The sequence below is a fragment of the Delphinus delphis genome, chromosome 10 (genome assembly GCF_949987515.2).
Source record: "Delphinus delphis chromosome 10, mDelDel1.2, whole genome shotgun sequence".
Taxonomy (NCBI): Eukaryota; Metazoa; Chordata; class Mammalia; order Artiodactyla; family Delphinidae; genus Delphinus; species Delphinus delphis.
Genome location: NC_082692.2, coordinates 40,364,887 through 40,618,392, shown reverse-complemented (window position 1 = coordinate 40,618,392; position 253,506 = coordinate 40,364,887). Strand labels below are relative to the sequence as shown.

General features: G+C 54.3%; 5 protein-coding genes, 1 long non-coding RNA gene and 1 pseudogene across 8 annotated transcripts; 2 read left to right on the top strand and 5 right to left on the bottom strand.

Moving 5' to 3' along the window:
• Nucleotides 1–11,983: 11,983 nt before the first annotated feature.
• ITPR3 (inositol 1,4,5-trisphosphate receptor type 3) lies at nucleotides 11,984–78,698 on the top strand. Its single transcript, XM_060022001.1, has 58 exons — nucleotides 11,984–12,259; nucleotides 26,762–26,832; nucleotides 36,272–36,393; nucleotides 38,012–38,098; nucleotides 38,618–38,776; nucleotides 38,965–39,063; nucleotides 40,330–40,413; nucleotides 41,022–41,168; nucleotides 41,424–41,519; nucleotides 42,079–42,129; nucleotides 42,329–42,471; nucleotides 43,712–43,811; nucleotides 43,905–44,065; nucleotides 44,677–44,818; nucleotides 46,367–46,528; nucleotides 48,885–49,057; nucleotides 49,600–49,719; nucleotides 50,115–50,297; nucleotides 51,220–51,471; nucleotides 51,559–51,703; nucleotides 52,214–52,355; nucleotides 53,025–53,224; nucleotides 55,162–55,291; nucleotides 55,815–55,872; nucleotides 57,312–57,477; nucleotides 58,460–58,624; nucleotides 58,701–58,775; nucleotides 59,162–59,287; nucleotides 60,080–60,202; nucleotides 60,285–60,485; nucleotides 61,560–61,811; nucleotides 62,063–62,188; nucleotides 62,299–62,424; nucleotides 64,215–64,335; nucleotides 64,878–65,068; nucleotides 65,602–65,750; nucleotides 65,903–66,011; nucleotides 66,141–66,231; nucleotides 66,339–66,508; nucleotides 67,707–67,881; nucleotides 68,047–68,231; nucleotides 68,482–68,682; nucleotides 68,828–68,938; nucleotides 69,422–69,517; nucleotides 69,622–69,723; nucleotides 69,813–69,899; nucleotides 70,464–70,574; nucleotides 70,666–70,858; nucleotides 71,101–71,226; nucleotides 71,617–71,789; nucleotides 72,471–72,635; nucleotides 73,306–73,498; nucleotides 73,962–74,066; nucleotides 74,154–74,281; nucleotides 75,056–75,221; nucleotides 75,837–75,997; nucleotides 77,122–77,283; nucleotides 77,868–78,698. Exons 1-58 carry the CDS (start codon nucleotides 12,171–12,173, stop codon nucleotides 77,934–77,936), a joined length of 8,016 nt encoding a protein of 2,671 aa, XP_059877984.1. The 5' UTR covers nucleotides 11,984–12,170; the 3' UTR covers nucleotides 77,937–78,698.
• LOC132431843 (ubiquitin carboxyl-terminal hydrolase MINDY-1 pseudogene) lies at nucleotides 33,521–34,693 on the bottom strand (annotated as a pseudogene).
• Nucleotides 78,699–79,692: 994 nt separating the features above from the next.
• Nucleotides 79,693–100,960, bottom strand: UQCC2 (ubiquinol-cytochrome c reductase complex assembly factor 2). Its single transcript, XM_060022000.1, has 4 exons — nucleotides 100,800–100,960; nucleotides 83,550–83,624; nucleotides 82,641–82,710; nucleotides 79,693–79,872 (listed from the first exon to the last, which is right to left on the bottom strand). The coding sequence occupies exons 1-4, from the start codon at nucleotides 100,935–100,937 to the stop codon at nucleotides 79,745–79,747; spliced, it is 411 nt and encodes a 136-aa protein (XP_059877983.1). The 5' UTR covers nucleotides 100,938–100,960; the 3' UTR covers nucleotides 79,693–79,744.
• A 10,840-nt stretch (nucleotides 100,961–111,800) lies between these two features.
• IP6K3 (inositol hexakisphosphate kinase 3) lies at nucleotides 111,801–123,673 on the bottom strand. The gene is made up of 5 exons (XM_060021999.1): nucleotides 123,487–123,673; nucleotides 117,343–117,553; nucleotides 116,061–116,236; nucleotides 114,874–115,049; nucleotides 111,801–112,220 (listed from the first exon to the last, which is right to left on the bottom strand). Exons 1-5 carry the CDS (start codon nucleotides 123,671–123,673, stop codon nucleotides 111,801–111,803), a joined length of 1,170 nt encoding a protein of 389 aa, XP_059877982.1.
• Nucleotides 123,674–154,202: 30,529 nt separating this feature from the next.
• Nucleotides 154,203–172,158, bottom strand: LEMD2 (LEM domain nuclear envelope protein 2). Of its 3 annotated transcripts, none has more exons than XM_060021997.1 (9): nucleotides 171,875–172,158; nucleotides 169,430–169,470; nucleotides 166,125–166,200; nucleotides 162,939–163,015; nucleotides 161,957–162,036; nucleotides 160,157–160,302; nucleotides 159,074–159,175; nucleotides 158,894–158,996; nucleotides 154,203–155,730 (listed from the first exon to the last, which is right to left on the bottom strand). In XM_060021997.1, the coding sequence occupies exons 4-9, from the start codon at nucleotides 162,960–162,962 to the stop codon at nucleotides 155,580–155,582; spliced, it is 606 nt and encodes a 201-aa protein (XP_059877980.1). In that variant the 5' UTR covers nucleotides 162,963–163,015; nucleotides 166,125–166,200; nucleotides 169,430–169,470; nucleotides 171,875–172,158; the 3' UTR covers nucleotides 154,203–155,579. The 3 variants fall into 3 exon arrangements, with proteins under 3 accessions (XP_059877980.1, XP_059877979.1, XP_059877981.1); XM_060021996.1 differs by having other exon boundaries at nucleotides 171,190–172,102; XM_060021998.1 differs by lacking the exons at nucleotides 169,430–169,470; nucleotides 171,875–172,158 and adding an exon at nucleotides 167,975–168,090.
• LOC132432082 (uncharacterized) lies at nucleotides 172,114–176,642 on the top strand. Its single transcript, XR_009520832.1, has 3 exons — nucleotides 172,114–172,164; nucleotides 175,157–175,279; nucleotides 176,581–176,642. It is a non-coding gene; the product is annotated as an uncharacterized lncRNA (long non-coding RNA).
• Nucleotides 176,643–178,921: 2,279 nt separating this feature from the next.
• On the bottom strand, nucleotides 178,922–184,847 carry MLN (motilin). Its single transcript, XM_060021642.1, has 4 exons — nucleotides 184,731–184,847; nucleotides 182,643–182,759; nucleotides 179,200–179,350; nucleotides 178,922–178,935 (listed from the first exon to the last, which is right to left on the bottom strand). The coding sequence occupies exons 1-4, from the start codon at nucleotides 184,845–184,847 to the stop codon at nucleotides 178,922–178,924; spliced, it is 399 nt and encodes a 132-aa protein (XP_059877625.1).
• Nucleotides 184,848–253,506: the final 68,659 nt, after the last annotated feature.

Genomic DNA, 253,506 nt, shown 5'->3' with positions numbered 1-253,506 from the left:
AGGATTTTTAACCACTGTGCCACCAGGGAAGTCCGCCTGTGCTAGTTTTAAAACATGGGCCCAACATCCTTTGGCTCTCTTCCCAGGGAGAGGGGATCTGTGTCATTCTCCCCTTGGATCTTGGAGGGCTATGATTGCCTCCGTCGTAAAGTACCATGGGAGTGAGGCTATATGACTGCAGAGGCTACATTAGAAAAGCCACGCAGGACACTTGCTCTGGGATAAACCAGCCCCCATGTAAGAAGTCGGAGGCCACATGGAGTCAGTCTCATCCACAACCCCAGCTGAGCTCCACCCCCACCCCCGCCATGACAGCACCACCTGCCGGCCGCGCAGGGAGCAGCCATCGTGCACGTACAGCTCAGTTGCATCTTCAGATGACTCCAGCCCCAGCCAGCGTCTGACCCCCACAGCAATCACACGACAGACCCCCAGCAGCAACCACCTAGCCAGGCCCTTCCGAATTCCTGACCCACGAAACTGTGAGCAAAATGAAATGGCTGTTGTTTCACACGACTAGGTTTTGGAAAATTTGTTAGGTAGCAATAGTGATTAGAACATTGTCCCCAAACCTTTCCCAATTCTTCTCTTAGTTCTCTTCCCACCTTGTCTCTCAGGCTGAACCCCTCCTGGTCTGGACTCAAAGCCCTCAGAGATGGCGGCCTGGGCTCTGAGAATGCAAAGTGGGAGCTGAGGCAGGCTCCCCACCCACTCCCGAGGAAGCGCTTGACTTACGCTGACAGCAGTGACCAGCCAAGCATTTGACAGATGAGCCTCTGGGCGGCACCTCCACCCTGGTCGGTCCCTCCTGTTTAACCAGGACCAGGGTGTCCCTGGTGCCTATCTTTGTGCCCATGCCGGCCCTCAACCAGGCTCTGCTCTCAGCCCCTGGAACCCTGTCTCCAAGGCCTGGACTCCTGCCCCAATCTGTTAGCTGAACAAGGCCAGAGCTGGATGAGCACACGACAGCCCGTCACCAGGGCTCAGAGCTGCAGAAAGCTGGGGCCTGGGACATGGGTGGGGTTTGAGGTTGACGGGGTGAGAAGGATACATCAGAGACGGACCTAGCTCCCCGAGCTCCCCAGAGGGACTGGGCGCCACATTGAGAACTGGTAGACAATACCTCCGTGACTGACATCTGCCCCTTCCCTGCCTCACTTCTCCACTCCTCTAACTGGAGTTCACTTTGGTCACCTCCATTCAGGTATGTGTCCCCGAATCTCAGGGTCTGCATCCTGGGGAACCCAAACCAAGACAGAGGTGTTGAGAGGAGTCCTCAGTGAACTTACAATCGGGCCTGAGAGGTGAAATCAACAGAGTTAGGATGGTGAGGTGCCAATAAGAAAGTGTACCTAATAAAATTAGCAGTGAAAACCTGCCTCTGTTAAGCGCCCCTCTGTGCCAGGGACTGGTCATAGGGCACAGTGTGTGTTATCTCGTTGAATGCTCACCACCATCCTCTGTGGTTGGGGCTTCATTATCCCCATTTGACATATAAGGAAACAGGTTTAGGGAAGTCGTTTGTTCACGGTCAAGAACTAGGAAGTGGCAGGTCGGCCTGGAGAGCCTGGGCTCCGATTAGCCTTGGTCCTTGTGCGTGTACAGCCCCGCAGAGGGCAGAGGTCCTTGGCACAAAGGGGGGCATTTAAGCTGAACCTTGAAGGACAAACAGACATTGGGAAGATGGAGAGTCCTGGAAAAGGCCTTGGGCCTTGGTTTCCTTTTCTGTCAAGTGGACATAATGACCATAATGACCGTAGCCCTCTTCGGGCTCTTTGAAGATTACATGAGCTGATAGAGACATAAAGGGACCATAGTAAGTGTTCAGTAAGTGCTAATTCCCACTGCCTCTGAATGCGACAGTGTGCACTGTGGGTGTGGTCCTGGCTGCAGGTCTGAACAGGTTCTGGAGGCAACCTTCCAGCTCCCACTCCCAGCACTTGGGCCTCGAGGGGAGGAAGCTAGAGGAGCCACAGGAAGTTAATTTGTCTGGAACCCCTGCATTTGGATTCTCACTCAGGCAGCCTAGCATATTCCTCTTTCAAAGAACCCCGCCTCCTCTGGCACCCAATCCCTGAGTCTCCCATCCCCAACAACCTGGAGACCCTCCCTGCTGTCGAACCACTTTCCCTCCTGCTGTGCATTTTGTCTGTCGGGACAAAGGGGGAGCTAATGAATCGTGGTAGTTGGCGCTGGAATCTGCTGGAATCGGGGCAGGTGCAGCCTGTGCGTGGACCACAGACTGTGGTGCCCAGAGGCAAGGAGGCCCACCTGGCTCAGGATGGAGGGAGCCGGGCCAGGCCCCACTGGAAGGTGGAGTCAGGAAAGAACTAGGTGGCAGCCGGAGGTGGAGGCTGGAGGCACAGGCCTTGGTGGGGTCCCTGTGCCAGCTGCGAGGGTCCCCCCGGCCACCACCAAGGAGGAATTCGGGGCAGGGTCTGCGAGGGCAAAGGAACAGTCCTCTGCCAGGCATAACTCCTGAGCGAACAAATTCCCCTCCCAGGTTCCCTGTCTGTGACCCTTCTGCAGGGTGAAGATTAAGAAGACACAGGCTCTGGGGTCAGGCAGGCCTGAGTTTGAGTCCCACCTCATGTCACTTATTGGCTGTGTGACATTGTGCAAGTCCCTTCACCCCCCTGAGCTTTCTTTATCTGCAAAATGGAGACCCTTAGTAGCCGTACAACCGTCATCCGACCTGTTAGGTAACAGAATTTCCCTTCCTCATCCATTAGCTGTTTGATTGTCTAGACCCTCAGCTCTGTGAGCCTCTGTTTCCTCCTCAGTAATAAAATGGGGACAGGGCTGAGGGCCGACTAGGTGCACTAATGCAGCCAGAGCGCCACCTAGGGGTGGGAACCAGGTGTCGGCAGTGAGTGGTTGCTACTGTTTCCCTTTGTGGTTCCTGTTCCAGGCGCCTAGCCTTGGGGGGGTCTTCCTCTCTGCTCCCCCAGCCAACCCTGGGAAAGTACTGAGGGCCGGCTGATGAGCTGGGGGCCACTCTTGGGAGTGGCTACGCTTAGAAAGAGGGCCTAGAACAACATCAGTACCAGCCAGAGGAGGGAGTTGCTGAGGTTGGTTCAGCTGGGTTGGTCAAGGGTCTGCTGGGGCCAGGGGAGCCCTTGGCCTCCTGCCCTGTAGAGAGCCCCGCACACAGCACAGATTCCATCAATGTTTGTCAGGTGGCCGGATGCAGCCCTCCTCACCAGAACGCTGCCCTGAAGATCCGAGGCCGGGTTTGTTCACCGTCAACCAGGAGAGCCCCTTCCAGAGAGAAGCCTGCCCAGCTTCAAGGGCCCAGGCTCAGTAGGTTTCTGCAGCATCCGGGCCTCAGGAAGGCAGTACCTTGCTCAGCACCAGGGCTGCCTTCGGAGGTTCCGAGTCTGGGTGGTAATGGGGGCTGGGCTTCACCAGGTCTCAGTAAGTCTCCTGTCTTCTTGCCCGGCAGGCCAGGGAGCTGGGTGGGGGTGTGGGAGGAAGAGGCTGATAGCTGGGCCCCGGAATCCCTCCCCCCACTCCCCCACTGCTCTCCATCTGGCCAGCAGCCTCCCCCACTGCCCCAGGACAAGGGCCCCAGTGTCTGTTCAGCTCCCAGGCAAACAGCAGGCCTTTCTCTCCCTCTCCCCCTAGAGTGGAGTGCCTTGACCATGACCCCTCCCTGCCCCCTCCGAAGGGCACGGCACACCCCTCTCTGCACAAATCTCTTCCTTCTGAAAGATCCAGAAACAAAGGCTGGCAAACCTGGTGTAGGAGCAGGTCCTGTCTGCTGGGTGAAACCTCAGCCATTCCGAGCTGTGGCCGGGCAGCCCAGGCTCGCAGGCCTCAGTCCTGCCAAGGTGGGCGTGGGGTGCAACTGGAGGCCAGGGCCCAGCCCAGGTGGACTTGACATCATCCTGTTCGTCTCCTGCCAGACAAAGGCTGCTCCTGCCTGGCCCTGGCCCCAGGGAGGATTTCGTTCTGGTGCCCTTTCTCAACAGGATCACCACGCTGGTGTTCCCCCTCCTCCAAACCTGCCTCCCTTGTTGGCAGGTGAGGTGTAGAGGCCTGTGCAGCTTCCCCTCACGAGGCAGGGTCCCCCTCCTGAGTGTGGAAAGAGAATTGCCAGAGGCCTCCCTCTTCTCCAGGGGTCCTGCCAAGGTCCTGACCTGGGCATCAGGAGCGGGGTAACCTCAGAGGGTGACTGGGAGCTGTAATCAGACAGCCTCCACTGGAACCTCCACCACTGTTCAACTCTGACTTAGAACGGGGGTGGGGGTGGGGGTGGGGAAGGCACATGCAGGCCAGCCCAGGCCCCTGTACTTCCTCCTTCTGGCCAGTGGGTACTCAATAGCTGATTACTCTATTGGGGAGGGGACTCAGAGGTCAGCTTTGTGGAAATCTCGATAAAATCTTCTGTCTCATAAATGTCCCCTCCTTGGTCATCCTATAAAACAAAATTCCATTATTAGATTGTCACTGCTTTAGATCTACAAGCACTTCTCTTTATTGAGAACCCTGAGGACTATGCCAACGAAGACAATTATAGAGAATATTCGCTGCTCGAGCTAAATGTTTTACAAAGTAGTTACTTATGTTAGGTATTCTCCATTCACCCCGCTGGATACACTGTCCACTCTTCTGTGCTTGCTCTGTGTCCTGGGAGGCTGACCTCTATGGCCCGAATTACCCAGGCTCCCTTGTCCTCTGAGCCAATGGGAGGCACTGGAAAGAGACTGGAGGGCAGGAGGGGAGAGAGGTTTGGTGTTTGCTCCATTGGCTCCTTTTTGGGACTGGACTGGTAACAGCTCTCTGCAGTGCCTAGCTCCAGGCACTGCATCACCCCTGGCTGGGGCTCTTAGCCCCGCCCACACCTCTGCAATTCCATCCATTCATTAACCTCTCTTTAATCACCCACTGGGAATGTGTTGCCAGTTTCCTGCCAGGATCTCACCAACACAGCTCTCTATTCTTATTTTACACACAAGGACACTGAGGCCCAGAGGGGGGGGGGGCAGCTTCTCTATAGAGCGCTTGGAGCCTGCACTCCGTGGTCTTGCTCCAGGACTTCTGCTTTTCACTGTTTGTGAAGGTGCCCAGGGCAGGGTCACCTTACCTGCCAGCCGACACCTCTGCACAGAGGAAGAGGAAAGACCTGGAGTTGGGCCCCTTGGATTCAGGACTCCAGAGCCAGGGGGTTTCCCTCTCAAGAGGCCAAAATTAGCAGTGGGAGGAAATCACTCTTTCTTCTGTGACCAGTGGGAAGGGCAGCAGCAGATTCTTTGATCTCTTTCTTCATCAGGCCGGGACCACGTGTTCAGGTTAGCTGGCTACATTCCTCCGGTTGGTTTCCTCTCCAGGCCCTTGCATGTGGTCAGTGGTCAGCGAATGTCTGAAATAAATAGATATGGCATTGATGACTGGGAGGTGGGGTGGGGGGAAGGCCAACAGAGCAAGTTCTGTCTCCTTTCAGACTCCCTGGGAGGGTGACTGTGTGTGTGTGTGTGTGTGTGTGTGTGTGTGTGTGTGTGTGTGTGAGTGGGAGTGCAGGCTGGCAGGGCTGGCAGCCCTGGCTGTGGCTGAGTGCTTGCTGAGGGCTGAGGTGCCCGCCCAGGGCAGCTTATGGCATGGGGAAGGAATTCTCTGGGAACCCCGGCAGCGGGCAGGGTGGCTGCAGCACTGAATCGGCCCTTCTGGCCTGAATCCACCCCTCCCCTCCTGGCCCTGCTGCCACATCAGGAGCAAGGGGCCCGAGGAAGCCCTGCAAACTGCCTGTTATCTGCCCGAAACCATGAGACGGCACAGCTAGCATGGGGCTGGCGTTCCTGCCCCTCCCAATCCCAGGCAGGGAGGGCCAGAAAGAGCTCAAAGAAAAGTCAGCGCCAAGGGTGAAATCTGGGAAGGTGATGTGAACTCCGGTTACAAGAAGGAACCGGAGACCCAGAGAGGTCTGTACGCTCTGCAAAGTCACACAGCAGAGCTGGGGAGAAGTCTCCAGAAGGTAGGTGTGGTGGTGGGGAGGCAGGGGAGCATGCTGATGAAGGGGGCCTAGGATTCAGAGCTGGCAGCCCCCCCACACCCTCCAGTTGTCTTATCGCCCCTGCCCCCAACACACACACAAAGTTCCCTTTGATTCCAGGGGAAGGGTCTGAGCACCACACCCCCTTGACCCCTCAGGTCTGGGTTGGATGGAGAATAGGGGTGGGTTTCCTGTAGGTCTTCCTGCGGATGCTTGGAGCTTGGGGAGTGAGACTTTGAACCTCTTTAATTTTGGTTATAGGTTAAACATCCACATAGTCCAAAATTCAGAAGTTGAAAAAAGAGATACGGTGAAAAGGAATTTTCCCCACGATCCAGCCCCTGCCCCTCAGTTCCCCCTCCTGGGGGCCCCTGCAGTCACTGGCTCCCTGGGAATCCTGAGTTTGGAATTTCTGACCAGAGTGTCCCATCCCATCTGTTTTCCCTCTAGAACAGGCCCCCCTTGGGAGGGGGTGCTGGGGGTACCCAGTCATGGAGGTTGGGGCCTGAACCAGTTGCCATGAGGATGGTGGTGGCTTCCTTCCTGGGCCTGAACTTGGCCCCAGCTTAAGAGTATCCTACTCAAGCCGCTCAGGAGGGGTGCGGCCCATCGGTTCTCCTTTCCAACTGCTTAGAGCACCCTGGAAGCTCCCACCTCCCACCTGGGGACCCAGGTGTCCGACACCCCAAGCTGGGGCTCCCACAGTCTCCCTTTATCCCCTGGTATAATTTATATACTTTCCCCATCTTCCTGCTCCTTTGACAGTTCAATTACACTCACATTTAGTGAGCACTTATGATATGTCCGGCCTGGTCTGGAGACACAAAATGAAATGGACACAGCCTCCTCCATCCAGGAATTCATGGTCTAGAGGGGGAGGCCAAAAAGGAGAGAGATCATTACAATTCAAGATGGCTCATGATATGTTCTCTGATGCTGGGGGTACAAAGAAGTTCCAGGCTAAAAAGCCTGACAATAGCAAGTGTTGGTGAGGGCATGGCTCAGTGGGCATACTTCTAGTGGCCGGTGAGAGGGTGACTTAGAAAGGCCACTTTGGAGCATAATTTGGTGATTCCTAGGAAGTTGACCATGCACCTTCCCTGTGACCCAGCAAGTCCACTTTCTAAGTTCTCACTCTGGAGTAGAGTTTTTCAAACTTTTGGACAGGTATCCTCAATAAGCATGAACTGTGATCCAGAACGTGCCACACACACCTTTCACTCTAATGGTGACTTATGTTACTTAATAATAAAATAATGTGATGCACATTATTTTGTAATCAATGTTTTTTTTTTTTTTTGCACACAGGGAAAAACCACTGGACTGCCAGGGAAGTCCTTCTAATCAATTATGAGTTTTTAAAAATGCTGATCTTGGGGCTTCCCTGGTGGTACAGTGGTTAAGAATCTGCCTGCCGATGCAGGGGACCGGGTTCGGGCCCTGGTCCGGGAAGATCCCACATGCCGCGGAGCAACTAAGCCCGTGCACCACAACTACTGAGCCTGAGCTCTGGAGCACATGAGCCACAACTACTGAAGCCCACATGCCTAGAGCCCATGCTCTGCAACAAGAGAAGCCACCACAATGAGAAGCTTGTGCACCGAGATGAAGAGTAGCCCCCATTCGCCGCAACTAGAGAAAGCCTGGGCGCAGCAACAAAGACCCAACGCAGCCAAAAAAAAAAAAAAAAAAAGACCCAATGCAGCCAAAACTTAATTAATTAATTAATTTTTAAAAATGCTGATCTTTACCCACTCACTTGATTTCATGACCCACAAATACATCTGAGTCCATAGTTTGAAACACTCTGCCCTAGAGACACTCATGTGTTTGCACAAGGAGACAAGAATGTTCACTACAACATAGTTGTAATAGCCAAAACCTAGATAGGGCTTTCATGGTCACCGACCAAATAGATAAACAAATTGTGATGTGGTCAGGAAGTGGACTGTCACACCTCTGCTCCAAGTACCAAAGGATACACATGGGGTGATACTATTTATATAAAAGGTAAAAAACCTGAAGAGTGATAGGGTACATTGTTTATGGCTACATCTGTACCTGGTACAAGCATAAATCAGGACAGTGGTTCTTCCTGGAGGGAAGTGTAGCTGGGAGGCATCCATAAGGAACTTCAACTGAATTTTTTTTCACTTTTTTTTTTTTTTGCGGTACGTGGGCCTCTCACTGTTGTGGTCTCTCCCGTTGCGGAGCACAGGCTCCGGACGCGCAGGCTCAGCGGCCATGGTTCACGGGCCTAGCCGCTCCGCGGCATGTGGGATCTTCCCAGACCAGGGCACGAACCCGTGTCCCCTGCATCGGCAGGCGGACTCTCAACCACTGCGCCACCAGGGGAACCCTTTTTTTTTCACTTTTTAACTGAATTTTTAAGGTTTAGTTTAAAAATATATATACTGGAACCACTTTGCCGAATATTAAGATTTGACAAAGTTGGAGGAAAGATACAGGGTGCTCACTATATTTTTGGTATATTATTTTAAATTTAATAGTATTTCTAAAAATATTTCATAATAAGACTTAAAAGATTGCTGCTCCAGGACATCAGGGAAGGAGAATTTATTCTGACCATAGGAATACAAAGAGGGGGGTGGTGGAGGGAACCCCAGGAACCTACAGAAGTGGGACTGGACGTGGTCCTAGGGAAATGAGATTGAACATACTCAGTTCTTCTTAACTGGGGGATGCTGTGATGATGGCTTTATCCCACTTCCCCCACATGTTGGTACAATATTCTCCCCATTTAACAGACAAGCAAACAGAGGCCTTTAACAGATGGAAATGGAGGCTGAGAGAATTGCCTCTGGAAAAATGGCAGAGCTGGGCCTCTAACCCAGGCCTATGAGAGTCAAAGCCTGCACGGTTCACAGCACGGTTCTTGAGGAGTGACCTTTGTGTCTGCCAAGGGTGCCAGAGTGGGGAGGGGCGGGGACAGACAGGGTCTGGTGCGTTGAGCTAAGGCCTGTAGGCTTGATCCTGTGGGTGATGAGAAAATGCAGGAAGGTTTCAAGCAGGGGAGCAGGACAGTGAACTCACTGGAGCTGTATCATCAGTTTCTTAAATTTTATTATTATTTTTTTGACCAACTGAACCTTTCTTTAAACAAACTCTAACTCAGAACCCAGATACATAAAAGCGCTTACAGTGGAATTGATTTTGCAGAGGCAGGTGACCAGGGGTCTAGAGCCCAGGGGTGGCTCCTCTGGGAACACAGCATGGATGTTGTGGTTCCGAGGAATACACAGAAGCAGTGTGTGTGGCAGGAGGCTGCCAGGGGCATCCCTACCAGGGTTTCTCAGTTGGATGACAGTTGTGTTCCCCTCCTCTGAGTCCTTCTGGTTGGTGGAGGGACAGAGGCTCAGAGCACTCCTGATCTGGGGGTGGAGGGAGAACCAGCGGCATGTGCTTTTGGCAAGATAGGCCTGACCTCCACTTCCTGGCTGTAAGACCTTGGCTGAGTTGTGGAACCGTCCATCTGAATCTTTTTCTTTTAATTATTAGTTTTGGCTGCGTTGGGTCTTCATTGCTGCGCCTGGGCTTTCTCTACTTGCGGTGAGCTGGGGCTCCTCTACGTTGTGGTGCGCAGGCTTCTCATTGCGGTGGCTTCTCTTGTTGCGGAGCACGGACTCTAGGTGCGTGGGCTTTTAGTAGTTGTGGCATGGGGGCTCAGTAGTTGTGGCTCACGGGCTCCAGAGCTCAGGCTCAGTAGTTGTGGCAAACGGGCTTGGTTGCTCCGTGGCATGTGGGATCTTCCCGGACCAGGGCTTGAATCCGTGTCCCCTGCATTGGCAGGCGGATACTTAACCACTGCGCCACCAGGGAAGTCCCCATCCGTTTGAATCTTAGGAGAGGAAGGACATGGACCCCTGGATATGGCTGGGGCAAGGAAGGCACGTGTGCAGAGTGAAGCCACTGGAGGAGTGTTTCCAGCACATTTCTCTTCATCATCACTGTCTGGGGAAGGGGAAAGTCAATTGGGCTGAGGCTGGTGGCTTGATCAGAGCCTGGTGCCCAGCAGAAACTGACACATACTAGGCCCTTGATAAATGCTTATGCAACAAATGCATATATTTCCCTTCTGTCCACAGGAAATGCAGTGGAGGCCTGACTTCTGGGAGCAAGTGAAGCTGTTCCAGTTGCTGGCCCTTCCCAGCTGGGCTCCAGGGATGGACAGCTGAGGCTCCAGTGCAGTGTAAGGCAGTGGAGAGGGTACTGGGCTGAAGTCAGGAGCTGGGGGTCAAGGGCTGGGCTTCTGGCTCCAGTTGCCATGAACCGGCTGTATGACCTAGAGGTCTGGTTCATCCTTCTCTGGGCTTTGCTCATCTCTTTTTGGCAGAGTGGCCTGGGTGAGGTTTTTCCAACTGCAATTTGCAACCCATTTGGTACATTTAAAAGAGCAATTTAATGGTTCACAATCAGTATTAAAAAACAAACCAAAACACAAACAGAACAGAAAATATCAGAGTGCAATCACAGGTCATAAGGGTAAGTATTGTTTTGTGAAACTATTGTTTTGCTTATATATAGATGAAGGTGCCGACTGGTCTGATGTAAAACTTATTTGCTACTGTGGATCCTGGTGAAAAGAGTGTAAGACACTGAATTCAGCAATCCCGGAGGTGTCCTCCTCTCCCACATTCTAGGGGTCTTTGTGAAAAAGCCACAGGCCCAGGGGCTCTTCTCTCCCCCCCCCCCCTGCGTGTCAGCAGCTGTCTCTCTGCTCTTCGCTGCCTCACCCGTCCCCGGGTCTTTCTCCTTCCTGCTTCAGTCCTCAGTCCCCTCCTCCCTTTCTCCCAGGGACAAGCCTCCCCCTTCCCAGGAAGTCAGGGTGGGGTGGGGTGTGGGGTCGGAAGGGAGTAAACGTGATCGAATGGCGGTGGCAGTGAGCACTGTATCCCAGAAGCAAAAATAAAGGACTAGGAAGCAAACACCCAAGCACCCGGGAACAGAACAGAAAGTAGGCGAGCTGGGGACGTGCGTTTGAAGGCAGGACTTCGTGAGCAAGAGCTCAGCGGCGACACCGCAGCGGGTCACTCACAGGGGGCCGGCACTGGCCTTGTGCTTGTTGGCGCTCGGGTGCGCAATTAACTAGCGAAGGTAGTTTTCACTCCTGCCCCCCTCCCCCCGTTAAAAGAAAAGAAAGAAGAAGCCGGGAGTTTTGGAGCCAACTCCTGGAGAGGGAACGGCTGAACTGATTCGGAAGTTGGATCTCTTTGTACACAGGAATGCGGAGAGAAAAAAACAAAACCCACCCCATTGCTTCATTTCCCCCTCCAAGCCCGAGCACTTTCTGTTGTGCAATGAAAAGGCTTTTCACGTTGAGAAAAATGAATCCCGATTTGCGCTGCGAAGGAATGAGCGCGCCTCTCGGCGCGAGACGGCTCTCAGCTGGGCGCGGAGACGGCGCGGTGGCCGCAAGGCGACCGCGGCCTGGGCGCTCGGAGGCACCTCCTCCGCGCGCGACTCAAGGTAGCGCCCGCGGGGTCGTTGGACTCCCCCTTCCGCGGGCTGCTGCACGGCTCTCGGCGACCCGAGGGCCGAGGAGTAGATAGTTCGGGGAACCTCGAGGGCGGAGAGCCCCAACTACGGCTGGGCCTCCTGGGGATGGCGGTTCCGCGAGTCTGGCTGGTGACTCGCCGGAACTGAAAACCTGTCCCGGGAGCCCGCTGGGGCCCCGGGACCCCTCGGAATCGCTGGGGGCAGGAGGCCGGCTCGGCGTCCGGGAGACCGGGCCGGGACGCGCTAGGGGCGCGGGAGGAGGGCCGGCACACGTGGGTGCCGGCGGGCGGGCCGTGGCCGGGTGCGGGGTGGGGGCGGGGTGTGGCTTCTCCGCCTCCCGGGCGAGATTTACATGTGTGTGTGGCGGCCCCAGACTTCCTGCTCTGCTACGCTGCAGGTACGCGCGGGCCGGGCCGGGCGGGCGGCGGGTGAGCCGAGACGCGGGCACCTCCTCACCCGGACGCCACCGCCGGCTCCCGGGCCGCGCCGCGCAGCCTTCCGCCCCGGGGGCTGCTAGCCCGCCCCGGCCGCGCCAAGCGCCAGGCTCCGAGGTGGGGGCGCGCCCCTCTCGGCCTCCCCGGTCATCTCCGCCCTCAGCACCTAGCCTGGCCGCGCGCCCCTGGGCGCCCCCACCGCCCGGGCTCCCCGGAGGGCCGCAGCCATGAGCGAGATGTCCAGCTTCCTCCACATCGGGGACATCGTCTCCCTGTACGCCGAGGGCTCAGTCAATGGCTTCATCAGCACTCTGGGGTGAGTGAGCCGAGTTCGGGGCGGGGGGGCGCGGTGGGCCCTGGTGCTAGTTGCGTGCGTCCTGCTGCCTCCCGCCGACAGAGGACCTGGACGTCCCCAGCTTTAAGGAGAGGGGGAACGGCTCGCCTCCTTCTTTCAGAGAAAGGAAGTGAAATGTTTGCCCAGGTAAAGTCGGGCGCCCAGCCGGAGTTGTCAGGAGGCGCCCCCCTTCGCGAAGCCTCCACCCTGGCGCTCTCGCCCTTCTTCAGAAGGGGCGGGGAGGCCGAGACTTCCTCTGCAGGTGGTCCCTGTAAGGGGGCAGGTGGGTGGCTGAGGCGTTAGTTAGGGAAAGGCATCCGGGCCTGGACGTGACCGGCTCTGGGGTGGGGCGGAGCCGTGGCGGGGTGGGCAGGCTCAGCCCGGAGTCCTCTAGTAACAGACCTGTCGCACCTTTGAAGGGTCGCACCTTTTCCTCCTAGCTCTCTTCTGCCCTGCGCCCCCCCTCCCCCGCCCCCATCACTAGGAGTGTCTTCGCAGCCCTCCCCTTCCAGGCGTCCCAGGTTCCTGCCGGCTGCCCCCTTCTCCCCGCCTCTCCCTGTCAATTTCCTGAGTAGCTCATCTGGCGCCTCTGGGTCCCTGGTCCCAGGATCTCTGGAGCACTTTACCAACATTAATTAATTCTGGCTGCCACCCCACGGGGTCTGGATAAGCAAGGAATCAATTCAAGTCCCTGGAGAGAGCCAGGCCTGAAGCTGGCATAGGACAGGGCAAGAATTAGAGCAAATGGGTTTCATCTTCAGAGAGCAGTTGAGTGAGTCGGTGGGGATGGGACGTAAGAGTGATTTCTCCACCTCTCCAGCCTCAGGGCAGGGCCTGTTACCTTTGTCACATTTTCAGTCTGGGGACTTGTGTTAAATGGTCTCATCTTCCCCAGCACACCCAGCCGTTTTATTTTAGGGTAAACCCACCCTCTTCTGCCGACCCTACCCTCATCTGGATGCCAACCAGCTGCAAGGTGTCCTCTCCCTGGGGACTTTCGGAGGACAGCCTTGGCACTCTAAACCCAGGGCTGGCTCGCCCTTAGCTGGGGAGGTGGGAGTCACCTGGCTCCCTTGGTGTCTTGTTGGGAGTTTAGCTTTAGTCCTGTGGGAAAGATCGGGAGGGTTGGAGGTCTGGCTTAGCCAACAGGGAATGGATGCTGACTTGGAATTCCAGAATACCTGCGCTCCTTATCTCAGCACCCTCCAGGCCTTCTCATTCCCCTCCCCATTCACGTGTGGACTCCCCAGCCCTGCATCCCCTCCCAGCTACATCTCACTCGTCTTGCTCAGTTTACCAGAGGATGGGGTAAGCTGCATTCCTGGCACATAGTAAACACGTCTGATAGAGCTGAGGGAAGGAGCAGAGACTGTGGGGACGTGGGGGATGCAGGGGCAGACGGTGTCCCCCTGCCTGCTGTCTGAACAGTACTGGGGACTTTTGGGAAATGACCATCTTCTCTGTTGCTCTGAGTGCCAGGCTCAGGGCTGAGCACACTGTGGGGGCTTTTTTTTTTTTTTTTTTTGCGGTACGCGGGCCTCTCACTGTTGTGGCCTCTCCCGTCGCGGAGCACACGCGCAGGCTCAGCGGCCATGGCTCACGGGCCCAGCCGCTCCGTGGCATGTGGGATCTTCCCAGAGCGGGGCACGAACCCGTGTCCCCTGCATCGGCAGGCGGACTCTCAACCACTGCGCCACCAGGGAAGCCCTGTGGGGGCTTTTTTAGCACCTGTGAGGATCTAACAGAACCAAGGCCGTCCACACAGGCCTCATCCCCTCACTAGGGATTCCCTCTATTGCTTCCTAGCACAGCTCCCTCCCGCCCTGGCCCTTCCTGCCCCAGGAAGCTGCTTCCTCCAGTCCAGTTTGATTCTCAGGCAGGGCCTGGTGACCGCCCAGAGCCATTCTACTCCAGGGGCGGGTTCCCAGTGCAAACATCTCCAGGAGCTCCCAACTTCTGCCGATACACGCATGCCCACCCTCCTGGCACTCCCACCCTCCCAGCCTGGCCCTCTAGCACTGGCGTGTGCTGGCCCCAACTTAACTTTCTATTTTTTTTTTTTCCACCACCCCCTTCACGACCCTGACACTCCAGGTGCACCACCTGGATTGGGATTCCTGGAACCTTCCCCACGCCTTTGCGGTCTGGTGTGCTCTTGTGGTCTTGTCTCCGTCTCTTTACCTTTGTTCCAGTTGCCCCTGCCCTTCAGCCAGTCTCCACCTGAGTAAATCTGACCCACCCTCTCAGACCTGGTACAAAGCGGCCCTACTTTGTGAGATCCAACCCCCCTCCCCCACCCCGGCAGAATTAACCCCTTTTCCCCCCGTGCTTCGCACTGCTTTATACACATTCCTCTCCGGTGTTAACTGTGTTGTTTTACAATTAGTTGAAGGTTTCTCTGTAGAGCCCTCTAACACTGGGCACTTTGCCAGGATTGACTGATTAATCACCCCATTCCTCCACTCAGGCGCTGTGCTGGGCACCTTCTCAGAACTTCACTCAGTGAAGGAATGGTTTCTAAACACCCTAAGGCATCGCTACTCAAAGTGTAGTCCTTGGTCCAGCAGCATCAGCAGCTCTGAGAAGCTTGTTAGAAAATACAGAATCTCACACCCCTGCCTGTCCTGCTGAATCAGAATCTGCATTTTGAGCCCCAGGGGATTTGGAGCCTTAAAGAGAAGCATTGCTCTATGTGATTCTCTCTCTGCTCCAGCCTCACCGGAATCTTTCTGCCTCCATCCTCAGCTCTGGTCCCCTTTGCCTTCATCCTGGCTGTTGGTGCCCATGTCTGCGAACCCTGGAGGCTGATTTGACTGAGTTCCCAGGCGATCGCAATGCTCGGTGCCCAAGAGGTGCCCAGTAAGGGCTGGAGAAAATGAATTTGATGAGGACAGGGGCAGCCTTGGTGGACAGTGGGACTGGCTCAGCTGGGGGAGTGGAAAGCGGGGGACATTGTTGGAGGAGGGAGTCTGGGGCAGCTTCAGATTCCAGCCAGGCTCTGCAGAGCCAAGTGGAGGAGGCCAATTAGAGCTGCCTGCGTAATTACAGCTCCCAGTGGAGATTGTACATTAACTCTGGGTTGGGAGGATGGGAGGGGTCTGGGGAGTGGATCCTGGAGCAGGTTGAGACCTCAGCCGGGAAGGAAAAGCAGGCCCACGCCTGTTCTTGGGAGGAGAGCATGGCCGGGGACACTGCCTCATCCCTCACTGCAGGTGGGAGGCAGCAGAGGCCAGGGCTGCCGCGGCGGGTTAGGGCCACTTCAGGTGAAGGATTTACTATGGCTCCCGGCCAGTGACTGTGGGAAACCGGCCCAGCGTGCAGGGTAGGCCCCTCAGGATCTCATGTCCAGTTCCTAGAAGGTCTCTTTTGAATGCCCAGAGGGGTGGCCCCCAGACCACTGGGATAAGCTGGGGAGTGCAGGTGAACTGGGTCTTGCAGTCGAGCTCCCAAGATTTGTCAGATGGCCTCCGCCTGCACATGGCTGGGCCTTGGAGCACCATTTGGGGGCTCTCAGGGCCTCTGGACCTGTGTCACCCAGGGCTGGGTGATCTCAGGGAGTAGGGTCAGAAGTGACCTTGGGATTCCGTGTCTACCTTCCAGCCTGATCTGCTTCCCCAGGAGGGTGGTAATTGGAGGTCAGGACCCAGAAAACGTGGAGGTAAATGTGGAGGAAGTCCCAGGTCCCCAGGGTCAGGACCTGCTTTGTCACTAACTGCGTGGGTGATTTTGGCAAGGTCCTCCCTCTCAGAGTCTGTTTCTGTCAGCCTGGTTGTCCTCTAAGGTGCTCTGTTTGCACCCGAGAATCTCCCTGTGGGTCTTTAAAAAAAAATTCCAGCTCCCATGTCCCATGTCAGACCAACTGTAGTAACATTTCTAGGGGTGGGCATCTGAGGTTTGGGTTTTTAAAGCTCCGCAGTGCTTCTAATGTGTACCTGGGGTGGGGGGGGGGTCCCTTCTCAGGGCCCTCTCAGGCTGACAGGCTGTGAGGAAGCCTAGCTATTGGGTCTGCCTGCCCCTTGGTCCAGAGAGCCCATCTCTTAGCCTTCATCAGACTTCATTAAGTCATTCAACAAACATCTAATGAGCACCTACTATGTGCCAGGCACTGTTCTAGTCACTGGGGAATCAGTGGTAACCAAGACAGAGTCCAGCCTGTTCTAGTCTGTACAGCGGAGAGCTGGAAGAGATGGTCTTTAAGGGCCCTTTGTGCCTTAAGTCCCTGAGACTCATGTGATTTCAGGAGGGGACACTGCCCCTCCCGTGCAGACGACATTCCACTGGCAGATTTCAGACCTGCCCTTGGCTTTCACTTAATTGTGATTTCACTGGAATGAGATGTTGGACTTAGCCCTGTCCTGTGCCCCAAGGCAGGGTCTCAGCCTCCACTAGGTCAATCCATGCAACTCATGTTTTTTTAGGAAAATGTATATATTTTTCTTTCTTTCTTTTTTAAATGAAAAAATTTTTTTCGCCGCGCCCTGTGGCTTTTGGGATCTTAGTTCCCTGACCAGGGATTGAACCCAGGCCCCGGTATTGAAAGCTCCGAGTCCTAAGCACTGGACCACCAGGAAATTCCAATACATATTTTTTTCCTGATTAAAAAATAATATATGCTCCATGGAGGAAACTTGAAAAACTAAAATAAAAAATGATCTGTAATACCACTGTGATTATATTGACAGCCTCTATATGGGCTTTCTAGCCTTTTATGCACACAAATAAAGATTTACAAAACAGTATCACATTGCACATCTGGCTTTGTATCCTGTCTTTCTGGGGGGAATACATTAACCTGTATTTTCCCATGCGTGCCAGCCTACGACTGTTGTGGCCACAGAGCATCCCCTGGTATGATGTACCTTCATTTATTTAAGCAACTCTAGTATTGGGCATTCAGCTGGTCTCTAAATTTTTTGCTGTTCCAAACAATCTGCCCTGAACATCCTAGTCCATACATGCCCGAACACTTGTCCAGTTATCCTCTCAGGATAGATTCCCAGAAGTGGAATTCTGAGATCAAAGGGAAGGCACATCTTTATTTATTTTTTCCTGCTGCGCCGCGTGGCTGCGTGGCTTTTGGGATCGTTCCCTGACCACGGATTGAATCTGGGCCCTCAGCAGTGAGAGCTCAGAGTCCTTACCCCTGGACCACAAGGGAATTCCCAAGGCACATCTTTTACCTTGCTGGCTCTCTCTAACTGCACATTTCTCTGGTGGCGGAGGAGGTGGAAACGGGGACCCTGTGCCCCGGGGGGTCTAGCCCACTTCACATCACGAGTTTGAGAGTGTTGTGCTAGGGGTGTGGGGAGTAATACCAGCCTCTGCCCTCGAGGTTGGGCCAGGTTGGGTGTGGCGGCTGCAGTGGGGAGGGGGTGAAGTAGAGAGAGGGGTGGTGTGTGGGTTGCCTGAGGACAGGATCAGCCCCAAGGTCCCACCGAGGGACTCCAGGGACCCAGGCTGCATGCAGCTCCTGGGCCTTAAAGAATCCTGCCGTAGCCACTTGCTCACATTCTGTCCTGCCCGACGCTCCTGACCCCGTGTCCCCTCCCCTCCCCTTCCTGACTTGGCCCAGTGGGGCTGTGGGGTGGAGGCTTGGGTTGGGGGTGGGGTGCTGTGCTGGATTTTAGGGGGGGGGGTCACAGGAGCTTTCTGCTGCCAGTTTAGGGGCAGGTGTCTGGGTTTGAGTTACCCCTGAGCACACGTCTCCTGCAGTCTACCCCGAGGCCTGCTCGCCACACTTCACCCCATGTGGAGCTGGGGGGCTCCTGCCTGGAAGTGGGGGCTGTGAGGGAGGTGGGAAGGAGGCCTGGGAGAGGGGGAGGAGAGCAGACCCCAAACCTCCAGTAAGTTCATCACAGGCCTCTAAATGTCAGCTCTGAGCTCCCCCAAGTGCATCACGCGGGTCATGCCCAGTAGTGGCAATGGTTCCCAGCGGTTGTGCCTGTAGCCAGCCTGCTCCAGGGAGGACCCCTGGCTCAGTGGGGCTAAGCGATTTGCTGGGGTGGGGGTGGGGGACGTAAGCCAGCAGGAGCCCTGCGCGCCACGCCACCGGAGAGGAGGCTGCAGGACTCTTCACACCAGGGCGGAGATGAGACTGGGCGCTGACAGCACAGTGCGCCTGGGGTGTGGGCTGGGGGGCGGGGAGGACACACTGCAGAGGGCTTCCCACCTGAGGAGACAGACAGTAGGGACTCCTTGCAGGGGATTGAGTGGGGGAGTAAAATGATCACTGTGGTGTGTAAAGGTACATATTTGTTTCGCTGGCAAGTGGGCAGAGCCAGGAGAGACAGTGAACATAAATCTTAGCCCAGGGGCAGCTGCCGGTGTTTGAGGCAGACACCTGTGCATATCTGGTTCACAGATCCCTCTCCCATCACTCAGCCAGCCAGCCAGCCGTCACCCGCTTCTACCAGCCTGCAGGAGAGCCGGCTCTCCAGGGTCCGAGTCTAGAAATGGGTGATGGGGGTGATAGAGGTCATGCGAGGGAGAATTAAGTCTGTGTCTCAGAGATGCTGCAGCTGATGATAGACGGACTTCACCGAGTGTTTACAGCTCTGGCCTGTGCTGTCCCTTTGACCCCTTACCACCAACCGGAGGCATATATATAATTTATAAAAGTAGAGAGAGGGACTTCCCTGGTGGTCCAGTGGTTAAGACTCCATGTTCCCAATGCAGGGGGCACAGATTTGATCCTTGGTCAGGGAACTAAGATCCCGCGTGCCACGTGGTACGGCCAAAAAAAAAAAAAAATAGAACCATTTAGAACACCCACATATCCACCACCTAGACTTAATCGTTGTTTACATTTTGCCATATTTGCTGTTTCTTCTTTGCTGAAGTATTTTATGGTAGATTACATGCATTGCATTTTTTTCACCTCTACATCCTTCATTTTACAGGAAATAGGCTATGTTCCTGTGTAACCACAGTGCTGTTATCATACCAATTAGTAATTTCCTAATAGCGTCCGATGCTCAATCCATAGTCCAATAATACACTCAATTGTTCTCAGTCTAGCCTTGACCACTGGTTTCTTTAAATTAGGATCTACTCAAGGTCCACGTGTTAATTTGATTCTTATGTCTCTTACGTCGCCTTTAATCTAAAGCAACGCCCGGCCCCCACCTCTTTCTACCTCCCCCGATAAGCGGGAGGCTGTAGACTTGTCTCACTTTCTGGAGTCATCAGGGCTGCTTTGCTGCTCTGTTTCCCAGAGAGCCAAGCAGGGATGTGGAGGAGGGCGGCCTGGGCTTCAGGGCTGCCCTGCTAAGGCTCCTCCAGCCTCAGTTACTATGTCAGGTTTGCGGGGCTGAGAGCCCAGTCCCCGCATGGAGAGCAGGAGAGAGGCCTGGGCAGGGCAAGGCCGACCTGTGAGGGAAGGGTGGGCTAGGTGGCCCAGGGTTGCCCCTCTTCTCGGCCTTTTCTCAGTTCTCTCTTGTGTCTCCTGCTCCCCATCCCTCTTCTCCTTGGCCTAACAGAGACCCCAGGACTCGCCAGAGCCCACCCAGTCCTGAGAGCCAGCAACCCAGGCCTGCGGCAGAGGCAGAGCCCTGAAGGCTTGTGCCCCGGCCAGGGGCCCTTATTTCTGTCGGGCCAAGTTTAGTCACTTTTGCTGCCTCTCTTCCTCACTGGAGAGGCTCTTGGGGGTTCCCTGAGTGTGTGGCTTACTGTCCTTCCTAGACTTAAGCTCTCTGAAGGGATGAGCCATGCTTGTTTTAAATTCCATATACTGGTCCCTTCGGTGGCTCAAGGTGGATCCTTGGTAAAGACCTGTAGAGGTCAAGTAAATGGGTGTTTTTGCAGGGATGCAGAAGTGAAGTTCTTTTCTCCGACGGGCCAGTGATCCCAGCCAGTGAACCTGGGCTCCTCTCCCAATATTTCTCCCCACCCCTACCTAGTGGATGTGACTTTGGTTTTTTGGGGAGGGGGAATCCAAGGCCCCCACCCTCCACCAGCCAATCCCAGTGTTCTGACGGTGCCTGCTTTGGGCGTGGCCTTCTGTGGGTCTAGCCTAGATCTGTGGGGTGGTGGCCAGTGCCCTGGGCTGGGAGTCAGGGGATCTGGGGTTTGGAACTGGCTCTTCTTTAATTGTCGTGTGACCTGAGCTCGTCAGTTTCCCCCTCCACCCTCTTTTCCAGGCTAGATCAGGGAGGGGCAGTCTGGGGACCCTTTGGGATTTCCCTAGTCTGGTGTCCTCCTCCCTTAGCTGCTCCTCTGATAGTCACTTGCCCCACTTCTAGCTCCCTTCTTCCTCCTATTTATCTAATCTTTCCGGACAGCACTGACCTGCCCCACTGCCTTTTCCATGGCTCCCACCTGGATCTCAAAGTCCACCCTGGTCAGAATGGGGCCAGCCAGGCCCCTGGATGCATGTGCCTTTCCCTCTTCCTTCAGACCAAGGTCTTGGGGTGCAGACCCCGGGGGCATTTCAGGGACAGCGCCCTTCTCCACATCCTTCTAGAGCAGAGATGTCCACCAACTCCTGCTCAGAGGGTCCAGGGCAGGCCTGCCCACAGGCTTCCTGCCCGACCCCCCCTACACCTACTACCCCCTCCCCTTGCCCACTCTACTGATGCCCTGTTGGGCCCTGCACAGTGCAGGCTCAAACTCATCTTGTGTCACCCAGTGGATAGAAGGCTTACAGCAGACTGTCCTCAGGGCTCCTGAGTGTCCACTGGGCTGGGGGGGTGGGGGGTGGGGGGTGGATTGCACAGGTGAAGGTCGTGGCTCCTGTCCTCACAGCACACAGCATGGTGGACGTGAGCTTCCAGAGGGTGGGGACCACACCCAGCACATAACCCCTTTGCAGTAAGATTTTGTTGAACCGATGGAGACCTAGATTGTACAGGTACCATCAACTGACCAGCTGTGTGGCCCAGTGGCCCCTTTAACTCAGTGAGCACCACACTGGACTGTGGTAAGAATGGAACGAGGTATCGGGTGTAATTTATAAACTAAAGTGTTCTGCACATCGGAGCGTCGGATTTTCTAAGATGATCTTGGCTGGGGTGCCTTTAGTTAAGGGGCGATGCCTCATGTGGTGGAAACGGGGCAGGGAGCTCTGCAGGAGCCTAAGCGCGGCCTTGAAGATGGCAGGACTCGGAGGGAGCTTCTGCGTGTGCAGAGGGGGGGACAGCGAGATCAGAGGACTGGCGGGGCGCGGGAGTAGGCCCTTCCCTGGATCTTGGGCGGAGGTGGACGCGCTAGGGAGGGGAGGGGGACAGTGAAGCGACGCGGCAACTTCTCCCAGGAGAACCCGGCTCTGATTAGAGCGCCAGGTGCGCATCGGAAGCCGGAAGCCGGACACCAATCCACACAGATACCCCCACCATGAGGGAGAACGGGGGAGCTACGGCCCGGGATATAGGTGCCACCAGGTGGGGAGGGGTCCTTCGGAGCCGCCTTCCGCGGGCTCCCGGGCGCGGGGTGAGGAAAGCGCGGGCGCTGGTGGCTTGTCCCGCGCCCAGCCCCTCGCGCCCGCCTCCCACCGCCCCCGGGCGCTCCTGGCACAGGCCCAGCGTCCTGGCAGCGGCTGGCAGTCGGAGGCAGGCCGGGGCGACGCCGCGCTCGCATCCCCTCCGCGACGCGGCTGGGGCGACGGCCACACACTGGGAGGCGAGTTTCGCTTCTTGGCGGGGGCGGGGCTCGGGCGGGCGGACGGAAAGCGCACTGCGGCCTCGGCGCGTCAGCTGGGTCTCGGCGGGCCGGGGCGGGGTTTCGGAGGGGCGGGGGCGGGGCGCTCGACGACCACCTCGCTGCCTCTCCCTCTACCCAGAGGGACAGAAGTCCCGGCCGCGCCCTCTGAGGCTTCTCCTCCATCAAAACTTACCTGTCTGCTGTCCCAGCCCTTGCAGCCCATCTGATAAGGGCTTTCCTGCTTATCTGTTAATGGCTTCACGGGACACTCCTCCCATCTCCTCCCGCCCAAAAGCACCTTCTTGGGATGCCTCAGTCTTAAGGAGTAGGTTCAGAGGAATGGAGGGGAGGCTTGTGAGGGGGCGCTTGGGGACATTTTGGGACTCTCTAAACATCCTGCTGCTGGCTGCCTTCTTTGCCTACGGACTTGGTGGAGGGCTGCCCTCAGCTACAGCTAGGAAATGAAATGATGGGAGGGGCGAGGCGCCATCCCTTAGAGGCTGCAGGGGAGGGGTACAGAACGTTCCCAGGGAAGTCGATTTTGCTCATCCAGAACCCACACTTGGAGGAGGGAGGGGGTGGAATGTTGGATCCAGGAGGAGGTTCTGAAAGTCCCATCTTCCTGACCTTGTTTTCCCGATACCTTGTGGGAGCCCCCTGCCATTTTTTTTAACCGTCCACGTGGCTTGCTTCTCTGTTCTTACCATTCCTGACCCCTCTTGGCTGCAGGTCTGGGATGTTTTCCTTCCCAACCTTGCTTGAAATTCTCCTCCTGGAGGCCATGCTCCCCTCCTGACCAGTCCCTCCCCTTTTCTAAGTGGCTTCAGCTTGCGCTCCCAAAGCAGTGCCCTGCTTTGTAAACCACTGGGCACTGGGGAGGGGCTGAGCTGGAGACACAGGGTTTCAGAAGCTGTGCCAGAGTGGGCGGGGACAGAAGGACATCCACATAATGACCAGGCAGATTTGTGCCAGGGGGATTAGGAAAAGCACGCCAGGCATCCACTTTTGCATGTCTTTTTCCTGCACTTGTGACCCAGGGGAGGGATGGAGGGGGTCTGGGGTGAGGATGGGTTTTCCTCAGACAGGGAGTCTCTGGGGAGGTGGCCTACACAGGGCCTTGTGCACTGGTCAAGATGGCGGCTGTGGGGACTACGCCAGCCTCTCCTCAGTTGCACCAACTTCCATGATGCCCTATGGCTGTCCAGCACCCCCAGCAGTGCCAGGTGCCAGGCCCTGGCCGAGGCTTCATCCCCTTCCCTACCAAAACTTACCATCCTGTGTCTCCTCCCCTCAGGGCTTTGCCAAGAGACAACCAGCTAATCTGATTCACTAATCTCTTACAGGAAATTCTATGAATTATTCGAGGCTTTGCACAGCTTCTGCCTCTTCTTTCACACCTTGTCTGATTGGCCAAGCTCTGACCTCACCCTTCCCTGGACGAAATCCACAGATTGGCACCAATGCATATTCCTTATATCATGAACTCTTCTGAGTATGTGACTTGTCTTCCTGATGAGATTTTAAACTCTCTTAGGGACCTTATCTTTTGCTTCTTGTGGACTTCCCACAGCAGCTAGTAAAATGATTAATTCACGCAATATGTATGTCGTGTGTGCCCGCTCTGCGCCAGGCAGGTGGTCCAGATGCTGAGGATACAGGAGGAAGCAGAACAGACACATCCCTGTCCTCATGAATCTTCCATCTCAGGTTGGGGAGGATAGGAACCAAAATAAATAAAATATATAGCAGGCTGGGTGGTGATACGGAGAACAGGGAGGAAGATGAGAAGTGTGGGAGAGAACAGTTTACAGTTTTTAAAAGGATAGGGAGGGAGAGTGTCCATGGGAATGGGTCATTTGAGGCGAGATCTGAAGGAGGTGAGAGAGGGAGTCAGGAGGGTGTCTGGGGCAGAGAGTTCCAGGCAGAGGGAGAAGCCAGGGTCAAATCTCCTGGAATGTTTGAGGAGCCTGGAGGAGGACTGTGGGCTGGAGCAGAGTGGGCCAGGGGCTTGGGGAGGAGATGAGGTCTGAGAGGTAAGGTGGTAGGTCATGTGGGGTCTTTCAGGCCATAGTGAGTTCTTGGGTGGGTGGTTCTCTGAGATGGGTGGTTCTGGAGGGTTCTGAGCAAAGAACTACCCTGATTTAACTGACCTTTTAAAGGGATCCCTTTGCTGCTAAGTGGGGAACAGGCTGTAGGGAGATGAGAGGGGGGGCCAGGAGACTAATGGGGAGGCAGTTACATCTAGGTGAGAGCTGGTGGGGACTTAGGGTGGTGGTGGCGGCATGATGAAAAGAGGTCAGATTCCATACGTATATATATTTTTTAATTTTTTAACTTAATTAAATTAATTGATTAATTAATTTTTTATTTTTGGCTGCCTCAGGTCCTAGCTGCGGCACGTGGGCTCCTCGTTGTGGCGTGTGGGCTCCTATCTAGTTGTGGCACGCAGGCTCCAGGGCTCGTGGGCTCTGTAGTTTGTCGCACACAGGCTCTCTAGTTGAGGCGCGTGAGCTCAGTAGTTGCGGTGTGCAGGCTTAGTTGCCCCGCGGCATGTGGGATCTCAGTTCCCTGACCAGGGATCGAGTCCGCGTCCCCCGCATTGTAAGGTGGACTCTTTACCACTGGACCACCAGGAAAGTCCCATCATATGTATATATTTTTAAAAATTTTATTGAAGTATAGTTGATTTACAATGTTGTGTTAATTTCTGCTGTACAATAAAGTGACTCAGTTATCTATGTATATTCTTTTTCCTATTTTTTCCATTATGGTTTATTACAGGATATTGAATATAGTTCCCTGTGCTATACAGTAGGACCTTGTTGTTTATCCATCCTATATATACTAGTTTGCATCTGCAAATCCCAAACTCCCAGTCCATCCCTCCTCCATCCCCTCCACCGGCAACCATGTCTGTTATCTATATCTGTGAGTCTGTTTTTGTTTCGTAGATAGGTTCATTTGTGCCATATTTTAAAGTCAGATTCCATACATATTTTGAAGATAAAGCCCACAGGGTTTCCTCACAGATTAGGTTTGAAGGACGAGTGGAAGAGAGGACCAAGGATTGACCCAAGATTTTGGGCCCAAGCAATTGGGAGGATGGATCAGCTGAGATGGGGAGGACTTCAAGGAGAGCAGGAGCTCAGCTTGTAACGTGCTGAGTTTTCGATGCCTGCGGACATCCAAGTGGAGACGTGGAGTGGGCAGTTAGATCTACGAATCTGGAGTTGGGGGAAGAGGGATGGCAGAGGTGGAGGTGGGAGTCATCAGTGAATGTATAAGTGGTGCTTTGAACCCATGCTTGTGGCCGAGATGACCAAGGGTCAGTGCTGATGGAGAAGGGGAGAGGGCTAAGGACTGAGCTAGAGGCTGGGGATGGGGAAGGGGACCAAGTGAGTCCTTGCAGCAAGCTGCCCTCTCCCCTCCCCTCCCTGTCACAGAGAGGTCCCCCACAGCAACCCCTGCACCCCCATGCTTCTGGGACCACCTCTGTAGAGACGAGAGCTCCAGGGACCTTGAGATCAACCGGAGGTTTAGCACAGCTGGGGCAAGGAGGTTGTGAGGCTAGCTAGGGAGTGGGTGGAGGTCAGATCACAAAAGGCCTTGTTGGCCAATCCAAGGAGGGGAGGCGCAGAAGGAGGCTTTGGAATTAGCTCTGTGGCTTCAGACAAATTATTTAATGTTCAAACCCAGTTTCCTCCTCTGTAAAATGGTGCTCATGACTAGCCCCTTGGGGGAAGTTGGTGAGAATTCAGAGGAAGTGGTTGTGAAGTGCTGAGATAGAGTTGGCCTCTGAAATGGTAGGTCATCATCATCACTTTGTCCTGGAGGCTGGGGTGGCACTGAAGAATGTTAAATGCAGGAATGGGGGGATGGATGGATGAGTGGGTGTCCTCCAGAGACTCAAGATTAACCTCAGCCATGGCTGGAAGGGAGGAATTTCAAGCCCAAGGGTGACCAAAGCAGAGAGTATGAAATGGGCCTGACTGAGGTCGGGAAGGTGCAAGGTTCACTGTCCTGTCTTTGAGACCCGGAGGCCTGTCCCCGTAGTTCGGTGTCTCATAAGCTTCTCTCATCTGTTCATCTGTCTCTAGGCTCTCTCTGTTTCTGTTTCTTATCCTGTTTATCTTTCTGACTCTGTCTTTTCTGTCTCTCTCTTCCTCTCTGTCTCTCCATCCCCTTCTCTCTTCCTCCATTACCTGCTGCCTTTTCAGGTCTGGGCAGGGTCTCAGGGCTATGACAGGAGTTATATCCGCAGTGTGTGACAGCCCAGACTGGCAGCAGGTCCCCATGGGACAGCTCCAGCTGGGGGGTCGGGGGTGGTCTGGGTGTGTCTCTGAGCTTTTTGTGGGGTCTCCCCTATCTCCACCCAGGACACCTCGCATTTTAACAGTGGTGCCAGGAAAGGGGATGACCTGATGGCAGGGGGTTGTCAGTGATGGAGAAGTTTCTTTGTTTTTTTTTTTAATTGAAGTATAAAGTATACTTTATACTTCAATTAAAAAGTATAAATTGAAGTATAGTTGATTTACAATTTTATGTTAATTTGTGCTGTACAGCAGAATGATTCAGTTATACATATATATACATTCTTTTTTCATATTCTTTTCCATTATGGTTTATCACAGGATACTGAATAGAGTTCTCTGTGCTCTACAGTACGACCTTGTTGTTTATCCATTCTACATATAAAAGCTTATATCTTAGAATCCCAACCTCCCACTCCATCCCTTGAGAGGTTTCTTTGGGGGCCTCCCTGGTGCCCTGGAAACCCCTGCCCTGAGGGAGGGACACCTGGGGAGGTGGGTGTCTTCTTTCTGCTGACCCAGCTGCCTTGTCGCCCAGGTTGGTGGATGACCGCTGTGTCGTGGAGCCCGCGGCTGGGGACCTGGACAACCCTCCTAAGAAGTTCCGAGGTGAGACCTCTGCTCCCCCCACTAACTCCCCTCCCCCTCCTGGCTGCTGAGTCATGGACCTCGGACAGAACCCATTCAACCCAGGGGCCCAGTGGGCGGGTTAGGCAAGGTGCCGCCCACAGCCCCCTCACACTGCTGCCTGTGGAACCCCCATCGGCTTGAACGATGCCATCTCGGCAGGATGGCCTCTGCCTTCATTTTCCGGGGGCCACACCCCACTTCTCAGGGGCACACCCACTTCTGGCTGGGGGCCCGTTCTCCCCTGACCGCCCCACCACCCACAAGGCTTTCTTTGTCTGTGTGACTGGGCGTTTTCTGAGGGAACAGGGGAAGAAAAGAGAGTCTCCTCAGGTGTTAGGAGGCCCAGGGTGAGAGCCCTTCTCTGTGCTGCATGGTGAGGGGGTTGGACCCCATGGTCCCTGGGCAAGTGCCTTCCCTCTCTGTGTCCTCCGAGGTCAGTGGGCGCCTCAGCCCCGCCCCACAGGCCCGGGGGCCCTCGTGAGGATGAAGTGATATCCTGCTGTCGCTGCGCCCTGCAGGAGAAGGTGTCATTGTGGTGCTTACTTGTGAGGCTGAGACAGACGGGCAGACGGAGCCTGGGCGTGGTGGGCAGGTTGGGAGCAGGCAGGAACACGCCAGGCCGTGCCACCTTGGCTGCCCACGTGGCTGCCCCTCTGGGGAGAGATCAGCTGGGATTGTCCTCGAGAGGGATGCGGTTGAGGGAGGGGAGTGGGATTTACCACAGTCCTGTGGCATCCTCGGCGCTCTCTGTCTGCTGGGGGCCTTGCCTATCTGTCGGAGTGTGGAGGAGATAGGAGGCTCCTCCCAGGCTGCAGGGGGGCCCCACATCTATTGTTCTGCTTCCATCGTGTGCCTCTGAGTGGGGTCTTAGGTCAGGACGTGCCTGGCTCTGTGGGGCCCGCCTCTGGCACTGGACCTTCCTCACCACCGCACACCCCTCTGTCCTGCCCCATCTGGCCGCACTGCCTCTCACCTCATCCCCTACCCCTGGCCCTCCCTCGTTCCCTCTCGCCACACCAGGCCCGCTGCTTTTCCTCACATTTATTAGCCGTGCTCTGGGTAGAGATGGGGGTTTCGGGGGGTCGTGTGGGCTGCCTGCTTGGAGGTACAGCCCCAGCACTTTCCCGGAGCCAGGAATAGGAGAGCTTTGATTTCTGCTCTAGCTGAGGGTTTTGGGTGAATTCTTGGGAAGAACGTAGAACGGAAGAGAGTGGTTGAGGTCCCGAGGCTGGGCTGTGCCAGGGCAGGGAGGGGACCGGGGCTGAAAGGAGGTGGGTGGTGTGTCTCGGTGTGTGCAGTCAGCTGTGTGGCGTGATTGGCGGTGACAGGGAGGTGGGTGTGGCAGAGGAATATTTGCCCTCGAGTTCCGGTAGACAGAGTTTGGGGCCAATTTTTGACAACAAAACAGCTACTTAGCAGAACAAGTGCTCCTTTGACTTCTTGTCTGCCTCCCACTCCCTCCTTTTTCTTCCTCTTTATTTTCCCAAAGCCCGTGAGCAGGGCCCACCCCAGCGTCGGGGGCTGCTCCGTGGTCCCCGAGGCTGTGCTGGGCCCCCCCAGCTCCGGGAGATGCCAGAGGGGCTCAGCCCCCAGCCTCCTCCCCACCCACCCTGCTCCTGGCCTGGCCTGGGTGTCTTGCTGAGGCGGGCAGAGGCCCTTCTGGACCCCCTGTGGCCCAGCGTGGACCTGAGAAGAGCCCACCTTCTGGGACAGAACCAGGTCTCTGTGCAGCCCCTTGGCTGGCGAGTAAGTTGGAGCGTGAGAACCTGGGACAAGAGACACAGACTCCAACCTCTTCAGCTTTGAGGTTGAAGCCCAGAGAAGAAAGGTTGAGCTTGGCCTCCAACCCTGGAGTCCCGGTTCTCATTGTTCCATGTTTCTCCTGCAAACAGCCCCTCCCTGGAGGGAGGTCCCAGCAAGGGCATGGGGACCATGGCAGGCATTTTAGAACTTGGTCGGAGCTCATCAGAGATGGCCAAGGTGTTCTGAGGCCACCCTGGGGTGGACCCGGCCTTGGCTGGGAACTGTGGTGTCTCCCTCTCTCCCTGCACGGCTCGCGCCTCCTTCACCTGCTGACCCCGGAGGCCCCCAGGTTGGGTCGGCCAAGCCCGTGAAGCCCCGGCCCTACCTCCATCAGCCTCTGGTTAGCTCCCTGTTTGTGGTTTCAGCTCCTGCACCTTTCAAGGCCATCCCAAGCCCCGACATGTTCAGGGAATTTTTTCCAGAGTTTGCAGGGCCCTGGGAGATCCAGGCTGCCAGTGCCCCAATGTGTAGGGCACCCCACGCCAGCCCAGCCTCCCCGACCTCCGCTTTGTTGTAGGGGTCTTGGGTTATGGCTGCTCAGAATCCTGCTCTCCTGGCCAGGCCAGGTCTGGGCAGGTCCCCTCCCACAGCATGGGCGTGGGAGACCCACTGCAGAAGGACGCACCTCCCCATCCACCTGGGAAGCTCAGTGCTCACACCCCCGGCTAAGGCGACCCCACGAAATGTGTAGCAGTCACTTACCCACATAGTGGGCGGCAGGTGCCGGGGAGGGGGCTGATGAGGGGACCTCCCTGTGCTTGCACCCTGGGTGCCCTCCGCCCCCAGCCTCATGCCTCTGCTCTACCTGCCCATCTTCCAAGTCTGGTTTATTGTTACTTTTATTAAGATCCGCTTCAACTACTAAAACGAAAAAGTAAAGAGAAAGATAACACACACCAATGCACCCACTACTGAGCTCTCTCAAATCCTTTTTCCTGTGTTTATTTCAGGTCTTTTTCATTTTTAAAGAGATAGCATCTTATGCATGTAGCCAAAGCCCCCTGTGCCTTCCCCTGACCTCTTTCTCTTCCCCCTCCCCAGAGGCAGACACTCTCAGAAATTGGTATGCCTCATTCAGGGGCCTGTTTTTATGCTTTTGCTTTAATACGTAGAGATATTTCTATGATGAATTATATAGGGTATTCTTTTCCATTTTTCCAACCCTGTATGTTGAAGGTAGCCTTCTGTACAAATCTTTCTGCACTTTTTTCATCGGTGGCTTCTCTTGTTGCGGAGCACAAGCTCTGGGCGCGTGGGCTTCCGCAGTTGTGGCACATGGTCTCAGCATTTTGTGGCTCACAGGCTCTAGAGCATAGGCTCAGTAGTTGTGGCGCGTGGGCTTAGTTTCTCCGCGGCATGTGGGATCTTCCCAGGCCAGGGCTCGAACCCGTGTCCCCTGCACTGGCAGGCAGATTCTTAACCACTGCGCCACCAGGGAAGTCCTCTGCACTGTCTCTGAGACTCATCTGTATTGACCCGCATGGCTCTAGTTCATCTGTTTAATTGCTATGTAATATTCCACTGAGTGAGTAAACTGCAGTCCTTTTATTGGTTCCCCCGTTGATGGACGTTTATCTCATTTGCAGCTTTTGGTAATTGCCAACAATGCTGCAGTGAGCCCCCTGTACACGTATGTCTCCCTGGGCTCGCGGGCAAGAGTTTCTTGGGTGTGTTCCAAGGGAGGGTGACCTGGGTGAGAGGCATCTCTCCTGTCTTGCTAGGAACGGCCCTGCCGCCTTCCATGGGGGCTGTGAGTGTTTACCCCCACCCCTTGCCCCCGTTCACCCCTGCCAGACTGTGGGTGCATGGGGTGGGGGTGCCCTTGCTGCACCCCTATCCTGGCTACACTTGGTTTTGTCCCACTTAATTGTCTTCCAGCCTGCTGGGTGTGAAATGCCATCTCACTGTGGTTTTAATTTGCATTCCTCTGACTACTTGTGAGACATCTTTTCATATGTTTATGAGCCGCTTAAAATCTTGTTCTTCATCTTTTCTTTTTCCTCTTTATAAAAGTAATACAGGGCTTCCCTGGTGGCGCAGTGGTTGGGAGTCCGCCTGCCAATGCAGGGGACACGGGTTCGTACCCCGGTCCGGGAAGATCCCACATGCTGCGGAGCGGCTGGGCCCGTGAGCCATGGCCGCTGAGCCTGCGCGTCCGGAGCCTGTGCTCTGCAACGGGAGAGGCCACAACAGTGAGAGGCCCGCATACCGAGAAAAAAAAAAAAAAAAGTAATACAAATACAGGCTCTAGGATCCAGGAGATGGGAGCATCCCATCCCACCCTCACTCACCTCCTGTTCCCATCTCCAGGGACAACCCTACTAGAGAATCCGACTAGGTAGTTTATTCATCCGGTTACACCTCAAAACGTTGTGCAAACATCCATCGAGAATCTGCTCCCACGGCCCTCTCCCATCTCCACTGTTGTCCCTCCAGGTAACCACTTTCTTTAGTTTCTTACGCATCCTCCCGTGGTCCTTAATGCAACTGCAAACATATGTTCAGACTTCCCCGATTTTCTTACCCTGGGGTAGCATTCTATATGCACTGTTCTATTCTTTGCTGTTTTTACTTTATGAGTCTTACTGTGGATAGATCCTACTGGAGATCTTTCTATATTAGTATATAGAGGTCTTGAGCTCTCTTTCTCTCTCTTTTTTTCACTTAAAAACTCATATTTGTCCATATCCTGGACAACTGTGAAAACAGTGTTCCTATGGTTTACAAGTTTTAAGCATTTCAAAAATTTTTTTTTCAACTGTGGTGAATAGCCACGTGAAGTTTACCATCTTAACCACTTTTAAGTGTACAGGTCGGTGACATTAAGCACAGTCTCATCAGCCATCACCACCGTCCATCCACAGAACTGCTTTTCCTCTTGTAAAACTGAAGCTCTATATCCATTAAATAATAACTCCCCATTCCCAACCCATCCCTCACCCAACCACCGTCCGACTTTCCATCTGTATGAATCCGACTAGTCTTAAGTACGTCACATGAGCAGAATCGTACCTTATTTGTCGTTTTGTGGCTTATGTCACTTAGCATAACGGCTTCAAGGTTTACCCGGATTGCAGCCTGTGTCAGGGTGTCTGACCACCCCGCCCTCTCACAGCTCCATAGCTGTCCTTCATATGGCTCCATCGTAATTTATTTAACCAGTCCCCTCTGATGGGCACGTGGGCTGTTTCTAATCTTTATCATTCCCGACAGTGCAGTGAAGACCCTTGTCCCTTGTCATTTTGTACAAATGCAGCTGTGCTCTTGGAATGAAGGACCCGTGGGGAGATTGCTGTGTCCAAGGGAGGGGGCATCCGTGGCTCTGATCTTTTGTCTTGCGCCTTGTCCAACAGTGTAATAAGAGAAAGCAAACCCATTCACCCTTCTCATCGTTTCTTCTGCTTGCTACCCCAGGTTTTGCTTATTCCGGGAGAGTTTCTCTCTCGGCCCATCCCTCCACTTTCTCCCCTCCCCCTGCCCCCGGCAGCATGCTGTCGCTGTTGTAGATTCTCCACGGTCACCTTTATTAACCCAAGTATCATAGTCACACCTGAATGTCTCACCCTGTCAAGTCCTGCAGTGCTCTGCCTCACGTCTGCCTTCCACCAACCACGCGCCCTTTTAGTTTTACATCAGGACCGAATAAGCTTTGCATTCTCTTCTGTAACCGCAATGGGGTCTTCAGTGTTCTGTAAGTTGAGTCTAAATGTTAAAGATTAGAAACAGATGTTTACATGATTTATACAGGGTTTATGTGTAATTGTGGCTGGATAACTTTATTGCCTGTGATCTGTTCTTGTCTCGAATCCCCTGCTAGTGCTTTGCAGCCTTGGTTGGGCAGCAGAACCATTTGGGATCGGGGGTGGGGGTGGGGTGTGCCTTTCACGATGCATATCTGCAGGCCTTGACCCCTACCAAGATCTATGGGGGAGCTGAGAGTTTGTATTTTTTAAATCTTCCCCCGCCCCAGATGATTCTGTGCAGTGGTAGTGAGTTTTTGGAGTATTGCATACCTTAGTTTCAGGGAATGTCAGCTGACTTTGCTAAAGGAATATCCTCTTGTCTGCAGCCTCACCAGCCCTGTGCCCCCGCACCCACAGGTGCATTCCCCCCAGCACACACAGTCCTTACGGTAGGACACCCCCCTGGACCCAGACTTTTCTCTTGGCCTTTGCTGCTGCTGGTCCTGCGTGGGCCCGGTCTCCTGGCTACCCTTTCACCCTCTGTCCTCTCTGCCCTTCTGCCCCACAGTTTGGTGAGAAGGAAGGTTCTGGCCCCCCTTGGGTTTTGGACAGGGCCGCCTTTGGGCAAAGAGCACAGCAGAATAAAAGCATGGAGATGTGCATTGCTCATAGGGGTGGGCCACAAACATTTTAGAGGGCTCAGATCATTTATTCATTCAACAAGCTCTTTTTTTTTCGACTTGTGTTTCTTTTCTTTTTTTTAAACCATTTTTAAAAATTGAAGTATAGTTAATTTACAATGTTGTGTTAGTTCCAGGTATACAGCACAATGATTCATTCAGTTATACATAATGTGTGTGCGTGCCTGCGTGTGTGTGTATATATATTCTTTTTCAGATTCTCTTACATTATAGGTTATTACAAGATATTGAATATAGTTCCCTGTGCTATACAGTAGGTCCTTGTTATTTATCTATTTTATTTTTTATTTTTTTCTCAGGAAAGAAGTTTTATTTCCAAACCCCTAGGAAGGCATTACACATAATGGAGATAGAAACCCAAATTAAACCCTGAAACAAACAGATGGCTGGATACGGGTGGGCCTGCAGGAGCAGAAAGTAGGGGAGATGTGTTCTAGACGGGGACCTCACCCTGCAGCCTGAGTCTGTATATTAATGTGACTATTCTGGGGAAGGGGAGTTGGGAATCAGAAATCCTCACCCCACCAACCCCAGTGTTGCCCGGGATGGTTGGGAGGAAGAGGAGGCAGCACGTTGGGGCAAAGACGTCACCAAGTCTGACCTTGGCATTTACTGCCTGCTCTGATCCCCAACATTCCATAAATAAGTTACCCTGCATATCTCAAGTTGAGCTGGGGAGCAAGCAGAATAGCCCCAACCTCTGAAAGCAGAGGCAGGGCAGCCTGGGACTGAGCGGGGCTCCAGGAGGACACAGTCGCACTCTTGCTTCGGCCTTTGCCGACACTCGGCAGCTGGGCGTCCATATGCGGCTCCTCTCCCCTGCGGTGACAGGGCCCGTGCTGACGCGGGCTGGGCTGCTTGGCGCTGTTGGTACGCCTCTTGCTGAGGTTGCTGGGCCAGCTCCAGGTCGCTAAGACCCAATGTGCCTCGCGACGGCTGCTGCTGCCTCAGGGACAAGGCGATCAGGTAGTCCTGGTCCACCTGCTGCTGCTTTTCTGGGGAGCCACTCCCACCTTCTGCTCCAGGTCCTTGCCCAGGGAGTGACTTAGGTGAAAGTCAGAGTCACAGAAACAGCTGTCTCCGTCCACGTTGCGCAGGCTCTCCCACACCACTTGCTCCTCCTGTAGAAAGCCCTGGTCGGTGACCAGTAGGTACAAGTGCCCCTTGTGCTTAGTCATAGTGCTAAAGTGGTCGTTCCGGAAAAAGATGCTAAGTTCGCCCTCCTTGGCAGTGTTGTTAGCTCACACAGACCATGGTGGGTCCGCTGCGCGGCGGTGGTCTCCAGGAACTGCTCTGTAGTCAGGCCTTCTGTCCCGAGGTTGGTGTCACCGGGGTGCTTGCAGGTGATGATTGGTTGTAACTCAGTTTCCCACCTGCACTCACAGCCTCAGGACTCTGTGGATCAACAAGCCAGCCGTGGTACAGAGGTACGCCTAGTAGGTCAAAGGCACTGCACTCGGGTGTATACTCAAAATCAGAGACACCTGTGAATAGCACATTGCCATCCAGACCTGTGGCCAGTTTAGGCAGCACTGTCATTGCATCGTCCACATTCTGCTGAAAATTAAGCTGAAGTCCTTCTGACTTCTCCTGGGGCTTGATGGACAGAAGGCAGTCTCCAAGGTGGGCCATGACCTCATCTGGTGCGATCACTTCCTTCTATTTAGCTATTTTATATATAGTAGTGTGTATCTGTTAATCCCAAACTCCTGATTTATCTCTCCCCCCAACACCCCCCATCCCCTTTGGTAACCATAAGTTTGTTTTCTGTGTCTGTGAGTCTCTTTCTGTTTTTTTTTTTTTTTTTTTCTGTTTTGTAAATAAGTTCATTTATCTCATTTTTTTAGATTCCATATGTAAGTGATATCATATGGTATTTGTCTTTCTCTCTCTGGCTTACTTCACTTAATATGATAATCTCTAGGTCCATCGATGTTGCTTCAAACAGCATTATTTCATTCTTTTTTATGGCTGAGTAGTATTCCATTGTGTATATATACCACATCTTCTTATCCATTCATCTGTCCATGGACATTTAAGTTGCTTCCATGTACTGGCTATTGTAAATAGTGCTGCTGTGAACACTGGGGTGCATGTATCTTTTCAAATTAGAGTTTTCTCCTGATATAAGCCCAGGAGTGGGATCAACAAGCATTATGTGACATATATATAAAGGAGGCATGAGGCAGGGCCCCGTCTCTGTGATCTGCTCCCCCAGGGACCCCTGTCCAGGTTCCCAGCACAACCGTCTTCCTGTGTTTCTGCTGCGGGAGCACTGCTGATTGTGGAGGCACTGCGGCCTGGGAGGGGTCTTAGAGGCTGTGAGCCCAGCCCTGTGCCCTCCTGGGATTCCCTCCTGTGACGGGGAGCTCACTGCCTCCCAGCACGGCTCATGCTATCGTCAGGCCCAGTCCCCGTGCCAGCGTTTCACAGGGATCCAGAATCCTCTATCTCTTCACATCACACTTTAGAATAGGATTTTCCAACTCATGCCTCCTTTCCAGAAGTAGAAAAATCTGACATCCTTTCTGGAGTTTGGGCTTGTGAAAATCATTGATACTTTATCTGTGTCCAGAATAAAAATCAGGTAATAAAGAACCTGTTTCTGGAATTCTGATTGGCACTCTCTTAGGTTGAGTTCCCTAGCAGAGTCTACAGCGGGAGAATTATTGAGGAGGGGTCCCAGGAGGAGTGTGAGGGCGCCGAGCAAGGAGGTGGTTTCGGGGGAAGAGAGGCCTTAGGAGGCTCATCCCACAGGGACCACTGCAGGCGGTCGCCTCCTGCTGCCAGTGGATGGAGGACACCCCTTGGGGGCTGGGGGGAATGTAACTTCCCAGGCATCTGTGGGCAAGATGGGGGTGGGCCAGAGAAAGGATGCTGATGTGAATGGTCAGCTGCCAATGTCCACAAAACCTGGACACAGACAGGGCATGGGGTGGTGGCCCCAGGGCCTCTGACAAATCTCCCGTGGGGAAGACGGCACGCGTCCGCCTCCCAGGGGGGGTCCCACTCTCAGACCTACTTCTGGGCCCCTCCATTCTACTCAGCACAATCCAGGATGCTCCCAGTTCCACGGGGGTCTTCTGACCACTGCCTCTCTACCCAAGAAGGGCGGCGGGGTGGAGAGGGGTGGGGAGAGCAGAGGTGGGCTTTGGGGGCAGGGCTGCAGGCCAGGGTTTTCCCCTGAGCCCCGCATGAACCGAGCTCCCTCCTTTTGCCCTCCCTCCTCAGACTGCCTCTTCAAGGTGTGTCCCATGAACCGCTACTCGGCCCAGAAGCAGTACTGGAAGGCCAAGCAGACCAAGCAGGACAAGGAGAAGATTGCCGACGTGGTGCTGCTGCAGAAGTTACAGGTGTGTGTGCACAGGTGTGTGCACGCGCAGGTGTGTGTGCCCTGTCCCAGGCCACATGCCTCAGTGGACTGTGGACTGCACTTCAGCTGCCAGCCGGGCCTTCAGCTGGACACCACCGTGCAGTGAACGACCTGTGCAGCTGTACATGGAGTTACCAGGGGCTCCTAGAGACGGTGGCTCCAGCGAACCTGATTTAAGAACTAGTCTTAACCTCACCCCTCATTTTATAGAGTTGGAGCCTGGGGCCCTTCAAGGGGACTGGGCCATTGTGCTCATCCTACGAGTTGGCAGTGGGGCTTAGACGGCCCCTGGGTCTCTGGCCGACCTTGGTGTGTGGTGTGAGGGCCTGGTGGTTGCTCTCAGGCCTCTCAGTTTACATCCTGGGCGGTTCTCTCTGGACAGAGCTCAGGGCGTCCAGCCCAATCCCCATGGAAAAGAGAGTGGGAGGATTGGCTGTGGTCAGCAACGTTGCAGCCTGCTTCTGAGACCCTCCCCCGGACCTGGGGCCCCGCCCCCCATCAGGCAGACCTTGCTTCCCGGTATCCCCTTCTCTGAGGAGGTGGTGTGAAATGGGGAAAGGGTGGGCCCGGGTGGGCCCCACCCACAGCTGTGAACTGGGCTGGAAAGAGGGGGCTGGGTGTGGGCTGCTGAGCTCTGTTATAAATAAGGCCGTCCCTCATCCTGGGCTGGGGGCTGTCGCAGCTTCTTCCTGCTGCCGCCACAGGCCCAGGCTGAGCTGTGGATCTGGCTGGGCGTAGGGCATTCACGCGTGCGCAGACACTCAGAACCACACGTGGTCACACAGCCGTACACTGTAGGTTTGGGGAGAGTCACGTGGTACCTGGCGTGGCTCCCCAGCAGCCCTCCTCCCACCAGCCTCCGGCATGAGGCCCGGATAATGGGACTGAGGAGATGAAAGGGTCAGAGGGGCCACTGCCCTCAGAGAGAGCCGGTCTGACGGAGGAGACAGAGCCCCACCTCCAGGACCCCCCCGTCTGATGGAGGAGGCACAGTGTATCCTCGGGCAGCTTCCAGTCTAACGGGACAGAAGAACCTAAAATGGTGTCCCCAGTGGGATGCAAACCAAATCCTGGCGGCATCAGGGTTGGATCTGTCAGAGTTGGATGTGGCTCGTCAGGGAAGGCTCCCTGGAGGCGGTGGGCTAGGAGCACACACAGTTTGGGGAGGGAGGGTCACAGAGGAGTGAGGGTGGAGGGGAGGAGGAAATGCTGCCAAGCACACCTGCCGGTGTCTGGGCTGGGCCAGGGGTCCCCTGTTGGGGCACCAGGGGTCTGGTGAGGCAGGGGAGTGAGGCACAACTGTAGGTTATCTGCTGGGGGTGTTGGGGCGTAGGGGGCTCACAGGCCTGCTGGCTGCCCCCTCCAGAGGGAGGCGGCGAGGAGGGGCCTGAGGGGAGGAATCTGGTGCCGCTGGCTGTGTGCTGTACACACTCTGAGCCTCGTTCTCTCGTCGGTAGTGGGAGGAACAGGCCAGGTGGCCTCAGGAGGGTCACTCTGGGTGCAGTGCCAGGACCTGCATTGTGTGGGGGGTGGGAAGATGTGTCCCTTCAGTAGCAGGCTTCTGGGCCCGCCCTCCACCTCTGTGCATGTCTGTGCAGCATGCGGCCCAGATGGAGCAGAAGCAGAATGACACAGAGAACAAGAAGGTGCATGGGGACGTCGTGAAGTACGGCAGTGTGATCCAGGTGTGACGCCGGGGCAGGTGTGGGGGTGAGGGGTGCCAGTGCCATGGCACCAGCCAACCTGGGACTGTCTCTGTGACTGCGCGTCTGCCTCTACGTGTGCCCGTTGCCGTGTGGCCTGAATGGCTGTGTGCACGGGTGTGTGTTCAGCACTGTGGCCACCAGCACAGATCTGGAGCCCCGAGGTCCAGGTTCACATCTTGGCTCTGTGACCTGGGCCAGCTACTTCACTTCCCTGGGCCTCTGTTTCCCCAACTGGACAATCAGGCCAGTGACAGTACTTCCCTCTGGTTGCTGTAAGGTTCCTCGAGCTACTACTCTTAGGGTGTTTAGAACAGCGCTAGCTCTTTGTGTGATCACCCGGGTGCTGGACTGGGTGTGTGATTGTGCGTGTGGCCATGTTTGTCTCGGTCTGTTTGTCCAAGGGTCCAGTGTGCCCCCCAGCCCCCCGCTTTCTGATGGGCTGGCCTCCTGGGGTGACCTCACTCCCCCCCCACTGCTTGGCCCCCCGCCGCCTCTCAGCTCCTGCACATGAAAAGTAACAAGTACCTGACCGTGAACAAGCGGCTGCCGGCCCTGCTGGAGAAGAACGCCATGCGGGTGACGCTGGATGCCACGGGCAACGAGGGCTCCTGGCTCTTTATCCAGCCCTTCTGGAAGCTGCGGAGCAACGGGGACAATGTGAGGACAGGGCTGGGGGGAGGGGCCTGCTGGAAGGCGCAGGCCACAGCACCAGGGGGGCTTCTCCAGGGTCTTTGGTGTGGGGGCTGCATGAGCTCATGCCTGTTTCTTAGGGGGCAGACTGGCCAGAGGGAAGCCTGGGGGCCCGGCCGTCCCCACCCTCACTCTGCTGCATTCTGTCCCCATAGGTGGTTGTCGGGGACAAGGTGATCCTGAACCCTGTCAACGCTGGGCAGCCTCTGCATGCCAGCAACTATGAGCTCAGCGACAATGCTGGCTGCAAGGAGGTGAGTGGGGCGCTGGGCTGAGATAGGCTGGGGTCAGGGGCCCCTCACGGGAGTGCTTGCACCTGGACAAGTGTCTCCCGAGCAACAAAATACAAAGAAACTGTAAGGGACTAAACCTACCCGCACCCATGCACAGTCAGGGCAACGATGAACAATAAGATACAAAAACGCCAAAAACCAGCTGCCACTTCTGAGGTCCCAGGAGCAAAAGCCAGGCACTGCACATGATGCCCGCACCACCGTGGGGGCGGGCAGATCGCCTAAGCCACGCCTCCGACCTAACCCATGGATCTGCCCCTGACCTCAGCCCATTTAAGGGACCAGCGTCCCCGGCCTCAGGGAGCAAGCAAGGGCATCTGTTCCTTGTTTTCACTCCCTCCTGCTGTAGCCTTGCTTGAATTTCTCATCTGGTCTCTTACCTATTTCTCCTGATTAAAGAGGCCAAGAACCTGGGGTGGTAACAGGGTGGTGGGCTGATATAGGCTGGGACCTAGGACCCTTTATGGGAGTGCTTGCCCTTGCACCTGGACAAACATCTCCTCAGGCAACAAAATACAAAGAAACTCTAAGAGACTAAAAGGAACTGCACGCGTGTGCACGCGTGCACAGTTGGGGCAAGTTGTGAACAGTAAGGTACAAAAAGGCGGAAAAAACCAACTGCCATTTCTGAGGTGCTGGGAGCAAAAGCAGGGTACTGTGCCGGGCACCACCAAGGGGGCGGGCAGGCCACCTAAATCGCTCCTCCGGCCCCATCCATGAACCCGTCCCCCGCCCCCCGCCCCGCCATATAAGAAGAGTGAGCAGGGCCACCTGTGTCTTATTTTCCCTCCCTAGTGCTGAAGTAGGAGTCCTGCTAAAGCCTTGGCTGAAATTTTCATCTGGACTCTTACTCATTTCTGTTGATTAGAGTCCAAGGACACTGGTTGATAACAGGGCCAGCCTGGCAGCGGATGGGTGTCCACGTAGCCACCCCGCCCCGGGTTGCTTCCTCCAGTCCTGTCTACAGCTGGAGGGGCTGGGTGGGCCTCCCTGCTCCCTGCTCCCTGCCTGTCTCCCAGTGTCTGCCTACATTCTCCACCCCACTGGGTGGCGGCCCCAGGGCAGCTGGGCTGGGGTCTGGGGGCCCTGGTTGGGAGAAGACACCCCCCTGTGCTCTAATGGGGGCTGAGCTGGCCTCCCCTCACCCGCTTCGGGTCTTAGGCACAGGCCCACTCCCCAGCGGCTGGGGGCCTGCCCGGCCTCACGGGTCTCTGTGCGCTTCCGCAGGTCAACTCTGTGAACTGCAACACCAGCTGGAAGATCAACCTGTTTATGCAGTTCCGAGACCACCTGGAGGAGGTGTTGAAAGGGGTAAGGACTGGGAACTCCCCGGAAACAGCCCCGCCCTACCCCCACAGGTCCCCCTGCCTGCCTGCCCCCACCTTCCAAGCACCCAGCTCTGCTCCCTGTCTGGCCCTCCCCTCCATGCTGACCCTTCTCTGCCTCTGCACCCCCATCCGGCCTCCCTCCACTCCCACAGGGCCCTACCCAGCGGCCCCAGCTGGTCCTCCGCTTCTCTTGTCTCTGGCCTCACAACCCCCCTGTCCATCCTTTCCCAGTCCTGGCTGCTCTCACTTTGCTGTCTTGCTAAGGGGGTGGCAGTGGAGTGGGGGTCCCCATCCCCCCACCGTGGGGTGGGCCCAGATTCTTTGAGCACCCTGTGCCCTCGACACCTCTCCACGGTTCTAGGCCAGGCCCCCTGCCCTTTGTGCCCTCTCGGGCAAGGATGCGAGGCTGTCGGGTTGGGGCCTGTAGGACATAAGGGGTTGGCAGGAGGGGCCGCCCTCTCGGAGGGCTAGGTGTGCACCCCACCCTTGGCTTGCTGGCTCAAGAAGGAGCTGCGCCAGTATCTGAGACAGGTGGGCTCCTCCCCCGGGAGGGTCCTTGTCTGCCCTGAGCCCACGCCCTGCCGCCTGCAGGGAGACGTGGTGCGGCTGTTCCACGCGGAGCAGGAGAAGTTCCTGACGTGCGATGAGTACAAGGGCAAGCTGCAGGTGTTCCTGCGCACCACGCTGCGCCAGTCCGCCACCTCGGCCACCAGCTCCAATGCCCTCTGGGAGGTGGAGGTCAGATCCCTGCTTCCGGCGCCTGGGCCCCAGCCCTCCTCTGCAGCCCTGGGCTTCCCCCGCTCCTCCTCCCCCTCTAGGGTGGGAGGTCCACCCCCATCCGTCTCTCGTCTGAGCCCCTCTGCAGCCAAGGGGCCAGAGAGGGTCCCAGAGCCATCCACCCAGAGCTCTCCAGGCCTGCGGTGCCCCTCCCCGCCATGCCTCCCCTTCCCCAGCCAGCCCCTCCTTCCAGCCTGACACCCCTGCACCCGCCAGGTGGTCCACCATGACCCCTGCCGTGGAGGAGCTGGCCACTGGAACGGCCTGTACCGCTTCAAGCACCTGGCCACGGGCAACTACCTGGCTGCTGAGGTGAGTGGGGAGGCAGAGGGCATCCTGGGAGCTCAGGCCGTGCGTGCACGAGCATGTGTGCCTGGCACACGTCTGCACAGAGATACATGTGTCTGTGGACCCTGGCTTCTCTGCACTCATGCATCTACTTAACAAATATTGTCAAAGACGTGCATGACTATGAATAAGTCTCACAAATATGACTGTGTCTCCTACTGTGTGCCAGGAGCTATTCTAGGCACCGAGGATACAGCAGTGAGCATGACGCCCAGCCCTTGTGGAACTTACATTCCACGTCCTTGTCTGTCCGTAACGCACAGGCTTGTGTATATTGGGGCATTCATGTGTGTATGTCCGTATCCATCTGTGGGTCTTTGGAGAGGGGCCGTGAGGGCAGGGCCTGGGGCTCTAGTTGGTGCCTCCTCCATGTCAACAAGGAGTGGCATGAGTTTGGGGGCTGGGATGGGCACCCTTGGGAGGTTGGGGGGGTTCCTGACTGCCCCAACCCAGGGCCACATGTAGACTGTATTTTGGAGTGGGGGTCATGTGGATAGCCCCCCTATCTTGTACCTCTGAGCAGGAGAACCCCAGCTACAAGGGTGACGCCTCTGATCCCAAGGCAGCGGGAACGGTGAGGACCAGAGAAGGGTTCCAGGGCCGGGAAGAGTGACTGTGCACAGCTCTGGGGTGGGCGGGGGTGGGGCCGGGGAGGCCGCGAAACCCTGGGAGGTGGGCTGGAGGGAGACGGCCTCTCAGGTGGGATCCTGGGTGGTTTCAGGGGGCCTGAGAGGAGGAAGGGGCTCCTGCCTGAGTTGAGGTCCTCACCACAGGGTGCCCAGGGCCGCGCAGGTCGCCGGAACGCTGGGGAGAAGATCAAATACCGCCTGGTTGCTGTGCCCCACGGCAACGACATTGCTTCTCTGTTCGAGCTGGATCCCACCACGCTGCAGAAAACCGACTCCTTCGTGCCCCGGTAGGTAGGCGCTGTGTGCCTGGGCGCCGGCGGGGGTGCCCAGGCTGGCACCTGGACTCCCTGCACCCCCCACTCCTCTGTCCTTCTGAGGTCCTTTGGCCTCAGGACCTGCCATGAGTTGCCCCTCTGGGGATGCAGCTCTGAGGCCTGTAGGCAGCTCACCACCACTGAATGCTTGCCATGTGCCCGGCCCTGGGCCCTGCACCCTGGGTGCCGCCTTGTGCTAGTTCTTCATCAAAATGCCTTTGCTCCAGGGCTTCCCTGGTGGCGCAGTGGTTGAGAGTCCGCCTGCTGATGCAGGGGACGCGGGTTCGTGCCCCGGTCCGGGAAGATCCCACATGCCGCAGAGTGGCTGGGCCCGTGAGCCATGGTTGCTGAGCCTGTGCGTCTGGAGCCTGTGCTCCGCAACGGGAGAGGCCACAACAGTGAGAGGCCCACATACCGAAAAATAAAAAAAAGCCTTTGCTCCAGTGTTCTTTAAAGCCACTCAGCCTGGGGCTCAGGCACGGGCGGCATGACAGCTTGTCCAGGGTGCATTGGATGTGACGGCTGGACCTCCTGACATTTAAGGCCCCCCCAACCCCGAGATTCTAAAATGTAACATCAAGAAACTTCCTGGGTGTCAAGCAGGCTTTAGCATTGACTGGCTGGCTGATCTCAGGCAGCTGACTCTGTCACTTTGCCCCAACTTCCTCACCTGTGAAGTGAGACTATCAAGTTGCCCGTCAGCAGGGCTGATGGGAGAATTCATTGAATCACTGTAGGCCCGCGATCCCTTATCGGAAACTTGGGGCCAGGTGTACTTGGAGATTCAGGTTATTTTTCATTTCTGAATGTTAATTGTATTTCATAATCAAAGACAGGAGTATTTTCGCCGTGAAAATACTACATGCGTAGTTGACACTAGGTGGGATAGTTTAAATAGCCTCATTTGTCCCAATAAATTTGGGTCCTGAGCTTGTAATTAAGCCTGGGCTTTCAGAGCTTCGTTCTGGGGAGACTGGGCAAGGCATGTGGGCCTGGCAAAGCGCAGCAGTTAGTACAGGGCCTGGGGGCCGTGTTGCTGGTCTCTCTTCTCTGGCTCAGGCTCCTCACCTGGAGGGGACCTGTGCCTCTGTCCCACGGCTGCTGGGTGTGGAGGCAGGTGGAAGATGGGAAGCCCCAGGGGTTAGAGCGGGCAGACTGCCGGGTTACGCTCCGTGGCGCACTCCCCCTGCTCTGTCCGCCCCCCTGCCCGCAGGAACTCGTATGTCCGGCTGCGGCACCTCTGCACCAACACGTGGATCCAGAGCACCAACGTGCCCATTGATGTCGAGGAGGAGCGACCCATCCGGCTCATGGTGTGGGGCCCATCGGGGCTAGGGGGCTGGGCTGGGGGCTGGGCTGGGGCCCAGGCTGGTCCCTGAGTGCCCTGCTGACCTCTGTCCCTGCAGCTGGGCACGTGCCCCACCAAGGAGGACAAGGAAGCCTTCGCCATTGTGTCGGTTCCTGTGTCCGAGATCCGAGACCTGGACTTTGCCAATGACGCCAGCTCCATGCTGGCCAGCGCCGTGGAGAAACTCAACGAGGGCTTCATCAGCCAGAATGACCGCAGGTGGGCCTCAGGGGCAGGGTTGCCGAGGTTTCCTGAGAGCCCTTGTCCTCCTGGGGCCTGTGTTTCACAGAGGAGTCACAAAGCAGAATCTGGATAGGCTGGGTGGGGGCAGGGTGACAGAGGTGGGGACTGGTCCCTGTGGGCCCCTGGCTGACCTTGGACCCCAGCCTCACTGCTCACATACTCCAAGAACTAGCCTTGTGATGGAGCCATCATTACCCCTGTTTTACTGATGGTGGGATTGAAGCTCAGAGAGGTTAAGAGACTTGCCCAAGGTCACACAGCTAGGAAGTGGTGGATGGAAATGCAGAGCCCTTCACATCAAACACCCTGCCTGTGTCCTATTGGTTCTTTCCAGATCGGAATATCCTGAGATTCTTTGTCTAGAGGGCACTTTGGATCCAGGATGGGTGGGGTGAGGGGTGTGTTTGGATAGCAGTTCGGGGTGAAGCTGGGAGAGAAATGGAAGGCAGATGATGGGCTCTGTGCTGTGACAGCAGGGCTGGCACGTGCGGAAGGACTGGTTGCCCCAGGGGGCATGTGACGGGGGTCCTGGGGGTTGCCCAGGGTCGGCACCTCACACTCGTCACCCCTGGTGTCCCTTCGTGAAGATTTGTTATCCAGCTGCTGGAGGACCTGGTGTTCTTCGTCAGCGACGTCCCCAACAACGGGCAGAACGTGCTGGACATCATGGTTACCAAGCCCAACCGGGAGCGGCAGAAGCTGATGAGAGAGCAGAACATCCTCAAACAGGTGGCCATGCACATGCATGGGGGTGGGCGGCCTCGGGGAAAGGCCAGTGACCAGGGAACAGGACACCTTTTTTTTTTTTTTTTTGGCCGCACAGCATGTGGGATCTTAGTTCCCTGACCAGGGATTGAACCTATTCCCCCAGCATTGGAAGCACGGAGTCCCAACCGCTGGACCGCCAGGGAAGTTCACTCCTGCTTTTTTTTTTTAATTTTGGGAACAGGACGTTTTGTGAACGTGAGCTTGCCTTTTCCCATCTCCAGCTGAGCTGCAGTCTCCCTGATGTTTCTCATCAATTCCTTTTAAAAATTAAAAAAAATATTATTATTATTTTAAAAAAATGGAGGTATGGTTGATCTTATCATCTCTTAAAAAAAAAAACAACACCCGCAATATTTATTGCGCTCTTACCATGTACCAGGCACTGCCCTAAGTGCCCTACATGAATCGACTCATTTGATCCTCCCAACCTGGGGAGAGCTTATTTATTAATCATTATCCCCATTTTACCCATGAGGAAACGGAGGCACGCAGAAGTTGGAGTAACTTGACCAAGAATCCACAGCTAGGAAACAGCAGGGCCAGGATTTGCACTCAGATATCAGGCTGAGAACTTGAGCTTTTTCTTTTTTTAATAAATTTATTTATTTTATTTATTTATCTTTGGCTGTGTTGGGTCTTTGTTGTTGCGCATGGGCTTTGTCTAGTTGCGGCGAGCGGGGGTTACTCTTCGCTGCGGTGAGCGTGCTTCTCGTTGCGGTGGCTTCCCTTGCTGCAGAGCATGGACTCTAGGCACGTGGGCTTCAGTAGTTGTGGTACGCAGGCTCCGTAGTTGTGGCACACGGGCTCAGTAGTTGTGGCTCTAGAACGCGGGCTCTAGAACGCGGGCTTGGCGTTTGTGGTGCATGGGCTTAGCTGCTCTGCGGCACGTGGGCTCTTTCCAGACCAGGGCTTGAACCCATGTCCCCTGTATTGGCAGGCGGATTCTTAAACAGTGCGCCACCAGGGAAGCCAAAACTTGTGCTTTTTTAAAAAAAATTTTTTCTAAATTTTTATTATGAAATTTTTCAAACGTTGGGAAAGTATTGAAAGAATAGTACAACAAACACTGCCTGAATTCACTTGTTACCACTTTGCCAGCCTGGCTTTATATAATCCTACATCCCCACATCCATCCTTTTGGACAAGGCAGGCCTGTGTCTGGTCTCTTAAGCTCTGGCCACACGGGCCTGGCCTGCCTTTTCTCTTAGCCTCAGACCCCTGAGCTGCAGTGAGCCGCAGCTCTTCCCCCAGAGGCTGAGCCAGGCCCAAGATCTGAGTTGGGATTAGAATTCACGTTGGGGAGGGACAGGCTGAGGCCAGCGTTGGGATTCCAGCCAGGAGAGGGGAGTGAGTAAGGGGTGGGCGGGGGTCATGGTCTAGCTTAGAATCAGCTCAGGGTTAATGTCAGGGTGGCTTCCAGGCAGGGTCAGTTTCGGGCTTAGGATTCTTGGGACAATTAGGGGTGCAGGCAGATGTAGGGATCCCTCCTGACTCTCCCTGCTTCCCTAGATCTTTGGCATTCTGAAGACCCCGTTCCGTGACAAGGGGGGTGAGGGCCCCCTGGTGCGGCTGGAGGAGCTTTCGGACCAGAAGAACGCCCCCTACCAGCACATGTTTCGCCTGTGCTACCGCGTGCTGCGCCACTCCCAGGAGGACTACCGCAAGAACCAGGTGGGCTGCCCGCCGCCTGGACTGCTGCCCCTTCACCTGCTGGCCGGCTCGCTCCCTCCCTCACTCCTGCTCTCATTCACTCAGCACGTGTTCACCAAGGCGCACCCGCCGTGTGCCAAGCGCCGTCTCAGGCCCCAAGGATGAGGATGCTGCAGGGAACCAAACCAGATAGTGGGGCTGTCCTCACAGCGCACAACCTGGCTCCATCCTTAGAGGGGCCTCATGCTGGGTTTAACTCTCCACTGTGGCTGTCTTGAAATTCTTAATTTTTGAACAAGAGTCCTGCTATTTCTTTTTTTTTTTTTTTAATATTACCTCTGGTTTATTTATTTTTGAAATATAGTTGATTTACAATGTTGTATGAATTTCTACCATACAGCAAAGTGATTCAGTTATACATACATATACATTCTTTCTTTAATAGTCTTTTCCATTATGGTTTATCATAGGATATTTTTAAAAAATTAATTAATTAATTTATTTATTTTTGGCTGCATTAGGTCTTTGTGGCTGCGTGCAGGCTTTCTCTAGTTGCGGCAAGCGGGGGCTACTCTTTGTTGCAGTGCGCAGGCTTCTCATCGAGGTGGCTTCTCTTGTTGCAGAGCACGGGCTCTAGGCGCGTGGGCTTCAGTAGTTGTGGCATGCGGGCTTAGTTGCTCCACGGTATGTGAGATCTTCCCGGACCAGGGCTCAAACCTGTGTCCCCTGCACTGGCAGGCGGGTTCTTAACCACTCTTCCACCAGGGCAGTCCTATCATAGGATATTGAATATAGTTCTCTGTGCTCTACAGTAGGACCTTGTTGTTCATGCATTCTATATATAAAAGCTTACATCTGCTAACCCCAACCTCCCACTCTGTCCCTCCCCGAACCCCCTCCCCCTTGGCAACCACCAGTTTGTTCTCTATGTCCGTGAGTCTGTGTCTGTTTCATGGATAAGTTCATTTGTGTCATACTTTAGATTCCACATATAACTGATATCATATGGTATTTGTCTTTCTCTTTCTGACTTACTTAGTATGATAATCTCTAGTTGCACCCATGTTGCTGCAAGTGGCATTATTTCGTTCTTTTTTTATGGCTGCGTAGTGTTCCATTGCATATATATACTACATCTTCTTTATCTACTTATCTGTTGATGGACATTTAGGTTGTTTCCATGTCTTGGCTATTGTAAATAGTGCTGCTGTGAACATAGGGGTGAACATATCTTTTTGAATTATAGTTTTGTCTGGATATGTGCCTAGGAGTGGGATTGCTGGATCATATGGTAATTCCATTTTTAGTTTTCCGAGGAACCTCCATACTGTTCTCCATAGTGGCTGCACCAACTTACATTCCCACCAAGAGTGTAGGAGGGTTCCCTTTTCTCCACACCCTCTCCAGCATTTGTTATTTTTAGACTTTTTAATGATGGCCATTCTGAGTGGTGTGAGGTGATACCTCATTGTAGTTTTGATTTGCATTTCTCTAATAATTAGTGATGTTGAGCATCTTTTCATGTGCCTATTGGCCATCTGTATTTCTTCTTTAGAGAAATGTCTATTTAGTTGTTCTGCCTATGTTTTGATTGGGTTGTTGTTTTTTTTTGTTGTTGGGTTGTATGAGCTGTTCGTATAGTTTGGAAATTAAACCCTTGTCGGTCGCATCATTTGCAAATATTTTCTCCCATTCTGTAGGTTGTCTTTTCGTTTTGTTTATGGTTTCCTTTGCTGTGCAAAAGCTTTAAATTTGATTAGGTCCCATTTGTTTATTTATTTTTTTATTTGTTTTGCCTTGGGAGACTGACCTAAGAAAACATTGGTACGATTTATGTCAGAGAATGTTTTGCCTATGATCTCTTCCAGGAGTTTTATGGTGTCATGTCTTATATTTAAGTCTTTAAACCATTTTGAGTTTATTTTTGTGTATGGTGAGAGGGTGTGTTCTAACTTCATTGGTTTACACGCACTGTCCAACTTTCCCAACGCCACTTGCTGAAGAGACTTCTTTTTCCCATTGTACATTCTTGCCTCCTTTGTCAAAGAGTAATTGACTGTAGGTGTGTGGGCTTATTTCTGGGAAGAGTCGTGCTATTTCATTTTTACCGGGCCCCACCAATCATGTAGCTGGCCCTGCCAAACAGACAGGGTCCCTCCCTCGTGGGGGTTTCACTCTGGTAGGGAGATGGATGGTGAGCTAAATAACTATATTACATAAAACTGCCCTCTGCCCGGAGCTGGCATCCTCTCCTGGACCCCTTAGCTTCCTAGGGTTGGGGTCCCCTGCCGGTGTCGGGTCCTTGTCTGGGGCCCTGGAAGCGGTGTTCTGGAGCAGAGCTGGGCTCCCTGTGACCCCCAGCCCGGCCACCCCCCAGGAGCACATCGCCAAGCAGTTCGGGATGATGCAGTCCCAGATTGGCTATGACATCCTGGCCGAAGACACCATCACGGCCCTGCTGCACAACAACCGCAAGCTCCTGGAGAAGCACATCACCAAGACGGAGGTGGAGACCTTCGTCAGCCTGGTGCGGAAGAACCGGGAGCCCAGGTGGGCCCCCCTCCCCCGCCATACCACCCCCCTCCCCCCTCCCACTGCTGCCCAGGGGAGAAAGCTGCTGGTGCTGGCTGTTAAATATTGAAATCCTTCTGCACTTGTTGATAAACTGCCACCTCTCTGAGGCCCTGGCCCCCCCAGCCCCTCCCTATGTCCCCTCCCATATTTGGCCCAACCTAGCAACAAGGGGGTTGACTCCTGGTAGAGCAGGAGGCCCCCAGACCCTTCTCCAGCGGCCAAGCCAGTGCCTGCATTGGATCAGTTAAATATTTTGAATATCACTCCTTCCTTGTGTCTCCTTTCCTCTGACCCTCTGGACTCCCATTGAGCCCCAGGGTGATGACTGTGGGTCATCCCTCCCCAGGGAGCCGGGAGCCCACATCCCTGTCTACAAGCTTTGAGAAGGTTGCAGGAGCAGCAAACTCCAAGTGCCAGGGAGCTGGTGCTGCCAGCTGGGGAAGGAGCAGGGTGGGCTTTGTCCCCACTGGGGGGCCACCTCTGAGTCCCTCACCCCACCCCTGCTGTCACCACTCCAGGTTCCTGGACTACCTCTCTGACCTGTGTGTGTCCAACCACATCGCCATCCCCGTCACCCAGGAGCTCATCTGCAAGTGTGTGCTGGACCCCAAGAACAGTGACATTCTCATCCAGACCGAGTGAGCCGGCTGCGCTGTCTCCTACCTGCAGCTCACATCCCCCCCACCAGGCCTCCACCCTGCCCGGAACCCCCGCTGCCTTAGAGCTGGGGCCCTGTCTGGGTTCACGCTAGAACCTGCAGGCTCTCTGCAGATACCCAGTACCTGCTGTGTGGCCAGCTCGGAGCTCGGCACTGTGTGGGGGAGGGGATGGGGGCACAGAGGAGAATGAGCCCAGGCCCCTGCCTTCCAGAAGCTCATGGTCTGTCTGGGGTCGCAAGCTGGAGGTGGGTCCCACAGGGGAGGCAGCCTGACTGGCCCTCAGCCCAGCTCTGGGAGGGGAGGTCTGTGTGGCCGGGGGTGCTCGGGGAGGGCTCTGGGCCCCGCTCCCTGTGATGGGTTCCGTCGGTCTGCAGGCTTCGGCCCGTGAAGGAGATGGCGCAGTCCCTTGAGTACCTGAGCATCGAGTACTCAGAGGAGGAAGTGTGGCTCATGTGGACCGACAAGAACAACGAGCACCATGAGAAGAGCATCAGGCAGCTGGCCCAGGAGGCGCGGGCCGGCAACGCCCACGATGAGAACGTGCTCAGCTACTACAGGTGCCTCATGCTCCTCCCAGGGGGCCTCGCCAGGCCCTGCCCCGGGACGAGCCCCAGCAGCTTCGCGGGGGCTCCTGCCTCTGCCTTCACCAGGGAGGCTAGGTGATGGGTGACTGGGCGGCCCGAGGAGCACTGGGTGGCCTGAGGCCGGGCTCAGCACAGTGGTGAGGCCTGAAACAAACCCACACCTGTCCCCATACATTCGTATTTAAAAAATAAGAATACTAGATAACACTCATCAAGGGCTCACTGTCTCCTGGGCACTGGTCAAAACACTCACCCAATCACTCATTTCAGCCTCACGACAACCCTGTGAAGTAGAGACTATCATTACTCGCATTATAAAGTTGGGGAGACAGGCACAGAGAGGTAAAGGAACTTGCCCAAGGTGACACAGCTGTAAGCAGGGAGCCACGATCCAAACCCAGGCTGCCTGGCCATGGAGCCTGGGGTAGGTAATGCAGGCCTCCGAGGAGGAGGCAGAGGGCATGACTTGGTGCAGAACAAAGCTTCCTACAGCCTTCATTTCTATAGCTCTTCCACCCTGGTCTTGCACCCTCCCCTCCTCTGTCTCCCAGTCTTGCCCTCAACCCCCTGCCCGAGCAGGGTTCCTCTTACCGAGCTCTCCTCCCTTCCCCCTCCCAGCCTTTCTCTGTGCCATCCCTCTTCCCATGAAGACCTGTCCTGGCTGAGCCAGAAGCACCTTCCTCCTTAGCAAAGAGGGGAGATTTGCTATTACTTAATCCCAGACTGTGTTTCTGTCCACTTGGCTTGCTCAGAATTGGGTTCTGTTACGGTGGCTGGTGCGTGGTTTAACCTAAGTCCCTTTGCCACTTTCTCAAGTCCTCAGCAGGCCCAGGCCTGTGCCAGCAGCCCTTGCGAGCCCACCTGCCACGTCCTCACCGTCCTCCCTGTCCCGCAGGTACCAGCTGAAGCTCTTTGCGCGCATGTGCCTGGACCGGCAGTACCTGGCCATCGATGAGATCTCTCAGCAGCTGGGCGTTGACCTCATCTTCCTGTGCATGGCGGACGAGATGCTGCCCTTTGACCTGCGTGCCTCCTTCTGCCACCTGATGCTGCATGTGCACGTGGACCGTGACCCCCAGGAACTGGTCACGCCCGTCAAGTTCGCCCGCCTCTGGACTGAGATCCCCACGGCTATCACCATCAAGGAGTGAGCTGGGTGGAGGAGGGTGGGCAGGGTTCGGCGGGAGGGGGAGGATCTCAGGGGACCCTCATGCCTCGCTGCCTCCACCCCCAGCTATGATTCCAACCTCAACGCCTCCCGAGATGACAAGAAGAACAAGTTTGCTAGCACCATGGAGTTCGTGGAGGACTACCTCAACAACGTGGTCAGCGAGGCCGTGCCCTTTGCCAATGAGGAGAAGAACAAGCTCACCTTTGAGGTGGGCTGGGGTCAGCAGCACGCTGGCTTGCCCCCTCCTGGGTCTCGGTCACTCCCCAGGGTAGGGTGTGGGATATACGACCTCACTTCCCTCAGTGCCCCCGCCACTGCAGGGAGACCTCATAGATCGCTGGGAGGGAGGCTTCTCTCCTGACGCCCCGGAGAGGGCTGCCTCCCCCTCGTCCACTCACCACATCAGCCCAGGGCTGGGTCACGGGCCCCTGGCAGGAGCCACCCGCCACTTCTTGCATTTCTGCCCTGTCCTCCCCACAGTGGCCTCCTCTGCAGGCCTCTCTTCCTCGGTAACCCTCTGGGGTCAGGCTGCCCTTGTCTGGGACTCTTTGGTTCCGTGTCCATGCAGCCTTGACATCCTAGAGCCTTTCCCGAGGAATCTGTCCCTCATTATACTCCCTGGGCTGGCCTCACCCACAAGACCACGCCCTTCATGAGGCCCCACCCACCACACTTTGGCCCCACCCACACTCACCTCGGCCCCACCCCCTCTCCGCAGGTGGTCAGCCTGGCGCACAACCTCATCTACTTCGGCTTCTACAGCTTCAGCGAGCTGCTGCGGCTCACACGCACTCTGCTGGGCATCATCGACTGCGTGCAGGGCCCCCCAGCCATGCTGCAAGTCTATGAGGACCCAGGCGGTGAGGCTTTGCTCCGTCGGGCCATCCGCTACCCACCCTAGTGTTTCTCAGTCTCCTTTTACCTTTCCCATCGACCCTCCTGTGCCTCCTGCCTCCTGGCTCTTCTGCCAGTGAGTGTCTTAAGCCCCAGTCTCCTCCAGCCTTGGCTGGACCAGAGAGGCCCCCTGCCTAGGCACTGTGGAGACCCTGGGGTCTGGGCGAGTTGCCTTCCTACATAGCCTGGTCTTGAGGGAGATAATGACACCCTGCAGGGGAGCTCCCAGTCAGATGGGGGGACACACCCTGCTATCAAGAGGAAACAGCCCAGCCGTCAGGGACACCCACTGGTGGCGAAAAATCATTCAAACAAAAAGTGCACGGAGGCTGACCCCTGGCCTTTAGTGCTCTCCACACAGTGTCCCCTGAGTCCCCCGTGCTCTGTAACAGCTCTCGTGATTTCCCACATGAGAATTCTCACTGATCTCCCCACACAGTTCACCTTTGCCCTGGCCCTCCCTTCTTTTCCCAGCTTTGGCTGAAAGCTCACCTCCCCCAGGAAGTCTTCCTGGGGTGGAGGAAGCCCTGCCCCTTCCTTAGGGTGGCTTTGCCCTGCAGCTGAGAGAGACAGAGTCAGACCAGGTGCTCCTGCCGTGTGTCCTCTGTGACCCCCTCCTGCTCGCCGCTCTGCAGGCAAGAACGTGCGGCGGTCCATCCAGGGAGTGGGGCACATGATGTCCACCATGGTGCTGAACCGCAAGCAGTCTGTCTTTGGCGCCCCCAGCCTGCCTGCCGGCGCCGGTGCCCCTGAGCCGCTGGACAGAAGCAAGTTTGAGGAGAATGAGAACATTGTGGTGATGGAGACCAAACTGAAGATTCTGGAAATCTTGCAGGTGGCTGGGCCAGGAGCGTGGCGGGAGGTGTTAGGAACAGGGCAGGAGAACGGGGGGCAGGTATGAGGAGGTTGGTGAGGTGAACCCCCCTCAGATCATAGTATCTAGTGCTGGGAGGCTCCACGATGAGCCGTCTAGCCCAGTGGGTAGCCCAGTGGGTCTCAGAGTGTGGTCCTCCGACCAGGAGCATCAGCCTCACCTGGGAACTTAGAAATGCAGGTTCTTGGGCCCCACCTGGGACTTATGGATCAGAGACACTGGAGGTGGGGCCTGTTGTCTGTGCGGTAACGAGCCCTCCTAGTGGTTCTGGTGCGCGCTGTCCCCTCATTGTCCAGATGAGGGAAGGGAAAGCGGGGAGGGGACTCTTCTGCAGTCACACAGGTTTTGAAGCAGAGCTAGAGATTTGAGAGCTTGTTTCCTGGTGGGGTGGACACAGTCATCCTTCTTCTGGGTGTCTTCTGGGTCTGAGACTCCTCAGCAGCACTTGGGGAAGGGGCTTTATAGGGTCCTGAGAAGGGATAAGGACCCTTTGCTTTTGCTGTGCTTCCACCAGAGGATGGGAAGGGTAATGCAGTGATGTCCCTGGGGACCCAGTCTGGGCAGGGTCTGTTTAGGGGAGTCAGAATAGGGGACTTCTAACTCATTCTGGGGGCTGGGGGCTTCCAGATCTGAGTCCTGGGTGTGGCCAGAGGCTCTGTGCCCCATGATGACAGAGGATAGAGGTCAGTCAGGGGTGTCTGCAAACCCTGTGTCCTCACCCCCCACCCCGCCTCTCCTGCTCCCCCATAGTCCTTGGTTCCCTCCTACTTCCAGGAACCCCAGGGTCTGTTTGGCAGAGAAGGATAGGAGGACAAGAGTCGGCCTTTGGACCTGGGGAGCTGCCTTCCCATCCCTGTTAGCGTCCAGCCTGGGAAAGAGGGACTGAGTGGGCTGTGACGGGGGGCGGTCTCTGCCTCATTCTGAGAGGAGGTACCATTCACCATCACTGAGGCAGGAGCTGGGGAGAGGGCGCCCTGGACCTCCCTGGGAAGAGGAGTCCTTATTTATTTATTTATTTTTATTGAAGTATAGTTGATTTACAACATTGTGTTAGATTTCTGCTGTATAGCAAGTGATTCAGTTATACATATATCCACATGCTTTTTAAATATTCTTTTCTATTATGGTTTTTCACAGGGTACTGAATATAGTTCCCCGTGCTAAACAGTAGGACCTTGTTCTTTATCCATCCTGTATATAATAGTTTATGTCTGCTCATCCCAAACTCCCAATCCTTCCCTCCCGCACACCCCTGTTTCCCTTGGCAACCACAAGTCTGTTCTCCGTGTCTGTGAGTGTGCTTCTGTTTCGTAGGTAGGTTCATTTGTGTTGTACATTAGATTCCACATATAAGTAATATTGTATGGTATTTGTCTTTCTCTGTTTGACTTACTTCACTTAGTATGATAATCTCCAGGTCCATCCATGTTGCTGCAAATGACATTATTTCGTTCTTTTTAATGGCTGACTTATATTCCATCGTGTATATGTACCACATCTTCATTATCCATTCCTCTGTCAATGGCCATTTAGGTTGTTTCCATGTCTTGGCTGTTGTGAATAGTACTGCTATGAACATAGGGGAACAGGTATCTTTTTGAATTATATTTTTGTCCAGATAATATGCCAGGAGTGGGATTGCTGGGTCATACTGCAGCTCCATTTTTAGTTTTTTGAGGAACCTCCATACTGTTTTCCACGGTGGCTGCACCAGCATGCCTTCCCTGGGTAGGGGAGTCTTGATGTTGTTGGTTGTGTTGTCCCATAGGGTCCTGAACATCAATGCTGAGCCTCCGGAGTGCTGGAACTCGTTCAGGGTGGCCCCTCACTCTTCCTGGAGCGAGATTGGCCTCCTGACCTCAGACCGGTCCTCACCCCATCCTCTCCTCCTTCTCCAGTTCATCCTCAATGTCCGCCTGGATTACCGGATCTCATACCTGCTGTCCGTCTTCAAGAAGGAGTTTGTGGAGGTGTTTCCCATGCAGGACAACGGGGCTGATGGCACAGCCCCAGCCTTCGACTCCGCCAGTGAGCCCCCACCCTTCCCTTCACCCTGACTTCATGCCGAGGCTGTGTGACTCGTCCAGGGGTACACAGCCGTGGGCTGCGGCCTGGGGTCACTTCAGGCCAGCTCCCCAGCCTTGCCCCCATTTCCCAGTCTGCAAGGGCCTTTCCTCTCCATTGTCTCATTTAATTGCCCCAATGAGGGCACGGGGCAGGGGTCATCCCCTCCATTTCCTAAATGGGGAAACTGAGGCCCACAGCGGGGCAGGGACTTGCCCAAGGCCACAGTTGGTCACAGGCTGAGCCGGACCAGCACCCCCAGCCCAGAGCTCTGCTCGCCCCGGCAGGGCAGGGTGGCTGATCTGGTCCCTGCCACGGTTGGTTCCACCTCTGCCGCCAGAAGAGTCAGGCAGAGGGGCAGCCAACCAGCCAGTGTGGGGAAGGGGGTGGTTTGGGCGTCTCCCTGCCCCCTCTCCCCAGTGCTCCCCATCTTTCCTGGACATGGACCAGCCACTTGCCTTCATCTGCGCCCTCTTGCTCCCCACAGCCGCCAACATGAACCTGGACCGCATCGGGGAGCAGGCGGAGGCCATGTTTGGAGTGGGGTGAGGCCAGGGTTGAGGCTGGGGGTTGTGGATGGGGTTGGGTGGGTGATGCGGACACAGGCTTGAGACCCCTCCCCCCTCGGTTAATCCTCCTGCAGACCCTTACCAGGCTCTGGGGTGGGGGTGCCCCGGCTTTGCACTCTGACCCTCCCTTGCCTGCCCAGGCCCAGTGATATCGGGACCACTTGGGCCCCACTGTCATCCTGGTCATCCCCCTGCCTCCCCTCAGGGCAGTTGTGCCTTTGTGTGTCAGGACTTGGGCCAGGTGGCTGGAGGGATGTCCCTGTGTCCCACAGCAGGGAGGGCAGCCTGCTCTTCAGAGGGCTGGAGCAGGGTGGGGAGGGTCACCCCAGGAGCTGGGGGCTCTTAACTATTTCTGTGCCATGCCTTTGGCGTCTGGTGAAGGCTTTGGCTCCCTTCTCAGAATGGCGTTTTTATTTTTTATTTATTTATTTATTTTTGCCGTATGCGGGCTTCTCACTGTTGTGGCCTCTCCCGTTGCGGAGCACAGGCTCCGGACGCGCAGGCTCAGCGGCCATGGCTCACGGGCCCAGCCGCTCCGCGGCATGTGGGATCCTCCCGGACCGGGGCACGAACCCGTGTCCCCTGCATCGGCAGGCAGACTCTCAACCACTGCGCCACCAGGGAAGCCCTTTTTAAAATTTTTTTTTTATTTTTGACTGTGCCGTGCGGGATCCTAATTTTCCGACCAGGGATTGAATCCGGGCCCACGGCAGTGAAAGCACTGAGTCCTAACCACTGGACTACCAGGGAATTCCCAGAATGGCGTTTTTAAATTCATAAAATAGTGTACACAAAATTACAAAGGAAACCAATGGCATTGAGATGCAGTTATCAAAATACTGGAGAAAACAAATTTGAAGTGACAGTTATATACGTGTGCCTCTCTATTAGCACATTAAATAACAATCTGTGCCTGGGGTGTAATTAGTACCATTACTCTGAAGTCTTGATGACTGTAAATGATATTTTGCAAATTTCTATAGCAACTCTTAGGTGATGGGAAAACATCTGTGATTTTTTTATTGGTGACAAAGTCACAGGTACCGCTAATTTTTTCTCACTGAAGGAAATGCTACGTTTTGGTGAGAGGTTGGTGAAAAGAAAGATGGATGTTTCCCCCCACCTCTGTTCACAGCCCCGGCCTCTAGCCATGAATCCCTTGGGGGTGTCTGTGGGTCCCCTGTGAAGAGTCCCTGCCTCAGCTGTTGTGTGGGACCTCAGGGGACACAGGGATCCCTGGGGTGCTCAGGGTGACAGCTGTTTGCAAAGTGAGGAGGAAACATCAATATTTTTAGCCAGCGTGACATGGGGCACCACGGCTACCTAATGGGTGGCAGGGAGCCTGCTTGTCCCCTGGGCCCCAGGAAGGCGCCGGCCGTGCCCCCCATCACCCTCCTCCCCGCCCCCCCCCACAGGAGGACGAGCAGCATGCTGGAGGTGGACGACGAGGGTGGCCGCATGTTCCTGCGCGTGCTCATCCACCTCACCATGCACGACTACGCGCCCCTGGTCTCGGGGGCCCTGCAGCTGCTCTTCAAGCACTTCAGCCAGCGCCAGGAGGCCATGCACACCTTCGAGCAGGTGCTGGCTCCCCTGCCAGAGCGCCCGGCCCTTGGGGAGCGGGAGGAAGGCCCGAGGGGGCTTCTCGGGAGCCAGCAGGCACCAAGCAGGTGGGCTGCAGACTGGACGCTAGGCGGGGATGCCAGGACGGAGCAGCTCACAGCCCCGGGGCAGCTCGAGATGCCTCCCTGGGGTGTTTGGCCTTGCCGAGCCCCTTAGAGGGGGAGCTGCGTCTTGGCCACCTCGGTCTCCTCTTAGCCTGGCTCCAGGCCTGTCATGTCTTATGAGGTGGACAGCACTTTACAGACGGCACACTCTATCACGTGCACCTTTGCTAATAAGTGCTTTGAATCATGCCTAGTGCGCACTCAGCCTTCACCAAGGGGACTGGCTTTGTCACTGTGATGTCATGTGGTCTCGACCGCTCCCTGTGAGAGGGGAGTGGTATTTAATGAGCGAGCGCCGTGTACCAGGCACTGAGCCCTGGGCTTGCATTCATGTAATTCTCCAAGCAGCCCCGACAGCGTGGTTTCTACTCTCATTCCTGTTTTACAGGTGGGAGAAATTGAGGCCCAGGGGGCTTTAGCTTTCTTCCCTTACCCACTGACCCAGAGCGGGTAAGGCGGGATAGGAGTCAGGGTTCAGTTCCCAGCATGCAGTGATGTCAGTATGCCTTGCCCCGCCCTGTTCAGGTTTTGCGTGAACAACTGACAGGCCACAGCAGCACGTGCCACGAGTCAGTGAATAACTGAAGCCAGCTGATGACGCAGCTCATGACCGGGGGTGCAGGGAAGCCTGTGGCCATCAGGGAAGGCTTCCTGGAGGCAGTGGACTTAGAACAGAGTCATAAATTCCGAGTAGGATCTGGCTCGGTGGAGAGGAGCAGTTGTAGAGTGGAGATGCCGGGAGCAGAGAGGCCGGGATAGTGCAGCGCCGGGAGTCTCTATGAGGCAATGGACCTGGGGGTGCTCTCTCACCAGGCACGCCTGTCCTTGACCTTCAGGTGCAGCTGCTGATCTCAGCCCAAGACGTGGAGAACTATAAGGTGATCAAGTCGGAGCTGGACCGGCTGCGGACCATGGTGGAGAAGTCAGAGCTGTGGGTGGACAAGAAGGGCAGCGGCAAGGGCGAGGAGGTGGAGGCAGGCGCCGCCAAAGACAAGAAGGAGGTGTGCGGGGTGCGGGAGTGGGGGCAGGGCCCCCGCGAGGGCTGGGCCTGGCTGACCCCGCTCCCTGTGCCCCCAGCGGCCCGCGGACGAGGAGGGCTTTCTGCACCCACCTGGGGAGAAGAGCAGCGAGAACTACCAGATCGTCAAGGGCGTGAGTGGCCGGGTCCTTGGGCGTGGGTCTGCGGGCCGGCCTCTTCCGCCTCCGCTCCCCGCCGCCTTGGAAGATATCCTCCAGCTTTCCTTGAGTGTTGAAAACAACTCTGCCAAGGTCCAGATGGAATTATTTTAAAGCCGAAGGAACTTAATGAAATTCCATCTTACAGTCATGTTGTTGTGTTAGCTTTGATGGGTGGGATTGGGCTTTTAGTTCTTTCCTGCCGTGCTGCAGGGATCTGATTCAGCGGCTGTGGCCTCCTTCCCGCTTCCTGTCCCCGGTGTGAGCTGGGGCTTGGCTGTGGCCGGCCGAGGGGTGGGTCGGGCAGAGGGGAAGCTTGAGGAAGTGGGAAGGGGCCCTGGGCTCACCCTCCCCTCCCCCAGATCCTGGAGCGGCTGAACAAGATGTGTGGCGTCGGGGAGCAGATGAGGAAGAAACAGCAGCGGCTGCTCAAGAACATGGATGCCCACAAGGTCATGCTGGACCTGCTGCAGATCCCCTATGACAAGGTGACACCCGACTTCTGACCTCTGACTCCCCGGGGCAGCTTCACCCTGAACCCTGACCCAACCCAAACCACACACTAACCCCTGATGCTGACCTAACTCGGCCTCACCCTGACCTTTTACCTTGGCCTGCCCCACATACCTTGACCCCTGAATCCAATCTTAGTGTCATCTTGACCTTTGACCTTCCACCCCTCATCCTGATCCACTTTGACCTTGAGTTGACTCCAGTCTCACCCTGATTCTTGACTCTGACCCCAGCTTCTGTTTCCCTCTCTGGTCTAATCCTCATCCTCTCAGCATCATTTTAACCTTTGACCCTCAACTTCCTTACCCTGACCTATGTTAACCCTAATCTGACTCCAGTCTCTCCTTGGCCCATGACTTGGATTCTGTACCCCAGCCTCACCCTGACCTCTTACCCTGACTGTCCCCATGCCCACCCTGGCCCGTAACTGCAGACATGGCCTCATCTCCACCACGGACCCCTCCCCTTGACTGATCTTGATGTTGATATTTCTCCAGCTTCACCCCACTCTTGACCCTGACACCCCCTCAGTGTTCACCTGATCCCAACCCATTAGCCTTGCTCCCCGACTCCGGCCTCATCTCAGCCTCTGACCCTCAGTCCCTCACACGTTTCCATATCCTGACCCACCTTGAACCTGGCCACCTTGGGGTCCCAATCCTGAGCCCTGACCCACCCCCACACCCGTCTGCGTTCTGGCCCCAGACCCGGCCCGGCCTTCACCCTGTGGTGGTCCCAGCACCCTCTCCCCTCCTGTCTGCGTCCAGGGCGATGCCAAGATGATGGAGATCCTGCGCTACACACACCAGTTCCTGCAGAAGTTCTGCGCTGGGAACACCGGCAACCAGGCCCTGCTGCACAAGCACCTGCACCTCTTCCTCACGCCAGGGGTGAGGGCGCGGGGCCCGGGGCTCCGGGGCAGGGCTGGGCTGCGGGATCCCCCTCTCTGACGGACGTCCTGCCCCCCTGCAGCTGCTGGAGGCGGAGACCATGCAGCACATCTTCCTGAACAACTATCAGCTGTGCTCTGAGATCGGCGAGCCCGTGTTGCAGCACTTCGTGCACCTGCTGGCCACCCACGGGCGCCACGTGCAGTACCTGGACTTCCTGCACACCGTCATCAAGGCCGAGGGCAAGTACGTCAAGAAGTGCCAGGACATGATCATGACCGAGGTGAGGGCGGCCGAGGGGTGCTCGGGGAACTCGGGCAGCGGGCAGGCAGGACCCAGACTTGGAGGAGTCAGACAGTGGGTCATAGAGAGGCCTTCGGGTGCTGGGCTGTGGAGGGGACTTGGGGGAGAATTGAGGACACAGAGGCTGGTCTTGCAGAACTTGGGCTGCGGCCTAACAGGACTCAAGCAAGGCCCAGGAGAAATTAGGCGCCTTGTAGAACTCAGATAACGGGCCTGAGAGAACTCATTCCTTCATTTATCATTTATTGTCGTTTATCATTTGTTGTCGTTTATTTACAAATCATGAGGCACCTGCTATGTACCAAGGACCAAGTATCCTTGGGGAAAATCAGTCAAATGAAAGCCCCGAGGGCAGTGTGCCGGGGGCACAGGGATCACAGCTTTTGTGCTCATTGCTGGGCCCCAGGGTCTGGCACATAGTAGGTACTCAGCAAACAAGGGGTGAAGGGCTGAATCTAAATCTGGAACAGACATGCTCTCTGCTCTGGAGCACCTCAGAGTGGGGAGGAGCAGGGAGAGAAAGGAGCAAACACTCAAGTGAGATGAGGGACTTATCAATGAGACGTCGTGTCTGGAAGTGCTGTGCGGTGTCAATTATTAATTGCTATTATTAAATTACCGTGACTAACCTAATCGCCGACACCAGAGGGATGCAGTGTATGCTCCTCGAGGGTTTAAATTACAGCTATGGGAGCACAGGGGAGAGACAGGGTGAGCCGGGAGAGGGGGGGATTACAAAGGACTTCCTGGAGGAGGCGCCTCTGAGACAAGCCCAAGTGGGATTTCTTTCCTTAGAGGAGGGGGGACTTCCTGAGTCTGGGGTTCGGTGTCCTAGCTAACAGCAGAGGGCCTGAGACATCGGGCAGCGGGCAGGGATGTCCCAAGGGTCAGGGAACCCCAGAAACTCAAGCACGAGAGGGTTTTCCTAAGTGTCGGGTGAGGGCTGGAATCAGAGTCCCAGAGTCCCAGTCTCTCCCTGGGAAGCACAGGAGAGGGCTGGGGCCCCAAGCCTGCTGGACTGAGGGGGTCTGATGTGCCCCCTTCCCACCCACAGCTGACCAACGCAGGTGACGACGTGGTCGTGTTCTACAACGACAAGGCCTCGCTGGCCCACCTGCTAGACATGATGAAGACTGCCCGGGACGGCGTGGAGGACCACAGCCCCCTCATGTACCACATTTCCCTGGTGGACCTGCTGGCCGCCTGCGCCGAGGGCAAGAACGTCTACACCGAGATCAAGTGCACGTCCCTGCTGCCCCTGGAGGATGTAGTGTCTGTGGTGACACACGAGGACTGCATCACCGAGGTGGGGCCTGTGTGCACATGGGGATCCCGGGGGGCTGGGGGAGGGTGCGGGGGTGGGGAGCCAGCCCCTCAGCCCTGCTGGGTGGGGCAGGGGGAGGGAGGGAGGGAAAGTGGGGGAAGTAGACAGGGCTCGGGAGGTGGGGAGGTGGTGGGAACTCGGGCAGAGGAGCAAGGGGAGGGTCGGGAAGAATCAGGGAAGCGCAGAGAGGAAGACCCGGCTCGTGCCCTGACCTCCCGGCCCCGCCTGCCCAGGTGAAAATGGCCTACGTGAACTTTGTGAACCACTGCTACGTGGACACGGAGGTGGAGATGAAGGAGATCTATACCAGCAACCACATCTGGACACTCTTTGAGAACTTCACCCTGGACATGGCTCGGGTCCGTGCCTGTCGGGGTGTGGGCTGGCAGACAGACCATGGCGGGGGGCCAGCGGTCTTCCAGGGGGTGGGAGTGGAGGGGCCCCCAGGCATCAGCCTCTCCTACCCCAGGTCTGCAGTAAGCGTGAGAAGCGCCTGTCTGACCCCACCCTGGAGAAGTATGTGCTGACCGTCGTGCTGGACACCATCAACGCCTTCTTCAGCTCCCCGTTCTCTGAGAACAGCACCTCCCTGCAGGTGAGCTCCAGCTGCTGGCGGCTTCTGTGTGGGCAGGGGTGGGGCGGGAGTCAGAATATATATATTCGTATTTGCTTGTAGCTTATAAAGATACAGCAGAAGAATATAAACGTGTATTAGTTATCAATGCTGTGTAGCAAATTATCCCCAAATATAGCAGTTTAAAACCACAAACGTTTATTATCTCACAGTTTCCGTGGGTTGGGAATTACAGGGGAAATTACCATAGAACAGGAATTCCTAAATTCACTTGGTACGATGGGTCCCAGGGTAGCCGGGGACACCTGGCAGCCCTTATGCACTGAAGCCAACGTGTGGCGATTACTGCAGTGGATGGCAGAGCCGAAGCAGGAGAATCTGACGCGCAGAATCATCAGTGTTGGCTAGCTGGTCGTGGTGTCCCTAGAACTGAAAGAGGTAGACAGTCTTCTTAAAGCCTTTCTTATCCATAGAGGCAGAAGAGCTCTAGGCTGTGAACGGGTGTTGGACTTGAATCCCTGAGAGTCACAGCCCCTCAATCCCCAAATTCCCAGACTTGAGCCAGGTCACAGCCCAGAGCCCCTTGAAAGGAAGAGACCCAGGTTCCCTTGAGGAAGGACCCTGCTACACCACCTAATTCATAAAGAAACACTGGAAGGACACACAAGAAACCAGTCAAAGGGCTGCCTATAGGTAGAGGGACTGAGGGTGGAGTGGGGATAGTGCTTCTGAGCGAAAAAACACTGGGTCCCGCCCTCCCAGCCAGGATGGGCTTGTTTTGAAACATATGTGTTTGGGCCCTGGGACCCCTTTGGGACTCTGGTGATGTGTATCAGCTTTCCCCACCTCTCATTAGCCACAGGGTAGAGCATGGGAGAATGGGGGTGACGGGGTCAAGACTTCTTTTTTTTTTAAGATTTTATTATTTATTTATTTATTTATTGGCTGTGTTGGGTCTTAGTTGCGGCCCTTGGGATCTTCTTTGAGGCGTGTAGGATTTTTCGTGGTGGCGCGCGGGCTTCTCTCTAGTTGTGGAGTGCAGGTTTTCCCTTCTCTAGTTGTGGCGCGCAGGTTCCAGAGCACGTGGGCCCTGTAGTTTGTGGCACGCAGTCTTTCTGGTTGAGGTACATGAGCTCAGTAGTTGTGGCGCGAGGGCTTAGTTGCCCTGAAGCACATGGGATCTTAGTTCCCTGACCAGGGATCGAACCTGCGTCCCCTGCCTTCTAAGGCAGATTCTTTCCACTGGACCACCAGGGAAGTCCCAAGACTTCTTTATTATTAATTATTTTTTTTGCGGTACGTGGGCCTCTCACTGTTGTGGCCTCTCCCGTTGCGGAGCACAGGCTCCGGACGGCATGTGGGATCTTCCCGGACCGGGGCACGAACCCGTGTCCCCTGCATCGGCAGGCGGACTCTCAACCACTGCGCCACCAGGGAGGTCCCCAAGACTTCTTGAAGTATTCTTTCTTATAACCTTTTGGTTTTTGAACCATGTAAATATATCCCCTTTCCACAATATTAATTTATCTGAAATTTTTTTAAAGGAAGAAAAGGGTCAGCAATAGGGTTATAAGCCCCAGGCCTGGACCTTGGGGAGTTCTCACAGGGCTGCCACGTATAGTTGCGCAGGTTGTGCACTGCTGAGAGGAAAGGAGGTGCCTTTTTCCAACTGGCACAAAAGCCCATGGTAGCTATTGGAGGCCTTATCCCTCCGCCCACGCCCAGACTCAGTAGGCTCTGGTCACCAGCCTGGGGCCGCCCAGGGTGGAGTGTGGGCCGGGCTGCGGCAGCAGGCACGTTGCCTCTTGCAGACACACCAGACGATCGTGGTGCAGCTGCTGCAGTCCACCACACGGCTGCTTGAGTGTCCGTGGCTGCAGCAGCAGCACAAGGGTTCCGTGGAGGCCTGCATCCGGACCCTCGCCATGGTGGGTGAGTGTGCTGGGGCACTGGCCAGCCCCTCCCCTCCCCTTCTCTCTCCTCCCTTCCCCTTCTCTCTCCTCCCTCGGGATGCCCGCCCTCAAAGTAAACACCTTATCCGGAAGCTCGCCCATCAGCTGCTCCTAGGTGGTGCTCAGTAAGTCCTTCTTGGTGTCTAACTGGCGTCTTGGCAATTGAGAAAGGCTGTTTTCTCCTCTGAGGCAGTTCCCTGGAGGAGAGTGCTGGGTGACATCCCCCGAGCAGAGTTTCTTGGGCTTACAGATGGTCTCAGGCAGGAGGGAGAGTTAGGGAAGGGGAGGGGGGAGGCGGGAGAGTGGAGGGGTGAGGGGTCAGAGTGGAGCCAGGCTGGAAACGAAGAGGCAAAAATTCCCTCTTTTTACCCTAAAAAGGGAAGAGGGCACCTCAGTTCAAGTGGGGGCCAGGGTGGGGGCCCCTGCACCCCAGGCCCCGTCCCCCAGTGCCACAGACCCTGAGCCTGGCCCCTCTGGCTGAGCCCTCACCCCCCACCAGCGCCCCGTCCCCTCTCCCCTCAGCCAAGGGCCGGGCTATCTCGCTGCCCATGGACCTGGATGCCCACATCAGCTCGCTGCTCAGCAGTGGCGCCAGCTGTGCAGTTGCCGCCCAGCGGAACGTCTCCAACTACAAGACGGCCCCGCGGGCCTTCCCCCGCGTCACACCCACCCCCAACCAGTGGGACTACAAGAACATCATCGAGAAGCTGCAGGTGGGCGTGGGGCTGGGGAGTGTCCCTCCCTGTGCTGCCCACGCTCCCTGGGAAGGGGCTGGCCAGCTCGCCCACTCCTGGGGGCTGCTAGGGGCAGGGGACGAGGGGCACCATTCCAGGGCTGGCGCTCGTGGAGGGCCGGCACACCCTTCGCTCCCAACGGCACCTTTGCGTTTAGAGGGCACACTCTGTCCACTGCCTCACTGGCCTCTAGAGGGGGTGTGGTGAGTTACTATCCCCATGTGGCAGAAAATCGAGGCCCAGAGGGGGCAAAGGGTTTGCCCAAGGTCACACAGAGCTAGAGAAGGGGATGGGAGGAAAGCCAGGGTATGCCCAGGGGCTCTGAGCAGACAGACATCATGCTCTGTCCTGGGTGGCTCCGTGGGCCCAGGGCCCCTCAGACAGGCACAGGCCAGTCCGTGGGGCGCTTTGGCGTTGGGGGAACGGCAGTCACGCCCTGGTCATCCCTTGGGCCTGGGTGGCCTGCATCTCGCCCAGCGGTGACCCTGCCCTCCCCACGCCACCCACTCCAGGACATCATCACGGCCCTGGAGGAGCGGCTGAAGCCCCTAGTGCAGGCCGAGCTGTCCGTGCTGGTGGACGTCCTGCACTGGCCCGAGTTGCTCTTCCTGGAGGGCAGTGAGGCCCACCAGCGCTGTGAGAGTGGAGGCTTCCTGTCCAAGTGAGTGGGATGCGGGGCCGGGGCATGGGGGTGGCAGGGGCACAGCGGCCCAGGACGCGGAAAGCCCATGGGGTCAGAGGGCCGTGGTCAGGAACAGCAGCTGGAGGGGGGATGGGTCCGCCCCAAGTGTGCCCTCCTTCCCCGCCGGCCAGGCTGATCCAGCACACCAAGGACCTCATGGAGTCGGAGGAGAAGCTGTGTGTCAAGGTGCTGAGGACGCTGCAGCAAATGCTGCTTAAGAAGACCAAGTATGGGGACCGGGTGAGTGCCCAGGTCGGCTGGGTGCCGGGCGGGCTTGGCCACGAGGTCCAGGGCCTCAGGACCAGGGCCGCTGGGCTGGGGGGTAGAGGGCGAAATGGGCCACCGTAGGCCTTGCTCCCTTCCCTGCAGGGCAACCAGCTGCGCAAAATGCTGCTGCAAAACTACCTCCAGAACCGGAAGTCCAGCTCGCGGGGGGACCTTCCAGACCCCATGGGCACCGGTCAGTCCCGCGTCTCCCCTGCTATGCCTCCGGGAGGCCCATTCGCTCTGGGCCCTTCCTTCCCCTCCCTCCACCTGCTCCCCCTTAAGCGAGTTTGCCCATTCCAGGCCTGGACCAAGACTGGTCAGCGATCGCAGCCACCCAGTGCCGGCTGGACAAGGAGGGGGCCACCAAGCTGGTGTGTGACCTCATCACCAGCACCAAGAATGAGAAGATCTTCCAGGAGAGCATTGGCCTGGCCATCCGCCTGCTGGACGGTGGCAACACCGAGATCCAGGTGTGGAGGGGGGCCGGGCTGCGGGGGGCTCACCTCCTCGGGTGATGCCCCCTGCTCAGGAGGGGACAGTGTGCCAGTCCCCAGGCCATGGGGGTGGGGCTGCAGGGCTGGGTGCTGGCGGCCAGTGCGAGTCCGGCTACTCATGGGAGGCTCTGCCTCCCATATCTGCCCCCGTATCACGTGGCCCTTTTCTGTCCCACACCCCCGCCCTGCTCCAGCCAGGCCTGGACCTGTCGCCCACCATCCCGCCCCCTATTAGTCCACCATTCTTGCCTCTCAGCCTCTGCTCAGGTCTCCTTCCCTCCTCTTCCACATCCTCAGCCTTTGGTGTCCAAGTAAAGGCCGACTATCTCCAAAAGCCCTCTCCGATTATTTTATCTCCATTCATTTATTTACTCACTCATTCATCCTTCCCATAAGTCTGCATTTAGTAAGTGCCTTCTGTGTGTCTGGCAGTGTTCTAGGCGCTAAGGATTCAGCAGTGAAGGAAAGAGACGAAACCCATGTTCTCTTGGTACTCGTATCCTAGTGGGGACAGCAGTCCCTAACTGCAATCTCTGTGTAATACGGAGAGCATGCTGGATGGTGGTAATTCAGGCAGGGGGCTTCAGGAGTTCTGGGCCAGGGGTATCTCAGAAAGAGTGATGGGGAAGACCCCTGAGAGGGGACCGTTTGAATGAGGACCCGGAAGTGAGCACGTGAAGTGGGGCAGGGCGCACGGGGCAGAGCCGGCAGCAGAAGGCCGTGAAGGGGAAGTGGCTGATGTGGCTGGAGGGGGTGGAGGAGGGGTGAATGGGAGGAGCTCGGGTCAGGGAGGTGGCAGGCCATCACGTGGCCTCGTGGGCACTGTGGGCCCAGGCCTGCCCCTGGGGAAGATTCAGGGTTTTGAGCAGAGGAGGGATGTGACTTAGACTTCAGAGAGACCCCTCTAGCTGCTGTGTGGGGAACTGACGGAAGGTCAAGGGCAGATGCAGGTGGGTAGGAAGCTAGTGCAGTCCTCCAGCATCACTGGCCCTTCCTCCTCCACCTCTGCTGGTCCTGGCTGCCCCCCACCCCAGCCTTAGGCGCAGGGCACAGGGGCGTCTCTGTCTCTGCCACCTTGTCCCTGCAGCACGGGATGGAGCCCCCGGGTCTCGCTGAGGGCTGCTTAGAGCCAGGCCTGGTGCTGAGGCTGCCCCGTCTCACTGTCCACCCGCAGAAATCCTTCTACAACCTGATGACGAGCGACAAGAAGTCAGAGCGCTTCTTCAAGGTGCTGCACGACCGCATGAAGCGGGCCCAGCAGGAGACCAAGTCCACGGTGGCCGTCAACATGAGCGACCTGGGCAGCCAGCCGCGCGAGGACCGGGAGCCAGCAGACCCCACCGCCAAAGGTCAGGCTCAGAGGGTGCAGGGTGAGTGGGGTCACGGGCCCCAGGGATGAGGACGTGGGCACAAGGCAAGGTGGGCAGGCTGGGGACTGAGGGTGGGAACAGAGGGTGAGGGTGAGGGTCTGGCGGCTCCCCGCAGCCCCAGCCTAACCAGGCCTCACCCTGCAGGCCGCGTGGCCTCCTTCTGGATGCCCAGCTCCTCATCCCGCTATTCGCTGGGCCCCAGCCTGCGTCAGGGGCATGAGGTGGGCGAGCGCGTGCAGAGCAACGAGATGGGCACGTCCGTGCTCATCATGCAGCCCATCCTGCGCTTTCTGCAGCTGCTGTGTGAGAACCACAACCGGGACCTGCAGGTGAGGCCCTGCCCCATCTGACCCCGCCTCCCTGTTCCCGGCCCTGCCTCCCGACACCTGCCCCGCCTCCCTGGGCCTGCCCCACCTCCTGACCCCGCCCATACTCTGTGCCCCGCATCCGGCCTGGACATCACTGCTCTGAGGCTGGCAAGGCCCCCACCCCTGCAGCCTGCAGCATCACGGTCCCCAGGCGGGCCCCTCCCTCCCTGCTGCAGCGATGCCACGCCCCCCCCCCTCCTGTGCTCTTCAGAACTTCCTGCGCTGCCAGAACAACAAGACCAACTACAACCTGGTGTGCGAGACTCTGCAGTTCTTGGACATCATGTGCGGCAGCACCACCGGCGGTCTGGGGCTGCTGGGGCTCTACATCAACGAGGACAACGTGGGCCTCGTCATCCAGACCCTGGAGACCCTCACCGAGTATTGCCAGGGCCCCTGCCACGAGAACCAGGTGAGCCGTCGGAGTGGCGCCTGGCAGCGTGGACATGGGGGAGGATGGAGCAGGCCGGGCAGGGGACAGACCGAGGCCCCTGGAGCTGCCATGATTCTGAGGGGGCCCAGGCCCCGTGTGACCCGCCACCCCTGCCTCCTGCCAGACCTGCATCGTGACGCACGAGTCCAATGGCATAGACATCATCACCGCGCTGATTCTCAATGACATCAGTCCCCTGTGCAAGTACCGTATGGACCTGGTGCTGCAACTCAAGGTGGGGCCCTTGGCAGCCCACGTGAGCATGCGTGGGTGTGCATGTGATGCGTGTGTTGAGTGTACATGCTGGTGTGTGTGATGTTAGCATTGTGTGTGTGTGTGTGTGCGCGCACGCAGTGTGGGCATCACGTGTGTAAGCATGGGTGACGTGCAGTTGTGTGATGTGTGCATGTTTGTACACACAAGTGCATGTGTGAGCAAACGTGTTGGATGTACACTTGCTCTAGAAGCAGACATGTTCTGGGTTTATCCGAGGGCCTCCTGTGTCCGTGTCTGCTGTCTGGGGGGTGCACAGGGTGGGGGAAGGTGGCCTGTGGGTGGACTAGATACGCAGCATCCTTGTCACAGCAAGCCCTGGGGATAAGTGGGGAACAAGAAGGCCATGGGACTTACGGGCCAAGAGAGGCTGTTACGGAGTAGTCAGTGGAGGGGGTGGCGGGGGCCCTCAGACTGTGGCCTGTCCCTCCCTCCTCTCCCCCAGGACAACGCCTCCAAGCTGCTCCTGGCTCTGATGGAGAGCCGGCACGACAGTGAAAACGCCGAGCGCATCCTCATCAGCCTGCGGCCCCAGGAGCTGGTGAGGCTGGGCTGGCGGTCAGGTGGGGAGGCGGACCAGGGGATCAGAGCCCAGCCCGCCCTACGCCCCAGGAAGAGGGCATTCAGCAGCCCCTGCCCCGGCAGGTGGACGTCATCAAGAAGGCCTACCTGCAGGAGGAGGAGCGTGAGAACTCGGACGTGAGCCCTCGTGAAGTGGGCCACAACATCTACATCCTGGCGCTGCAGGTACCGGCCCCACCCCACGGCCCCGCCCTAGCGGCCACGCTCCCACCGGCAACCACGACCCAGTGACTCTGCGCTGCCATCTCACTCAGCTCTCCAGGCACAACAAGCAGCTACAGCACCTGCTGAAGCCCGTGAAGCGCATCCAAGAGGAGGAGGCCGAGGGCATCTCTTCCATGGTGGGGGCCCAGAGGATAGGGCTGGGTGTGGGGCGGGGCTTAGATCTAGGGGCGGGGCTGGGTGGGAGATTGGATGGGATAGTATTGGGGGTGCGGCTAGGAGTTGGAGGGCGTGGCTATGACTCGGGGGCGGGGCTGAGGGCAGAGCTGAGACCTCAGATCCTGGCTGGAGTCTAGGATGAGGCTGGGGGCAGGGCCAGGAACTTAGGGCAGACCTGTGGCCCAAGGCCTTGGCTTGAACCTGAGTAAAGAGCCAGCTCAGAATTGGGGGGCGGGACTGAGGACCGGTGGGAGCCGGCCTGGTGGCCAGGGATGTCACTGGGACAGAGGAGTGGGAGCAAGGCTGTGGTGTGGGTCTGGGGCATCTGGCAGCCTGGAGCAGGACCTAGCGGTGCACCTGGGCAGGACTGTGGAGGGTGCTGACTGTCCTATAGGATTGTCTCCCACTTTGGGGCTGGATCTGGTCTAGCTGGGGGTCACTCAGTGGGGTGTAGTTCAGAGCTGGGCCCCGGCATGGAGGTGGGGGTGGGCCTGACCTCGGCATCCCCTCCCCCCCGCCCCCAGCTCAGCCTCAACAACAAGCAGCTGTCACAGATGCTCAAGTCCTCAGCACCGGCACAGGAGGAAGAGGAGGACCCCCTGGCCTACTATGAGAACCACACGTCTCAGATAGAGGTGGGACCTGAGAACAGCTGGGGGCCGTGAGTGAGGGCTGGGCCCTTGGGGGCCACAGCTCAGATGTGACCAGGTGCCCGTGTGCGTCCAGATCGTGCGGCAGGACCGCAGCATGGAGCAGATCGTGTTCCCGGTGCCTGGCATCTGCCAGTTCCTGACGGAGGAGACCAAGCACCGGCTCTTCACCACCACCGAGCAGGATGAGCAGGGTAGCAAAGTGAGCGACTTCTTCGACCAGTCCTCCTTCCTGCACAACGAGATGGAGTGGCAGCGCAAGCTCCGCAGTGAGGACCCTGCGGGCCGGCAGGAGGGCGGGGGTGGGGCGCTGGAGCCGCTCACTGATGCCCCTGTTGCCTCCCTCGCCTACTGGTGGTGGTCCCACCCCTGCCCCAAGGAGGGCTCCGATCACGTTTTCCTCCTGAAGTGGGGCCTGGAGCTTGTTCAGGCTCTGCGGCCTGGTATGGGGTGGGCAGATGGTGTTAATCAGGGGCCCCCCTTACCCTGGCCCCACCACCTCCTCCCCCAGGCATGCCACTCATCTACTGGTTCTCCCGCCGCATGACCCTGTGGGGCAGCATCTCCTTCAACCTGGCGGTTTTTATCAACATCATCATCGCCTTCTTCTACCCCTACGTGGAGGGTGCATCCACAGGTGAGGACACAGGGCTGGCAGGTGGCGGCCCTGAGCCTTCCATGCTCCCTCCTCTGATGTGAGCCGGCCAGGCTCTGAGGGGACTGGATGCAGAGTGGGGAGAAGCAGCCCCTTCACTGGCCTCTGGGTTCTGCACCTTATCGCGGGGATGGATAGGGTCCTTGACCTCTGGAGACAGCACACACACATACAAGGCAGAGACCAGTTACGGTAGCAGCAGATGGAGAGGGCCTCCTACCTTAGGCCTCCAGATGCAGGTGTGATGGGCGGGGCCCTACAGCCGGGTGAGCAGGAACTTACAGGGAAGGCTCCCAGAAAGGGGTGGCTTCTTGGGGTCTGCTGGGTAGGTGGGCTTGAGCAAGCCGCCCTGTCCCTGCTCCCTGCCCCCAGGTGTGCTGGGCTCCCCCCTCATCTCGCTGCTGTTCTGGATCCTCATCTGCTTCTCCATCGCGGCCCTGTTCACCAAGCGCTACAGCATCCGCCCCCTCATCGTGGCGCTCATTCTGCGCTCCATCTACTACCTGGGCATTGGGCCCACGCTCAACATCCTGGGTGCCCTCAACGTGAGTGCCAGAGGGCCCCCACCGCCCACCCCCAACCCCTCCTGGGCTTGTCACGCAGCTGGACCCGAAGCTGGCCTGCTGCTCTGCCCCTTCCCCCTGGTCCCTGTGTTGGGATCCCAAGCTCATTATAGACCCGAGGCTGGGACCACTCTGTCTCCTCTTTCCCCTGGACAACTCGGGGCAGCAGGCACTCAGAGCCAGCCAGCCGGGAGCCGCTTTGGAGCACCAGCTTCAGGGCTGCTGGGTTCCCAGTGTTAGTTGTGCACTGCCTGAAGGCATATTGAGGACATCAAAGATTTATGTGTTATGACAGTTTCCTGACAGGTAGAAATAAAGTGTCTCGAGCACGTGGGGGGTGCCTTTTCCTAACTTGTCTAGTCACCGTAAAGGCTAAGGACGGTCTTCTCTGACCCATTCTCGTGTATCTGCATCTCACTTTCTTCCTGGAGCTGGGGACCCAAGGGGCTTCTCCTCTATTCTAGTCCCAGAAGCCCAGATGCATTTCAGGAAGCATTTTCATTAAGGCTGTGTTTGCCAGGATGAGCAGGACCAGCTCAGATCCACTCCCCTGAAGACCCAGCCTTCGCCTCTGCTCTAGGCACCGGCTGGGCCTGGCAACAGGGGTAGAGATTCAGGGTGGGTGGTAGGGCACTGACCCCCATGCCCTGCACTTGCCCACAGCTGACCAACAAGATCGTGTTCGTGGTGAGCTTCGTGGGCAACCGTGGCACCTTCATCCGGGGCTATAAGGCCATGGTCATGGACATGGAGTTCCTGTACCACGTGGGCTACATCCTGACGAGTGTCCTGGGCCTCTTTGCCCATGAGCTCTTCTACAGCATCCTGGTGAGGCGTGGGTGGGGCTGGGCAGGGGCAGGGGCAGGCAGCTGGGGCTTCCTGCCAGTTGCTAACAGTTCCCCATCCCCAGGCCTCTTGCTGCTGGGCTGGGAGGAGTGGATTTCCAGTGTCCTCCTCCGCTGGACCCCAGCCTGGCCTTCAAGGCCCTGATATCTACTCATGGCCCCATCTTCCCTGTACAGTGGGGGTCCAAGCCTGGACTCTTGAGCCAGACCATCTGGGTTTACATCCCAGTGTGGCCCCTCCTAGCTGTGTAACTTTGGGCAGGTTTCTTAACTGCCCGTGCCTCAGTTTCCTCATCTGTAAAATGGGGATAATTAACGGCACCTGCCCTTTAGAATAACTGTGAGGGTGAAGTGAGCTAACACACAACAGTTGTGTAGAGTGTGTCCTGGCACATAGCAAGCACACCGTAAGTGTTGGCCATCCTTCTCCTGCTGCATGTGGTATGCGCTGGCCATTCCACCCTCTAGCCTTCTCCTGGACCTCTCCGTTTCCCGGGCCTTGGAACTCCAGGTTCCTCAGAGACGACGGCCCCAACAGGCCCGCCAGCCTGGTTCCGCCTGCCCAAGAGCAGATGCCGCTGGGGGAGGCGGGGGGAACCACTGGTAGGCAGGCAGCCCGTGGGTCCAGCGGCGGCCCCATCTCTGCCCTGCAGCTCTTTGACCTCATCTACCGCGAAGAGACGCTGTTCAATGTCATCAAGAGTGTGACCCGCAACGGCCGCTCCATCCTGCTGACCGCCCTGCTGGCCCTCATCCTGGTCTACCTCTTCTCCATTGTTGGCTTCCTCTTCCTCAAGGATGACTTCATTCTCGAGGTCGACCGGCTGCCCAGCAACCACTCCAGAGGTCTGGGGGCGCCTCTCCTGGGCGGGCATGTGGGGATGAGGGGCCTGCACAAGTGGCTGGAGTTGGGACCAGGGCCTGGAAGCTTATCCCACCAGGCCCCCTGCCTCAGTTTCTCCTCTTGGGTTCTGGGTGGGGGTGTAGCTCACTGCCTCCCTCTTCCCTGGACAGACTGAGGGAGTGGGAGCACCTTGGGTTGCTCTTGTTTGAAGATCCTGTGGTTCATGTTAAAGTCGGTACTTGTGGGAGCTGCCGGTGCGCCAGGGCTAGGGGTGCAGACCCCCCTCCTGGCCCTTGGAGCACAGCCCGGCGGGGGCAGGTACATGGAGACCCTTCACTGTAGCCAGGCAGTGGGGAACTGGTAGGATCAGGGCAGGCTTCCTGGAGGATGTGATGTTGGGCCCAGAACTGGGGAGATGATGAGGACGGTCCTTGCACCTCCTGATCTTGATCCTGTCCCCTCCAGCCAGCCCCCTGGGGATGCCACATGGAGCTGCCACATTTGTGGACACTTGCAGTGGGGACAACATGGACTGTGTCTCAGGGGTCGTGGTGCCCGAGGTCCTGGCAGGTGAGGGCAGTGCGTCCTGGGAGTCAGGTGCGGTGGGGGCAGAGGCAGGTGGCCTGGCCCGGGGCTGAGCACACACCCTGCTTGCAGAGGATGAGGAGCTGGACAGCACGGAGCGGGCCTGTGACACCCTGCTCATGTGCATCGTCACCGTCATGAACCACGGGCTGCGCAATGGTGGCGGTGTGGGCGACATTCTCCGCAAGCCCTCCAAAGACGTGAGCGCCCCCTGCCCCCTCCCCAGTCCACGGGGGCCCAGCCCCGCCTTCAGGTCATGGCCAGCAGAGCAGCTTGGCCTCCCTCCATCTTCGGGGTTGCGAGTCCCTGCACCTTTGCGTCCCCTTCTCCCCGCTGTCCCGCCCAGTCCCGTGCGGTTACGGTGTAGCTGAGCTATCCAGGCCCCTGTCTACCCAGGCATCCCCACCAGCTCACTGTAGACGCTCTGAGGAAAGACCTTGGCACCCGGCTTTCCCCGGCTAGGGAAGCCGTGAGTCAGGCAGCGGGCGGGTCCCCGGCCACAGCGGCTTCATCTGAGAGGCAGCCCTGGCCCGCAGCCAGGGTAGGCAGGGTGGGGAAGCCGGGCTGGCTCCATAAGGAGGCCTCAGGGTTTGGCTCGGGCAGCCCCACGTTCTCAGAATGTCAGTCTGTCCCTAGTGGCACAAGGGTGAGAAGCTTCTCCTTGGCCAGAGGGTTTCTAGAACGAGTGAGACCAGGTGTCCTGAGGGCAGGCAGAGGAGTTCAGAGCTGCTCTTCCCCTAACCAGCAGTCAGGGGTGGGCCATGCCCGCAGGCCTGGCTCCCCACGCCAGACTCCTCGAGGGCCTCATCCCGGCCGCTGAGTCCTCATCCACACTCAGGGCCTCTGATTGTGATTCTCATTCTGTGTGGTGAGGCTGGGTCCTCTCTGCCGTCTTCAGGGCCCTGGGAGCCAGATGCCCTTATTCCCTTCCGATGGGGGCTGCTGACCCCAGCCTCCCTGCCTTCCCCCCGTAGGAGTCTCTCTTCCCGGCCCGCGTGGTCTATGACCTTCTGTTCTTCTTCATTGTCATCATCATCGTGCTGAACCTCATCTTTGGGGTGATCATCGACACCTTTGCCGACTTGCGCAGTGAGAAGCAGAAGAAGGAAGAAATTCTCAAGACCACGTGCTTCATCTGTGGTGAGGCTGGGCTCTTGCCTGAGGAGGCCGTGGCCGTCGTTGTCGGCCTCAGTCTGGCCCTTCCCAGATTCCTGTGGCCGCCGGGGAGCCCTGCCCTGGGGCCAACGGCTTGGTGGCTGTTCTCTCATCCCAGAACTGGGGAGAACAGGACCCTACCCGAACTTGGAGTCATAGAAGGGAGTGGGAAAGGGCCTCAGAAATCCTCCCTTTAAACTCTCTGGGTCTCAGATGAGGAAACGAGCCTGGTCAGTGGCCTCAAACCTCTGGTCTCAGTCCAGGGCCTTTCTCCCCACCCCCTAGGTATGAGGTGCAGGTCCCCTCACAGCCACCGCAGGCAAAGAAGCAGGTGGGCCCCTGTAGGACAGGACCCTCATCCAAGCTTTTCCGGCTCCCCGGCCCCCGGGATCCTGGCGTCTGCTCCCATGGTCCCCTCTGTGCTGCGGCAGGGCGGGGGCTCCATGGCTGTGTGGCTGCTGCTCTAAATAGAAGTGACCTAAAGAGCCCAGAGTGGGCTGTCGCCTGCATTCATCAGAACTTTCAGCCCAAGAACAACGTCCCCAGTGCATCGGGAGGCCGTGCCTGCTGTACCCTCACCCCCACCTCCTGCCTCCGCAGGTCTGGAGAGGGACAAGTTTGACAACAAGACGGTGTCATTTGAGGAGCACATCAAGTTCGAGCACAACATGTGGAACTACCTGTACTTCATTGTGCTGGTCCGTGTGAAGAATAAGACGGACTACACAGGGCCCGAGAGCTACGTGGCCCAGATGATCAAGGTGTGGGCCCGGGGAGGGGGGGTGGTCAGGACAGCTGTGGACACTTGTTAACAGGCAGCAGGGGACAAGGAACAGCTGGAGCCGACCTCGGCTACTCAGGAGCTCCTCCAGCTGCTGTGCTGCAGGGGTGCCTCCGGAAAAAAGCCCCCAGAGGACGCGCATGGCGTCCGGGGCCCGTGGGTGCCTGAGGCGAGGTGGCCCTGCTTGTGGCGGCTGCTCGGTGGCCCTTTCTGAGGGGCCTTTTCTAGCTGGGTGAGAGGGAGGGCAGCTTTCTGAAGCCTGGGTGGTCGCAGGCCAAGAGGGCGTCTGGATGAACTATAAACTGTCAAACTTAGGAGAAATCAACCGTCACTCCAATGCAGGAGCGAAGGGAGTGAAGGCAGTGAGTAATAAAGGTCTGGGCGCATTTAGGGTAAAGGATGCCATCAGTCCCATCAGATGTAGTGCATCTTAAGATTATTGCACATTAGAGAAAATGCAGCCTAAAAGGAAAGAAAGGTGTGGGGGGAAGTTCTATGCGTCTTTTGAGTCTGTATTTGGATTGGTCTTTGAGCGCAGGTGTTATCTGTTGATCTGAGAACTCAGAGCTTGCCACAAGGAACTAGAAAGCTGCTCGGTGTCCCCTCCCGCTCTGCCTCTGTCCCGGGAAACATGGCTTTGCCTCACGTGTCAGATGCCAGCCACCCTCAGCAGAGCTCTGCTCCCTCAACGCACCATCTGTCTGACTGGCATCTTCCTGGGGTGTGGGGTGTGCTGTCGGGGCGGGAGGAAGGAAGGAAGGAAGGGAGGGAGGAGAGGCAGGGTCTGGGTGCAGAGGCCTGCCTTCCACCGCTCGCAGGGTGTTAGGAGAGTAAACAGGTGGTGTTGGTACCAGGGGGAGACTCGGGCTGTCTAACGGAGGTTGGCCTGTCTCTGCTGTGGCCTCCCCGCCCCCTCAGGGTCACTGCCAGCTCACTCTGGCCCCGGGGAGGACACAGGTCAATTCAGATTTTCCCGTGACACATCCCTGGGGAGTAATTTGGCCAAGGGTGTGGTAGCAGGCTCCCCCCACACAACTGCTTTTCTAAACAAGGCCTTCCTAGGCTGGACCCAAGCTCGCTCACCCCACTGGTGATGTTTTTCAGAACAAGAACCTGGACTGGTTCCCCCGGATGCGGGCCATGTCACTGGTGAGCAACGAGGGGGAGGGGGAGCAGAACGAGATCCGAATTCTTCAGGACAAGCTCAACTCCACCATGAAGCTGGTGTCCCACCTCACTGCCCAGCTCAACGAGCTCAAGGAGCAGGTGTGCCCCTAGCCCTGTCCTGGCAGGACACCGGCAGCCTCAGGGCCTGCCTCGTGGCGTGGGGGAGGATGTTGGGGCCTTCACGCTCCCCCTGCCCCCTTTCCTGCTGGCTCCTGTTCTTGGGTCTGGGGTGGAAAACATGTTCCAAACACACTTCTCCCCTCTGTGGAAAGCTAGACGGGGTCGTGGCCCCTATCCTTGCGCCCCAGAAAGACAGGGCTGAGTGGAACCTCGTGCCGGTGTTGGGGCCTCCCTTGCTTTAGCGAGTCCCCCTCAGGCGTTGACTGGTGACGGCAGGGTAAGACCTCTTTCCGCTTCTCAAGAAAGATCCCCTCTTGCCCAGAGCATCCTCCGCTCCATCTGGCTGTGACTAAATGAAATCGGCAGCCCCTCTTTTAGGTGGGGTGCTTTCCCAGCTGCACCAAATCAGTGGTTTGTGACGTGCTGAGGACAAGAGTTTGGGGCTGACATCCCTGCTACACCCTGGGGGCGTCTTGGCCTGCCGCCAGGGCTGAACCGCAGCTGGGAGGGAGGGTGGGTTCTGGGCAGCCTGATCCAACCTGACGGCATCTGTTTAAATCTAGATGACGGAGCAGCGGAAACGCAGGCAACGCCTGGGCTTTGTGGATGTCCAGAACTGCATGAGCCGCTGAGTGGAGCCACGGAAGGCCCGTCAGGCCACATGCGACACTGGAGAGCTGAAGAGTGGGAACACCGCCCCTCAAGGCCAGGTCCCCACCCAACCCCCAGCTCCACCTCTGCCAGACCCCGCCCCGGGCCAACATAGACTCTGAACAGCTTAGAGGGGAAACTAGAGCTGACAGTGCTGCCCAGACCAAGCTCTTAAAAAAAAAAAACTCAGAAACTCAGTGGGACTCGGCTTACCTTAATGCCTAAGTCCTCTTAAAGGACTATTGCTTTGTCCCTTATGACTGACGTGCCTTTGTATTCCTCCTGGTGGGTGATTAGGAGTGGCGTCTCCATTTTATTCCAAGCACTACATTTTGGTTACTGCCGCCTCTGGAGGGGCGCAGTGATGCTGTCGCTAGTGATTTTAGGGCTTTGTTATTTAACTTATTCACGGTGCCAGGCTCAGCCCTGGCCAGGGCCGTGCAGCCCCCCTGTGCCTCAGAACTGCCGTATACAGTGCGTAGACCTCAGTGTCCAAGTCCACGCCACCCCCTCCGCACAGCCCTGGCTGGACTGGTGACCACAGGCTTGGTCCTAAGACCTGCCTCCTCCCGCACCTCCTGGGCAAGAGTCACAAGCCCAGGTGACAGGGCTGGGGCGTGTTAACAGGGGCTGGTTTTGACTGCTTGTGTTTTCTCCTTTTGGTGTAATGTTTTACAAATCCTTTGGCCCGACAACTAATACGTTAATTACCTTAAATAAATTAATAAATCTAGTCCGTTAGAAAGGGAGGCTGGCTCCCGTGCTCCTCAGGGGCTGGGGTGGGTGGTAACGTGGCGCTGGCGGAGGACAGAATACGAGCCCTGCCTGCTGGCCTAACCTTGGGCTCTTGGGAGATGCTGAATGCCATCCTGTCTTGCAGCGATTCCGGGACAGAACTGTACTACGGGATAACTGGTTTCTATCATAATCCTATGAATTTTATTTTATGCATTTCAAAACACAGTGAGGAGTCCAGGTAAAATGAGGTTAAGAACCCTTTCCACTTCTTCCCAACAAGGGGTGCTGTCGGCCCTGCCCTACCCCTTCTCTCAGCTCTGTTCTTGACAAGAAACCTGAAGTAGGGAATGTAAACATCTACTGGTAAGAGCTAAGGTCCCGTGGAGTAATAAGGTGACCCTGTGCGTGTCCCCGGCCAGGGGAGGGGGCCTGCCATGTGGCCTCCCACAGAACCCGCCCCGAGTGCTGAAGCCGACTCAAGCCGGGGCCCTGCCTGGCCTGTTGGTAGCTCTACTCTGCCCCTTAAGCCAACTTGGAACATGGCTTTTCTGCAAGGTCAGGGGCAGAGGACTGAGCTCTGGCCTTCTGAGTCAGTGGGGAGGAGGGCCAAGCAGGCTTTTCTCATCCCTCTGTCATACACCTCCTGCTGCTTTCTGTTTGCAACAGGACGCCTTCTTCAGTACTGAATGCTATTTTTGGCTCTCTCCCAGGAGCGCCTAAAACAAAAGAGAGCCTGTGAATCTTGCCAGGAGCCAGCCAGACCTCTGTTGGCAGGTGGGGCTCCTGTGGCCGTGCAGGAAGCACCTTGCCCAGAGGGCCCGTCACCATCCCTTCTCAGGCCCAGACGGAGACCCGCACTTCCTCTCCTGGAGGACATCCTAGCCTGACTGGTGGGCGGGCGGATGCTCAACTGGCGTCCCTCCTCAGGCCAGAGCTTTCTTTACAGCAACAAGGGCTTCCTTTCTTGTGAAGGCCAGATGAGATTCCCGAACTACAAGGAAAGGGAAATCAGGGCATTTTATTGATAATGGCAACGTCCACGACTTTACGCTTAGGTATGTGGGCGTGTTAAGGCCCGAGCCCAGGCCTTATGCTTCTCCTCGGGATCCCTGGGGGCAAACTTCTCCTGCAGTTTCTTCCACATGCCTTTATTCATCTCCTTAAACTCTTCCAAGGTATCTGCAAAAGGAGAAGACAACGAAAAAAGGCTGAAGTCTAAAATGATTACACAGGTTGGCCCCACAGGGCTTTCGCCACACAGGCATGTCTCGCTTTTCACAGTATGTTCCTAAGAAAGGGAAGTGTAGCCCCGACTTCTGATCAGCAAATCAGGCAGAGTAACAGACAGATAAATTCAAGTGTGGATGAGCACTTGTGCACCAGAGACCGTCCTTACAGTGGCCTCTGTTCACATCCAATTATCATTCACCATCTAAGCAGGGCCCTCTCCGCTCTGCTCCACGTGAGCAAAGAAAAGGCGCTGTAGCATCAGCTACACAACGCACAGGCCCAGAGGCTTATCTCAAAACTTGGCCTGCGCCACACAGACCTTACTGTCCATTTTACAGATGTGGAAACTTGAGGCAGAGTGAGGTTAAGGAACTTGAGCAGGCTACACGGCTAGGAAGTGGTGGAGCTGGGATTTGACCCCAGACACTTGGGTCCACCCCACGCTGTGGAGTTGAGCAGGCACCCGGGAGGGAGCTGGACCTGGGCCCCCATCCCTGCCCACCATTTCCACACTGGGTCCCCTCAAGCAATCAGTTAACTCTCTGAGCCTCGGGTTCCTCATCTGCAAAGTGGAGATCAAAACACCTGCCTCAAAAGTTGTGAGTCTTAAAGTAAATAATGGAGGTGACGTACCTGGCACCTGGCCCACACTCAAGAAAACGTAGCCATCTTCACAGGCGTGAAGGCAGCGGGAGCTGGTGGGAGCCAGTGGGGCCTCTGTTTAAAAACATACATCCACCCCTCCCCCCTCCCCCCTAAAGGCAGGGTTTCTCAGTGACATTTGGGGCCAGTGACATTTGGAGCCAGATAATTCTTTGTTGTGGGGCTGACCTGGCACTGCAGGAGCATCTTGGCCTCTACCCACTAGATGTCAGTAGCAAACTGCCCTTTCCCCCGCAAGCTGTGACAACTAAAGTGGTCTCCAGACATTGCCACAGGTCCCTGGGGGACAAAATCGCTCCCGGGTTGAGAACCACTGGTATAAAGTCTGTCCAGGGCTAAAGTTCTATGATACCTAATTTTACTTGTATTTTAAGTTTAGATTTTCACATTATTTAAATTTCATAGCCTGGATTTTCATCTCTTAATAAAACTTCTGGAGAAAAAGAATAGCTTTTCTGAACAAAAAGGTAACTTACATCATCTATTAACATTTATTGTCAGTGGGCTCTTGACTAAATTAGGACACGCACTGTACCCCGGCCAGCATTCCACCCTGGGACTTTTCCAGAAGTCCAGCTTCCTTCGTGGGGCACAAAACGGATGCCGAGGCCTCCTTCAGAGACTCCTGGGACCCCAAGCCAGGATGGACACACTCGGGACCTAGACTGCGGCCACATTTCTGACTTGCCAGGCCCTCAAATCCTCATGACAAACACTGCAAGGTGTCCTGCCCTGTCAGAGGAAACACTCAGTAAGCTTATTCCACAGAGTCACAACAAAAGTAAGAGGCTTGCTGTGAAAGCAAATTATCAGCTAATTTCCTAAGGCTGAACTCCCAGCCACGACAAGCTGCAGCACAGGCCAGTGGTGGGGAGTCGTACATCTCCCCCTCCTTGGCTATGGCCCGTTGTCTCCGAACTCAGACGTCCCGAAGTTAACCAAGAGGCAGAGGCTGAGCCTCTGGAACTTCTTTCCATTCTAATTTCAAGTTCAAACTTTGCTCAAACTCTTCGGGGTCCTCACAATGACACTGTGCATCGATGCTGGTAATTACATGAGCCCAGGGACATGGGGGTACCATTTGTTTATATATATGTGTATGTGGGTGTGTATACACACACACATACACACTTTAAAAAAAATTGCCAATAAAGTGATTCTGCCTGGCCAAAATATCTCTACCCCAGTTTTCCAGAGAGTAAATATAAAAATAGTATCAGTCAACATACAATAGCAGATGACACCACCAGGTTTTAATCTGTTGAGAAGGTTAAGAGTTTTCTGGAAGCCTAAATTCTCAAACCTTAGTTGCTGAAGGCTGCCAGAGGAATAGGAAAGAGAAATTTCTAGAGTACCAGGAGGCAATGTTTCAGGGCCGTGCCCTCCCAGAAAAGGTTAGCCTATTTTTATATGTGGTATCCTTGGCAATAAAAATAGTTAATTTTCCAGAACCTGCCTGTTTCAACGCAGGCTTCCCCTGCCACCACCCGCCACGTCCCCCTTCAGTGACAATGGAGATGGGGAAGTAAGGAGGGGCCGGGCTAGACAGGGTTTTTCCTTTCTTGTTAATCGGTCTATCAAGGACTCCAAACCATACCTAGTTAAACCCATATCTAACCCACAGACCACGTCCCCTGGGTCAGATAACTCTTAGGCGGATATCCCCATACACGTCTATTGAATGGCTTTTTGTTTTAATTAAAACCCTCATGTTTATAAAGCCCCCTTAGGGCCATAAAGATAAAATTATTTTCCTTCCATCCTGATTTCAACTACTTCCATTTGGCAATACATATTCCCCTGTTCCCTGCTGCCCAGCCTTGAATTTAAAAGCTCTAAAGATGGATTTGCTTTTTTTAAATAATGCCTTTGACCTTCTCCGTGTTCTGTGGCCAAAAAAGCATGAGCCCTGTAGCTTCAGAATTTCCTGTGGGCTATTCCACAAGACTTTCCATCAGGCAAAACTGTCTTATTAGACAATTCCCCTTGGCCGCTCAAACACAAAGACTCATTTGCAAACCAACCAGAAAGGGCAGCAGCTGTGCTTTCCATACCTGTGGACAGGATCAGTTTGTATTCTTCCAGGGACAGACCACTGAAGCTTGTGTCTCTGGGGCGAGGGTACTGGTCACACGGGGCAGAGGGGAAGAGAGAGGGAGGGGAGAGAAGATTAGTTCTGCAGCACAACCCGGGACTAGATGATCCTGGACAGAAGCCACGCTCTAACTGCAGTTCACAGGCCATGGGTGTCTGGAGGCCAGAAGGAGAAGCGCAACGCCACCTGGAGGCCAAACCAGTCCGGTCTGGAGAGGCGGCTCTGACGTGAACACGCACCTGAACCCTCTGGAAAATGCAGGCTGGGCCTCGGGAGCCTGGGTGGGGCCTATGATTCTGCATTTCTAACCAGCCCCCGGGTGGTGCCCATGCTGCTGCTCACAGACCACACTTTGAGCAGTGAGGATTTAGAAGAAATCCCCTCTTCATACAGACTAGGCATTTGGCCATGTAAATCTGTGGTTACTGAGCACATTTCTCAAGCCTGGGGAAAAAACACACTAAACGGAATTTGACAGCAATCATGTCAGGGCCGAGCAGAGGTCCAGCTTTGTCTGACAGGACTTTCCCAGTCACCCCATCTTTATCACCGGAGCGTGGGGAAGACCAGTTCTGTCAGAGGGGGTGGGAAAATATGTGTGAGATCCAAGAGTTGTCAGATACACCCGGAAGCATCCACTGGCATATAAAACACATGGCTTTTCTTCAAAATTAAAAACGGCTTTCATTTAGGTGACCTAAAAGCCTCTACCAGGTGCCTTAGTCGGCTTGGTTGAAATTACTGGTTACATTTGAAAGTAGCAAAACCACAATTCTTTACAGAACATCGTATAATCAGATTTCACTCATTCTTATTGGTCATCTCCAGTCGGAGGGCTGGGGACAACACAAAAGACTGGCCCACTCACCTTGTGTTTGTAGTAGTTTGCATGGAGCCGTGCTAAGCTCTCGTACATCTGATCACAGGCCTCAGGCTCTGAAACCTGAAAAACAAAACCTCCAAGAAAGGGAGCAAATGAGCCCTGCCCCCACACGGGTCTGTACCGTATGCCTCCAGGAAGGACAGGAAGCAGGCCTGCAGCTCAGAGCTGGCTTCTCTGACCACAGGTCCCACGGTCAGAAATCACCTTTTTGGAATAATGGCTCCACCTCAGCAGCTCCCCAACCTGCAGGAAAACTCAACTGGCAAACAAACATTTGCTGAACACCTGTGACTTGTGAACCAGCAAGCCACCGCGGTGGGAGGCACTGCGGTAAAAACACAACACTCCAGGAGTGCTAGGGGCAATGTGGGCCACAAGAAGTCAGAGGAGGTCAGCGGATCATGGAAGTGAGACTAAACTGGTTTCTGAAGGATGCACAGGAGCTGGGGAGAGTGGAGGGGGCCTTCCTGGTGGGGGCGGTTGCATGAGCAGGGCAGAGGAGGCAGGGATGCTATCTATACCTATGCCTCACACCAGACCATCTGGCTGAGGGCCTGAACATGCAGGTAAAAGAGCCTGGGTGGGAGAAAAAGAGCTTTTTGAATTAAACCTTCAATATGAAATGTATTAAATAAAGGTTCTTTTATGAAAGGAAAAAAAATCATCTGAGCTTTCATCTGTGGTAAGTGGGGAGCTGTTGAATTTTACAAGGAAAGAAACATGAAGAAAGTAGTATTTTAGGATGAAACAGGTGAACTGAGGAGAACCAAGAGGGAGAATCCAGTTAGGTCCTGTTAGGAAGCCTTGCAAATAGAAAGGGGAAAAGAAAGCAATACTCCGGATGGCCCTGCTGGAAGTTCCAGGGAACGCGGGCAACATGCAGATGAGAGGTGGGTTTTTCCCTCTCATACCTCTTAGAAAGTTTTCCCTTCCTTCTGCCTTTGCCACTATTTAGCTACAGTTCCTTATATTATTCTGCCAAGAATTCTGAAAGCTCCCCAGGATGAAACTTTCTCTTCAATGTTTTTTCCCAGAATTCAAATGATGGATTTTTCCAACTTAAATCCTTTCTCGAAGAAGGCAGAGCATAAATAAATCAGTAGTTAAGCATTTTAATAGGCAGCTCCACTTCTGCCTCCGTGTGCATGTCAAATAAGGTCCCCACTTTACAGCAAACAAAAAAGAAAATCCTGTCATTGAGTTCCACTCAATCCATCCCCAGGTTCAGGCCACCCATCATGAGAACGCCCAGGTAGCCACATCAGAAGAGAAAGGGTGATGGGCTGAGGAGGCAGCCAGTGTTTGTTGACTAATGATCAAAGGCATCAGTTGAGTGCACTGGGGCTAAAGGCTGAAAAAGAAGAACGGATATTAACACATGAGTCTGACTCCCTATCGGGCGGCGCTTCCAAGGAAAGTCCAGCTGGAACATAATTCTGCAGCATACACTTTGGGGGAAAGCGTTTTGAATGTTCTGTCTTCAGCAGGGCATGCAAAACTAAGAGCTAACCAGACGATAGACAAACAGAAGGCACAAGATGCAAAAGGAAAAAGAGGGTAACACCAGCCAAACTTTTAAAGAATATTATGTAGATTATCAAAAGATAATTGTGCATTTCATCATTTGCTTGCCCTCTTCATACCTGTACAGATGTGTCTGCTTATAAATTTAAGAGAACCTACAGTGTGCCCAGCCCATGTAAGAGCAGGTGTGCATAGCTGTGGGGAGCTGTGGAGTCCAACTGCCTGCATTTGGATCTCATCCCTTACCAGCTAAGGGGTACTGGGCAAATCATTCCATCTCCCAATGCCCCCAACACTTAAAAAAAAATTTCCCACTTTTCCTTTATCCTTCTCTATATCTATATATACATAATATTTCAGTATGTTTCCTAAGAACGACATTCTCTCATATAACCACAGTTCCATCACCAAATTCAGGACATTTAACATTGATACAACACTTCTATCTGTTCCATTGTCCATATTCCAACTCTGTCAATTGTCTCAGTAAAACTCTTTATAGCAAAAAACAGTCCTTTAGGCCCAGGATCGCCTCCTGCACTACCTGTCACGTTTCTTTCTCCTTGCAGCCAGGACACCTCCTCGGCCTTTGTCTTCCCAGCATTGGCATTTTTGAAACATACTGCCCAACTTAACTTTTCTTTTAAAAGAAAAGATAATAATTGTCCCTATTTCTGAGGGCGATGTGAGGATAAGTAAGGTAATGCCTGGACTGCTCTGAATTCAGGGCCAGGAACACTGATGAATGTGAGGGATTAGTCTTGGTTACTATTAGTAGTAAATAGTTATAGTAAACACAGGCCTTTACTGCACTAACTACAAGGCGAAAGAAGACTTCAGGACGATCCCGGTGACAGCGGAATGAGGGGTGCGTGGAGGGCCCCTGACACCATCAGCGGAGCCAATGAAGCCCTGCCAAGGGTCACGGCGAGGGTGGGCGGAAGTTACCAGTAGGACGTGGGGCTCTCCAGGCACAGGACCAGCTCATGCACACGCCCAGGGGACAGCAATTAGGACACATCAGCGGATCAGTGCTGCTGGTGTGACTGCCGGGTATGGCTGGAGGTGAAGTGATGAAGGGATGGAAAATCACCGAAGCTTCACTCTGTCCCTGACTGGACCTCCGGCCCTGAGCTTGATAGCTCTCAGTGGTCCCCAAGTGTTTCATGATCAGCTTGGTGGGGATCACGCACTGACCCTTGGTCTCTGCTGAGCGAGTGGCTGTCTGCAGCACCTGTCCTCCACCTGATGGCCGTGCAACCCGACCTTCCCCTCCCACCACCACCGACCACCCTCCCAACCCAGCTCTTAATTAAGAAAGGCATTCACAGCACTGCCTCTGCCCAGCGCCTCTCTCCTGGGCTCCCTCACTGCCGGCAGACCACCAACACATTGTGTCCTCACCAGACCCGCGCTCCCACCAGATCCTCACCTTCAGAGATGCTGCCAAAAGGAGTCCCCTCCTGCCTTTCCTCCAAATCTAACGGTGAGAGCTGGCCGGAGGGCTGCTCAGCCACCTCCGTCTGTACCCTCGGTGGGGCGAGCAGGGTGTCTCCTTCCTGCTCAGCTTTTCCCACCTCCGACAGAAAAGTAGGGCAGAGGGGAGGGACACAGAGAGAGAGGATGGGGTCACTGTACAGAGCATTACTCAAAAACCAAAGTGACCCTCTGTGTTCCCTGAACCTCTCAAAAGTCCTTCAGTATTAAAGAGACAGTCTCCCAGATACTTTCCATAAAGCCTGGAGCCTCAAAGAATAATCTGAGAAGCACCTATAAATAACAAATCACCAAAAAAGGACCTTGTCACCCAATTTCTCATCTGAGGTCAGAAGGTGTCTGTACGAGGCTGTAAAAGTAGCTCAGTGGAGGTGATGAGAGTTTGAGGTACGGCAACTTCAGGCCAAGTTATTACTGCCTAAGCAGAGATGGAGCCAAGGCCAGTTCTGGGTTCCTAGTCACACCCAATCCAAGCTCAGCAATTACAAAATTGTCTTATTTACTACTTAAAAGTACATCAATAGAAATACTTGTCTAATTCCGGAAGCCTCACCACATACCTACATCCTACACTCTATTCACAGACTCCAGCGCAAACATCGCTGAATTTTGAAATACGCAGTTTTCCCGATGAAGTGTACTGTGCACTTTTAGAAATATTCTTATATACAAGCTTTAAACTACCTGATTTTGCATTCACACCTAATGAGATTATGGACATTTTAGGACTAATAGCAAAGCTGGGTTTAAAAAAGGCAGCAGTGGGATATTATGAAAAATTCAGCTCTGCTCCCTAAATTTGAATAAAATAGATGTTCAAGTGACAAAGTGTCCTTTTCGGCTCTCTTTTGGCTCCTTTTGCATTTCCCCTGCTCAGTCGTCAGTAAATTTCTCTTTACCATATTAAACTTTTATACATACAAATCTACATCACTGCCGCAGGCACTGATTTTGATTTTCAAAATTGAATTTTGGGTGGTACAGTGGCCCCTATTCCAGTCACACAAAGGGATGCATAAGCACTTTTGGGAACGTGTTGCAAATTGCTTTGCTAATTAAGGTACAGCTGGATTCAGTCCAGAAGGATCTATGAGGAAAGGTTTTCATGACTTGGTAATGAACTTCTGAAATGAGTTCATTCCATTATGGGAGTCTATTCCCTTGAATTCAACTGAAAATCTATTTCTTGAGCATCTACTATGTAGAGAGCTCTGCTAGGCGGCTGTGAGGGGACATAAAGACCCAGCCTCGGCTCCAGAGAAGTTGGCAATCAAGCTGAGATAAGAAGATACACACACATTGAAAATAAAAAATGACCAGGACAGAGTGTAACTGAGTGCCAAGAGTTACAGGAGATCAGGAGCAGGAGCTAGTTACCAGGCCTGGCTCACATGGCAGGTGTGGTTCCCTTACAGGGCAGGTTTGCGTTTCACTGCAGTGACAGGTCACAGAGTGATGGGGAGTCAGAGTCTCTCACTTTGAGGAGTGTAGACTTCAGAGTTGGGCAGAATGGGGATCAGAGGAGGGACTGGGAGGAAGAGGCATGAAAAGGCAGGGGGACAAGGATGGTCCAGGCAGGCAGGGTCTTAAGCTGCGCCAAGGAGTGCTTCAAGGCCTGGGAAGCCACCAGATTCTTGACAAGTTCTGTGTCTGGGCTTTGGTCCACAGTGCACTAGGTTCTCAAAGGTTAAGAACCTGGGAGCAGAGATCAAGATGGCAGAATAGAAGGACGTGGAGCTCACGTCCTCCCACAAATACATGAAAGACACATCTACATGTTGAAAAATTCTCACAGAATACCCACTGAACACTGGCAGAAGATCTCATACAACCAAAGCTGCAAGAAAGATCACCACATAACCAGATAGGATGAAAGCAAAAAAAAAAAGCAGGAATCAGGACGGGACCTGTGCCCCGGGAGGGAGCTTTCAAAGGGGAAAGGTTCCTTTACCCTGGGAACCCCCTTCACTGACTGGGAGGTCCACTGGACAGATAGGGAGCCTCAGAGGAGAGCACAGCAGCCGGCCTGTGGCAGGCAGGACAGAGGGAGACCAGCACAGACAGTCCACGCTACCTTGCTGCACTTCCCAGCCCAAGACACATGCCTGCTGGTGTGCGGAGCGGCTGGGGGCTGGAAGTTGGGCTTCAGAGGACTCACTCTGGCTGCGCAGAGACAGCCTGAAGTGCTTGGAGTGTGGTCCGGGGCGAGGCTGGGGGTGCTGTGTGCAGGATGGAGCCCAGGTCTACTGTCAACGTGCGTGTGAAGCGGGCGGGGCGTAACCCCACCACAGCGGCCTCATTCTCTGGGTGCTCACGGCAGGCACGGCTCCGCCATTATGAGCTCTGGGAGCACACAAGCGCCAGTGGGTTGCCAACACGCAGAGGTAGGGCTGAAATCTGAACCGATTCCTGGCGGGTGTGTGACTTCAGCAAATTCACGCCAGCGGCAGCGTCTACAGGACATCTGAGCTGATTACTGGCACTCCCCCAGCTGAGGCAGGTCTAGGGCCAGCAAAAACAAACTTTGTGGGCACGCACACGCAGAAGCACGGCTGATATCTGAGCTGATTACTGGTATTCCCACAGCAGAGGTGGGGCCGAAGGCAGTGTCAACAACAGTGTACTTTTTGAGCACGCACACCAGGTGACAGGAGATGTTACAGAGTGCATGTCCGGGCAGACAACTCCTGGGGAGGAATACACAGCAGCTCCTTTCCCAGTGGGAGCGCTCCTGTCCCACCTACCTCACACCACAGTTTAGGACCGGATCTGGGGGCTTCTACTTCAACAACTGGGGAGCAGACCCTGCCCCTGATAGGGCTGTGACAACCACAGAGCAAAGAGGAGGCCCTGTCCAACATCCAGTGCAGGCTCTGGTCCCCACAACAATCACACCCCCTATCAAGGGGAGAAGGGCCAGCACACCCTGAGGAAAGACATGGCAGGCATCCACACCAAAAACAGCCTTTGCACCAAAAATATTAGACTCACACAGGCTACACAGGGGTGTTTCCACGTAAAAACAGCCCTCCATGACCACAGTAGATAATGTTTCCCCTAAATTCATAGAGTCAGAGTAATATAAGTAAAATGAAAAAGCAGAGGAACCACTCCCAATTATAAGAACAAGAGAAATCCCCTAAAAAAACAAACAATGAAACAGACCTCTCCAGTCTACCAGACGCTGAGTTCAAAAAGAAGGTAACAAAAATGCTGAAGGAGCTAAGAAAAGCCATCGACAGCAATGCAGATCACTGCAACTAAGAACTATAGAGGAGGCAATCAAAATCAGACAACTTAATTGCCGAGATGAAAACTGAGCTAAAGGCAATATATAGAAAACTAAATAATGCAAAATGAATTAGTGATTTGGAAGACAAAATAATGGAAATCACCCAATCAGAACGGCAGACAAAAAGACAAATGAAAAAAAAAATGAAAGCAATATAAAAGACCTATGGGACACAAAGCGTGCCAATCTAGGCATAATAAGGATCCCAGAAGAAGAAAGAGAAAAGGGAATTGAAAATGTATTTAAAGAAATTATGGCTGAAAATTTCCCAAACCTAAAGAAGGAAACAAATATTGAGGTACAGGAAGCACAGAGGGTCCCAAACAAGATGAACCCAAGCAGACCTACACCAAGACATATCATAATTAAAATGGCAAAAGTTAAAAAGAGAGGATTTTAAAGGCAGCAAGAGAAAAACAAAGAGTAAGTTACAAGGGAACCCCCATAAGGCTATCAGCTGATTTCTCTATAGAAACTTTGCAGGCCAGAAGGGAGTAGCAAGATATATTCAAAGTCCTGAAAGGGAGAAACCTGCAACCTATGATACTCTACCCAGCAAGATTATCATTTATAATAGAAGGAGAGATAATGAATTTCTCACACAAGCAAAAACTAAAAGAATACAGCAATACTAGACCTAACCTAAAAAGAATACTGAAAGGTCTTCTCTAAATAGAAAAGAAGAAAGAATCTATAGGAAAGGGAAAATCACAATAGGAAAAGCAAATATATGAAAGGATTGTAGATCACTTAAATAAACCAGAACATACATTAAAAAAAAAAAAATCAAAAAAAAATTTGTGGAAGCAATTATAACTACAATGAATGGCAAAAGGATAAACATGAAAATGTAAAATAGGACATCAGAATCAAATTGTTCTTACTTGGGAGAGGGGAGTAAGAAAATGTAGATTTTTTGGAATGTGTTTAAGCTTATATGACTACCAGTCTAAAGCAAGCAGATACAGTAATGGGTTAACATACTTGAAAACCAGGGAAACCACAAATCAAAAACATACAACAGATTCACAAAAAACAAAAAGAAGAGAACTCAAGTGTAATACAAATGAAAACCATCAAACCACAAAAGGAAAAACAAAAAGAAAGGAACAAAGAAGAAATACAAAATCAACTGGAAAACCAGATTTAAAATGGCAATAAATACATACCTGTCAATAATTACCTTAAATGTCAATGGACTATATGCTCTGACCAAAAGACATAGAATGGCAGATTGGATAATAAAACAAGAGCCTACAACACGCTGCCTACAAAAGACCCACTTTTGGGCGAAGGACACCCACAGACTGAAAATGAGGGGATGGAAAAAGATATTTCACGCAAACACAAATCACAAGAAGTGGGGGGGTCACAATATCATATCAGACAAAATAGACTTTAAAACAAAGGCCATAGGGACTTCCCTGGTGGCGCAGTGGTTAAGAATCCACCTGCCAATGCGGAGGACATGGGTTTGAACCCTGGTCCGGGAAGATCTCACATGCCATGGATCAACTAAGCCCATGAGCCGCAACTACTGAGCCTGCATTCTAGAGCTCAAGAGCCACAACTACTGAGCCTGTGTGCCACAACTACTGAAGCCAGCATGCCCAGAGCCATGCTACGTAACAAGAGAATCCACCGCAATGAGAAGCCTGCACACCACAATGAAGAGTAGTTCCTGCTTGCTGCAACTAGAGAAAGCCCGCGTGCAGCAACGAAGACCCAACGCAGCCAAAAATAAATAAATAAATAAATTTATTTAAAAGAAAAACAAAACCCAAAACAAAGGCCATAAATAAAGAGAGATGCTATATAATGACAAAACAATTGATGCAAGAAGAGGATATTACACTCATTAACATGTATGAACCCAATATATGCTTTAGGAGCCCCTAAATACATAAAACAAATACTAACAGACATAAAGGGAGAAATTGATGGGAATAAAATAAAAGTAGGAGATTTTAACACCCCACTGACATCAACAGACAGATCTTCCAAACAGAAAATCAATAAGGCAACAGAGATCCTAAATGACACAAGAGAACAGTTAGACTTAATTTGGTATTTTCAGGACACTACATCCAAAAAAACCAGAATACACATTCTTTTCAAGTGCACATAGCACATTTTCTAGGGTAGACGACATATTAGGACACAAAACAAGCCTTGATAAATTTAAGAGGACAGAAATTATTTCAAGCATCTTTTCTGACCATAATGGCATGAAACTAGAAGTCAACCACAGAAAGAGAAATGAGAAAAAAAACCGATTACACAGAGACTAAACAAGTTATTAAAAAACCAATTGGTCAATGACGAATTCAAAGAGGAAATTAAAAAATACCTTGAGACAAATGACAATGAAAATATAACCATATAAAATCTATGGGATGCAGCAAAAAGCATTTCTTAGAGGGAAGTTCATAGCAATACAGACCTTCCTCAAAAAAACAAGAAAAATCTCAAATAAACAACCCAACCTACCACTTAAAAGAATTAGAAAAAGAAGAACAAACAAAACCTAAAGTCAGCAGAAGGAAGGAAATAATAAAGATTAGAGAGGAAATAAATAAGATAGAGATTTTAAAAAAAAAGAAAAAAAATCAATAAAACCAAGAGCTGGTTCTTTGAAAGAAAAAAATCAACAAACCTCTGGCTAGGCTCACCAAGAAGAAAAAAGAGGGGACCCAAATAAACTAAGTAAGAAATGAAAGAGGAGAAATAACAACTGATACCACAGAAATACAAGAAGCCATAAGAGAATACTATGAACAATTATATGCCAACAAACTGGACAACCCAGAAGAAATGGACAAGTTTCTAGAAACATACATCCCGCCAAAATTGAATCAAGAAGAAATAGATAATCTGGGGGTTTTCTGGCCACGCTGCATGGCTCACGGGATCTTAGATCCCTGACCAGGGATCGAACCCAGGCCATGGCAGTGAAAGTGCCAAGTCCTAACCACTGGACCGCCAGGGAATTGCCAAGAAGAAATAGATAATTTGAACAGACTGATCACTAGAAGTGAATCTGTAATAAAAAAAAAACTCCCTGCAAACAAAAGTCCAGGACCAGATGGCTTCACTAGGGAATTCTACCAAACATACAAAGAACTTAAACTGATCCTTCTCAAACTCTTCTTCAAAAGACTGAAGAGAAGGGAACACTCCTAAAGTCATGTTATGAAGCCACCATCACCCTGATACCAAAACCAGACAAAGACACCACCAAAAAAGAAAATCACAGGCCAATATCTTTGATTGATATAGATGTAAAAATTCTCAATAAAATACTAGCAAACCAAATCCAACAACATATAAAAAGGATCATACACCATGATCAGGTTAGATTCATCCCAAGTTAACAAGGATGGCTCAACATATGCAAATCAATCAGTATGACACACCACATAAACAAAGGAAAAGACAAAAACCACATGATCGTCTCAACAGATGCAGAAAAAGCATTTGATAAAATTCAACATCCATTCATGATTAAAAACTCTCACCAAAGTGGGTACAGAGGAAACATATCTCAACATAATCAATGCTCTTTTTGACAAAACCACAGCCAGCGTAATACTCAACAGTGAAAAACTGAAAGCCTTCCCACTAAAATCTGGCATGAAACAAGGATGCCTACTCTTACCACTTCTATTCAGCATAATATTGGAAGTCCTAGTCACAGCAATCAGACAAGAAAAAGAAATAAAAGGTATCCAAATTAGAAGGGAAGAGGTAAAAATTGTCATTATATGCAGATGACATGATACTCTATACAGAAAACCCTAAACACTCAACACAAAAACTTTTAAAGCAGATAAATGAATTCAGCAACGTAGCAGGATACAATATTAACATAAAGAAATCAGTTGCATTTCTCTATATCAGAAAGAGAAAGTTAAAAAAATCCCTATTAAAATCACATCAAAAAATATATATATAAAATAAAACCACCCAGGAATAAACCTGACCAAGGAGGTAAAAGACTTATATGCTGAGAACTATAAAACACTGATATAGGAAACTGAAGATGATTCAAAGAAATGGAAAGATATCCCATGCTCTTGCATTGGAAGAATTAAAACTGTTAAATTGGCCATATTATCCAAAGCAATCTACAGATTTAATGTGATCCCTATCAAATTAACCATGACATTTTTCACAGAACTAGAATAAATAATCCTAAAATTTATATGGAACCACAAAAGACCCAGACTTCCAAAGCAATGCTGGGGAAAAGGAACAAAGCTGGAGGCATAACCCTCCCTGACTTCAGACAATACTACAAAGCTACAGTAAACAAAATAGCATGGTACTGGCACAAAAACAGACATACAGATCAATGAAACAGAATAGAGAGCCCAGAAATAAGTCCACACACCTACAGTCAATTACTCTTCGACAAAGGTGGAAGAATATACAATGGAGAAAAGACATTCTCTTCAGCAAGTGGTGTTGGGAAAGCTGGAGAGCCTCATGTAAATCAATGAAGTTAGAACACTCCCCACAACATACACAAAAATAAACTCAAAATGGCTTAAAGACTTAAATATAAGACATGACACTATAAACTCCTAGAAGAGAGAACACAGGCAAAACATTCTGACATAAATCATACAAATGTTTTCTTAGGTCAGTCTCCCAAGGCAAAAGAAATGAAAGAAAAAATAAACAAATGGGACCTAATCAAACTTAAAAGCTTTTGCACAGCAAAGGAAACCATAAACAAAACAAAAAGACAACCTATGGACTGGGAGAAAATATTTGCAAACATTGCAACTGACAAGGGCTTAATTTCCAAAATATACAAACAGCTCATACACCTCAACAACAAAACCAACAACCCAATCGAAAAATGGGCAGAAGACCTAAATAGACATTTCTCCAAAGAAGAAATACAGATGGCCAATAGGCACATGAAAAGATGCTCAACATCACTAATTATTAGAGAAATGCAAATCGAAACTACAACGAGGTGTCACCTCACACCAGTCAGAATGGCCATCATCAAAAAGTCTACAAATAGGGCTTCCCTGGTGGCGCAGTGGTTGAGAGTCCGCCTGCCGATGCAGGGGACACGGATTCGTGCCCCGGTCCGGGAAGATCCCACATGCCACGGAGGGGCTGGGCCCGTGAGCCATGGCCACTGAGTCTGCGTGTCCGGAGCCTGTGCTCCGCAACCGGAGAGGCCACAGCAGTGAGAGGCCCGCGTACCGCAAAAAAAAAAAAAAAAAAAAAAAAAAAGTCTACAAATAACAAATGCTGGAGAGTGTGTGGAGAAAAGGGAACCTTCCTACTCTGCTGGTGGGAATGTAAATTGGTACAGCCACTATGGAGAACAGTAGGAAGGTTCCTTAAAATACTAAAAATAGAACTGCCGTATGATCAAGCAATCTCACTCCAGGGCATATATCTGGAAAAGACTAGAACTCTAATTAGAAAAGATACATGCACCCCAATGTTCATAGCAGCACTATTTACAATAGCCAAGACATGGAAGCAACCTAAATGCCTGTCGACAGATGAATGGATAAAGAAGATGTGGTACATAGATACAATGGGATGTTACTCAGCCATAAAAAAAGAATGAAGTAATGCCATTTGCAGCAACATGGATAGACTTGGAGATTATCATACTAAGTGAAATAAATCAGAGAAAGACAAATATCATATAACTTATTTGTGGAATCTAAAAAATGATACAAATGAACTTATTTACAAAACAGAAACAGACTCACCTACATAGAAAACAATCTTATGGTTACCAAAGGGGAGGCAGGGGAGGGATAAATTAGGAATTTGGGATTAACAGATACACACTAATATATATAAAATAAACAACAAGGACCTACTGTATAGCACAGGGAACTATATTCATTATTTTATAATAACTTATAATGGAAAAGAATCTGAAAAAGAACATATATATAGTATATACATATATAGTTTATATATAGTATAAAGGGGGTAACAGGTAACATCTTACAGAAAAATCTGAATGAACTTTTTGGCCAACCCAATATAACTGAATCGCTTTGTTGTACACCTGAAACTAACACAACACTATAAATCAAATATACTTAAAAAAAAAAAGAACCATTTACATTATGACCAATTTGGGAGGCAATGAGAAGAAGCCCTCATTGGGGCTGGGGCACACGCTGGAGTGTGGTGAGGCGGCGGGACACAGGCTGGATTAGACAACAGTGAAGGCCTCACAAAGCTGCATTACTCCAGAAGGCAACAGGCAGACCCAAAGATCTCTAAGTGGTAACCCACTGAAAGTGGTGGATAATCTAGCCCTCCAGGAGGAGCACCTACATCTCTAAACATGCCTAGAAAACTGCCATGCCTTGGTCTAAACACTACCTTAACTCCCTCCAGCTCCATCCGGAACTGGGGGAGAAAAAGAGATGGAGATGCCTGCATTCCCTCTCTGACATGATTCTCCTCACAATGGCTGTTTTGCAGTGGGCTCAATATTACAACTAAAAATCACATAATCTGGGCTTCCCTGGTGGCGCAGTGGTTAAGAGTCCGCCTGCAAACGCAGGGGACACGGGTTCGTGCCCCGGTCCGGGAAGATCTGACATGCCGTAGTGTGCCTGGGTCCGTGAGCCATGGCCGCTGGGCCTGCGTGTCCGGAGCCTGTGCTCCACAACAGGAGAGGCCACAACAGTGACAGGACCACTTACCGAAAAAAAAAAAAATCACATAAGTTCTCAGGCCCTTCCTCAATAACTGGACTTCAGAGGACCCACACACGGGGGTGGGTAACGCTGGATGGCATCACCACTGCCAACACACACAGGTCTACACCCCGCCACACTGAGCCACAGACCAGGCCCCGACTGGATGACTGAGAAAACAGAAAACCTTTGAATTCCCCTCTGAGGAGTTGGACGTATCACGTACATTACTGCCAATCCAAGACAAAGTTCAACTCCTTTCAAACGGGGCCGATATTATTTCAACCTGGGTATTTAATACAAGAACTCCCTGGTGGGCGAGCCCCTTCCTGGGTGGCTCCTCAGAGCTGTGCCCTGTGCTGGATAAGTGGGTGCTGCCACGGACCTTTCAGGAAGCTGCCTGTGCATCTAATGAACTCATTAGAAGAGTTTGCACCTTCCCCTGTACTTAAGTCAACAATTACTGTTGTTTTGCCACCTTCCTCCGTGTTGTGATTCTTTTATTAAGCTCTTGGGGCTGCAGGGAACATGCGTTCTCTTAGGGAAACTGAACTGAAAGGGGGCAAAATCCATAAACATTAGCTTTAAAAAACTGCACAATAGGATAGAGGGTGTAAGAGGTGTTTAGTGTGTTTCTGCTTCCCACCTCCTTCTTGGTGGGTTTAGGTGGACTGTGAGACTCCCCAAAGGGCAATCTGTGGTGGAATAAATGGAGGCAGTTATTTTTGTACCCTGGTTTCAAGTCTGAATGATTAATTTGCTTTCTAGTGGTTCTGGCTTTTCTGTGCTGGTGTCCCACCTGAGGACCATCTTTCTCCCCATCCACACTGGGTAGGTAGGGGCTGGGCCAAAGAAAAGCAGGTGGGTAAACAGAAGGATGTTTAATTCTTTGCCAAAACTGTCCATGGTCCAAAGAGGTCTTGAGCAGGAAGTGAGGGGAAGGGAGGGCTTGAAGTTCACGGAACAAGAGGCCTTTCTAACAAGAAGAAATAACTTGGGAGGAATGGGAGCTGAGGATAGTTCAGGCACAAAGAAGACAACGCTCACTTGTCTTGCCATTTAACTCCTGGGGAACCCCGAATAAGTTGTTTTTCTTTTCAGATTTTGTTTCTTCACCTGTAAAATGGGAACAGCGATGGTGACCTCAACTCAGCTGCACTAAGGAATAGACTAAATGAGACCATGCATGCAAGTGTGTCATGCACGCGTTCAGCGTTATTGTTCAGATGCAGGAAGCCACAAGGCTGAGAGCAGGACTGCCTGCTCCTCTCCTCTACAGGAACAAACACGCAGCGGAGGAGAGCTGCCTCCCCCTCTAGTCCTGTCTTTCTGGCACATGGCATAACCGAGGGGGAGCTCCGCATCGATCAGTTGACTGGGTCGAGTGCCTGCCCCTGGCTGCCAGCTTTCTCAAGTTCTTTATAAATGATCCGGGGGTGTCAGTGGGAGTGACTCACAGCACTGTTCTCAATTCCAGCAAGGGACTGCTCCTTCTAAAAATTACCACCAAGATTTACTAAGCCCAGGTGCATTCTTGGACGACATCAGGATGAGGTACCACAACAGTGGTCCTGAGTCATGTGCCTGCTGCCATCATGAGGCACTGGTTCACTCTACCAGGGATGCACTCATGAGCTGCTCTGGAACCATCAACCGAGCCATGACTTGCATCTGCAGCCATGACTCAAATTCGTGTGGGCCTTCTACTCATCAGAACTATCTGCCTAGGTGACGACAAAAGATGACAACTGCAAAAGAGAAAGCTCTACCCTCCTTTTCTGGCTCCTCTTACACTAACAGTCAAGCAGGTGAATGTCATACTCTCACCTCCCCAGGGATCTAGCCTCTGTCAGCTTCTCTGCTGGCTGGTTTCACCATTCGAATTTCATTAAAGCAAGTCACGTGTCTGTCCAACTGTAGGCTCCTTGGTGATAAGGACCAGGTTATGTCCCTCTTCTGTAGTTCCTGCAGTTCCCCGCACAGAGTAAGCTCACAAATTAATTCTCACCACTCAGGGCACAGACATATTCCCTTCTCACTCTTCACTACTTCTCTCCATCTAGTTCTGCTACATCTGCAACTATATTCAAATGATTTTTGTCTCATAAGCCATAACCAATCATTTATTTACCCATTCATTCAGACATTTACCGAGTGTCTTTTATGTGCCAGGAACTATGCTAGACACTGTGGGGAGAAATATAAAAATAGCACCGTCTCTATTCTCAGGAAGCTCACACTGAAAATGTGAAGGGAGCATAGCCCTAGAAAGTCTATGGGCTATGGGATTTGCAGAGTTGGGACTATGACTCTTGCCTTCAAGATCTTTATACTATGGGCCAGTGAAGACCACTGTAAGAACTGTGAAGGCCCTCAGTGTTGTGTGGCACCCCAAACCCCCCCAACAAAGCCCTGAGCCAGACACTCCGTCCATGCCCACCACCCAGTCAGCACTTGGTTTCAATGATGCCACTGGGCATGTTGTCCTTGCTCCATTAGGTGGGCTGCTTTGGGTCTGGGTTGGGCTAAGTTGCCAAAAAGCCATGTTCCTGCTTTGACAGGTTGTGGCCAAATTTCGCAAAAGTCATTTCTTCAGGCTGTGTGTGTATGTGTCACATCTCATGTGTCTGACCTCTTGCCTGAGCCCCAGGCTCAAATATCCCACTGTCTACTTTGACATTTCCACTTGGAAGTAAATCCACTTTGCATCTCAAGTTTAACATGTCTTAACACCAAACTAAAGCTGTTCTTCCCACACCCCACCTGTTCCTCATCTCGTCTTCCCCATCTCAGTAAACTGCACCACCTTGCACCGAGTTGCTCAGGCCAAAACAATCTAGGTGTTATCCTTGGTTCCTCTTTCCCTTTATCCTATATCCAATACGTCAGCAAGTCCTGTTGATGCAACCTTCACATTGCAACCCCAAAGTGGCCACTTCCATCTCCTGTGCTGCCATCTTCATCCAAGCCACCACCATTTCCTGCCTGGGCTACCAGAGTGACTGTTTCTATTCTTGCCTCCCTATAATCCATTCACTGGTACAGCCAGAGTGATCTTTAAAAAAAACAGTAAACTAGGTCACATCAGCCCCCTGACTAAACCTCCGCAGAGGCTTCTCACTGGTCTTATGATAAAATCCAACCCCTAACCAGAGCCTGCCTATAAAACCCTACCGTGCCTGACTCCTGTCCTCCTCTGACCCAACTCTTAGAAAACGGCATTTCACTCACTACCCTTCAGCCACTTGGGCTTTCTTTCTGCTTCCTGCCTCAGGACCATTGCACTGCCTGAAAGAACACCAAGTGTTCATTGTTGGCTCATCGTCTTCCCTTAGGTCTCATCTATGTGTCACCTCCTCAGTAAGCCTTTATCTATCATAACTAATATTACCCTTTTACCATGCTCCTCTATTTCGTATCCATCATAGTACTTCTCTGCACTGCCCTATGTGTGTCTACTTGCTTATTGTGTCCTGAACTAGGACGTAAACTTAAATTTCATGTGGGCAGGACCTCATCTAATTAACTACTGTCTCCCCAGCAACCGGAACAGTTCCTGGCACATGGTGGGTGTTCCGTAAGTTTGTGCTGTACGAATGAACAAATTCCAGAAGTGCAGCACCAACCTGGAGGACAGCAAGAACACAGGTCTACTACTCACACACATGGGCACGGGGTGAGGACTCAAACCTGCCGCACGGGCTTACAAGGGCCCAGGAAGCACACCAAGGCTTAGCGGGGACCCTGCATAGGTCCTTGGGCATCAGCTCAATCACTGCACAACACTTCGAGGTAATGGCATCGTGTCAGGGGAGCAATAAGCCTATGACTGTCACCACCTAGGACTGGTGTTGTGGGACTCAAGCCTGGCTGCACCCTGAATCATCGAGAGCTTTTAAAAACACTGAGGGCAAGGCCTCACCCCCAGAGTTTCTGATTCAATAAGGTCGTATGGTCCCAGGTATCTAGAGTTTTAAAAAGCTCCTCAGGAACCTCCAACGTGCAGCCAGGTGAAAGTACTGAGTAGAGGATAGGATCACCGCTCTCCGCAGTTTCCCCGGGCGTTAAGAGGGTCCCCGGGTACGCGCGGCCAGGGAGGAAAGGCGCGCGCAAGCGCGGGGCCCCGCCGCCAGCCCGCTCGTGGGCCCCGCCCTGCCTCCTCCTTTCCTCCCCTCGCCCCAACCGCCTCCCCGCCGCAGGCCGACCCCACAGTCTGGTCACCTGGGTGTTCTCTCCCTCCCGAAAGGCCTGCGCTACCCGCTGCCGCAGATAAGCGCCCAAGTCCCGGCCTCTTTTGGTCTCGTCCACTGGCCATTCCTCACAGAGTCTAAGAAAACGCCTGTAGCGGCTAGCCGCCATTTTGGGCCCTGCTTGTCTCCACCCCTGAGGGAGGAGTCGACGGGGACAGGTGGAGCTTGCGCACTAAGCGTCGCCGGCTTCCCGAAGAGGTGGGGTGGGAGGGAGGAGTGAGCATGCGCCACTTGGCCGGCGCCTTGCCGCTTTCCGGGAGGGGCCGCTGCTCCCCTGTCTCTGCAGGGCCGGCTGATTCAGTCTTCGTCCTCCTGGAACCAGCCCGGTTCCCAGGGGCAAGTCAGTCGTGGAGTACACCAGGGATAGCTTGCTTCTCTTTTTCAGTGACTGCACAAGTTCCAGACTAAAAAACCCTCCTCTGAGACCTCTGCTAATTGCCTAAGCGACTATATTTGCATGTAAATACAAGTGGTTATTCGATGAAGATGTGTTTGAACTTAATCACGTAGCATGCACACGTGGTTCGCAGCCCCCCTCCCCTTTCTCACAGTCCCTGTACCTGTCGCTACCATTTGGTGATCTGCCACAATTCCTTCTTTAGTGCTACTCAGCTCTGTCCCTCTTTCCCCAGCTTCTATCAGTATCCTTTTGAGCGCCTCCTCCCCAAGCCAGCTACTTTTCCCTGCTTGAGCAACGTCATCTGGGTTGATTCAGCCTGGAAAAACTTGTCTTACCAAGCCTTCTCTTCTACATCTCCAGCTGCATATCATGTGGGATGCTCTGATTTTTCTTTTCAAAAGATATCCCCACCTTCCAGATTTTCCTTAAGAAAGTCTCAGCCCCCTTTTGCATCTTTACTGCCTGAATTTAGCCAGGACCATCCTGTGCACACACTTGGCTTCCCGCAAACCTCTTCCTTCTCACCTTGCCTAATTCATAAGTCCAGGAGACTCCTGCCCTGAGTCAGGAAGTGAATACATAACCAAAACACAAAGTTAAAAGTGACAAGGGCTTTCATTGAAGTGTTAGGAAATACTAGGAGTTTGGAGAAAGAACTAGTACTTCTAGATGTTCAGGAGATAAGGAGGTGGAAGATCAGGGATTGCTTCCGAAGGAGATAGCATTTGGGCTGGGCCTTGAGGATGGTTAGAATTTGGATAAGTGGGAATGGAGGGACATTCCTTCCATAGCAAGAGCCAGGCCTGGGGCAGAATGGGAGAGCGGAAGAGGGAGGAGGAAAAATCAGTGGGTGGTTTTAACAGAGAACAGCTCTGAACTGTCTGAAGTCCTTAAGGGTAAAGACCTATGAATCAGAACCTTTGGGGACCCAGGGTGTGTGATGCCCACTTGAGGTGAGTTCAGGGGGAGTGGAAAACAAGGCGCTCAAGGGCACCCCCAATGCATTCCCAGCCCAACAGTACCTACCTGCTCCACTCTCACCACAGCTGTATTTGTAATGGGGAAGAACAAATCTGAGTCCATGTTGGATCTGTTTCTTTTACTTTAACCTTTGTATCTATTGCTTTTGCTACAAGAGTGTTGCCTATAGCCTGAGATATACAGGATAGCCCATTCTCAAGGCTCTGAGCTTTAAAGGTATAACACTTTCCATTCATACAGAGATAAAAAGTTGCAGAACAGAGAATACCATTTGTCTTGTTGGAGGTTTACAGGAGCATTATTACTACTGGACCTATGTGGACTGCTGCAATAACAAAGGATTCCGGCACCAAGAAGTTTGCAGCAACCAACCACACCCATTTTAGTATAAAAGAAGCCTGAATTCTAACTCTGGGAAGGTGGTTCTTTGGGACACTACTTCATGATCTTCTCAGTCTGCGGGCTTTCTGAATAAAGTCACTGTTCCATGCCCCAAAAACTCGTCTCTCGATTTATTGGCCTGTCGTGCAGTGAGCTTGGACTGGGTAACATATTTATAACCACATAGTTTTGATAGCTGTCCCGAGGCCCAAAGAGGAGGGTTATATCTATTTACTATCAGTATCAAGCCCCAGGCACCTAGGGCTGTGCTGGGTGCCCCAAGGCCTTGTCGGTCTGCCTGAGGCCCCATCACAGCTGTGGCTTTGAAGAGCACCTGGCTGGCCAACAGGTGTCTTGAGAGGCAGGGACAGAGGTCCCTCTGTCTTCAGCAAGAGAAAGAGTAACATGGCTTTCACCTAACTTGAGGCACAAGCGGAAGCACAAGGAGAGGTTGAGAAGAACAAATGGAGCAGGGGAAACCCGAACCAGTGCCTCTGTCTAAGGCTCTCCTTTCCCCAGCACAGCATCTTCTGGATCAGCCTGTGGTCGCCCTGGTTCAGGGCCACCTCTCTTCCCCCCACTGCAGGCTTGTCTGACTTGATGGTTCAGTAGTGAGGCTGTGGAGGCTGATAGACGTGGGTTGGAATGTGGACTCGCTCATTCATTCATTCATCCAGAACTATCTATACAATTTGTGGGGGCCCAATGAAAAATGAAAATGTGAAGCTCCTTATTAAAAGATTATGAAAAAGTTCAAGAGCATTAACCCGGGGGCGAGGGGCGGGGGGTAGCCTTCAGGTCACACACCCACGAAGCCAGCCCTGAGCTCCTTCCGTGTGGTGGACAAAACAGGTGAGGGCCCTGATCGCACGGGTTTTACATTTAAGTGGGAGGAAACAGACGACAATCAAGCAAACATACCATAACAATAACAATAATCATCGTAATGCTTTATACGTATTCAGTCCTTCAGTAAATGAACAAGATAATTTCATATGTGATAAGTGCCAGGGAGGGGTCAGGGCAGGGTGCTACATCCACAGTGATGGGGGTGGGGGTGGGGTCTGGGTGGCCTGGAGGCGCTTGTGTTTGAGAGAGACCTGAGTCACACGAGGGGCAAAAGCAACTTCCAGGTAGAGCGGCAGCAAAGGCAAAGGCGTTTGGAGCAGCCAAACTTCGGTGGGCTATTTAATCACTCTGAGCCTCAGCTCGTCATCTTAAAATGGGAATTATAATGATAAATTGACACGTACTGAGTGTTTGCTGTGTGCCTGGCACTGTTCTAAAGGCCTTCCTATTGACTCATTTGGTCCTCACAATGGATCTCAGAGAAAAGTACCACTTTTATCCCCATTTTACAGAGTTGGAAACTGAGGCACAGAAAGGACAAGGACTTGCCGAGGTCACCGGGTGGGTAAGTGGTAGAGCCTGGACCTGGACCCCAGCTGACTGACTCCAGAGCCCGTGCACTTACCCCTCCATCAGATGCCTCTTCAGGCCTCCATGCAGCATTATCGTTGTGAACTGCACTCATGGTGTGTTTCTGTATTTTCCCAGGGGGCACTGGGGGCATCTCTGGCCTTGTTTTACCTTGTCACCCCCGCCCCCCATGCCTGCGGGTGATTGGAGCCTGAGTCTGGGCTCACTGGCTTGTCAGTCACCGGGTGCCATTCTGGGCACATTAATAGGCGTCGCCTGGAATGTGGCTTGGCAGTGCCAGCCCCTCCGGAAGTCGATGACCATGTTAACACCCACCTGCTGACTGTCGCTCATTCCACACTGAATGCAGCCTCCCCTGGCTCCTTGAAAAACTCCAGCGGGGCTGTACCTCCCGATCCATTTAGGATGGGTATCTGGGCTTTATGGAGCCCTACTAGCTCTTTATAGAAACCAGGCACCATCAGGGGGAGGAGAGTGGAGGGAGGGAGCGCTGCTTCAGTTTTTCAAATTATAATGATCCCAGTCATTGAAACACCGAATCGCACATTTAAATCGCTTGAAAGTAAAAATATCATTTTGTAATGCTGCTGTTAATAATGTAAACATTAAAACCGAATTAAATATTTAGCTGTATTGTGGGGCACGATTGCCTGATTTTTCTTCTTTCAGCTTCTTCAACTGGAGGAAATGATTGGCTGCAGTACCCAGATATGTTACCATTAAAAGTGGGTCCGGACTTGCACTGGAGGACCTAGTCATTTAATGCCCCTGGAAGGGTCATGCTGGCAGCAGACTGCTGCCTTTTTCTGGAGGTGAGCTTTTTTTCAAGATACGTATGTGTTGGAGGTGTGCTGGGAGACGCTGGGGTCTTAAATTTCAGCCTAATACATCCAGACCCCTCAGCTCTGTTGAGATATCTTGTCATCTGCCCCAGGGACCTGCCTCCCCACCTTCACTCTGCTCTCTACTCAATGCCACTTCAGAGAGGCTTTCCCTGGTCCCCATTCAAAGTAGCAGCCCTCTCAGTTTTGGTCCCCTTTTCCCTCCAAGCACTAGTCACTATCTGACAACAGGCCCTGGCAACCAGTCATCTCTCACCAAAGGAATCTGAAGAGAAAGGACGTTAGAATAAACCGAGGTCTCCCAGCCTACTTGTGCCCACCCTCTCTCATTTTTTTTTTTCACATCTTTATTGGAGTATAATTGCTTTACAATGGTGTGTTAGTTTCTGCTTTATAACAAAGTGAATCAGTTATACATATACATATATCCCCCCATCTCCTCCCTCTTGTGTCTCCCTCCCACCCTCCCTATCCCACCCCTCTAGGTGGTCACAAAGCACTGAGCTGATCTCCCTGTGCTATGCAGCTGCTTCCCACTAGCTATCTATTTTACGTTTGGTAGTGTATATATGTCCATGCCACTCTCTCACTTTGTCACAGCTTACCCTTCCCCCTCCCCATATCCTCAAGTCCATTCTCTAGTAGGTCTGTGTCTTTATTCCCATCTTACCCCTAGGTTCTTCATGACCTTTTTTTTTTTCTTAGATTCCATATATGTAAGGCCAGAAACTATCAAACTCTTAGAAGAAAACATAGGCAGAACACTCTATGACATAAATCACAGCAAGATCCTTTTTGACCCACCTCCTAGAGAAATGGAAATAAAAACAAAATAAACAAATTGGACCTAATGAAACTTCAAAGCTTTTGCACAGCAAAGGAAACCATAAACAAGACCAAAAGACAACCCTCAGAATGGGAGAAAATATTTGCAAATGAAGCAACTGACAAAGGATTAATCTCCAAAATTTACAAGCAGCTCATGCAGCTCAATATCAAAAAAACAAACAACCCAATCTAAAAATGGGCAGAAGACCTAAACAGACATTTCTCCAAAGAAGATATACAGACTGCCAGCAAACACATGAAAGAATGCTCAACATCATTGATCATTAGAGAAATGCAAATCAAAACTACAATGAGATATCATGTCACACTGGTCAGAATGGCCATCATCAAAAAATCTAGAAACAATAAATGCTGGAGAGGGTGTGGAGAAAAGGGAACACTCTTGCACTGCTGGTGGGAATATGAATTGATACAGCCACTATGGAGAACAGTATGGAGGTTCCTTAAAAAACTACAAATAGAACTACCATACGACCCAGCAATCCCACTACTGGGCATATACCCTGAGAAAACCATAATTCAAAAAGAGTCATGTAGGGCTTCCCTGGTGGTGCAGTGGTTGAGAGTCCGCCTGCCGATGCAGGGGACACGAGTTCGTGCCCCGGTCCGGGAAGATCCCACATGCCGTGCAGCAGCTGGGCCCGTGAGCCATGGCCGCTGAGCCTGCGCGTCCCGAGCCTGTGCTCCGCAACGGGAGAGGCCACAGCAGTGAGAGGCTCGCGTACCGCAAAAAAAAAAAAAAAAAAAAAAGAGTCATGTACCAAAATGTTCATTGCAGCTCTATTTACAATAGCTAGGAGATGGAAGCAACCTAAGTGTCCATCATCAGATGAATGGATAAAGAAGATGTGGCACATATATACAATGGAATATTACTCAGCCATAAAAAGAAACGAAATTGAGCTACTTGTAATGAGGTGGATGGACCTAGAGTCTGTCATACAGAGTGAAGTAAGTCAGAAAGAGAAAAACAAATACCGTATGCTAACACATATATATATGGAATCTAGCTATCTATTTTACATTTGGTAGTATATATAAGTCTATGCCACTCTTTCACTTCGTCCCAGCTTACCCTTCCCCCTCCCCGTGTCCTCAAGTCCATTCTCTACGTCTGCATCTTTTTTTAAAAAATTAATTAATTAATTAATTAAATTATGGCTGTGTTGGTTCTTCGTTGCTGCTCACAGGCTTTCTCTAGTTGCAGTGAGCGGGGGCTACTCTTCGTTGTGGTGCAAGGGCTTCTCATTGCAGTGGCTTCTCTTGTTGCGGAGCACCAGCTCTAGGCACGCAGGCTTCAGTAGTTGTGGCTCATGGGCTTCAGTAGTTGTGGCTCACGGGCTCTAGAGCACAGGCTCAGTAGTTGTAGCACACGGGCTTAGTTGCTCTGCGGCATGTGGGATCTTCCTGGACCAGGGCTCGAACCTGTGTCCCCCGCATTGGCAGGCGGATTCTTAACCACTGTGCCACTAGGGAAGTCCCTATGTCTGCATCTTTATTCCTGTCCCGCCACTAGGTTCTTCAGAACCACTTTTTTTTTTTAGATTCCATATATATGTGTTAGCATACGGTATTTGTTTTTCTCTTTCTGACTTACTTCACTCTTTACTTTCCTCCCTCCCTCCCTCCCCTCTGATTCTTGGCACCCACACTTTCACTTTTGTTCTTTCCCTCATCTTCTGTTTTATGTTTTGGCCACAGAGGATGTAGATTTAAATCAAAAGTCCGAAGTTTAGATCATTCTGAAGAGATGCTGAGAGTGGTCTTGCCTTGCCATGTGTTTCATTAGACTGCTTCCTGCCCTTTCCAGCATGGTCGAAAAGGCTCTGTGCAGCTGGGAAGAGTGATGGGGCTGCCAGGGTGCTGCCCAGAGGCCCAGGCCTTCCTGATGACATTGCATTATGGAAAAGCTGTAATAACACTCTGCTTTTGAGCTTCCTCTTCAATCACACAGGGGACTCCAGAGGGACAGAGGTGGGGCTGGCTGACTGTCTCCCAGGCTGCCCCTGTCCCTGCACCCCAGCCGGTGTGTGTGTGGGGGGTCAGGAGCAGCTGCTTCTCCCCATCACTTGTCTTGAGGACCGAGTCAGAGGTCCCGTGGGACAGATGAGTAAACTGAGGTTGGGGAGAGGCTAAGCCAATCTGCCAGCACTCTGGGCACACTCTTTGTGTGAGGACACAGCCTGAGGGAGGATCTGGGTTAGAACCCCCAGTTCTGGCGCTAACAGTCCCCTGCTAACCCCACATGCCCCCCACTTGCTCTTTATGTCTCTGTTTCTCCCCCCATAAGTCAGGTATCAATTTGACGTGAGGTTTATGGAGAAAGGTTACAGTAGAGACACACTAGGTTCTCATCAAACCCAATTCCTCATCCTGTGCACACAATTAAAGTAATCTCAGCCCCCCGACTCCATCTGGGTAGGGCCACAGGATGGGATGTGAGGTCTGCCTTCTCTATGCTGTCTAAATTTCAGGACTGTGGTTGAAGATGGTGGTGTCACAGGATGGAAGGATCCTGGATCTCTGGATGGCTGTGTGGAGCAGAGACTCTCTGCCAACCCAAGTGGATCGAAATGTGAAGCCACTGATATTTGGAGATTGTCTGCAAATAGTTATCCTCCTCTGACTACTACCTGTGTGTTTCTCAGTTCAAAAAAGAAGAGAGCTCCCCAGTCTGGGGAAGAAAGGCTCTTGCAGTGTTCCAGGTGAGAGCTAGCAGTAGAGGTGGAAGGTTCAGAGGCCTTTCTTTTTTTTTTTTTTTTTTTTTGCGGTACGCGGGCCTCTCACCGGCCATGGCTCATGGGCCCAGCCGCTCCACGGCATGTGGGATCCTCCCGGACGGGGGCACTAACCCATGTCCCCTGCATCGGCAGGTAGACTCCCAACCACTGCGCCACCAGGGAAGCCCCCAGAGGCCCTTTCTAACTCTCACATTCTGGGGTTTCTCCATTTCCATCTTAATCTCCCTCGGTGCCCCGTACATCATCCTTCTGTGGTCAACACAGGCCACTCGCTGTGCCCTGAGCAGAATGCTTGATTCCCCGTTCCTGTAGTTGTTGATCCTTTTCCTGGAACACCCGCCCTTCTTGATCACCTTTCAGACCTGCCTCCCTTTCAAGGCTCAGCTTCACCTCTGTGATCACCCCATGTGGCAGGGAGTCCTCACTGCCTCTGCTCTCCTGTGTAGCACTCTGCACTGCTAAGCAAACGGCCCCCATCCCCTGTTGAAGCACCCGTGATATTTTCACATGAGGGTCTTTACTCTCTTGTTAAGTCATAAGGTTCTTAAGGATGACATCACAATCCTCACACTTCCTGGTTTCCTATAAGGCCCTGGCACATCAGGCACCAGGCACTCGGAAAATATCTGTTGGGTGGATGAATGGAAGGAAGGAAGGACGGATGAATGAAATTGCGAACAAATGAATGAGATACTTGGCCAGATTTCCAAGGGTCTCCACCAACTGGGCTCACTCCATCTTTTTGCTCACTTCTACTCCCAGCCACAAAACCCCCACCCTGACTGGGCTGGTCTGTCGCCAGACTCACGAGCCTGCTGGATTTTTCCCTCCTTCCACTCCCCACCCCTCACCAACGCCCCAGCCCCTTCCCACTCCTGTCACCTTTCATGGCCCAGATGAAGTCTCACCTCCTCCAAGTTTCCGTGATGACTCAGCTCTCCGCAAACCTGTTCAACTTTATTACAGGATTGATCATCTGTACCATGTGGATTAATCCGCTGTATCCTTGGGTATGTACTGTGTGGTTTGTGGTCAGTTCATTTGTGTTTTTCTTGCCTCCTCAACTAGAATCTGAGCTCCCAAGAGCTGGGTCATCCGTAGCACTTAGCAAAGAGATCAGCAGGGAACAGCTGAGCAGGACAGGGCTGTGCTCACCGATTGCTGGATACCTGGGGCTCCCTCACCCTTTGGCCATTTTTCAGTAAACTCAGACTGGAAAGCAAACACATACACACCCATCACTTTCTCTTCTCTCTGAATCTTTCTGTTCTTCTCCCTCTACCCAGATTTGCAATACTTGGGTGGACTCATTCAGCCAAGTTGCTGAATCTGCAAAGCCTCACACAAGCTTCCAGACCACAGTTGCCCCTCTGAGTCCGGGAGTCTAGGAAGAACAGTCTAAAACGGTAGCCAACTTTGTCCCTTGCAGCAAACTGCACTATTGTTGGTGATATCTTCAGGAGGAGGAGAGAATCATTTAGGCTGAACCTCAGAAGATTTGCAGAGGAGGAAAAAGGCTGCCCATGAAGGGCACCGTGGGGTAAAGGGGTAGCGGGTCATCACATGGGCAGGAAGATGGAGCCAGCCACAGAGAGCAGTTGCCGCATGGCTAGCCCCATGGGTGGCCGGTCCGAAAAGACTTAGATTCCAGCTGACATTCCCCTCAGCCTCAGGCAGCTCCCACAGCACAAAAGGCAGAGAATGGGGACAGAAATCAGAAGCTCAGCCAGGGAGCTTTGGACTTGGTTGATGTGGTACCAGGTTCTCAAGCGAGGAAGTGACCCAGAAAAAGCAGTATGTCGGGCTCCCTTTCATCATGAGCAAATCTTTTGTTTTCGGCTGACTTCCTTTTGCCACTCAGCGCGCTTTGACTCAATTCTCCACCGTGGACGCAGGGCATGCAAATCACTCACATCTTTACCTCAGCCAAACATGAGTAGGCGAGTTACCTTGCTTGGAAATCCATATAATGTAAACTAAAATTAAACAAAAGTTTTTATTGTGCAGGCACTCTTTCCTTCTATTGGTGTGGTTTTTTTTTTGTTTTTTTTTTTCTGGTGCGGATTTTTGAAAGTTGATGATAATTAGCTATGAGAATACAAAAATGGTTTCATTTTGCACTGTATAAGGTTCACGTGAAAGGACCACTTATTTCTCAGGTATGGTGCCCGCCTTGTGATACACGCAGATATTTTATTAGCCACCATTTCTCACCCAGGTTCCCTGAAGGATTACAAGGAAATCGGTGAAGTGTTCTTGCTGTGTATACTTTAATCACCCATAAATTGGAATTACCATACAGTACGATGATCAGAATCAACAAACAGAAAGGGTAATAATGCACACCAAATAATCACTGGTGACCTCAGCAATTTTATTAACACATTTATTTCCCTAATTGGGTAATGTATCTCAGGCTTGACTCGAGGGCATTATAATAGGTTCCCACGCTGCAGAAGAAGGAATTAATTAGAACAAGTATTTACACTTGTCTACCCGTCTCATAAACATTACCTGATTTCTTGGGTCCTCCAGGCTCCTCTCTTCTGACTCCCCCACCCCACCCCCTAAATAAATAAATAGAACTGGAGAGTAGAAGTTCACATCTTCCTTATGTGTTCACCCCCACCGGAAGCTGCATTTCATGGTCAGAATCTGACAAAATCATCACTTCCCATAGGACCCGCCTCTCCACGGGCCAAAATGGGGAAGCTGGGGTCTTGGTTTGCCAGCACTGTGTCTGGGATTGTCCTTGTCCATTCAGAACCTGGGGACAAAGCTGGTGAGATGGGCAGATCCGTCCCAGTTCACCCTGCCCCACCAACAGTGCCTCTGAGGAAGGTAAGAGACATTCGTTAGCTCTGTCTGCCCTGGGAGCCAGCAGCCCATGTGAGCAGAAAAACGATAACTAGGGAACTCATTCTTCCAGGCTTCCTCAAGTAAGGTTTTTTTTTTTTTCTTTTTTTTTTGCCTTACAGCTTGTGAGACTGCAGCATGACAAAAAGAAAGCATCTTTAAATGCAAATACTCCAGAATCTCACTGTAATGCTGGCCTGTAACTCCTCTGCACCCCACCCTTTACTCCAGAAAGGCACCATTTCATCCTGCTGTGCAGCCTACGACGACTGGCATGAGTGCAAGATGCCAGGGTACGTGAATCACCTCCAGAGCTGGTTTCCTTAGCAGCTGTTAGTATAGCCTGCCACGTATAGAGATGGCTTTTGAATGTAGGTATAATTATTACAGACACATCTCAGGGGTGTGTAGACTACCCTAGCTACCAACAGACCCCTTTGGAGAGCTATCCTCCAGAAAAATCTGGATGGATCCAACAAGTCTCATTCTCCTTCTTGAATATCCTGCAAGATCTGGATGAGGTTTTCCAGGCCAAAGATATAGCCTGGATCTGGTCCATCGTAGGTGGTGTGTTCATTCCAGGAGCCTTTGTATGTTGTGTGAGCAAAGTCGATCATCCGGATGTCGACTTTGACGACATTGCTGCCGTGGGGCGTCTGCAGAGTCTCCTGCCCATCATAGATGATGAGGAGAGAGCTGGAGTAGAACCGGTATGAACTCTGGCTCCTAATGACTGAGAGGAGGGCCCGGAGCTGGCGCTGGATGGGCTCTAGCAGCTCCATCCGGAGCCGGGTCCCATCGTGTAGGAACTGATAAAGCGCTTGCCTGAAGCCCTCCACTGAGAGTTTTCTTCCGTAGTACTTGTCTTTGAAGAGAAAGTGCTTCTTATCGGTTTGATAAACCTTACATTAAAAAGAAGATAGAAAATGTGAAGAATTGCAAACTTAAAAAAAAAAATCACATCTGCTACAGTGGCAGCATCACAAACTACCTAATATATAAACAGATTTCTAGAGATGCAGGGCAAGAATGGCTGCAATGACTGGCAAGATGATCTTTCATCAAGCACCAGTGTAACTTTTACATTTTAAAATGCTTTCTGTGCAAGCCTTTAATAGGAATCCAAGGTCTAAAGATCCTTCATCCTATGAAGGTGACCCTCCGCCCACCAGGAAAAGGTTTGGATCTCCTTTCTTGTGAATTTCCAATGTCAACCTCCAAACCATGATTTAAACCCTGGCTTCTGGCCCTCTTTAAATATTAGCAAACCCAAGCGAGAAAGCTTTAGTGGGAATCTGAAATCACAGCCAATGGCCTTGGAAAGCCAAGCAGATTAAAATTTCCCCCAACAAAGTTTATGAAGTCCTTTCTCTGCAGATTCTAAGAAAACCGTAATGGCTCTGGGGGTAGAGTGGGGTGAATTGTTTGGAGATGAAAAGACAGGCTAGATCAGGTGTGGATGGAGTTTTCAGGCAGCCAGTGAGGTTGAGGGGAGCCTGGATGGAGCAGGGAAGGTTCGCAGCAGCTCTGCGGGGTTGGTGGCTCCTCTCTTTAGCATCAGCCCTTCTCCCCTCCCCTGTCACGTCTTGGCCACCGGAAGGGAGCAGATGGAGGAGAGATGCCGAGGGGGGAGACAGTGGCAGCCGCTCCCATTTCATTCAGATGACAGAGGCAGGCAGAGGCTGAACGGAGGTCAGTGGCTGGCATGGCCAGAGGGTGAGTTGGCACACCTCTGCCTGGCACACCTGGGAAGGGCTGCCCGTACCTGACCAAGACAGTTTCTCAGGTCTTCCCTGCCTTCAGATTACATGATATGTTTACAGAAAACAGGAATTGAAAAAAAAAAAAAATCAGAAAGATACCATCGACTTGGTGTTGCCTTTGGAGGGCTGGAGATCAGCTGTTACAATTAGCCTTTCTAAGCACAAGACAGGCATCTCTTTGTAAATAAATCAGATCAATTTCAGAAGGTTTGCGGTCCAGAGAGAGATTCCATGTACTCCACCAATTGTCACGCTCCACTCTCTTGGGGACTGTATTCCAAGCCTCCTAGGGACATCTGTGCCACACACTTATAGACTCAACTTCCAGCTTCAAGGGGTGGCAGTTTCAATTAAGGAAAGCTATAACGATTACCATCAAATCCGTGTCTGGTTTTGCTTTAGTAGATAGACTCTAAGAGTGAGCCACTGGAGGAAGTTAATTTCCTCCTGTTCTCCTGCAGCCTTGGCTATAAGCCACATCAGAACAGCAAAAATGAAGTGTGGAGTCGGGGCAATAAAAAATTAACCATTCCTTTGCTGGGCTTTGCAGGTTACGACCTTCCCACTTTGTTAAGGAGAAGAGGTAGCAAGAAGCAGCAGAAAAAGCAGAGAAAGAACAGGAAATGGCCAATAAGGATTCAAAGAGCAGATTGCCTGCCGGCATCTGAGAAGGAGAGGGTTCAGCTTCATGGTTCAAGAGAACGAGGAACCAACGGAGCACGCAGAGAAGCTTTCTCTCAGTTCTCTCCCAGACCTGCTCGCACACTGTCATCAAAGGTCTGCTCTCAACATGGGCAGGACCAACGTGGTCACATGGAAAGTTCCAACTGCCAGGGATCCTGAGATGAGTTTAAAAATGGTGGTTTTTTAAATTTTATTGACGTACAGTTGATTTACAATGTTGTGTTAATTTCTTCTGTACAGCAAAGGGGTTCAGTTATATACATTCTTTTCCATTATTGTTTATCACAGGATATTGAATATAGTTCCCTGTGCTGTACAGTAGGACCTTGTTGTTTATCCATCCTATGTATAATAGTTTGCATCTGCTCATCCCAAACTCCAAATATATCCCTCCCCCCACACTTGGCATCCACAGTGTGTTCTCTATGTGAGTCTGTTTCTGTTTCATAGAAGTTCATTTGTGTCATCTTTTAGATTCCACATATAAGTGATATCATATGGTATTTGTCTTTCTCTGTCTGACTTACTTCACTTAGTATGATAATCTCTAGGTCCATCCGTGTTGCTGCAAATGGCATTATAATGGCTGAGTAGTATTCCACTGTATATATATATACCACATCTTCTTTATCCACTCATCTGTCAATGGACATTTAGGTTCTTTCCATGTCTTGGCTATTGTGAAAAGTGCTGCTACGCACATAGGGGGTGCATGTATCTTTTTGAATTACAGTTTTGTCCAGATATATGCCCAGGAGTGGGATTGCTGGATCATATAGCAATTCTAATTTTTTTTTTTTCATATGGCAATTCTATTTTCAGTTTTTTGAGGAACCGCCACACTGTTTTCCATAGTGGCTGCACCAATTTACATTCCCCCAAAATGGTGGGGTTTTGATATCACTATCCTGAAAGGCGCTCTTTAAAAAACCCAGTGTGTCCTAGACCAGGATACACGTTTTCTTGGCGAAAGAGGTGCTTGGCCGCCGTCTCTGTTGCTCCCACAAAATGAAGGGTCCTGCGGGGGGCAGCAGCATCTGGATGGGAGACATCCTTGCCCCTAGCGGACATGCCAGGATGCCCAGCCCCGCAGACGTCCCCCACCTACCTGCATGCCGCAGATGCGCACGCCCAGGCAGGCCGAGGTGCTCCGTGCACACTTCCTCATGTGGCGGGCCTTCTTCTCCTCCGACGCATCGTCCCCGTGCTGCCGGGTCCCCATCTTCAGGTCTAAGATGCAGGGATGCTTGTACTGTGACACGACATTTTCCAGCAGCAGGAACCCTGGTCATGCTACTTTAAGGAAGGCTTCTGAGGACATAAAGGCCACTGCCCCACAGGAGGCGGTTAGCAGGCCTCTGAAGCTGGCTGGAGGTTCCCTCCTCTGAGCCCCATCCCTTCACTCCCATTTCTTTCATTACAGACCAGCCTGTCAGTCGCTGTGAAGAATTCAGGGTATTAACTTTGCAGGCTGCTTTCATAAGTCCATTTATTCAGGGGGAGTTGATGAGGATGTGAGCTTTTTTTCCTTCTCCTTTTTGCTCTGAGGTTGTAATTTAAATTCAGGAGTGAAATCCCTGGCAGGCCATGCCCAATTTACATGTTATGGCAGAAAATCATAAGGCTAAAACCTCGAGTCACTGAATGGGCCAATACCTTTTGGGGAGAAGTGGGTTGATATTAGCTTCAGAGATGAGTTGCAGGAATATTAATTTCAGCGGAGTAGTTATCCTGCAAAAGCTTCTTAGGGATGAGGGCTGCAGATGTGTCTTAGTAAATACAGAGAAACCAGCCACCGGTGTGCGGGAAGGAGCCCAGAGGTGACAAAAGGGGGGCATTTCAAGCCTGAATTTGCTCACTGAGTTTGTGGGAGGTGTAAAAGGGAGGATGGGTGCAGGGACCCACCCTCCCTTTGAACCCGCGCCCCTACCCCCACCCAGCGTGGCAGTCATCTTTCCTATCTGCCCGCAGAGACCCCAGCCCTGTCCATCCCCACTGCCCAGGTGGCAGAGACACAGCCAGTGGCCCAAACAGGGTTACTCTGTTCAGCTTTTCCCGCAGTCCTCCTTCTCCAGCCTCTGGCTTTTCTTTTGGAGAGATCTGCTTTCTCCCAGGTCCCAGGTGGGTGGGCTTGTGCCTCCCACTCTCTCTCACATCAGGCTGTCTCTCCCTACCCACACCTCCCTTGGCCCTGCCCCGAAACGTCTGTCTATCACTCCCTTCACCACCCCGCGCCCCTGACAGCACCGTGCGCAGTGGTGGCTGGGCGGGCAGGCGGGTCATGGGCAAGGATACGGTGCCTCTTGTTCTCAGGGTACTCAGCGCACAGGCGGCTCAGGTGGGCCTGGTGGCAGTACAGGCCCCACGGGTTAAAGCTTCTCCTCTCTGTCTGGTTCCCGTTCACATCCTCCACCAGGGGGGGGACTTGGGCCTTGAGGTGGAGCTCGGACATCAGGAGTGCTGTGGCTGGGCTGCGGGCGAGGGGAGCACACGACAGTCAGGGCCCCTGTGACTGGCTGGGCTTTCCTGGCTGAACCCTGATGTGGACTCTCCCTGGCTACTCTCAGGATGCCTGCAGGACCTTGGAGTGCCCTGCCGGCCCTGCTTAGGCCCCGGGGCACCAGATCAGGCCATGCTGCAGGCCTCGCAGGGGTCTCTAAAGTCCGGAATAACTCACTGGAGCATGTCACCTCCTCAGGGGGCTGAGGCGGTTTAAATGCACTTGTAAATGACCTGGGTCATTACCTCCTTTTGGAGGCAACACAGTACAGAGGTGGCGACCCTGCCTGGAATCAGAAGGCTGGAGGTCAGGCTGTTACTGTGGCTTCAGATGCCATGGGGGGAAGAATCATAGGTCCTTGGTCCACCCTCTCCTGCCCTCTGCATCTCGGCTTCCCCGTCTGTAACATGGAGATAATATGCACCGCTTCCTGACGCCAAGCCAGGAGGCTTAATTAGATCCTTGGGGAAGGGAGGTACTTTCATTGTATTAGCTCCCTTTTGTTTCCCATAAGCATTTAAAAAATCCCCAGGGATCCTTTTCATCTGAGAAAGGTCAGCTAATCTGAGAACTCTCCAAGGACCTTGGGCATCCTGAGCCGCCTGGGTCTCCAGGGCCCCACGGAGCACTGCAGTTGACCTCTCTCCTCTCCAGTCTTGACCGCTACAGAAGATGATCTTAGGGAGGCATTAGCCACACTTTTCCTTTATGTCAACCTTCTGGGGTTTCTGCTCTGCACATTTTCCCCCTCCAGAGACACCTCATGGTCTCAGTGAAACAGGTATTTAATGAAACAAATATACACTGAATGTCTGCTCTGCATAGGACTCGGCGTGTGCATCCACGTCCGAGATGAAATGCATTGAAATCCTCCCTCTAGAAGGGGCACCAAAGAAAATGCATTCCTTTTTTTTTTGGTCACGTGGCTTATTCTAGACAGAGCCTTCATCTGAATTTCTCCTTTGCTCGGCTCTGGCCCTAAGGGGGAGCCATCGGCCTGGGCACAGGTGGGAGCAGTGCTGGTGCCTGCTAGGGACGTGCTGCCCGGGTTCTGTCATCCTGCCAAGTGGCCCTCACCTCTCCTTGAGTGAGTGTGCCAGCTGGGTGTGCTGCCACTGGGGGAGGGGGAGGGCACCGCCGCTGCCGGTGGTCTGCTGGAGGGTCTGCCATATGGCCACGGCCGCCGACTCCGTGGAGACCTGGAAGGGCCCCCGGATCTCCTTCAGTGGGTTGGCAACCAGGCTGAGATGGCCTCGGCTGTCTTTCCGGAGGTGCACGGTGATGGTGCCTGCAGAAGGGGAGGGATGGAGAAACCAGATGACATTTACGGAGTGGATGCAGTGTGATGTCCTTTTGAACTATAGTTTAATGGCAGTGGTCAGCTGCCCCCCTTCCCCAGCTCGTCTCTCAAGGAAGAGCTACGGGGACTGGTCTCAACCCGATCCTGTTCCAGAATGAGCCCAGAGCTGCGGAGCCTGCGGAAATGGCCTCGTGTGGATGCTGGTACAGCTTCTGCTTCGTCACCTCTCCCTGCCCCTCCATGCTTGAAACAAAGCAGCTGTGTACATTTTGTCCTCACATCTCCACTCCTCTGTGCGCGAGCACACCACCCAGGCACCCCGCAGCACCCCACCGGGGCCCAACCTGGGGGCATCCGAGCTGGTCCTCTGCAAAGAGGGCCCCCGCCTCTGAGTGGTAGTGAGGGAAGCCGGGGGCTCCTCTCATTCCTGCCCCTTGTCCTCTGCCTCCTTCGACACCCTGGCTCTCCCCTCTGTTAACCCGTATCTGAGCAGCTTCTTCCAGGAAACCTTCCTCTAACAGCCTCCTGGTGCTCGGGTTGCCCTTTCTTTCATCCTCCCCCCATCCCTGGCTTTCACACTGACGTTCGCCATTGCCTTCGGTTAGACGCACAGCACGTGAAGATTATGGACAGAATGTGGTTCTTTGATAGAAAACAGAAGGCGTGTGAGATTTCTCCAATGGTACCTCCTAACCACCGGTGTTTGTAATCCAGGCATGACATCCTACTCCAGTCGCTGGCTGTGCTAGTGAAGGATGTGAGGACACCCACTGAACCCATGCGCTAGCCGAGCTTCTCCTTTAGGACATTGACCAGGTCAGGTCATTGGCTCTGGCCTGTACGTTAATGGCTCTCTGGTGTTCTTTGGACTTCTCGCTCTGGTGGCAGGGTCCAGCCCTCCCTCTGTGGGTGCCCAGCCTCGCCAGAGTTCTGATGAAGGTGGAAGATACTCATGGTCGTGGCCCGGGAGACGGCGACACGAATGTTTTTGAGAGAACCGGCTCTCTGCAGAGTCCTTTGCTCCCTGTTCTTCCTGCAGCTGATGCCATGAGGACCCTCTCTTTGCTCCTTCTTCTATCAACCCATTCTCCATCCATCTTGTGCCTGGGGGCTGACTCTGGCATGCAGCAATGGCTCTTTTTTTTTTTTTTCGGTACGCGGGCCTCTCACTGTTGTGGCCTCTCCCGCTGCGGAGCACAGGCTCCGGACGCGCAGGCTCAGCGGCCATGGCTCACGGGCCCAGCCGCTCCGCGGCATGTGGGATCTTCCCGGACCAGGGCACGAACCCGTGTCCCCTGCATTGGCAGGCGGACTCTCACCCACTGCGCCACCAGGGAAGCCTGCACCAATGGCTCTTTTGCCTGACAGTTGGGCCAATGAGGGACACTGGCTGGAGATGGGGGGAGGGGAGGAGAAAGGTTGGGGCTTTATCCCACTTGTTCCCTCCCTGCTGCGGCGTGGCTCTGCTGTGGCTGTGTTTCTCTGCAGCCTCCCTCTTGCTCAACTCCGCCACGCCCTCACCTTGGCCCTTCAGGCCTGGGGTTGGTTACAGTCTTCCAGCCGTTCCGCTCCCTGGTTGCCTCACCATCCCCAGTTGTTCCCCCCTTTTCTTTTTGGCAGCCCTGCATGGCATGTGGGATCTTAGTTCCCCAACCAGGGACCGAACCCATGCCCCCTGCAGTGGAAGCATGGAGTCCTAATTGCTGGACTGCCAGGGAAGTCTCCCCAGTTGTTCCCTTAATCCTGTGTGCAATTCTGTGAATAGTCCCTTGACAAATTCTCTTTATTTAACTCCCTTGGCATGTACTGCTCATTTTCCGCTGGGACCCTGACAGATGGGAGGGTTGTCTGTGGTCACATCCTCCCAGGTGTTGCTTTCCTCCCCCGGCCACTTGGTCACCTTCTCAGCGTTTAAGTGGTCATTTCTGCTGAACCAGCAGCCAAGGCAGCTGATTTCCCCTCGTGCGGCCCTGCCCGGCCTTCCTGGGCTGCTCAGAGCAGACACTCATTTTCAGGGCTGCTCTATAATTCAGTGAGGCACGCTCGAGGCCCGTCTGTGCCTAGCTCAGTGGTCTCCCTGGGCCAGGCCTGTCATCTCAGATTCCCAGTGCCCTAATTCTACAGCCTGAGCGTGACCTTCGGTTCCCTCCAGTTCCTTAAAAAACTCTGCTCTTCCTTAGCTCATCCCAGGCCCCAGTGTCCCGTGAAGTAATCATGACAGAGGATTCTGTAGTTTACCTGGACAGTAGCCTGCATCCCTAGACCGAGCCCACCAGGGCTGTCCTGCTCATGAGAGCAGGGGGCTGATGGCAGGTCAGGGACACAAGTACGGTGGTAATAACCACTGCCTGGTCTTTTACACCTACTGTGTGTCAGCATTATGTGCATTTTGTTGGTCAGTAAGCCTGCAAGGCACTTGACTGTGGTCACTGAGGCTCAGAGACATTGATAACTCACCCGAGGTCACACAGCTGGTAAGGGATGGAGGCCACGCCAGCCGTGAATGTGGGAGACGCAACAGGCTGTCGCACTGGGCCTGGGACTTAATCGGGAGACTCCTGTGTCATCACGCTATGTTTACCCGTGTGTGGACGAGGCACACTCCTGCTGCGTCCCCAGTCACATTTGTTCTGGTCATTCTGTTCCACAGGAGCGAACGGAGAGGCTACGATGCCACCACCTCGTGAGAGTGCCGAGGGCCGGAAGCGCCAAGAAGCCCAAGGATACGGTGTTACATTTCCAGCCTAGACTTCTTGGCGGGAGGGTCACTGTGCTTGTTCCAGGGAGGAGGACTGGCCTGGGAACCACCCCCAGGCCCCAGAGCCTACCCTCCAGGTGTGAGAAGAGGGGGAGCTGGCTGGTCTCTGTGCTTGCCTTGGGTGTCCATGGGGACTTGGCGGCCCACGGGCTCCCAACACTCTGCTGCCCCTGCCTGGCCAGGAGAGTGGGGGACCCCGGCCCTGTCTGCCTGCTCACCAGTCCCCCCAAGCACCTCCGCTGTGACCATGTCAGCTGGGCAGACAGGAGTGCTCGCTGCCTTGGCTGACGTGCCCAGAGCATCTCAGCAATTTCGATTTGGCCGAGCAGCTTCCATGAATATTCCGTCATGTACTTATTTTTAAGCTCATGAGAACATTTATTTGCTGCCGTCTGTAATATGAATCTGGCTCATCCACTACCAACTTGACCTAGGAGTATGTCCTCACTCACCCAAAGCCGATGGGCAGACTGGGAGGCAGACGGACCCAGCCTCAAGACGCTGTCGTGCCCAAGGAGCCCAGCAAAAGGTCCAAGATGAGCTCCTGGCACAGGGAAGCTGCCCTTGGGAATGACGTGCCTGCCCAGCAGTCCGCTGCCGTCACCGTGCAGGGAGTGAGAAGGAAGAGGGTGGGCTCTGGGGCATGCGGCGGCCACGTCAGGAACAGCCTCTCTTTCTGGGTTGTTCCCACCAGCAAGAAAAGGGAGACCCCTGTGGCAGCCTTGTGGGTGTTCGGGTTCCCCTGACCTGAGGTCACTAGCTGAGTGACCCTGGGCAAGTCACATCCCCACCCACGTTGGGCTGGGTGACCCCAGAGCACTGGCATCTGAGGAGTTGTCTCTTCAGTGATAGTCGCTGGTGGAGCCGGCCTGGGGGGCTGAGAGCCCACACTTGGGAGCCATACTTGAATTCTGGCTCTGCCTCACTCGCTGTGTGGCCTGAGGCAAGTTGGGTAACCTCTCTGTGCCTCAGTTTGCTAACCTGTGAAATGGGGATGATAGAAACACCTTCCTCAGAGGACTGTTGTCAGGATTAAACGAGTCAGTCATGGAAACTGCTTCCAGTGTGTCTGGCACTGAGTGAACACTAAGGATTGGCCTATATTACTTTTCTTTTCTGGTGAAACAAGATGCCCACACAGCCTGAGGTCCTTCGGGGGACCCTTTCCCATCCCAAACCTGACTTCAGCTCCCTGGCCCTGGCGTCTGAGGGCTTGAGGCTCCCAGTTCTGGGCCTTTCTCGTGTCTCCTCAGACGTGCGCTTCCTTGGGGGGCGCCTGGATGCCGGCCGTGTTCGGGCAGGCGAGAGAGTCAGCGTTTCTGCATCATCGAAACCTCCTGTTTGGGTGTCACGCCAGCCCATGGGCTCTGCCTCACCCTCACCCTCAGCCAGGCTGCGTGGTCTCACCTGCGAGATGTCCTGTGGTTCCCTGACCCGGCCCCTCCCGACTTGTTTGCAAACATCATCTCCTGAATGAAGCCCAAGGCAAAGACTGATGCGTGAAGTGATGACTCAGGTTAATCTATCAAGTTAGCAGGGCCCCAAGGCGGGTGGTACCAGGATGGGCCCAACCTGAGAGGGAAGCAGGGCAGAGGAGCGGTCTGGAGAGTCGACGGTGCCCAAGACTCCCCAGAGTGGTGCGGTCCTAACCCGCCCGCGCCCCCCCCCGCCCCCCACCAAATGGAGGATGGCTTGTGCAGACAGGGAACGGGGAGGGAACGGCACCGGGATGTGGTCCTGGAAACCCACCAGCCTCTTTCACTTTCCCGCTCTGCCTGGGGCTGCCCTGGCAGCCTGTCTCAGCTCCAGAGCTGTGTCAAACCAGCATGAAATGCTGCGGGCAGGAGGCCACCCCACCCGAGATCCTGCCGCCCCTTTGCTGGCTTGAGTTCAGTTGTGAAGGGCCAGATGTTAGCTCCAGTGGGTGCTCGGACAAGATGGGCAGTGACCCACAGCTGATGGGCAACGCCGGCCTGCGGCCCCAGAGGGCCCCCGGGGAGGCCTGCAAAGGCTGTACACCAGCCATCTGCCCCTGTCTCTCATTTGTCTTATCTCAGACTCTCAGAGGTGCTGGCAGCCCATGACTGAAGCAATGCCCAGGGCTCAAGGCCTTGGGCCCCTCTCAGTGGGTCTGTATCTGGAGCAGGCTGAATACGGATTCCTAGGCCCTGACCCTAGGGATTCTGATTCAGATGTCTTGAATGGGGCCTGGGAGCCTGCATTTAAACACACACACACACACACACACACGCACCAGCAATTCTGGTAAAGCTGGCTGATCCCACTTTGAGAAACACCGATGAAGACAGGCCCTATCCTTCCCAGTTATCCACATCACTGAAATGCAGGTAAGTTTTTAACTGACGTATTAGAGGTCTAAAATCCTCTAAAGGAGGTCTTTTCTCTGAGTATGTATCCCTTTGTGGGCCCGCGGCTGGCAGAGTCCTGCCCTGAGCCCTGTGAACGCTTTTACCGAAGGCTGGATGTGAACAAAACAGCCTGCCCCGCGGATGCTGGCGGCCCACAGAGTGCCCCTGTCCGGAGGTCAGCACACAGCAGCCCTCCCCCCCACCCCAGCCTTCTCTCCCCGGAACCTACTCTGTGCTCAGATCCGGAACACACACTGCTCCGTGCACCGTTTCCCCAGCTACACTGCGGAAATGCCCCGGCTTTGCCCTTGGATGAGGGTGGGAATTCTGGTTTCCCAAACACACTGTGAACCAGCCCCTCCATAACCTGTCTCAGACCCGAGGCTCCTGCCATGCACCTGGGTCACCTGAGGGAGGTGAAGGAGGTCTCCACCTGTCCTGTGTTTACCAGCCACAGTCACAGGATCCAGCCATGGCACTCCCAAAGCACAGACCGGGATGCCCCATCGGGGCGGGGTGGGGTTGGGCAATCACTTTATCCCATTCTCAATTCCTCGAAGCCTGATGGCTTGAGCTAATTTGTAGGACGCCAAATGGCATAACACTCCAGGCCTGGAGGCTCAAAGAGTTTAGAGAAACTGGGGCTGTGAAGGCCAGCTGGGCTGTGGAGAGGGGCAGGTCTCCATGGCAACACTTCAACACACTGTGCTGGAGGAGGTGGCAGGTGTGTGCGTCCACCCCCGTGCTGGCCCCATGCGGGGATACTGAGCACAGGGGACTTCCCAGACACTCACCTTTGTACTGCGGAGTGAAGCGCTTCATGGCCAGTGGCAGGGACTCGTAGAACCTCTGCTCCTGGGAGATGAGGGGCTTACACACCGTGTACTCATCATACTTCAGTACGCTCAGGTGACCTCCGACCTGGTGCAGGAAGGGCTCCAGTGGCACGCCAGGGGTGTCCATGCTGTCCTGCACCACCATGCTTCAGCGTGGGAAGGGGACAACTCGCAAATCCACAAGAGGAGGGAGGGCCTGAGGTCGAGGTAGCAGCTCCCGGACAGAAGGCGGGGCTGTCAGCAGTCCTCAACTTTCTCCTTCTTGGCCTTTGTCGCTGTCATAGCACAGGTGTCTTCCTGGCTGAGGGCTCTTGGTGGGGTTCCCTGGAAAGCAGAGGAGGAGGGGAAAAGATGTGAGGGAGGTGGTGTGCTGGTGGGGGCAGCACTTGAAGTCGCCAGCCACGACCCCCAGGTAGTTAAACAAGACTGTAAATAGGCATCGATTTCTTCTGGAATAATCTGTTACAAGCAACTGGTAACAGTTACCGCCTCTGGGGAGCAGGGCTGAGATGGAGACTTTTCACTAAATACCATTTTATGCCTTTTGAATTTTAATATTAAAACGTTCAAAAAACAATACCTAAAACTGTAAGCTTTCAGAGTGCAGTGATTGTGTCTGAACTTCTCATGTCCCGTTGCCTGCCTTTCTTTGGGAACTTTGATCCCAACCCAACGAGAAGAGAGCAGAGTCCCTGCTGGTGGGGACTTACCATCCTGCAGGGGCTGGAGGGGTATAGGAATGCTTCATTTTGATATTGCATATACATCTGCTGTGCACCATCATGACTCCACAACATTATTGCTGTGTGACCTGGGGAAGTTACTAAACCTCTCTGGGCCTCAGTTTCCCCATCCGTAGAACAGGATAATTATGATACCCATCTCGTGGACTTAGGGTTCAGAACTAAGATATAAGCCCATGGCTTCCCTGGTGGCGCAGTGGTTGAGAGTCCGCCTGCCGATGCAGGGGACACGAGTTCGTGCCCCAGGCCAGGAAGATCCCACATGCCGCGGAGCGGCTGGAGCCGTGAGCCATGGCCGCTGAGCCTGCGCATCCGGAGCCTGTGCTCCGCAGCAGGAGAGGCCACAACAGTGAGAGGCCCGCGTACCGCAAAAAAAAAAAAAAAAAGGGAAATAAGATATAAGCCCATGAAAAGGTTAGCCCAGTGCCCGGAGCTAAGTGCTCAATAAATGTGATTTACCATGATTATTTCTAGCATTATTGCCATGGTGGTCATATTTTCCTATCGGCCCTGGGAGGGCCGGCTTTATCACTGCCTGCTTGCAAATGAGGAAAGCAAGGCCTTCAATGGCTTGCTGGGGCCCACCTCAGGCCAGGAGCACAGGCAGAAGTTAAGCGGGGGCTCCTCGTCTGGTCCCCCACTACGTGTGCATCCTTCACCCTCCCTAAGAGCGGGCCTGCCGGACCTCAGGCAAATGCTGGAACTCTGGGCTGGAAACATGGCCCCTAAAGACATCCTGACTTTGTCTCAGGAGAGTGCCAAGGAGACACTGCAAGGGGAGGCTCTTGTGGTCGTATTCAGCTTGTTCGAGAGGACATTCCCGCAGCGGTGCCTGTCACCACGGAGTTATTAATACCCTCTCCTCTGCTGGACTCCCGGCCGGCCAAGGATGCAACTAGGCTAGGCAGTGCTGGGCGTGATTAACCCTCTGTTGACCTTCATTCCAGACCATGGGCATGGCTGGCTGGCTCCACACACAGCAGTACCTGTCAATTGCTTCAGGACTCCAGCTCAGAGAAGCTCCCACCAGCCACCTGGATCTCCAGCACCAGGCGGAGTTGAAAGCCTCAGCCCGGCCCGACACTCCCCTCCACGGTGCCGCTCCCGAATTGACTACTATTTGGCAGGCCATAGAGCTCCCCTTTAGGAAGGGAAAGGGGGTGGCTTCTGCCTGGTGTGTGCATGTGCTTTGCCGGGTGCGTGGCTGAAGCATGACTGGGGAGGCTGTGGGTGCTGGGGCGAGGCCTTGGGGCGAGGAGGACTGGGGCCTGATGGCGAGGGGCTCCCCCCAGCCCTGCTCTGAGTCCACCCAGAGGTGAGCCCTGCTTGGGATCTGCCCCCAGGAGCTGAGGAAAGAAGTTGGGAGGCATCTAGATGCGAGGAAAATCGGGAATCAGCCCTAGGATGAGTTGATACCTTCAGTCTGGTTATCAGACAAGACATCACAGTTCCTTGGCAAACCCAATCCTCCTTGTAAACTTGGCCGAAGCAGGAAGGAGGAAGGAAGAGAAAAACCAAGGCAGCCCGACACCTCTGCTCTGGCCGGGCTCACTTGTGTGTCGGCCTTTGCCAGCTCACCTGTCCCCGGGGAAGGGGGGAAGAGGCGCTTCTGGTAAGCAGAGGGACAGCCATGTTGTAAAGTTCATTTATAGCCACTCCTGGAAGGAGCCGAGGCCCCATGCACCACGCTGTCTCCCCAGCGCCTGGCGCTAACCAGGCCTGGCCTCACCTTTGCAAGCCCAGCTCTGGCGGCGTCCAGGTGGAGTCCCAGTCCAGCCCTCGTGCTGCTGTGCTGGGCAGCCCACCACCCTTCTTTCCCCACACCCCCTGTCCCCCCGAGGAGCTCTAAGGACACGGATGTCACCTACCAGTGGTGGCATGGGGAGAAAATAACAATAAATGGTAACAAACACACAGCCAGGCAGTGTTCCAGGAGTTTTACATAGATGAACCCATGGAAGCCTCACAACCGCCCTATGAGGTAATTAGTTATCGGCCTCATTTTACAGATGAGGAAAACGAGGCACAAAGAAGTTAAGTAACTTGCGTGTGTGTGCCCAGCTATTAGCGGGAGAACAGGGATTTGAACCCAGGCACACTAGCTCAGAGCACGCTTCCCTGCCGTGATGCAGAGGGGTTGGGGTCTGCTGTTTCTCTACTTTGAGAGTCAGGAAACTGAACCCCAAGGAGGCTGGGGCTTGGCCAAAGTCACCCGCAAGTCACTGGCTGTGCTGGGACAGGGACTCAGGTTTTCTTGTCCCCAGGCCTGAGTTCTCCTACCCTGATGCCCCCTGGCCTGCCCTCCTGCTACCTGATGACAGTGAGTGCACGTCCTAGTGGTGGCTGGGATCCACACTGCTGCAGAAACCATCGTGAGGGGTCAGGTGAGGCCCCCCGGAGCTGGGCCTTGGTATTGACCGGCTTGGGGCTTTCTGTCTGGGGGGGTGTCATTCTAGCGCCTCTGCCTCCCATCCCTGCCACCCCCAGGGTCTGGTGTTCTCAGGAGCCCTGGCCAAACCTTCTCAGGGAGCCAGGATCAGCCAGAAGGCCCCAGGCCTCTGAGACGGCTCACACACAGCAACGTAAACTCTCCTGCCCCACACTTGGTGTGGGTTGGCAGTGGTGGGGTGTCTGCTGGGTAACCAGTTTGTACTTTTAAAAAAGCTGGGGGCTTCCCTGGTGGTGCAGTGGTTGAGAGTCCGCCTGCCGATGCAGGGGACGCGGGTTCGTGCCCCGGTCCGGGAAGATCCCACATGCCGCGGAGCGGCTGGGCCCGTGAGCCGTGGCCGCTGAGCCTGCGCGTCCGGAGCCTGTGCTCCGCAACGGGAGAGGCCACAACAGTGAGAGGCCCGCATACTGGAAAAAAAAAAAAAAGCTGGACTTGAATCTGGGGAAAGTGAGGCCCTTCCACTCAAGGGTCATCTTAGGGTCTAGCTTAGGGGATATCTGAAGGTCCTCTAGCTCCTGAGCTGTGTGGTCTGAGGTTCTGAGGCAGGTTGTGGGAAGGGGCGGAAGGAGGACGGATGCGCAGTGGCTTCAGCCCTCGGGGTACCTGCCTGAGGCAGGCAGGTGGGTTTTGCTGCTGCTCGGAGAAGCACTCTGCGGCTTCCCCTTGGCACTAATGCTGACCTTGGATTCCCAAGGAAACTGAGGTTTCCTGTCTGTTGCTGTGGGCTTGAGCTAGAGAAGTCCTCCGTTCATCCCATCCTTCCTGCCAAGTCCCGAATGAAATGACTCTGGGCCTCACCCCAGGAGACTCAAGGGCTAATTTCTCTGATGGGGCCCGGCCATCAAGCTGGTCGTTAAATAAGGCCCTGGACCGTCTGTGTCAGTGCAGCCCTGCGGGGCCTGAGTGACAGCCAGCCTGCGCTGGGTTGCAAGACACTCCCTGGTTTGAAAGGAGGGTCACGGACAGCAGGGCCTGCAGTGGTATTTGGCTCCCAGAGTGGGGACGGGTGACAGTACCAGTGACGTCAGGCACAGTGACAGATGTCACCCATCAAGCTGAGGTGAATGAAGGCACAGTGGCTCGTCACCACCAGTCGGCACATTTTAGTTCCTCTTCCTGAGATCCTTTCTGTATCTACAACCTCTCCCCACAGGCTAAACCAGAGTTCATTAAAAATTACGGAAGATACGCCTCTTTTAGAACTCGCCTCTCCCATTTTAGGGAAGGTGGCAGGTGAAACCACAAATCAAACTTGTAAGGGTTCAGCTTGGACTAAATGAGTCATGATCTCTATCTTATCAGAGGCTGTCAGCTCCTTATATCTGGAAACTAGTTGGTTGACTGTGGTTATTGTCAAGACTGTTCACAAATATTCTGTTTTCTCCTACGGGAATGTGGTATGATTTCACTTCCTTTTGAAGGTACGTTGGCCAAAGTGTGATTTGCTTTGGCCGACGTCGCATGGAGGGGAGTGACATATGCCACTTCTGGTGGGAGCTTTTAGAGAAAGCAGTGTCCTAAATTCTCCTTCCCTGGCCAAGGTAATTTTGGAAGCACAGTCACTTCCTGAGTGACTATGCATGACAGAGAAAAAAATCTGGGCTATATTAGGCACTGAGGTTTGGGGGTATTTTGTTATGCAGCTCAACCTAGTCCATCCTGACTAATTCACCAACTCACAGCCAGATACCCTGTATGGAGCAACCTCAGGCACTCCAATGTTTCATTGCACAAATATATCCTCTACGATCCTAGTTACTCCTATGAAGCATCTACTATGGACCACTGGCCTTACAAGGCCCATCTCTGTTTCTCAGGAGAATAATTTTCAGATGGAGACAAGTAGAAGAGCTTTCCTGGGGTCCAGAGCCAGTGAGCACTGGTGCTGGGATTCAGCCACAGTGCGTCTGTCTCATTCTAAAGCCGATGGCTGCTCTGCCCCCAACATGCGGTCTCCCTTGTAAGGGAGGGGCAGCCGCTCTGGCTCCCTCTGGGAGTCCTGAGCCCTAAGTGGGGGCCGGGGTCCTGTCTGAGGCCCTCTCTACGCTGTGCGTCTCAGCTGCGCACATCAGGAACGGGAGACTTGTCCTTGACTGGGCGGCGGGAGCGCCACCCTCGGGGGGTCGTGTGGCTTCACGTGCCATGGGTGGAGGGCTCCCATCCGTGGGTCTCTTGAGCCCTGACCGAAAGCCACGTCACCACCACCAGCATTAAATGCGGACTAGAAAAGTAATACCCACGGAACTCGATCATTTCTCAAATGTATCTAAATGCTGCGGTGTTTACCAAAATACAAATTCATTTAAAGGCGTTATTGAGTTCCTAGTAGTTTTTTTTTTATCATCATCTGTTTTCTCAATCAACAGATACTAAAAGTCTAATGAGTATTGCAGGGGGACTCATAGGGAACAAATAATGTTGAAAAATGAGTCCTAGTTGAAAAGGTTAGAAGAGATACTGCTGTCGGCCAAGACAGGGGTGGAGTGAGGGGTCCAGGAAGGGGTCTGATACGGGAGAGATGGAGGCTCAGCCTGGGGGAACTTGAGGAAGGCCTGTTTGGGGGCGTGTGTGTGCAGGGAGCAACAGGGAAAGGCAAGGACAGGCAGGGAGATAGGACTAGAGGGAGGGTTGAGTGGGGAGGCCGAGGTGAATGCTGCTGGGGGTCTGGGCACGGAGTGGGTGCAGAGGAGGTCGGGCCACGTGGACCGGAGGTGCCTGTCTGGCCCCCTCGTCAGTCTAGGAAGGAGGGGGGTTGCCTGAGATTGCCAAGATGTGGAAGCCTTCGGGACCGCATCCCAGTACATCCGAGGGGGAGGGGTGCGTTCTGGGGAGGAGATAATTGAGAAACGGCTTGCAGCAAAAGAAGACTGCAAAATAAAATGTGTTGGGCTGCAGACTCAGAAGCAGCATGGTTTAGGGCCTGCCCTCTCGCCTCTGAAGCTCTAAGGTACGTTTTGCAGGTAGCTCAGAGCCAGAGGTTTGGTACAAGTACCATTCAGTGTATCTGTGATGCCGAAGGGAGCATTTTTTAATCTATTAGACACGAGAGGACCAGAAAACCATTTAAAACTGCCGAGGTCGTAATGGGCAGGAGAATTTTGGAGTTTCTCATAGGGCAGAGGGTTGTGTATCATCCGGGGCCATCAGGGCCCGGAAGGCACAAGGTTATTTTCTGGGGTGGGGGGGAATCAAGTTTTAAAATCCATCCTATGAATGACTCAAGGGCTGTGGGGTGGAGAGCCCCTCCATCTGTGCAGTCCCAGCCCGGTAGGATCAATACTGAACGCTGGGGGAATTCACACATCACCTTCTCAGCCATGGCTGAAAGATGAGGCTTTGGAGAGCATCTGTTTCCTGGGGAAGGCTTGATTTCCAGAATCACAGAGCAATACTTCATATTCCTGACTTATTTCCAAGCTGATGTTATCCTTTGAGGGAAGGTTTTATTCCCCCTCTCCTTTTCTCTTAACATTTAAAATCTTCCAATGTTCCTCCAGCTTGAGGACCAAATGCGATTTTAATACAGCGATTATTAGTTTAGAAGCCCTTCAGCTCCTGACAAATGCCCTTAGCCGCAGCAGTGATGTTCCGAGCTTGCTGTCAGGGCGGGAGACGCACGGTGTAAAAATGACTCAAAAGCCGAGCGCCCTGGAAGGGCTGCTCCGGGGGAGGGCTTCTCCCTTCCCAACTCCGACAGAGCCAGACCTCATGACAGCACCTTGGGACCTTGGGCCCCCCTGGCCGTGGCTGGGGACAACTCCAATAGCCCCTCCCAGGCAGGCTTGGCTCCTGGGAACCTCTCCACCCGGAAGCTGTGCCCAGGGTCTTGGATACTGCTAAACACCCAGACCTGCACATTTCCCAGCCTCTGATATCCTTCCCCACACCTTTCTCTAAGTCACATGACCAGCCACCTGCCTTATGAGCCAGAGATAGACGGTCTTGCCAGTCGTTAGTATGGCATCTTTAGGACTCTAAGAAAAAACAGCTTTTTAAGGTCAAAACACAATAGTGGGGTGGAGAAGCGTGTGTGTGTGTGTGTGTGTGTGTGTGTGTGTGTGTCTGTCTGTCTGTCTGTCTGGGAGTGTGTGGTCACCAGAGGCCACAGGGCTGAGCTGGCCAAGTCTGAAGGGTGAGACTTTGCCCAGCAGAGGGCAGCAGCAGACGGGCCAGAACCTCCCAGAGAGGTGGCCCTTGGGCCAGCGATCAGGGCCCGCTTTCCCCAACTGCCCTGGGTTTGCCAGGCCTGTCTTCAGAGAGCCTGGACGGTGGCTGAAGTGCCCCTGCCTTTCCCAGATGGCTGTTTTTAAAGCGCTTAGAAGTTACCATCAAGGTGGATGTCCCCCCACGTTCCCGTCTCTTCCTGTCACCCACCTGCTTTTTCTAAAGGTTGTCTGGCAGGGGCCGGGGAGCTTCCTGACATGGGTGAGGCACACTGTGAGGAGTGGGGTGCCTGTTTCGATTCACAGGGGAGGGACCCCAAAACCGGAGACAGGGGCTTGCCGAGGAGGTGGGGCGAGGGTGATGGAGGGTCCATCTGAGCAGAGCGGAAGTGGTCTTCAGCACCTACAACCCACCAGCTCCTCCCCTGGGGGTGGATGGACCCCACACTCCCTTCGTTGGCCTATGGGCCAGCCTCCCCTCCCCCCAGGTCCCTGAACAAGCCGATGCTTGACGCTCACAAACTTGATTGCTGTTCCCTTGGCGGCCGCTGATGAACAAGACAGCAGCCACATGGGAAGGATTTCCTTAGGGACCCTGCTCAGAGCAAGAGAGAGCAGGGGCAGGCTGCCAGCCATGGGTGGGCTCAGCCCGGCCTGCCGCTCCCAGGATGCCCTGGGATGGAGCACTGGGACGGCCCCAGGGACCACAGCCCCTTTGCAGAAGAGGAGTTTCTCAGATCCCTGAAAAGGAGCCGGCTTTGTGGGAGCAGTACGGGGCGAGGGTGCAGGAAAACTGCACAGTGGGGGCAGGAGACGCGGTTCTGCCTAGACTCCCCGTCCCTTCCTCTCCGGGACTCAGTTTGCCTCTCTGTAGTGAGAGCTGCTGACCCAGCCCTCTTCTTACCCTCCCGTGGGACAGCTGGCCTTTCAATTCAGCAAGTCATTGTGGTGGGGGGAGAATGGGGGAGCGGAGAGTGGAGGTTGGCAGAGATGCTACCAGATTGAAAGAGGCTCAGAAGACACACCGACCTGATGCCCCCTGATTGGATCCTGGTCCAAAGCATTAAAAACTATTTAGGGGGCAATTGGGGAAATTGGAGTGTGGTCTGGATGTGGCCGTCTTTGGAGAGCCAATCATCTTGTCAGTGGGTTAAGGCACTGGGGTTATGTAAGGACCTGTACTGAGGTCTTTGAGGGGAATGCGGTGATGTCAATAGATTACTTCAAAATACTTTAGCTTTAGAGAATACAGTGAAGCAAATATGGCAAAACTCAAACAACTGTGAAAATCCAGACTGAGATTATGCAAATTTCATTGTGTCATTCCCTCTTTTTTCCTGTAGGCTTAAAGTCTTTCATAGTAAAAAGGCTAAAAAATAAACCAGTAGCTTTTAAAAACTGTAGAAGTCCAGGTCTTGCCCTGTGAGATCTGAATCCCTGGGGAGGGCCACACCATGGATGTTTTCAAGGCCCCCAGAGAGTCTGAGGACTCTCTGGCAGGCTCAAGTTCAAGTCTGTTTTACTGGAGGGGGGGTAGAAGAGCCCATGGGGAGGGTGACCCTAAAGACTCTGCCACTGCCCAGGGCACTGGGGGCCCCTAGTGGTGACACATCTCTGATGGCCTTCGTCCACACTCTCCCTCCACTGGGGGCGCCCGCACCCAGGCCCCAGCCGCTGCCTGCAGGTGCTGACATCATCTAGCCCTGTGGTCCCTCTCAGGCGGAAGGGTAGGGCTGCTGGGACAAGACATGCCGTTCCCAGTGCTCATGCTGCCCAGTTCTCCTGGGACAGCTGCCTCTGTGAAGGGTTAAACCCAGAGTGGCGTGGAAAGGATGGCTGCAACCTCTGCACCTGACCCCACAGCTTCCCCTATAGTCCCGGCTCGCCTTGGCCCTCCCACCTTCATTCAGGAGTCAAAGTTCCAGACTCCAGAACATCCTAGGAAGCGGAGAGACGGGGGAAGAGCATATGACAGAATTTCTGTGTTGTTGAACTGTGTCAGCATCCCCCCACCCCGCCCCAAAGCACAGACACACACAGACACACCGGCACCTCCACAGAGCGGAGCCCTAGTCATGGGATCCTGGACAGAGATGAGGCCCATCCCCTCGGTCCCCATGGTTTGAACAGGTCCTGTGGCCATGAGACCCTCTCTCCCCTCGCTCAGGCGCCATCAGGGCCCTCCTTGCCCATCCCTATCCCCCGCGGCAGAACTCACCAGAGCCTCACTAGTGGCAGGACTGTGGGAATGTGTGGAAGAGGGGGTCCGGTGGAAAGTAATCTTCTCTTTCAGTGCCCGCCGTCTGTGGTGTTGGGCAAAAGCCCTTCCCAGGGTCCCAGCGTGGAGAAGTCACCGTCCACTATAGCACTGGTGGAGAGGTCTGCCCAGAGGGCTGGGCTGCAGAGGCCTGGGGAGGAGAGGTCACCTGACCCTCGGGAAGGGCCTGCAGGGGCTGGCTGGCATGGCCAACTGTCAGCTGGTGTTGGGTGGCTCTGGGGCAGGGCCAGAGGGTGGGAGGGTGTGGGGCGGAAGAGGAGGAAGAGGAGGCGGTGTTCTGCCCGCTGTCTGGATGGATGTCAGGCCCTGTGCACCGAGAGCCAATTGCCCCAGGCCCCTGGTTAGTTTTTGATTCCCTGTCCAGGGGGTAAGGCTGGGGTGGGGGTCATGTTCTCCGTTCCCCTGTCTCCCTGCCCCCACCCCACTCCCTACAACCTCACTGCCAGTTTGTCCCAAGCAGTGGCTGCCAGAGAGAAGGAAAGTCTCGCAGCAAGACATTCAATCAACAATCAGCTTGAGGGCAATCAAGCATTTTTTTGAGGCCCTTGTGGGTGCTCGATACTCTGCTAGGCTGACCCAGGAACCTGCCAGACAGTGCCTGTTGTTGGGTGATTACAGTCAGGGGCTTCAGCAAGTCAAAGGGCAGTTCCAGGGTAAGTGTTTGGTGGGAGGACAGTGGGCTTAGGGGGGGCCCCTCACCGCCTGGGGGAAGCAGGGAAGGCATCCTGGAAGAAGTGACCTGTGCAGACCTGAAGGAGAAGGAGGGTCGTCCAGGTTTGGTTCAGGAGAGGGTGGTGAGAAGAGCACATGCAAAGGCCCAGAGGCAGCCGGGGTGGAGGTGGGGGGTGGGGAGGTGGAGGCACTCAGGGTGGCTGGAGCAGGCAGGGAGTGGGGCGTGATGACACATGAGGCTAGGGGGTGGGAGGGGGTGGGGAGGCGGGCCTCACAGTTCTCGTCTTCAGCTTCTCGGGAGGCCCTCAAGGGCTTTATGCCGGGGGTTGTGGGGAGGGCCGGGCCCCATGTGTGCTTAGAGGGCTTGCTCTGCTTTGAGGAGAGCGGACTGGGGAGGAGTGGATCACAGGTGGGCAGGCAGGTGATGAGGCCCCAGGTGCTGTCCTCCAGGTGAGTCCCAGCCTGGTGCGGAGAGCGGGCAGTGGGGTGGAAGGGAGCGGGCAGGTCCCTGAGGTGTTGAGAAGGCAGGCTTGACAAGGTCTGGTGACGAGTGAGAGATGGGGCGGGGTGGGGGCAAAGGGCAGAGACTCAGCAAGGGACAAGCTTCAGGTCTCAGTGACCCTGGGCCAAGTATAAGGAAGGTCTGACGTCCGCCCTTCAGGTGACTCCAGCTACCCCACACCTCTGGCTGCCGTTCTTCTGGGCGCTGTGCAGCCCACTTGCCCTGACCCCAGCCTGTCCCTTCGGGGCTTCTCCATGTGTGGGTGCTCGGTTTTCAGAGGCTCTGCAGCAGCCTTGGGGTTAGAGGCTCTGCTCTGCCCGGCCCGCTCTGCCAGCTTCCCCCTGGGGGCATCCGGCCTCTCTTTGACTCTGGGCCGCATCCCCCAGGGTCCCCTCCCCCACCCCCTGGTCTAACGAGGACCCCCGCCCGCCCTGCAGATCTGTTGCTGCAGCACTGAGGCACACGGCTTGCCCCGCCCCTCCCCGAGTTTCCACGCGTCCATGGAGCACGCACTCGGGGCAGTCTCTCCCTCACTGCTCACTCACGGAGCAGGTGAGCACGGAGAGGAGGTAGGACTAGAACCTGGTCTCCTGGTCCCTGTCCCAGAGGTGCCCTAGGTCACTGTCCACTCAGTGCCCACCGCACCCGCTCTGGGGCCTGGTACAGCACGTGCTGCTCAATACATGTATTATCGGCAAAAGAAGGAGCCTGGGGCTGGCCGCCCACAGCCCAGCTGCCCTTCCTGTGGCCAGCCTCCTTTCCCGTTCCCGCCACGGGTCCTCCCCCTGACAGGGCAGGACAGAGCAGGGATTCCCAGGGCGCCCTGAGGCCTGGTTTAAGTGGAGCGAGGATCCCGTGCACCCCCAGTTGCTGCCCGGCCCAGGCCGGCGATCCCATTTCAGTAGGGAAAGCAGACGGTCAGGCTGCCCCTTGAGCCTCCAGCGTGCTTGGCCCCTCACTGCCCAGCTATGCTCCGGGCTCTGGTTACCTGGCCGTGACCTCCCTTCCTCCCAGCCCTCCCCCACTTCCCCTCTCCCTGCTGGCTGGACTCAGATCCCTGTTCTGGGAAACTTAGAGCCACCACAGGCTGAGCGGGAAGCCCTTAGTGGGGCAGAGGGGAAGGGACCTCCCCCCAAGACGGCTGGTGAGGGGCAGATGCTGGGTGGACGCAGGGCCTCAGGAGGGTCGGTTCACCTTCCAGTACCTGGTTTCTGTTTTTATTTTGCGGTTGTAAAGAGCAAGATTCCACGCTGGCTTCTCATTCACCCATTTATTTCACATTTTGGAGCCCCCAGTATGTGATCCGAAACACACAGCAGTAAACAAAAGCACCCATGATCTTGTCCTTTCTGTTACGCAATTGGATACGCTGCTCTATTTCTGTTTTCTGACTGCAGCCAAGTTCTCTCCATGGTCATTTCCCTGAAGCTTGGCTTCCCCTGCAAGATGCCGGCTACTCCGCCTTTTTCCAATGCCACCCCGTCTGGGACCCTGTGACACTGGGTCTGGCTCTTATCTCTCCTCCAGGAAATCAGTCCTGACCAGCATCCAGGCTCTTCCGTGCACTGAACGTTCCAGACTAGCTCTCAGATATTACCATTTGAAGGCAGAAAATGCCTGGGGCTCATAAGCACACTCCAACTATTTGGGGCCCATCCTCAAGGCAAAGGGGTGGGCTGGTCCCTCCCTGACCTTTCCCCCCACAGACTCGACTGACCTTTTAGGACACCCCCACCCCCATCCCTGCACTGCTGCCTTCCACACCAGTTCATCCAACTCCACATCTTGTGGATTTCACGTCCCAAACTGGTCCCCTTTGCTCCATGTCTGTGGCCACCACCCTGCTGTCTCCGGCACGATGGCTTCAGTAGCTCCTCCTGCTGTCCTCCCTTCTCCTCAACTCCCACAAGCCATTCTCTCCAGACTGATGTTTTGGAACAATTTGGGTCATGTCATTTACCTGCTTAATACTCTTCAGTGGCTTCTGGTCCTAAGAATAAAGTCCAAATGCCTCCCAGGGCCCAGCTCCCCAGCCCCATCTCGCCTCTGTGGTCCAACCACACCTTGCACAGGGCCTTTGCATCTGCTGTCCCGTCTGCCCGGGATGCCCTTCCTCCACCTCTCTGCCTGGTTAACTCCTCTTCACCCTTCAGATGCCAGCTCAAGCATCACCTCCACCAGGAAGCCCTCCCTGACCTCTCCAACACTGTCACCCACCCAGTAACTTTCTTTAGAAGCACTTATCCCAGATGTGGTCTCACTCTTACTTGTGTGATTATTTGCTCCTGTGTGTTTCCCTTCCTTGAGGACAGTGACTTGGCTCATTTTGTTTCACACTATGTCCCCAGCATGTAGCACAGTGCCAGCCTCCCAGTATGTGTTTGATGAATGAATGAATGCATGAACTCATTCTGGGTCTCTGGCTTTCACAGCTGGGGGTGTGTGGAGTCATGAGCCTTTGGGGATTTCCTCTTCTCTTCCTGGCCCTGGACATGGAGTCCTTGGCCTGGTCACTGTGATATCCTTCCTTAGCAGCTCCCCTCATGACCCAGTTTTCTTGTTCTAGAGACAACAACAACCCTCTGTGTTCCAGGACATGTCACCACCCTCTTCCCACAGGGTAAACATCATGGTGGCCTGAGCTGCTGAGCTGCCCACGTTCTGGCAAAAGCCCCTCCTCCCTCTCGCTGCACCCAGGCTCGGCACACCGCCCTCCCCTTCTTCCCCTTTCCCCTCCCTGGTCGTGGGGAGCCTCCAAGACAAGTGTGCAGACCGCTCTGTCTACCCACTGCCCCCGCTCTGTGTGAGGAGCCCCACTTTACAGGCCAGGATGCCAAGGCTCAGAGCAGAAGCACCCTCAGCTGCATGATCCCCTCCACAGTCTCCCTCCGTCTCCCTCCCTTTCCTGCCTGTCGGTTATTACCTGGGCTGTCTTGGCTTTTTCTGTCTCTGGTTTTTCTTTTTTTCTCTTGAGTTCTCTTGTCATCTTTTCTGTTTCTGCTGACACTTCTTGTTCTCATGCTACTGTGTTCAGGCTGTATGTGAGTGTAGTGTGAGTGTGCATGCATGTGAGTGTGTGCATGCGTGTATGTATGTGTGAGTACGAGCGTGTGAGTGTGCATGCGTGTGAGTGTGCATGCCGGCGGGTGCAGGTGAGCACCCAGATGTGGGTGTGTGAGCACGTCGATGGCGGGGGAGCATGCTGGGCTGAACAGGTATATCCTAATTAGTGGGCCTTTGGGATAGGCTGCTCTGGGGAGGACAGCGGTATGGGATTCTGCCCAGAGACTTGGGCCCTGAGGGACATCCCATAGGCCTTGGGTGCTCCGAACCGCAGAGCAAGGTCCCAGGCAGGGAGCCCCTCGGCTTCCTTTGTGGTTGACATGTGGATCTCTCTCACCTGCCTCCCCAGTTCTCCCTGAGTCGTCCAGAGCACCACCAGCCCCCACACCCCCCACCGCCTCGCTGGGCCCTCTGGGATTTGGCCGCCACCTCCTCCATCAGCTGCCACTCCCTCCCTAGAAAGCCGAGGATGGACCACACGCTGAGAAAGGTCACCGGTCACTAGCAGCTTCTCGCTGTCGGAGGAGGCTGGGTAGCTGGTCACTCCCCCTGGATTGGGTCTGTGCTGGCCTGACTGAGCCCCTCGACCCCACCTGGGAACTTGTAGCCTGGATCCCATCCCGGGCTCTGCATCAGAGGCTGCCCGGGCTTCTGTTGGGCTCCCAGATGGCAGATGAGCTATGATCCCTGGGGGCAGAGGGCCGTAGGCCACGGCAGGCACCCCACTTCCTCAGCCTCCACTTGACCCAGGGAACCCTGGAATCTGAGGAGACTGCACACTGGAGGGCAGGTGTTAAACCCTCTGTCAGTCGGCTGGGCTGCCTTGACCAGGACACAGCAGGGGTGTCACCTACCAGTCCTGGAAGTAATGTCAGGGGGAGGGGAGAGCGTTGAGGGAGCCACTAACACGGCCACCATTCAGCAGGGGCAGGGTGTAGTCGGTGGGCACCCACTCTTCACACGCACACGTAACCTCATTTGACCCTCACATCCAATGTGAGGTTGGGGCCATTATTAACCGCAGTTTACAGCTGAGAAAGAGGCCCAGAGAGGCCTCATGGCACACAGCTGGTAAGTGGCAGAGCTGGGATTTGAACCTGGGGTCCCCCGCTCTCAACCGCTATCTTATTCACCAGGCAGCCCCACAATCACACACCCGTGGTGCAGGAACTCATTCCCCGTCGGTGGGGGGATGCCTGGGGTGATCCCCCCCACTTCCCCAGCCAAGCCCAGAGCCAGGTCTGGGCTGGGGAAGTGGAAGGAGGGAGGTGTCATCCGGTCCCCCCATGGGGACACAGGGAGGGGACCTGGCACAGGGCTGGTTTCGTCCCCCGCTCACATCTGGCTGGGGCTCAGTGAGGACGCCTTCCCCAGACGGTGCTCAGGGGGGCAGATTCTTGTGGGCTGTTAATCCGAGCAAGAGACAATGGGAGGCACTGAGAACCCAGTTACACGTCAGGACTGCAGCGTCTACCTCCTTTGCCCCTTAACTTTTATGAGGCCTCCCTGGTGGCTGATATCAAAGGCCGTCAGAGGGAGGGCCCTGCCCTGCCCTGCCCTGCCCTGCCCTGCCCTGCCCTGCCCTGCCCTGCCCCTGCCCTGCCCTGCCCCTGCCGTGCCCTGCCCTGCCCTGCCCTGCCCTGCCCTGCCCTGAAGCCCGGAGACTTTGCCACCGTTTCTAGGGTGGAGGACTGCCCTCCTGGAGGGCACAGGCTGCCATCTGCTTTCTGGGCATGAGGGGAAGGGCACAGGGGGGCGGCCTGCCCCAGAGCAGCTCCCCAGGAGGTGAACCCACTATTTGTGCCTTTAGTTTTCACAACTTTGTTGGTTCCGCTGGTCAGAGCAATGCTTTATAGAAAGAAATGAACTCTCAGAACATCTGAGCTGGTGGGACCCTCAGAGGCCACAGGCCAACCTTTTCATTTCACAGGAGAGGAGAGAAAAAGGGAGGCTGCAGAGAGATGAAAGGACCTGCCTAGAGTCACACAGCGGCCAGTGGAGGATCCAGACTTGAACCCTCGGCCCACGCTGCACGCGATGGGGGGCTGGTGAAGAGTGTGGACTGAGATGTGGACACGCCTCGGTTCAGAGTTCCGGCTCTGCCATTTCCCGGTGATGTGATCTTGGACAAGCATCTTAACCGCACCGAGCCTCAGTTTTCTCATCTGTGAAGTGGGGATAATTTTCTTAGGTTTATTGTGACATTGCAATGACGTAGTACAAGTAAAAAAATGTTTAGCACAGTGTTTGACAAAAGCCCCCCCTGCAAAATGTTGACTATTATTATTATTATAAATGCCAGCAAGTCCTCGTGTGAACTGGGCCTCAGTTGGGGAGGGGAACCACAGTGGCCACACTTTCCAACCCTGAATTCAGACTCATGCCCTGACATGGTTATATGGGGACAGTGGCCCAGAATAGTTGAATCTTAGGCTGTCCCCCCAATGCAGGACCCATGGGTACCACAGAGGCACATATGAGGTTCTGTGGGAGTGTAAGGAGGGACAGATTAGTCGGCTTGCCATTGGGGGGTGCACTTCAAGGCATCCAAGCTGGACCTTGAAGGGTGCATAGGAGTCCCCAGGCAGAGAAGGGGATGAAGGAAACAGCAAGGGGAAGAGCACGCATGGAGGCTCAGAGGCCTAGAAGCACATGGCGTTCCCAGAAGCCTTCAGAGTGGCTGGAGTAGGGGCGGGGGCAATGAAGAGAGGACTCTTCATCTCTCCCCACTTTGAGGGGTGCTGCATTTTGACCCTGAAGCCAGGACCATAGTTCCCGGCAAGGGCAACCCTTCATAGCTCACACGAACTTTTTCTGTCATTTCGCAGATAAGGAGCCAGAGGCCCGCCGAGGGGGTGGCCTCCTGGGGACCCGCAGCTGGGTGGGTAGAGCCACGTGGGAGCCCAGATCCACCCGCTCTCAGGCCAGGGATTGACTAGCAGACGTGGGTGGTGGGAGCTGGGGAGGATTTACTTGGAAAACTGGGATGCACAGGGCGATGATGCGGGGCTTGCAGGAAGGGCCAGGCTGGGCTTGTAAGAGTGATGGGCAGGGGTGACAGCTGGGGGGCGACTGACACACATTATTTATGGCTGTTTCTCCGCGACTCCTTCAGGGCCGCAAAGGTAATTGAATAAGTGAGAATGAGCAAACGTGGGGGATCATTTAATTGTGGCAGAAAATGAAGTTGGTTGCAGCTGGGGGCCGCCAGCCCATTGCCGCTGGCCCTGGTTTCTGCTGAGCTGGGCAAGCAGGGCTGGAGCGGCCATCCATCCTTGGCCCGCCCCCATCTGTCCCTGGGCAGCCGACCCCATGCCAGCAGGGCCCAGGGAGGCTGGTGGTCAGGGAGTTTGTTCTTTGGGCAGCCGCTCCCCAGGCCCGCTTCTCTGCCCCAGGAAGGCCCTGGAGGCTGCTACAGACAGTGAGGGGCCTGGGAGGACCCAGGAGGGCAGGTTGAATGCCTGGGGCCTGGGGGCAAGAACAGGAGTTCAAATCATGATATTTTCACAGCAATGTCAGCAGACACGTGTAAGGCCCTTGCTAAGTGCCTGGCACTGTTCAAACCACTAATTTTTATCAACTCCGGTTAATCCTCGCATCACCCTACGAGGGAAGTGCTATTGTTATGCCCAAATTGCACAGGTAAGGAAACTGAAGCTCTGGCTCCTGACTCCTGGCCCTGGATTGAGAAGCTCTGAGATTCTGGGGGGCCCGATGGGGGGGGGCTACAGCAGTGATCAGGTGAGATGTAGCAGGGGCCTGGCCACGAGGATCCCACAGGGCCCCGTAAGCTTTCTCTCCCTCACCTCTTGCCCTATTTCAGCCTGGCTGGCCACCCACTGGGCAAGACCAGGGCGGAAGACTGGATCCCAGGTTCTGAGGCAGGAGGAGGCCCCTGTAGGCCTGGGCCAACTCATTCCTAAAGCTCTGGCCCTCTGGGCTTTGTTCCTCTGGTGTCCTTTCCAGCCCTTCTGAGGAAGCAGAGAAAATTAGGCCTGAAATGTGAGAAGCCAGTTCACCTTCCCCAGTGGCGGTGGTAGCAGGGCAGCCACAGTGGCCCCAGGGCGATGCCATGAAGGCCCAGCCCAGCTGACTGGGAGGCCAGAGCAGGGCTGGGGGCTGGGCTAGACCAGGAGGGTCCCTGCGCTTCCTGCATTTTATCTGATGACCCTACCTGCTTCTGGCCCCAGTCTTCCCCTCCATTCCCCTCCACTCCCATGCTGGCACTGGCCCTCATGTCTCACGTGGAGGGCATCCCCATCCTCTCTGTGCACCCGGCCTTCTTGGGGCACAGCCGTCCTCACGCCTCCACCCAGGCTGCGGCAGGGCAGAGCAGTGGGGCAGGGCCGATTGTCCGCCTTGCACTGGACCTCCCAACCGCCCTGCCTGTGCTTGGAGCTTGGCTGCCCAGATAGCCTTGACCGGCCACCCCCTCCAGCCTCCTCTCACGCCTTCTCTGTCCTCCCCGCTGGTGCAGGTGGCATGCTCGACATGGCAGCCGAATTCCCATAGCCTGTTGGCTGCATGGCCGCCTGCAGAATCTGTCCCGTTCTGAGTTCTGGTGCAGGGATTTGTCTATCTGCTTTCCCCTCCCTCCAACCTGCATCCTCCACCCCATGGGGCTGTGAGGTTTTTGAGAGTAGAGGGTCGTGTCTCTCTGCCTTTCAATCATTCGTTTATCCAGGTGGCACCTGCTACATACCAGGCATCTCAGGGGGTTTACAAAAACGAATCAAAGATGTCCTTGCAGTTGGTCCACACAGTGGAGTGAACACTAGGTCCACAATCCCTATTAAGTGATAGCAAAGGGGTCAAAAAGAAGGAGCCACAAGGACAGAGAGGATGAACCAGGAGAGGGCTGCCGGAGAGAGAATCAGTTTTGGGAGATGGAAAGAGACAAGCGAGTGGTAACCAACTAATGTCCAGCTTTCTCCACTTTGGGGAAGGCCCGCAGTCAAGGGATTCAACAAGGAACAGGGCGGGGGGCCTCTGAAACGAGGCAACTTATACACCTGATGCAGGAGGATGGGCTGAAAGCTGAGGAGTGGCAAGACCACATCCCCTCCCCAGCGTGGCTCCAGGGGCTGGCGATGTCCTACTTCTAGATCCGGGCTCTGGACCAGGCCCTGCCTGCAGGGTCAAGCCTCCCACAGACAGAACAAGGGAGAGGGAATACAAGGAGGCCCAATGACTCAAAGCCAAGCCCAGAAGTAGCAATCATCATTTTCACATGCATTCCAGCGACACGCTCTCTTTCCACGCCACTCAACTGTGAAGGAAGGCAAGAAACACAGCCCAGCCAGGTAGCCCCTCTGGCACGTGGAAGGAGGGAAAGCAGATCCTGGTGGCTGCCAGCAGTCGGCCACAAAGGGGTCAAAAAATCGAATTCCCATGCAGCCTGAGTCAGAAAGCTCTCAAAAGATGACGTCCACCAAAATGAGGAGAGAAACCAAGAAAGAGAGCAACCCAGCACCCGGCAAGCAGGGAATCTAATGTTGGAAGGTGGTGGAGGAGAGGCCCAGGACCTCAAGGTTCTGCAGGCCTGGAGAGCCTTGCAGGTCAGATTACCAAAGGGATGTGACCACCTTGAGAGGAGATGTTTCTTCTGATTTTTGTTTTGTTTTGTTTTGTTTTTTTCTGTGCTGCATGGCTTTGAGGATCTTAGTTCCCTGACCAGGAATTGAACCCAGGCCCCGGCAGTGAAAGCGCCGAGTCCTAACCACTGGACCGCCAGGGAATTCCCCTGAGAGGAGGTTTAAAGTCTGGTCAGAGAGTCTGACATAGATTGATGACAGTTGCACATAAATCTCAAGGAGCAAACAAACAGAAAGCCTCAAAAGGCAGCTTATTAACTTCAGGAAACAAAAAGTTTCTTAGGAGAGAAAATGTAATCCTGAGGCACTATAGGACTCAGATTCAATCATATTTACATGTTGTGACAGGAATGTAAACAGGAGATGCTGATTTAATAAAAATGGTAATAGAAGTATGAGGCAGGAGGGGGAGGGGAAATGGCAATAGATTAGTTAAATCTTAATGGGAAGTAAAACTCTAATCTACAGTAAGAAATCAATAGAGGGACTTCCCTGGTGGCACAGTGGTTAAGAATCCGCCTGCCAATGCAGGGGACACGGGTTCGAGCCCTGGTCCGGGAAGATCCACATGCTGCGGAGAAACTAAGCCTGTGCACCACAACTACTGAGCCTGCGTGCCACAACTACTGAAGCCCGTGCACCTAGAGCCTGTGTTCCCCAATGAGAGAAGCCACCACAATGAGAAGCCTGTGCACCACAACGAAGACCCAACGCAGCCAAAAATAAATAAATAAAATAAATCAATAGATAAAACCTAAAATAGAAAAATCACGGGCTTCCCTGGTGGCGCAGTGGTTAAGAATCTGCCTGTCAATGCAGGGACACGGGTTCGAGCCCTGGTCCGGGAAGATCCCACATGCCGCGGAGCAACTAAGCCCGTGCGCCACAACTACTGAGCCTGTGCTCTAGAGCCCATGAGCCACAGCTACTGAAGCCCACGCACCCTAGAGCCCATGCTCCGCAACAAGAGAAGCCACTGAAATAAGCCCGCGCACCACAATGAAGAGCAGCCGCCGCTCGCTGCAACCAGACAAAGCCCGCATGCAGCAACGAGGACCCAACGCAGCCAAAAGTAAAATAAATAAATAAATAAATAAAAAAGAAAAGCCACACATTTGTAGTATCTGCACATTGTGTAGAAGTGAGACAGAAGCAGAAGAAAATGGCCAACAAAGGTGAAAGTAAGCCTGGGGGCGGGGCGGGGCAGCTTTCTTCATCAGCCATGACATACTATTTGATTTTTACAATTATGTCCATGTGTTACTTTGATAAAAGTTAAATTTACTTAAAAAGGAGGGGAGGGTGTTTTGCCACAATAAAAAAAAAAGGAAAGGAAAGGAAAGGAAGAGGCCCCCCCCCCCCCCCCCCGGCATAACGACGTAATGCACCAAGGTGGACCCCCTTGCTCCGCTGAAGCCCGCAGGTGGATCCGGGCAGGTGGGCGGGGCTGTGGATGCAGAGGGCAAGGATGAGGGAGGTCCCAGGCTGATGTCAACGTGAGAAGCTAATCCTAGCTAATGGGTTCATCGCTCCGCCTCTCAGATGTCACAAGGGCCTTCAGCAGCTTCCTGCATACACTCCAAAAATATTCACTGGCTGCAGTCAGTAACTCTAAATCAGAAAGCAACTCCTGGGGGATGCAGCTTAGGGCAGCTACCCTGGAGAGGTGTTGGGAGGGGACGGTAGAGACCATTCTATCCTTGCCTTCCCCGGAGGGTCATCTGGGCCCAGAGCCTTCTCTGTTCTGTATTCCGTGTCACGCACAGGAGCTGGAGGGTGAGATTTGGGGGTGGGAGCGTGTCCGCACATGTCGTTTCTCATACATACACAGGTGTGCACAAGAGCCCACGGATGTGCGGACGTGCGCACATGTGAATGGTGTCTGGTTGGAGGGCTGCGAGTCTGTTCTGTCTGTTTTCACTCCCTGAACCCAGGAGCAGTACTGGGAGGCTTAGCTTCCGTCTCCTGAAGGTGTCTTTAGAGCTGGCCCTCACCCAGTGCTGTGTAGGCAGGGAAGTAAATCCTGAGAAACCCACTCCCCTGCTCTCTCCCTTGGCCTCCTCACATTTTTTCTTCTCCAGGATGCTATACATTCTCTCTCTTCTTTCCTTTGACAAACCTACTCTTAGGTGAGGCTCTGATGGGTTTGCATTTTGAAAAAGGACAAAGTGTTAAGCTAAAGGAATGAATTTTTAATGGTGGAATTTTAGGTCTTTTCCTCTTAGGAGAGGTTTTATTTGTTTTGGCTTTGGTTTGGTTTTGCCAGGGAAGCTTCCCTGTGTCCCTGGAGCCACCCTGAAGCCCCAGGCTCCCTCTTGGATGCTGCTGGACAGGTCATTCTCCCCACGAGTCACCAGAGCATTCCCTGGGGTGGGGGTCATTAGCTTCCTTTGGCTCTAAATGGGCCCCCAGCCAGGGAGGGTCTGCTCTCTGATCCTCTGCTCCACCTTCAGCCCGCCCCTTTCCCTCCTGCTCTGCCCTGGTACACCCTCCCCAGAGGGAGGTGAGGGGGGCTCTGGGGGCCAGGAGTGACTTGCACGCCCTCCCGAGGGGCAGGGGCTGGGCAAAGGGCACCCCAGCCACCTCTGAGTCTGTTTGACAGCTGTGACACCTGGGCGTGGCTTCCCTACCTCAGTCTGGGGCGGCAGCTGCCTTCTCTAAGCGGGGAGGCCTCAGCGGAGCCAGTGAAGGAATGAGTCCCTCACACACCCTCAGTCCCCAGCAGCCCACCCGGGGGCTCTGTGCACCAGAGTGGGCTGCAGGGGATGTACTGGCCCACCCCCCCCGCCCACTCTCAGAGCAGCCCAGTCGCGGGCTGGAGGTCAGGGAGGGAGACGTGCCATCTTTGGGTATGTGGCTGAGTCCCTGCTCCTCCCTGGACCTGGTCTCCTCATCCTCATTCTCCTGGCCCCGGGAGGCCCCCAGTGGAGCTGAGGGAGGGCTCGACACAGGGCGGGCATGATGGATCCTGGCAGCCCCCACTGTGGAGATCAGAACAGATGGCCGGGTCAGCTACCCGCGTGACCCTTCTGGTGGCTGTACCCAGAGCCTCGTCTCCTGGGGTGCCAGCATCACTGTTCTGGTCTCCCCAGTCTGTCCAGAGCCCCCAAAGGTCCGATGTGTGTTCAGTCACGGGGCTCCTTATGGGAAACCTTAGAGGCCTCCTTTTCCCATCACCCCTGCCCAGACCACTGGGTGTCAGGACACTGGCCTGACCTGCCGGACAAGCCTCGGCCTGAGCCAGAAGCAAGGCCGCCTGGCTCGGGTATCACTGCTGTCCCCACAGCTAGTGGGGAGGTTAGTGGTGACCTCCCTTATTCCTGCTGTGCTGCTGACCCCTGCTGGCCATCCTCACACACCTGGGAGGCCTCCCCTCCCCGCACAGGCATCAAGCGCAGGGTTTGAATACTTCCTGGGACGGGGGGCTCATCACCCCAGGCAGCAGCCTGCTCCAGGCAGAGATGCTTCTGCTTCTTGGACAAGTTCTTTGTAATGAGCTGAAGTCTGAATACTGGTTAATTCCATCTGTTTATACATTTTCATCATCCTCATCATTATCGATACTGTCTATGCACCAGGCACATTGCAAAATGTCGTTTAATCCTTTCAACACCTGTGAAGTTGGTGTCTATGTCATCCCCATTATATAGGTGGGAAACCTGAGGTCCAGAGGAAGTGTGTCACCTAAGTATGTCACACAGCCAGGAAGTCACAGAACCTGGGCTTCCAATCCAGAGCCCAGGCCCTTGCCAGCTGGGGATGTGCCCATCCCACCCCCACTGTCCGCTTGGCCCCTGTCTCCAGCTGTTCTTACTTCTCTGCCAGGCGCTGCTACCCCACATAAACTCACACCTTCTCCCCCAGACCCTGCAGCTGGATTAACTCCTCTTCCACGAAGCCCTCCCGAGACAGACAAGGGGTATGGAGGGAGCCCTCTTCCCCAGGTATCTTCTAAAAGTGAGAGGAGGAGAGGTGTCACATTCAGGAGGATTCCCATGGATCAAAAACCTTGTTTAAGGGCTTCCCTGGTGGCGCAGTGGTTGAGAGTCCGCCTGCCGATGCAGGGGATGCGGGTTCGTGCCCCGGTCCGGGAGGATCCCACATGCCATGGAGCAGCTGGGCCCGTGAGCCATGGCCGCTGAGCCTGCGCATCCAGAGCCTGTGCTCCGCAACGGGAGAGGCCACAATAGTGAGAGGCCCACGTACCGCAAAAAAAAACCCACCTTGGTTAAGCTTTAGCCAAGAGCTTCCCTGGTGTCATGCCATCTCATGTAGGGCAAGACCTTCAAACTCATCTAGTTCCATCCATCTATTCCATGTTAGCATCTCTGTTGAATGCCTGTGCAGCCTCTGCTTACATACCTCCAGTGATGGGGGGCTTATTACCTATCAAGGCAGCCCAAGGCTCAAAATAGCAAGGGCCTTCCTTCTCCTACAGAGCCGAGGTTTGTCTCCTTGAGGCTTCTGCTCGCAAGGCCCAGCCCTGCCCCTCAGGGGTCATCAGAAGTAGCCTAACCCTTCCCTTATGATGTTTGGAGCAAGGGACCATCTTCCTGCTGAATCTTCTCCCAGTCACAGCCAAGAGAGGGGGCCAGTAAGAGACCCCTCAGAGAAACTGGGAGGTGCTGGCCAGACAGGAGAAAGACATGTCACTCCCAATCCTCAGCTGAGCTGCCAAAACTCTGAGCCTGGCCCTGTCAGCTTTGGGGTGCAGGGTGAAGAGGGTTCTTGCAAGAAGTGACCTGAGTCTGCCCCCACCCCTACTTTGACCACTTTGACTTTGGGAAGTCCCAGGCCTGTCTCTTGCTGAGACGTGTTTGAAGGGAGAGGCTGCCTGGGGAGGCCCTGGCCATAGGAAGGAGAGACGGGCATGGGGGCCTGATTACCAGGTGGATAGCATGGAGGGCAGTTGGGCTTGAGCTGCCTGAAAGGTACCTACCCAACGGGACGGCCTGAGCACACGGAGCTTCAGACTCAGGTGCTCCGACTCACGGTCCCCGCTAATCTCCTCAATCCTGGGTGCTATACCTTTATTGATGCAGCCACAGACCGACCTCCCCATTGCTTCCCATAGAACTGACCATGATCCCTAAGCCCCCAGTCCCCTGCTGGGGACAGCCGCGGCCCCTTCCCCACCCCCAGGTCTGCACAGTCAGGTCTGTGGCCCTGAGTGCAGGCATTTCATTGCCTTCCTCCTGTGAGCCACTATTCCTCCCCCATTCCTTCATGCATGGAGGCAGGGCACAAATAAATAAATAAAACAAAATAAACATGCTTGTCCCTGTTAAGTTTCATCTCGTTAGATCCACCCCATCGCTCCGGCCAGTCAGCTTCCCTTTAGATCCCAGCTCTGTCATCTGACCTACTTGCCATCGTCCCCCACAGCTGTGTGGCATCTGCAAATTTGATAAAGTACATGGAGCGTGTTTGTCTCAGATGAAGCCTCCTCCCCCCATTGGGTGGCTGGAGCACAGCCGTGCATACATGCCTGTCCACACACACACACACACACACACACACACACACACACACACACACACACTTCCCTCTGTCTGGGTCCTGTCAGCCCTGTCCAGCCACCTTCAAGATCCTGGTGGGGACACTGGGCACCTGTGCACTCATTGTGCACTCATTGTGCACGTGTCCCTGTGGGGGATGGGCCACTCTGGGGACATCCACACCTTCTCACTCCACTGGCCACTCTTTAAACAGCCTCTGAGCTGGCCACGCCCTATCAGCCTCTTCCACCAAGCTTGGGGCAAGGCTGGCCAGCCAGCCTGGGTCTCGGCTCTCCGGGACGGCTGTGTGGTCCTCCCTCCCCTGCTAATCAGGCAGCACATCCTCCTCTAGGTTGTGGCTGTCAGTGTAGAGCCAGCCCGACTGCCTGGGGTGAGGACTCCTTCTCCCATGCGCCTGTTGTGCACGTCTCTCTGATCCTTCTCTTCAGGGGACCCCAGACCTTGTCTTTGGAGTAATTGCATAGCTGGAGTAGCCAGCTTGGAAAGATCCAGATCCTCACTGCAGAGCCTGGCAGACACTGCTTTAGCAGAACGAAAATAATCCCAGGGCCTAAACTGATCTTCCAGAATCTTCTAGTCCATTCCCAGCCTCCAGGGCGTAGAGGACTCAGGCAGGTTCCTCCTCCTCCCCTACTGCAATACCAGCCGTTCGTTCTTCCCTCTGGGCAGGTGGCAAAAGTTAGTCGGCTGTATCTGTCAGCTGATGTTAGTAACAAACACCCCCAGATTCTGGGTGGCTTATGCCAACATACAGTGATTTCTCACACTACTGCACTGTGGGTCCGCTGGGGATTCCGGTCCAAGCCGTCGTTGCTCCAGGACCCAGGCTGCAAGGCAGCCCCAGCAGCGGCACCACCGCAGAGGAAATGAGGCAGATCGGTACCAGCTCTCGAAGCCTCTGCCTCCTAAGGCCATTGCCACTTCCATTTCATTGGCTAAAGCAAGTCACATGGCCAGGCCCAATTTTCAAGAGAGTAGGGAAGTGTGATCTTTTTTTGTGGCAGGAATTTTGGCAAATGGCCTCAGTGACACCTCTGCATACTAGCCGTTCCTGTCCCTCAGTCACTGGAGTTCCCACCGTACCACTTGGATGCCAGTTCTCTGAGCCCAGCATGGAGTGCTCCTACACCTCCCTCCCTATGGTCTGTGTGCCCAGGATTTGGCCCTTGTCTCTCACATTTCTGCTCTACAGTGCGTGTATTTTCTCTCCTCTTCCGGTCTCAGTGTCCCACCCCTTCCTTTGAGAGGCCCTCCTCCCATCTCCTACCTTCAGCACAGGATGCGCCCTGGCCCAGGGGAGGCCCAGGTTCAGGTCTGAGCAGCCTCTGGTTCCATCCCCAGTGATTGGCTGGGAGGCGGGCCCCCCACTCATGTCTGTCTGAGCCCTTCCCATCTCTCCTTCCTTTCGATGTCCTCAGAGCAGTAGTAGCCAGGTGGAGGAGACCTCTGAGAACATGTGGCCACACCCAGGCCCTGATGCTCCCCCTGCACCTGGATGGAGCTGCTCTGAGACCCGCCCACCCCCGCCTCTCAGGGGACTGGCTTACATGAACCAATGCTTGCACTTTGTGTTGAAGTTTGTCTGTGTTTCTGTCACTTCTAACTGTAACACACACTCCTGGAGATATTGTCCATACCTGTATCTGTTCTATCACAAGCAACCAACCACCCGAAACTTAGTGATTTTGTGTGATAAAATTTCATAGAAACACACACGAAGCGCATGTCAAACTGGTGAGACCTAAATAAGGTCTGTGCCTGAGTTAACAGTATTGTATCAAGATCAGTTTCCTGGATTTGACAATGTACCACGGTTCTGTGGGGTCATTGGAGGAACTGGGTGAAGGGTACAGGAGAAATCTCTGTACTATTTAAGCATCTTTTCTTGAGTCAAAATATTTCAGATGAAGAAGTTACAATAATCATACAGACTTAGTAGCTTAAGACAACACCAGGCGTTTACCCCTGATCCACTGATGTGCCAGAAGCTTCTGGATTTGCCCCTGGGGTCTGGTCCAACCTCCTTACTTGGGATGCGGGGATGGAGGCTGGAGAGGGTCATGGGTTTAGGGGCAGAGCTGGACTCCCAACCCAGGGCTCACCCCACGTTACCCCAGGGAAGCCCCAACCTCACGCAGGGCCACTTTACCAGTCTGGCATCGCTGCCTGGGATTCTGCTTCGCACATGTTGGTGTTTGCAATCAGAAAGTTCAGCGGCCCTTCCAGTGTGCTTAAATTAGTCCCCATGAAAACCAAATCATTTCATTTGCAGAGAAGGGCTTAATTGCAAGGGGAATGAGGCAAAGGGAATTCTGTTGCCTGTTTTCATTGGAGAAAATTACTGTACTTTCCCCTGTCTCCTTACTAAACAGAAGCAGCTTAGAAATCGGGCTGTAATCACCAGTGATACCTCTGCCACCCTTTCTTCTCAGAGCCTGCTCAGTAATTCCCCTCTCCTGAGACCCTGCTCTGAGCTGTTCTTGCCTGTCTGCCTGGCTTGAGCAGCCGGTTCCAGCCCTGGTGCTGGGTAGCACCTCCCCGGTTTGGCTGGAGTCTCACCTCACCCCTGTGATGTTGAGAGGATCGCCCGAGATGTCACAGGGGCCTCAGCCAGGGATCGGCCCACACTCTTGGCAGGAAGAAACATCTCATCACTTTCTTTCGAAAACACATGAAATCTGCTCCAAGCCCCCACTCACTGGGGCTGCAGAGAAGTCACATTTCGGATGAAGGGCATCCCCAATCGATATCTTACACAAATCCTGGGGCTCGTCTGCTTTGCTGCCTGGCAAAAGGTAGGGGACCTGGACCATCTTCACCACAGCTCCTTCTGTCCTAGGATGCTGTGGACCGGCAGGTCCTCGAGGCTCTGTTGGGTGTCCCCCAGGAGGAACTCCAGCAAACAGACCCCCTCCTGTCTGGGGAGGCTGGTTCCCTCTCTGCTTCTCTGCCCAAGAACCCCACCCTGGCTCTGATAGTCCAGCCCGATTCCCACTGTGGCCAGTGTTTCCCTGGGGAGGGGCTATGGACCCTTCAGGGAGCCAGGTGACAGGCTGGTAACCTGCAGGGGGCAGGTGCATGAAGAATTAAAATATGTAGCACGTCTCGTGTTAAGAGAGAAATCCAGGAGGACTGGGCCCTAGAGGGTGTGCAGGGTGGGAGGGCAGCTACAACTCCCCACGGGGATGGTGGTCTGGAGGAGGGAGGGAGCCACGTGTAGCTTGGGGGTGGGAGGGATCAGCAGGGTGGGTGGAACAGCTAGCACAGAGGCTCAGAGGCAGGAGTGGGCCTGGTCAGGGCGAGGGTGGCAAGGTGCGTGGCCCGAGTCCGGGGAGAGTGAGAGGGCAGGTCAGAGGAGCCTCCCAGAGCCTCTGTGAGGTCCTGGCTGTTTGTCTGGAATGAAGTGGTTTTATTCTGTTCCGGCAAACCCACAGCAGCACAACAGATCTGAGAGCGGCTTCCTCTTCCTTTCTTTGGAGAAGGGAAGAGAGCTGGGCTGTCTGGGTTCAAACCCCGGCTCCATTACCTTCCTGACCTCGCCACGCCCTCAGTCCCCCCACCCCCACCCCGCAACCAGGGCAGGTAACAACAGCACCTGCGGCATGGGGCCATCCTGAGGCTTCAGTGTGCTACGGTGAGCACGCTATAATGCTATCCTGTGTTGAATAATTTTATCATGTCTTTTAAAAAAAAAATTTTTTTTTTTTAATTTTTTGGTTGTGCCACGCAGCATGTGAAATCCTAATTCCCTGACCAGGGATCGAACCTGTGCTCCCTGCATTGGAAGCACAGAGTTCCAACCATTGGACCGCCAGGGAAGTTCCTATCATGCCCTTCTTAGTAACTTCCCCTGCTACAGGGATAAGTTGACTGGCCCGAGGTCCCTGCCAATAAAGGGCAGAGTTGGTCCTGAGAATGCCGTGTCCCCACCCCCAACCCCCTGGAAACATGGCAGCACCAGGCAGCATCGTGCCCCCCACTCACCCCTTTGCCTCTCTTTTCCCGGGCGCATCATGGGACCCGCTGTCCAGATTCTCTTCTTCTCTCTTGAGCTTTCTCTGGGGATGGGGGTGCAGAAGTTGGCCTGGCTGCCCAAGGAGGGCTGTTTTGGAGCAGTTGGGTTGACTTCCTGCATAACTGCTCCCCTGATCCCTCCTTTTGGGGGCGGCTGACAGGATAATGGATTTGAGTCCACACACCTGCCTCAACGAAAGGTTTTTTTTTTTTGAGGCTCAAAGTCAACGGTATATTAATTAAGGGGGAACAGCTGCTACAGCAGTTCTTATGATAAGTCAGTGACAAATGGCCGCGTTTACCTTTTTCCCAAGCAGAGACTCCGGAAGGTGGCCTGGAGCTCCTGGGTGGACGTCCACGGGCAAGATGTGTGGGGTCTACCTCTCCCTCCCTCAGCCCTCAAGCCTCTTTATTGGTGCCCCCCGAGTCCGAGAGGGCCGTTTGTCACCGAGGAAGACAGGGCTGCAGCTTGTGGAGCCTTGGAAGGGACTGGGCGGAGCAGCAGAAACTTCTCAACAGTGGCCCCCACCCAATGATGCCCTCAGACCCCTTCCTCGGGCAAATCCCACCACCCCACGCTGTTCCTTCTGAAATCAGAGTCGCTGAAAAGGGGGCTTGGCCCTTCAAAGCTGAGAAAGGGTGCAGAGTTGAGCCGAGACGCCTCGCTTGGGGCTTTTGTGCCAGGCGCTCTCTACCATAAAGGAAGAGGCTGGACATTGGGGGCCTTTTGTTATTTCTTTATTTTGATCTCCCTCCTGCTGTCCAAACAGCATCACAGAAATAGAGCCTTGCGTTAACTCCCTTCTCAGCTTAAAATGAAACACGGCAGCGCGAAAATCTTGTACTGAAAACCAGAAAAAGGGAAGATGGGCTCATTTTTTTCTGAGTTGTGTTTCTGGGTCCTTGACTATCAATTTACCCACCGAGTTTCCAGCTAATGGGAGGACAGCAGGATGGCGCTCACGTAGCAGTAGGACCTGTGTGGACGGGCCGGCAGGGTGGTGGAGCAGCCTTCCTCCCAGGCTGAGAAAACGAAGGCCCTGCCGCAAGGGGTGCGGACCCCCAATGCCAGCAGCTCGCCCGCTGTGCCCCCAGGGTAGAGGCAGTGCTGGTGGAGAGCAGCAGGACCCCAAAGCACTCCCAGCAAACCCCTGCCTCCACTGCAGGTGGGGGACCCCCACGTGTCCCCCGGACTGTGCTGTTCTCCCCAGTGACCGACCCAGAGGAGACAAGTCTGCCATCGATGTCAACCTCCTGCCTCCCGGGAGACACCGTCAGCTGCCGAGGCCTCGTCCAACCTCACCTGCCTCTTCCTTCCTCCCCCTCCCAGGGCTGGTGCCGAGCACCTCCAGGAGCCTCTGGGGCCTCGAGGAAGGCAGAAATGGGGCGGGAGGAAAGAGGCTCTATCAGCCCCCACTCCTTGCCACCCACAGGAACCAGGCGTGCATCTTGCGAGTTCACCCTGCAGGGGAGGTCGTCACACCGTGTTATAAACGTGGAAACCAAGGCTCCGAGGTATGTGGTTTGCCCGAGAACCCGTCACAGGGAGGCCGCTCCCACCTTCTCTTCCAGCTGACCTCTCCCAGGCCAGCGCTTAATGACTCAGGACGTTGCCTCTCCTTACACATTGCTTTGAGGGAAGAGGAAAAGAACCACGGACGAGAAACACATCCATTTTTAATAAATAGTTTATTTATCCAACAGTTTCAGCCCTGACAGTGAAGCCTGTTGCAGTTTCTTCTTCTGGCTGGAGCCTGATTATGAGACTGTTGCGTTGCCACGGCGCCGGCGCTCGGATTCCGGCCCCGCCGATCACCCAGACATCAGAGGAAATGAGAGAGAGTATTGCTCAAATGAGAGAGACTGGCGCTTTATTAAGGAAACAAAAAATACCAATAAGACCAGAGAGAGGTGCTTCATGCCTTTTGGAAGCAGCTGTTCCGTCTCCTCGGCTCGCCCCCTCTCCCGCCCGTCGCGGACGAGAACTTGTGGAGATGCTGCTCTAATGGAGAGGCTCCCGGCCCTTAACTAATAAGGTCCCCGCGTAGGTTTCCGGAGGTCGCTCCGCCTGTTGGGGAGGCTCTGGCGGGCGGGCGAAGGTCCGCGCAGCGGGGTCACTCCGGTGGCCGGCAGAGGGAGGAGATGCGGCCGCACCCAGCATACTGAAACCACTGGCTGAAGTTCCCGCCAAAGTGCGTGGGGTGGGGAGGCGTGCTCGCCGTAAACGAGGCAATCTTCGCCCATTGGAAGTGCGAGGATCCCCAGGTCCTGGAGCGCGATCCAGTGATGCGCCGTGGCTGCAGGCCTGGACTGGGGAGGCTGCCTCCGGTGGGGCCGCCCAGATGGGGGCTGGCGGCGGCTCGACCCTCCTCTCCGCTCTGGGGGGCACATTGTCGCCGACTCCAGGCTCCTCCTGGGGCAACCCTAGCTGCTCATTCCTCCCGACCTGAGGCCCTGTATGTCCGGGGCCGCGTGTCTAGACAGTTCTCCTACAATACTTGTTCTAATTTCTAGCACCTTACCCCTCCGGGGTAAGAGGCCCAATCCAGCTAGAGAACAGGCTTTCTCCCCTCACCCTTGAGCTCCCAAGTAACACCCCCCGAAGGCACATGACCAAGCTGTTCCCCAACCCCTGCCGTCCCAGCCACCACCCCGACCCACCTCCCACGGGCGCGGGGCCCACCTCCCTGCCGCGTGCTCCACACACCCAGCTGCACACTTGCTCTGCAGGGGCTCACGGCTGCTGAGCTTTTATCTTTCCATGAAAAACCCTTCTCCCCTTTCTGCCAGCAAAATGGGGCAGAGAGGATCGGACCAACGCAGAGGGCAGCTGCCCACCTGGCCTTCTGCCCTGGCCTTTCGAGGAAGCCCACGCTTTCCTTCTGAAAGCTCGTCTCTGAAGAGTCTCACAGAGACACCTTTGGAACCAGGGTCAGGAGGAGGGTGATAGTCAAGGCAAGTGTGAACTCAGCACCAGCAGGATGGTGGCCCTCTCACGCCCCTGGAGGGGACTGGCCGGGGACAGGCTGATTGGGAACAGGCCCCGCCCAGGGTTTATCGCTCTGAGTCAGAGAAGGAAGAGGGCTTAGTCCATCTCCACACCAGCATGTCTTCTCCGGCCACGCGGTGGGACTCTGTCTGGATCCGGGATTCGTTGGAGGCCAGGAACTCCACGGCCCGGTCCCAGACCCGCTTCATGCGTCTCCTGCAACGAGGGATGGGGGTGCAGGCTCAGCAGCAGGCAGCGCCCTTGGCCGCTGTGCCCAGCGCTGCCGAGAGAGGCAGGCTGGTCTCTGGATGCCCTTTGTACAAAAGGGGGCACAGAGCTCCAAGATCCCACACAGAACTTATCTGTGGGAAGAAGAGCGGTCAGGTACTAACTGGACTCCTGCAGAGGAGAGAAATTTCTTGGGCCCCCGAGAAATGATTCCTCAACATTCTCTGCTCCAAAAGCGTTCAATTAAAGTGAGCTGAAAGGGGCTGGAGCCCCCCCCACCCCCACCCCCACAGGTGTCCAAGTGGGAAGACTCTTGCTGGGACCCATTACTGCTACAGCCCAGCTGGGCAGCACCCCCCTCCAGTGCAGGCTGCATTTTAATGCCTCATGTGGGCTAATTAGAGTGGCCACTGGGCTGTTGAGTCCAGACTCCACAGCACTTCAGGGGATGGGGATGAACTAGGCATCCAACCGGGGAGGCCAAGACGCTGGAGCTGCTTTTGAAACCTGAGCCACCAGGTAGGGCCCCTTCGCAGACACCAGAGTTCCTGCTCTGCCGGATCCCTGGGGCCTTGCACCCCCTCGGACAGCCCCCTATTTCCTCGTTCCCCCTCCAAACTAGACAGCAAGATTCCAGGGCAGTGGGGGAGGGCTGCTTTGACACCTACACTTCGGTGAGCCCCGGCCTCCTGTCTGACTGCAGACCACTCCCCAGCGCCCACACGTGCAGAGCGAACATGGGTACGTGTGGAAGCAGGGGGTTCCGCTGGGAGTGCGCAAATGGAGGGAAACTCCCAGGGTGGCCCATGTGTCAGGAGGCAGAGTGGGGTGGTGGGGCTTTCTTCCCCGGGCGGTGAGGTCCTGCTGCCAACCAAACCCCACGGCTGTTTAGCAGCCCCCACCCGGCTGGTCTGGCCCTGGCCACACAGGTCCTGGGGGCTGAGCCCCTCACACCGGGTCCCTGAGGGGGGGGCATTGGCACTGTGTGGGGGCCGCGGCCTCATCCCCAGCCCCCTTCCCAGGCCGCCCGTTACCAGGTGATTACAAGCCGCCCCCATGTGCCTCCCTGGACAAGCTCTTCAGATCTCCCCCAACCTCCCACAAGCGGGCCCTCACCCACAGGGCAGTATGCCCACGCAGGGCCCAAAGGAGCTGATGGGTCCTTATGAGTCGAGAGCTTGGCTACACTGACCGGGTGGCTGAGCCTCCTGGGTTCACGGACAGGGGTCCAGACCCTGTGGGGCAGCTGCCCGCCTGCAGTCTCTGCTGATGCACAGAAGCCGAGGTGTGGTGGCTCAAGCCCCCGATAAGCTGCAGTGCCACTTCCTGCTCTTATTAAAATGACCATGCGTGCTGCCCTTTGATGAGGGCTCAAGTGCTCCGTGCTGCCTCGGTGAGGTGGGAGGCCACCTCTCTGACATCCTGCTCCCCTTTCCTTAAGACCTGCCACTACCTAGTGGCAACACATCTTCCTTATGCATCTTGTCTTCTTTCTCCCCAGAACCAATGCTCCAGCAGGGCAGGGATTTTTGCTTCTTCCTCTCCCTGTCTCTGCATGACCCAGTAGAGTGTGGCATGCAGTAGGTGCTCAATAAACATTTGTTGAGAAAATGAATGAATGATGGCCTCTCTTCAACACAGCCCTCTGCAAGGCAGTGGGATTATCTGTGTTACAGCTCAAACAGGGCGTTACCCATGGTCACATGATGATGAATTCTGGCGGGTCCAGGAATTAGGGGGGAGTCTGGATCTACCAGTGGCCTCCCCTGAGAGCTGGAGGGCTGTGTGCCAGACTCATGCTGGGGACCAACAGCTAGCACAAGCCCCACACCGTGGTTGGTCTGCTCTAAGCTTCCTGCCTGCCACTGTCCCGGGGGTGGGGTGGGCATGAGAGTTATTAAGCATTTTCACGTTTAAAAGGGGCCCTTAAATGCTCTACTCTTCCAGCTCCTCTTGGGTTGACAGAACAGGGTGACCTCGACCACAGAGCCTGGCACTGGGAACACAGAAGTGGCACCAGCCCTGGGTCTCTGAGCAGGGTCTTAACCTCCCTGTGCCTCAGTGTCCTCATCTGTAAAGTGGTGTCCTCAATGTACTCCCTCCAAGGGCCATGCTGAGGGTGGAGTGAGTGAGCTGCACCTGTGCAGGGCTCGGAGCAGCGCCCAGCTCACAGCGAGCACCCAGCAAGGGTGAGCGCTTAGCACCATCCGGAGAGGGTGGCATCTGGCCAGAGACTGTGGCAAAGTCTGAGGTGACCCCGCAGTGGGCCCTGCTGGCTGCCTCCTGGGACTCTGTCCCCCGACTCTACCCTACTCCTGGTTTTGTCAGGGATCTACCCAGCATCCGCAGCCCATTTGGAAGGTGGTCCTGGAGTCGTGCATGAAAACGGCCTGCCAACCCCTCCCATGAGCCATGCACCCGGGAAGCTGACCCCATTCACTGCTGTGAAACCATGTTTCCAACTACGTGAGTGTGCCTTTGTGCATGGAAACTAGACCATGATACCTTAGATAAGATGTGTTTCTGACTGTACACCATGGTTAAAAATGTTTGAAAAACAATCTCTTCCTCCTTGCCAGTGACTGATTCAAGAATAGACAAGTAACCAATTCTGGCCAGTGGAGCCTCAAAGAGGTGTGTCCCCGGTGGCTTCTGGGAATGTTTTCCCTTGCTCATGAGAGCAACAGGTAGCCCATCTCTCCCCTGCTGGTTGTTGCAAGGCAGGTGTTGCTCCGGCTAGCTGCTGGCCACCATCCTGTGACCACCAGGAACTCCAGCCAGCCAACAACATCCAGAGAGCAGGACCATGAGAATCACAGAGCAATGGAATCAGAGCCCTTAATGTTCTGTGCCTGGACTTCCATTCATGGAAACCCATCAGGTCCTTCCCTGCAAAGCCCCGCGGGGAGGGGAGGGGTCGGGTCCTAGGGTTGCTCCCCAAAGCACCCCAAAGCGCCATCTCTACAGAGGAGCGGGACCGTGCTTCTGTACCTCTTGTCTGCACTCTGCCTCAATAAGCTGATGGCAAGAGGTGTGGATGGCGCCCCACCTCCCGCGATCCTGGGGCTGAACTGCCCCCCTCCCCACATGACTGACTCGAGGCTCTGGGCCTCCTTCTGCGGCACTCAGTGGGGTCCGACCCGGGTCTCACCGGCTCTGTGGCGGGATCAGGGTGTCACGCACGTGTAGGATGCCCACGTATGGGTAGCGCTCCATGTCCTGCTCCCAGTCCACGTAGTGGTCCTGGACCACATCTGCAGGACAGAGGGCACTGTTTAGGGTGAGGACCCTCTAGCAGGAGCCAGCAGCCCTTTCACTGGGGGCCACGCACCTATAATCTTCTTCACCATCTCATACATGGCCTGCTCTTCCTCTTCCAACTTCCGCCACCGGTATTTCAGGAGGATCAGGAGCCCCCACAGAAAGGCCAAGCCTGGGAGGGAACACAGCACTGTTAATCATGCACACCACCTTCCCCGGCCAGGCGCCCACTGGCTGTCTCACCAGGGCAGGTCACTGCGCTGGAGGCTGAGGGGGTTTGAGTACCTACTGTGTGTCAGACCCAGGGCTAGCAAGCAGGAAACGAAGGACTGGGAAATGCAGAGGGAGGACAGGCTATTAAGTGATCATCTTCCTCCCACTGGCTGTCACCACAGAGGCCTCCCGAGCCGTCTGGATCTCGGCTCCTCCCAACCTCATTCTGGGCTTTCATCTCCTCCCTTGTGAACCAGAACACGGCGTTTCATACATATATACATGCCGGGGCCTTTGTATTCCAGATGCTGCTGCCGATAATGATGTCTGTGCCTGCCGGCGTGGGGGAGGGAGCCGTGTGCACGCCCAGACGACCTGTGATTTGTAACCCAGCTCTCTCTGCAGAGCTGGTGGTTTCTGTGTCACGGCCTTTGGCCTTCAGAGACACCCCGAGGCCTCTGCTCAAAGGCAGCCCCTCAGGTCGGGAGACTCTGCTTTGCCGCTCAGCACCCTGGGCCTGCCTGCTTTCACTGGGCGTCTGTAGCTCCTGAGGAGGTGCTTACATTGTTCAGGGAGTAAAATTAGGCCAAGCTCCTGCTGGGTCTCCCCCTTGGAGCGGCCTGCGGTCTGGGGTGCCGGAAAGGACAATGCCCACCTCCAGCCCAAGCCAGCACCCTCTCGGGGATGCTGATGACCCCCGGCCCCAAATCCAGGATGTCTTCTAGTTATCTTCCTGCTCCAGCCACCCAGTCTCCAAAGGGAAAGACGACCCGGGGCAGAGGCTGACTGGTTCATCTCCTCAGTTTCGTTAGACAGACCTCAGGTTCACTAGACAGAAACGAACTCCGAGAGACCGCATCACCCATGCCCAGGGTGTTGCTGAGCTGGGCTCCCGGGAGGCGCAGTGGGAGGGGCAGGGTGACACAGTGATGGGACTTACACCAGAAGAAAATGAGCACATTGGTGACGGCCGTGAGCAGGGCGCGGCTCAGGCGGCAGCCGACACCCATGCGGGGGCGGGCGGACTCCAGGCAGACCACCTTGTCCACCGTGGTCACCAGCTCGGACGGGTCTTCCCCTTTCAACCTGAAACAGGACACAGGGCTGCAGACACGTTCAACAGCTCTGAGGAGCCGCCGTACAAGCCTCACTATCAGCAGGAGGAGGAGGAAGGCGGGGCTTTGAGGTCTCCACTTGCTTATAAAAAGGACTCGCTATCCTGGTTGCACTCTTTCCAGAAATTTCCCACGTTAGCTACTTAGAAAGAATAAAACTTTAAAGACGGCAGCAGGCTTGAACCCCTGCCGCTGAAGTGACGCCTCCCTCTGTTGGGCGGAAGATTAAAGTGTAAACTGGATGCCCCCCTCCCAGCACAGAGAAATGGAAATGTTTACGGAATCACCGGCTTTGTGCAGCACAGCAAGAACAGAAACAGAGTCTGGGAGGGGGTGCCTTTCCTCGGTGATGAGGAGGCACATAAGCTGTTTACGGGCAGAGACCATGGGGTGCCGTGAGACTCAGGAGCAGGAACACCGCCAGGCTCCTGGAGGCCAGACCCCAGCCCCAGAGAGGAGGTGTCAGGACGCGCGGGGACGCTGCCGACACTCCGCCTTCTGCCGGCGAGGCAACAAGCTCCTGGTCTGGACTGCACAGCCGAGTGGCTGGTGCCCAAACTGTCCGGATTTCTCATGACCCACTTTTTTTTTTTTAAATTGAAGTATAGTTGATTTACAACGTTGTGTTAATTTCTGCTGTACAGCAAAGTCTCACGACCCACTTCTAACACTGGTCGTGGGAGCCAGGCTCAGCTCCCCACAGGCCACCCTCCTCAATGGGAAAAGGCAGCGTCATCATTCCTCTGCGTTAGCAGCTTCAGTGCACGCTGCCAAGGATAAAATCCGTGTTTTCTGCCTTTCCAACACACAGGAAAATCGCTCAGCCACTCAGGGAAGCTTCTTTTTTTTTTAAGCCAAAGAATTTGAATCGTGCCACGCATCCAGTCATCAAGTTTTAGGCTGAGCTGCCCGAGGGGCTTCTGCTGGATGCACTGCTGATGGAATCAGTAATTTGGGCAGATAGAGAGGAAGAGAACAAAACCCTAGAGTGTGCTTTAACATCAGCAGCTGTAACCGGAACAGAGACCCCGACAAACCCTGAAGGGTGGGAGGGGGCGATGAAGCGAGTGTCTCTCCAGCAGGGGACTCCGGTATCAGGCAGTGGCTGGTGCCCACCCGCCCCTGGGCCGAGCAGCCAGATAGGACCTTTCAGGAAGGTGAAGGGCACGCTGTCTCTGCTAACTGTGCTCACCAGAGACAGAAACAGGTGGAACTGCCCAGCTGGAATAAAACCCAGTCTTTCCTTTTGCAATTTCCATACTGAGTGAAACCAACATTCAGAATCATTTCATCTACAAATGAAAACTAGTACCAAGGAAAGGAAGTGCAAAAAAATGCCATCTCCAGCAAACTGTGCGGGGCCCGTGAAGGAAGGGGGCACAGACTGAGTTACCTGAAACAGGTTTAGCTGGACTGCCAGGCGATCACCCTGACACCTGGATTTTTGTCTCATTTTGAAACTGCTCCTTACACTGCATTCCTAATGCCTCTCCTTCCGCTGCCCGGCTTCAGACCTGGCCCAAGATGACTTGGTTGGGAGACCTGCCCTTTACCTCCCGGCCTGAGACACCTTGATGGGCGATGACAGGGCCTCAGGTGCTTCCGGACGCCCCGCCCACACTCACCAGATGCCCACGTCCTTGTTACTGTTCAGTATCCAGGTCAGTGCCGCTTCAAACTTGGCGGAGGAGCTGCCGGTCACATTCTGTGGGAGGGGGCGGGAGATTAGTCCTCCATCTGGGCGGAGCAGTTGGGGCGATATTATTCTGCTGCTAGATTAAGGAAGCCCTCTCCATGTCCTCCGCCTGCCCCAAAGCCCTGTTCTGCTAAATGCCCAGCAAGCTGGCAGGAAGGAAGTCTGTAGCTGATGATACCAGGGAAGAGGCTATAACCAGAGGAGGTGATGCGGAAACACACACAGGAAAACAATGCAGGTCTGAGACAGCAGAAGCATGTAATTTTCTCAAGGACTGAAGCACCAGGCCAGAGAGCTGGCAGCTCATCTGCAGTGAGATGAAAGAGTGTCGGGGTGGGGGCCCTGCAGCCAGTCCCGGCTGTGTGGCCTTGGGCAAGTCCCTCCCCTCTCTAGGCCCCAGGTTCCTCATCTGTGAAATGAAAACTGGACGAGGTGACCCCTTAGGTTTCTGCCAGTTCCAAAAATCTGTAATTCTGTCATACTGAGGCCACACCGAAAATCAAATGGACTCAGAGCAACCCAGACGGTAATCCTGAGGGGAGAGAATGACAGGTTAAATGTCTTAAGGCTGCTGAGAAGGGGGGAAAAATGAGTCAAAGGAAGGGCAAGTCACAGGGCCACTTAAAGAAGGGGCAGCGGCAGCAGCCCACACCGCTGGTCAGGGAGCAGCAGGTCAGGAACGAGCTGCGGCAGGCCTGGCTCTGGCTCACCGCTCACCTTGGGCCCAGTCACCCCATCATTGCCTTAACTTAAGGTAGCCTAACACTCAACTGAATTAAAACAATTTTTTTTTTTAAAACAAGGGAAAGCAAACACAAAACAAAAAGGGAAAAAAACCCCCGCAGGGCTTGAGGGATCAATACAAAAGCACCAGGACCTCCCGGGAACGGAGCGCACTGCAGCCTACTTACTGCTATATATTCCTGGGCTTCCATTACAGGAATGCATTTGCTTTTTAGTTTCTCTGGATTTCCACATTCAAAATTACCTAGGAGGGAAAAAACACACATTCAAGTACAAAGAAGAGGTGAAAAAGATTTACCCTGAAACCAACTAAAAACTGCAGCAAAAAATCAAGCCATCAGCTCTGATGTGGAACATGTGGCCCGGCGGCTCCAGCTTCTGTGGGGCATCTTCACTCTGCAGCAAGATCAAAAGCCACTTAGCTTGGATCGATTCCAGATCATTAAAACCTGACCTGCAAAGCAGTGCAGCGATTTGCATTAAATGACTAAAAAGCTGCCCAATACCAAGGTCCGTTTGCAACTGATCCCTAAAAGGATCAGACAGGCAGCTTCGGAAGGCACTGGGATGGCACTATAAATAAACGCAGCCTGGGAAAAAAGAAAGGCAGGGAGGCTGTTGCATTGCAGGGATTTTGACCCATGACACAGGCAGGTGACCTAGAATGCCAGGTTTTGAGGGGCCCTAGGGAGGGATGTCCAAAATGCTCCGTGGAAGAAGGGGTGTCTATGTGCTGGGGCCCCGATATGGTGCTCCAAAGCTCTCTTCTGAGCACCCTGGGTGGCTGGCTCCCACCTAGGATGGAGCTGGGAGCCTCCCCCTTAGTCCTGCCCAGGCTCCCAGGCCTGGCCCAAGACCCAGCCCCTCTGAAAAGCCCCCAGCCCTAGGGGCCTCTTGTTTAGCCAAATCGGCTGGACTTGGGGCCCTGCCACAGCCCTCGGCTCTTGATTACCCACGGTGGCTCACCCACCAGGTGCTGCTTCACCACTAGACCCCTTGGAAGCAGGGACAGTGCAGGGCTGGGGTCGTACAAGATCCTTCACCCCCATACACGGCCTGACTGCCCTTGACCTGGCACAGCCTGGGGGCTGCGATGGCCAGTCTGTGCGTGTGCTGGGGAGGGAGTGGCTGAAGATAATATTAAAAAAATCCTGAGAATGAACTGAAGCCTGCCCCTCACCCCCTAACACAGCCAAATCCTCCTATTTCCAAGTTGATCTCGTCCTTCTGGGTCCCCTGAGAATCAGCTGGCTTCTCCCGTGCTCCTGCCCCACCCAGATCACCCTGCCCTGCTTAGGCCTTCCAGGACCACTGCCAAGGTCTCCTGGTTTCCTCCTCTCCCCTTTCTCATCCATGTTTGGTCAACAAAGCTTTAAAACGATTCTGCTTAAATTGACACCGCTCCACTCAAACTGCTGCCACATTTGCCTCCCTGGCACCTGGCTCTCCGTCCATCACTCCCCTGCTCGAAAGCCTTCCCGGCCCTCACTGCCTTCAGAAGGGACTCCCAGTGGCCTGGCAACCATGGCCAGCCAGGGTGGGACTCAATTGGCCTTTCCAAACTCCATTCCCTCTGTTTCTCCTTCCTTGTGAAGCTGCTTCCATCTCTGACCCTATAATTTCCTGCCTCTCTGGCCCCACCTTTCCCCCACAAATACGTAACTAATCCCACCCGGGCTTCAAGGCCTGGCACAGATGCCGCCTCCCCTGTGACGCTTTCCTGACTACTCTAGCTAAAAGGCATTGTGCCTCCCAGAAGTTCTGGCCTCTTGGTTCTCATCCAATGGCATTTTATACCACTCAGTGGTCAGGGGGGTAGGTAGCCTATCTCTTCTACTAGACCACAGGCAGCCTGTGGGCAGGATTCTGGGCTGAGTCGCCTTGTGTCCTGCAAAGGCCAGCCAGTGCCCTGTCCATAGCTGACCTCCAGCAGGAGGTGGGGGGAGGGAGTGTGGCTGAGTATAGAGCCTGCACGGCCCTGCGGCCTGTCTCACTGAGACGCATACCCTCAAGGCTGCCCCTGCCTGGCTTGTGGGAAGACGGTGGGTACTAGGCCCCTTGATGGCATGAGCCAGGACCACACAAGGAGGGTGGGATGGAGGAGAACTGTCTACTAGGATCCACGGTTTAAGAGCAGAGCTTCTCGACTTTATATCCTGGGGGACTTAGTAAAATTCAGACTTTGATTCAATAGGTTTGAGATGGGACTAAGATTCTGCATTTCCAGTAAGCTCTCAGGTGACACTGATGTTGCTGGACCCTGGACCACAACTGAGTCACAAAAGTTTCAAACACCCCCTCAGGCCAGAATTTATATGCCAAGCACCTGGGCCACAGATGACTGTGATGCTCTGAGCCCCAGCTCCTACCTCTCCTCCGAGGAGCTCACAGAAGCCTCCCTGACCACCCCAGTCTCCCAGCAGTCAGGAGGGAGGAGGCGGCAGAGCTGAGGCCCACAAGACTGGCCCCGAGGACTGAGGGCCCAGTACAAGTCCACCCAACCTTGACTTCCTGGCGACAGCCTTAGACAAGGGTTGGCCCTACAGGTGAGAGGCGCCCCTTGAACCTCCCACAGACTGACGTCTGGTTCTCGAGTCGAGTACACTTAACACAGGCACAAGCCCTGAGCCGTCACCCACGTCATCCGTGATTTGGAGAGCCTCCTGGATGCCAGGTGTCGGGCAGGACACAGTATAATGCAGGTGCCATCTCTGGCCTCAAGGAACATGTTTACCAAAGAAAACAGTGGGGGGAGCCTTCTGGATGGAGGAGATTTCAGGGGGGCATCTAGAGAACAGCACTTCGCTTTCATTTGGTTAAGAAAAGACAGACCCAAGATCATTCAGTCAGATGGGGAGACTGAGGCCCTGAGATGTCAGGGACTTGTCTGGTGTCCCACAGCCAGATGGGGACATGGGATACTAGGGCCCAGGAGGGCGGGCCGGGCCTGAAGGTGCTTGGCCCACCGCTCAGACCGCTCCACCTGCAGAGGCCTCTGCACCGAGCTGGGCCGACCACCTGGTACAGGGAGGCCCTCCAGGTTGGGGGACCCAGACTCTGAGAATACCTGAGGCCTGGGCCCTTCCAGTGCAACACGGACCCCTAGAACATTAGGTGGGGGGCATCCCAGAGAAGGGGGCACATCCGCTAAAAGGCCTATGCACGTGCCAGGACCCCTGGGATCCTTCAGGAACCTATGCGTTTTGCCCAGATGCAAGGCTTAGACAAGATGCGCCTGTGGGGAGGCGCGGAAGGGGAGACTGGGCTTCTGAGCGTGTCTTCTGGGAGATGACACGGCATCTCAGCCCACAACCCGCTCATGGGGAGTCTTGGGCCTCGGGAGACCTACTCACCCGCTTGGATGGCCAGGAAGTTGTACAGCTCGTGCAGCACCTCCAGCAAGGCCGCCTTCTGCTTGGCCTGACAGAACTGGAAGGGCACGGGACAAGCGGTCAGCAAGGAGGGGTGGGTGAGGGGGGCCTGTCTGATTTTACCTGTTCAGCTACACCGTCAAGGACTCAACAGCAAGGTACACCTCATACTTTAAAACAACAATGACAACAAATTCTGCAAAGGGGTGGGCCCAGGGATAGGGCCGATAAATACTGGGTTAACTGACTGAAAAGAACACCATAAAAGCAGAGGCAGATAGACAGCAGACACAGTAACTAAGGGTCCACCATCCTGGAGGCTCCTGGGCCTCTGCCCCGTGGTCCCCGTTGGAATAAAGGCCATTGGTGGGGCCGTGGAGCAGGGGCGGTGTGGTTGTGGGGAAATGCAGGAGCCCAGCCTCCTCAGAGGGAAGAGCAAACGCTGCACGGTGCAGTCTGGTCTCCCCCGCGGGCCATTCCTGTCCGTTTCTGGAGAGCCAAGCGTCTACAACCTGCCTGTGGATGGTCTACTTTGTGGATTATCTGATGCAAATGTTTAATCTTAGACTGCGTTTCCCTGGAAATGGAAAATTTCGAGCAATCTTACAACTGTAGGGAGAAAATAAATGTCACCTGTCTGAGAAAATCAGAATATCTGCACATTTACTCCTTCAGCACCTGTAACAGTGGGGACACCGTTTTGCTAGACTCACTGGATTTGGAACATTTAAAAAAGACCGCTCTTCCTTGAGAGTGGACGACAGACCGGGTGCCATGCTGAGTGGTCTACATGTGAGGGAGCACTGCGTCCTCGCTGCACTCCTCATTGTACCCCAATTTCTCAGGCGAGGGGTCCAAGGTTTAGAGACCTTAAGTGGGCCACCAAGAACCCACAGTTCATAGTAGATGGTGGAGCCACTTGGAGTGTGGCCAGTCGACTCCAAGCCCCCACCCCTCGAACTCCAGGCCTCTTCTGGGTTGTCACTGGGCAGAGACCTGCACTGGAAGTCGAAGGTCTGGGTTCTGGACCCGGCTCTGCAGCTACAGAAGGAACCAAGGGCGTTTTCCTTCTCGGGGCTCGTTTGTTGCCCTGATCTAATTTGGTTTCTAACAGTCTCAGAGGCCAAGATTTGTCCCTTCACGTGGCCTAAGGACCCTCATGCCTTTACAAGGTAGGAAATGATGCGACCAAGCTTTATGCACATGACTATAAATGTCCAGAAACAACTGACGTGCCTCCTAGTAGAGTGAGAAACCCCAACTACTTTTTAAATGCTATTTAACAATATGGGAAAAGTTGATAAATAAGTGTCAAATGTAACTAAATACACAGAGATCCCAATTCTACAGACACACATACACAGAGAGATAAGGTGAGAAGGAAATGCTCCCAAAACGTTAATGGTGATTATCTCTAGGTCTCAGAATCACCAGCGACTTTTGTCACATTTTCCAAATTTTCTAAATATCTATTATTGTCGCAACCAGGAAAAAAAAAAAAAAGCAGTAGCAATTAATACTGTTCCAAACTCACAGACATTTAGGCAAAGCAGGGCTGATAGCACCTAAAGGACAGAAGGTACCAGACAACGAGACAGCCTGATTAAGACAACACACCCACTCCCAGCCCATCCCCAGGGTTTCAGCAGGACAAAGGCAGAAAGAAAAACAGAGTCACAGTCAGCTGAGAAGGGAAAGAATACGTGTATCTGAAACCCAAATGCCCCTCTGGGTTCTGGGTGAGCTTGAGCCACACAAGGAATGGGACTCAGCAAGAAACTCACCCAAGCTGAGAAGCACCTCCCAACCCGCCTGTTCCTGTGTCCACCCACCACGAAGGCCAAGGGTACCCCATAAAATCTCAGCTCAACAGAGCCCAACACTGCAACCGAAGGGAGCCTGTGATGTCGTGGCGCAGGCCCTGCCTGTCTGTGCTCGCTGAGCAAGTCTTTAGCGAGGACCTGGATGGTGCCCGACTGGCTCACTCAGGTGGGGCCGGGTGCGTCCAGCGCAGAGGAGCACCCCGGAGCTTATCTCATATGTCATTCCGTCTTGGGCCTGATACACTCAGAGGTGTGAAGGACCAAGAGACAGAAACCAGGGAACCCGTTTCTAAATAAAAGACAAATGAAACTAACATCACCAGAGAAATCTTACAGAAAAAGTATTTTTGGTCCCTGTTTTTGTTTTCAGTCTTCAAAATTCTAGTTTCCCCTCCTGGCCATTTTCTGGGCCACTTCCTTCAATCGTCAACTACAGTTTTTATGATAGAAGGCAGATTATAATTATTATGAGTCTGTTTTTACAAAACAATAGGGAAGGAAAGACATCTGGTGGATGAAAGCAATAAATACGTGTAATAAAAACACCCCCCAAATATGACACAGCAGAAGCCAAAGGGAAATAGAACCGGTTGTCTGCGTCAGGATGCCCCTTCGTTAACACAGGTAAGAGAGTCAACGCAGGGGCCTGGAAATGACCGTGGGTGGTTACTTTCCCAGCCCCCAGGATGCCAGAGATGTGCACTCAGGGCTCAGGGAGGCCAGGCGTTGCACACTTAATAATTAGACTACTAAGGCATGCCCTCTGGCAGCACGAGGCTCCTCCTGGCAGGACTTACGACCTGAAAATGTACTGCCTGGTATCTTCCCCAGACTACCACCTGTACCGGAGCACCCCAGCTCCTCGGTAATGCTGCTTTCATAACCCGTAAATGGATGGGGCTGCTCACCTTCCCCAAGTATTATTTGTAGGGAACATTAAAGCTTCATAAAACAAATCTATAGACTAAGAGGGCTAACTCCACTTCAGATGTGTTTAAAACAACTCCCTGATGACCTTTCAAATCAGAACAGCATTTTCAGAGCCACAGACGTACAACTGGAGAATGTGGAATTGAGAACCTGGCCTCCTGATGCCTAAAAAGCTGCCAGCCCTTCCTCCTGAAGCGAGGGGAGCTTGTGAGGTCCCTCGACCACAACCTACTGCATCCCCCCAGGTCGACTTAGGCAGAAGATTAAAGTCCTTAATGCTGCGATTGATGCGAGAGTTCCCGTAACAAGCCGGGGGTTGGATCTTGGAAGGTCAATTCTCTCTGTTTCAAGTACTCCTTCACTGCCACAGTTGAGTCTAACATATACATCAGGGAACACTACATGACTCTGATACATTACAGGAAGCACTCCTGACAGCGATCCTATTATCATCTTTTTGTGGGCAAGTTTACCTCCTGATAGAGGCCAACATCCTTGGGAGGAAGAACAAAAGCTAGAGAAACTCAAACTCACCTCATCTGTTTTTGTCTCACAGTCCACTGGCAATAATTTCACTGAGACCAAGAAAAGAAACAGAGGAAATTAAAAGTGCGGGTTGTGGGAAAGGGTACAAAAAGGGATCACTCTCAAAATTCAGGGTAAGTAAAACATTACCAACATAACGTGGGGGGAGGATTAGAAAGATGTCATCTAAATGAGGCATTTTAAAAATGCGGACAGTAAAAAACGTAAGGGGTTCTCGGTCTTGGATTAGGGATTAGTACAGCTGTGTTCTACTCCCAGGGGAAAATGATTAGCCTCAGGATAGTAGATAACTATTCACTTAACCACTCTGAACCTGTTTCTTCATCATAACATGGTGTCACTAAAGCCTTCCTTGCTTAACTCAGACTTAGTCTCAAACAAGACAACACATATGATGGTTTTATAAATTGTACACGTTATGTTAAACAGGGATTAATACTATCACGGGAAGGGAATTCCAGGTAAATCCCAGTATCTATCCAGGAGCTATTGTCTTAAAGCATCTCAGCAGTGAATACGACAGTATACCGTTTTTTGATGTCACCAATGTAAACAGTTATAGTTAGTACCAGTATGGTACCATGACACTCCTGGGACTGCTTAATTTCTCTAGCAGGTGGATTAAACTGCTCTCATACTCAAGAAATTATTTGGGTGTGTGCACGAGCCTGGGATCCTCGTGCCCACAGACTTGTTTATACACCCAAATATCCATCTGCTGCAACAGCTAAGACATAATTTAGCCTTTCCCTGCATTTTGGCTGTTCCTGCTAGGCGTGGAAAGATGTGGCCTGGGCTAGAGGCTGGGAATAGTATTAATCACAATCATTCTTTGCAAAGAATATTAAAAGTCAGTGAACTACAGTCATTTTATACTTAAATTTATAAAGAAATGGTCTTTGTGCTGTTTCCTATTAGCCTAGAGCCCAGAATTATGGAAGAAGCAAATTTTCCTTTTAGGAAACACGAACCCTTAACTATTCGTTAACATACTGTATCCTGCAGACTTCTTGTTGGTATGTCTTATCACGGAACTATCTGTGGACAGAAGCATGGCTGGGAACATCCTTGAGTCACGGCACCCTCTCTTTTAACACACCCCAAGAAGGTGCTGCAGTGATAAATGCCATCATTTACATCAGTTTAAACTCTTAAAAGGCTCTTCCACACCTGTCTCAGAGGCAGGGTTAGTATAATCCTTTGACAAATGAGGGTCCTGTGGTCCAAAGAAGTGGAGTATGTGGCCTTTTTGGTGCCGCGAAGTTGGGACCCCAACCAGAGCCTATCTGTGAGCCGTGATACCTGGGGTGCCTTCAAACGGGCACTAATGTGTGAAAGAGCAAGAAATCAAAAGGGAAGAAAGAACTCAAAAGCAATGGGGGTGGACCTTTAGAGGGGTGTGTCAGAGGGCTTTCTCTGGAGAGGGAGAATAAAAGTGACCACAGAAAGATTGCTTCCAGCACGTGGTTGAAAGGGAGATTAGTAGGGAGGGCTAGGGCAGAAAATGAGAATAGGACAAAATGAAGACAGAAATTATTGCAGATGCAGGAATCCCAGCCCTCTCCTCCCATAACTGGAGCAAAAAAAGTCAAAGTCTGGAAGGAAGAAGACGGCCAGAGACATCTGACAAGGCCCAGGAGTGTTCAGCCTGGTGCTGAGAGGACCGGGGCGGAGGGGTGTGGGGGGCGGATTATCCTGGTGGACACACGCGCGCTCAAGGCCCTCCCCTGCGCCGGCCCGGGACGTACTGTTGTCCTCCGCCTCCTGCGGCGCCGAGGGCTTGCCCATCTTCACCCAGAGGATGCCCAGGAAGACGAGCAGCAGCCCCAGGCTGGCCCAGAGCAGGAGCCGGGAGAGGTAGCGCTCCAGCCGCCGCCCCACCTCGGGCCGGGCCCGCGCCGCGCCCGCCTGGCCCGCTCTCGTCGCCCGCAGGCCCGGGCGCGGGTCGGGACCGAGGAGGGCGGAGGACGGCCGCACCGGGGCCGGGGACGAGGCCCACCACCGACGGACTCCGTGGCCGGGGCCCGGCACGGCCCTGTCGAGTGGCCGGCAGTCCTCGTCCTCCTCGGAGCTGCCCCGGACCGAGGCGCGGCGTCTGAGCTGCGCGGGGCGGGGTGGGTAGGCGAGGCCGCGGCTCCTGGACCAGGAAGCGGCGGAGGCCCCGATGTCGCCGTAGGCCCCAGAGGTCGCGTAGGCCGGGCCCGAGGCCGGCGGGGAGAGCCAGGGCTCCGACCGCAGGGAGGACGCGGCGGGCCGGGCGCGAAGCGGAGCCTCCTCGCGCAGCCGGGCCTCCTCCCGCAGCCGCTCCTCGCCCCTTGCCCGGGCCTCCTCCCGCAGCCGCTCCTCGCCCCTTGCCCGGGCCTCCTCCCGCAGCCGCTCCTCGCCCCTTGCCCGGGCCTCCTCCCGCAGCCGCTCCTCGCCGCGCTGCCGGACCTCGCCCCGCAGGCGGCGCAGCTTGTTGCGGTAGACGTTCCGGGTGGTGTCGGTGATGGGTCCTGGCTGGAAGCCCAGGGCCTGCAGCTCCCGCCGCAGCTCCAGGTCCGAGAGGCCGGCCATGGCCAGGACGCCAACCCCCGCCTGCCCCCGGCGCACCCCGGACCCGGAACTGTTCCCGCCGACGGCCGCGGCGGAGCAGGCGGGGCCCGCGCCATGTTGAGAAGGTCGTTCTTAATCGCCATGTTGAGAAGGTCTGAACCGCCGTATGGGCGGGCCATGATGAGGAGGTCAGAATCAGCCTCCAAGGCTGCCATGTTGGGGAGGTCTGAGGGTTTTGGGCTATTTGTTTTTGTTTTCCTTTTTTATTTCCCACCTTGCTCAGTCCTTCTCGTCTGTAAGAGCAAGTGGTGTTTACCTCTGAATCCTCCTCCCCTTGCACAGTCCCTGGCACGTGGTAGGCACTCGATAAAGTCATGTTGATTTAATGGATGAATTACTTAATGGTAAGAACATATTGCCTGCCATATCAGTAAACTAGGGATCTAGCCACCACGTTACAGTCACCCCCAATGATGAGCCCTGAGGGAACTCAAGAAGGAAACAAGGGATGCCCGCCATCTAGCAGCCACTTCCCACAGTGCAGCTTGAGGAAACTGGATGAGAAAACAGAGGATTCTGCCCCAGATAGCTGAGGTGCATGTGAAAGAATGGTTTAAGTGAGTCCAGACTCTTGCATCTTCCCATACATAGAAAAGTGCTAAATTCCTTAACTTGCGTTATCTGGTTTTCTTTTATTGACAGTTATCTTTTGTTCCAACTACCTGGTGTTATTGCAAAAACTCCTATATATCCTGACTGCCCCTCTTCCCCTTGGGAACCGTTTTCTCAGTGTTATCTGAGAGGCTCTCTCCCGGGCTTGAAGTCCTAAGAACGTCTGCTGAATAAAACATAACTCTCAACTTTTAAGTTGTGCAATTTAGTCGACAATGGTGAAAGACAAGCACTGCCGAGAGTGGGGAGATGGAATCCTTTGCCTCTCTCTGCACTTGGGGACCAATGCGTTCAGGGAAGGGCTTTGTTTGGGTTGTGGCATAGACCCCAGGCACGCTCTGGGACCTGGTCTGAACTAAGGTCATGGTCGGCAGGCCTCTGTGTTTTCCTGGCTGTTCACTCACTGACATTGAGCCCCAAGGGGCTGCAGGCCCTGCCCTTGGCGAGATGCTGGCAGGAAAGGAGCTCCCGCCAGAGGAGGACACTGCATCCCATCGTGGGGGCAGAAGAGGCAAATGCCCTTGGGCTCTTAGGGGCAGTTTGAGCCCGTGCGAGGAGGCCGTGTGGCCGGATGGTGGGATTTTCATAAGGAGAGATAGATAGGAGAAGACCCCAAGATGTAATCTTGTGTCACCTGTGGATTTAGGTAGGGGGTTCTTGAATCCAGACTCCACCACTATTAGACGTGCGATCATATCCAATTAACATTTCTAGCCTGTTGGCCAGTAAACCTCATTGGATTGCTGTGAGGATTAGAAGAGGTAATTTGTATAAGGTGCTCAGGACACATGCTCCATAGTGTTTGCACTTAACCCATTTGTGTGCAGCATCAGTGCTGTGTAGAACCTCCCACCCGACAGAGAAACCCTTAAGGAAAGCATGGGGAGTGGTGACAAATGGAAGTAACACTGTGGTCTTCCTTCTGCCTCCCACTCCCTCTTTGTATTCCTTACACATGGATCATCAACTGCCTTTCCCAGACACTTACTGCTGGTCTCATAAGTTCCATTCTCTTTCTAACCCCTCCAATTCGGTTCTCGCCTTCCCCCAATCTCGCCTCCTCCCCTATGGTCCCGTTGCCCACCCACACCTTGTCTCCCCACCCTGGGTCCCTGGACAAGGCACCTTTGCCAGCGTTTGCATTTGTGCCACTTGCTCTATCACGGAGAATTTATCACTGGCCACATTGCGGGGGAAATGACAACCTCCGCTTGGTCAGGCTTCCGAGTTAGCCTCGCCATCTCCCCCGACTTAGCTGCTCCCACGTGGTGCGATTTCTCTCACCAAGTGTTGTTTTCCTTTCCTCTGCCTGTGTTTGCACGGAATACCATGAATTTGATATAGTGATTGCCTAACACATATACCACATAATAGTATTTTCTTTCTTTCTGAAGCACTGTTTGCATGACAAATGAGTTGGTAACATTTGTGCTTCTCCTTGCAGCTGTGCAGTTCAATATATAAAGAATGAGCCTTTCAGCATCAGTACTGGCCCCGTGTATTCTAAGAGGGCTTGAAACTGATGCTTAAACAAAGTTAATGTTACAGCATTTCGCAGAGTTACAGTATATTTCCACACAGTGGATCTCGGGGCGATTTAAAAAAATACCCAAATGGGGCCACCCCTGGGGTGGTCCCCAGTGTGGGCTTTGTCAGCTTTCCTTGTGTTTGGGGTCCCGGCTGCTGCTACATACACCCAGGGCCAAATGACCCCCAGCCCTCCCCCAGCCCCACCCGAACCCTGTTGTCTTCCCTTCAGCCTCGAACCCATCATGTTTGCAGCAGTGCCCTCCCTCCCCCCATCCCCCAGCGCTCCATCTCTGCCTCGCTGGGTCTAGCAGGCCTTTGGGGTAATGTGCCACCACTTACAGCATATTTGCCAATCATGCTTCCCTTCCCCATCCCTCCAAGAAGAAGCCTCACAATCTGTTTGGAAAATTCAGTCAGAAAAAACCTCATGAGGGACCTCCCTGGCCGTCCAGTGGTTAAGATTCCACGCTTCCACTGCAGGGGGTGCGGGTTTGATCCCTGATCAGGCAACTAAGATTCCTCATGCCGCGCCGCAGCCAAAAAGTTTTAAAAATTAAAAATAAGAAAATTAGAAAAAAGGAAAATTAAAAAAAAGAGAAGAAAAAAACCTCATTAAAAAAAAGAATAAAGAATAAAACCTCATGAGTCAATCATTCCTCCCATGTCTCGGGCCTCTGCATTTTCCTCCTGAACTCCCCGATCCAGTCTACCCCTTCCCTGGATTGATAACCCTTCAGGGTCCTCCTTCAACATTCTCCACCCTCAAAGCACTTTTACCAGCTTCAGTGAAGTCAGTTTGTTGCCCATCAGCTTTTATCCACGTGACTGTCCCCACACTTCTGACACTGACCCTTAGGTCTTCCCCTCCGAAGGGCTCCATCTTAGTGCTTCTTTGCCACCACTGCCTGTGTTGTGTTGGGAGCTGCCCACGAGGCCCCTTTGGGCCTTCTCAGATCTGCCTTTCTGTGTCTCTTCTAGTTCTGCTGCTGGGCCTGTCGAGTATGGGAACACACATTTCCAAGAAGAGGGCAATATCGCAAAGTCAACGGCTGTCCTGTGTGCCCTCCTTTCTCATCACTTTGTTGTGGTTTTTTTTTTAAGGTGAGCACCTCAGGCTGCGGTTGGTCTTCCTGATTTCTTAAAGTCAAAAGAGGGAAAACAAGCTCCAATATCTAAATCTACTGCGTAACCACATCCACACATTTAGTAGAGACGAGGGGCTGCTGGGAGGATGCTCTGGATTCCCAAGGGGCTGCCACGCTGCCTGCTGTCCTGCCGACCTCGCTCTGCCTCGGCAGAGCCTTATAATAATAACAGCCATAAATCTTTTAGTGGGTTCCTTTCTTATTCTCTTCCTGCGAAAAGCCCTGCACACATTTATCAGGTCCTTTACAGATGCTCCAGACCATGGACTTGCCCTTGATCCACCTTGTCCCCGGCCTCGTGCATCCCTCTTGGCTATTCTGGGCTTCCTTCGAACCATAGCATGGGTGGCGCCACACCGTGGTGGGGGCACTGGGAGAGTATGGTTGGAAAGGGGGACGATGTAGGTGCAATTTTTGGCTCAGATTTGGACTGGAACGGCCCCAGCTCTGCCCAGCATCTTGCTGCCTCATCTCAGTACCCTGACCTATTTCTCTAGGTCAATGAAGGGGCAAACAGAGTCACAGAAAAGTGTCAGAACGGGTTTAATGAGCAGTTAGGTTACCTGCTTTTCATCAGCAGCTGAAAATTAAACAAAACTCTCACTCTTTTGGCCACTTTCACACCTTGAAATCTGTGGGTAAGAGTTCCTTTAGAGGCATGGAATACATTCCCCAATGTCAATAATGAATTGTGTATGAAGAAAAATGTAATGCTTTCAGAACATTTTCTTTTGGGCTTTGTCCATGATTAGATTACACTAAATTATAGAGTACAGATATCAGGCAATTACTCTTTGCTTTTAAGTATTCAATATCATGGCAAGTCCACGTAGCTCAGTAATTTTAAAATCACACCGACGTGGTTACCAAGAAAATACCTCATCATCTCCATCTTGTGAAACTAGGCTCAGGTCGCCCTATAATTACCCGTGGTCCTAAGTGTAAAAGTACATTCCAGATGAAAACGGGTAATCTGTAACTCTCTGTAATTGCCAGGTATCTGGAGAGACTCGTAGATTTTGCTGGCTAAATCTCAGCCAGATGTTGAGAAGCTGCGTCCTCGCCCTACTGGTTCCTCTGGGCACTTTCCCTGTCTCTGATGCTGGCTGGGTCCTGGTCTAGGCATCCTCTAGCTTTAATCAAGAGTGTGTCTCTCTTTACTTCTGTTTTGTGAAAACATGGTCATTTTCTCCTTGGCTCAGTTCAGAACCTCCCCAAGCTATCCCCCGCCCCTGACCCAGTTTTAATTTCTTCCAGGGCTGTGCATGTCCTGTAAGCAGTCGAGTCCGCTGTCCTGGAAACGGAGGCGCTCATTGGAGAAAAAGAATTATTTGAGCCGATGATGAGAAATCGAACCAGTGGCAGGAGGAGGAGGAAAACGAGAGAAGAAAGGGGCCGACATATCTAAACAGGCGGCCAGGGCGCTGTGCATAAAGAAGCAGGTGGTGGCTGGGTCCCCGTCGTGGCTCATTACTGGGAAGCACTTCAGAGGCCACCGGGTGAGGGTGGGGGACAAGTCGGCTGCAGCGCTGAGCTTTGAACCGGCCTGTTCTGCGGAACCGACAGCATCCTCACGCTTCCTAGGTGCTCTGCTTGCTGAAGCAATTCCCATTGAAAAAGATGCAGACCATCCGGGGTGAAATCTCCTAGGTGTCTCATTTCCCTCCATAGCACCCATTTCAACCCTCAGGAGCTTCGGGAAATTCCCCAGAGGATGCTGGGACCCCCCCCACACCCCGCCCCAGAAATGGGTGCCCCCTGCTGGGGGTGGGGGAAGGTGGTCTCACTGTAGGGGCAGATCTCGGCAGAGGGCGAGGAAAAGACGCGAAATCTGTGTTTTCCACAAGGAAAGAGACAGTGAACATTTTACGTTTTTGCTTCTTGGAGAGCGTTACTGATAACGGAGGAACTTGGTGGAAATTGGAAGGGCGAGGAGGAGTTCTGGATCCAGTTCCTCCAATCGTGTGCTTTATAGCTAGATTCCTGTGGCTTTTCCTCCCTTCATGTGCCCTGCTGCAGCCCTCTCTCCCCGTTTATTAGCGGGTGTCTGGGCAGCATCTCCCGGGATCCAGCAGCTGTGCTTGGGTTGATCAGTACGTGCACTGGAAACTGTGTGAACGTGCTGTGTGCAGGCTCTGGGTCCCGTGTAAGCTTCCTCGAGGGGCATTCAGAGCACCCCAAGCGAGGGTCCTTTTTAAGGGCTGGAGTCATCTTGTTCTGACTGTTATCCATGGCTAAGCCCTTGAAGTGGCTGAGGCGGGTGGCGATATGGAATGGGCACTGTTGTCTAATTGCTGGTAACCTATGCATGGAGCTTGGGTTCCTATATGGCCCCAGTTTATAAATAAATGAACATTCATTAGCGTAAAATTAAATTAGAATGAAATTTCCCATCCAGTTTTGTTTAGAAGGCAGAACTAAAATGGGTTGGCTGTGTAATTTTGCCATAGATGCTGGAGCATGTAGTCACAAGGTGATAATAATAATAGTAATGTGCTTTTTGCTGGTGCCTCCGTCCCCAGATCTCAAGGCAGATATTACCACCTTGCTTTTGCAAAGGCTCATTGAGGTTAAAGGGCTAGCTGGAAGTTACCCAGCAAGGGGTTGAGCGCAGAGGCCTTAAAACGCTCTGGTCCATTAGACCTCGAGTCAGTAAACAGAAAATGGACGAGGATTCAGGAGGCCTGAGTTACTGTGCTTGCTCTGCCACTGACTCAGAACATGGGCCAAAGATGCCGTCTCTCCGGGACTCAGTTTCCTTACCTAGAACGGAAGGGCTGGCGCAAATCTTCCGATTCCGTGGGTCTCAATTAATATTTGCACACAGAACTTACAAAAGGCACATGCGTTGCTAATATATGCACCATTTATGGCCAAACTCTCTCTGAGCTTTATTATTTCCCTCTTTATGGCATGACCTGACTCTGACCTTTGGAAATTAAAATATTAAATAAAAGAGTCATTTCTGTATATTTCATGATTTATTTGCTGGAGGGGGATTTGCTTGGGAGACGGTGTTTTCCTTCCCAGCCCAGCAGATGGGCCGTGCAGATGGGCTCCCGGGGCCTCTCTGGATGGGGGGTGGGGGGATCCGAGTTCCATCCAGCTTCTCCCGCAGGTGACCTGTCACTTGGCTGCTGGAGAAAAGCAAAGGAAATTTGCAGCTCAGAAGTGTCATCAGGTCCATCTGTGAAACCGCCTTCTAAACCTGCCTGCAGGTCTGAGGAAGGAGGGGAGGTCTGGCCAGACTCTCCCTCTAGCTTTCTCCATAGCCTGGGGCTAGTAATTTAACCTCTCAGTTCCTCCGCCCCAAACGTTTTCCCCTGGCCTTTCTCTTCTCCTCCTGGGGACTAGGAGAAGAAATTGGTGGCTGTTTGTCACATAGGACCTAGCTTTGCACAAGTAACTCAGGCCGACCTTGACCCGGGGAAGGCCAAATGGGGCTCAGGACTTTGATTTGCAGAATGGATGAGGGGGAAAAAATGCAGGCTTTTGTGGCATACTACGCCAGGGTTTCCATTAGAGTCACCAACCAGCCTCAGCAGCGTTTGGGGAGGGAAGGAACAGATCTGTGCAGGGGGAGGGGTCGGGGTTGCTGTCATTTGTGGTCCTCTGCCAGAAAGGCGTTAGAGAAAGGGGTCTGAGCCCTGGAGGCAGGGCCTGGAGACGCCCCTGGCTGGGGAATTGGGCCTCCCCAACCACCGGCAGCCATCCGAGGCCCGCCCCCTCGCCCCCTCCCCGTACCCCCACCAAATCTGTGATTAGGCTCCCCTCGGAGATGGGGTGGGGTGTGGGAGCTTGCGGTAGAAGGCAGCTTCAGGTTCTCAAGAGCAAAGCAGAAAAACAAATCACAGCCCCCAAACCCTGCTTGGCTACGCTGCAGGAATATGAACCCAGAGGCGCCCTGGCTCCGCTTACCGTTCTGGCTGGACAGCAGCACCTCAGGCATCAGACCTTTCAGGGTGGCCCGGTCCTTTTCCAGCTGCCTGGAGTTCATCCTCATGCCAATTTCCACGGGAGCAGTCAGCTGTGAAATAAGGCAGAGTTAACAGAAGGCAGAGTGCGCCGTTGACCCCTGGGTGCCCTACAGGTGGTTGGAGGGACCGCGGGGGAGCCGTGCCACTCTTCCAGATCCTCTGGGGTCCTCTGGGAACTCTGGCCCCTCTCCCCAGTTCTCACCTGGGGGCTGGATCCTGGAAGTTGCTGAGACCAGCAGGGAGGGAGGAGGATCAACCAGCCTCACCCCGGTGGGGGAAGCTGGGATCAGAGGAGGAAAGTCCCCTCCCCTTCTCCTGAATGATAATAGCTAACACGTGGGAGTGTACCAGGTGCCAGGTGTCACTCTAAATGCTTTCCGTAGGTTAAGCCTCTCAATGACCCTGTGATGTAGAGACACTAATGGGGATTAATATCCCCATTTTGCAGATGAGGCAACTGAGGACAAAGAGGTCAGGTAACTTGCTCAAGGCCACACAGGTACTAAATAGCAGAGGGAGAAGTACACCCAGAGGGCCTGGCTCCAGGGTCCGTTCCCGGGACCCCCAGGCTACGCTTTCTCTAGCACCCTGGGGACACAGGTAAGACCCTGGAGGAGCTGTCTGGAGGCTCTCCACCAAGAGAGGTTGTTGGGGCAGAGCAAGGGGCTCCAACCGATCTCCCCCCCTCAGAGCTTCCTGGTTCAATGGTCTTGCCACACAAGCCAAGACCCCCTAACTCTCCAGAGACCCACGATGGAGGAGTCCCAGGCCTGCTCCCCCACCTCCCACCCGACACACCGGGGGTGGGAAATGGACTCAGGAGGCCTGAAGGACAACCTTTGGGGCGGCTCTGCAGGCTGGCGGTTCCAGCCCTGCCTGTGCTGTTCCCTTGCTGTGGGAATGGTTTCCTTACTTTTAAAATGAAGAGGCTGCACTGGATGACCCAGAAAGGACCTCCTGGCCTGCATGTCATGGTTCTAAGGATAAGGAGAGGGGACAAGAGGTACCCACCCCAAGCCTCCTGAGATGTTACATCGGATATAACCTGTACTGTGGGAACCTCAGGGTCAGTGCCATAAACTCTGTCTCAGGTGCATTTTGAGGGCAATTCTGAGCGAGCTCCCCCTTTGCCAGGTGGAGGACTCGCTCCCGGCTCCCTCCTCTAGAGCCCAGGGAGCATTCGGGAAGGAAAAGAGTGCCCCCTCCTTCCTCCGCTGCAGTGACAGCACCGAGGTCACTCTCTGTGCCACATGTGTGACCTCACTGTCTGTGGACAGCATGCTGTGGGGACCCAAGGGGGTGCAAAGATCACTGGCCAGTGTTCACTGGGAGGCAGGAGGTGTGGAGTCCAGCTCTGTTCTGCCTTGACCACTGCGTGACCTTGGCAAGGCCCCCACTCTCTCTAGATATCAGTCTGCCAGTCTGCCCCACCCCCTTCCAGACCCCTTTACAGGAAAGTGTTCCACACTCAGCCCTGGGACTTCTTCTTTCTCCATCCACCCGCCCCGCCCCGCCCCGCCAAGGATCTCGCCTTGTCCTGGCCTGAAATTTTATATAATCGCTGATGACTCCCACATTTATGTCTCCAGCCCCAACTTTTCCTAAAGTCCAGACTTGCATATCTACCTGCCGGTGCAACATCTCCACCTGGGTGCCCAACAGGCATCTCACAGTTCACAGGTCCAGTTTGACCACCTGATCTTCTTCCTGCCAACCTGAGCCAACCACAGGCTTCACCGGCTCAGTGAGTGGCAAATCCTTCCTTCTAGGTTTTCCAGCCAAAAACCTTGAAGTCAGTTTTTACTTTTCTCTTTTTTCACATCCTATATCCATTCTTTCAGCAAATCCTGTGGGCTTGTACCTCCAAAATATTTCCAGAATCTGACCACTTTGCTCTGCCTCCCCCATGACCACCCTGGGCTGAAGCGCTCTCTCTCTCTCTCTCCTTCCCCCTCTCCTCTCCCTTCCTCCCTCTCCCCCTCTCCTCTGGGCCCACTCCTGCCTCAGGGCCTTTGCACTGGCTGTTTCTTCTGCCTGGAAAGCTCTTCCCTCAGATATCCTTATGGTTCACTCCCTCCCTCTCTTCAGGTCTTTGCACAAACACCAATCTACTCATGACACCTGCTCCGATCACCCTATTTAAAATTACCACCCACCCCTTCTCCTTTCCCTGTTTTATTTTCCTCCACATCACCTATCCCCACGTGACCTACTGTAAAGTTTGCTTATTTACCCTGCTTGCAGTCTGTTGCTGATGCTTCCAGTACCTTGTTTCTGTTCTCCCCGGGAGTGTGAGCTCCATGAGGGCAGAGGATTTATCTGTTTTGTCACTCTATCCCCAGTGCCCAGAAGCGTGCCTTGCACGTAACGGAGGCTTAGTAAGTGTTCTCCGTCTGAATAAATGAGTCTGTGAAATTGAAGAGTCCTACTAGACAAACTCAAGGCTCTCTCCAGCCCTGACAATCTGTGCATCCTCACTGGGCGCTCAAGGCCCTGGACCCTGGGTCCTGACGCAGTAGCTGTCTCCCGGCTCCAGTCTAGGGCAGGAAACGGCCCCCCGTCGTCTCTCCCTGAGGACCACAGCTGCCTTCTGATCGGCATCCTGCCTCCACTCCTGCCTCCTCCGTTCTTTCTGAGTCGGAGCAGATGACCTCCCTGCTCTGAACCCCCAATAGCCTCCCAGGTTTCTTGCCTGGCCCACCAGGCCCTGCTGGCCTCTTGCCCTCTCTCAGCACCCGCTGGGCCTCGAGGGCCTCCGACCCACCAGGGGCTTCCTGAGCCGGGCCTTTGCACTCCCTGCTCCTTCCTCTGGGGTGTTCCTTCTCAGCTCTTTGCATGGGTGGCTCCTCCTGATGCTTCAGGTTTCACATCAAATGTCACCTCCGGGCTTCCCTGGTGGCGCAGTGGTTGAGAGTCCGCCTGCCGATGCAGGGGACACGGGTTCGTGCCCTGGTCCGGGAAGATCCCACATGCCGCGGAGTGGCTGGGCCCGTGAGCCATGGCCGCTGAGCCTGCGCGTCCGGAGCCTGTGCTCCGCAACGGGAGAGGCCACAACAGTGAGAGGCCCGCGTACCGCAAAAAAAAAAAAAAAAAAAATGTCACCTCCTCTGAGAGGCCTTCCCTCCGCTCCCCCAGCCAAAGCAGTGTCCCCAGCCCCACCGTCACTCTCTGCTCTGCCTCCTTATTTGGGGCCTAAAATGGTTTATTGTCTCATCTTCGGTATCTGTTTCTCCCTCCTAGGATAGAGCTTGTTGCCTCAGTGTCTGGTTCACAGAACATTCTGTGGTGGCCGGGGACCATCCCCCTACTGGGTTTCTCTGCATTGCCCCCCTGTCTGCTCGCCTTGGTAACTTCCTTTACTTCTTCCTCCGAGGGTTCTGCGGAGTCCAGAGGGCCCACCTCCTCGGACCTCTGCTGTACACTCAGGGATTTCTTTTGCCCTTCGTACCGCTCCTTTTCCTAGGGGTTGAGCACAAAACTGTACAAAACTCACTCTCCCTCAACCATCCATACGGCCCCTTGGAGTCTCTACCCAGAGTGCTAAGTGGCCTGAGCTCCCGCTCAGGCCGAAAGAACCCCTTTTCCCAGCACCTCTCACAGGGTGTCTCAGACACCCAGCGGCTTGACAACGGCCCTCGATTTGCCCGGCAACAAGTCAACCAGAAGAGGAATCCGTTCCTTTGTAGTTCAAACATTACACCCAGGTTGTTACTGTTAATTAAGTTAAATGCTGAAAATAATGGCCGCCCTTCCTGCGTATTAAGTGTGAAAATGTGTTTTTCTTAGCAAAGAGCCTATAAAAAAGATGGTGAGGGCGCCGTGGGGTGGCCCCGAAACTGGAGCCCCTGGGAGGTGATTTATGAGGCAAGACAGGGAGATGAATTATGGAGGAAGGAGTTTGCAGCTTCTTCATAAAAATGCCGGTGCCTGGCAATGACGAGGAGGAAAACCACAGAGCAGATTAACGGCAGGCGTCCTTTGGTTGCCACTTTGCCAGCTCGTGTAACACTGAGTTTGATTCTTTCTGTCCAGCCCCACATCTTGCCGGGCATCCTGCTTGCTAGGTCCCTGAGCACTGAGATCAGATACACCCCCATTCCTTTGGTTTCTCTGAGGACACTCCGGGGGTTCAGCTCTGGGCCTGCCCTGGGACATGGTGATTCTGGAACAGCTGGTCATCTTTCCTGCAGAGGGAGCCAAGTGGTGGACGAAGGTAGGTTTCGGGGAGCCTCTGTATCTCCTCCATCACTTTGCATGTGCACCCCTGAAGAAGGGGAGCTGGGTCCAGCCTGGCCTCTGTAAAGGATGCTGTTCACTGGGTGTGTGGAAAGCTACCCTGGGACAGAGCGCGTTGCTAACAGAGGCTGTGCCTCAGGGCCACGTGACCTCCCAGAGAACTGACTCAGTCATGGATCCCCGTTGGAGCCTTGGTCTCAGACACGTGGGACATGAACGTCCATGACTTCATCCCATTTAAAGAGAAACAGGGAATTCCCTGGTGGTCCAGTGGTTAGGACTCTGCACTCTCACTGCTGAGGGCCCGGGTTCGATCCCTGGTTGGGGACCTAAAATCCCACAAGCCTTGTAGTGCGGCCAAAAAAAGAAAGAGAGAAACAAAGGTGGCGAGACACTCAGAACCCCTTGATGTGTAAAGTAAAAGGTCCAGGGAGGCAGGTGCAGCAGCCCAGTTTTCCTTAGGCTCTGCTGCCTGAGTTCCATTAAGCCTGCCCTGTTTTCTTCTGGGCTCTAAAGAGAAGGAGGTTTTGGCCACCACTCCCCGGAAAGACACCTTCTTTCCCGCTCGGACATTTGCGCCCACCTGTCCTCCATCCTTCTCTCTCGAGGCCCTCAGCTCAGGTTCCCCTCTTCCGCACCAGCCCACCATGTTTTCTCCTGCCCTGAACTCAGCGCGTACCAGCAGCATTACTTACTGGACAATTAATCACATCCTGCCTTGTGACATCTCCCTTTTGTTTGCTGTTATTAGTGAATCTTTCATATGTTTGTGTCTTGGCTCCCGAGCCAGCTCCCTGAAGATGGGAGGTTCTGAGATTTCCTTGCGTGTCTGGCCTCTCACCCGGGGTGCGCTTTGTGATGCAGAGATGTTCCACAAATATTTATTGGCTTGTTAATTGAAAACTTCCCCTGAAGGATGGGCAGGGGTGGGAAAAGATGTCGCCCGTGGGAGCCACTGATACCTTTGTGGCACTAGTGAAAGAGTGGAAGTGGCCGGGGGTACGGCTGGGGTCTGGGGTTATCTGGGGTCCTGGTTTTTCATATTCGCCTCAGTGTCCCTGGCATAGCTGATTAAACGTGGGTTTACTGAAGGAACACTTATGCCTCAGAGAAACTAATGTGACTTCAGTGCTGAGCAGGGCTGTGGGTCAACTCGGCCACACTGGGGAGGCGGGCAGCCTGGGAATATCTTACCTGCATCCTCTGGACTTCGCCGTAGGTGAAGATGGGAATGTAGGCTTCCGTCTGGGAAGCCAGCATGGTGGCTGCATGCACCACCAGCAGAAAGGCCACGGCCTTGCAGGACAGCATCCTGGAGCTGGACGAAAACAGGGAGCTCCTGTCACCAATGTAGGGTACAGGGACAGGCTGCTGCGTCGGAGGCAGGAGCCCTCAGCTCTGGTCCATGGCCCACCTGGAGCTGTGTGATCCGGAGCAAGCCACTTACCCTGTCTGGACTTGGGTCTGGTGTGGGGCTGTACCAGAGGAACTCAGAGCCCCCTCTCTGCCCTAAGCACCCAGGAGAGGCTGCCCTGCCCCCTGCACACACCGGGGAAGAATCATTCCACGTGGCCCTTCCCTTTGTTACTGACGAGGTCTCCTGGGGTCAGCTGGGCTAATGAAGCAGGAGGGACCCCATGTTGCAGATTAAAAAACTCTTAGATTGTCAGCAGAACCAAGCCCCAAGATCCAGAGAACCCTGCCTGCTCCCTGAGCCGATTAGGATGATAAAAGGGATGGACCCAGGCCCAGCTGATTCCAGCTCTGCCTGGGAGCACTGGGCCAAGACCCCAGGTCTAGAGAGGAAGGGCGCAGACCCTCTGCCCATGCGGAGGCAGAGCCAGATTGGAAGACTTCAGCTTGGAGCAGCATCTAAGAGCAGAGCAGGGTTCCCATCCCTCTGGGCCAGCACCGGCTCTGGAACAAACCCTTTCCCAGCTCCAGCGAGTCCAGCTGCCTGCTGGCCGCCATCCAGAAACAACTTCCTCCCTGTAACAACCCGCACCAATGCCACCAGTGCTGGCGAGGTGCCAGCGTGAGCATGTGTGAGGCCCTCCCACATCCTGGAAGTGGGTGTGTCAGGAATGGCTGGCGGGAAGGAGGGCTGCCAAGACACCAGGGAGCAGGTGGGCGTGAGGACCTCAGGAGTGCAGGGACTTGAGAGAGGGGCCGGGGCAGGATGGTCCTGTGGAGGGGGGCGTGGCCTGCTGGGCGCTGGCCTTGGTTGATTCCTTACCATTCCAAGCCCTCTCCCGCACACTCCTCATGTCCACCTGGGAGCAGGTGTGATCTAGGGAGTACAGGAGGCCTGGGGAGGTGAAGGGACCCATATGAAGGCAGCGGGGGCTGGAGGCCTGGCCTTCTGAGGCCCGGCGCTCGTCCTAATACGCTCTCCATGTGGCCTCTGCCCACAGAAAGGGGAGAAGGGCACCACAGCGGGCAGGCCCCTGGAGCAGGGAAGGGAGACCGGAGCAGCCTCTGCTGCAGCGGGGGTGGGGGGATTACAGGGTTCAGATAAAGAGCTTCTGGGGGTCACCTCAGGGCTCCCTTGGGCGGGCTGGATTCCATTGGGAGGAGAAGGTCCTGCCCCAGACTGGCCTCCAAGCTTCCCTGCAGGTCCAACTTCGACTCTCCCTTTGGAGAGAATCTTCCAAGGCTGTGGGCCTGCGTCCTGCCTCTCCACTAGGACCCGTCTCCTTGGTTGTGTGAAGGCCCCTCTGCCTTCTTGTTCTCCCACTGCCCTGTCCTACTTGGTCTCTCCATGTCGCTAAAACTCCACGAGAAAGAACACGACAGCTCAGACAGCCAAAGCCCCCCATGCCGGCTGCATACAAATTCCCAGGAGGGTGGGACGGACCACCCACCCACTGAAGATCACGTCTCAGAAACTGAGGCCCTGTGCTCTGTTGAGGTAACAGAGCTCCCTTTCAGAGGACACAGCTGTGTCACATTAATGGTGTCCCATTTCCTTCACGGAGATGCTATGGGTCCCTTTTCATTCTGGTGTTCACATTTAATTCACTCCAGAAGAATCAATAAAAACTTTAAATTAAAAAAAGGCAAAAATCCAATTGCTGCTCATTTTCGTGCTCCAACTGGCAGCCGGCATGTCACCTACATTCATTTGCGTTCTGGGGAGCTCAGAATAGGAGCGAGGGCTTTTCATATGACGAGCTGCTGATTTTCCTTTTCCGTCACCGGGAGTGGGGCTCCAGGCTTCCGGCGCTCGGCTCTGGCTGAGGGGGCACCTGTCTCTTCTCTCTCTCTCCTTGAGGAAGCCTGGGCCCCACTAGTCTTGCCCAGCCGTGTCGTCTCCCTAGGGACCCAGCCTTTCCCCTTAACTTCCCGGGGCCAAGACTCCATGCCAAGTGGGATGGCCCTGCACCCAGGCCGGGCTCTGGCTTGGGTTCCCGGCCTGCAGTCGATGGCACCACCGACCCCAGACAGCTTCACTTTTGCCAGGATTTGCACCCCCTGCTCCTCCCTCCAGCCTGCACACCTCCGGGCAGCCCTGCGCTTGCCCGCTGTGTACAGCTTTAACCCGTACGCTGGAAGCCAGCTCGGGGTACTCAGTCTGAAGCCCAGGTGGGTATTTGAAGTTGGCAGAGGGCCACAGGAGCAGGTCAGCTCACCCCGGAGAGCTCTGGACGGGGCGGGCTCGGCTCACATCCCATCCTCAGGCTACTGCTGATACCTCCCCCGCCCACCTTCTCTGGCTACTCACAGTGTGAGTGTGGTCTGAGTGGGCCAGGCAGAGCCTCTCTCTGCTTGTCCACTGGTGTCTGACTGGTCTGATGGGCCCTTATATACCTCCTGCCCTCCCTTTGGAGCCCATTAACCTTTGGCCATACCTTTGGGGGCTCTGGGTGGGGAGCCTGGATTCTTGAAGCTCGTGGAAACAATGGGCAGGGCCTGCCACGCTGTGGATGTCAGGCCTTTCCTGGAAGGCCTTTTCCTCGAGTGACAGGTTTGGTGGAGGCCAGCCCCCGCCCAGATGGCATTCTCCTGTCCACTTAGAGCTCACTGCCGCTCAGAGGGTCATTTTAACAAAAGCCCTTTCTTTTTGTTACTTAAATATATAATGTTGACCGTCTCCAGGCCACCCTATTGATCAGATTCTCTGTTGGCCTGTCAAAGTGCTGTACTAGGAAGATAACTTGTCTTTGGCCTTTCCCCTGAAGCTCCTCACAAAAGAAAGGACACCAGAGTGTGTGGCAGCATTTCAATAGATTAGGGAAAAGCAAATGGCAGTCCAGACCCAGGGCCGTGGAGGCCCAGAGTCTCCGTGGAGGGCCAGGGAAGGCGTAATGCTTTCAGTACAAAAGGTTTGTAGCCTAAATGGGGAGAAGGGACACCTACCCTGGAAATCTTTTGTGGTAATTGTGTCATTCAAATGGTAACTTTAAAAATATTCAAAGAGGGAAGAGGTGAACCTATTCTTCAGTCAGACAGGGCTGGCCGCTGCTGGCTGGTGCCCTTTCCAAATACAGTGGCGACTCTGGTACCACTCAGGGGACGCTCGGCACACGTGTTCTAATTAAATCTCAGCAACCCCATGAGGTTGGTGCTCCTATTTTCCCCATTTTATAGATAAGGAAACTGAAGCACAATTAAATCCCTCTTCTGTGACCCTACTGCAAGATCTCTTCATATAAAGGTCAAGGCTGGATGTGACCAGGTGTGGCAGAGGGTGGGAGCGGGGGCTTCTGGGATGCAGGACACACACAGGTGCAGAGGATGGTGGTGTCCCGGGAGGTCCACTGTGTGGCTGGAAAAGGGTCAGTCTGGGAGCCTTAGAAACCAAGTAGAAGGATTTAGATTTGATGGCGGAGGAAGCCGGGGGTCCTCACGGTGTCTTGAAGGGGATACAACAAACGTGTCATGGTGGAAGATCTCTCAGTGTCTGGGTGTAGGCGTAGGAGCAGGGAGAGGCGGGGCTGGGAGACCACTGGGGAGGTGGCTGGGCAGATTGGTGTGAAGTCCCGAGAGTCTGGTGGGCAGAGGCCTTTCCCCAGGTGAACGTTGTTGGCCATTAGTGTCTTCCAGAGAGGCTGCCCCAAACATTCAGAAGCCCTGCTCCTCATCCAGGAACGCCTATCTTGTCGTCCTTCCATCAGCTCTGGCTTTTGTCCTCTGAAAGAAGCAAATGTTTGCAGTGCTTCAAACCCAACCCAGATAACCTCTAAATTCCCTGCTCAGCAGGGCTTCCCACCAGCTGGGGCTCTGTGTTCTATTCCAGATGCAAGGTTAGACCTCTTCCGGTGTGCTGGATTGGTGACACACTTGTGCATTGGGTCTCTGGAGTCTGAAATTTATCTTAGAGGAATTAGAGCTCAAAATGCCAGGGCTTGGAACTGAATTGCCATTTCTTAACCCTGGCCTGATCAGAGTCTCAGTGTCCCCGTTTCGAGAGAGACTTTTAAGACAAGGTCAGAGAGCTTGGTGGGGGCATAGTAGCCTGAGGGCTGTGAAGGAGCCCTTCCCAGGCTCAGGGAAGCTCGTGGGCTCCTACGACATCTGCATCTCCAGCATCTCGACCAGGGGTCAGTCAATATGGGTCAAATCCAGCTCGCCCTCTATTTTTATATAGACTTTGAGCTAAGAGTAATTTTTACATTTTTAATAATAAAAAAATCAAAAGAAGAATAATATTTAGTGACAGGTGAATTGATATGAAATTCACATTTCCGTGTCTATAAATAAAGTTTTATTGGAACACAGCCATGCTCATTCTTTGCTTATTGTCTATGGCTGCTTTGGGGCTATAGCAGCAGGGTTGGAATAGTTGAGACATTAATGCCCACCAGGCCAAAAATATTTATTATCTGGACCTTATAGGAAGGGTTTGCTGACCCCTGACCTCGACAGTGTCTGGAGTGTGAAAGCTGTTTGATACGTAATAAATATCAGCCAGACATCACACGTATCAGTTTTAAAAAAATCTCACAACAACCCTATGAGGCTGGTGTGGCTACTATCCCATTTTATAGGTGGGAAAACTGAGCTAAAACAGCTGCCCTAACGTCACACAGCTATTAAAATGGCAGGACCAGGGTTCAAACTCAGGAGTCTGGCTTTAGAATCCAGTGTGCTCTTTTGCCTCTCAGTATCTGATGAGTGAGCATGTGAATGTTTACAGCTGGGGAAAGCCCATAACAGCGGCCAGGTACAAATTCTCCAAACCTGTGGCTCTCTCCCTAAGCCATCTGCCTGGCAAGGCATCTGACTGTGACGCAGTCCCAGCTGACCAACTGGGACACGCATAGACGGTTCTCGTATGTTCTTAGGTTTGGAGAGACCAGATCTGGACCCAAGAAGGACTGCAGCTGGCAGGGGGTGGGGGGGCGCGGCAAGCCTGTCTGCCAAGCACGGGGGAGATGCGAAGCTATTCCTGCCCCCCGCCCCTTCACACTCTGCTGGGCCAGTCTGGGCTCTGGTCCAGAGACACCTTCAAGACACTCTGTCTGGGCTTCCCTGGTGGCGCAGTGGTTGGGAGTCCGCCTGCCGACGCAGGGGACACAGATTCGTGCCCCGGTCCGGGAGGATCCCACATGCCGTGGAGCGGCTGGGCCTGTGAGCCATGGCCGCTGGGCCTGCGTGTCCGGAGCCTGTGCTCCGCAACGGGAGAGGCCACGACAGTGAGAGGCCCGCGTACCGCAAAAAAAAAAAAAAAAAAAAAAAAAAAAAAAAAAAAGACACTCTGTCTGAGAAATGATTAGGAGCCTGGAAACCGGAGACAGGCCTGCAATGAGGGATGGGGAGAAGGGAAGTGTTGGAAACAGTAAATAACCTGGGATCAATTTTCTGGGCGTAAATAGCATTATCCTGAATTGCTTCTGTGATTCAGTACTTCTGATCCAAGCAATTTGCAGTGCTACGCTATGATATCTGCAGTTTGGTGTGGAAGGAAGGCAAATCGGGGTTCATAAAGGGCTACGCCTCGTAGGGCAGAGAGGGATGTAGACTATGGGGGAGGGGGTGGGGGGGGCTTAAGGTCTGCTATGGGGTCACAAACAGGGTTAGTGGCACCAGCCACAAGGACATGTCCCTCTTGGCGGCAGATCTTGTGGGTCGGCCCTTTAGGAACCGACTCAGCGAGAACAGGCCTGTTTTCCCCTAGCTGTCAGGTGCCTTGGCCTCGACGTGTATTTTCCACTGTCACGGTTACTGCTTCAGGAACGGAGAGGTGGCCGGATAACAAGCCTGATAACGACAACTTTGTCTTTATCATGTACACCGTCTCTCCCTCCAAATGCTCAATTAGTGGCTGTTTCTCCTGCTAGAAACTGGACAAAAATAAGATGAAGGCATAATCTGATGTTCTTCATTCTCCAAATGGGAATTGCCCCGGATGTGCAGCGGCTGAAGCTGAGGGGAGGCATAAAAACCTAACGCAAGTCAAGAGAAAGGAAGTTCCCAAAACCCAGAGGAAATGACTCAAACCACATGTGGGCACTTGATTGCCTCTTTCCCCCGTGTTGGGCAGAGGTATTAGCAGCTTAGCTCTCCTCTCCTCATGACCTTGAAAATATCATTTGCGGGGTACCGCGGTAACATCTTCATTAATGGCCTGGAACAGGGAGGCAAAGGCATGTTAATTACATTTGCAGCTGAGACTAAATTGGGAGATGTAGCCAACGTCAGGATGGACAGAGACCTAATGCAAGAAGACGTCAGGAGGTTAGAACTGTGAGCTGGAAACGGGCAGGTGAGTTGCTGGACATATGTCATCGAGGCCCCGAGGACACAGCACGGAGGATGTGGGTGACAGGCAGGGGTCGGCAGAGAAGGAAAGCTGCGACTGGGGGCTCCTGGGGGGAGGTGTGGCGGCCGAACACTGTTTCCCCTCAAAGAGGCAGAGGGCGTCTAGAGGATGACGGAGTTCAGATGAACAAAAATAGCCCGGGATTGCTGGGAGTGCCAAAGCTTACGGCATCAAAATGAAAAATGAAAGGTTTCCAAAGGTCAGCTTGCCCAGAACTCTGGGAAGAATTAAACATGCACTGCTCACCTTATGCCAAGGCCAAGGAGAGGCAAAGAACCCGCTTCTCAAGTGCGGGAGCTGCGGGGGAGGGGGAGGGATAGCTGTTGCTTCCCCTTCGGTTCCAAGCCCTTGATGCCCCCCACAGAGCTGGGGGTGTGCGACTGGGCTCACGGGCAAAACTCCTAGCCCATGGGGACGGCATTTAAAACTGGGGCAGGCAAAGCACCGAGAGATGTATTTTAGGCAATGACTGTGCCCTGGCCCAGGGGACACAGGCTTCGGTGACCTGTGGGGTATTTTTGTTCTTTTCCTTCTATGGCTCAGGGTCCTTTTTCAGAACACACAAATGATTCACTGAGAAATGATACACAGCAGACACCACTGTAGCCCAAGAACCCCTGGTAGAGAAGCAGTGCCAGTGGAGAGGAGAACATAGACATGCAGAGGGTCCATCCAGGATCAACTTCCAATTTGTTGAGCTTCTTGTTTGTGTGTTACATCTGCTACTTCAATGAACATTCCTGTGTCTCCGGTTTCCTGTAGAGTCCATCCCACACTCGACCACAACCTGGACCCGAAACAATCCGATAAGATCTATTCGGTTCGGCCGCCTGGACTGTCGACAGTGTGCACAGAACTTCGGGACTTGGCTGAGTTTCACAATAGCATTCCTGCCGACCTCCCGGTCAATACATCCCTGGGTGGTTAATATACTCCTAGAAATGTCCCAGTCACCAACTTGCTTCTGGGTTCCCTTTCTATTTATGGGGGTTTATCACGAAAGCTGCTGCTATAAAACTTTAAGAAGAAGAGGTCCCATAACTTTTCTTCCAGGGACAGGACGCGGGTGCTAAGAGCTGGGTCTGTGGCCCGGACTTCGGTGAGATCTGTTCCTTCTGTGAATTGAACTGATAACACCGGGTCTCCTTTTCATTGAATTTTAGCTATATGTATTTATTTTTATGGAGATGATAGATGTGTGTGAAGAGAAAGCAGATGGCTTTGCAAGTGACGAATTAATTTTAAGGAAAGTTTGGCCTCTCATAAGCTGAAGCACCTCCTTTCTCTTCAACCCCTTCGGGGCAGGCAGCTCGCAGCTCCCTGATCCCAGGGCACGAGGTGCTGGAACAAGGAGGCAGAGACAGCTGACATGTTTTCATAAATGATCAGGGAAGTTGGTGCTTGAGAAAAGTTCGTGCTTTCGTGTTTAAGAAGGAGAGAAGTCTTGGTAGAAGTTTTATGCTGTGTGGATGGGAGCCAAAGTCATTTCAAATGTCAGCCTAATCCAGGGTAGATTCAGGTAAAAGGTGTTAGCGGTCCCAACTTCTTCTCTTCCATTGCATCACTGAACCTCAGTCGCTGACCTTCCCACATTTGCTGGGCTGACGCTTTTTGGATCTGGGGGGCTGCCAACGGCTCCTAACGGGAGCAGCGGGCCACATGCAGCCTCTGCTGTTGACAGCTGTGGCAGTCACGCAGGCTCCTTCACACCAGCCCACTCTGGAGGCGAGTGGCAGGGAAAGGGGGAGGATTCTGTTTCCTCTGTGGTCCAGCGCTAGGGTTGGGTGGCCAGGTGGGGTCTGGGCAAGCGTGGTGGGCAATGGAGGAGGGTGAGTTTACCCAGGAATTCAGGGGGCATTGTTTGCTGCTAAAGGGGCCATTCACAGCTCTGGCCTCTTCACGAATGTCTGGCTGAGCAGAGACCTGGTCTCCCACGACGGTAAGCGTGGTCCTCAGGTCCTGAACCATTGTGGTCTACCGTGCACCACATCTAAGTGAAGGAGGTGCCAAATGGGAAGGTCCTAAAATCCCAGCTGGGATAGCAAGGCAAGACAGAGGCATGACCTCGTGCTCACACCATAGGATCCAGGACATCAGCAAGATGAATTTGGAGAGAGCAGTTTAGATAGTGGCAAGCCTTGACTACTCTCCCCTAGACTTAACACAAGAAAGAGCCGCCCAGAGCAGCCCTGAAGACGGGGGCATTAGAGCTCACCCTCACCGCCCCTGGGAGCACTCAGAGCACTGTCTGTTTCCTTTTCCACTTCTTAGAATATGATTTTTCTTGAAAGAGCAACCACGTTATTGGGAAACTGCAGCCCCAAACACTGCAGGACTTTGAGGGAACACCCCCCAGTCTCAGGCAAGACCCAATCACAGAGATATTCATTTAATCGTTATTCACCCAGGGCCTATAGCACGAATGTTTGACTGTCAGAACTGAATTCCACCCCAAAGAAAAGCTATCCTCAGAGAAGATTTGCAGTTGTTCTTTGTAAAAAGGAGAGAAAAAAGAGGGAATTTATTTAAAATAGACACGAGTAAGCTCCCAAGGGACAGGAGACATAAATTGAAAGAACAGCGCCTATCAGACTTGAATCCTCCCGGTTTAGGGTTCTACTGAGGAGGAGGGAAAATGAAAGGGAAACGAGTATCCCCACTCACTTCCAAGTGACATCAAGGCAGTCGGCTTGTGACAGGAAGATTACCTGCAGGAGGGCTTCATTTGATGTGAAAAGGGTTAACGTTATTTTAGTAGATTAGACCTTCTCTGGGTCTCTTGGGGTGAAAAGCAAATTCAGAGCTTTCACATGAAGGGATGTGCATGAGCCCTTTCTAGATACTGGCAACGAAAGCGGGCGAAATGGCCAGACTTGCTTTGTGTTTTAACACACAGGCTCGTGAGGACCATGGTTTTTATTATTCTCAATTTAGGGATGGACTTGCTGGGTTGTGGGGAGGTGATAGGGTGCAAGGGTGGGACTATGTTAAAAGCTTCAGCCAAAGACACTGGGCGTGGACTGATAATCACAGTCCATATCCACAGAAGCACATGCTCTGGTGGACAAGGAAGGTGAATAGCCAGGAATCAATGCTGAATACCAGGAGAGGGGAGTAAGCTCTAGAGGACTCCAGAGGAGAGGACTCCCTTAAGGCCAGTCATCAGGGAGGGCTTCGAAGGCAGGGTGGGATGGGAGTGGGGTGAGCAGACTTTGGCTATGTGGTGGGAAGGCATGTGAGACTCAGAAACCTCCATTCCCATGCCACCATTTTCTCCCTTTCCGACTCTTTCTCTTTCCTCGTCGCCGCATTCCTCTGTCCTCGGCACCTCCCCACACGCCACCTCCACCCTCCCCAGAGACTGAGGACACGTTTCAGGCCAGCCGTGTTATTGGATTTTAAATGATGCTATGGCTTTTTAATTCTTGCTTTAATTGCCTTTCCGTGCAGGGCACCGAGAATGGTTGATTACAGGGCATCTGGGCCTGGCGATGACATTCCTTATCCGATGTCCCTTCAAGCTGCAGTGAAAAGGACGAACTCTTAGGGCCTTGAGAATGGGGTTTTCTTAGGCCTTGCACCGCCACCCCCCCTCCCCCCTCCTCCAACCTGCAGGCACCGGGTGGTGGCTCGGGACGAAGGTGCTGTCCGTGGTGCTGACGGCCCAGGCCGCCCCAGTCAACCAGGCTCTCTGGCCAGCCCAGGGCACACCTTCAAGCAGCTTTGGAACTTGGAGGGTCGAATAATTTAAACGAATGGACTTGGACATACTTCCCTTTTCCCCTAAGGGCAGAAAAACATTCCCTGTTGCGTCTCTGGAATGACTACCCCTCATTCAACGGTACTCAGCGGCAAAGTGGGGTTGAGTGGCACTGCCGGGAGCTGGGAGAACAAGAGATTTGGAAGGATGGGGAGAGGAGTGTGGGCAGGCTCTGCTACAACCTTCCTGCTGTGCGTGGGGGCCCAAGGGAGAGGAGCCCTGAAAATAAGACCCAGCCTGGCAGCCATGCCCAGCTCCTTCCCTCAGCCTCTGGCCTGGTCAGGCCCATATGGGGGGTCCAATTTGTCCCCTCAACATTTTCCCTCAATGCTCATCACAACAGGCTCAGCACTGTGCCAAAGAGAAGGCTCCCACTTTGTCCTAAACGACTCACAGCTGCTTAGTGAGGCCAGGCTCCCACGGATGCACACGGGCAGATGCTGCGTGGGGATGAGACAGCTCATTAGAGGATTAAACATTCTGGGTGTGGTGGTAACTGCGTGGGGTGGGCAGCAGGCCTTTCCTCAAACTCACAAGCTGCTGCCCAGAGGTCCTGCATGACAGCTTCCGGCCTGGGCCCAGCTCGCGTTCAAGGGAGGGGTACCCTGGAGGTACCCAGGGAGGGGTACTGTTCCATCTCGCTGGCTGCTGCTCTGGGTTTCTGCTCTCTCCTCCAAGCATTCTCTGTTTTCTCCCTCACACCCCGTCTCACAGCCTAGCAGTGAGTAGCTGCATCTGATGGGTCCCTCTCCATAGATGTCACACATCTCTTTCTCTACTTTTCTTTCCTCTGAGAACTTAATCCACTTGGAATCCTCCTGTGTCCGGTAGATCCATGGTCATAGTCAATGACCAGGGGGCTATGTATCCAGTGCTCTGTGAACAGCAATGCAGTCCACTTCCTGAGGGCTGAACACTCTCTGGGACAGAGGAGGGCAGGAGGACCACTTCCCATCCAGGGGGGTCCTGAACGGGGTGATTTCTAGAAAGCCAAGGAGGCCACAATTTCTTGCTGAGGCCACCTTGGCACCACCTGTATTTTTTCCAACACCAGCAAACAATTCCATGTCTAAGGATACAGATGAACAGCCAGATGAAGAGATAAACAGGGCGAGGTCTGGGAGGGTCCTGAGTGCGGGAGCTTCTGTCCCAGGGAACTGGGGTCCACCACCCTCTCAGTCTGTGAATGCATTCACCAACCCAGAAGCTCTCCGAACCCTGTCCTTTTGATTTTTTTATGGAGGCTTCATTACATAGGTATGATCGGTTATATCATCGGCCCCTGGCAATTGATCTCCATCTCCAGCCCTTCTCTCCTCCCTGGAGTCGGGGCAGGGAAAGGCTGAAATTTCCAACCCTCTAATCACGTGGCTGGCTCCCCTGGCAACCAGCCCCCAGGCTTTAGGGGTTTTCCAAAAGTCACTTCATTAACATAAACTCAGGTTGGTCGAAAGTGGCTTGTTAGGAACAACATGGTACAGATGAACCTATATGCAGGGCAGGAATAGAGACATAGACATAGAGAACGGACATGTGGACATGGGGGGAAGGGGAGAGTGGGACGAACTGGGACATCAAGATTGACATATATACACTACCACGTGTAAAATACATAGCTAGTGGGAACATGCTATAAAGCACAGGGAGCTCAGCTAGGTGCTCTGTGACGATCTAGATGAGTGGGATGGTGGGGAGGGAGGTCCAAGAGGGAGGGGATCTAGGTATACGTATAGCTGATTCACTTCATCGTACAGCAGAAACTAACACAACCTTGTAAAGCAATTGTACTCCAGGAAAAAAAAAAAAAAAAAAAAGACTCTCCCTTCACCTTTCTGGCTCGGGTGGGGGCTGTTCAGGAACAGAGGACAAAAGGCCAAATATTATAACAAACGATGCTCTCCTTTCTCTTATCACTTAGGAAATTTCAAGGGTTCTTGGAGATCTGCGCCAGAAATGGTGGGTGGGTGGGGAACCAAATACGTATTATCATAAATCTATATGACACCACCATTAGGGAGCACTCTCCTAAATGACGAGGGGTGTAGGGGGCTTAAACACGGCGCGGTGGTGGGAGGGGCTGACAAGAGAGCTCCTCCAACCCGTCCTGTGTGAACTGGAGGGCGCGACGAGGAGGGGGAGCCACAGGGGAGGGAGCTCAGGAGACTGCAGAATGGGGGCGCTGACGTCAAGCCGCACAGCCTGGCTCTGCCTGCGTCTCCCACCATCACCACGCTGTCACTGTCAGCGCGGGTGTGACAGGCTCCACCCGGCAGTCCCACTTTCATCTCCGGCATTTCAATTTGCTGATTTAACATTTCCCCGGAACGCAGGGCTGGGTTACCCCCCCTCCCCGACTTGATTTCCGAGGGTTTGTCTCTTCGTTGTTTTTCTTCTTAAAATAATAAAGCCAAAGACGAGCACCTGTCTTTTATGCTCTCGGCTGAAATTTTGCAGCTGTTGGTGGTGAAGAGGTGGGGGGAGGCGGAAGGAGGCACGTTTGGGGAGAAGGGACTCAGAGGGACCGGATTTCTGTGCCCACTGAGGATGGGCCCTGCCTCTGGGAGAAAATTCTGGGCCTGGAGGAGGGTGCGGCTGGCACCTGAGGGTGCTCCCTTACAGGGGGGAGGCCCTAAGTGGCCCTGACAACATCCCTGTCTCAGAAAATGTGCTGCCCCAGAGGCTGGATGAGGGTTACTCACCACAGCTGACTGCAGCATGGCCTGGGCACCTACCGGACACAGGATTAGCTCCTTCACCCCTCACACCCCTCCAGCAGGGAAAGTGGGGGTGCAGGAGGGCTGCAGGGCAGCCCCAGGGGTCATGGTGCACCACTCCTCTGTGAGGGGCAGCCCTGTTAGAGAATATAGAGACAAGAAAGAGCTTGACTATGTTTTAGAAACTGACAGGTCAGCATGGTGTGGAGTGAACCCCAGAGGGGAGGTGGTGAGGGGTGGATGAGCTGGGGATGAGGAGGAAGCAGGAGCTGGATCATGCAGTGCCTGAAGTCCACCTGTGGGTGTGTATCCTGCTTTGCTTTGGCTGCCCGGCATTCATCCTCCCTCTCTTTTGGGGTGGAGAGAGGGAAGCCAGAGAGTTAGATTCTTTCTCTCTCGGCTAGGATATGGCACTCGAGCAGGTTTGTCTGACACCTCCCTCCTGCCCTGGACTTTGAGTCTCAAGTAGCCAAAGATGGGAAAAAGTCAGGCTCCTTCTGGGCAGTGATGGGGGATGTGGGGCCTAGCAGCCTTGGGCATGTTCTGTGCTGGTTGTTCCTGCCAAAAGATGCTTCTTGCCTGTTTTCCAAACCTGGAGTCTCCTGCCATCAATTCTGAGGGCCCAGATATCTTTCAGCAGAGCCTTTTTTTCTTAAGCCATCCAGAAACAGGTGATATTACATATGAATGGACACATCCTGATTGAGCCTGGACAGGAGTCTGGATTCAAATGGGATCCATTGAGAAGTTTTAGGCAGGGGGCAGTGGTGGGGGTGGGGGACAGGATCTGAGTTTTGTTTTTAAAAGGCCATTCAGGGTGCTAGGTGGAGAAAAGATTGTGAGGAGGCAAGAAAAGAAGACTGGACACCAGTTGGGAGGCTCCAGGACAGGTGAGAGATTATGACGGTGATGGAAACCAAGGATTCAAGATACATACTTGCAAAAGGATTTGGTGACAGACTGGACATATGGAAAAAAGAATCAAGGATGGTGTTTAGTTTTCTGACTTGGGTGCTGTGTGGACAGTGGTGGTATTTACAGAGCTGGAGAAGACTGAAGAAGGAAGAGATAAGTGTCGGGGGAGGTGGAATTAATAGTTCCATGTTGAACATTTTAAGTGTGAGTTGCTGTGTCGGTCAGGGTCCAGGCAGGAAAAGAGAACTTTCACCAGATAGTTTCAACAGAGGGAATATAATATACAGAACAAGTTACAGAGGCGTTGAAAGAGCTAAAACAGGAGATGGGGAAACAACCCAGAGACTGCCGATGGCAGGAATCTGCCCCAGCCTAGGATGGAGGTACAAGGGAAAGAGGTGACGGTACCAGCCCAGGATCTGCGGCTGCTTGGTGGGAGCTGGGATGTGGGGAAGGGGTTGCACAAGGGGCCTCCCAGGCTGGAACTGCAACTGTGGAGGACACAGCAGAGATGTGGCCAGTGCCAGATAAGCAGCCACAGGCAGAGACCACAATCAGAGAGAGGGAAGAAGTACCCTGGCTTCTCCTCATCTCCCTCCCACCAGTCCCCAGCCAGAGGCTTCCACTGGCTGAACCTGACAGGAAGCCAGCAGGTGAGGAGCCTGGGAAATGTAGTTTTCTGGGGGCAGCTGCTGTGATACAGAGCAGAGCAGGAGAGGGCAGGCAAAGCAGGCAGGGATCAACACACGTGCCTACTGGAAATCACAGGGGCAGTTTAGTCTCCCTCCAGGAATACTTGTATTTTTAACATGCCCTTTTCAAAGGGCTAAATCTATAAGGAGGGGATTCAGGCATCAGGGACAGGTGAGTTGTGGGCCGTGGGGTCATGAATGTCTCTCCTAGTTTCCCTGCCGAGAGACTGGATGTGACCTTCTATTCCATCTTGGACAGCTCTACCTTGGAAGTCACATCCAGCCTTGTCACATTCTAAGAAAGCCACCCCACACCCCTGCAACCCCCAGTCTCCCTCTCCAACAGCCTCCTGCCTTTCTGTGCAGGGAAATGGAAAGAGCACACCTGTCAGAAACCTGCGTCCTGGATAAAGAGAAGGAGAAATGTGATTAGGAGAACCGTGAAGCGGTGATGACAGCAGCTGCTTAATATGGAAAAAGGGATCCTAATTATTGCTTGGACAAGTGGGGAAGTAAAAAATCAATCAGAGCTGAGGGAGAAGGCAGACACGTGTCCGGGCAGGCTGCACCCCGCTAGGAACCAGGGATCCCCTCACCAGGTGGAGGAGCCTCTGACTGAGAGGCAAGGAGGGAGGGACCCAAGGGAACTTGGCCAACCGCTCACTTGGCCCAGTGGGAGAACTGATTCCAATGAGGAACAGGGAGGGCTGAGCTGCCTTCTTATTTGAGCCAGGAAAGCAGGGGCTCTGAGGAGCCTTGTAGTAACCAGATGCCTCCTGCTCCTGTGGGGAATCTACAGGGACTGGGCTTCCTTCAACACCCACACGATACTCTGAGCCCCTTCCCCTGTGCACAGGAAGCCCAATCTTTCCCAGTTTCCCCTCCAAAGTGTCCTGCACGTCCCCCAAATCCACGGCGGCAGGTCACCCAGCAACTTACCGGATGGTGCTCTGCCCGCCACCTCCCCACTGTGGGCATTTTCAGGCCAATTCCTTCCCTCCCAAATCCTGCCCCTCCAGGCTGGAACGGGGTCCTAATTCCTATGATTCGCAAAGCCCGGCTAAGATTAAGCTCCGGAGTTTAAGCAAGCTTTCCTTGGGGCTTAGTCAGCGGTAGAGTAACATGGGTTAGCAGGTGCCCCGATTCTGGGGTCTGAAGGCCCCACGCCTCCATGGGCACCTCTCCAAGCCCTCTCCCTCTGAGCGGCTTGGACTTGATGCCCTGGGGTCTGCTCATACCCTTAATGAGAGTGTCTTTGGCCATAGCCCTGCTATCCAGAGCCCAGGCCCTGACCTCTGCTGGGCTGGCGGGGAGAGAGAGGGAGGGGGAGACAGAGAGAGAGGGAGGGAGAAAGGCCATATTGCTTCTCATCAGCTCTATCCTCTCTAGTCAGGAGGAGAAGTTTGGCTGCACTTTTACACCAAAAACCTGCTAAATTATTTCCCACAGAACAAAAGAGCTCTCTTTCCACAACATGGATGGGAGAATTGGTGACGACTTTGACATAGAAGTTTGTTCCCACTTCTGGCCATTGAGACCATTGAGAAATACTGGGGCTCAGCTTGGTTAAAGTGCCTTTTCATGTGAATGATGGGGATCATAAGGTCTGCCTTGCTGGGCGTTGTATTAATTAGATGATGGATGTAAAGAGCCTGATGTATATGGAAGGTGCTCAATAAAGGCTGAGGCATTTCCCTATCTTGGCTCAGTTACTTCAACTGTAATATAAGGAGTTGGGGGAAAAGCAGGCCATACAGCAGGGTTTTGGATGCCCCTCCCAACTCTCTGATACCAGAGACAGGAAGGAGGAAGCCTTTTCCAGGTGATGACAGGGGGGCGTGGGAGGGGCCGGACCAAGCACGGTGGTTGTGGAGCCAGGTCTCTGCTCAGTGTGGTCCCTGGAGGCCAACTGTGCGGGCCGCTGAAAAAGCGTGGACACCTGGGTTTACATCCAGGCTTTCTCCCTCCCTGCCTTGTCGTGTGCCCCTTGGTCAAGGCACAACCTCTCTGTTTCCCTTGCATCAGTCGACAGCAGGACCTGTTAACCCTATCAAACCCCACTTTACTCCCGGGTTGGCCTGAGATTTAATGAGATGTGGCAGTGAAAAGGTTTTCCCAATTTAAGTGTCATCTCTTCCAGGATGGGCCCGAGTATCTGGCTTTGACTTTCCAATGCCTAGATGTGTGGCAGATCCAGGCCTTGTGGGGATCGTGAACCTCCAAACACATGCAGGGTCTGGAGAAGCTGCCAGCAGTCGTGCCTACAGATGCGTGACATTATCCTCGACCCTGCACCCCGCAGACCTTGCCTCCTCCTCCTCTCTCTGAGCCCCGAGGGCTTGGCCCTGCACCAGGCACACAGTGGTGCTCAATTAGAGTTTGTGAAATAAACAGATTTCTGGGTGAGAAGCCTGGTTTAAAAAGTGAGAAAATGGGGCTTCCCTGGTGGTGCAGTGGTTGAGAGTCCGCCTGATGATGCAGGTGACATGGGTTCGTGCCCCGGTCCGGGAAGATCCCACATGCCGTGGAGCGGCTGGGCCCGTGAGCCATGGCTGCTGAGCCTGTGAGTCCGGAGCCTGTGCTCCGCAACGGGAGAGACCACAACAGTGAGAGGCTCGCGTACCGAAAAAAAAAAAAAAAAAAAAAAAAAAGTGAGAAAATGGCCAAAGGGGTGGTGAGAATCAGTAAGGGTGGGAGGGAGAAGAAATATCTGAGTGGCAAGTGGGTCTGCTATTTGTTCAGCTGTAAGTAGTTACCAAGAGCTTACGGTGGGGGAGAGGGAGATGGACAAGGCACGGCCCCTGCCCTTCAGGAGCTCACAGCGAATGATCCACAGTAAAGGGTGGGCCAGGCAGAGTCCAGAGGACGGGAGGACAAAGGTTGGTGGGCTTTTAGTGGTAGGTGGGCTCCTGGAGGGCTCCCAGGAGGAGGTGGCATTTAGACGCAGAGTGGAGGGTAGGGTGCTTGAGAATAGCTTCTCACAAGGCCTGAGGGAGTTGGGGAGAGCTTAAATGGGTGAGGGCCCCCAGGAGAGTGGCTGGGGATGTGACCCTATTCTGGACAGCAAGGGGGGAAGCTGACTCTGTCCCCCCACCCCGTGTCTGGACCTGGATCCTCTCCTGGTGGGTGTGCTCCTGGTAAGAGGCAGGGTGCCCACTGCTTGTCACTGCCCACCAAGCTGTGTTCCAGCATAAAAGTGCAGCTCAATGCAATTGAACACGTGTTTATGGAGCATCCACCGTGGAGCCCTCAGTGGTGGTCCTGACCCGCCTCTCCCCTGCGGGTTTGCGGGGAGAAGAGGATTTTGACCTGGTTTCTGGCCTGAGGTTGTTGGGGGGTGGAGTGGGGTGGAGACTAAGGGGCATGCCCAGTTACAATCAAGTGACAGGATGACATGAAGGCTGTGGCAACCTGACTTGACAAGTATAGGATCCATGTTTGACATAAAACACTTCCAACAGCTTTGAACGTGGACTAGGATACGAAAGAATTACCACTAATTTTGATGACGGTATTTTGACTGTTTAAAAATGAAGGGTCGGGGCTTCCCTGGTGGCGCAGTGGTTAAGAATCTGCCTGCCAATGCAGGGGACACGGGTTCGAGCCCTGGTCCGGGAAGATCCCACATGCTGCGGAGCAACTAAGCCCATGCACCACAACTACTGGGCCCACGTGCCACAACTACTGAAGCCCATGCGCCTGGAGCCCGTGCTCTGCAACAAGAGAAGCTACGCAATGAGAAGCCCGTGCACCCCAACGAAGAGCAGCCTCCGCTCGCCGCAACTAGAGAAAGCGCACGTGCAGCAACGAAGACCCAACGCAGCCATAAATAATTAATTAATTAATTAAAAAAAAAGAAGGGTCCTCATCTTCTAGGGATATACAGTGAAATATTGACAGATGATATGATACTATGGCTGGGACTCTCTTGAAAATAACGGGGTGTGTGGCTGGGGGGGTGTAGATGCAAAGACTGAGTCGATGCTAGAGGATGGGTACATGGGCCTTCATTAGACTATTCTCTGCACTTTTGTGTATTTTTAAAAATTCTCCGTAACACAAAAGTTATAAAAGAAAGAAAAGAAAAACCAATAGCACCACTTAGTTTGAAAACAAAAACTTTCAACTGTACTTTCCAGTCACCGTGTAGGAAGTTCAAGATGATGAAATAATTCACCACAGCTTCAGGAGCGCTTTGGATGCATTTGGGTTTTACTCATCACAATAGCATCAAAAGGGTAGTGCAAGCATGGGGGACATTAGGGGCACTGTAGGCTGTGCTTGCCTGGCGTGCGATGCAGAAAATCTCTGACATAATTTGACAGCTTCCTGGGGGCTTGGATGTGCAGGCTGAGGATGGACCTTGGGGGACGGATAGCGGTGAGGGTGACGTGACCCAAGGCTCCCTAGGAGGAGGACGGAAACCCAGGGGCTCCGGCGCTCCCAGAGATGTGGTGGGAGGGGCACTGGGCCAGACCCTGCTGAGGACCTGCCACATGTGGCTACTATGTGTGGTGGGGGTGGGCAGTGGGGGCCACCTTTGCACCGTGTGACCTAACTCCACCTGCTGCATCGCATTAGGCAGGCGACAAGATTCCCCCAGGCCCAGGGACAGGGAGGAAGATGGCTCTCCCAGGTGCCTGCCCCAACCAGGACGGGGCTCTGGGCGCGCTTGCCGTGGGTTGAGCGTTGGAGTCAGCCCAGTTCTCTCCCTGCCCACCCTGACTCCTCCCTGCGGGCTGGTGCTGACACTTTCTCGGCTTCCCGGCCTCCCCTTTCTCTGTCCGCTTCTCCTCTTGCCGTTGCAATTCACCAAGCAGGGTCCAAGGGGGTCAGTGGGAGTCCCCGCTGAGAATGGGGGTGTTCTTCACCTGTCCACTCCTTTTGTGTTTTCACTTTCCTCCTTCCAGGACCTGCCTTGCCAAGGTCTCTTTCTGTCATCAACAGGCAGTGGCTGATATTCCCTGAGAACATCCCCAGGGGTATTTAAAAGCAGGACAGAGGAGGAGGTCGAGGCTTAACCCACAGGAATAACCTCCGGGGAGGAGGAGGGAGGAGGAAGGCAAGGAGGAGAGAGACAGGCAGGAGAGGGAGGGAGAAAGAAGGCAAAGACCCATGGGGGTGGGGAGTGGGGGTGGGAGCAGGGTTGGTGAGAGAAGGATGGAGTTGGAGCAGCGTGGGGAGTGTGGTTCGGGGAGAGAAGAGAGTTTGGTACAGAGGGAAGCAGAAAACAGAGGAGCTGGCAGTGCTTCCTGCTGCCACCCAGGCCTGGACCAGTCACCAGAGCGGGGTTAATCCCGATTTTGGGGAGACTCATCCGCATCCTACTTCTGCTCCCGCAGCCCGCCTGTATCCACCTGATGTTGATGGCTCGGTCTGCAGGTCTGGGCGCCTGGTGCCTGTCCTGCTGTTACTTCCGCTCAGATCCCCGCCCACCGAGAGGTCTCCGGCCCTCTGCCAGCAGAGCTTCTGGCAGCGTGTGGCCGACGCTCTGGAGGGAGGGTTCAGAGAACCCCCAGGCCAGATGGGTGGTCACTAGAATGGGGGGTACAGAGGCAGGCCTGAGGTTCCTGAGGTCTCCTGACCTCAACCCCGGGCCCAGCCCCCTCTTCCGGCCTCCAGGGGCCTGCGGCTGGAGCTGAAGCTGTTTCTGGGCAGCCTTGCCTCAGGTCTGCACAGCCTCCCTGGGCTCTGGGCTCTGAGTCCGCATTCCTGGGCCAGTCCTTGGCGTCCCATACAGGCTGGAGATTTCACCACATGGTGCTGGTGCTGCTGGGCCAGATCTGACCACCTCCCCAGTGGAAAGAGGCCTGGATTTGAGGTCCTGCAGGGCCACTAACTGAAAGTTTGACTTGAGGCCAACTGCTGCTCCCACTGGGCTCATTTCTTTAGCTGCAGGGAGGCCACACTCCTTACCAGACCTGCTCTCAGAGAGCCCAGGCCCCACGGGCAAAGGGGGCAGGGAAGTCAGAGCTCCTTCCCAGGTGTAGGACTGCACTGGGGCTCCTCTCCTGAGAGGGCTGGAGAGGGAGAGAAGGCCTTTAAGGACCTGCCTGGCCCTGTGCTCCTGCCATGGCTTCTGCCCTTCCCTCTGCCCATCTAAACCCAACTCTCTCCTCCAGGAAGCCCTCCCTGATAGTGCCCGCCCTTTCTGCCCTCCTTTTCAATGAATACCATACTGAGGGCCCAGTCCTGTGCTGGGACCAGGAGGGTGGCAGGGGTATCAGGGCTGAGCCCTTAATTATACATATTTTGCAAAGGAATATTCTGGAGTAGGTCTCCATCCCCCCAGGTGTTTCCCCCACCAACTGGATCATATGCCTGGATGTGGACCGAGTGGCTGTGGGGAAATAGGGCCAGGTCACAGGACACAGACCGTGGCGCCACTGCAGCCCTGTGTCCAAGCTGGAGCCTCAGAGCATGTCTGCTCCTCCTTTTCGCTCTCCCTTCCCGAGGCCAGGCCTCCACACCCACACTGTCCCCCAGCCCAGGGCCCCATTACCCCTCTCTGGTCTCCAGCCTCTCTTTTCTGCCTCCTCCCACCCAATCTACCCGCACAGCCTCTGAGACGTCCTTCTGAAAGAGCTGAGGGGCTCACCTTTCTACTTCAGCCCTTGCAGGGCTCTCTGTGAAGTCACAGCCACTTAGCTCCATAGACAGGGACTTCTGCCACCTCCCCCTGTCCCACTTTTTCTGGCTTGCCTCCAGTGCCTTCTACCCACCCCCATCCTGGAGGCCTCCCGGCACCCCAGCCTTTTGGTCCATTTCCCTAAAAACTCGGGTACCGGTTTCTTCAGGCTCTGCTCATGCTGGTCCCCTTGGCTGGGGTCCTTCAAGGCTGAGCGAAAATGCTACCTTCCCTCTGGCAGCGTCCCTGCTGCCTCAGGGGGGATTAATTACCACCTGCATGCCCACTGTGCCTGTCAACGCCTCGAGCGATGTCCCTCCTTCTTTCCGTAGCGCTGTTCTGTCTGTCTCACTCCCCATCGTGACTCTTCCGTGTCCAGACAATGGGATTCTGGGTCTTAATCTTTAAGATTTTGCCAGGCACACAGTAAGCGCACAATAAATGCTTGTTAAGTTGAAGAGATAAATGCCATTTGCACCATGCGTGAATCACTTCCTTTCCTTAAAAACTTAAAAAAGTTATTACAAAAATCATCCCTACGGGCTTTTTTTTTTTCTTTTTTTGGCCATGCCATGTGGCATGTGGGATCTTCCCCAGCCAGGGATTGAACCCGTGCCCCCTGCATTGGGAGCGCAGACTCATAACCACCGGACCACCAGGAAAGTCCCCTATGGGCTTTTAAACGTCCATGACCGTACCGAAGTGGATAAACAAAAAGCAGAAATCCCTCATCCTTCTCTCCCTAGCTCGAGATCTAAACCCCTAGCTCGAGCCTGTGAACGGAGGGGAGAGTTTTTGCCTGGCTGGTAGTTCTCAGAGCTGGTGCCCCTTCCAGCTGCGTGGGCCTTTGTTGGAAGTGCAGATTTGGGGCCCTGCACTCTATCTGTACGAGAGAAGTACTGGAATCCCAGCCTGAGAACAAGCTCCATGAGTCCTGGTCCAGGCAGGAGTGGAGGTGAGGCAGGTACGGACCCCATCACAGGAGTCTGGAGCGAAACCCCAAGTCAGCTAATTTCCTGTCTTTTGCCTCCTTTAGCCTCAGTGGGTGGCAGAAGAGAGCCAGTGGGCTGGTGGCCAGCACCCTCCCCTGGGGGTCCACGCTGGGGTCGGGGGTGGGGCTCTGGCTGGGCCACTAACTGGACTCGGCAAATCATTGTACTCCCCTCATCTCAAAAAGGCAATGACTCTCTAGATATTCTCTCACGTGCCCAAGCAAATACATGAACGATAACAACAAAAATCTGTGCTTTGAGCTCTCTGAGTGCTTGTGGTCCAGATACAGGGAATTTTATGGGGAGATGCCACCAGTTTCCAGATTTCCAAGGGGAGGGGCAAGACCCGGAAGTGACACGAACGGGCTTACTTCTCCCCTGCGCTGTCCCAGTGTGGACACACCCTGCCCGTCATAGCCCGTGTGCCCGTGTTCGTGGATCGAGGCAAAGAAAAACTCCGCCACATAAACTCACTCTTTGGAAAGAATAGGATGTAACAAACATTTCTTCAGCACCTACTATGTGCCAGGCACTAATGCAGATGCTATGGATACAGCAGTGAAAAAAAATGGGCAAAAATAGCTGTCCTGGGCTTCCCTGGTGGCGCAGGGGTTGAGAGTCCACCTGCCGATGCAGGGGACCCAGGTTCGTGCCCCGGTCCGGGAAGATCCCACGTGCCGCGGAGCGGCTGGGCCCGTGAGCCACGGCCGCTGAGCCTGCGTGTCCGGAGCCTGGGCTCTGCAACGGGAGAGGCCACAACAGTGAGAGGCCCGCGTCCCGGGGGGGGGGGGGGGGAAAAAGCTGTCCTGATGGAGTTTACATTTTAGTCTGGAGAAACAGATAATAAACAAATAAAGAACTATGTAGAGAGAGTGCGGGGGAGAAGGGTGGAGGAGGGGAAGAGAGTGGGCGGGGTGGGAGTGACTCTCGGAGCACAGAGCCAGCAGGCCAGGCCCCACCTGTGCAACTGGAGGAGGAAATCTCCAAACGTTCCTCCCCTGAACCATGGTGAGTGTCAGGCTCTGCCCTTAAGGTGCTTCTGGTGTATTTAGAGAAATACACTAGACTGGCCTCAGGGCCCTGTGGGATTCTCCCCTGGACAGGATTCCCTTCAGGAGCTGGCTTCAGACAGGTCGGTAAGGAGGGAGTCAGGAGGTTGGCGGCTTCAGAGTGGGCTTCCTAGAGGAGGTGGCATCTGGGCTGGGCCTTGAAGGATGAGTAAACTCACAATTGCACAGGAGGGAGAGGGCACTCCAGGCCAAGGTACAGTGTGAGCCTAGGTGCGGCAGGGGCTGCTCCACCCACCCGGCCCCGGTGCAGGAGGGGATGGGCTGCCCCAGCCCCTGACCTGAGTTTGGCAGGCACTGCCGGCACAGAGCCCTCCCTGCCCTGGCACCTTTTAGAGGCCTGTGATGCCAGCCTCTACCCTTGGCAGGACATTGATGACCTTCCTTTGTTTCCTCCCAGGCCTCACCTTCCCCTCCCCACTGCCAGCCTTACCCAACAAAGAGCTGTTTCCAGCAAAATCCAAACAGAAAGTTTCCATCTGGGGGGTGGACTACAGGAAGGAACAGATATCATTTCTCTTTTCTTCAAGGAGACCCCAGAACTGTCATTCCACGATCTCAAGGACAACTCTGGTCCCCTGCAGGTCGCCGAGTGGGCTGGGAAAGGCAGAACCATGAGCAGGTCTGGTGGTCCAGAAAGGACCCGGGAACATCCCTGTGCTGTTTCCCTTCTTGGAGCTGTGCTATGGAACTGGGGTGAGAAGTCAAGGCCTTTCGCGCTCTGGATCTTGCATCAGAAGGGCCTGGCTTGCCAGTGAGACGGGGGTGGGGGTTTTACATCCATCCTGCAGCTCATTACGGGCTTCTAGGCAAGTCTGGGCCGCAGGGCCCTGGGGTGAAATATGGCCCAGGGAACGGGAAGCTTGTGGGCGGCTAAGCCTGATGAAGGCGGCCAGGCTATTACTTAACCATCCTGATGGGCTTTACGCTCCCAGCGGTGACATTTTTGCTGCGTTGCTTAAAAAAACAGTAGCAGTACTTCCCCCGGTCATTTTTCTACTTTTTCCACATAAATGAAAAGGCAGATGTTTCCCAGAAGGGTTGCAGCTAGAATCTCATTTCTCCCTAGTGCCTGAGAGCTTGGGATGAGATGAGAGATACCGCGGCCCCTCCGGCCCACCATCCCCTGCCCACCTCCTCTTATACCCTGGTCCCCCCGAGCCCCCAGTGCCCACCCCACCCCTTCATTCCCCTCCTCACTCTCGTTTTCTCAGCTAAGTCCCTTTGTCTTCAAGGTCTCTTAACTGCCACTCCCTTTCACTCTGTCCTCCCCTCTTCCTTTTCAATCCTAGCCCTCCTTTCCTCCCCATTCTCTCCTCTCCCCTCCTCCCTCAACACTTCCTTCTCTCTCCCACTTTCTAGGCCTCTCCCAGTTTTGAGCAAACAGAGACAGAAGGAACTTGCCCAAGGTCACATAGCTCATCCCCTTGGGTGGTTTGTGACATTATAGGTGGTCAGGGCCTGTGGCTCCCATTTCTGTGTCTGCAGCACAGGGGTCTGGAAGATGGGCCCTTGGACTGGGTTGTCTGGGTTGCAGTGTCCACCTAGGAAGCCACAGGTCAGCTAGACCAGACCCTTTGCTCTGTGGACCAGCAGCATCAGGGTCACCTGGGAGCTGGTTAGAAATGCAGAGTCTCACCCCCCCACCCCACGCCCCCTCCAGCCTGAAACCTTTTGAATTCGTTTCAGCATTTTAACAATATCGCCCAGGAGAGTCAAGGGTACACGAGCATTTGTGCTGGAGTGCTTTCAGGGGAGGGTCTACATCCCGCTAGTCTTGTATGTCTGATACCCCTCAGCCGTCCCAGGAGTGTGCTCACAGCTGCTGCAGCACCCCCCCTCCCCGCCCCTCTTCTGCACCTGGGGAAGCATGTCAGAATCCCCACGAGGCTGCTGGCCCAGAGTGGGGCGGCAGTGGGCAGAGGCTTGGCTGGTTGCCTCAGGGTCTCCTGATGCTTGCTTATGCCCTGATGAATAAGGGCTTGGAGATGTCTGGAGACCACAGCCTGGCTGGGCCCTTCCACCTTTTTCCTGACTGTGGCCTGGGCCAAGCCCCCCGTGCCAGGGGAGGAGTACACCTGAGCCCAGCCCAGAAGCGGTGTCAGGATAGCAGGGAGATGGGCTGAGAGCTGGGATCCTGCCCTGTGGTGCCTCCCAAGAGCTGCCCAGCCCCAGTCTCAGGCCCCCCGACCAACATTCTGGGAGCAACCCTGGGAGGAGAGGTGATCTGCCTCCTGGGGGCTCTCAGGGAAGGCAGCTCCCAGCCTCTGTAGCTGGTGTTCCTGGGCTGGAAGGGACAGCTGTCTTCTAATCCAAACCCTTCACTTGACGGGTCCAGCAAGGGGAAGGGACTTGGCTAAGGTCACACAGCTTTGTCTCTGGAGGGTAAGATAACTGGGATGTAAACAGCATCCCCCATCAGGAGGTAAGTGGCCCAGCCCCCAAATCCTGGAGTCTCCCTGACTTTCTCTCCTCTGGAGATCAATGATGGCTGAAAATTCTCTCTTCCTCCTGCCACTGAAAGATGAAGGTGGCATCAAATCTCCCTCCCGAGTCAGGGCTGGGCTTGGCGAGTCGTTTAACCAAAGGAGAAGGTGGAGTTATGTTCTGGGACTTGACCCTTGGTCACAAGGCACACTGGTCTCCTGGAACACCTGCTCTTGCTACCCAGCTGCTGTGTTATGAGAAGCCCCGAAAGAGGCCGGTGTGAAGAGGAACTGAGACCTTGGGCCAAGAGCCCAGGCTAAGCTCCCAGCCCTGTCAGCACACACTTGCCGACACTGACTCACCTTGGCAGTGGCCCCAGCACCTCATGCCAGGCTGCCCCAGCCAATGTCACACGCAGCAGACGAGCCTTCCTTGTTGAGCCCTGCCAAATCGCATTCTCATGAGCAAAATGAATGACTGTGGCGGTCTGAAGTCACCCAGTATCAGGGGTGGTTTGTTATGTAGCAGTATAAACCTGGAACACCCCTGAATCCAGTCTGTCAGCAAATCTTGTCAGCTCTGCCTTCTAAATATACCCAAATCCAACCTCCATCATCTTTTGCTTGGAAGATTGCGAGAAACCAACCCTGACTCCTGCCCCTTGCCCCCTACAGTCTGTTGTCCTGCTAAAATCGAAGTCAGATCCCACCCTCCTGCTCAAACCTCTACAGGCTCCCCGTTTCACTCACAGTGAAAGCCAGGGTCCTTTCCACGGCCCATAAAGCCTTGTAGCTCTGATGCTGCTTTCCTCCCTGCCCTCGCTTCCTCCTCCTCTCTCCTCAACTCTCTCCACTCTGGCCAATGGTCTTCCTGTTAGTTCTCGATCATCCCAACTTCACTTCTACCCCAGGGCCTTTGCACCTACTGCTTGTTGCGCCTAAAGCACACTGCTTGCAGATACCCTCCTGGCTACTCCCTAATTGCATTTAGGCTGTAGTCAGATCTTTTCAGAGGGGCTTCCGTGACCACGCTACAGAAGGCAGCATTCCTGTCCCTCCCCAACCCCCTTATCCTGCTGCATCTTTCTCCACGACACTTCGCACTGACATTCTATGTGTTTACTTTATTATCTCTCTCCCAATTAGAGCTAACATCTCTAACACAGACTTCTTGAGAGCAGGGATTTTTGCCTGTTTTCTTGAATCCCCAGCACCCAACTCAGTGCCTGGCCTGCCGTGGGTGCTCAGTACAAGTTGGTGGAGTGGAGGAACGAGTGTGGGCTGGCCTGGGCTGGGGAGCCTTGCAGTGGGGGGATGCTGCCAGAGCTCTTTCAGAGCCCTCCTGCCTTTCTCCTGGGAACTACACTTCCCAGGGCTCCTTGCCAGGGGCTTCTGGCTCCGGTTAGAGAGCGAGGAGGGGGCATCACTGCTCAGCGGCCCACCAGCCTCCTCAGCACCTGGTGTCTCCCTCTGGGCCTTGCTCAACCCCACCCCTGGGATGGCTTCCTCCAGTCTCTGCTGCTCATTGAAATTTCACCTGGCTGTCAAGGCTTGGATCTCAATGTCATTTATCTGCCACCTCCTTCCCTAGGAGTCTACTCAGATGGCCATTTGGGAGTTCACCAAGGCTGTGGAGGGCAGAGAGAGCCAGTGCCTGGGTGCAGATGTGGCCCGGTAGGCAGGCCATCCCCAGGGAGTCTGCCTCTGGGGTCTCCTGGCTGCAGGTGGCCAGGTGAGGTCCAGAAGGTGCTTCTCTGCCCTCAGCTCCCCCTGCCTCGCCTCTCCTCCACGTGGCGTTCTCTTTCTTGAGTCCCAGGCTTTTAACATCTGGCCCCCTAGAGGGCTGATCCTCTTACCTGGAGACAGTGCCAGGCCCATCACCACTTTAAAAGGCCTCATTTTAAAAAGAGAGCCCCAAGCCCTCCTCCCCAGAAGTTCTGCACCCACGTTTACATCTCTGACATCCTCCCAGCTGCGAGGCAGCGGAAACTGCTTCCAGCTACTTTTATTTAGGCTTCAGAAGGAGGATTGTGGCCGCCGGCAGATGAGGTCTGCAGGGCCCTGGAAGCGAACCTCAGCCCGAGTCTCTAAAAATAATTTTCTATTTGGCTCCAGAACCTGGTTCTGCTCTTCATCTGCCTGCAGGAGGCCTTGGGAGGGCCTAGCTCCTGCAGTTGTGCCATGAAAAGCTGACGCAGGAGGTGCTGAAAGGTTGTCCGGCTCCAGTCCCCTCCCCTCCCCCACCTCTGGTGGAGAGCAGGTGTCACCTCTCAGCTGCGTCAAACCTAAGATACCATTCCTTGAAAAAGTAACCATTACGTTAGGCACCATGAAGGGGAAAAAATGCTACTGATTAAACCAGAATAAGGCATTGATTGTTAGACACATTCCAGTTTCAGGGGTATTAAAATGTGAAAACACATGTGCATCTTAGATGAAATACAGTCCTAGTCTGGGTGGAGTCTGGGTAGAGCCCTTTCTCTCCAAACAGACACTCTCTGGCTCACATCTTCCCTGGAAAGGAAGGGATAAAAGGTTTGTCTTGGATCCAAAGGCTTTTGGCTCCCACTCTTGCTGGGGTTGTGTGTGTGAGAGGAGACAGTGAAGGGGGTGATAGAACAGAGGACCCAGGGAAGTGGAGAAGGGGGTCCTGTCGGCGGAAAGCGGGAAGCCATCTGCCCCCCACAGAGCCTGCTGAATAATAGTCACAAGCCTACGCTGCTGCCTTGTGAGCCCAGAGCAAAACGGGTGGCCTCAGCCCCTGTCCCGCTGATCTGAGTCATGGAGGACTAGCGAGTGGGAGAGGACTGTCCTCAGCCCTTTCCGGATTACGCAGCCCCTGTGTTCTGTGTTTGGAGAGGCTCTCGGCCCCCAGCAGAGGAGGGCGCTGGAGGGAGCCTCGTCCACTGCTTTCTGAGAGGGAAACAGAAGCCTGCAACCTGGAGCTGTCAACACCAGTCCAGGGAGATGGGGTGATGTGGGAAGGACAGACAAGGGAGCGGGGCCCAGAAAAACTCAGGAGAGGAGCGTCCGCCTGCAGCAGGAAGGACTGGAGTGAGACCTGCAGTAGGGAGGGGGTGGATGTCTCATCCTTTGCAGCCTACGGTGGTTACCACCATGTTGCCCACACCCCTCTTCAAGGCCTGAGTGCCTGTTCCCCCAGCAGTGGGGAGTGTGGGCAGTGGACTGCTCCAAGGTGAGCCCCTCTTCCTTGTGCGTGTTCTTGGCTGAAGGGAGCCTCCTCCCTCAAGGTTACCCCATTTTCTGGAGGCAGCCCACATCCAGTGACTGGTAAATGGACAGCGTAAAGGATGGTCCCCCTCGCACCGTGTGGGACCACCTGCAGGGCCAGGAGTGGCTGAGGCCTTGGTTGTGACCGCATCGCAGCTCAGCTTCTCACTCTGCCCAATCCTGCCTCCTTCACTCCCCACAGGTGCTGCTCCCAGGAATCTACACACGGATCTCCATTTCAGAGTCTGTTTCACAGGAGCCTGACCTGTCACAGAGACCCTGAGTAAACGAGAGGGAACCAGACAGTTCTGCTCTGAGGCCCTGGAGACTCCTCCCTGGCCCGTGGGTCCTCTAGACTCAGGGAGAGTTTCCTCCAGGTCTACCTCGGCTCCCTGCCCATCCACCGACCCGGAGGAGAGGCAGCAGATGCACGGACCACGGCAGGGGCAGGGGATGCAGACAGAGCCCAGGCAGGGGGACTCAGGGACATCCGGCAGGTGATATAACTGCTGGGGGACCCCAAGTGTGGCTACCCCAGGTGATGTAACTGCAGGCTCCCCACCTATGTGCACAACAGAGCATATCTGAGCTATGCACAAAGCCGGGGGTTGGCCAGTGTGTAGGTCTGTAGACGATCGCGTGTATGGGTACATGTACATAAATGCATGTGTGCGTGTATGTGTGTGCACATGGAGGTAGGAGAAAGCTCCTATGTACTTACACCTGGCATGAAAGCATGTGGTTATGAGTGTACATGGAGGAGTCTGTGTAAGTAGGCGCAAGTGTGTGCAAACAGGACTGTGTGTTTATCAGTGTGCCTGTGTGTGGGTACAGACGACTCAGAGGCAACTCACTCTGTGTGTCATCTCCCTCACCAGCTCCAGCCTCTCTCTTGCCTTAGATTCTCTGCCTAAGCTGTCTTGAGAACAGCTTCTTTTCCTTGTGTCTCAGCCTCCTCCCGGAAGCCTTCCTTGGTGAAGCCACCAGAAATTCTAGCCTACCCTGTCTTGTCATGGGGTGTTCTCACCAAAACGATTTACTTATAGGCTTGGCTGTCTGTATTTGCCTGTGTCGCCATCAGACTGAGCGCTTTCTGAGAGCAGGGTTGTGTCTCCCTCATCAGACTGAAGTTCCCAACCTTGAGAACTGCCTCTCTCACCAGGCCAGGATCTTCCCAAAGATGGAGCCTAACTCTGTCTCCCAGACTGAGCTCAATAAGCCCCACGAGAAGACAGAGAGCTGAGGACCACACTCCCTGTACCAAGCCCAGTGCCCTTCCTGGTGACCTGTGTGGGTGTCCAACAGAATGAGCTGTGGGTCGGGCGTTAGGACATCTGAGTTCCAGTCTTGATTCAGTGTGACTTAGGAAAACGTTTGCTTTTGGGGGTCCAGGTACCTCATCTGTAATGTGAGGGGTTAGTTGGCCCCAGGGCGCCTCATGGCCCTGCCCTTTGCCATCACAGCTCTGGTGACATCCAGTCTCCAGGGTCCTGTGTGGCCCCCTGTCATTTACCGTGACCCTGGCCCACCTGCCCATCCCCACTTTAAGCTTGTTAGTTAACCAGCTGCCAGCAGCAATCTCTCCCTCAGCCACGTGGAGGGAATGAGGAGGGTCAGCGGGCCACATGTCCTGGGTTATTACATTGAATAAACTGACAAAAGCCATCAGAAGATATATTGTTTAACAGGAGATTAAAAACCAACGAGAGCGGCTGGGGTTCTGATCCTGACCTCTGTGTTTTTAATTTCTTTTGCTGCTCAAATCACCACGTTCTAAAATGATAAAAGTAGCTGTGTTTGCTCAAGGGTTTTATCGTTAATTGATTTGGCTGAAGTTTTCTCATAAGCCCCATCTTTTGGAACACGCTTCTCATTTTAAGTCTCTAGACTCAGTGAGGAGAGGGTCAAGACCCATGGGGGCAGCGGTGGGCGTCGAGGGTCACCTCGGCAAGCATCTCCCCACAGGTCAGCGGGCCCAGGTCCTGCCCAGAAGCCCCGGCCCCTGGAGCAGGCTTCTCCCCATCCTTCTAGCACCATCTCCCCCAACACTAGGCGGGTCAGAGCCTGGCGGGTGCCCTGCAGAAGGCAGGCAACCCTAGGCTGCAGGGAGAGGTGTCTGGTCAGGCCTCATCTCCCAAATCCGTGCCATTCAGTGGAGATCAGAGGCCCACTTGGGCCCCCACTTCCCTAACAGACCTTCTCCTCCTCTGTCCCTCCCCTCCCCATCTCCATCGGGACCCCTTCCTGGGGAGGAGCCACTACTGACCTTGTTTCCCACGCTCCAGGCCAGGCCTCAGCTCTGACGGCAGTTGGCCTGGGCTTCTGGCTGGGTGATTAGAAAACCTTCATGGAAGACAGATGTTTGTATCTAACAGTGAAAGATGAGGAAGATTAAACAACCATAGTAAGCGTTCAATTTCTGATGGTACATAGTAACATATGTGCCTACAGTAGAAAACATGAAAAACGCAGACAAGTCTTCCATGTTAGCGTGAGCCCTCGTGGGTGCACATGAGGGGGTGCCGACTGGAGCCCGTCCCCGAGGCAGGAGGTGGGGGTGGTCACCGTAGTGACCGGAGGGCTGAGGTGTGTTAGACATGTCTGGCGGGCCCGCTTCACCTTCACTGCTTCTTTTCTCTTCAGCATGTGGCTCTCTTGGTCTCAGGCTCCTTGTCTCGGTGAGGCCGGAACGACGGCCTCACATCCTCACAACCTCAGGGTTGAGAGAAGAGAGGAGTGCTCTCCCCCAGCTCCAGTTCTGGAAACTGCAGGGAAGCTCTCTGATTGGTCTGGCTTGGGTCACATGCCTAAGCCCAGGCCAATCACGGAGCAGAATCAGGTAAGAGGCTAGCAGTTCCCATTGGTCCACATGGCGATAGCGGGTGGGAGGGTGAAGATTGGGGGCTGGGCGGGGTGTTGTTGCCCAAATTGGGGGTGGGGAAATGCAGACAGGGACACTTCCCCAAATTAAGTGTCCTATTACTATAAAGAATATACAAATTACTTGTTAAACCACTGTTAACACTGGGGTGTAGTTCATGCTAATGTATTTTCTGTTCAAAACATCTCAGTAGGTGAAGGCATTTAACAGAAGAGCAAAGTGAATTGGACACACGTGGAACGATGATGGACAGCACCGTAAACAGGGAAGCGCACTTGAAAGCGACAATGAGATACAATTTCCTACCCGTTGGGTTGACGAAAATGAAAACGTCTCTCCGTCAAGGATGTGGGAAACGGGAACTCTTCACTTGGACTTGGTATCACTACTCAGCAGCGCACTCAGCAGTCCTTGTAAAGATGATGAACCCCCCGCTACTCAGCTACTGCACGTAAATCCCCAGAGACAGTCTCACGTGCGTGCGTGTGTGTGTGTGTGTGTGTGTGTGTGTGTGTGTGTGTGTGTGAGCGCGCTCAAGGAGGCCTAAGAGCTGCAGCATTTTATGGGAAAAAATATTGTTGATAATTTCACCGTTTATTAACCAGAGAAAGGATAAATAAAGTGTGGGCTACTCAGAAATGGAATTCTCGACAGCAGTTAAAATTAATGTGACGCATTATCAAGATGGATTAAGTGCACAAACATACTGTTCTTTGAAAAAAAGCAGGTTGCAGAAAGTCTCGTGCTGTTTATTGATACGTAAAAACATGTACAAATATTATGTATTACTTATGGATACATTCCCAGGAAGTAAATGTTTAAAATCACGCATGGGAATGATACCAGCTGAGAGGGACAGAGGGAAGGGGGCTATATAAGGAACTGGGGAGAGGTACACAGAGGATTTCAGCTGCATGTGTAATCTTTATCTCTTCTAAAATGATCTAAAGCAAAATAAAAATAAAATGGGGATCATTTTGTTTATATATATAAATGTATAAATGTAGGTATATGGGTGTCTCTCTCTATTTTTTTAATGTCCTGCTGTTCACTTAACATGTTATAATGAGCATGAAAACATGATTTTTAATGGCTGTATAATATCCCCCCAAAGGGATGTGTCATAATTTATGAAGCCATGTCCTGTGTTTACCTATATAGGTGTTTTCGTATTTTTTTCACACGGTAATGAGTGTCCTTATGCGAATTATTTCCTTAGGGCAGAAAGCTGGCACAAAGATTTGAGCTATTTTGATAATTATTGGGTGGAGCGTTAGCCAGACTCTTTGGGTTACTAGTGACAGACCAGTTCAAACTGGCTTAAGAAGGGACATGTGTTGGCTTATGTTGCTGAAAAGGCCGGGGAAGGAAGGCTGCCGTCAGGGGTGACCCAGAGTCCTCAGGGACTAGTCCCCGCTCTCTCCATCCCTCACTTCTGCTTTCCTCTGACTCATCGCAGGCAGGCAGCCCCTCTTCTCATGGCACAGGATGGCCGCCAGCATCTATAGGCTCACAGTCTAGTTTCCTAGGGCTGCTGTAATAAATGACAACAAACGTGGTGGCTTCAGGCAGCAGAAATGCAATCTTTCACGGCTTTGGAGGCCAGAAGTCTGAAATCGAGGTGTCATCAGGGCTGTGCTCCCTCCGGAGCCTCTAGGGAAGAACCCGTTCCTTGTCTGCGCAGCTTCTGTGGGCTGTTGGCATCTCTTGGCTTGTGGCCGCATCTCTGCTAAGTTTTAACGTCGCCTTCTCCTTTCTGTGTTTAATCTCTCCTCTGTGTGTGTCTCATTGCTCTTTTAAGGATACTTGTGATGGCACTAAGGGCCCACCTGGATAATCTAAGATAAGCTTTTCCTCTCAAGACCCTTAACTTAATCATACCTTTTGGTATCTTAAGTTAATATTCACCCTTTTGGCATATAATGTAATGCTTACAGGCTCTGTAAACATTCCTAAACATTAGGAAGTAAATATATCTTTGGAAGGGAGGCATTTTCAGCCTACCGTACCATCCCTACTGCCCAGGATCCCAGAGGATCCCAGGGGAGGGCTCTGATTGGCCAGCTGGAGTCACGTGCCCATTCCTAAGCTGATCACTGTGGCCAGAGCACAGAGGACTTCCAGTTGGCCTGGCCTGGGTTACACACCTAACCTTGCAGCTGGAGAGTGGGGCCAGCCAGCTCTACCTAATCACATGGACGGAGTGCTATCACTGTGGGATGGAGGAAGGGCAGCTCCCCAAAGAATGGGATGCTGGGCAGGCAAAATGCATGTCCTCCAGGGGTGGGAGGGGATCTGATGGGCATTCTAGATGGAGATACAGTGTGAGCAAAGGCTCAGAACTGGGAGAATCAAGAGTGATAATAACAACTGCCCACATTTACTGAGTCCTTAAATGTGCCAGACACTATTCTCAGCATTTTCCCTGTAGTAACTCATTGATGACTTACGATTCCTTATGACACAGATGTACTGTTGTTATGGCCATTTTTACAGATGAGGAAACTGAGGCACAAAGAGATGAAGCAGCTTCCCAATTTCTCACAGCTAAGAAGCATGGAGGCAGGATTTGAATCCAGGAGGTATGTGCCCAAGTCTTAACCACCATTCTGGAGGTAGTAAGTGATCCTGTTTGGCAAGAATGTAGGGGCTGTGTGGGAGAGAGCTTGAGAACAGGTTTGCTGAGGGTGGGCTGTAGAGGGCCTGAGGTCAGGCTGAGGTGCTGGGGCTCTATTTAGAAACCACAGGGCCCCAGGGGTGATAGAGCAGGGGAGTCATGGGACCCAGACAGGGCTTTAAGGGGGATGGGAGTGAGGGGGCTGAGGGGGGATGGGCGCTGCAGCTTGAGTGAGGATGGGGGCGGCGCAGAGGAGAGGAGGGTCTGCAAGAGGGCCCAAGGGTGGGAGTGAGGAGGGGCCACATCTGGAAGGCAGAGCCACAGGCCTCAGGGACTGGAGACCTGGGAGCCCCCGTGGCACAGACAGGGCATTTGGGAGGAGGAAGTAGGAGGAAGCAGTTTGGGGGCAGAGGGAGGAGGGGCTTTCCCATTCGGGACACACTGAGTGGCTCCTCTGGGGGGCCCTGCGCCAGGGGCTCGTCACAGATGAGCTGGAGCCCTCTCCGAGGGGAGGAGGGTAGAGAGAGTGCATGTCTCTGCCTCACGGTGGGTGGCATTCCTGGGTGGCCCGTCCCTATCCTCCAGCAGCCTGGAGTGTGCCCTCCCTCCTCTGGAGCTGCGGCCCCTTCATCTTCCCAGGGAGCAGTGAGTGGCAGCAGCTGAACTATTTAATAAGTGCAGGAGAGAGAGCAATTCCACCAAGGGCTTCGGCAGAGGGTGCCCCTGCCACGAGGCCTCTCAGCTCCTGGGTCTGGCATCTCTCGCCCTCTCTGTCCTGCCCAGGGCCAGTGACCTGCAGAGAGCCGTCCACTGTCACTGTTGGAGGAGAGGGTGACCTGAGCCCCAATGCTGGTGTGCCCCATTCCCACAAAGTTTCCCCCTGTGGAAACCTGAGGCCAGAGTGTTTGTATTGCAATTATATTTTGAAGATAGGGATGCTCTGGGTGGCCTGGTTTTTGACTTGGAGACGCTGAGACCCCCAACAAATATAGGTCAGGGAGAGATAAAGACTCCGGCTTATCGGAAAAGACTATAATGACACAGGAGGGCTGGAGGGAGACCCTGGAATTCATGAGGTTCTCCCCCCATCCCCTGCCTCCACCTCTGACTTTGCCACTCGATTTTAACTGCCTTCGCTGCTCCAGTTATCAGAGGCCTGATGAGAGTGTGGGTAGAGTCGGGCTCCATCTCCCAGCCCCTAAGATGCCCTCTACGCCTCTTTCCCAGATAGGCGTGGGCATGTGCGCGTACACACACACACACACACACACACACACACACACACACACACACACACACACACACACACACACACACACACACACACAATCATAGACATGTACCTAGCTCTCCAGTCCCCTGCCCTCCATGGACAGATAAACCCTCTTGTGTTTACACAGCTTCCCCTGGAGCCAGGCCTCAACCAAGGGCAGTCAGCCCCCACTGGCTGTAAAAGATGGACCGAGTCAGCCTGTGGGGTCTCTGGGGAATCTGGAATTAGGCTCCGAGATCCGTGCTTGGACGCAATGGTATTCTATCCCTTCTGGTGCTGCAGAGGCTGCAAAGCTAAAGACTATGTTTCCCAGACTCCTGTGCACTGAGGGGCTCATGAGTAAGGTTCTGCTGAATAGACGCGCCTGCATGAGACTTGGAAGGCGGAAGTGAAATGCAGCCAGCTTCCTGGTCCTTTGCCTGTTTGCTGATGGCACGTGGATTTTCCTTCAGCAGCGTTCCTATGTCCAGTCGCCAGCTCTGTGGGAGCCCAGATGCAGGTAGGTTGCTGACAGCAGCTTCCAGATCCTGGGATAGCAGCTGCAGCCCTGTGTCCCAGTGGTGGCTCTGGACTCCCCACCTTCCTGATGGGCCGGTTCAGCAGTGTTGTCCTGTCATTCCTGGACGCCCAGCTGGGAGCCAACTCCTGCAGTACTTCCCATGGCTTTGCAAGCATCTGATTCCCTGTATTGATTCCCTCTCTGCTTAAAATCCCAAGGCTGCTGCTGTTTCCTGCACTGGACCCTGATTGAAACAGACACAAATGCACTTTGTGCTAATGGTTGGGACTTTTAGCATGAAGTTAGCAGGTCACGAGGGGCCCCAGGACCACGGTAACTATGAAAGGCCCAAAAAAAGTGAATTCGGGAGTAGAATCTGCAGAAATGCCCCCCACCCCCACCCCACCCAGTGGGAGGAAGCACAGGGGCGCTTTCTCCCTTCCTGATGCTTCAGTGTTTGGGGCCCCTGGCCACATGTGGCCTCGTGTGGCAGGACGACCCGTCAAAACGTTCATTTGTATTCTGTGGTAACCCCCATCCTGACCTTGACTGTCTCCCCTTCAGTAGCTGGCAGGACAGCTGCTGTCTCAGGGAAGGGATGACTCAGCATAAAGAAACAAGCAGTCCTGGCCTGACTTCTGAGTTTGAAATCACAGCCCTCAAAGGGAGACGGAAACGGCTCACGTCGTTAACAGTTCAGATCAGGGCGGGTGGATGACACAGAACACGCTTCCTACCCCTGCCTTCTCCCCCAGCACAGTTTTCTGTACGAGGACGTGAGGGAAAGGCCGAGGGAAACCAAGCAGGACTTGGGTCCCTGAGAAAGATGAGTCCTGAGGTCACATGTGGCCTTTCAGCTTGGCTCACTCTGCTACCTGATAGGGTGGCGCAGAGTCCCAACTCCAAATTCCTCCAATCTCATTGGCTTAGCTGATCTTTTCCAGCCAGGCCCCAAGTCAAGGTCAGTGACCAGCCTCTGAGGAAACAGCCTTTGGCTCCAGTGACCACCTCTGGTCTGAGCAGCCTCGGCCAGGAGCTGAGTCACGTGGATGGAGCCACGGGTACCGCACCTCGGAGTGTTAGCAGGGGCTGCAGGTGGGGGCCCGGCAGACGCATCTAGTCCCAGAACACCCTGCTTCCTTCACAGGTGGCAAATCTCTTAAGGCAGGGTCTGTGCGTTACCGGGCTTTTGTGGTTCCTTCACCTCATTGGTCCGTGTCACCTCCAGGATGTAGGAGTTTGGCCAGATGGAATGTTTATTTGCTTTTGAATTTTTCCATGTTGCAGGAAATGACTGCTTTGTTTAAGAATTCCAGCTATCCCAGCAGCAAATTTCCAGCCCCGGTTTCTGCTAATGGCGAGCAAGTTTGGGGCATCACCCAAGTGCACTGTGCCTCAGTTTCCCGAAGTGTAAATGCAGACACCTCTGGGGAGACTGATGTGACATTTACCGGCATGAAAATGCTACGAAGAAGCCCAGAGCAGACCCTGTAAATGTAAACCCTGTGGGGGATGGTGATCTCAGTCCTCCTCTTTCCTGTCTCTCCCCCAACCCGGCCCCCAGCCCAGGCCTCCCCCAGGCTACCCTTAGACCCGAGGTAGAGAGAGGAGACACCCCCTGCACCCCAGGGCAGGCACGGTGAGGGGCTGGGTCTGGCCAGGCTGGGGCAGCGAGGTGCTGACGGAGCCTTTCCCCCGTGATGGATGGCCTGCCGGCTGGAGCCGCAGTTCCAATTTGCTCCCCATTTGGACGGACGCTTTACCCACAATTCACCTTGTCAGGGCCACAAATCACTCTGCGCAATCAGACCAAAGAGGCGGTGGGGGAGACGGGAGGCGGGACACAGTGGCTCCCGGAGGAGTCTGGGGAGGGGCGCCACGGGGTTGGGGTGCCGATGGTGTGAGGTTTGGCTCCATCATGGGCCCTCTTTTCCCTCCAGGCCTGCCTCCTGCAAGCTCAGCCTCCCAACAGCTCCAGATGACCTGTTCTGTATTCAGTCCTAACCTCGCACCCCCTTCCCAGTTCCCTGCTGAGGTGTTCCCTCGTCCTCCTGAAATAAGTACAGTGAACACTGTGTTTATTGTCCTACTGCCCCAAACTGTCCTTTGCCCAGCTCGACCATACTGGCTCCACTATGCTTAGAAATCTCCAGGGCCTTCTGCTGCCTTCCACCCCCTCCACGGGACAGACCCACTACACCTTCAGGCCACCATTAGACTTAGAGCTCCTCATTCATTCATTCATTCTGAAAACACTGATTGAGCATTCACTATGGCACAATGGTGAGCAAAACTGTGAGCCCACAGTCCATGGATGGCAGACATTAATTGAACAATTAGAGAAGTGTACACAACCTCAAACTGAGACAACAGCTGAGGAGGACATGGAGATGGTGGGTCGGCCAGGTCTCAGTCTCTCTCCACTCTCTTCCTTTAAAGCTCTGCTTAGGCTCACCTCCTCCAGGAAGCCTTCCCTGACTGCCCATCCATTTACCCCATTAATGGGCACTACATGATGGGTCTCTGGATTCAAGACTTCTCCTGGTGGTGTTTGTCTTTCTGTTCAGCCTCCAAGGGTGAAGACTCCCCCAGTTAGAGGCCTGCCTACTCAAGCAGGGTCGTGCCTTCTCAGGACTCAGTTCAGATGCTTCCTCCTCCAGGAAGCCTTCCTTGGCACATGTCTTGGGCTTGGAACCTGTCCTTTGGCCCCCGCCATACCCTGGGCTCAGAAGGCATTGGAGCTGCCCCACTCACCTCCACTGGGTACCTCTGGGCCATCCAGCTTTACCCCAGGGCTCCAAAGATCTCTCCTCCGGCTCTGCTCCTGCCCTCCCCCCACCCTGGCCTCCCCCCACCTCTGCCCTCTGCTAATGATGATGTAGTGGCACAGAGAGCATGCTTTGATCTATAGCAGCTGCCTCCCTCCGTGGTGGATTTCCCAGCCTCACATATCACTTTCCCTGGACTGGTCACAGTGTTCCTGGATTCATCTTGCTGAAGGAGCTGGTGCTGCTGTGCTTGGAATAAACAGGGAAGGTGACTCTCCCCGTGTCCCCGGCCAGCCAGGTCCTGGAGGCAGCAGGCGGTGAGGGAGTCAGGCCCCGCTGATGGCAGGGCTGCTGGCTGGCAGGCCCGAGTGGTGTCTCACTGCTGATCCATCTGTTCACCTCTCTGCAGAATGGGTAGAGGCACACGGTACTTCTCTCTCTTGGAGGGACTAACACTTGCAGGGGTGAAGCAGAGAGAGAGGTGAGAGTGCTGGCAAGCTTCAGCCAAACCTGGGGGTCTGGGAGGCAGAGGGGGCTGTCACCCATCTTGGTGGGGCCAGAATGTCCCCATGATGAAATCGTATAGACAGAGCGGGCCCACTTTCAGTAGCTCCAATGCATGAGCATCTGCCTTTAGACAAAAACCGAATGGGGGACAACTGTTCTCCTTGCAGCGGAACTCACTCTAGGATCCTCAGCGATGCGTTTTCCTGTTGAATTTAAACGAGGATTTTTCTGCCTGGCATTGATTTATGCTCCCAACCTTTCAGGCACTCATGGCTTGTATAAACGGAGGACCGTGCACATCAGAGGCGGGTCTGTGGAGCTGATCTCAGCGGAGATCCGTCCGCCTACCGGACACGTGGGAGCTGTCGCGGTGCAGGGGAGGCTGAGCTGAGCGCCCCTGTGCCTCCGCTTCCCCATCCCCCCTCAACCACGTGCTCACATATCAGCTTCCTAGGGTGCGCTGTTCTGACACAGAGATCTGGGGCTTTGGACACTGGCAACAAGCCAGTGCCTCTAGGTGGGGCAGAGCAAAGCAGCTTCCACCCTCCAGGCCCTCTCCCCTCCCCTCTTGCACCTTTCAAGGCCCTCTGTTTTGCTCCGGCCCAGGTTTTCATCTCCCCTCTCCGTCCTCCGCTTCCCACAGGCTTCTCCCAATCCTCCCTCCACTGGACAGTCTGCATTCGCCCCTCAGCCCTGCTCTTCACCCTCTCCACGTGCCCAGTGCTGTTGGCACCAGCGGGCATCCTGCCTTGTGGGACTGATGGGGTTCGCCAATGGGGAGGTACAAGCAGGAGCTCAAAGAGTGTGTGGGCAAGCGGGTGGGGCATCTGTAGTTGACAGCATCAGGCCCTGCCAGCTCCTGCGGGTCAGCTCCTCCACACCCACCCTTTCCGGGCTGCTTTCCCCTGTGCCTCTTCAGGTCTACGGGTGGTCGTGGCTCTCCGTGCCGCCAGCCCCCAAGTACGCACCACCCTTGTTGGTTTCCGGAGTCCAGTGTTGCACCTATGGCAGAACGTACCCGTTTGAGGGACTGTTTCCTTCCTCTCTGGTCCTCTCTCCTTTCTTTGGTCCTTTTCCTGTCCTCATATTTTCTCTTTTGCCCCTCCCGGCTCTCATTCCTGCTGGGAAGGGGCCGGTGGCCCCGTGGGGTCTGGAGTCTCCAGCGAGTGTGGTGAGGCCCTTCAGCCGCTTGGAAGATTCTGAAATTCAGTTATAACTGATGCATCCAGCGCGCACAGGCCCAGGGGAGTTGCTTCAGGTTAGTCAAACCCTTAGGAAGCAGATTCAGAAAACAGACCCCTTCCCTCGATGTATCTAATGTGGGGTCCCATACCCAGTGGGATGGACATTTCCAGTTATTTGCCCAGGACGTGCCCTTCCAGGGCATCAAGGGCAGGGAGGAGAAATTTGATTCCTTGCAGCATTTTCCAGAAAACGTTAATCTCATGAAATGCTCCTTACAAAAGGGGGTTCAATGATCAAATTAGTTAGAGAAACTCAGCATTCTATAAATTTCCAATATGTTTCTTTCTAGCAAAGGCTCTGAAATGCCCTGAAGTAAAAAGTATTTTGTTCGATACTGTATATGTTTGGCCCAGTGTCCCCCCAGGCTGGCTCTGGGAGCTGAAATGCACTTTTCCCCCCAGTGACTCATTTCCTGAGCCCTGGGTTCTACCGGACACACTTTGGGAAACCTTGATCTCAGGCCCAGCGCGCGTGGTTCTGTGCTGTAGAGTATTTCTTATTTAGATCAGGCTTTGAGCCATGCAGATGAGGCTGGAGTCCTGGCTCTGGTTCTTAGTGGCAGCCAGGTCTGGGGAAAAGCATTTACCAACTTTCAAGTCTCAGTTTCATCTCTAAAAAAAGGAAGAATCCATTGCTCTGAGGATTCAAGGTGATAATCATATCTAGGCGAAGATACTCTTGGTTGCAAGAACGTGATTCACGTTAAACAGAAAGGGGGATTTATTGGAAGGATGCTGAGAGTTTTCCGGGTCCCCCGGGGTGGCGGTGCAGCAGGAGGGCCAGTGTCCACACTGCACCCTTCATCTCTTGCTCCTCTCTGTATGTCTGCTTCCTCTGTCTTCCTCTGCAGACCGTGTTTATGGCTTCCAGGGGTATGGGGCTGGATGTGCTCACCTGCAGCCCCCATGGCAGCCTCAGCTCCTAGGTTCCCATCATCTCTTCCTTGCTGTGGTCTGGACTGAGAGGACTGCCCCTCAGACAAACTCCGACCCCCCAGAGAGAGAGCCTGATTGGCTCAGCCTCGTAAGTGTCTGCTCCCGTCCAATCATCTGTGGCCAGGGTGCCGGGGTCACCCTGGTGCCACACCCTGTGGCCCTTTTGTCTCAGGAGTGGTTCTCAGCACACATGGTACAGGGACACCGGCTGAGCAGATGCTCACAAGGTTGTCCTACAACAGGTAAAGTGCCTGAAAGCAGGGTAAATACTCAGTAAGTGTAGCTGGTATAATTAAGCAATTCTGTGTCTCTGGCTGAGAAGGAAGTGGAGGTTCGCAATAACAAGGACTGCCGTCCACCTGGAAGAGCTCCACTCACACCCCTCAAACTTGCATGTGTATAAAATCACCTGGACACAGAACACAAGAAATGTTACCCCTCCCCGCCAAAAAAACCCCAAAGGATAATTTGGACTATATTCAAATGAAAAACTCTTCATCAAAGGATATCATTGAGTAAAAAGGCGAGACACCAAGTTGAAGAAGATATTTACAATACACGTCTCCAACAAAGGACTGGAATTCCAAATGTATACAGAACTCCTATAAATTGATAAAGAAAAAGACAATCTGATTAAAAAACTGGCAAAAGATCTGAACAGGCACTTCATGAAAGAGGATGCCCAAATGGCCAATAAACAGGAGAAAATGTGCTCAACATCATTAGTCATCAGGGAAATGCGAGCTGAAGCATAAAATGATCCCACTGCACACCCACCAGAATGGCTCAAATGAAGAGAGACGTGTACCAACTGTCGGGGAGGATGTGGAGCAACGGAAACTCCCAGACGCTTCGGGTGGAAGTCTACATCGGTACAGCTACTTTGGAAAATCATTCGCGGTATCCGTTGAACCTGCACACAAGCAAACCCCAGGATGCAACGTTCCACTCGTCGATAGGCACCCTTCGGAAATGCATACACATGTCCACAGGGGTATACGGAGTAGAATTTTCATAGCAACCCTCTTTTGCTATCCTAAAGCTAAGAAACAACCCGATGCCCACTAATGCAGACGAATTGTGGCACAGTCATAGGTTGGAAAGCTACTTGGCAGTGAGGGGACATAAACCACTTCTGCCTGTAACAATATCAATGAGCCTCAGAAACAATGTTGGGCAGGAAAAGCCAGACCCAAGTGTCTGTAGAATTCCATACACGTGAAGTTCAAAAGCGGGCAACACTGGTCTAAGCCGTTAGAAGTAAGGGTAGTGGCGCCCTCTGGGGGGGTTGGTGGGAAGGGGGCAGCAGGGGGTTTCTGAGGGGCTATTGATGTTTTATTTCTTGATCTGGTGTAGATTAAACAGATGTGCAGCTTGTGAGAATGCATTGAATAATTCACTTATGCCTTATACGCTTTTCTGTATTTATGTATCCACTAATAACATTTATGGAAAAAAACCCTGCAGGGCTTATGTGAAAGTGCAGATTCTTATGCCCCATTTCCAGAGAGTCTGATTCATCGGGTCCTGGGAGGGACCTGGGAGTCTGCATTTTGACCAGCTCCCTGGGTAAGCCTGCACAGCAGGCTTTAAGCCTGGCCCTGGCCAGCGCTGGGAGGGTTGAGTGGAGCTTGGCTGTTCTTGGTGGCCTGCCCCATCCGCTTGAGGTGCTGGGGGAATGTTTTGGGGTGTGAGCAGGAGATGGGGAGGTGGAAGGGGCAGGAAAAGCCTGTGTACCCAAGGGAGCGGCTGCTCTCTGGTGCGCTCACAGTAGAAAAGACAGTGAGTGGACTCCCAAGCATGACCCTTGGAGGGCCAGCCTTTCTCAGGGTGGGGCATGGGTACCAGGAGGGCTCCATTCAAGGTCCTGATTAAGTGACTCTCTGGGCCTCAGTTTGCCTTGTGCGGTGTGGGGAGGCAAACTCTTTACAGCCTCAGAGGTGGGTTCTAGCTTGAGTTCCAGTTCTGGTCCTGCCCTGGAATAACTGTGTGCCCTTGGGACAGTCGCCTGCCCTCTCTGGGCCTTAGGTTGTTCACCTGTAATACAAAGGGTGGGACCATGTGTTCACCTTGCCACCTGCAAGCAGCTCTCTCCTATTCTTAAGCTGAGACCCCTCCCTGAATACCTCTTGGAGGGTGCTGCTGTCCACAGCACTGGCCATGGGCAGTCTGGCGAGCGTGGGTTTTATATCTATTTCCTCCGTAGCCCCGCCCCTTCAACTGACCATGAGCTCCTGGAGGGCAGGCCTGGGCTCATTCATCTTTGTTTCCAGCACCCCACACCATGTCAGGCACAGTAAATGTTGCATTGAAACCTCTCAGGGCCTCCCTGCCCCGACATGCTGGGGTTCTTTCTGGGAGTAGTACAAGGACACACAGGTCCCAGGGGTAAGAGGATCCACCATGCCATCCCACCACCAGCTAGCCTATGAGGTGACTTGACTCCTGGTCACCAAGGGGATCCAGAGAGGCACCGCCACCCCTCCTTCCAGCCTGGAGCCCTGGCAGGCAGGCAGGCACATGGAGGGTCGGCGGTTCTGGCTGTCTGCTGAGTTCGCTTAGGGCTGAGTTGTTAACTCTTGGCTCGCGCAGGGCAGCCAGGGCCCTGGGCGTCCCTTGGAACCAAGAGGGGCAGGCCTGCGCTAATTGAAGGCTTAATTAATTTTCCCAGTGGAGGCTGCAGCCAGTGCCTTCTCTCTGCCATCTGGCCGTTTGTCTCCTCCTGGTGGGATCACCCTCTGCCCTCCCCGGGGAGAGCTGACTGCTCCTCCATCTGGGCCCTGAGTACTGCGGGCTCCCAGCTGGGCTCTCCACTCCAGAGAGCTCCTTCCTCGGCTCCTCTACCAGGTCCTGTGCCCCAGGGTCCCTCCTCATTCTTTGGCCTTCAGGGTTACCCCGAGCTCTCGGCGTTTCCACACAGGCCCTGGGGCCTTGCCAGCCACATCTGAGTGGTCCACCAGGATGTTCCAGAGGTGGGCAGACTGAGCACTTTCTACTGGCCTTCCAGGTCATCCCTGAGGACGCAGGGTATCAATCTTCACACCTCACCACTGTGAATGAGGCATCCTCTCTGGCCAGATTCAAGAGGTAAGTGGGTGGCCCTGAGGGGTTTGCTGGCTACAGAGGCAGGTGGGGGAGAGAAGGGCTGCCCAGAGGTGACTCCCCAGAGATGCGGTGGGGACAGAGGGAGGAACTAAGGCCAGGGAGCTCCTACAACAAGCCAGGCATTGAACCGGGCCTCATCCAGTGCTAACACTCAGCATCTTGGGGCACCTGTAGTCCCATTGTACAGATGGGGACAGGGGGGTGCAGGCCATTAGCTCACTTGATCGACATCCTGCTGCCGGCACGTGGGGTCTCCAGGGCTGGCTGCTCCGGAGATCAGCCTTCTTCAGCTGCACCCCCAAATAACAGCAGTTTGTCCCCATGAGATTCTGGCTGCACTCTGCATCTCCTCCACTCCTGAGCTCAGGGGCTGGGAAGAGGGAACCAGAGCTGCCTCTGAGCCTCTCGAGGAGCGGCAAGGAGGACGCACCCCCAACCACCCCCAACAGCTCCCAGCTCCCCCAGCCCCTCCCAGAGCCCTAGAGACCCTTCCTGCTGCGGTGCGAGCTGTTGAATGGGATCTTCATGGTGGCCAACATCAGAGGGTCTGGCTCTGACTCGTATAAGTGCTCAGTGGGGAACTCCTACCATTCTGGTGTCAGAGCCCATCAGCCTCTTAAAGCCACTCTTGGGGGCAGGTGACCCTGGGGCTCCACTCACAGAGCCATGAAGAGGCGCAGGGCCTTTCTTTCTGGACTTGAGTCCGAGGTCTGGGGTGCATCAGGCCTACCCTCGACCCCATGCCCCCTTCTGCACAAGGCTTTAGACCTGCCCCTCTCCTGGCAGGGACAGGTGACCGTGCACAGGCTAACACGCGAATGAGCCTCCCCTTCCCTTGTCTAGAAGCTCCTGAATTGTTTCCATCCGCTGGGGGTGTTCTGACATTGTCCCTCAGAGTGGCGGCTCTCAGAGTGTACTCTCCAGGGCCCAGCACCCTCCCCACTCCAGTTACCTGGAACGTGAGTCCCGCTTCCTGGGCTTGCAATGCTGTCGCTCCACGAATCCATTACTAAGTCTGTTCTCAGGGACCTCAGAGGCAGAAGCAGGCCTCCCTAAATCCTCGGAGCCCTCGCCTGGCCTGTGGCTTGGGGACAGGGAGGTGGCTGGGGGCGGGGCTGGAGCTGGGTCCTGGATGAGTGAGGCGAGCCCAGCTACAGCAGTGTTTCCAGCAACAGCAGGACCCGGGCTCTGGAAAGCAGACGTCTGCCGAGGGAGCATTCACCATGTGCCAGGAATGCAGACCTTGGCATCAGTTGGCCCTGTTGCCTCAGGCCTCACATCTGCGATATGACAGCAGGTCCCTGAGCCCCTTCTGGCCCTGTCATTCTGAGCCACTGGGATCTGGCCTGAGAAACGGAGGCACAGAATGGGAATGATCTGATGGCGGGGAGGGGAGAGGGTGATTGGGTGGAAGGTTGGGGACTCAGAGCGGGAGGGGCTGGTAGGAGGGCAGCACGAGGCCCGCAGAGGGGACAGGTGGGATCTGGAACAGACTCCACCCTCCTCACCACTCCTTGGGTCTCTCGCCCTTTTGCCGAGGCGGTGAGTGGCTCCCAGACTGGGGAGCCTGGGCTGTGCCCTGAGCAGACACTAGGAGGCGCCGGTCTCTTTGGGAACTTGGCTGAATTTACAGCCTGGGAAGGGGTAGTTGGCGGAGGGGCACGTTTTGGGGTGGGATGATCCTGGGCTGACCAACCGGTCTGAGGAGTGGGAGGCCAGCAGCTGGGTCCCTGTACCAGGCCCTGCTGCCTGTAGGAATGACACCAGAGCCTCTCGATAATGTCCTTGGCTCCCTATGACAGCTTGATTCCTTCTCCCATATCCACGGTGGGCGTGGCCTTCTCAGAGCTCCACCCCTTACCAACTGTTGACCTTGGGCGAGTTATTCAATCTCTCTGAGCCTCAGCGACCACAGTCAGGTCCCTTGCAGATTCTGACCCCAGCAGTGAGGGCCTCCCCCGCTAGCCTTCACTCTCCAGGGGTGGAAGAGACAGTGGCTCAGGGTGACTCCTCCTCACTGCAGAGAAACAGCGGGGTGCAGCCGCCGCCTCCCTAGGGGTGCCCTCCTGAATGGAGATGAGCCCAGGCCGAGGCCCCGCCCCTCTGTCTTGGAGCCGATGATGGCTGGGTATCTGGGGCCCACTGAGGCCTGCTGACAAGAGCTCTGGCACAGGTGCCCATGGAACCCCCAGGGACTCCTTGCAGCCTCCATCCTCAGCACTCTATCTGCTGGCCCCAGCCTGGTCTTTGAGCATCTGGCTTGAGGCCCTCTTCCTGTGGAATTCTCTCCTCTCCCTCCAAGACAGGACCTGATGATCCAGTTGGCTCGTTCTTGCCTGGAAGGTACTGCCGCCAAGCCTTCCACACGGAGCCTCCAAACACTGGAGACCGTATGTGTGGTGGGTACAGACCAGGGACACTGGGGTCAGACTGGCTGGAGGTCTTAGAACTGGGGGCTTAGGGGCCTCAGCTTCCTCATCTGTAAATGGAAAGAATAAGAGACCCAACCTCCCGGGGCTGCTGTGAGGACGCCAGGTGATAATGCAGGTAAGTGGAGTGCCAGGCATAGTCAAGTGACCGGTACATTTTAGTTTTCATTTTTTAGCAGGCCTCATAGTGGGGAAGAAAAGCACAGAATTTGAAGTCTGACCATTCTGGGTTCAATTCCTAGCTCTGATACTTGCTAACCTCAGTTTACCCATCTGTAAAATGGGGTTTAAAGAACTACCCCCCCTTAGGTTCTTGTGGGTTTTAAGGGGTTCATCTCTGCAACTTGGTTCTGAGTTTAGCACATAGTTGGCACTCATTATCAACTTCTCCTACCTTCCTTCCCTCTGCTGCCCTTGAACCCTGAACCAGAATATGAACACGCCTCACCTGATCGTCTTTTGCCACCAGGCCTCGACCCAAGTCGCTGTCTTATCCCTGCGTCCCTCCACCCTTGTCACTCTTGGGCTGCCACAAGTCAGGACTGCCCCGCCCCTGATGGCAGCTGCTGGGAACCCCACCATTAGGCCTAACTGCCCTCATTCCCCATGCCAGTCTCCCTGGGCTGTTCTGAAATCAGGCGAGACAACAGGTGGGAAAGCTCTTTGCAGGCTCTGGATGTGTGAGGGGTTAAGGTGCTGCGTGCATTTGACACAAAGAGCCAAGAGGATGTGCCCGCAGCCCCCACAGAGCCCTGTGGACGCAGAACGCCCTTGGCCCACCACCTCCTCCAGAGCCGGCCTGGAGGCCGCTTCCCACCAGCGCTCTTGCCTCTCCATCCTAAATGCCATTTCCCCGCCACCACAGCCCCATCTAAATGCCATGTCTGGGCCCGAGCCACTGCCTACTGTCTGGGGCAGCTGGAAATTTCTCAAATGTCGCTTTGATTTATGGCTCTAGTTAATTCGCCAGGAGGCCCGTGAGATGCCCTGAGCTCTGGAGCTTCAATGGGATAAATCATTTAACAGGTGGTTAAATATTCTTTAAGGTCTGAGGAGCACAGGCAGGATGTAGACTAGGGGGGGCCCAGGCTGGGGGAGACTTGGCAAATTTCTAACCGGTAAAAGGGAAAACTGTGCGGTCATTTCAGAACCCGTGGGAGCAATTTGTCATAAGCCGCGGCTGAAGGCAGAACCTGTGGGCCCCTTCCTACCCTCGGGCCCAGGAGGCTGGGGGGCCTCAGGCATTGGAGGGTGTGGGGAGGGGGGCAGGAGGCAGAGGCAGCCTGCTGGGCCCTCCACAAGCAGTATGTTCCAGGCGTGTGATCTTCCTGTTGGGAGGTACCCACAGGACCCCAGAAGCTTCCAGTTGGGAGTGAGGACTTGATGCCACCAAATCTGGGGCCAGACACAAAGGCAGCTGTATGACGCAGCTGGCCGCTCTGAGAGAACAGCGGGGAGGCCTGGCTCATACCGGACAGTGTGTGCTCTGCCTGATGGCATTCAGATACGAGATGACACCAGTCCAGCCAAACAAAACAGGGCCAGGTTGGTACCTGGAGACCTCAGAATTATGCAGTCCCTCTACCACACATCTGCAGGGGGCTTCATGGTTTCAAAGCACATTCCCACCCCTTGTGGAGAAAAGGGAACACTCCTACATTGTTGGTGGGAATGTAAGTTGGTGCAGCCACTACGGAAAACAGTATGAAGTTTCCTCAAAACACTAAAAATAGAGGGCACTTCCCTGGTGGTTCAGTGGCTAAGACTCTGTGCTCCCAGTGCAGGGGGCCCAGGTTCGATCCCTAGTCAGGGAACTAGATCCCACATGCTGCAACTAAAGGTCCTGCATGCCACAACTAAGAGTTTGCATGCCGCAACTAGAAGATCCCGTGTGCCGCAACTAAGACCCGGTGCAGCCAAATAAATAAATAAATAATAATTAAAAAAATAGAATTACCATATGATCCAGCAATCCCACTCCTGGGCCTATATCCAGACAAAACTATAATTTGAAAAGATACATGCACCCGTATGTTCATAGCAGTACTAATAGTCTAGACATGGAAACAACCTAAATGTCCATCAACAGATGAAATGGATAAAGAAGATGTGGTACATGTATACAATGGAATACTACTCAGCCATAAAAAAGAATGAAAAATACCATTTGTAGTAACTTGGATGCAACTAGAAATTATCATATGAAGTGAAGTCAGAAAGAGAAAGATAAATACCATATATCACCTATATGTGGAATCTAAAATATGACATAAATGAATGTATCTACAAAACAGAAAGAGACTCACAAACATAGAGAACAGACTTGTGGTTGCCAAGGGCGAGGAGGGTGGAGGAGGGAAGTATTGGGATTTTGGGATTAGCAGATGCCAACTATTATGTATAGAGTGGATAAACAAGGTCCTACTGTATAGCACAGGGAACTATATTCAATACCTTGAGATAAACCATAATGGAAAAGAATATTAAAAAAAAGTATATATATATATGTGTGTATAACTGAATCACTTTGTTGTACAGCATAAATTAACACAATGTTGTAAATCAACTATACTTCAATAAAAAAAAATTTTTTTTAAAGGCACATTCCCATCCTTGATAACATTTGAGCCTCACAACAGGCTCCGAGGTCAGTAGGGCAAGGGATATGAGCCCAGTGTACAAAGGACTAAACAAGCTCAGAGAGGCTGAAATCCTGCCTGAGGCGGCACAGCTGGCTAGAGGCCAAAGGTAATCCAGGTCAGAGGCTGGGAGGATGCAGCTCACCTGGAAGGAAGGGAGAATCAGGAAGGGGCCCTAGAGATCATGAAGCCCAAAGCATCCTTTTTACAGATAAGAAGACTGAGGTCCTGAGAAGGACAGAGACGGGCCCAAGGGCAGGACAGTGCTGGAGATGGGGATGAGGTCCCAGGCAGCAGGCCTGAGGGCGGATGCCTGCCCAACCCCTACCTCCGAGTGTCCTCCCCTCGGGACCTCAGTTCCTGGAAATGAAGCTTGCTAGTAGAGTCTAGGGAAGCTGTGTAAACGACAGTGGCAGTAGCCTGGGTGGGAGGGGAGGCAGGACTGGGAGACCTCCCCAGGACAGCCTCCCCTCCCTCCCTGGCACTCGCCCCCTGCCCCAGGCTGGCTGTATCCTGTGCTCGCATCTCCCTCCTGGTCCCCCAGCCCCTCCTGTCCAAGGCAGCCCCAGGGTGCCGGTCTAGGCTGGAGTGCGGCGTGGCTTTGTGCTGCGGAGGAAGGTTCCTCTGGGGCTAGGGCTGAGCTGCGTGTGGTGAGGAGCAGGAAAGGCCTGGGCTTCAGACCACCCCCTGGGCTGAGCCTGGACCAAGATGGCCAGAGGGACCGTCTGCAGAGAGGCAGGTCTGCTCCGGGGCATCTGGGCTGGAGGCTGGGGTGGGGTCCCGGCATTCCCAAGAGTGACTCCTGCCCCAGCACTCTGGGCAGGTCAGAACACACAGGAACAGGCACAGGGCCCACGCAGGGACGGAGGAGGCTGCCCTCACCTGCATGCCCACCTGCTTCCTATTAGGAAGCTGCAAGGAAGGAGGAGGTTGTTTAGGCGGATGAATGGGAGGTTCTGAGGGCTCACGAGGCAGTGGAGGATGCTCAGGTTGTGGGCGTGACACTGGCTTTCGGGACAAGGCTAGTCATCCCTTCCCTCTGCTACGACCAAGCCCTTGGGGGTCCTGGAACTGCCATGGACAAGTGCTGGGGGTGGATCCCTAGGGCATCTGATACCCACCCCCACTGCTTGCAACTCTGTATGTGCGTGTGTGTGTGACAGTTGGGCAAATGTCACACCGCGCCCATGCCCGTCTCTCTAGCCCACAGTGGCCAGTGCTGTGCGGCTGCCTGCTTGTGGTCTGGTTGCGACTGTATTGAGCCCGTGGTTACTCTCTCTCCCACGCTAGTGCCTCCTGTGGCAGGCCGAGGTCTTGATCCTGGCCCCACCCCCAGGTTCCATGGCACGGAACGTGTCAGAGCATGCCACCTAGTCCAGAGGTGTTGCCAGGACCAGAGAGGGCAAGGGAGGGACCCAGGGCCCTCCGAGGACCCTGGCCAAGTCCTCCTTGGGCTCAGGCCAGGGCTGGGGGTGGGAGTGAGAAGAGCATGTCCTTCTGGGCAAGAGGCAGCACCTGGAGCTTCCCCCCCAGGCTGGGTGCCCCCACGGCTCTCTCTTACAACAATGGAGGATGAATAAGTCACAGGCAGCTCTGGCTATGTGAAGTATTCCTCCGTCCTTGGCCTCCAGGGTAATGAACTCGCACCAGCACAGCGGAGCTTCATCATCAGCCTGTGAGTACCCAGTCCCCAGCTCTTCTGTCAACCTGCCCACCTGGACCAGGCTTCCTGGGGGCAGGGAGTGGCTGCTGGGTTGCTGAATGGAGCCCAGGCTGGGTGGGGTTTGGGTTCCAGCACCTGGCTTCTCAGCCTGGAGACAACTGTTGCTCGTGGATATTGCCGCAAGCTAGTGGGTTGCAGGTGAGATGCTTAGAAGGACTTCCAGAGGAAGAGGCTGAGATTGAGGAGTCTTCAGCCTCTGGGGCTGGCAGGAGCCTTGGACATCATTCTCCTCTTGTGGCTGGGGGCCCGGGGTCCAGTGTGGGGGAATTGCTGGCTCTAAACCTCACGGCTTGCTTGTGGCAGACAGGGGAGCCCGAGTTTAGTGCCTTCTGCATTAATTAGGCTTCTGGCCTCCCTGCTGCCTTGCCCCAAGCCCAGGATTGTCTCCAGTGGGGCGCTGAGAGAGAGTGATCTCAGAGAGGCAGCGGTGAGTGGTGGCGTGAAGCGAGATCTTAATTCCCTGCCCAGGAATTGAACCTGGGTAGCCTGGATAAAACTAGGAATCCTAGCCACCACACCCCCTGACTCTTGCCCTCAGTGAAAAATGCATTTCTCACGGAGGCAAAACTGTAAAAACAGGTACAAAGTTTATTATTAATGAGACATAGCGCAACAACAAGTGGGAGAGCACACAGAGAAACAGTTTGTTAAGATGGAAGCAAGGCAGAGATGCCCACCCGGAGAGAAAGGGTGTGGCCATTCTCCCTAATGAGGAGGAGTGCAGTAAAGAGGCAGTTAAATCATTTATACAGGGCAGTTCTTCCGGGTCTTTGTGTACCATTGGCCAATTATCTGGTTTCTTTTTCCATACCTGACCTGCCTTAGGACCCTCCCCAACGTGTGTGCGCAACTTTTTTTCCAAGATGGATTACAGCCCAGAGGCCTACGGGATGGCCTTAGCATCACATATTATGGGGTGGTGCCCCCTCCTTTTTGACCCCCCAAGGAGCCTTTCTGTGCATGTGCAATACTTCCCTAGCCCCAGGGGTGGGAAATGTATGACCTCTTGATCTTTTAACAGGGTTTAGTCCCACTCTGTTCCTGCCATAAAAATGTCCAATGTCTGGTTATTTACCCTGTTTCTGTTGCTGGTTTTAATATTGAGGTGTAGATCTCGAAATACAGACAGGAGTCCGGTCATAAATACGTAGTCCTGGAGCCCGTTTGTCTCTTGCTTCAGGAAATGTAAACAGGGGGCTGAATGAGTGTCCCGCCTGGAGCCCATCTTCTTCTCACCCTAGGAGGTGTGAACAGGAGGCCAGTTGTAAATGCTTAGCCTGGAGCCCATCTATCTCCTGCCTCAATAGCAGAGACACCCCTCCATGGAGGGTGGGTACTGGGGGACCTAGTCCACCCTGCCCAGGCCGCCCACCCCTAGGGTGCCTGGGAAGGGAGTCTGGCCTAGGGGGTGAGGACCCTGGGGCGCAGGGAGGCACAGGCCCCTCCAGGCCTGGTTTCAGCCACTCAGCATTTACCACTCACCTCCCAGCTTCTGCGGCACCATCCCTGTCCTCCGGAGCACCCAGGCTGGCGGGGCCTGGGTGGGCTGGGCAGCTCAGAGGCCCAGAACTAGGGCAGAGGGGGCACAGGGGCCCAGGGGATCCAGAGGTCAGGCCCAGGACGGAAAATGCAACTGATGCCTTCTTTCAGCCTGGCCGAGGGCCCACGCCAGCCCGGAGCTGTTGGCTGTTTGGGGATCCCCTCCCCGGCCAGAGCCAGAGATGGGCAATGGAGTCTGGAGGCAGAGCCTTGAAATGGAGTTCAGTGTAGGCAGTGAACCCCCAGCCTCAGACAGAGTAGCGTCCCCGCCAGCCCCTCTAAAGGCACACTGCACCTCGTCCTGTCTGAACTGTGCCCTCTAGAAACGAACCTCGGGAACAAATGCACAGCTGACCACAGCTGACCACACAGGCCCCTCCTCTAGGAATCCTTTCCTGGTCCTCATTCTTTCCCTTCCCCACTCCCAGTCCCTGCCTGGGGACTGGCCCAGATGTCTCCTCTGGGCTCCCAACACACCTCTTGCATTAAAATGGCTCATGTGTCTGTGTCATCCAAGCAGCCCTCTCCCAGCATCTAGCACGGTGCCTGGCATAGAGCAGCTGCTCCAAAAATCAGCCACTGAGTCTATGGGTGGCCAGAAAACCACGGTATCGTTCTCATACCGGTTTGCTGTGTGACCTTGGGCAGATCACTTTGCCTCTCTGTTTAGGGTCGGACAGAGCTACTATTTTCTAAACTTTTTTGAAATGCATTTTAATATCAGGACAAAATATATACAATATATGTATCTACAAAACCTAAAACTGAGACAAAATTTCATGAACTGACACAAAATCTTGTGAACTGATGCTTTCTCTTACTATATGTGTTACACTCCAATATTTTGTGTTCTCTTTCCTATTTTTCCCCCCCTAAAAGAAAAGGCTGGTTGAAAACCATAAACTGACTCTCCCACTCATGGGTGGTAATGTGCAGCTGGAAAATACTCCCTGATGGTCCCAGGCTTCTCTGTTGCTTGGTGCTCCCCCAAGCCTTCCTAATGCCCCAACAAAGACATGGCTTGTACCATCCAAGACCCGGGGGCAGCAGCACGTTTATGCCACTGACGTTCCCTTTCCTCAGGCTTGTCCTGGACTGAGACATCCCACCTAGCCTGAGGGCTGCAACTGTGTGCTTCAGTCTCAGGAATGAGGCTTGAGGGACCAGGGCGTAGTCCCCAGCTTTCTGGGGGAGATTTCAGCCAAGCTGTGCCGGAGTGCCTCAGTTCACAATCAAGGAACCTCTGCCAGGCTCCCAGAGCAGGTGGGGAATTAAATCCTACCCTAAACCCCATGCTCCTGCCCTCAGCCTGGCTGGGAGCCTGGTAAAGAGACCTCTGGAAAACTCCACTTCCCGCCCTGTGTCCTGGCCTGGAGGTACCTCAGCCGGCCCATGCCCCAGTCTTGCCAGGATGCCAATGGCTGCCCTCTGCCAGCCCAGGACCGCTCCAAGAGGGAAAGGGGGGTGCAGTTAGAAGTTACACTGGGACAACAGGCATAAACCAGGGTGTCTGGGCAAACCAGGAAGAGTGGTGACCCCGCAGGGCCCGTCCCCCTCCCCACCCTCAGGCTCGGAAGCAGGCATGAGCCTTAGTGCAGACACCTCTCGTCAATCTCCTACCTCGCCGTGGCTGACACACGGCTCTCTCTCTCCCTCGGCAGACTCTGCTGGCCACTGTCCCCTCCTCCTGGCTGACCAACCCCCAAAGTTGCGTGGGTTTTAAAGTGCCAGCCTCACAGGCGAACAGTGATTGGTGGAGGGGTGACCACGTGACTCAGTTCTGGCCAATGAGATGTGAGGGGAAGCCTGCGAGGGACTTCCGGAAAGGTTTCACCTGACAAGGAAAGCCCCCAGGGGTGGAGCTCTGTGCCCCTGAATCTGGCTTTGGCTGTCTGGGTGGGCGGGTGACAGCTCGGAGCTTCAGTAGTCATGGCTGACCCCGAGCAGGACAGAGCAGGACGGTAGAAGGAGCCTGGGTCCTGGTGACAGGAACCCTGAGCTGGCTGAGTGACCTTGGGCCAGTCATTAGGACAGGTGTGATGGACGTTGGTGGTGTTGCCCACCCAACATCCGTTACCCCTTCTACCACTAAGAGCCCTCCAGTTTTCCTCTGAGGAATGAGCCCTTCGCGTCTCTCAGTATGCTGGTTTGTGTAGGAGTCCTCCCAGCACACACAAAATACCTCCTGATCCAGGCCGGGCCCATCAGCATTTTCTTCTTCCTGGTCATTATGATTGGTTCAGGGTGAGCACGTGGCCTGGTGGGACCCATGAGGCTCAGTTATGGGCCTTCTGCTGGGACTTGTGGGACGGAGAAGCTCTTGCCTCCACCGGGGTCTCGAATAAACTGGGACTTCTAGGATCTGGAGCCAGATACCAGCTTCACTTTGCCACCCTGGGAGGTACCTGATGTGGAGAGAAAGTCTGAGCCCTAGGGATGACATTTGGGTGTCCCATAGTCAGTCCTAGTCCTGGATGGCCCCGTGGCGTTAGCCAGTACAAGTCACAATACACTTTGAGGACAAGGGTTTAAGCAGTAGTGTGTTAGTAAATGTTTACCGACACGCATTCTGGAGGAAAGTCCTGATGTGTAGTGTTTGCTGATTCCCACAGTGTAAATACTCCTACTGTGGCTGATTCAAGCTACCATCTGGATGACGTCGAACATGGAGTTGGGAAGAGAGGCACACAATTGGCTCTCGCAAGTCCCTGCAGACCAGCTTCTGCACAAGTATGGGTGTAAGCCATGCTGGCCAGGTTTTCTGACCAGAAAAATCGGACCTGGATACCCAGTCTTGCTATTCTGGGAGGGAACTCCTTCTCAGTTATGCTTGGGCTCCCCATAAAGGTCACGCAAGTATCTGGTGTCTCAATTCATTGTAACATGGGGGCATTTGTGGTTTCTTTGGACTGCGCTCTGCTGCTTGGGGCTCTGGGGGAGACGGAGAGCCCCTCGCAGCCCCTCTACAGCCTGACCAGAGGCTCTGCCTCCCCTCCCCAAGCCCCACCAGATACTAGCTCGTCTCTGAGCTCAGGCTCTGACCAAAGGCAAGAAAAGCCCCTTCAAGCAGCTTCTCTGTTCTCTGCCTCCACTACCTGGGACCCGGCTGCCCATATTTTGTTTTGGTTTGTTATGGGGAGGGGGCATTGGGAGGCAAGAATGAGCAGGAGGAATGCAGAACAATACCTTAAGCAATTGTCCTGCCACCGGGGGCAAAAGCAGCACCTCTCTCCCCGGGCTGTTGTGAGGATTAAATGAGATCATGCCTGCAGAGTGCTCGGGCGGGAGCCTCACACGTGTGCTGTGTTCCGTTCCTGCCGGCAACTATCATGTCTGTGCTGCTGTCCTGTCCGCACCCCCTTGCTCCCCCCCACCAAGGAAAAAACCCTACCTGCTCCTCCTGAAGCTTCCCCATCTCACTGAATGGCAGCTCCACCCTTCCGGTCAGACCCCATCCTGGGAGCTGTCCTCGACTCCTCTCTCACAGCCCATACCCAATCCATCAACTGGCCACCAGCTCCACCTCCAGATGTGAGCTGGGTCTCACCACCTCCACGACTTCTCCCTCTGGTCTGGCTGCTCCCTATCTCTCTGGATGGACTGCAACAGCCTGGCCTCACCGCTCCCGCCCTTACGCCACACTCAACACAGCAGCTGGGCCATCTTGTTAACCTCAACTCGGATCACGCCTCTCCTTTGCTCTAAGCCCTGCGGTGCCTCCCATCAGAGTCCGAGTCCTCCTGATGGCCCACAGGACCCCACAAGATCTGCTCCACCCTCAGCCCTGTGCTTCCTCTCCTGCCTCTCCCACCTCGTTCAGTCTGGTCCAGCCACACCAGCTACACCCCACCTCTGCGTCTTTGAAGGTGCTGCTCTCTCTGGAACCTTCCACCCCAGCATTCCCCCCACTTGGTGCCTTCAAGTCATCTTCTCAGGAGGGCCTCTCTGCATCCCTGGTCACTCCATCTCCATCCCCACCTCGCCTGATTTGCTTCCCCCAGAGCTGATCACTGTCTCTTTCCCTCTATGTTTGACACATCATGTCCACCTCTCCTGCATTGCTCCAGGAGGGCAGGGCGACCAAGTCACCCACCTCACTGAGGTGACACGTTCCTGGCTGTCCCGGCGCTCGACCAGAGCCTGGCACAGAGGAGGTGTTCCGTGCACGCGTGTTTGACTGGCTGAGCGCACGGCTCTCGCGATAGATCTATGGCAGTTGCTCCCAAGGGGGTTAGTGTTTGGAGCAGGTCCACCGTGTGCCGGGTGCTCTGTGTGGTGTGTGTGGGTCCTAAGAAGTGGGGAGGAAAGCACAGCCCCTGCCCTTCAGGAACTGCACTCTGCCTGGTGTGTGTCACACCCGTGAGCCGTGGATGACCTGGCAGGTCATGTGCCGGGGGAGTGGTACCCACACCAGGGCTCACAGAGGATGCAGGATCCTGTGGGAGGTGTGGGCCCCCAGGCCCAGCTGACTGCTTTTTACACCTTCCTCAAATTCAGATCCATTTCCTTATCCCTGTCCACGTCTTTATTATCTCCCATCTGGAATATTCCAGCATCCTCCCAGCCACCAGGCAGCTCCCCTTAAAGCAGTTATTCTCACAGCTGCCAGAGTCCCTGTTATAAAAGACAAAGCTAAACGTGCTGCTCTCCTGGTTAGGGCATCTCCATCGCCCACATCAGAGCCTCAAACTGGCGGCCCGTGGGTCGAACACAGCCTGCAGCCATGATTTGTCAGGACCTTCTTGGCACTGGCCTGCCCAGTATTTCTGAGAAATTTAAGTGCGTAATCTTGTACAATCAGGGGACTTGACACATGAATCTGGAGTTCTGGCTTTACTTGAAAAAACAAAACCGGATGTGGCCCCATTGAGCCCAAATCTCTGCAGGCAACAGTGCAAAGGGGCTGAGTGGGGGAGGCTCCCATGAGAGCCCTAGTGCTCTCTAGTTGGCCACTGTCCTCACCACTCCCTATTGCCCCTCAGTACCTCTGGGCTTTCTCTGTTCTCTCACACACGCCCTGCTTCCCTCAGTTAGGTCTCATGTTTGACTTTGGCGTTTGGGTTTGTGATCCTTGGTTCAGAGAATGGTCTCAACTCCAAGTACACCAGGTCTTCTGTGATGGGCCCTTCCTCACAGCTCTGCCCCATCACCTGCTCCTGCTGGGTTTCTCCTTGGCTCCAATAATAAGGAGCTGCTCATAGTTTCCTACAATCACAATGACCTTATACTTCTCCGGGCCTTTGCTGTCTCCCTTTCTTAGTTCCTGCTCATTCCCCCCCGCCCCACTCACCTTTTAAAGCTCAGCCGTAGTGGTTGCCTGGTGTGTGAGGCTTACATTAGAGCAAGAAAAGCCTTTAGAGCAGGGCCTGGCACAAGAGGATGTAGCTCTTCTTCTGTGTGCCCAGGGAAGTGCTAAGTGCTTGCACTGGGTCCTTTAAGCCTTGCACCTGTTTGCTAAGTTCCATCATTAGCATCTCTTCTGAATTGCATGAGGTCACACATCTAGTGAGCGGCAAAACTGGGATCTGAACCCATTGCAGAGTGGGGACCCTCTCCCGGACTGTGGAGGGGCCCAGCAGGCAGGCTTCTTTCCATAGCTCCCCTGTCGTCCACAGTTTGGTTTCCAAGCCTGACACCACTGCATAGTTGCCAAGGTGGCTTCCAGAAGCTCTAGGGGCTGTGTGCTTCCGAGTTCATTTATGCAGGAAAGAAAGTGAGAACGAGTAGCCAGTGTCCTAAGCTGCATTCCAATTGGACTGGACAGATGCAGGTCACGTGACTAGCCCTGAGCCAGTCACTGCAGAAGACATACAATTGGCTCAGCCCAGGTCATGTGGTCCAGCTCAGGGGTAGCATGTGCCTCCCCAGAGCCCAGGATCCCCCAAAGAGATCAGAGGCTCTTGGGAAGAGGGGAAGGGGAGGGCACAAGTTAAGGGGAAGAACGAGTGTTCCCCATGGATGCCCGAGGGTCACTCCCAAGGATCTCTCCTCTCTGGGTCTTTCCTTGTGTGGGGAGGGGGGTAGGGGGTGGAGCGTGCTAAAGGGAGGGGCCCAGAATCTGAGGGAAAAGGCCTTTCAGGCAACCTGTGTCGTCTCGACATCCATTAACCCTGCATCCTTCCCTGTCAGCCTCTGCCCACCTGCCCAGACGGGAGGCCGCCCGAGGTCCCACCTCCCATGGCTTATCTAGCATTCTTGGGCCTGAGCTGGGGGCGGAGGGCAGGTCTGAGTACTTGGAGGTAAGAAAGCTTGAGGGAGACACACAGGCGTCTGAGGAGGCACGTATCTCCCGTGGTGGATTCTTTCCCTTCCTGGAACCTCATCCCCCTGGGGGGCAGGGCGCCTTCATTCATGAAAACGCCCTTCTTAAAACAACAGGGCAGTGGCTTGACCCACAGTCTGAGCATCTCACAGACACCTGTTTTTGTCAGAACTAAAGCAAGCCTCCCTGCAAGTGCTGGGGAGCATCTGCTCCCTCTGGAGCCTCCCGCACCCACCCACCCTCAGAGCCACTCAGCTTTTCCAAGAACTTCACTCCTACTCTGGGCTCCTGAGGTCTCTGTCAGCCGGACCTCCTCATACTCCACCCTCGGCCAGGTCTCTGAGGCTTCTGCGCCTTTGCATAGGGTGCTGCCCTTTGCCAGGAGTAGCTTGGCACCCGCCCTCCCCACCTTGGCCCTCATGGCCGCCAGGGCCCATAGGATCCTGCGCTGTCACGGTTGGCCAGTTCTATCTCCCATCAGAGAAGACAACTCGAGGCCAGGACTTGGCTCCCATGTCTCAAAACCACCAACCCTTCACGTGGAGCATGGGACACAGTGGATGTTTCCGGAAGGTTAGTCAAAAACATGAACGAATGCACGCAGCATGGCACAGTGATGGTTCAGTCTATTCAAAAGCCCTCTGGTGACCCTCAGGAGAAAGGGGATTTGCTGGTTCCGTGGCAGCAACACGGAGCTCCCGCTTTGGCACTTGCTGCCTTCGGAAGTTACCGATGAGAGCAAATGCACATGTTCGTGGGCTTTGAGCGAGCACAAAGCCGGGTGGCTGGATGGTCCCTCTGACCAACTTTTCCTGTGCGGGCTGTGCGGACAGAGCACAAATTCTGAGTCTCTGCTGGTCTGTAGTGTGTGCGTGTGTGTGTGTGTGAGTGTGTTTTGATGTGTGGGTGAGTGTGTGTAGTTTAACCTGATTCTACTTCCCACCCCATCGTAGCCCTGATTCCATCCTGGAATCAAAATAGAAATGAACAAGGATGATAGGGTTGAAGGTACTCATTTTCACCCACATTCATATGGAAACGTTAAAATCTGGACAAAATCCTAGAGCAACAAACAGGCTTCACATTGTTTTTGAAAAATAAATATTACACAGGACCCATACATGCACCCACATAACTTACTTACAAGGTTTCATAGAAATTTATTCTTCACTGCTTGCCATACCCGCTGATATATTCTACTTTGTGTGTGTGTGTGTGTGTGTGTGTGTGTGTGTGTGTGTGTGTGTGGTAATTCTGGTCACAGCCCATGAAATTGATTTCACTACTCACCAACGGGTCCCCATCTTGTGGTGTGAAATTCCTCATCTTAGGGCACTTCCCTCTGCTCTAGGGTCTGGTAAAAGTGGACACGAGAAGCCAGCTGTCTGTGTGGTTGGTGGAGAGAGGAGGGCAGAGAACACAGCACCACGGCCCTTGGAGGATGGGGTGATGACACAGGACGCGGCTCCTGAGAGGAGACCACCAGCTCTTATAAAGCCGTCAGCAAATGAAGAAGCCAGTGGTCATGGGCTGCCTCAAGTGAGGCGGAGACTGCCATACAGCTGCCAGCCTGGAGGTCATAGAAGTGTAGGCAATTTCCCCTCCCTCCCTCCCTTCCTTTCCTTCAGCCTCCCTCCCTTCCTCGCTCTCCGTCTTTCCCCTCTCTCCCTTCTCTTCCCTAACTTCCTTTCTTCCTCCAAGGCCAGCAGGAACTCAGCAGCTTAGTCACTGCCCAGGACCTCGCTGAGCTGGCTCCCTGTCTGGACCCTGCCCCTGCCTGGTTCACGGCCCTGGCTGAGCCCCATCCTTGCTCAAGGCCCCGGGGGTGCTCCTCGCCCTCCTCCTCATTTCTGAGAGTCCCTGGGGTGCCTGATGGCTGGGGGCTGGGCCAGAGGGCAAAGAGCCTCAGAGGCCTGTCCGTCGGTGGCTGGGTACATAATAAGTGGGGGGCCGGGGGGGCAGTAGATGGAGATCCGCAGATGCTGGTGTTTCTTTTAATGCTTTCTAGACGCGCCATCCATCCCAAGCATATAATTTTCATTATATGATATCAACATTTAGCTTCAGTGATGGAAATGTCAACTTTAATTATTTTCAAGGAGTCTTGATGGCTCTGGGAATAAATCAATATAAATAATGTTTTCATAAACTCTGAATCATGCTCCTAATAGCTTTATATGTATAATTTTAATATGCAAAACAATTTTTCTTTGCATCTTAGCAATTAATTGTTGCCAAGGGCTCATTTTTCTGTTCCCCATTGCTGTCAGCTCAGTGTCCAGGGGCTGGGGGGTGACACAAGGGCCACGTCCCCAATCCTGAGCCAGTTCCTAACACCACTGTCCAAGTGGTCAGGCTTAGTTTAATGTCTTTTCCCCAGAAAACCATCCCCTTTGCTCTCAGCCCATTTAGTTTACTCACCCTTCTGGCCCACCGTCTCCAAGAAGCCTCTTCTGGCCACCACGCCTGGCAAGGATGGGTCTCTCTTCAGCACACACGCGGCATTCACGACTCCCTACGACTCCCCGGGCTGACAGCACAGCAGGCGGGGAGCTCGGGGCTTGTCCAAGGTGTGCCACACCAGCTGTGTGACTCTGGACAGCTGACAGGTAGCAGTGCCAAGCGGTCATCTATCAGGCAGGGTTCTTATTTGCAGGTCACAGAGAATGACGCTGGTGGATGTCAGCAGAAATGGAATTTATTAAAAGGACACCGGGAAGCTCAGACTCTGCAAAGCAGTCGACTAGGAACAGTGTCTGAAATTCAACCGCAGAGCTGGTCCGGAGGCCGCGACTGTCACCCCTGAGGTCCCAGCCCCTGCGGTTTACACAGTAGACAGACAGGCCTGGATGCTGGGGGCTGCTGGAAGCTCTTGGAAGAACAGCTGGCCTTGGAAACCAGAATGGCCAGGCCTCCACTGTCACTGGAATGGAAGCTTCTCCCACCCCCAGCCTCCCACTCGAGGCCTGGGATGCCGTGCGCCACTGGTGAGCCTGGGGCTCATGCCACAACCAAGCTGCAAAGGAGTGTGAAAAGTGAATATCTGGTAGTTTGCATTTCTGTAAAAGGAGGCAAACTTTCTGCCTAGTAGGGTGAGAGGGGCCCACAAGCATCAGAAGAGGGTTCAGAGGCTGGGCAGCTAAGAAGTAGGGCAAACTACCCCACTGGGGCCACAGACATCCCGCTGCCCGATGGCTGAAGCCCCTCCACAGCTGTTTTGTTTGATGTTGATATTTTCTCAGTAAAGAACTACACAAATGCAGCTCCAAGGGCCTCTCCCTCCAGTCTGATTCCTGCCCCAAACTTCCAGTTATGATTTAGCTTCCCACAGCAACTATTCTCCAGGGGAAAATGCGCTGATGGGTCCAACCTCAGGCTGTGGTCCCCATGACAGTTATATTTCTCAATGTAAATAAATAATTGGCATTCTGGCTTTTAAGAACTCATCCCTTGTGAGATTACAGCCTAGGAACCAGTGCCCCAGTCCCTTCTGGGTCACCAGCCATCGAGGGTCCCTTTTTCTAAGGCTGGCGACATGGTCCCAGTTCCTGGCGACAGGATGGGGCTGTCTGGACAGCTGCTGGCCCTGCCCATGACCCGGATCCAGCAGTGCCTTCCCACTCACACAAGCACTGGGTGGTGTCCTTCCTTGGTCACCGTGCCTTCAGAAACAGCAATCACACTTGTAGCCTTTGTGAAGTCCCTCACATAAAGGTTTAAAAAAGATCAAGCCCATTAAGGGCCTTATTGAAATATCACCTTCCCTTAAAAAATGAAATTGTATTCAATTGGGACTCTCTGGGAAATTCCAGGTTCCATGCTATAGGATGGATGGATGAATGAACGGATGCATGGACGGACGGATGGATGGATGGATGGACGGATGGATAGATGGAGAGCCTGCCATCCTATCCTAAGACATCAGGAAAGGGAGGATTGGGAATAGATGAGTCTCAGCTGTGAAAAGCTTTGAGCACGAGATTATTCCTCTCTCGTCTGGGATGGTTGTGGGGGGCGAGTTGGGGTCTAAGCAGAGGTAGGGGGATGGGTGAGATGATTTCCTGGGTCCCTTTCTGGGAATTTTCTCTGAAGACACCCAAAGAGTCAAGACCTGATAAAAAGCAATGGGCGAGCAGAAGGTGACAGGACCAGTATCCCCGTGCACATTGTCTTTAGGGATTTACCAAAAGCATTAAAAAATCTTCCCTTCTTGCATGGAGAGCAAGGAGCGAAGTTTGAGAGCTCTTCTTTCAAACTGTGTTCCTTCTAATAAAGAAAGAATACAAGGGTTTCCCTGGAGGCGCAGTGGTTAAGAATCTGCCTGCCAATGCAGGGGACACAGGTTCGAGCCCTGGTTGGGGAAGATCCCATATGCCGTAGAGCAACCAAGCCCGTGCGCCACAACTGCTGAAGACCGCGCGCCTAGAGTCCGTGCTCTGCAACAAGAGAAGCCACTGCAATGAGAACCCCGTGCACTGCAACGAAGAGTAGCCCCCGCTCGCCGCAACTAGAGAAAGCCCGCGTGCAGCAACAAAGACCCCTCACAGTAAAAAATAAATAAGAAATAAATTAAAAAAAAGAGAAAGTATACAAGTATTTATACTGTAGAGCTGTCCATTTGAGTGCTATACCCAGGGCGACCAATTCATATTATTCCCGAGCAAGTTCTTCGGAGATTCACTCTGCATCGCACAGGCCACTTATCTCTGACATCCAGGGGTGGGCGAAGTATAATTGCCACTATGGCTGCATTGTTTCAAGCTTCACCTCCTTTGCCCCCATACCACCCTTCTCCCCTGCCTCCCACCTGCCCAGATATTCCATGACAAGCAGCTGCAAACGAGGAGAGCCTACAGGAGGGAGCCCCCCCCCACCCGAACAGGAATTCCTCGCCCCATGAAAAGGGGCAGTGGAATGGCACTGCGGCTTCAACAGAGGGGAGAGTGATGCAAGAGACAGAGAACCGAGGCAGGGCCGTGGCCAGCGTGAATCAGCAGGCTTTCGGAGACTCAGAGGGATCAGTAGGGCTATAAGTGGGTTTCTTTTTTCTGGAGCTGGCCTGAGAAAGAAGCCACCTGGGAGTAGGAGTAGGAGGAAACTGGGAAGAGCTGGCCAGGTGGGTGGTGCTCAGCTGAGGTCTTGAGGACCAGACCCTGGGCTCTTACCTGAGCCTTTCCCGTTGGCTGAGCAGAGAAAAGCTGTGGGACAGCCAGGGGGGCCCTGCCAGGGACAGAACTCACCCCATCAGGCCTGGCTCGGAGGGCCTCTGGAGCAAGTGCATGAAGAGGAGCCTGGGGTGTGCAAGCCCCCAGGAGAGGGGCCCGGCTCCCTGGAGCTCCTGGGCGAGAGCCGTCTCTCTTTAGGGTGGCCCCTGCAGGACCTGCGGCAGCTCAAAATGGGACTCTGGCAGGCTGTCTGAGCCTTCCGGGTGTGTTAGTGCTGGCTGGAGAGATGTCCCTTGGGGACTGCAGGGGGGATGGGGTGAAGACGAGGTGCTGGTTGGGCCAGTGGAAATTCTGTGCTGCTCTCTGCCATCCCAGACTCCCCCTTCCTCTGCGGAGGGACTCTGCAACTGTCTGCAGGGGTGAGGTGGGAGGGGAGAGGGTCTCAAGCATGGAGCAAAGGCCCCTCACCTGTCGACCCCTCACTCCCTTGCTTGGAGGCATCGTCTCAGAATGCTGCCCCATCCCTCCTCCCCCACCACCATCCTCACCTCTCAACCACTGCCTTCATTTCAAAGCCAGCAAAAGGGCTCCTCTCCTCCACCCCTTCAGCCAACAGATGCCAAGGTTCTGGACCCGAGACGGGTACGTGGTCCCTGGGGTCCTCCTGTGAATGTCCTGGGTACTTCGGCCCAGGATCTGTGCAGAGTCAGCTCTACCCCACAGCTGGGCAGACCTCTGAGATGGATGCCACACGGGCAAACCCTACCCAGCCAAGAGCTGAGCATGGGCCTTGGGTACCCCAGATGGCTCTCCTCAGCTGTCTTTCTGCACCACCGTCTGGATCTGGGCTTAGAACTGAGCTTCCCTTCCAGCTCTGCTCTCTGGCCTCCACTTCCCACCTCCCAGTCCACCCCAAGCCCTAATTCCACCTTTTTTCTCCTAAGACATCCCAACTGGTCAGAAAAAGTATATCCGAAGGGAGCTCTGGCCCTTAGCCATATAAACAGGGGTTCTTTCTCAGAAATCCAGCAGCCATTTGCCTGTTCCTGGAGACCCTTCTGTTCTGTCCTGATACACCACCTACTCAAAGTGGCTTTTCCCCTCTGCCACCTCCGTACTGCAGCCACCTTCTCCACCTGCTTGGTGCTCACTGGTCGGGCCCTGCACTGCTGCTGTCGGTGGGGTCCCGGGGCAGGGAGTTCTCCCATCACCTCGGTGACCTTGGGCAAGTCCCTCCTGCCCAGAGTGCCTGATTCTCCTCATCTGTAAAATGAGGGGTTGCGGACTCCACCATCTCCGAGATTCCTTGCAGCTAAGAGTCTGTTTCCGTGATGATGTTGTGGTTTCTTTTGTTGATAAAATGCAGAGAGTCATAAATCCACGGAGACAAGAGACGTTGAGTATGAAGGCTGCTACCTCTGTCTTTTCTGGGATCAACACTGTCATCTACCTTCAAAGAAGGGAGGGGCCAGACCAACGCACGTGTCAGCCCAGCCCGGAACCCGGGGCTCCCGATCCCCTCCCCCACATCCCTCCAGCTGCCCACCTGCCTCTAGGCAAGAAAGGAATGAGATACTCTGTGTCCAGGTGCCCTGTCGGCAAAGGCTCAGGCAGATAACGCGGAGATTAGTGTCTGTTCAGTTCAGTCATGACGACCGGGCACGGCCCTACCTTCTAGGGAGCAGACTCGGGTCTGCACAGGGTCCTCTTCTCATGTGACAGGAGCAGGGGTCTCCCAGGAGTGTGGAAGAATTAACTACTGGCAAAAGGGCCAGGGCAGTCGCAGATGTGGGACAGTGAGCCCACCACGGAGCCCTGTGGAGAGGCAGGTAGCGGGTGGGAGGTGAGGACCCCAGAAGCAGGGTAACCACATCTCCTCAGCCCGATAGGGATTTTCCCAGAGTCCTTGTGGGGTGGAAAATTCTTTGATGAGTACAGTGGACGCACGCCAGCAGAAGTGGAGGGGAATACGCCCCCCACTTTTGGGTCTAGAAGCAAAAGGCTGCGGTTCTGGCCTGAATCTGGGCAGAGGGCAGTTCCGAGCTAGGGGACCCATGGGGGAAGGGTGGGAGGCTTCCACACACACAGGTCACCATGCTTTGTACTGTGTGACTCCACTGTGACAGGGCCAGGGGTGAGCATGAGGCCAAAGCAGCCCCTCTCTGCTGGGGTGGTGATGTGTTCTGAGCACAGAGGGGGTGGGGAGAGTCCAAGGAGGCGACGTGAGCCGGGAGCCTGGCAGGGCTGTGCCTGCACCCACGCCCCAGCCCTGCTGTATCCATGACAAGCCTGTCTCCCAGAGGCCAGCCACCCGTTGACCCCCAAGAGCCCCGTCTCCCAGGTGGCCCCCTATCTTCCAGCAGCCGGTTTCTGCAGGGCTGCTTGTGTCAGATTCCTAGAGCTCGAGCAGCAGAGCTGGGAAGGCCCTTAGGATGAAGGGAGCCGCGGGCACTGCCCGAGGACCGAGGGCCTGGTGCGCCGTGTGGCTCCAGACGGGCGGGTCAGGGGTTAACTGAAAGCGGAGGCGTGAGCTCGCAGGGCTCCAGGCTGAATGTTGATAATAATTCCATTCATATGTAAACCTCACACCTTTTGCATCATCTTACCAGGTCTTACATCAACCCATGGCGGTGACCAGGGTAGGTAATTTATCTCCATTTTACAGCTGAGGAACCAGGCTCGAAGAGGTTAAGGACCTCCGAGTGCAGGAGCTCTAATGGTGGGATGGCAGGCAGCGGGTTGACAGTTGAGAAATAAGGGAACCATTGACGCCCCCACCCATTCACTTTTCTCAAGACCTTCCACAGGTCTGCGCCCCCTGTGCCCCCTGCACCCCCAGGGCAGGAGCATGTCAGAGGGGAGCTGATTGGAGCCCATGGCTATGCCTCCTCTCCTCTGCGTGTCATGTGTCCTTAAAGGATCGGCCCTCAGACAGATAAGTAAACCCAAAGGGTCCCCGGAAGGCTCCTGGTCTGGGCCACGCAGCACGGAGGCATGTGGTCTGCGGGGAGGAGGCGGCACTGCAGCCCTTATGGACATATAGACAGAGCCCCCTCCGCCCTTGCCCTTCACAACATTCCTTCATCCTCCCTCTGAACCGTCAACTCATCTTCTGCACAGAATGAAGACAAGTCACTTCGCTCCGGAAAACCACATTTAGCATCTCCTGCTCTTTGTGGGGCAGGGAAGTTCTCCTCGACAGAGCGCTCGCATTGCAGATGGCTCACCATATGCCACCTTCCCGCACATTATCACCTCATAAGCAGATTCTGTCAGGTTCTCGGAGTAAAAGCTTAATTAACAAGTGGTGTGTACAATGATGTACTTAATTATCTCCTGCTTTTATTTCTTTGTTGTTTCTTGTTTTTCAAAAATTTGGTAACAATTACAGACAACTGTTCCCGAGTGCAGTTTCTGCACCTCTTTTTTCTTTTCTTTCCCCCGTTTGGAGCTTGGCAGTGGGGTAAGAGGAGAGCCTCCTCTTTCTCCTCGAGGCCCCTGCTTAGGGCCCGCAAGCTCAACTTGGCCCACTCCAAACTTGCTGGCCGAAAGCTCTCGGGGAGGCGGTCTGGGCACTTGTGTTTCAAGAAAGTGTCCTGTGGTCGAGGTGATCTCTCATCTCATTCTTCCTCTATCTCACCCTATTGGTCAATCCGGCACAGTGGGTGTGGCCGGGCTGGGGTGGTAAGGACACGGTGCTGGGGGGGTGGGGCAGGAGACACTCCTGCCTCAGGGTAAGGACGTGGGCAGTGTTGGGGAGCTGAGCACAAGAAGCAAGACAACTTTGAACAGAAGCACAAGAAGTAGCAAATTGGAGGGCATTTGGTAGGCTGAAGCCAGACCCATGACTGGGGGCTTAGAAAGAAGTGACTGGATTCCCCTGGAAGCATTTCTGCTTACAGTCCCAAGTGACCTGAGGGCCAGGAAGCCCAGGTCTCTAGTGTGGGTGTCTTCTGGAAGCATCAGTATGTGTGTGTGTTGGGGGGTGTGTCCTGTTTTAGCGAACCTCCTTCAGAGTTCCAAACTCAGTTATCAACTCGCAGTGACAGAAGAGCCCCCTACGCCACCCCCCCACCCCTGCAACCCGAGCTGATGGTGGCAGAGTCTGAGTCACCACGAGGAGGCCTTTGTGGCTTCTCAGAGGGCCAAGGGCTGGCTCTGAGCTCCTCAGCCAGCAAGGGAGAGGGTTCCTG

What these genes read in the sequence shown, in the direction of transcription:
- ITPR3 (XM_060022001.1), top strand. Translation starts at nt 12,171, where the DNA reads ATGAGCGAGATGTCCAGCTTCCTCCACATCGGGGACATCGTCTCCCTG. An exon ending in GCAACTACCTGGCTGCTGAG is followed by an intron (nt 41,520 to 42,078) that starts GTGAGTGGGGAG and finishes ACCTCTGAGCAG; the next exon opens with GAGAACCCCAGCTACAAGGG. An exon ending in GAGGCCATGTTTGGAGTGGG is followed by an intron (nt 55,873 to 57,311) that starts GTGAGGCCAGGG and finishes CCCCCCCCACAG; the next exon opens with GAGGACGAGCAGCATGCTGG.
- UQCC2 (XM_060022000.1), bottom strand. Translation starts at nt 100,937, where the DNA reads ATGGCGGCTAGCCGCTACAGGCGTTTTCTTAGACTCTGTGAGGAATGG. An exon ending in GGGAGGGAGAGAACACCCAG is followed by an intron (nt 83,625 to 100,799) that starts GTGACCAGACTG and finishes TTTGTTTTTCAG; the next exon opens with GTTTCAGAGCCTGAGGCCTG. An exon ending in CAAACTGATCCTGTCCACAG is followed by an intron (nt 79,873 to 82,640) that starts GTATGGAAAGCA and finishes CTCCTTTTGCAG; the next exon opens with ATACCTTGGAAGAGTTTAAG.
- IP6K3 (XM_060021999.1), bottom strand. Translation starts at nt 123,673, where the DNA reads ATGGTGGTGCAGGACAGCATGGACACCCCTGGCGTGCCACTGGAGCCC. An exon ending in CCCTGAGAACAAGAGGCACC is followed by an intron (nt 115,050 to 116,060) that starts GTATCCTTGCCC and finishes TAGCATGACCAG; the next exon opens with GGTTCCTGCTGCTGGAAAAT. An exon ending in TGCGCATCTGCGGCATGCAG is followed by an intron (nt 112,221 to 114,873) that starts GTAGGTGGGGGA and finishes TTTTAATGTAAG; the next exon opens with GTTTATCAAACCGATAAGAA.
- LEMD2 (XM_060021996.1), bottom strand. Translation starts at nt 171,997, where the DNA reads ATGGCCGGCCTCTCGGACCTGGAGCTGCGGCGGGAGCTGCAGGCCCTG. An exon ending in AACAAGGACGTGGGCATCTG is followed by an intron (nt 160,303 to 161,956) that starts GTGAGTGTGGGC and finishes GTCCTGTTTCAG; the next exon opens with GTTGAAAGGGGAAGACCCGT. An exon ending in TGTGCTCATTTTCTTCTGGT is followed by an intron (nt 159,176 to 160,156) that starts GTAAGTCCCATC and finishes GTTCCCTCCCAG; the next exon opens with GCTTGGCCTTTCTGTGGGGG.
- MLN (XM_060021642.1), bottom strand. Translation starts at nt 184,847, where the DNA reads ATGCTGTCCTGCAAGGCCGTGGCCTTTCTGCTGGTGGTGCATGCAGCC. An exon ending in GCGAAGTCCAGAGGATGCAG is followed by an intron (nt 182,760 to 184,730) that starts GTAAGATATTCC and finishes CTCAACCCCTAG; the next exon opens with GAAAAGGAGCGGTACGAAGG. An exon ending in AAGTAAAGGAAGTTACCAAG is followed by an intron (nt 179,351 to 182,642) that starts GCGAGCAGACAG and finishes CTTATTTCACAG; the next exon opens with CTGACTGCTCCCGTGGAAAT.